At 39.3% G+C, this 253,064-nt stretch overlaps 3 protein-coding genes and 1 pseudogene across 9 annotated transcripts; 1 reads left to right on the top strand and 3 right to left on the bottom strand.

The window, feature by feature from the left end:
- Positions 1–35,539: 35,539 nt before the first annotated feature.
- On the bottom strand, positions 35,540–53,391 carry MSMO1 (methylsterol monooxygenase 1). 3 transcript variants are annotated; one of them, XM_055550081.1, is made up of 6 exons: positions 53,238–53,391; positions 48,713–48,998; positions 42,035–42,183; positions 40,988–41,114; positions 39,213–39,367; positions 35,540–36,511 (listed from the first exon to the last, which is right to left on the bottom strand). In XM_055550081.1, exons 2-6 carry the CDS (start codon positions 48,965–48,967, stop codon positions 36,316–36,318), a joined length of 882 nt encoding a protein of 293 aa, XP_055406056.1. In that variant the 5' UTR covers positions 48,968–48,998; positions 53,238–53,391; the 3' UTR covers positions 35,540–36,315. The 3 variants fall into 3 exon arrangements, with proteins under 3 accessions (XP_055406056.1, XP_055406055.1, XP_055406057.1); XM_055550080.1 differs by having other exon boundaries at positions 53,166–53,321; XM_055550082.1 differs by lacking the exons at positions 48,713–48,998; positions 53,238–53,391 and adding an exon at positions 53,166–53,190.
- A 4,381-nt stretch (positions 53,392–57,772) lies between these two features.
- KLHL2 (kelch like family member 2) lies at positions 57,773–222,330 on the bottom strand. Of its 5 annotated transcripts, none has more exons than XM_055550981.1 (15): positions 222,082–222,330; positions 208,741–208,866; positions 179,216–179,322; positions 158,390–158,511; positions 130,897–131,059; positions 87,780–87,889; positions 82,371–82,487; positions 81,020–81,169; positions 74,962–75,079; positions 65,483–65,680; positions 64,993–65,094; positions 63,590–63,718; positions 62,781–62,921; positions 60,502–60,645; positions 57,773–58,886 (listed from the first exon to the last, which is right to left on the bottom strand). In XM_055550981.1, exons 1-15 carry the CDS (start codon positions 222,105–222,107, stop codon positions 58,858–58,860), a joined length of 1,782 nt encoding a protein of 593 aa, XP_055406956.1. In that variant the 5' UTR covers positions 222,108–222,330; the 3' UTR covers positions 57,773–58,857. The 5 variants fall into 5 exon arrangements, with proteins under 5 accessions (XP_055406956.1, XP_055406958.1, XP_055406959.1 ...); XM_055550983.1 differs by having other exon boundaries at positions 222,240–222,258; XM_055550984.1 differs by lacking the exon at positions 208,741–208,866 and having other exon boundaries at positions 222,082–222,321.
- LOC129630389 (60S ribosomal protein L30-like) lies at positions 112,768–113,073 on the bottom strand. Its single transcript, XM_055550987.1, has one exon. The coding sequence runs from the start codon at positions 113,071–113,073 to the stop codon at positions 112,816–112,818; it is 258 nt and encodes an 85-aa protein (XP_055406962.1). The 3' UTR covers positions 112,768–112,815.
- Positions 222,331–246,596: 24,266 nt separating the features above from the next.
- On the top strand, positions 246,597–246,928 carry LOC129630265 (60S acidic ribosomal protein P1-like; annotated as a pseudogene).
- The last annotated feature ends 6,136 nt before the right edge of the window (positions 246,929–253,064 follow it).

The raw sequence follows: 253,064 nt of genomic DNA, 5'->3' as shown, positions 1-253,064 counted from the left end.
TAAGTTTATATAATTTATTTTTTAATAAATAATGACTGTATTTAACAAGTGAGTCATAATATTGCTTCAGTTTTACCATTGCCTCTTGCAGGTGTCAACCAAGAAACCCAGGAGTTGCAAATAAGAAAAGCGTTATCTGGAGGTCCTAGAAAATGCAATACTGGAGACACAGATTCAGGTAAAACCAAGAGTTCAAAGGAAGAGAAGGAGTCAGGGATGTATAAAGGCAAAAGCCACAAGGTTGTTAAAGTTTTCTGGCAAAAATCATGGTGGACTTTGATGCAAGAAAGAGATATTTTTCCTTAAAGGATAGGATGTCTGCATTATTTAGGGTAAGGGTCCAATAAGCGTCTTGAGTTTCTGGGACATTGGGCAGATGATCTGGATGCTCGAATTAAGACAGTAAGTGGTCAAAATGTTAGATTCCATCCAGAATCGCTTCCTCGGTGGCCTTGAGGCTTTGTTTCAGAGCACCTCTAGCAGTGCCTACTGTGTTTGATTTTCCTTCCATACAGGATGGCTCCACTCTTCCCTCTCCAGCTCCACTCCTAACTCAACAGGACCCCTTCCAGCCTGGCCCTCCTCTGTGGTTCGCCGTAGAGGCAAGGTTGTATTGAACTTCAGGGTTCATAAACTTTCCACATCAGAATCACCTGGTAACCGTGGCCACATTCTGGACCAGTTGAATACAATTTTCTGGAGCTGGTGCTTAGAAGTCTGCATTTAAGCAAGCTCACCCCACCCCTATCCTCTCAGGGGGACTATGGTGCATAATAGGATTAGAGGAATACTGTCCAGTTAAGGACACTAGTGTTGAGGTTTGACAGACAGCATTCTAATCCCAGGTCTGCTTATTCCTAGAAGCTGCTCCATGACTTCACCCTAACATAAGGGACACAGCATTTCATGAACTCATAATAATGCAAGAAGAGGGAAGCAGAGTCAGAGAAGATGCTATGCTGCTGGCTTGGAAGATGGAGGAAAAGGCCACCAAACCAAGGAATGCTGGCAGGCACTAGAAGATGGAAAAGGAACTAAGCCTTTTTCTCCCCTAGCTTCCATGCTGAATAAATAAGAATTTATCTCCATGTAAACTCACTTCATTTTCTGTAAAAGATCTCAACAACCACACTGTTCTCTTTCTGACACAGAGTGCACATGGATGCCCCATGGGTGGGCATGAATCAGGAGGGCAGCAGGTTTCAGGTCCCCACACTCATCCTCATGCAGCTCGACAGCACCCAGGCCAGACAGCACCTCAGGGAAGGGCCTCTGAGCCAGCAGAGACTGCAGTGAGCTCAGCTTCTGGTCCACAGAGCTGAGCTCCACCTTTGTAGCCATCCTCCGTAGCTCAGAGGTTAAAGCATCTGCCTGCAATGTGGGAGAGCTGGGTTCGATCCCTGGGTTGGGAAGATCCCCTGGAGAAGAAATGGAAACCCACTCCAGTATTCTTGCCTGGAAAGTCACATGGACAGAGGAGCCTGGTGGGCTCTACTCCACGGGTAGCAAAGAGTCAGACACGACTGAGCGACTTCACTTCACTCCCCTGCCTCCAAGCTGGTGGGTACAAGAGGAGTGCTCAGTAAAGAAGCCTTCTGAGCTCCTTCCCTCCCTGCTAGGACAGCCTCCAGTCATGGTCAGTGGCCAGTACTCTCACTGGCCTGGCAGCACCATTCAGTCATCCTACTTCAGAATCCTTCCTCCTTCCCATGAACTCCCAACACACCGCAGGGCTTTCCTGGCAAGCCCTGGAGAAATTCTCTGATCAAACTCTGCTTGACTTTCTCTCCATCAACACCATGAAGCCTGTGTCCCTGACTTGACCAGGCCTGCAGCTGGTCTCATGGGTCTCCCATTTTTCCCATTTCTCATTTCTCTCATCATTGGGTTGTGTGCAAACAAGCACCAGGCAAGTGTCACCAAAATATTCATGCCACTTTTACTTGTCACTGTGTAATTAATAAAACAAAACAAAACTGAGTAAACTGATAAATACAAGAGTAGAAAAATGTTGAATACCTTGGAAGCACTTGAATTTTAAAAATGGAATTGGGTATGAATAAGAAAACAGTGAAGGACTGAGGAAAAGATAAAAAAAATCTCAAAAGATACTGCTTTTAGATTTGTTCCAAAATCTGACACTAAAACTGTAATGGTAGAAAACACATTATGGGGAGGAGTTCTCATCCCAACAACCAAAACCAACAGGTGAATAACTGGACACTTATGTTTTAAGCTCAAATAAGTTAAAGTGTGCTTTCTTCTTTTTTTAAAAATGACTCTCCTCTTTAACTGATTCTTTCATTAAATACCCACTGCATATTCCAGTTGTATCAGCTTAGTGGGTGGATGTACCATGCAGACAGGTAACAGCCAGGGCATTCTGAACCCACCACATGAATCAGCAAGATAAAACTCCCATTTACAGATATCACAGCCTAAAACCTAATAACCAGATCAAATTAAATATAATCCAAAGGGTTTATCAGTGTTATTGTACAGATCTATGTGTGGGTGCTAAGTTGTTTCAGACCTGTCTGACTCTTGGAGATCTTATGGACTGTAGCCTGCCAGGCTCCTCTATCCATGGGATTCTCCAGGCAAGAATACTGGGGTGGGTTGCCATGCCCTCCTCCAAGGGATCTTCCAGACCAAGGATCAAACTCTTGTCTCTTGCATCTCCTGCTTTGGCAGACACCACCTGGGAAGCATTCTATAGCTCTAGTGCTCAGTCGCTTCAGTCGTGTCAGACTCTTTACAACCCCATGCACTGTAGCCCACCAAGCTCCTCTGTCCGTAGGATTCGCCAGGCAAGAATGCTGGAGTGAGTTGCCACATCCTTCTCCAGGGGATCTTCTTGACTTAGGGATCGAACCTGCATCTCATGTCTCCTGCATTGGAAGGTGGATTCTTTACAATTGACCCACTGGGGAAGCCCCTTCTACAGCTCTATCTATACCAATTTCTCTGTATCCCAGTGGCCACCCCAGTATTTTTGATCTCCCAGCAGCACAACTCAACACAAACATATTATGAGTCATATATGTAATTTTGAACTTGTTAGTAGTCATGTTTCTTAAAAAGGAAAGAGGGGAAATTAATTTTAATAATAATTGTAACCCAATATATTGTAAATGCTATCATTTCAACTTGAAAATAGCATAAATTATTAATGAATTTTTTTCATTCTAAGTCTTCAAAATCGCTTGTGTAATTTACATTATAGCACATCAGCACAATTCAGACTACCCATATTTCCTGAGCTCACAGCTCACAAGTGGCTGGTGACAGCTATGTTGGACAGGTGAGCTATCCTGCTATTCTTATATTCCTATCTTCTAAAATTATTCCTTCTGTTTATCTTCCCAGATAATGCCTTAGCACAGGCTCTGGTTATTCCTTGCCTGGACTATGGCAACATCCTCCCCTGAAGATTATTCCTCTCATCAGCGGTTAACCTCAGTTTCTAATCTTGTTGCCAAAACCACCTTTTTCCTCATTCACCTGGATTATGCCATCCACCATCCTGTCCTGCCCATCACCCAGTGGATCAATGCCAAAGCTGTGATCCTCTTCCTCAGAGAATTTCCTTAGAGAGCTCACTTTTTGTGCCTCCTCCTGCTTCTTTCACTAGCACATTTTCTCTCTCAAATTCCTGCACCATCACCCCTCAAACCACAACACATTTATGTCTACTCTTCCCTTACCCATGTGCTGTCCCTTTCTCCCCCTAGTCCAGCCTCAATCCACTAACCTACGCCTGCCCTCACTTCCCCACCAAGCACTCTTCCTCTCTCCTGAAATTGCAGCTGTCTGCTCTCCTTGCAAAGAGAGAGCAACTCTCTTCTCTCCTCTAGAAAGCACTGAAATTCTCGCTTTTTACTTTCCCCATTAGTTATCATCCAAACACCTCAACTTTCTCACAGCGCATCCTCTCTTCCACGTGAACTCTCCTCTGTGGGTTCTGCCCCCCATCCAGACTGAACATCCCCCGGCCTTGCCTGGGCTTCCTCAGGCCCACACTTGGGAGCACTGTCCTGCTCCCTCTTCACATGCTCCATCTGGGTGACCTTATCCTTGCTCACGGTATCAATTATCACCTCTCCGTTTGTCACTCCTAAGGTTGAGTCCTTTATCCATTCCCTCCCACTGAGAGACAGAGACTGGCCTGGCTTGTGCGTTTGCCTCCACAGCCCAGCAAAGAGAGAGCCATGGCCAACGGGACTCAACATGCTTGCAGGCAGTGGATAAACTGCTAACTTGCTTCCAGCTGCCTTCTACTTTTGGCACTGAGACTAATACCTGTGTTTTTAACACTCTGATTACTCATTGAATTCCTGGGCTCTTTCATTCTTCTGTAGGTTCCCTTCCTTGGTTTGACATAACCAGTTTCCTCTTCATTCATCAACCACATGCACTAAGTTGCTTGCATGTAACAATACATTTGCCAGTGATCTCATTTTATCTGTGTAATTCTTTAACGTAGTTCCTATCTTTGTCAACATTGTTGTTGTTCATGTGGTCAGTTTAAGTCAACTGCATCACACATATAATATGCAGAAGAGAAAGGTGGATTTTTCTATGATGTTCTTACCTTTGGAAACCAAATTACTGAAATGAAAATCAAATTGTCATTTTCCATCATGTAAACCTCTCAAAGAATGATTGGTTTTCCCTTCAACTGCTGGAAGCCAATCAACATGAATAATTCATGACAACTTCATACACAGGATGCCAACTTTATGGAGCTCAGGAATATTAAACATTATGTAGATCATGAAGAAGTACTGAAACTCCTCATTACAAACAATAAACATGCCTTGTCTATTACATAATATTTCTTGTATCTTTTTAAATCTCAAATGTCCAAGAAAGAAAGTTGTTCACCTCTTAGTTTTGCCACCCCATGGACTGTAGCCCACCAGACTCCTCTGTTCATGGAATTTTCCAGGCAAGAATACAGGAGTGGGTAGCCATTACCTTCTTCAGGGGATCTTCCTGACACAGGGATCGAATCTGGATCTCCTGCATCACAGGTGGAGTCTTTACCTTCTGAACCACAAGGGAAACGCCTTTTTAGAACATATGAAATGTCAAAGTGAAACAGTCTCTTATATGTGGAAGCTGCCCACTTTCCTGTAAACTCAAAATTATTAATGTAAGTAAATATATGTTGTACCCACACATATAAGTTAAGGTGTCTTCTGCCTTGGCCAACATTTGGAAGCTTCTGCTTCTAGAGGGACAGACCAAGGTACTAATGAGATTGAAATTGAGGCTGACTGATGACTCTGGTACAGAGCGGAAAACAAGAAAGTCAACAAGCAAATTTCTCACTCATTACCAAGACTGTACCTTTAATTTCAAAGAAGCTTTGTGGATGACAACAAACCCATTGAAGGAATGACTTACATCATCCTGTGGGTGGGTGAGCAGTCAGTCACATCATTATTTGCGAGAAAAAAAAAGTATAGCACATTCATCAAGTGGATGCTCAAACACTGTTCATAGACGTCTATGACTTTAACATGGTACAGTTGCAGTCATTGTTATTGTGAACCTCGGTGTGGATTGATCAGTCTTTGAAGTTAAATCAGACTTCTCCTACACCACTTACATAGGACTGGGGTTGGCCTTTTTGTTGAAAAGTAACTCATAGGTTGAGTCTTGCTCCAAGTTAAAGAAGAAAACGGTTTGGCTTGTTCCTGTCTCAGTTGCATGATTTACTCCACGACTCTGCATCCAGAGAGGGAGAGGGCAGACTAATGCACTAGGAGATGAGAGGCCAGGAAGTCTGGAGTGGTGGCTGCCCAGAAGGCTCTGCTGGCCAGTCATGCCTTCTTATGAGTGCCTTAGTAGACTGTCCTCTTTAGGGGAAATCCCATGACGAAAGGAAAAGAGTGTAGCTGAGAACCTAGGTGGGATTTATGTAAGAGAGAAAGATTGGGGTGCAAGGAGAGAAATAGTGAGAGAGAGAGGAGGGCAAGGGGGAGAATGAAAAAATAAGAGGAAGAGGGGAAGAAAGCAAGAAAATGTAAGGCAGTTGAAAATCTGGTAATTTCTCTATTCAAGGGTCTTAGAAGTTTAATAAACTTCATCTACTTTGTGATAAGTGTGGGAAATTTGGAAGATTAGTCCTAAATCAAACTGAAGAATCTCTTCATATATCTTATTTGAGATACACAGTTGCATAACAACAACAACAAATAAAATCTGTAACATTTACAAAGTGTTTCCCCTGCATTTTCTAACTTGATTCTCACAATGACCTCATTTCATTATCCACATTTTAGTGACCAGTCACCTAAATTTATGGAGGATAAATTCCAAAGCAAGGGTACACTGGGTCAAACAGAATTATTATAACTCAAAGATATATTTTACAGCTACTCCTTCATTTAATGTTTTGGATCTGAATCATTATATTTTAGAAAAACATACTATAAATCTAGAGGCTTAATATGTTACTGGAGCCAAGAATGAATTTTCTTTCTGCCTACTCCTCTCCTTCCACGAAGAAATTGTTCCTCAGTCTTTGTCAATGATAAATTGTGATATGTCTTTAACAACTATAAAATGTGGTGATGGTGTTCGCCACCACTACTTTTAACTTAAAATGATATACTCTGCTATTTTAAGCAACATTCCAAAAATATAATAAAAAAGATAACAAAAACATAAAATATTATGCTAGACCCTAGTAGCTAGAGGAATGCTTTGCTTTATAGGTCTTAATTTTTCCACTAATTTTTTACATCCATTATGTTTGAGAATGACTTTACCAAAAAAAAAAAAAAAAAATCAAATGCCACTCTCTTATCAGAGAAGTATCACAAAAGATGATTGGTTTTCTCTTTAGCTATGAGATGTTGGCCATCTTCAGTTCAGTCACTCAGTCATATCCGACTTTTTGCAACCCCATGGATTGCAGCATGCCAGGCCTCCCTGCCCATCACCAACTCTTAGAGTTTACTCAAATTCATGTTCATTGAGTCCGTGATGCCATCCAGCCATCTCATCCTCTGTCATCCCCTTCTCCTCTTGCCTTCAATCTTTCCCAGCATCAGGGTCTTTTCCAATAAGTCAGTTCTTCACATCAGGTGGCCAAAGTATTGGAGTTTCAGCATCAGCATCAGTCCTTCCAATGAATATTCAGGACTGATTTCCTTTAGGATGGACTGGTTGGATCTCCTTGCAGTCCAAGGGACTCTCAAGAGTCTTCTCCAACACTACAGTTCAGAAGCATCAATTCTTCGGTGCTCAGCTTTCTTTATAGTCCAACTCTCACATCCAAACATGACTACTGGAAAAACCATAGATTGACTAAACAGACTTTTGTTGGCAAAGTAATGTCTCTGCTTTTGTATATGCTATTTAGGTTGATCATAACTTTTCTTCCAAGGAGCAAGCACCTTTTAATTTCATGACTGCAGTCACCATCTGCATTGATTTTGGAGCCCAAAAAAATAAAATCTGACACTGTTTCCACTGTTTCCCCATCTATTTCCCATGAACTGATGGGACCAGATGCCATGATCTTCATTTTCTCAATGTTGAGTTTTAAGTCAGCTTTTTCACTCTCCTCTTTCACTTTCATCAAGAGGACTTTTAGTTCCTCTTCACTTTCTGCCATAAGGGTGGTGTCATCTGCATATCTGAGGTTATTGATGTTTCTCCCGGCAATCTTGATCCCAGCTTGTACTTCATCCAGCCTAGCGTTTCTCATGATGTACTCTGCATATAAGTTAAATAAGCAGAGTGACAATATACAGCCTTGAGGTACTCCTTTCCCAATTTGGAACCAGTCCATCATCCCATATCCAGTTCTAACTGTTGCTTCTTGACCTGCATACAGAGGTAGGTCAGGTGGTCTGGTATTCCCATCTCTTTAAGAATTTTCCAGAGTTTGTTGCGATCCACACAGTCAAAGGCTTTGGCATAGTCAGTAAAGCAGAAGTAGATGTTTTTCTGGAACTTTCTTGCTTTTTCGATGATCCAATGGATGTGGGCAATTTGATCTCTGGTTCCTCTGCTTTTTCTAAATCCAGCTTGTGTATCTGGAAGTTGTTGGTTCACATACTGTTGAAGCCTGGCTTGAAGAATTTTGAGCATTACTTTGCTAGCATGTGAGATGAGTGCAATTGTGTTGTAGTTTGAGCATTCTTTGGCATTGCCTTTCTTTGGAATTAGAATGAAAACTGACCTTTTCTAGTCCTGTGGCCACTGCTGAGTTTTCCAAACTTGCTGGCATATTGAGTGCAGCACTTATAAGTTGGCCATCTTATAAATTTTTAAATATTGTAAATTAATCAGTCTTGTAAATAAATAAGATCTTTATGGTGTGAGCTAAGTTGCTCAGAAATCAAAAATGCACAGATGTGCACATCACGTCCCTCCTGTGTCTCCCCTCCCCCATCACCTCTCCCTCACCCCTCTCCTTTCCTTTCCCTATCTCCTCTCTACCATCTCCTCTCCTAGATCTCCCAGGCACCCCTGTTACCACTTGTCAGACTTTGGGCTCATTTCTCTCTTCACACTCAGCAAAAGTTGATGTTTTTTACTTGGGTTGTTTCTTTTCCCTTGAGAAGGTGAGCGTCTTGATGGCAGCTAAAATCTAATCCGTAAAGAAGATGATAAACATTTGCTGAAAAGTGAGACATGTCCTAACACTTTAAATTAAGTCCACAAAAACTTTATGTCTTTTAGACTTTAAAGATTTCTGGGAAATAACCAATTTACCTGTAAAAGAAGAATATCATTTCTAGTAGTCTCAATATATAAAATCTTTGAACTAAACACTGTACTAATTGTTGGTTTTAATCTTTCATCATTTTATTGCATTTTACAAATAAGAAGACTAAGGTTAGCTGCTGACAAGTGCTCGGTCGTGTCCGACTCTTTGTGACTCAGGGACTGTAGCCTGCCAGGCTCCTCTGTCCGTGGAATTTTCCAGGCATGAATACTGGAGTGGGTTGCCATTTCCTTTTCCAAAGGTGAAGAGAAGTTAAATAATTAGTATAAGTTTATATGTATAGGAAGTGATGAAAGCAAGATGGTAGAGAAACATGGCTTTATTTCCATGCAGTACTGTAGGGCTTTACATTCATTTGTTCACTGGACAAACTTTTATTTAGAACCATGTGCTTGGTAGTTACTTGGTGGAATGTGGTCAGTGAAGAATACAAAACTGATTAACACAGAGCTCGTAGAAGTTTTTATCTCCTTATGTTGTTCAGGCTGCATCCCAGTCTCTTCTATTTAGTTAACCATTTAACGTCTACCCCTGGATGTCTATGACTTGCCCAGGTTCAACTGGGCAGCCAATAGGCTCTGGGCGACAGCACCAAATAAATGGTACCTTGAACTGATGGGATTACATAGGAAAGGAAAGAGGGAATCAGTGGTGGTAACAGGTGCTCTGATGAAACATGAACTGCACATCTCTTGATTATCTTTCCACTCACCTGACTTCTAGTTACTGGCTTCAGGGAAGGGCAAGCTCCCTTGCCTAAAATACCTCCCAAGCACAAACGAGGTTTTTCTCTCTGACCTTCACCCTACTGCTTCCATCCTTCTCTCAGCGGGTGGTAATGTAATCCATAGTCTCACCACCAGATCTTAGCACAAGGTCCCCTGATTTGGATGACTCATCCCCTCCTGCCCTCCCTCCCCCCTCTTCCTGGGTAACATGCCATCATGCATTCAGGTCTCAGGTAAACATTACTTTCTATGGGAACCTTCTCTAACAGCCTTCATCAGGCAAGAAAGATCCTGCTACTCTGTGTCAACAAAGTTCCCTGTGCCTCTCTTCCTTCTCAGAGCTCTTTCATAATTATTAATATTTGTTTAATCAACCTTAATCTTCCTTATACTATACATTTTATGAAGACAGGAAACACTCTGTCATGCCTCCTAGACTATCCTAGTGCCTAGCAGAGTTTGATATATAATTAAAACTAAGTAAAAATTTCCTTAAAGAATATATAAATTCTTAAACATCAAGCTCTGTGTCTTAGTTGATAATGGATACCACCAGTAAAGTTAAGCCTTATCAATTCAAAATTAACTTGCTCAAAATCTATGTTCACTAAGCTGTAACATTTCCATTACCACAGGAAGCAGCTCATGGTTATAGACGCATGTAGATCCAAGAGAAATAGTGTTATGAGCTTGAGAAAGGACCCCTTTCTCACTATCACTTCAGTCAGTCTGTGTAGAAATACACCTGAAACCAAAGGGAATCTGGAATGTAGTCCACTGATTATAAGGTCCTGAGTAGGTGAAGTGATCAGTTCACCCTTTGTTGCAACTTAAATAAGCTGAATTAAAAGCAGCATAAGTAAATAGAAAGGAAGGGAAAGAAGAAAGGAGAGAGGGAAGGTAAAAATAAAGTGGAATAGAATGAACACAATTTAAGAAGACTATTCACTTTTGTCAGCGTAATCATCTGGGGGAATAGCCACCTAGACCATCTAGTTTCAGACTTATTTTATGCTTTCAATTCAGCATAGAAGGAACATCGCTTTCATTTTTGCAGTGTTATAAGAGATACTGAAAAATAAAAAATGATTTCTTTAGACTATAATAAGAAAAACTGACAAAATGGCTGAAAAACATCATTGCAACATAAAATTTCCAATCAAATAGAAGAAATATCAGGTTTTTCTTGGCAGTTCAGTGGTTAGAAATCCTTGCTTCCATTTCAGGGGACTCAGGTTCAATCCCTGATCAGGGAACAAAGATCTCATGTGCTGCACAGCAAGACCAAAGCAGGGGAAAAAGGAAGTAAAAAAGAGTTGAAGACAAATTTTTCAGGGTTTTATTTTTAATAAATCTGCTTAGTTATAATATTGTGAACTAATAACTATTTTTAGTTTAAATGTGCATTTTATACTTATATCAATTTTAGTGAGTATATCTACCCACCACTTTACAGAAAAAAAAGCTCAGTTGGTGTGTCTGTGGGAAAACAGAACTTGCAATGAAAAGGATAAGTATTGGTTCCAAACTTTTCATTTCCTTGATGGTGCATTTGAGAAACTTTGGTCAATTAATTTAGAAAATCAAACCTCAGTTACTTTGTTTAATTTGCAGCTTTTTGTTGGTCTTGTTTATGTTTTGTATTGGGTACTTTGCTATTTTAAAAAAGCTTTTTTTTTTTTTTTTTTTTTAGCTAACTGTGCAAGGTAAGCATTAATAGTCTCATTTTATACGCAAAGAAACAAAGACTCAGTTAAGCAACCACCCAAGGTGACACAGACAGGCCTCACAATAAACTGGCTCCAAACCAGGGAACACTGCAGTTCTTATGCCCTTTCCTCAGACTGCAGGGCTTCAAGCAAAATACTGTCACCAGTTGGAAAGGGAGCTACTTGAATTGCTCTTGGAATCGGATGGTCTCAGTTCCAAGCCCTGTTTCATGTCTATCATTACATAAAATAAATTCAAGTCTAGAAAGGTGACTAAATTAAATTACTTTTAAGGTCACTGAAGGACACAGAAACATTCTGAAATTTCATCTGGAAAAGTTCCGCATCTTCCAAGTAAGTATTCAAGCTAACAGGAGGTTAAAAAGGAGAATATCTTCTCTCTGTATTACAGTCTTGAAGTCTTTAAAAGAGAATGCAGTGACTTTTTTAGAAGGAAACAAGATTCTTACATCTTGGCCTCTATTTAGAAGAAATAGAAAGAAAAAGAAAGAAAATAATAATGTCCTGTTTCTTACTGCATTGTAATGTTCCCCCCCTAAAAAAAGAATTTGGAGTTCTAACAGCCAGGATCTGTGAATGTGACCTTAGTCAGAAATAGGGTATTTGAAGAAAATCAGGTTAAGATGAGGTCATTAGGGTAAGGCTCTAGCCCAGTGGCTTCCCTGGTGGCTCAGATGGTAAAGAATCTGCCTGCAATGCAGGAGACCTGGGTTTGATTCCTAGGTCAGGAATATCCCCTGGAGAAGGGAATGGTTACTCACTCCAGTATTCTTGCCTGGAGAATTCCATGGACAGAGGAGCCTGGTGAGCTACAGTCCATGGGGTAGCAAACAGTTGGACAGAACTGAGCCACACTATCACCTTCACTTTTGCTTTCACTTTCCTAATCCAATAGGATTGGTGTCCTTATAAAAAGGGGAAATTTAGACAAAAAGATAGACATAAACACAAACACAGAACATTGTGAATGTGAAAGCATAGATCTGAGGGATGCATCTATCAATATACATCACAGAACACCAGAGATTGGAATATCCCCCACAACCTGGGAGACAGGGGTGAAACAGACTTTCCCTCAGAATGTTGCTCATGGAACAGACTTCAGAAGAAATCAGCTCTGGCAACACCTGATCTCAGCTTCTAGCCTCTTGAACTGTGCAAAGTAGCTTAGGAATGTGTATCTATCTGACACTGTTGTCTATGTCCTTCAGTGGGAAAACTAAAGATTCTGTGATTGTCATATGACTGATCCATTGTTTACACTGTTAGCAGTTCTCTTGGCCGAACTGCTATTTTTGTCATATATGTCTGTATATTTTCAATCATTAATTCTTGAGCTATACTTTTGTGGCTCGGGGGATGCCCCTGGGAGACTAAAGCCTTTCTCTGCAAACAAGAAACAGGAAACAAAGAAGGGCTTTTGTATGTGGGAGGGCCCCTCAGGGTCCTGCTTGATTTCATTAGTGCATAGAAAGACAATTTATTTTTGTATATTGTTCTTGTACTCTGCATCCTAGATAAATCCATTTAGTTATTGTTAAAGGGTTTTGCTGGTGGCTTAGATGGTAAAGAAGCAGTCTGCAATGAAGGAGACCCATTTTTGATCCCTGGGTTGAGAAGATCTCCTGGAGAAGAGAATGGTTACCTACTCTAGTATTCTTGCCTGGAGAATTCCATGGACAGAGGAGCCTGGCAGACCACAGTCCATGGGATTGTTATTCTGATTACTTTCAACTGACTAATAGTTATAATTATTAGTTATAACTAATTAGTTATTCTAACTAGTTTTAGTTGAGGACTTTTTTTAAAATAAAAGATTATGCCATCTGCAAATGGTGGTAAATTTACATCTTCTTTTCCAATCTAGATACCTTTTATTTTTTTTCTTGCTCAATTAGCCTGTCCAGAGCCTCCACTACTATGACAAATAGAAATGACAAGAGCATACATCCTTGTTCTGTTTCTGATCTTACAGGAAACGCCATCAGTATTTCATCATTAAATATGCTAGCTGTGGTAGATGTTTGGTAGGATTTGTGTTGATGCCCTTTATCAGGTTGAGGTATTTCTCTTCTAGTGCTAGTTTATTGAGTATTTTCATCATGATACTGCTGGATTTTTGTAGAATAACTTTTCCTCCACCCATTGAGATGATTTTTATTCTTTTATTCTATTAACATGATGTGTATTGGCTTGGGAATATTAAACTAACCTTCATATTTCTGGGATGTGCCAAGTGGCTGTCTGAGAAGGCCTTACAAATAGCTGAGAAAAGAGAAGCTAAAGGCAAAGGATAAAAGTAAAGATATACCCATCTGAATGCAGAGTTCCAAAGAATAGCAAGGAAAGATAAGAAAGCCTTCCTCAGGGATCAGTGCAAAGAAATTATGGAAAACAATAGAATGGAAAAGACTAGAGACCTCTTCAAGAAATCAGAGATATCAAGTGAACATTTCATGCAAAGATGGGCTCAATAAAGGACAGGAATGGTATGGACCTAACAGAGGCAGAAGATACTAAGAAAAGGTGGCAAGAATACACAGAAGAACTATACAAAAAAAGATCTTTATGACCCAGATAACCATGATGGTGTGATCACTCAGCTAGAGCCAGACATCCTGGAGTCCAAAGTCAGGTGGGCCTTAGGAAATATCACTACAAACAAAGCTAGTGGAGGTGATGAAACTCCAGCTGAGCTATTTCAAATCCTAAAAGATGATGCTGTTAAAGTGTTGCAGTCAATATGCCAGCAAATTTGGAAAACTCAGCAGTGGCCACAGGACTGGAAAAGGTCAGTTTTCAGTCTAAGCCCAAAGAAAAGCAATGCATAAGAATGCTCAAACTGCCACACAATTGTAATCATCTCACACGCTAGCAAAGTAATGCTCAAAATTCTTCAGGCCAGGCTTCAACAGGACATGAACCAAGAACTTCCACATGTTCAAGCTGTATTTAGAAAGGTCAGAGAAACCAGAGATCAAATTACCAATATCCATTGGATCATAGAAAAAGCAATAGAGTTCCAGAAAAGCATCTAATTCTGCTTTATTGACTACACCAAAGCCTTTGACAGTTGTGGAGCAACTGTGGAAAATTCTGAAAGAGATGGGAATACCAGATCACCTGACCTGCCTCTTGAGAAATCTGTATGCAGGTCAAGAAGCAACAGTTAGAACCAGACATAGAACAACAGACTGGTTCCAAACTGGAAAAGGAAGATGTCAAGTATATTGTCACCCTGCTTATTTAACTTATCCGTAGAGTACATCGTGTGAAATGTTGGGCTGGATGAAGCACAAGCTGGAATCAAGATTGCTGGGAGAAAAATCAATAACCTCAGATATGCAGATGACACCACCCTATGGTAGAAAGCAAAGTGGAACTAAAGAGCCTCTTGATGAAAGTGAAAGAGGAGAGTGAAAAAGCTAGCTTAAAACTCAATATTCAAAAAAAGAAAAAAAAAGATCATGGCATCTGGTCTCATCACTTCATGGCAAAGAGATGGGGAAACAATGGAGACATTGACAGACTTTATTTTGGGGGGCTCCAAAATCACTGCAGATGGTGATTGCAGCCATGAAATTAAAAGATGCTTGCTCCTTGGAAGAAAAGCTATGACCAACCTAGACAGCATATTAAAAAGCAGAAACTTTACTTTGCCAACAAAGGTCCGTTTAGTCAAATCTATGGTTTTTCCAGTAGTCATGTTTGGATGTGAGAGTTGGACCATAAAGAAAGCTGAGCACCAAATAACTGATGTTTTTGAACTGTGGTGTTGGAGAAGACACTTGAGAGTCCCTTGGACTGCCAGGATATCCAACCAGTCCATTCTAAAGGAAATCAATCCTGAATATTCATTGGAAGGACTGATGCTGAAGCTGAAACTTCAATACTTTGGCCACCTGATGTGAAGAACTGACTCATTGGAAAAGATTGAAGGTGGGAAGAGAAGGGGACAGCAGAGGATAAGATGGTTGGATAGAATCACCAACTTGATGGACATGAGTTTGAGCAAGCTCCTGAAGTTGGTGATGAACAGGGAAGCCTGACATGCTGTAGTCCTTGGTGTCACAAAGAGTTGGACATGACTGAGAAACTGAACTGAACTGAACTGATATTTCTGGGATAAATCCTCTTCAGTTCAGTTCAGTTCAGTCACTCAGTCGTGTCCAATTCTTTGTGACCCCATGGACTGTAGCATGCCAGGCCTCCCTGTCCATCACCAACTCCTGGAGTTTACTCAAACTCATGTCCTTTGAGTCGGTGATGCCATCCAATCCCTTGTCCTTTGTCGTCCCCTTCTCCTCCTGCCCTCAATCTTTCCCAGCATCAGGGTCTTTTCCAATAAGTCAGTTCTTCACATCAGGTGGCTAAAGTATTGGAGTTTCAGCTTCAACATCAGTCCTTCCAATGAACACCCAGGACTGCTTTCCTTTAGGATGGACTGGTTGGAGTCCAAGGGCCTCTCAAGAGTCTTCTCCAACACCACAGTTCAAAAGCATCAATTCTTCTGTGCTCAGCTTTCTTTATAGTCCAACTCTCACATCCATACATGACTACTGGAAAAGCCATAGCCTTGACGAGACAGACCTTTGTTGGCAAAGTAACGTCTCTGCTTTTTAATATGCTGTTTAGGTTGATCATAACTTTTCTTCCAAGGAGTAAGCAACTTTTAATTTCATGGCTGCAATCACCATCTGCAGTGATTTTGGAGCCCAAAAAAATAAAGTCAGCCACTGTTTCCACTGTTTCCCCATCTATTTGCCATGAAGTGATGGGACCCAATGCCATGATTTTAGTTTTCTGAATGTTGAGCTTTAAACCAACTTTTTCACTCTCCTCTTTCACTTTCATCAAGAGGTTCTTTAGTTCTTCACTTTCTGCCATAAGGGTGGTGTCATTTTGTTCAACAATGACTAAATATTCATCCACTTAATATTTACATTGAAATCAGTTTTCTTCTAAGCATTTTTGTCAACCTATTCTGGTTTCAGTGAAAAATAGTCATATTTTCATTTTATTTAGCTTTCCTAGTACCCCCAGACACTGTGTAGGAGCTGAGAAGGCTACTGTGAGTAAAATAACCACTACAACAGTCATTGAGGGAAATTTTAAAGACAAGCAAATTGGCCTTTGCAATGCAATATGCTCAGTGGCATGACAGGGAAAGAACAGTGTCGAGTACATCAGAAAAGTACCCATATCAGACTTGGAGAGAAGAGATCAGAAAATGATCATCAGAAAGATCTGAGACAGAATGCATGGGAATTAGCTAGGTGAAGAGGACCAAAATTCTGGGAGATGAAAGACTGTTCTAGGGATTAAGAAGAGAAAATTAAAGTGCCAAGAGGCAAGAGAGCATACGGTTATTTGCAGGGCTGAGCAGCTTGGTATGGACCTGATTGGAGCAGTACAAGTGGGATCAATTGAGATAAAACCCTGTAACCATATGAAAATGATTATAACAATAAGTTAAAGTATCTCCATTAGAATCATGGGCAGAGCTGGAAGTATCATTGGAAACAACCCTGTTCAAACCTTCCCTCATCTCAGGGATTTCTTCTGTGAAATACTGATTAATGATCCTATAGCTGCTGCCTTGGAGAAGGAAATGACAACCCACTGCAGTATTCTTGCCTGGAGAATCTCATGGACAGAGGAGCCTGGTGGGCTGCTGTCCATAGGATTGCACAGAGTCGGACACAACTGAAGCGACTTAGCATGCATGCATGCATTGGAGAAGGAAATGGCAACCCACTCCAGTGTTCTTGCCTGGAGAATCCCAGGGATGGAGGAGCCTGGTGGGCTGCTATCTTTGGGGTTGCACAGAGTCGGACATGACTGAAGTAACTTAGCAGCAACAGCAGCTGCTGCCTAAACCATCAAGGAAGAAGCAAGCAACAAACTCTAATGGCTATAAATTACTTTCAAAGTTTGAGCTATTAAAAAAGAATTCTATAACTTTATTTCCTAGTAAAGTTCTTCTCTCTGAGGCAATAAAGAATGCCTCAGCATCTTCTACAGAAAAATTTGTATTTAGTCCTTTTGTCACCAATCAGTGCTTTCTAAAAGAACTTCTGTAATGATGAACATGTTCTATAATTTATGCTATCAATTGCATCAGTAGCTACATGTAGCCAGTCACTTTCATACTTGATAAAGCAGCTCTAGACTAGGTCTCTGCATTCACTCACACTATTTTGGTATCATTATTTCTGGGCCTTAAGCCCTTCCTGGTTATCATTTTGAATCAAAATGTACCATAGTAATCATGATATATTGTTCCAGGTGCTGTCAACCAAGCAGTCAAATGAGATGACTGATTATTCTCTCCTAAGTTTGGGCTTGCCAATAATTCAGTTTAAGATTTTAACATTGGAGTAGGTTAGTGCTTGTACTCTACTAAAACTCTATAAGTTCTTCAGATATATATTGCTATTTATCTAAGTCTGTAACTCTAATCTTCCATTTGAACAGCTGAACTTAAAATGAAAGCAAAAAATTTATTGGTTCTTGAGTCTGTCATGTAACACAAAGTGTTAGCTTTCTTTTTTGCCTTTGTCTTGATCAATAATTCGGTAAGTTCGCCTTCAATGGTATTATCCAAATGAATGATATATGAGTTTAACAGGAAAAGACCACCGCAAAGCTTCCTGTCACAGCACAGAAACTTTCACTAATCAAAATAATTTGTATTTTGTTGTTAAACCAGGTAACAATCTAATTATGTGTGCATGCTAAGTCGCTTCAGTTGTGTCTAACTCTTTGCAACCCTATGGGCTGTAGCCCGCCAGGCTCCTCTGTCCATGAGACTCTCCAGGCAAGAATACTGGAGTGGGTTACCATGCCCTTCTCCAGGGGATATTCTGGACCCAGGGATCAAACCTGCATCTCCTGTGGCTCCTGCGTTGCAGGCAGATTGTTTACTGCTGAGCCAGCAGGGAAGCCCATAAGAATCTAACTATATTCCTGGTCAAAAGTGATAAAGAGGTAGTCAGGTTCTTGATCTGGGTAGTGACTACATGAATGTGATCACTCATCAAGCTGTGGGTTTTTGTTTGCATGATGTATTTCAGTTAAAACCCTCTAACACAGTATTGAAAAATAGTGACAACAGCATTGCAATCTCTATTCAGAACTCTGTTCACAAAGGCTTTATGTCACAGGCCTCTTCCCCTAGCTCTCCAGAGGCATCCCTAAAAGGGAGCAGATTATTCTCTGGAGAAATTGAATAGAAATTGAACAAGAGAGGCTGAGGATTCTCCAGATACTGGAGAGGGCTCATGTGAGGTGGGCATACAGCTGAAAACAAAAGCATTTTGCTGAACTCAGGGATCCTAAGTCCCTTTTCCATAGCTGATCCTCAGAAGGATGACATTGGGGCATATTCTTCCCCATGCAGAGATTAGGAGACTTTTCACTGGAGAAACTCAATTCAACCTAAAGAAAGAGACAAAGTCTGAAAAAACAGAGTGCTGCCTGATCATCTAAAGTGGTTTTAGAATCATGTTTGCAAATCCTTCCCCATCTCAGAAATGTAACTCATTTGAAGCTGGTAACTTCATAGTTCATTTAAAGCTATTACACACTTGATGAAATATCTCCTCCTCTATATTGGGATTCAATTCCCTTTCAGCAGGGCTAGTTCATTCATTTTCCACCTTGTACATGGATTTACCTTGATGAAGAAGGGCAAGCACTGAGTGGTTCTGAAGCCCCCTAGATATTAATGGTGTTGCACCTATTCCTCAGCCACTATGAGCCACTTTACCTTCTTCTATCGCTAGCAGATGAGTTATTTTCTAGCAAGAGAAAGCTCAGAGACTCTTCATGGAATACAAGAAGTCTTGCTCAAATCTGCCAAAAGATGAAACAAAGTTTTACATTTTTCTTTTTTTTTTAAGTTATTTTAATTGGAGGCTAATTGCTTTACAATATTGTGGTGGTTTTTGCCACACATTGACATGAATCAGCATGGGTGAACATGTGTACCCCTGTCCTGAACCTCCTCCCACCTTCCTCCCCACCCCATCCCTCTGGGTTGTCCCAGAGCACTGGCTTTGAGTGCCCTGCTTCATGCATTGAATTTGCACTGGTCATCTATTTTACATATGGTTATATACATGTTTCAATGCTATTCTCTCAAATCATTCAACCCTCACCTTCTCTCACATAGTCCAAAAGTCTGTTCTTTACCTCTGTGTCTCTTTTGCTGTTTCACATTGTTGTTGTCTTTCTAAATTCCATATATATGCATTAATATACTATATTGGTGTTTCTCTTTCTGACTTACTTCACTTTATATAATAGGCTCAAGTTTCATTGACCTCATTAGAACTGACTCAAATGCATTCTTTCTTAAGCTGAGTAATATTCCATTGTGTATATGTACCATAACTTGCTTATCCATTCGTCTGCTGACAGACATCTAGGTTGCTTCCATGTCCTAACTATTATAAACAGTGCTGCAATGAACATTGGGGTATATGTATCTCTTTCAATTTTGGTTTCCTTGGTGTGTATGGCCTGCAGTGGGATTGCTAGGTTGTATGGCAGTTCTATTTCCAATTTTTAAAGGAATTTCCACACTGTTCTCCATAGTGGCTGAACTAGTTTGCATTCCCACTAACAGTGGAAGAGGGTTCCCTATTCTCCACATCCTCTCCAACATCTATTGCTTGTAGACTTTTTTTTATAATTCATTATTTTATTCAAGGATATTTGCTTTACAGAATTTTGCTGTTTTCTGTCAAACCTCAACATGAATCAGCCATAGGTATACATATATCCCCTCCCTTTTGAACCTCCCTCCCATCTCCCTCCCCATCCCACCCCTCTAGGTTGATACAGAGCCCCTGTTTGAGTTTCCTGAGCCATACAGCAAATTCCTGTTGGCTATCTATTTTACATATGGTAATGTAAGTTCCCGTGTTACTCTTTCCTTACATCTCACCCTCTCTTCCCCTCTCCCCATGTCCATAAGTTTATTCTCTATGTCTGTTTCTCCATTGCTGCCCTGTACATAAATTATTCAGTACCATTTTTCTAGATTCCATATATGTGTGTTAGAATACGATATTTATCTTTCTCTTTGTGACTCATTTCATCTGTATGATAGGTTCTAGTATTGTTTGTAGACTTTTTGATGGCAGCTATTCTGACCTGTGTGAGATGGTTCTCCATTTCATTTCTCTGAAAATGAGTGATGCTGAGCATCTTTTCCTGTATTCGTTAGCCATCTGTATGTCTTCTTTGGAGAAATGTCTGTTTAATTCTTTAGCCCACTTTTTTATTGGGTCATTTATTTTTCTGGTATTGAGCTGCATGAGCTGCTTGTATGTTTTGGAGATTAATTATTTCTCAGTTGTTTCATTTGCTATTATTTTCTCCCATTCTGAAGGCTGCCTTTTCACCTGGCTTATAGTTTCCTTTGTTGTGCAAAAGCTTTTAAATTTAATTAGGTCCCATTTGTTTATTTTTGTTTTTATTTCCATTACTCTGAGAGATGGGTCATAGAGGATCTTGCTGTGATTTATCTCAGAGAGTGTCTGCCTATGTTTCCCTCTAAGAGTTTTAGAGCTTCTGGTCTTATATTTAGATCTTTAATCCACTTTGAGTTTAATCCATTCTTGTGTATGGTGTTAGAAAGTGTTCTAGTTTCATTTTTTTACACATGGTTGATCAGTTTTCCCAGCAACACTTGTTAAAGAGGTTGTCTTTTCTCCATTGTGTATTTTTGCCTCCTTTGTCAAAGATGAGGTGTCCATAGGTGCATGGATTTATCTCTGGGCTTTCTATTTTGTTGCATTGACTTATATTTCTGTCTTTGTGCCAGTTCCATACTGTCTTGATGACTGTAGCTTTGTAGTATAGTCTGAAGTCAGGAAAGTTGATTCTTACAGTTCCATTCTTCTTTCTCAAGATTGCTTTGGCTATTCGAGGTTTTTTGTTTTTCACACACAAATTGTGAAATTATTTGTTTCAGTTCTGTGAAAAATACCATTGATAGCTTGATAGGGATTGCATTGAATCTATTGATCGCTTTGAGTAGTATACTCATTTTCACTATATCGATTCTCCCAACCCACAAACATGGCATATTTCTCCATCTATTTGTGTCATATTTAATTTCTTTCACCAGTGTTTTATAGTTTTCTATATTTAGGTCTTTTGTTTCTTTAGGTAAATCTTATTCCTAAGTATTTTATTCTTTTCATTGCAATGGTGAATGGGATTGTTTCCTTAATTTGTCTTTCTCTTTTTTCATTGCTAGTGTATAGGAATGCGGAGAAGGAAATGGCAACCCACTCCAGTGTTCTTGCCTGGAGAATCCCAGGGACGGAGAAGCCTGGTAGGCTGCAGTCCATGGGGTCACACAAAGTTGGACACAACTGAAGCGACTTAGCAGCAGCAGTATAGGAATGCAAGGGATTTTTGTATATTAATTTTATATCCTGCAACTTTACTATATCCATCAATTAGCTCTAGTAATTTTCTGGTGGGGTCTTTAGGGTTTTCTATGCAGAGGATCATGTCATCTGCAAACAGTGAGAGTTTACTTCTTCTTTTCCAATATGGGTTCCTTTTATGTCTTTTTCTTCTCTGACTGTTGTGGCCAAAACTTCCAAAACTATGTTGAAGAGTAGTGGTGAGAGTGGGCATCCTTGCCTTGTTCCTGACTTTAGGGGAAATTCTTTCAATTTTTTGCCTTTGAGGGTAATGTATGCTGTGGGTGTGTCATATATGGCTTTTGTTATGTTGAGGTATGTTGCTTCTTTGCCTGCTTTCTGGAGCTTTTATCACAAATGGGTGTTGAATTTTGTCAAAGACTTTCTGCATCTATTGAGATAAACATATGCTTTTTATCTTTCAATTTGTTAATATGGTGTATCACATTGATTGATTTGTGAATATTGAAGAATCCTTCAATCCTTGGAATAAAGCCCTCTTGGTAATGATGAATGATCTTTTTAATGTTGTTGGATTCTGTTTGCTAGAATTTTGTTGAGGATCTATGCATCAATGTTCATTAGTGATATTGGCCTGTAGTTTTCTTTTTTTGTGGCATCTCTGTTTGATGGACATGAGTTTGAGTGAACTCCAGGAGTTGGTGATGGACAGGGAGGCCTGGCGTGCTGCAATTCATGGGGTCGCAAAGAGCTGGACACGACTGATCAACTGAACTGAAATGAACTGAACTGTTTGATTTTGTATTAGGGTGATGGTGGCCACTTAGAATGAGTTTGGGTGTTGACCATCGTCTGCAATTTTCTGGAAGAGCTTGAGTAGGATAGGTGTTAGCTCTTCTCTAAATTTTTGGTAGAATTCACCTGTGAAGCCATCTGGTCCCAGGCTTTTGTTTGTTGAAATATTTTTCATTACAGCTTCAATTTCTGTGCTTGTGATGGGTCTGTTAGGATTTTATGTTGCTTCCTGGTTCAATATTGGAAAGTTATACTTTTCTATGAATTTGTTCATTTCTTCCAAGTTGTCCATTTTATTGTCATATAATCGCTCACAGTAGTCTCTTATGATCTTTTGTATTTCTGTGTTGGCTGTTGTGATTTACCATTTCCATTACTAATTTTATTGATGTTATTCTTCTCACTTTTTTTCTTGATGAGTCTGGCTAATGCTTTGTCTATTTTAGATATCTTCTCAAAGAACCAGCTTTTAGTTTTGTTGATCTTTGCTATAGTCTCCTTCATTTCTTTTTCACTTGTTTATGCTCTGATTTTTATGGTTTCGTTCCTTCTACTAACTTTGGGGTTCTTCTGTTATTCTTTTTCAAGTTGCTTTAGATGTAAAGTTGGGTTGTTTATTTGATGTTTCTCGAGGTAGACTCATATTGCTATGAACCTCTCTCATAGCACTGCTTTTATTGAACCCCATATGTTTTGGGTTGTTGTGCTTTGATTTTCATTTGTTTCTATGCATATTTTGATTTCCTTTTTGATTTCTTCCATGATCTGTTGGTTATCCAGAAGTTTGTTGTTTAGCCTCCATATGTTTATATTTTTAATAGTTTTTTCTCCTGTTCAGTTCCGTTCAGTTCAGCCTCTCAGTTGTGTGCAACTCCTTGTGACCCCATGGGCTGCAGCATGCCAGGCTTCCCTGTCCAACTCCAGGAGCTTACTCAAACTCATGGCCATCGAGTCATTGATGCCATTCAATTATCTCAACTTCTGTTGTCCCCTTCTCTTCATGCCTTCAATCTTTTCCAGTCGGTCAGTTCTTTGCATCAGGTGGCCAAAGTATCAGAGTATCAGCTTCAACATCAGTCCTTCCAATGAATATTCAGGACTGATTTCCTTTAGGATGGACTGGTTGGATCTCCTTACAGTCCAAGGGACTCTCAAGAGTCTTCAACACCACAGTTCAAAAGCATCAATTCTTCAGTGCTCAGCTTTCTTTATGGTCCAACCCTCACATCCATACGTGACTACTTAAAATACCGTAGATTTGACTAGACTGACCTTTGTTGACAAAGTAATGTTTCTGCTTTTTAATATGTTGTCTAGGTTGGTCATAGCTTTTCTTCCAAGGAGCAAGCATCTTTTAATTTAATGACTGCAGGAATTTTGGACATCTAATCTTACCATATTTTGATCAAAAAGATGCTTGAAATGATTTCAATTTTTAGAAATTTACCAAGGCTAGATATGGCCCAGGATGTGATCTGTCCTGGAAAATGCTCTGTGTGCACTTGAGAAAAAGGTGAAATCTACTGGTTTGGGGTGAAATGCCCATAGATATCAATTAACTCTAACTGGTCCATTGTATCATTTAAAGTTTATGTTTCCTCACTAATTTTCTGTTTGGTTGAGTGGGGTATTAAAGTCCCTCACTATTGTGTTACTGTTAGTTTCCCCTTTCATACTTGTTAGCATTTGCCTTCCATATTGCGGTGCTCCTATGTTGGGTGCATATATATTTATAAATGTTATATCTTTTTCTTGGATTGATCCCTTGGGCATTATGTAGTGTCCTTATCACAGTCTTTATTTCAAAGTCTATTTTATCTGATATGAGTATTGCTACTCCTGCTTTCTTTTGGTCTCCATTTTCATCAAATATCTTTTTCCAGCCCCTCACTTTCAGTCTGTATGTGTCCTTAGGTTTGAGGTAGTCTCTTGTAGACAGCATATATAGGGGTCTTGTTTTTGTATCCATTTGGCCAGTCTTTGTCTTTTGCTGAGAGACTTCACTTTCACTTTTCACTTTCATGCATTGGAGAAGGAAATGGCAACCCACTCCAGTGTTCTTGCCTGGAGAATCCCAGGGACGGGGGAGCCTGGTGGGCTGGGGTCTATGGGGTCACACAGAGTCGGACATGACTGAAGTGACCTAGCAGCAGCAGCAGTAATCCATTTACATTTAAGGTAACTATTGATAAGTATGATCCTGTTACCATTTACTTTGTTGTTTTGGGTTCATTTTTATAAACCTTTTCTGTGTTTCCTGTCTAGAGAAGATCCTTTAGCACTGGTTGAAGAGCTGGTTTGGTGGTGTTGAGTTCTCTCAGCTTTTGCTTGTCTGTAAAGCTTTTGATTTCTCTTCCATATCTAAATGAGATCCTTTCTGGGCAGAGTAATCTTGGTTGTAGTTTTTCTCTTTCATCACTTTAAGTATGTCCTGCCATTCCCTTCTGGCCTGAACAATATCTATTGAAAGATCAGCTGTTATCTTTATGGGGGTCCCCTTATGTGTTATTTGTTGATTTTCCCTTGCTGCTTTTAATATTTGCTCTTTGTGTTTGATCTTTGTTAGTTTGCTTAATATGTGTCTTGGGGTATTTCACCTTGGGTTTCTTTGCTCCTGTTTGAGACTCTCTGAGTTTCTTGGGCTTGGGTGGCTATTTCCTTCCCCATTTTAGGGAAGTTTTTGACTATTATCTCCTCAAGTATTTTCTCGTGCCCTTTCTTATTGTCTTCTTTTACTGAGACTCCTATGTTTCAAATGTTGGGGCGTTTTACATTGTCCCTGAGGTCTCTGAGGTTGTCCTCATTTCTTCTAATTCTTTTTTTCTTTTATCCTCTCTGCTTCATTTATTTCCACCATTCTATCTTCCACCTCATTATCCTCTCTTCTGCCTCAGTTATTCTACTGTTGGTTCCCTCCAGAGTGCTTTTAATCTCAGTTAATGCATTGTTCATTATTGATTGACTCTTCTTTATTTCTTCTAGGTCCTTGTTAAACATGTCTGGCATTGTCTGATTCTTTGTCTCTAGTCTATTTATGTGTAACTCCATTTTGTTTTCAAGATTTTGTATCATCTTTACCATCATTGTTCTGAGTACTTTTTCAGGTAGACTCCCTATCTCCTCCTCTTTTGTTTGGTTTGGTGGGGTTTACCACGTTCCTTCACCTGCTGAATATTTCTCAGCCTTTTCATTTTGCCTAGATTGCTGTGTCTGGGGTGCCCTTTCTGCAGAATGGAACTTTGTGGTTCCTCTTAATTGTGGAGTCTGCTCCCTGTGGGTGGGGTTGGACCAGTGGCTTGTCACAGTTTCTTGGTTGTGGGAACTTGTGTCTGTGTTCTGGTGGGTGGAGCTGGATCTTGTCTCTCTGGAGTGCAATGAAGCATCAAGTAGCAAGTTTTGGGGGGATCCATGTGTTTGGCATAGCTTTGGGCAGTCTGTCTTTTAATGTTCATGATTGTGTTCCTGTTTTGCTGGAGAATTAGTTTGTTTTTCACAGGGACTTGTTGGCTCCTGTGTGGAGCTTGATTTCAGTGTAGGTATGGAGACTTTTGGGTGAGCTCTTGTCTATTAATGTCCCCTGGAGTTGGGAGTTCTCTGATTTTCTAAAGTTCTGGAGTTAAGCCTCCTGCCTCTGGCTCAGTCCTTCTCTTATAGTAGACTCAAGACTTCCATCCATACAGCACAGAAGATAAGACCTCTATGTTAATGGTGAAATGATTCTCCACAGCCAGTAACGCCCAGAGATATTTACAGAATTATATAGAGAAGAGGAAAGAGGGAGATAGAGGTGACCAGGAGGAAAAAAAGGAGAGCCAAAAGAGGGGAGAGCAATCTAGCCAGTGATCAAATCCCTAAGGTCTCTCCACAGCCTGGAACACTCAGAGAAATTCGCAGAGTTATATAGAAAAGAGAAGAGGGAGGAGGGAGATAGAGGTGACCTGGAGGAGAAAAGAGTGAGTCAAAAGAGGAGATAGCAATCAAGACAGTAATCAAATCCCTAAGTGAAAATGGATACTGAAGATTAGATTCTTAAAGGTACAAAATTGATAACAAATCTCAAAAAGCAAAAATTAAAAACCTAGAATAGAGGTTAGACTCTCAAAAATACAATATAAAAATACAAAACAAAATCAATCACAAAAATTAAAAAATATATATGAAATTTGTTTTAAAAATAGTTTTTTTTTGAAAGGTAATAGTAGGTTGTAAAAATGAAAGTTAGAGGAGTAATAAAGAACTAAATTTTTTTTTTTAATTGAAAAGTGATAATAATAAAAATATATCTAGGAATTTCTCTGGAGCTGTGGTGGGCAGTATGGGGTTGGTTCAGTGTCAGATAGTCCTTTGTTCTGGCTTGTACTTGTTCTCAAGGTCTATAGGTGTCCATCAAATGCACCGTCTCAGCATTAACTTCAGGTTTTTAATCTGTTGCATCTGTCACTTCCAGAGTGGTTCCCCCTTCTTTGCTTATCTTGCCTTCCTCTGTTTGCAAGTCTTCTCAGTGTCTAATTTCTTCCCTGACACAAGGGAGCAAACATGGCCACTTACTTACGCTCACTTGTTCAGTTGTGTTGTGGGGAGAGAGGGACACTACAGACAAATACTGGTGGCATGTGTGGGGAGTGCTCACAGTGGATGGACCACACTGGGTTTGCCACAGCCCAAAGCAGCATGAACTTCCCAGGTCCACACTGCTCAGGCTCCAGCCTGCTCTGCAAGGGCACTGTCCCAAGTGGACTCTGTGTCTCATGCACTTACCAGCTCTAAGCTGTTCAGGTTCTCAGGTGCTCTGCAAAGGCACAGACCCCGATGGGCTGTGCATTTTGTGCTCTTTCCAGGTGCAAGCAGCTCAGGCGACTGGGTGCTTGTTGAGCATCCCATCCCAAGTGGTTTGTGTGTCTTATACACTCGCTGGTCCTGGCTGCTCAGTTCCCAGGTGCACCACGAGAGCACAGTCCCAGGTGTGCTGTGTGTCTCCTCTGGGGAGGTGATCTCATATTGTGACACTCCTGGCAGATGTGAACCGACTAGTATCCCAGGAAGAAGTGGTTAGCAACTGGCAGCCTACTCAGAGTTTGGTGGACGATGCAGTCTCTGGGGCCAAGATTGCAGCAGCCTCTTGCTTTCCGGCTCTGGCTGTCACACGCCTGCCTTTCTGCCTCCAGGGAGGGAGGACCCTCCCTCTATGGCAGCCAGCTTGCTCTCGTTGGGTATTTGCTCACTCCTTTGTTCTGTGAGTGTGCCAGGGGTCACTGTGCAGCATGACAACCTTTCTCAGTAAGGTCTTTTTTTTCTGTCTCTGTGGCGATCCCACAGTTTGGGTTGCTATCTGACATTAGCTTCCTCAGATAGCCCTCAGGGCATTCGGGCCTGGTCTTTAAGCTAAGGACCAATGATGCAGCCTGTGCCTCCCTGCCCAGCCCCCATTTGCTGGTGGTGGATGAGAGCATCTGTGTCACTTCTCTGACTTCACTAGTGGTTGTGGTTAGGTGCATATTCTGTGGGGGTTTTTTTTTTGTTTTTTGTTTTTTTTTTCCCTCCAAGTTATGTTGCCCTCTGAGATTTCCAAACTCCCCACAGACACGCCTGTAAGAGGATTTCCTACTGTGTGGAAACTTCTCCTTCACAGCTCCCTCCCCAGGATGGGTGTCCATCCTTAAATCTTTTGTCTCTATTTTCATCTTTTATATTTTTTCCCACCTTCTTTTGAAGAGATTGGGCTTCCTTTCTGGGTACCTGGTGTCTTCTGCCAGTGTTCAGAAGTCATTTTGTGGAAGTTGCTCAACATTCAACTTACCTTTTGATAAATTTGTGGGGGAGAAAGTGGTATCCCCATCCTATTCCTCTGCCATCTTGGGGCCACCCCCCTACATTTTTCTTGTTCAGTTCAGTTCAGTCACTCGGTCCTGTCTGACTCTTTGTGACCCTATGATTTGCAGCATGCCAGGCCTCCCTGTCCATCACCAACTCCCAGAGTTCACTCAAACTCATGTCCATCGAGTTGGTGATGTCATCCAGCCATCTTATCCTCTGTCGTCCCCTTCACGTCCTGCCCCCAACCCCTCCCAGCATCAGAGTCTTTTCCAATGAGTCAACTCTTTGAGTGAGGTGGCCAAAGTACTGGAGTTTCAGCTTTAGCATCATTCCTTCCAAAGAATATCCAGGACTGATCTCCTTTAGAATGGACTGGTTGGATCTCCTTGCAGTCCAAGGGTCTTGCAAGAGTCTTCTCCAACACCACAGTTCAAAAGCATCAATTCTTTGGCGCTCAGCTTTCTTCACAGTCCAACTCTCACATCCATACATGACTACTGGAAAAACCACAGTCTTGACTAGACGGAACTTTGTTGGCAAAGTAATGTCTCTGTTTTTGAATATGCTATCTAGGTTGCTCATAACTTTTCTTCCAAGGAGTAAGCATCTTTTAATTTCATGGCTGCAATCACCATCTGCAGTGATTTTTGGAGCCCCCCAAAATAAAGTTGACACTGTTTCCACTGTTTCCCCATCTATTTCCCATGAAGTAATGGGACCAGATGCCATGATCTTAGTTAGGTAGGGTTTTTTGTCAAGTTAAATACACACACATATGCCCTCTAATCTGTAACTTGTTCCCTAAAAGAGCACATCAAACTGCATATTCCATGAGAATTTGTACCAGTGATATCAAACTTTAGGATCCTGAAGAATGAGCACAAAGACTTCAGCTGGCCCAAGCAGCCCCACACCTAGCTCTGGTTTTGTCATGTACTTCAAACATCCCTCATTCCCCTCCTGCACCCCCACTATTGGCTCTTATTACTTAAAACACTCTGAATTGTTTAAATGGCAATATAATTGGCAAATCCTATAAGTTCCTATTACAATAGTCTCCACTTTTTTAAATAATAAAACATTTCTTGATCTCCTATCATGTACAAGGTATCATACCAGGTGTACAGTGGATATGGGAGGAAAGATGGAGAATAGCAAGGTCCCAGCTCTGCAGTCACTCATGACCTGCATGACTTTGACCTTATTAATAACCATCATTGAACCTCTTAAAGGCTCAGAAAGAGATTAGCAAGAACAATGTTATAGGAGAATGAAAGTACATAGAAATCTTTGGATTAAAAGAGGTAGCAACCCAAGGCAGAATGTGCTGAGGCATGACAGACAGAGGTTAGTGATCCAGAATGGGGAGGAGGGAGGAGGGTTGGAGGCTGCTGTTCCCTGAAGCAGCATAAGACCTAAGTGAGGGAGTTAGGGCTGGTGGGAAGGGGCTGGAGCTAGTTCAATTAGAAAACATGGCGGGAACTTATAACACAATAGCTAACATTTATTGCACACAGCAACACGTACTTCACATGTAACATTTTAATCAATTCTCACAAACTCCCTATGAAAGGTTATCATCCTCATTTCAGGATGAGGAAATTGGTGTAGAGTAGCAGGAGAGGGAAAGGTTTTCCAGGAAGTGGACCAGTTACTTGGAGCAAAGGGACAAGGCCACAGGTCAGTCCTGCCTGGTGCTGGGTTCATTCTCCTGTGAGCAATAGCCTAGGCTCTGAGCCTCCAATTGCACAGTGAACTCCACCCTTCCCGAGTTTTATTTTTTCAATAGTTTGAAAGTAGCATTTTGTATAGTGGGTTCTACCCTCTTACATCCTCTTCCTTTCAACATGGGGAGCACAACAGTACTCAGTGTGTCCTACAACATTTTACCACAGTCTGGTGATTTTATGGGAGAACTTCATCATTTGACAATCACTTGCCACAGCATCTATTTGACCAAAGGCATAGCTCACTCTTCTGAACATTAACTGGAAGATTTTAATCTTTTCAAAGAATAGATTGGGATTAAATCCTCAGAGACAAACATACAGCCCTCTGTGTATTCACACATGAAGACTTTGAACAGAGTCTTTCTCCAACTTGGGAAATTTAAAAGCCCTAGGCTTTATGTGAGAGTTTAGGAGTTAGAAGTTGAGATAGGAATTTCTTTAAGTATTGCAGATCCAAGCTTTTCCAAAGGTTAAAATGTCTTTAGCCAGATTATATACAAAAGAGTAAAATACTAATTGTGTGCATGCTCAGTCACTTCAGTGGTGTCTGACTCTTTGCAACCCTTTGGACTATAGCTCACCAGGCTCCTCTGTCCATGGGATTATCCAGGCAAGAATACTGGAGTGGGTTGCCCTGTTCTCCTCCAGGGGATTGAGAGAGTCATTTCCTAGGCAGGTTGATAAGGAGTCTAGGGGTCCCCAAGGAGAGAGGGGTCTGGAATTCTCAAGGAGGAAGAAAGGACAAACTTTTTTTTTCTCCACATTCCTTAGGATTATATAACAATAATGTATCCTGCCTGAGGACAGTCTTTGGATTAAACCTTCTGGCTAATTCTGTTATCTTAAAATGTAAATTATGGGAGGTCTTTACAACCTCCATACATTCTTTGGAGTATATAACTTCATTGTTAACACTAGCAAGCAGGTACTCTTTCTGCTCCCTTCTGATGCCTATGTCAGAAGCTTTCTCTATCTCCTTTATACTTTAATAAAACTTTATTACACAAAAGCTCTGAGCAATCAAGCCTCGTCTCTGGCCCTGGATTGAATTCTTCTCCTCTGGGGGCCAAGAATCCCCGTGTATTCACGTGATTTAACAACAACCTTTCAGGATCTTCCCTACCCAGGAATTAAACCTGGGTTTCCTGTGTTGGAGGCAGATTCTTTATCACTGACCTACTAGGGAAGCTCAAAATATTAATTAATTATAATATTATAGATATTAACTAAGCATATCCTACACTCTCATTTTAATTATGATATTAACTTCAAGCTTTCAAATTACTACTTCAGCAAAATTAAAAATAGATAATCTAAGAAACAAAGAATTCCTTGTTTTCTAGACAGATCTATGTATTGTTTTTGTACTCTAGTCTTCATATTTATTTGTTTCTATCCCACGTCAAGTGCTAAAAAAAAGACAGCTTAATTCAGGTAATCTTAAAAGAAGTCTGGTCAGTAAATCATATAAAAATTCATTTGTACTGAAGTGCCTATTAATGAGTCTCTTTCTGGATGGCTACTGGCTTAGAACTTTTTCTTTCCTTTCAAAGCATCTGTCTTCTCAAAAAATTTTGCATAAGGGGGAAATTCTGGGAAGCATTTTCTGAGATTTTATAGAAGATGCAAGTCTGCAGTGTGTGCATGTAGTGGCCACAATCATGGTTTCTAAAGTCAAAAGTCTGGCCCCATACATCTGGATTAACTTCACCTTTGAGACAATTCCTTCACATATGAATAGAAGAAAAAAAAAAAAGGCACTTACATTCCAGAGCAATAAGTGAGATCAAGCACAATTCACAGTAAAAGTTATCTAGTATGAAAAGAGAATTAGAACAAAAGTTGTTTAAAAATATTTAGCACCATTTTCAACAGTAGGTGTCACTCTACTCTTAGTTCAGACCCCTGTGTTCCAAGAGTATTAGGGAATGAAAGTACATGATAAAATAATTCCCTTAGATACCTTACAACTAAACAGCATAGTTTTAGGTACAGCCTCAAAATTGTTGTTTGAGAGTTAAGCACAGACTTATTAAACACACACACACACACGTTGGGGGAGGGTTGGAAAGTGACCCCCCCAGGTCTGTAGGCGTCTACTATGCTATTGCGAGGAGCAGATAAATAGCTCCAGAAAGCATGAAGAGGCTGAGCCAAAGCAGAAAAGATGCCCTGTCTCTCTGGTGGTGAAAATAAAGTCTGATGAAAAGAAAAAGTAAAGTCCAATGCTGTAAAAAAGATTATTGCATAAGAACCTGGAATGTTAGGGCCATGAATCAAGGTAAACTGGATGTGGTCAAGCAGATGACAAGAGTGAACATTGACATTTTAGGAATCAGTGAACTAAAATGGATGGGAATGGGCTAATTTAATTCAGATGAACATTACATTTACTACTGTTGGCAAGAATCCCTTAAAAGGGATGAAGTAGATCTCATAGTTAAAAAACGAGTCTGAAATGCGTTACTTGGGTACAATCTCAAAAATGACAGCATGATCTTGGTTCATTTCCAAGGCAAACCATTCAAATATCATAGTAATCCAAGTCTATGCCCCAACAACTGATGCCGAAGAAGCTGAAGTCAAATGGTTCTATGAAGACCTACAAGACCTTCTAGAACTAACACCAAAAGAAGATGTTCTTTTCATCACAGGCAATTGAAATGCAAAAGTAGACAGTCAAGGGATACCTGGAATAACAGGCAAGTTTGGCCTTGGAGTACAAAATGAAGCAGGGCAAGGGCTAACAGGAGTTTTGCCCAGAGAATGCACAGGTCATAGCAAACACCCTCTTCAAACAAACACATGAGACGACTCTACACATGGACATCACCAGATGGGTCAATATTGAAATCACATCGATTATATTCTTTGCAGTTGAAGATGGAAATGTTCTATACAGTGGGCAAAAACAAGGCCTGATACTGACTGTGGTTCAGATCATAAACTCTTTATTGCAAAATTCAGACTTAAATAAAGAACATATGGAAATCCACTAGGCCATTCAGATATGACCTACATCAAATCCTTTATAATTATATGGGGGAAGTGACAAAAAGATTCAAGGAATTAGATCTGAAAGACTGCCTGAAGAACTATGGATGGAGGTGAATAATATTGTACAGAAGGTGGTGACCTGAACCATCCCAAGAAAAAGAAATGCAAGAAAACAAAATGGTTGTCTGAGTAAGCGTTAAAAATAGCTGAGAAGAGATGTGAAAGGCAAAGGAGAAAGGGAAAGATAGACCCAACTGAATGCAGAGTTCCAGAGAATAGCAAGAAGAGATAAGAAAGCCTTCTTAAGTGAACAATGCAAAGAAACAGAAGAAAACAATAGAATGGGAAAGATGAGAGATCTCAAGAAAATTTGAGATACCAAGGGAACATTTCATGCAAAGATGGGCATGATAAAGGTAGAAATGCTAAGGACCTAACAGAAGCAGAAGAGATTAAGACGAGGTGGCAAGAATACACCAAAGTGAACAAAAAAGGTCTTAATGATCCAGATAACCACTATTGTGTGGCTACAAATCTAGAGCCAGACATCCTGGAATGTGAAGTCAAGTGGGCATTACTACCAACAAAGCTAGTGTGGGTGACTGAATTCCAGCTGAGCTATTTCAAATCCTAAGATGTTGCTCTTAAAGTGTTGTACTCAATATGTCAGTAAATCTGGAAAACTCAGCAGTGGCCACAGGACTGGAAAAGGTCAGCTTTCATTACAATCTCAAAGAAGGGCAATGCCAGAGATTGTTTAAACTACCATACAATTGCACTCATTTCACATTCAAGGAAGATAAAGCTCAAAATCCTTCAAGCTAGGCTTCAACAGTATGTGAAACGAAAACTTCCAGATGTACAAACTGGCTTTAAAAAAGGCGGAAGAACCAGAGATCAAATTGTCAACAACTGTTGGATCATAGAAAAAGCAAGAGAATTCCAGAAAAACATCTACTTCCTTTTCATTGACTATGCCAAAGCCTTTGTGTGGATCACAACAAACCATGGAAAATTCTTCAAGATATGGGAATACCAGACCACCTGACCTGCCTCCTGAGAAATCTGTAGGCAGGTCAAGAAGCAAAAGAACTGGACATGGACCAACCAACTGGTTCAAAATTGGAAAAGGAGTACATTAGGTTGTATATTGCCACTCTACTTATTAACTTACGCGCAGAGTACATCATGTGCAGTGCCAGGCTGGATGAATCACAAGCTAGCATTAAGATTTCTGGGAGCAATATCAACAACCTCAGATATGTAGATAATACCAATTCAATGGCAGAAAGTGAAGAGAAACTAAAGAGCCTCCTGATGAAGATGAAAGAGGTGAGTGAAAAGGCTGGCTTAACTCAAATAACTTAATTCAAATAACTAAGATTATGGCATCCAGTCCCACAACTTCATGGCAAATACATGGGGAAACAATGGAAACAGTGACACTTTTATTTTCTTGGGTTTCAAAGTCACTCTGGACAGTGACTGTAGCCATGAAATTAAGACGCTTGTTCATTGGTATTAAAGTTATGACACACCAAGATAGCATATTAGAAAGCAGAGACATTACTTTGTGGACAAAGGTCCATCTAGTCAAGGCTATTGTTTTTCCAGTAGTTATGTATAGATGTGAGAGTTGAACCATAAAGAAGGCTGAGTGCTAAAGAAACAATGCTTTCGAACTGTGGTGTTGGAGAAGACTCTTGTGAGTCTTGGACAGCGAGGTCAAACTAGTCAATCCTAAAGGAAACCAACCCTGAATATTCATTAGAAGGACTGATGCTGAAGCTCCAATACTTTGGCCACATGATGTGAAGAGCTGACTCATTGGAAAAGACCTTGATGCTGGAAAAGACTGAAGGCGGGAGAAGGGAACAACAGAGGATGAGATGGTTGGATGGCATCATTTACTCAATGGACATGATTTGAGCAAACTCCATGAGATAATGAAGGGCAGGGAAGCCTGGCATGCCACAGTCCATGATGTTACAGAGTGGGATACGACTTAGCAACCAAACAACAGCCCGAGTCTCAGCTGTAACTTTCTCAGTCCTTATTTGAACCTCTTTATTGTATAAGTATTAAAAAAAAAACAAACAAACCGTGCATGTATGTGTGCTCAGTCATGTGACTCTTTGCGACCCCATGGACTGTAACCCACCTCACTATTCTGTCCATGGGATTTCCCGGCAAGAGTACTGGAATGAGATGCCATTTCCTTTTCCTGGGGATCTCTCCAACCCAGGGATTGAACCCATGTCTTCTGCACTGGCAGGTGGATTCTTTCCACTGGGCTACCTACTTGAAATTAAGTCAGCCCTATAAAGTTTATCTCTATTCTTCCATCTGTATATTTTCTAAGTGGAGTAAAGAGCTGTTTCAATATCCTCCATTTTATTAGGCCAACAGAATTTCCCACAATAGCCTGATAAATACATGTTGAAACTGTTAAGTTTAAGAAATGAAGCATTTAAAAAGATAAAATTATTCCTTTTGTTACAAAACAATAATTTAGTGATGTTTATACTTTTCCTGATAAGAATAAATAAAAGGTGAAAAATGATGTTTTAAATTGGAAACAGAATAATCAAACAAAATCACATTTATTTCAATAGCTGCAAGTGCAAATACAGCAAGCCAGTACACAGTTTCAGGACACTGCTTTAAGTACAAAGAAAACTTGATATACAAAAATGAAAGAGGAAATAGCAGAAATAAAGCTCGAGTTTTTTAAAAAGTTCAAGTACCCTGAAAACCTTTAGACTAAAATAGTCTTACATCAATTCATAAATGCCTTAATTTATAGATAACAGTGGTACATTGTAATCAAAAAGGACTTCCCAAAGAGTCATTTCAAACTGGTCAGCTCCAGATAAGAAATTCCTGGCAGTGGCTATTCTGGGATTCGCCATTCACTTGTACTGTACAGACTGGTATAGTTCAATCCATGGAATTTGATTTTTATGCAAATTCCAAAAAGGTAAATACCTTTTTGGTAAGTTCAATAGGAGGCCAACACCACTACCAAGAGTTCCTGAAATGGCCACTATATATTTAAAGGTTTAAAGACCAATTTTGGCTTCAGGCCCATGGTACAATGTTGGGGGAAAGACTTCAATTAATACTCCATTACTTAAATCCTTTTTGTAAGATTAGCAAAATGGCCCTTAAAGCTTCCTCAGGAAAACTGGTATTTAAACATATGAAAGCTCCCACTAGGAAATTAATTAAAAGTTGTTAATATTCTTTTTAATCACTTAGTGGCCAAGTCATATGTATATTTCTGCTCCCCAGAAGCAATGTTAGCTACTAGCTTCAATTCAGGAAATGCATATTTTCCAGAAGGTTTATATGAGATGCTTATTCAGTCTTTTTCTCAACTTTTTTCATCTTTTCATTGTAGGCATTAAATTGAGAGTCTGTTCCAAAAATTCTGTCCCACCATGTAAATGTTGAAGCATAGTTTCCAATGAAGTTCATGTGGTGGAAATCGTGATGCCGAGAACCAGCATAGAAAGGAATGAGGTTTAAAGGGTTGAGAGGAATGTCATAACCACTGAAATGAAAATGATAAAGATTATTAAGGAAGTAAGTACACCTTCAATAATTAACTTGTTCATTGACCATAATATGCTTGTTAACCATTCAAATAACATTCCACTGTACCTAAGTCACTTATTTCTGACATGTTTACAAAAGTTCACAGCAAATGGTACATACTCTAGAAACCACTTTCAGTAATTAAAAAAAACTTGAATAATTTATAGAGTATTAATGTAATATTAATATTTTAATATTAATATTACAATCAGGAGATGAAGGAAGGATTATAGTAATGAATTCTTAGACACAGATTTTCATGAATTTTTTCTCTTTTAGAGGAATTTGTTTACCAAAGTTTGTGACACCCATACTACTACGTATGTCTTTTAGGAAAAGTTATACAAAATTAGTACCAAGCATTACAAAGGTTAAATCTGAGGATTACTGTTTTGCAACTTCTTTTTAGAGTACCTGTCTTTGTTTCTAACTACAAGTCTAAAATCTGATATCTATAATTATACCAGTCTGAATCACCCCAATCCTTCCCTCCCTTGAGCAGGCTGAGAAGGAAGGAAATAGAAAGGAGCAATGGAAAGAAAGCAAGAAGGACACATCATCTACCACTTCTCTGCCTAAGACTGCTGCTGCTGCTAAGTCACTTCAGTCGTGTCTGACTTTGTGTGACCCCATAGACGGCTGCCCACCAGGCTCCCCCATCCCTGGGATTCTCCAGGCAAAAACACTGGAGTGGGTTGCCATTTCCTTCTCCAAAGGGTCATTACAGAAGAATAAAATAATTGCTGGCCTGAATTACACTATTTAACCAAATTTTTTATTAAAACCACAAATATATTTCTTTCAGCAGTGTTTCAGGAACATTAAACTTGCTTTTCAAGCAAGGCATGAAATCCAAAAGCCAGAAAAAAATAAAACTGATAGATTTTACTATATAAAAATTTAAAACTTCAGTACCACAAAAGAACCATCAAGAGTTAAAATTGAAATGACAGATGGGAGAGACAATATTTAAAACATATGTAACAGAGTTACCTACTTTGTAATTTCATGTAACAACCATGAAATTAAAAGATGCTTGCTCCTTGGAAGAAAAGCTATGACAAACCTAGACAGCATATTAAAAAGCAGAGACATTACTTTGCCAACTAAGGTCCACCTAGTCAAAGCTATGATTTTTCTAGTAGTTATGTATGGATATGAGTGTTGGACCATAAAGGAAGCTGAGCGCTGAAGAACTGATGCTTTTGAACTGAAGTGTTGGAGAAGACTCTTGAGAATCCTTTAGACTACAAGGAGATCAAACCAGTCAATCCTAAAAGAAATTAGTCCTGAATATTCAACGGAAGGACTGATGCTGAAGCTCCAATACTTTGGCCACCTGATTCAAGAACTGACTCCTTAGAAAAGATCCTGATGCTGGGAAAGATTGAAGGTAGGAGAAGGTGATGACAGAGGATGAGATGGTCAGATGGCATCACTGACTTGAGTTTGAGCAAGCTCTGGGAGTTGGTGATGGACAGAGAAGCCTGGTGTGCTGCAGTCCATGGGGTTGCAAAGAGTCAGACATGACTCAGAGAACAAACTGAACTGAACTGAACAAAGCTTACACGTGAACCAAAATGTTATAAGTCTCCCTGGTGGCTCAGGTGGTAAAGAATCTGCCTGCAATGCAGGAGAGACCTGGGTTCAATCTCTGTGTTGGGACGATTCCCTGGAGAAGGGAATGGCTACCCACTCCATCCCTCAGTATTCTTGCCTGGAGAATTTCATGGGCCGAGGAGACTGATGGGCTACACATCATGGGGTCACAAAGAGTAGGACACAACAGAGTGACTAACACTTTCACTTTTTTCATAATAGGCTATAAAACATATAATCTAACAAAAAGTAGGCAAGTGATATAAAAGCTAATTCAAAGAAAAAAATAACTGTTGTCAACAAGTACACAGGCGTGCAGCTTCACCAGTCCCTGGGGAATGCAGTTCACAACCCTGAAGGTTCTCTGCTCTCCTAATAACCAAGATTAATGAGACTGTAATGTCCAGGCTGGAAAAGGTATCAGAAGCAGGGAAAGCATTCTTGCAGGCTCCTGCTGGGCATGAAGAGGGGCCCTTTGGAGAGCAGTTTTGCAGCACTTCCAAAAATTTTGTTTCGTTTTCCCAAATAATACATGAATATAGTCTCACCATAAAAATGACAACAGTTATAGACAAGAATGCAAAAAAAAGTCTATTATTTGAATTTTTCCCCAATGATTATGTTCTCCTGTTTTCTTAAAAACAGTTAACATTAACAAGGTTTAACTTCTCTTACTATTAGTCTACTTAAAAAACATAATCTATGACAATGACTATGAGTGTGTAAAATGGGTGAAAGTGGTCAAAGGTATGAACTTCCAATTGTAAGATGACTAAGCCTTGGGCATGTAATGAAGAGCATAAAGGCTGAAGTCAACAGTCCTGTGAATTTGAAAGTTGCAAAGAGAGTAAATCTTAAAAGTTCTCATCACACACACACAAAAAATTATAACAATGTATAAAGATGGATCAGCAATACATATATCAAACCATTACACTGTATACCTAAAACACAATATGTCAATTACATCTCAATTAAAAAAAATAAGAAAGATAATCTATGACCATGAAGAAAGGATATTTTATGATACCTCCTACCAAATAAAAACCAAACCTTACCTATGGACATCAATAGTCTCTATCAAACGAACAGCCACCCAGGCCCAAAGAAGAATAACATGATCACATAAAAGCATGATTCCAATGAAAAATCCAGTTCCAAGAATTATGGTTTCCAGAGGATGTGCATATTCAGCTTCCATTCCAAATGGAGCCTAAAATAAATAAGAATTGCTTAATATATTGTGATGGTTAATTTTATGCATCAACTTATCTAGGCCATGGTGCCCAGTTGCTTGGTCAAACACCAGTCTAGATTTGGTGTGAAGGTCTGTTTTAGATGTGATCAATATTTAATATTTAAATCGGTAAAGAGGATCCTCCATAATGCAGGTGGGCTTCATTCAATCAGCTAAAGGCCTTAAAAGCAAAGACTGAGGCTTCCCAAGGAAAGAAGGAATGCTCAAGACTACAGTACAGAAAACCTGTGTGCTTTCCAGCCTGTTGCACATAGGAATTCAGATCCAGGCCTGCAACATCAAGTCTCTCCTGCATTTCCAGTTAGCTGCCCTATAGATTTCAGATTTGCCAGCCCCCACAACTGCATGAGCCAGTTCCTTAAAATAAATTTGCGTGTATGTATCTCCTATTGATTCTTGGAAGAACCCTAATATACACACGTATTTTAAATTTATTTGTGCATATCATTTTATAAAACTATCCCTTCTATATGTTATGATAATACAGTCATCCCTCAGTATTCTAAAGGGATTGGTTTAAGGACCTCCATGAACACCAAACTTTAATAAAAAGGCAGTATTTGGCAGTATTTGCACATAACCTATGCACATCCTCCCATATACATCATCTACAGATTACTTACAAGACCTAATACAATATAAATGCTATGTAATTGTGTAATTGTTGTAAACACAATTTAAATGTTATGTAAATAGTTGCCCATTCAAGGCAAGTTCAGGTTTTGCCTTTAGGAACTTTCTGAAATTTTTTCCCCAAATATTTTCAATGAGGGTTTCCAGAGGATGTGCATATTTAGTTGGTTGAATTCACGGATTCAGAACCCGTGGATACTAAGGGTCAACTGTATATCTAGTCATACCTATATAAACATTAACAGTAATTCTCAATAAAGATATCTCTCTGTTTTTACCAAACATTAAAAGGCCTAGGGATGTCCTTAATATGATCTATTTTAATGGTTTGAGATAAAGGCATTAAAACAACTGGCTTGAATTCTACATTTGGTTTATGCACCTGAATTTGTTCTGTCAAGAAAGGGATATTTGATTTATCATATCAGGTTATCAGGATCAATGCAGAACATACCAACATAACAAATCTGACAAAGCTAACAACAAAGCAGTTCTGATTAAAAAAAAAAAAAAAAATCCCTGTTTTGTGGGAAGAAGTTAGTAATGAGGTGGAAAAGCATTAAAACTAAGTTGAAAATTGTTTTAAAAATTTAATGATTCAAGGTTTGTTGTTTTGGGGTCCCACTTAAATAATCATAACAGCATTAGAGCCTCCATCAAACTGCCAGGTACCCAGCTGTGTGAGTACAGTGCTCTGAACCAAAATACAAAAATGAATATTTTTCTTTCAAGCCTAAATTTACCACGAAATTAGGATACTAGAAAAAATCTGTAGAACTAGCTTTGTGTTCATGTTTATGTGTGTATGTATTCTAAACAATCATGCAAAGGAAAATGAAGTAAAGACATCACTGACAATTTTTTTTAAGTTCAGATTCTTTAAAAAAAATAACATTTTTGCCTCAAAGAGTAAAAAATATATTAAATATAATTTGAACATACCTGAAACTCATGATGAACTTTATGAATGTATTTATATATTCTTTTGTGATGTAAAAGCCTATGCAAGAAATAGTGCCAAGTATCCTCGATCACTGCACAGCCGAAACATCTTGCCAAAAGCATGTACCTTTAAGATGAAAATACTGTAATGAGGATAAAATAACTTACTAAAACAATCTAGACTTTTACCTAGGATCACTGCTGGACACTGCATAAAATCAAATACTATCTTGACTTAACTGGTTATATTGATCAACAAATTCTCAAAACAATACATATAGATACAAGCTAGATATATGATACCACCTGAAGAAGGGTTAAAGAAGCTGACCACCATACCAATTCTAATTCTATTAAAAAAAAAAAAAAAGTTATAAAATCAGAGCTAAGAAACAAAACTCAAAATTTCTAGGCAAAGAGTAACACTGATAAAGGACTTACTACTCATAATAGTAAAATCACTTTCTTCTGCCGAAGAGAAGCATGTAAGTGCAATGGGCAAAAGCATTTTATTTATATAGGAACAAATACACAAATTCTCTTATATGTTGCATATACAGTAATAGGAAAAGCACATATCTATATATTGTACATCTGTATTCAGGTTTCATCAGAACAGAAAGCTAGAATACAAAAATTATTTGAACATAAATATGCTCAGATAATATACATATATATATATATATCTATGTGTGTGTGTGTCTATATGGACACAATTTTTCTAAACTTTACACTCATTTTTTTCTTTCATTTTAGACTTAAAATATATTTTTTCTTGCTATAAGCCTCTGTATCCTGTACATAATCATATAAAGGATGCCATGGAAACTTCTGATGTAAGAAACTCACCCTCCAATAAAGATATTAAAATATAGAAACACATAAAAATGGGAACATTTCAAGTTTCTACTATAGTTTTCTATATTTTATTTACTTCAAAGTTAAGAGCAAACATTAACCAAATGAAGAAAGAAGTTAATACTAAGGATATTTTAATTGGATGATAAACCATAACTAAGTATAAAAATCAAATCTTTATCTACATACCATCTTGGCATTGTTTCCCAATCATAGGGAATACTGAAATACTCTGTAAAATAATAAGTTCCACAAATCAATGGAAGCTGGATACAAAAGTGATTAAAGAGAAGCACTTTAAAACATTTCCACTGGTTTTTCCATGTTTCTGGTTTATCCTATGGAGAAAAAAATTAAAACGTTTAGTATTAGCCTCTGCTATCAGAAGTTTCACCTGAAAACTAAAAGTAAATTCTTAGCTTTTTCTCTAATGTCTATATGGGACCTGGAATTTATGTTATTTAATTAATCCTATGTTATGTAGATTCTGTATTATAATTGCTAATTTACAGTAACTAAGGCCCAGGAACTATAACAGTCACCCTCAACATTCTAAATTCTTTTTTTTTTTTTTTTACTTTTAAAATATTTTCCTTTAATCTAGACTTTTTAATCAGATAACTTCCAAACAGAGAATCTAAAAATTAGCTATTTGTGTCAGGATTTTCTCAGTTGCATAAGCAATGTCAAATTTGATTTTCATTCTTGTGAAACTAAGGTTTAAGGGTTCTCATTATTACTGTTGAGGATTTAACAAAAACCTAAACCAAAACCAAACTACCATTTAAAATAAAAACAACATACTAGAAAAATATACACTAGATATATAAAAGGCAAAGGGATAATACTACTAATATAAGAATTGTTATAAATCTGAGGAAAAAGAGAAATATTAGAAAAATGGCTGTGATTAATGGACAATCTAAAAAGGAAAAAAAAAAAAAAACACAAAAACCTAGCAAACATAGATAAGAGAGTCTTACAGCTCTAATATTCAAAGAAATTTCAATTAAAATAATAGTAAAATTTTTTTACTAAGTACATTTCAGGCTAGAAAACAAGCAAAAAAAAAAAAAAAAGAAAATTCAGGACCTGTCTGCATCTGATTTCCAAAAGCCTGACTCTCTACAAGTTTTCAGTTTTTATGCTATTCCAATACTTGAGTTATTTAAACTCCCTTCTCTCCTGTGGCTCAGAATTCCCCCTCCATGGATGCATCATCATGGTGTTATATGAAACTACAGAACAATATGCAACTATTAAACAAAACAAGATAGGTCTGCCTGTACTGACGTGAAAAGATAAATGTCAGGCAGTTTTAAGCAAACAAGGCAAATTACAGATTAGTATACATATTATGAGCCTGTATTTTGTTAAAAAAAAAAAAAAAGAAGAATAAAAATAAATACTATTAAATGAATTTCTATGCTTACATGTACAGAAAATAGTTGGAAAAAATACACCCAACTACAAAAAATTTGTAAGGCATGGGTAAGTGAGTGAGTGAGTGAAGTCGCTCAGTTGTGTCCGACTCTTTGCTACCCCGTGGACTGTACCCCCAGGCTCCTCTGTCCATGGGATTCTCCAGGCAAGAATACTGGAGTGGGCTGCCATTTCCTTCTCCAGGTCTAAATTCTTGACAACTATTATCACTACTATAAACAGATGAAGAAATTGTCAAAACTCAGGCCCAGGCATAATGGTCCGAATGATCGTTAAGTAACACTACAGAGCAAACCAAAGCAACACTACAGAATAAGTTAAGTCTTATTTTTGCTGCCCACAGATCATTTACTTTTATCAGGAATTCCAGAGATGAAGATGTGTGTCATGCTATAATCACAGCTGAGTTCTCCCAATTGCTGAGGGAGCTACACACACAGCATTGAAAGCCTTACTACAAAGGCAGGCAACACCATTCAGTGGTTTTCATTCCCAGAAATAAGTGCATTTTTCTTCATACACATTGACAGAATTAGAAACTCTGAGCTGAAAGAACTCCAGAAACAAATGTGTTCGGTGATTCCCAAAGAATGGGAACAGATGAAGTTCACAGATTAAAGTCAAATGAGGAAGTGATCAATGTAGAGAAATGTTCACAAAACCCCATCAGGATTATCAACTTGCTCAGCAAGCCATAAAGAAAAGTGAGTATGTATTCAATTCAAAGGGCTGTACTTAGTTAAGAAGTGCTAGTAAATAATACACTGTCATTGCTCTTTTAAATGTCCTTACTCCTAAATTCAGAAATCTGCAATGGAAACCACTGACCTCAGCAGAGGCCCAGAGGTCAACCATCTTGCCCAGGATCACACAGGCAGTTATTAGCAGAACTTGTGACTAACTAAAATCTAGGGTTCCAGTATTGTTTCTGAAATTCTTTAGAAGAGCTTCCTTCCCTGACAAAAAAGGAAGAGTTCAACTGGTAATCAGAGTTGGTTCTAACCTCAGGGTCTCTGTGAAGCTCACATCTCAGTCTCAACAATGAAATGAAGGAATTAGGCAAGATTACTTTATAATTGTCTATTTCTGCTCTGAGCATGATCTGACCTTTCTCCTCTGAACTTCCAGTCTGTGACTGGGGACAAAATAAATGAAAGATTCTGGCTTGGGTGGGAAAAGCCACTCTTTTCCCCAAAGAACTATGTTTAAGGAACTGGTGATACCTCGGCTAGAATCTAACACTGATGTCAGTTATAACTAAAAAGAAATCACATGGTTTACTATTTATGAGGGTCACAGATTTCAGAAAGAATGTTTTTAATGTATAAATCCTTGAGGAAAGTTCCTAGAGAATTATTAAGATGTATGACATAAAAAAAAAAAATCCTGCAAGGTCCATTTCTTTACTTTCACAGAAGTGAATATCACCCTTCCCCCCAGCAGGCATGTACATTACCTGTCTATTCTATTTCAAAGCAGAACTTTTGGTGTTGCTCCACCAGTGTCAGTGTTTCAGGGTATCTGCCTTCAAAATGCATAAATCTGTAATTAACTTATACTGACTTACTGGCTTGTTTTTAAATCCCTTTATATTGTGAAAACTTATATTGATTAATCTTCAGTTAATTTTATTATCAAAAAATCTCAAAGCAGGGGCTTTAATGGTTGCAAAACTCAAGAAACATATGCTAACAACAGACTTGAAGGCTTTCGATCTCTGTTTATAAGTTACTAGTTGTAAACTAGATTATTGCTTGTCCTTTCTTTTGTCACATTTTTCTTGGAGTCTTCATAAAATCTTAACTGAAACAGGCCTTTCTCTCTGAAAAAGTTACCACCTCTGACCAGTGAGTCAACTGTAGAGGGCAGAAGGCAGAGAGGGATAGTTTGGCCTGGACAGTCAGTCATACAATCAACCAATCAGCCCCATAAATAATGCAGTGGGTGACCCACTGCAGTCCGAATTCCAAACATGCATGAGAACTTAAGACACTCAAACACAATTCTGCCTTTCAAAGCAGGCCTTTTTATAAAAAGCATTTTGGAAATGTTGTGTCCTTTATTTACAGTAACAGGATACTCTTCTTTAGGCCACAGCCCTTTTAATTCCTCCCTTTACTCTTTGTTCTTCCCTCCTTTGACCTGGAGTCTATAAGCAGCTGGCTCCATGCAGTATCCCCAGAAAGGATCAATGTTAATAGTTGCATAAAGTGAGACTCACCAGGAGAGGCTACAAAGTGAAGAGACTGATTACAGAGGATGTGTGTACTGACTGCCATCAGACATGAACTCAATGAGTGCAACCAGTCTGCTTTAGATGAACATTCCCAAAATGCCTACTTTACATCAGGACTGTGTGCCTGAGTCTGAGTTTGGCATCACTTTTTGAAAAAAGTTAATAGTAAGCATTAGAGACTATTATAGGTTTACTAAGTGTTGATAAATTCTTTCTTTCTCTAACAATATGGTACAGACTCCTTCCTGAGAACTGTGTCAAACTCTTTAGTTAAAAGAGTTCATTATTTTCCCTATGTTTAAACCTGAGAAGATGTACCATGTATGCAAGCTCTCAAGAAACACTTAGTGTACTGAAGCAAATACTGAGAAGTTAGGAACATCATCATTTTTGGGAAGATGACATGAATGCTGCAGAAATACCATGCTATATTTAGAATAAAAACAAAATCTTAACAGTCTTGATCAAAGTCTTAACATATTAACAACATTGAAGAGTTGAGACATCAAGGATTGTAGTGAACTGCAAAATAATACTCACGAATCCCCATAAGATTCCCTTCTAGCTTATTCAAAAATTATAATTTACATATGATAAAACTTCTCCATAAAGTGAGTGTAATGGGAGCATATCTCAACATAATAAAGGCCACAGATGATAAGTCCACAGCTAACATAGTCAATGGTGAAAACCTGAAAACATTTCCTGTAAGATCAGGAACAAGATAAGGATGCCCACTTTTATTCAACATAGTACTGGAAGTCTTAGACACAACAATAGGACAAGAAAAAGAAACAAAAGGAATCCAAATTGTAAAGGAAGAAGTAAAACTGTCACTGTTTGCAGATGACATGAAAAATCCTAAAAAGACCACCAGAAAACTACCAGAGTTTATCAATGAATTTGGTAAAGCTGTTGGATACAAAATTAATATATAGAACTCTATCAATAGATTTTTATACACTAACAATGAAATTAAGGAAACAATCCCATTTACCATTTCAGCAAAAAGAATACCATACCTAGTAATAAACCTACCTAAAGAGATGAATGATCTGTACTCAGAAAACTCTTAAGACACGGATGAAAGAAACACAAATGGATAACACAAATGGAAAGATACATCATGTTCTTAGATTGGAAGAACTGTTATATTGAATTGAATTATTATTAAAATGACCACACTGTCCAAGATAATCTGTATAGTCAATACAATCCCTATCAAAACAACACTGGCTTTTTTTTTAGAACTGGGACAAATAATTTTAGTATTTGTATGGGAACACCATAAAACTCATAGAAGACAACACATCACAACAATACCTTTTTAGATCTGTCTCCTAAAGCAAAGGAAACAAAAGCAAAAATGAACAAAAGGGACCTAATTAAACTTTAAAGCATGTTTTTCACAGCAAAGGAAACTCCTGACAACAAAGGCAACTATTGAATGGGACAAAATATTTGCAAGTTATTTAATTTGCAAGACTGATTAGGGATTAATATCTAAAACATAAAAACAGCTCATATAATTTGATATAAAAATGAGCATAAGACTTGAACAGACATTTTCCCCAAAGACATACAGATGGCCAATACACACATGAAAAAATACTCAACATCACAAATCATTAAGGAAATGCAAATAAAAATTCCAATGAGATATCACCTCACACCTGTCAGAATGGCTATTATCAAAAGACTACAAATACAAATGTTGGTGAGGATGTGAAGAAAAGGGAACCTCGGTACACAGTTGGCATGAATGTAAACTGGTACAGATACTGTGGACAGTATGGAGGTTCCTCAAAAGACTAAAAATAGAATTATCTTATGACCCAATAATTCCACTCCTGGGTATATATCTGAAAAAAACAAAAAAAAACTAATTAGGAAAGATACATGCACACCATACATTCATACCAGCATGCTTTACAATGGCCAAGATATGGAAGCAATCTAAGTGTCCATCAACAGATGAATGGTGGAAGAAGATGGGGTATATATACACAAAAGACTGACTACTCAGCCATTAAAAAGAATGAAATTTTGCCATTTGCAACAACGTGGATAGACCTGGAAGGTATTATACTAAGTGAAATAAGTCAGAGAAAGACAAATATGTATGTTATCACTTAGATGTAAGAAAAAAACCCAAACAAATGAATAAAACAAGACATAGATTCAGATATAGAGAACAAACTAGAGGTTATAACCAGCAGGGAGAGAGAAGAGGGAAGGAGTGAGATAGAGGTAGGAGATTAAGAAGCACAAACTACTACATATAAAATAGTTAAGTAACAAGGCTATTACTTCCTTGTTACTTCCCTGTTATTTGTTATTTTCCTTGTTAGCTTCCCTGGTGGCTCAGATGGTAAAGGATCCACCTGCAATATGGGAGATCTTTGGGTTGGGAGGATCCCCTGGAAGAGGGCATGGCAACCCATTCCAGTATTCTTGCCTGGAGAATACTCATGGACAGAGGAGCCTCAAAGGCTACAGTCCATGGGGTTGCAAAGAGTTGGACACAACTGAGTGATTAAGCACAGCAAAAAAGGATAGCATAGGGAATATAGCCAGTATTTCATAATAATGTTAAGTGGAGCATAATGTACAAAAATTCTGAATCGCAATGCTGTACATCTGAAACTAATTTATTGTATATCAACTATAACTCAACAAAAATTTCTTTTAATGAAAACTTATAAACTCAAATTAGATAAACATCACATCTATTGAAGGCACAATTCAACCAATTCTTTCTGAAACCTTATCAGCAATGACCTAGGGTTGTGCTGTGTAATACGGTAGCAACTAGAAATGTGGTGAACATTTTAAATACACCTAGTCTTAACTGAGATGAGCTGAAATTAGTGTAAACTATACACTAAATTTTGAACACTTATTGTAAGAATAAGAACACAATATATCCTATTAAATACTTTTTAATTTTGATTACTTACTGAAATATAATTGAGATTTACTGGATTAAACTAAATACATTGTGAACATTATTCCCCCCCTTTTGTTACTTTTTAATATATTCTAGTAGGAAATTATGTATGTGGCTTAATTACATGTCTATTGGACAGCCCTGAGGTACAGTCTATTTTCAGTTACAAATTATATTTACTTTAAAAATATTCAACAAGACTAATGATAATACTCCAATGTAAGTCCATTATACTCACCTTTTGAATTTTGTACTTTTTCATGTAAGGTATAAATTGAAACAAAAATCCAGGTAAACAGAACAAGAAATAAAGGACCTCATGAACTATGAGAGATCCCCATGTTGCAATCTGGAACTTTGTATAATTATTCAACATATAGTTCCAAGCATTTTTAAACGGTTCCTGCAGAGGATTCTCAGGCAAAAGTGAATCTACATATTCCACAGCCAAGGATGCTGAACTAAAGACGCTGATACTTTCATTTGTTGCCATTTTTCAAATCTTTGCAGACAGCTTTATTATTCTGTAAATATAAATAAATAAGTAAATAAGCAAGCTAAACAACAAAATTATAAGATAACAGTTTTTAAAATGCTTCTGATTAATTTTTAAATTGCTAAAGGAGTGCCAATCTCTCAGGTCATCCTAAACCCGTGATTAAAAACACCAGTCTACAGGATGTCATCACCGCCTCCATTTGTAGATAGGATTTAAAAGCCACATGTTAACGTTCAAGAGCAGCATCTAAAGAATAGTGGATAAGAAATTTCAAGCCATCTTTAAGAAGATTTATCCGTGTGGTCTCCCAGGAAAAACTTGTAATTTCAAAGAGCAATAGATGGGTTGAAAAGTATCACTTAAGAACTTATTTAGAAAAAGTCTGCCAAATATGACTACATAAATACTAAATATTTATAATTGGGAATAAAAAGACAACCATAAATAAAGTCAAAGATCAAACAACAAACTGGAAAAATATTTCCAAGAATTATGACAAAGGGCTACAATGAGTGCTTTAGAAAAAGCCTAAAAACCCAATAGAAAAATGACAGACTACTCACAGAAAGATCACAGAAAAATACATGCAAATACTAAGCAAATAAACAGCTCAGTTCGACTCAAATAGGAAATGCATCCTAAAACAAAAATTTAGTTTCACAGTGCACCTAGCAGTAACAGTTTGGGGAAACCAGCACCACTGTACATTGTTGATGGGAGGATTAGTTTATTCTTTAAGGAAAAAAACTACAGTATTTATTACAATTCAAAATGAATACACCTTTTGATCCAGCAATTTTCTCACTTAAGTACACAAAGATGAGCACACTAAGACTGAAGGAAGCGTTGCTCACAATAGCAAAAACAAAGAAAAATACGGCAAGATGTTAGGGCCATCAACAAGAAATGAATTAAATAAATTCTATCAGGTCCTTCCCAAGACACTGCCACCTAGGAGGAAGATCTACATATTCTACATGGAAAGACATCTAAGTGAAATAGCAAGTTGCAGAATGTATAGGAAGAGCCTCACCTATGTTTTTGTGAAAAGGTTATGTCTTTATCTATGCACTTTACACATATATACATAGGAGAAACACACAAACAGAAAATGTACAGAAAATGCATATGCATACATGGTAGGGAGGGGTTATGAAGAGGAGAAAAAAATTTACTTTCCATTTTATACTTCTTATAATTTTAATTTTTTCATGAGTATGTTTTACTTATAAATAACCTTAATAGGCCACCAAATCAAAAAACAGAGAAACTTATGAAGAATGTCACTTTCCTAAAAATATTTACTGATGTCCCTAGTTTATTATGATGGGTCACTCTAAAAATAAATATATTAAGCCTCAAAAGCATTCTTAATATTGTTTAAAATGCTCCTTTGTCCTCGTGCACCACCCCATAACCCACTCAACTATGGCCAACCCTTCAATAACACAGCTTTGAACTGTGCAGGCAGGTCCACTTAGACTTAGGTTTTTTTCAAAAAACAAATTGGAAAAACTTGGAGAGATTTGTGACAATTTGAAAAAAACTCACAGATAAAGTGCATAGCCTAGAAATATAAAAAAAAAATAAAGTTAGGTATGTCTTGAATGCATAATATATGAAACTGTGAAAGTGTTAGTCTCTCAGTCATGTCTGATTCTTTGTGATCCCATGGACTGTAGTGTGCCAGCATCCTCTGTCCATGGAATTCTCTAAGCAAGAATCCTGGAATGGGCAGTCATTCCCTTCTCCAGGGGATCTTCCCAACCCAGGGATCAAACCTGGGTCTCTTCCACTGCAGGCGGATTCCAAATCTAATAATGTTGAATCAACACCACTTACTAGCTGTGAGATCTTGAGCAAGTTAAGTAACTTCTCTAAGCCTCAGTTTTATTATTTGCAAAATGTAAAGAATAATAACAGTAAGTAGATAATGGGAATCTTTTCATGATGTACATGTATATCAAATTACCACAATGTACATTTTGCTAACAGAACCTCACTAAAGTTGAAAAAATAAGGAATAACAATTATAGTTCTTCTAAAGAGTCCAAGAAATGATACATGTGAAGTACTTATGTTGAGGTGACACATAAGCTAAAAGAAGCTAACAATTATTAAGCGCTTTATATACACCAGTAGCTTCTAAGAGTGTCAAATGCTCTCTCTATAGTATAGACTTTACTCCTTACCACAGCTTCAAGGTAGGCACTTTTATTATTTTCATTTTACAGACAAAAACTGAGGTTTAGAAAGATTAAGTAACTTTCCCAAATTACAAAACACTAAGTGGGGGAGTCTGTGCTCTCATCCATTGTATCATACTGTGATCCTAAATAATAAAGCACACAATAAATAGTATAGTAAAAGGGGAATAATTCTCAAAGTTCACCCAAGCCTCCTGAAAGAGTATTCCATATAGGCTGTCTTCATTTTCAGATTTCACATCCATTCTCTAGCAATTAAAATCAGTTTTGTATTCTAATCAATGCACTGAATTTACTCTTACTAAATAAAATCATTAAGTTTCCCAGCTGCCAGAACCAACAAAAATATTTTGGAGTTTATTTTATCTGGCCCTTATGGAAAATTTGATACTTCTCATCTTGATATACCTGCCTTTCTCGCTTCTTGGGATTCACATGTATTCACTCTGATTTAACATGTGGTACTATTTGTGGCCACTGCACTTCCTGCTGCTCTCACCCTTGATAAATAACTATGATTTATTCAAATGATAAAATAAATATTATTTATTCAAATCATAAAATCTATGGAGGAATACAAAGAAGTAACAAGACTGTCACAACATCTGTGATTAGAACAGTAAGAGGTTGGAAATATAAAACAGAGAGGCCCAGGGAACAGATCCTAGAGAAAGAGGCATGTAAACTCAAACCTGGAGTGTGGAGGGAAGGCAGTTAAATCTAATTTAACTAGATTAAAAGAGAGTAAAGTAGGCCGGATGGGGTCGATGGGTGGTTTTGAGCAGAAGACATATCAGTTCTAGAGACTCAACCAGGAGATAAGAAAGGATACAGCACTTTCCCATTTAGTATGTCTGTGGTACAGCTTTTGAGAAAGAAAGGCTCAAGAATTGAGGCTGAACAGTTTCCCAGAGATGCTTGATTTACCCCTTCCAACTATTCTAGATTGTCAGGAGTGATCATATCTATTCCCTGTTGTGAGAATATGCTGATATCCTCTCTCTCTCTAAAACCCCAGGTTCTGATTATCCAAAAGTATACTGGCCATCTCCAATTTAGGCAGTTTGGAGGCATGGCAAAGTCAACATGTCCCAAAATTCGGCCCCTACTACTTGCAGCCCTGCCCACATACTCCATCCCGACTACTTTAACTTGGTGAACTGATGCCACTACCTAGTCATCTAGGACAGAATATTCCGGATCTCTATCTCTGCTGCCTGGATAGCACTTCCCAACTTAGAAACAACTGGTTTAATTAACACTCAGGACTTTACTCTCTAGATTTAAGGGAGAGAAACGGATACACTACTGCCAACTGAACAAAAGCAAAAAATAGGTACTAAGGAAGAGAGGAGAGGGGAAATAACGAGAGAATTTTCTTTCTTTTTTTCATCCTTGCACAACTCGATTGACTTGAGGTAGACTCAGAAAAAAAGAAATGTAGTTGCCTGTGTATCACCGCCCCCCCCCCCCCTCCCCGAAACTTTGAAGTTTCCCTGTCTCTGAGACCTGCCAGCAGTGCCTGGCCTTTGCCCGGCCGGGACGCCTGGCACCTCCAAGTGCGCCCTTCTTAAACCCTCCCTCTAAAACACGACGCCAGCATTCATGCGAACAGCAGACAGGGTTCAGCCCTTCTGCAGACCCTTACAGTGTGAAGGAGCGCCTCCCCACAGATGAACACCTGGGCCTCTGCTCTCCTTTACTCTCAGCTTTTCGCCCCCACACTCCGTACTGACACACCAAGGCCTCTGACTGTCCTCCGCTTCGGGCCTCTCTGGCCACGAAATAGCATCTCTTGCTGGAATAGCCCTCTGCCCAATTGCTATTCATCCTTTAGAACCCTCCCAGGACGCCCTTCCCACCCGCGCGCCCCGCCGCGCATACAAACAGATCTTGCTTCTTCCTTTTGTAGAATTCTGGTCACTCTGTGCTGTGACCACTGCCTGGTTCCGACATTAAGAGATTTCACTCGTTTTCACCCATACCTGCCGCCAGGCCGTCCGTCCCGGCCTCTGTATGCGGGAGCCAACCGAGGCCACTCCACCCCAGTCCCTCACCTTGCGCGCCACCCAGTCTGCAGCCGCTGCGTCCAGAGCTGCGCTAGGCGCTGCCACTCGGGAGTCGACCGGCTCCTCCGCTGTTATTGGCTTGCATGGGCTGCGTTCCGCCTTCTGAGAGCCGTGATTGGCCTACGCAGCTGCCGGCATCGTGTGACTCGTGCGAACGCGGCACTGGAAGCGCGGCCATTGGCTGCTCAGATGGAGTGAGGATCGTGAGAGCTAGGCGTCCGGCCAGTAGCTGGTCCGCCAGCCGGGCTAGGCCGACGCAAGGCCTGAGACGTCGCCTAGCAACCTCAGCCCCGCCCAGCACTCGCGGCCCCTTCCAGGAGCATGCGCACTCGGGGAGTTTGCTGGCGCGCCGGCCCTAAAATCTTTACTATGAGCTGTATTCACTGGCGCCCCTTTAACGCTGTTGCCCCTAAAGTTTAGACCTATTTCTCGTCCCAACCCCAGCGTCCTTTGATAACCCCTGTATGTACGTGGGAAATGGGGAACTCCAAATGCAGCGCGATTCCTGTTTGAGGACGGGAAGCCAAGAGTCGGAGGTTTAGAAGAGACGACTCGCAGCAGTTGGTTTTCCTGCCAGGGTCGGCTGCCTCGCCCCTACGGGGATGCAGAGGTGTGCACGGATGGGGGTAATCCACGAAATTTAGCTTTCGCTTAAGAGAGCCTTTTAAAATTGGCACAAGGGCACTACTCGCTCTCGTTTAAGGCACTTTCTATGGAGGACTTTGTGCAAACGGGACGCTGTCGCTTCTCATGGCTGTGATCAGACTGACTCTCATGCCTGACAGGCCAGGTGCCATCTGCTTTAGGAAATCCCTCAACCCATTCATCTAACTGTCCCATGTATTTGACACCCACGTTCTTTGTAAAGTATCACGACAGAAAAGTCATATCAAATGGATAGAAATGGGATCTGTCCCTTGCGTGCTCAGAGCTCTGTCTTCAGGAGGCCTGTGGTATCCTGGGGTAGATGCTGTGTCTCCCTTCAGGACTGAAGCAGGCCTTCAGTAACCGAGTATGGGTAAAGCCATTTTCCCATGAAGCATTTTTCTTCCCAGGGGGAGTATAAAGGCCCAGACCCGCAACCTAATTTAGGATTCCTTTGATTGGCCAGCTTAGCTCCAGACCACCACTACCCACAGTCCCAGTGACTGAGGTTGTGGGTGTAACTGGAAAGCAGCCTATTTTTCCCTTTGCCTAAACATGCTGCACTCTGTTAAGGGAGGATTAAGAGCATATGCCATGGGGTGAGACCTACCAAGCTTTGCCACTTATTAGCAGTGTGCTCTTAGATAATTTACTTCTCAAAATTTTATCCAGTACTTATTAAAGTGGGTATTGTAATAGTTTATGACAATAAATGTGACTATGTATGTAAGCCCTTTGCATAGTATCTGGATTACAGGAAGTGCTCAGTAATACTAAGTCGGTTATTATCCCTGACTTAGAGTCCTACTTACTACATTTAGTTCAGTTCAGTCGCTCAGTCGTGTCCGACTCTTTGTGACCCCATGAATAGCAGCACGCCAGGCCTCCCTGTCCATCACCAACTCCTGGAGTTCACTCAGACTCACATCCATGGAGTCAGTGATGCCATCCAGCCATCTCATCTTCTGTTGTCCCCTTCTCCTGCCCCCAATCCCTCCCAGCATCAGGGTCTTTTCCAATGAGTCAACACTTCGCAGGAGGTGGCCAAAGTACTGGAGTTTCAGCTTTAGCATCATTCCTTCCAAAGAAATCCCAGGGCTGATCTCCTTCAGAATGGACCGGTTGGATCGGCTTGCAGTCCAAGGGACTCTGAGTTTGAGCTAATTCCAGGACATGTGGAGGAGTGCTGATAGAGACAAGCCTGGTGTGCTGCAGTCCAGGGGGTCTCAAAAGAGTCAGATACAATTTAACTACTGAACAACAACATGGAGGGTCTTTGGTATTTCAAGTACACTACTATCCATCATTTCTTTCAAACTCCACAATAACCTTGTAAGTGATACACTTTCATTGTTTTTTTTTGTTGTTGTTGTTATTATTCAGTTGTGTCCACTTCTTTGGATCACAGAGAAAGCAAGGGAATTCCAGAAAAACATCTGTTTCACTGTCTACACTAAAACTTTTGACTGTGTGGATCACAACAAACTGTGGAAAATTCTTGAAAGAGATAGGAGTACCAGTCCACCTTACCTGTCTCCTGAGAAACCTGTATGCGGATTAAGAGGCAATAGTTAGAACCGGACATGGAACAGACTGGTTCAAAACTGGGAAAGGAGTATAACATGGCTATATATTATCACCCTGCTTATTTAACTTATATGCAGAGTCCATCATGCCAAATGCCAGGCTGGATGAATCACAGTCTGGAATCAAGACTGCTGGAAGAAATATCAACAACCTCAGATATGCAGATGATACCACTCTAATGGCAGAAAGTGAAGAGGAACTACAGAGCCTCTTGAGGGTGAAAGAGGACAGTGAAGAAGCTGGTCTGAAACTCAACATTAAAAAAAACTAAGATACAGATACTTATGTTGCCATTTTAGAGAACACAAAATAAGGGTCAGAGGTTAAGAAATGTGTTTAAAGTTACAATTAGCAACTGACAGAAAAGTTAATTGCTCAGTTGTTGGGACTCTTTTGTGACCCCACAGACTGTAGCCTGCCAGGCTCCTTTGTCCATGGAATTTTCCAGGTAAGAACACTGGAGTGGGTTGCCTTTCCCTTCTCCAGGGGATCTTCCCCACCCAGGGATTGAACCCAGGTCTCCTGCATTGCAGGCAGTTTCTTTACCATTTGAGCCACCAGAAGAGCCAGTAACTGAAAGAAGGGGATGCAAACTCAGAGCCATCTGATTCCTATGCCCATGAGCCCTGCAACACTTACACTGCTTTTTTTCCCTTTAGAATTGTGAAGCCAGAATTAGAATGCCAGAAACTTGATTCAAAGTGTGATTCTACAGTACCATCTAGCCTTCTCTCCGAAATCCGACAGTCAGCCATATAAACCAGTAGGAGGGAATCTGTTCAACAAACTGAAACAACAGGCAGGCTAATACATTATATTACTATGTACTATGCTAACTCATCTACAGCTGAGATTATAAATACATGGGCCCTCAGGCTATCTTTAGGGATGGTAATAAAAACCTGGAATCATATACCAGAGTTCATGGGAAGGGAAGTGAAAATATACACATCATTTATCTAAACCCAAATCATCACTGCTTTTAGTTACGAAGGTGCAGAGTCAAGTGGAGCAAGGAGCAGAGTTGCTTTAAAATGTATTTTCATGGAACTAGCCTTGAACTCTGCTCATATCTGGTGGTTCTCCTGGCAGGATAAGACTTCTGACCTCTTTTCTGGACAATAATCAAACAAGCCAGGAACACTTGTATAAGCTTGAAGAGAACAAAACAAGATGTTTCAAACTGGAGAGATAAAGACTGGCATGGAGGGGAGGGCAATAAATTCAAATCCTTTGAAATCAAGAGTTAGGAATCTAGTTACTAAACCTTGGCAAACTGTTTTATGGTATAGCTGTAGAGCTTATTAAATCTTTAAGGAGAGAAAAGATAAAGAGGTATCTGACATGCCAAGTATTTAGAACTTTGTCACCCTAGTAGATTGTATTTTAAGAAAAGCTTTAAAAATTTTTCGATAAATCGTTAATTGACTAATTCATGGAATATTAGTGTTTGGAAGTGATCAGGAGAGATGACGACTCTTTTTTTGGTGCCACTGTCTGAAGTACTTAACAGTGCTCCAAGTTCATTAGATCCTCAACATGTTTGTTGACTATGGATGTGCATGGAGCAACACTAATGCAGAAATTTATTTTCATAAGGTGAGCACAGGCTTTTGCTTTTCCTAATTATTTATAATTCCACTTACAATGGAAAATTCAACTAAATTGGTAATAAAATAAAGGTGGTTCTATGTTTAAATGCGACTCTATTAACTAAACAGAACTTTCATCACAGGTATAATTCTCTCCTCTTATTGACTGTTCTGGCAAGAGCTCAGGTCTACTACCTTCTAAATCCCTGAGGAACAGCCACCATATCCCATCACCCCATCCCATCTCCTCCTCCTGTGTTCAGCACCTCAGGTATCCACCCAACTTCCCTATGTCCATTTCCTCAATTCCTTCTATTTGGTATCAAAACCACAATTTATTTCTCAGTTGTGTCAGAGTAGATATTTTTTCTTTGGCTTCCTTTTGATTCAGTGCTATTTCTTTTACTTTTGTTTTGTGTCCTGCCCATATTAGGGAGAGAACACTATGAAAACTTTAAGTTTTACCAATCCTTGGGAGATGTTCTCCTTGATAATTAAGGTAGTTTTTTATTGGAGAACAGTTTTCAGTGTCTTTAGTTCAGTGACTTAACTGACTTGCCTTGTAGGTTTCTTTGACAACAAATTTTAAATACTGATTTATGAAGTAGAAAATGCAAATTTTATAAAAGAATACAAGAAGTGAACAGGCAACTTTCTTAATAACGAACTAGATAAAAATCAAGGACAATGTGAAACAAATAATATACAAACTTTTATTCAAAGTTAATTCAATAAAGACATATTTTGGTCATTTTGAAGGTGAGATTAATTGAAGATCTCAGAAAAATTATCTGATCAATGCATATGGCTACTCACAGAAAGTTCTCTCCTCTGTTAATAGCAGCTAAATTTATACACACAGAAAAAATTCTTAAGAGCATGCAAATTCAGTTGAATTCCATACATTCATTATATTCATCAAAAACCTGCAATAATGTTCATGCCAAAGTGTTAAGAAAAAAAATTTGAAATTCACACCAAAACATGACCAATATTAAACCAAAGAAAATAATAAATAAGCATAATTTATATTTTATTTTAAAAAGTTTGGCATCACACAAGTATTCAAGTGTGTTACACCATGTTCATTCCTCAGAAGTGGCATTTTAAAGTGTTAAGCATTGTTAAATATCAAAAAATACAACTCTGTTTTACAATGTAGTACTGGCATAATTCAAAGTACTGTGCCAATTATAAATAGTATAATCAAGTTTCAAACATCTTTTCAAACATATTTAAAGGAAAGCATATAGACACACATTTATATGCATACAATTTATTATACTCATGTAATCAAACATATTTTATAAAAGCAAATGGTTTTATCCCTCAACTAGTTTATATACTTACACAGAGTTTAATACCTGTTCAAAGATTTTCAGTTCCTGTGCATACAGATTTTCAGAAGAAGGAATAAAGATGAAATTTAATTTTACAAGAACACATATTACTTTATCCCCCTTCACAAAATAATCCATAGTTATTCAAGGTTGATAACTACTCTTTGTGAAAGCAACTGTTGTCCAAAGACCACAGAATAATACTGCAATCCAAGTTTCTTATTAAAATTCAGTCAGCTGCTGCTCACTGCAGAAAAAGCCTACACGGTGCATCTACCAAAAATAATCTTCAGTATCTGAGGCCTAGAGAGGCAGATGATCTTATCCTCTGCAGAGACTTAACGTGCAGCTACAAGTGGAGAAGTGCTAGACTCTCAGTCACTTCAGAAGTACTTGTTGAAGTCTGCTTCTCATGTGTAAATGCGCCGAAAATGTCCTTTAGGCTCATAATGGTTTATCAATAACTGTGACCCCTGAACAAAGAAACAAAGAAAGAAAACTGAAGTCACAGGAAGCATTCTCTGAGAATATCTTGAATATTTTTATGTTATAACTTAAGTGACAAGGACTGAACAGATCATGATGTTTCAAAATCTCTAAGAAACTTTAATATTACTATCATTTTAATCTAAATGACAATGAAATCTTTGTTTAAAAATTATGTACCAAAACTATGTCAGACTATTTAATCCAGAACTCATCTTTTGCTCTTCACAGTTATATAATGAAGGGAAAACAATTTTACTCAAGAAATACTAAGATCCACCTAATACTAAAAGGGACACAAAGAAACTTGTGAGAGTGATGAATATTCATTATCTTGATTGTGGTGATGGTTTCATACATATGTCAAAACTAATAAAATTGTACACTTTAAATATAAGCTATTTATTCTATATCAGTTATATCTCACTAAAGCTGTTTTAAAAAATTTTACATAATTTTGATGCATGCTATCCTGGAAGCTTACTGTATATAGTTCTATTACATGTTGTTTTGGATGATACATAAATAACAGTGATGGTTAATTAGTATAAATTTATTTTTTCTCCAGTAGTAAATCAGTATTAGAATGTTACTGAAACATTCTAATATTTAAGGCAATATAAATATAGATACCAGAAAATTCATATGCAATAGTTTTAACGACTCATATTATAAAAGAGTATTACCATTTTTCTTATGAAGAGAATGGACCAAAATGATTATTTTATAATTCAATCAGTGCTGTGCTTAAAAAAAATTACTCTGTAGCCTCACCATAATACCATCACATGGAGCCCTGCAAAGGGAGATTTCTTTTAGCATGAGTGACGAGTTGCTCAGTCACGTCTTGACCCTTTGAGACCCTTTAGACTATAGCCGGCCAGGCTCCTCTGTCCATGGGATTTTTCAGACAATAATACTGAAGTGGGTTGCCATTTCCTCCTCCAGGGGGATTTTCCCAACCCAGGTATCGAAACTGTTTCCTGCATTGCAGGCAGATTCTTTACCCAGTGAGCTATCGGGGAAGCCCCCATATCTTTTAGATATCTGAGTAATTAAAGCCTTGCTACATAGTTAATTCCCTTCTACAATGGAAATATTTGTAATTTTGAATACAAATGACTGCTGCTGCTACTGCTGCTAAGTTGCTTCAGTCGTGTCTGACTTTGTGCGACTCCATAGACAGCAGCCCACCAGGCTCTGCCTGGATTCTCCAGGCAAGAACACTGGAGTGGGTTGCCATTTCCTTCTCCATTGTGTGAAAGTGAAAAGTGAAAGTGAAGTCACTCAGTCCTGTCCGACTCTTAGCGACCCCATGGACTGCAGCCCACCAGGCTCCTCCATCCATGGGATTTTCTAGGCAAGAGTACTGGAGTGGCTTGCCACTGCCTTCTCTGAATACAAATGACTACACAATGACAAAAGAATACTAGTACCTTATTTTAGAAAATACATATCTGACATTAATTATTTTGAGAATAAGAAGTAAGATATACTTTGAGAAAAGACTTTCTTCTTATATGAGAAAACCATTCTTAATGGAAAAATCATAATGATTTTGTATTATAATAGAAGACTGTAAGAAAACTGAACAATCATTACCTGCATAACTTCTCCCTGTGCTCATACAAGATGATACAACTGTCCATTTATCAGTTGTTGGGTTATAATATTCTACTGATGCCAAGTTACAGGAACCATCATCCCCTCCAACTACGTATAACAGACCATTAACTGCACAAACTCCTTTAAAAAAATTAAACAGAGAGAAAACAATTATTTTAAAAATTCGGATGACTATAAATGGCTCTGAACGTGTCTGGTCAAGTGATCCAGATATACTTACTTCTGTGTAAGAGGCAGGAAAAGAAGATGGGGGAAGCTGAAAAGAATTCCTTTATGCGAGGAATTTCTCTAATATCAACTGTAAGCTTCTATTCAAGTTACTTATATAGCAGTTGCTCTATATATGCATTATTTCATTTAATCTTCACAATAACCTTTATAGGCCAGAAACTATTTTATTTCCCACTTTATTAAAAACAGTAGAAAATTTAAAAGTCAAAGAAGTTTAGTAATTCTCCCAAAGTCAGCTTCTAAGGAAATCTTAAGGAAAAAGAGAAAATAATAAATATATATATTTGTAGAAGGTAAAAATGATTCTGAATTTTATTATACTGACTAGCTAATTATTTTATCTTCTTTAAAGGGAGAACAGTATTATTTATTTATTATGAGAATACTATGTTTTTTTCTTTTTTGGAAAAATTCAAAACCCCTAGAAAAGTACAAAGAAGAAAAGACCACCACTAATCTTGTACCACTTAGAATCCCGATCACTGAAATTTTGGCTCTTTTCTATGCATATATTCTCAGACTCTTTTTTAACCCCAAAGTAGCTCATGCTACATAAGCTACTTTTTACACACTCACACCAAACAATATATACCTGGATATTTCCTCAAATTAATAAATACAGATTTATATTATTTTTAACGGCTGCACAATATTCCATGTATGCTGCTGCTGCTGCTGCTAAATCGCTTCAGTTGTGGCCAACTCTGTGCGACGCCATAGACGGCAGCCCACCAGGCTCCCCCGTCCCTGGGATTCTCCAGGCAAGAACACTGGAGTGGGTTGCCATTTCCTTCTCTAATGCATGAAAGTGAAAAGTGAAAGTGAAGTCGCTCAGTCGTGTCCGACTCTTCGCGACCCCATGGACTGCAGCCTACCAGGCTCCTCCATCCATGGGATTTTCCAGGCAAGAGTACTGGAGTGGGGTGCCATTGCCTTCTCCGATTCCATGTATGATACTACCATAATTCATTTGTCTTTTACTTATAGATTTTTAAAGTTATTTTCAGCTTTCTTGCTCTTGTTGCAAATAAATTTCCTAATCCAGGAAGCACAAGCACATATGCTTTTGTAACTTCACATGTGCTGGGGCCCAGATTTGTGGGGTTTTACTAGTTTTGGACTATCCATAGCTGAGAGAGCTTTAGTACTTCACCTAGTACAACTGACTGGATGAGGTACAAGAGGTCAAGTGAATTATATATTTTGTTCTGCTGAGTGAGTTCTTGGAGTCCCACATACTTATCTTCCTTGGTGATCCCATTTAAAGTAAAGAGAAATAGGAAGAGCATTTCAGGGGTGTTGGAGGGTGCATCTTGCAACATCAATCAATGGTACACAGTGATTCTGAGAATCATCAGGATTATTTTGGATTATAGGACCTGGCATGAAGACAATGGCATTTTTAAGAAGATGAGCATTTCCCCAAAAGACTATTTAGCTATCCTGAATCTATTTTCCTATTTCCTATTTCTATTTCCCTTCCACGGATTTTCTTTTTAAAATAGTACTTCCCTGGTCTTGAAGACCTCAGGTTTCTTAAAATTGCTGTTGTTGTTGTTTTAGCTTTTCCATTCTCTAGAAACCCTGAACTGTATTAAATTGTGGTTGCCTTCTTTAGGCTTCCTCCCCAGATTCAGATAAACAACCAGCTTTTTAATCTGGTATAAGTATTTAGTTAACTAGACTAAAGTCCCTGAAAACTGGACTCCAAAATATGATACAGGCAGACATTCAAAAATGTCTGTGGTACAAAAGAATGAATTCAAGTTATCACATAGAGTTCTTTTTCTAACTTAGTATTTATGGTCATTACCAAAAAGTAGGCTCTGATGGAAGGATGACATTAAACCGCATGCCCCACATCATGCTTGGCATTTACTGCCCACGATCATTGTGAGTTTCTGCCTTTACAGGGCAAATCTATTAGGAACTCAGATCAGTAGAAGAACAACGGAAATACACAGTGATACCAGTAAAACTCTGAATACAATTCAATACAAATTTCATAATCTTAAATTAGATACCTGCATTTCTTCTGCACATGTTCATATCTGCAACCTGTCTCCATGTGTTGGTGGCAGGATCATATACTTCAACACTTTTTCGTACTAAAGGGCCATCATGACCCCCTACAGCATACAATAAGTTGTTTAACACACCAACACCTATAAAACACAAAAAACCAACCTATAGTAGTAGAGTAAAAGGGTCAGGAAATTTGTAACATTTTAGGGTTTATTCAAATGACTTGTAAATAAAATTTCTGAAATTATTCATATTAAAAATCAAGATTAAAGCATTCAACCTAGAAAACAGAAATGAAAATAATTACAAATGAGAATCTTAGTAAGAACTATTGTTATTGTCAAATACAATAAAAACAATGTGTAGGTGAAAACAGAGAGGGAAGTCCTTTACAACAAAACCCTTTGAAAACAACTTTCATGATAAAAGGAAATCAGTATTAAGAGTATTAAATCTGTAAGAAATGGATATGAAGGGAGTTGATTATTAAGCAAGTTCTCCAATAAGCACTAAAAACAAAAACCTAAAAGTAATGCCAAACAATATGAATAATTAAATGAAACTGAAGAAGCCTTTAATACAGCACATGAGAAATTTTACAAAGTGAATTTAAGTGCATCTACCTACCACTCCACCTGTATAATGCAAAAGACATTTTAACAGTGTCACTAGAATCAGTATATACTTTCTGATAATATAAAGAGATGTCCAAAAAAAAAAAAAAAAAAAGAGAGATGTCATTATTTCACTTGTTTAATTCTTTTCCATCATTTTTGTGTTTCAATTGCTGAATGAGGTTCCTATTCACCTGCTCCACTCCGTCTAGTGCTCATTTCCGCTATATAGGTCCACTCATTTGCCGTGGCACTGTAGCATTCTACTGTGCTGAGACACTGACGTGAAGCTCCATCATAACCCCCAACAGCATAGAGCAGACCTAAACATGGAATCACAAAGAAAGTCAAATTCGTAAACAGCTATTTTTCTAAGTCATGAAATGTTGCATTTTCCTCCATGGTAGCAGAGTTGACCTTTAAAGTATTACTGATTTTTATGAACTATTTAAAATCTTGCCTAATGGTGATAGGTGGAGTTACCAAATCACATTATAAAGATCTGTAGAATATACATGATATTAATTTAACACTTTCATCAATAATCTGACAGAAAAGAAAGTATATTTATTATATCTTTGGATAACACTAATTGCTAAGTGAACAATATCCTAGAAAACCAAATTAAAGAGCAAAGTTATCTTGTATGTGTGTGTGTGTGCTCAGTTGTGTCTGACTCTTACAACCTCATGGACTGTAGCCCGTCAAGCTCCTCTGTCCATGGGATTTCCCAGGCAAGAATACTGGAGTGGGTTGCCATTTTAAAAAAGTAATATTAAGAGTCAGTACAGTATACAATGAAATTATTATTTGCTAATAAAAAGAAATGAGGTATTGGTAAATGCTACAGCACGAATAAACCCTGAACATTATGCCAAGTCAAAGAAGCCAGCTGCAAAAGGACAACATACTCTATAATTTCATTAATATGAAAATGTCCGTAAGTGGAAAATTTATACAGAGACAGGAATGTAGGGTAGTGTTTGCCAAGGGCTGGGAGGATATGGGTGATAACTGAGGGCAATAGGGTTGCTTTGGGGGTAATAAAAATGTTCTAAAATGAACTGTTATGACAGATGCACACCAAATTGTACACTTTAATGAGTGAAATGTATTGTATGTGAATTAAAATACAATACATCTGGTTTAAAAAAAAAGTCAGTGCAGAGAATTATACCCACCATGGAGAGGTAGGTGGGAAGCCACAAATCTGCCCAACGAGTAAAAAAACTCATACTTACAGCGCTAATTCTTTGGGGGAACAAAGTAGCATATACACAAATAACTGTGGCAACCCATCACTTAAAAGTTAAACAGCCCTTCTCTAGATGTAAAAAGTTCATATTCATGCCATCTGGTTTGCTTCCCAAATGATTATACTAAGATCAGTTAATAATTTTACATACGTTATACAAAGAGATGAGAAAAAGAGGGAGGGAGGACAGAGAGAGGCCAGGGGGCAGGCAAAAAAGGACGACTAACATTTCATAATAACCACTGTATGTTTCCCTTTTAAAATCATTTGCTTGCCCATTTAGAAAACTGGGGTCTGGATTACTGGAAAAAACACTCTTAACCACCAGAAAGTTGCCCGCACCTCCAACAACACCGACACCCACACTGCTCCTCCTGGTGTTCATGGGAGCCACGTGGAACCACTCGTTAGACTTGATGTTGTATGCTTCCACGGAGGACAGCCCTGTAATGAACAAAGCACAATGTGCTTCATCTCCTCCTCAGGTTCCTTATATATACATTAGGGAAATACTTCAGTTGCATTAAAATGGGCTAACATCCAATTATATGATGAAGATAAATAATTTCTTTTCTAGAGAACACCTACACAAGAGACTGACACTCACTGGCTTTTTAAACTTGAGAAGATGACTGATACTGAAGCATGAGAAAAACATACACTCAGCACTCTTAACATCATTTAAAGGAATTCTGGATGAAAATTTTAAACTTATGTTTATAATACCTAGTAAAACACTCAACTCACTCCTAACTATGCCAGGCCTTGTTCCATAAATATGATTGCTATGTTAATTTCTAACAGTAATTTAGAAAAGATGAAAGAAAATTGCCTGTACTCCCGTCAAAGCCTCCCACCGCATATAACAGTCCATTCAACACAGCAGCCCCCAGAGTGCTTCTCCGGTCTCGCATGTTAGCAACGCTGGTCCACTGATCTTTCACAGGGTCATAAGAATCCACAGTGCGGACCCTCAAGGAACCATTAAAGCCACCAACAGCAAAAACGAGTCCGGCCATGTAAACCATCCCTGCAAAAGAAAAAAAGCAGTTAATAGTGAGTGTGCAACTCAACTGCTGCTGCTGCTGCTGCTAAGTCACTTCAGTCATGTTTGACTCTGTGCAACCCCATAGACGGCAGCCCACCAGGCTCCCCCATCCCTGGGATTCTCCAGGCAAGAACACTGACACCACCTAAAGACTGCATTCCAAACAGTCTAAAACTGTTGTCCGATTTTAAGTTCCCCTAAGGAGAAGCTTGGCTGAATAGGTCCTAAGAAACACTATTCGTTAGTGAGAATACAGAACAACTAGATTGTGCTCCTTTCTGCTATGAAAAAATGCAACGGCATGGGGTGAGGTATTACTTTGACTCCTGACTTTTTCAAAGATATACACAGACTTAAACAATGAGCAAGAATTTTCCAACCAACTGAACATGTTTATATTTAATTTGCATAATGTGCTTCTAGTTTATCATGTTAGTGGGCTAAATCTGGGGTTAGCAAATTATAGCCAGTAGGCTATTACAGTAGAAGCTCACTGAGCTGAGAATGATTTTTACACTTTTAAATGGTTGAAAAGCAGTCAAGAAGAAAAGAATATTTCATAATACACGAAAAGTTACATAAAATTAAAATTTTAGTATCCATAAATAAAGTTTTATTGGAACACAGCTCCAGGCATTCATCATGCTGCTTTCAACTATGGTAGCATTTGATTAGTTGTGACAAAGATTATATAACCCACACAGCCACAAATACCTGCTCTCTGGTCCTTTAAGAAAAAGTTTGCTAGCCCCTGGGCTAGTGAGGTGCTAGGGGGTCCCTAGGTGGAGAAACTAAATTGCAGACTCTGGATTTCACCACTTCTTCACCTTCCCAAACTTTTTCGTGCTGCTGTCCTGTTCTGAGAAGTTCCTCTTCAAGTTGAAAATCCCAATGAAAGTTCCATATTTTCTATGAGGCCTTCCCTAAACCACTAATCCTGAAGGGATTATCACTAACTCCTGAACCACTAGAGCAAATAACATCTATTTCAAGGTTAATAAATCTTACACACTTTGCAGTATCATTGTAAAACATTCTTCAAAATATCTGATCAAGTGCTCTTCAAAGGGGCATGAAAATACAGACAGACTGGAACTGTCACAAGTCAGAAGAGATTAAGAAAATATGACAACTAAATGCAATATTACAAGGATCAAAATGGCAAAGCAGGAGGAAATGGAGCTCATCTCACCCACAAATGCATCAAACATGCATCTACATGTGGAACAACTCTCACAGAAAACTGACTGGAAACTGGCAAGAGATCTCTTTTACAACCAAAGCTGCAAGGAAGGTTTCCATGTAACCAAGGAGGATGTGGGGAAAAAAGGCATTCAGGACAGGCCTAACACACCTGACAGGGAACTGTAAAGAAGGAAAGGTTCACATGGGCAGGACCTCGTCCTGGGGAGCCCCCCTTGCTTGCTGCAAGGTCTGCTAGGAAAGAGAGAGGGGCTGGAGGTGTTACAGATGTGGGTTCCTGGACTCTCTAAGCAACAGAAATTGGTAAGAGGCCAGATCAGGAATTCAGGCAGGCCTGAATATGTGGGATATGTGCTTAGCAAAAGGGAGCAAAAACAAACAACAGGCTCCCTTGCTCACTCCCTGAAGAGAGGAGAGCTGATTTCTTAAATGGTGTGAAGATGAGAGAGGATTGGTGGGCTGCACAGGGCATGTGACTTAGATGGTCTGCCTACCCCTTGGTAGTGTTGTGTGCAGGACCCTGCTTTTGCTCCCAGCATGTCAGACGTGGCAGTTGTGTTTTAGCCTTGTTCATAAGTGCCCTGACTATGCATGTGTGAAGTGGGCTTCCCTCATAGCTCAGTCAGTAAAGAATCTGCCTGCAATGCAGGAGACCTGGGTTCTATTCCTGGGTCAGGAACATCCCCTGGAGAAGAAAATGGCAACCCACTTCAATATTCTTTCCTGGAGAATGCTATGGACAGAGGAGCCTGTTAGGCTTCAGTCCATGGGGTCACAAGAGTTGGACGTGACTTAGCAACTAAACTACCACCAGAGTTTCTTTATATTCTGCTGCTAAGGGTGTTTCCAGATACAAGGACTACAGTAAAGGATGCCATGTCCCAGGTCCCAGTCTGTCTCAAAGTGGCCTGGTCTTTGCTGTTGAGGAGTGTATGGGTGCTGGTTTATTAGCAATCAGAGCAGAGACACCCTGGAGCTGATTGCCGCAACCTCACCATGCTTCCCTGTCTAAATTAAAACGCACAATGGGTGGGGATGCTAGTACGCATAGCAGCTAGATGCTGAATCTTGGGCAGATGGGCCCAGGTTGAGGACTCAGTCTATCTGCATGGAGACAGCTTGGAAGGCCTTGTGTATGGCCTTATTGAATCTCAGAGCCCACTGTCAGTACTCACACCGTGAGGGCAGGTCCAGCCCCAGCAGACACTCTTGGTGTATACACTGGGTGACACCACAGAAACACATGAAACAGAAACACAGAAACAGCCCCTGGGGAGGAGTACACAGGGGTTCCTTTTCTGGATGGAGCACTCTGGTTCTGCCCATCTGACACTGAAGCTTGGAGCCAGATCTAAAGCAGATAGGTCCTGGGAGAGGCCTGTCACAGAGGCAGCCCAAGTATCAGCAGCAGCACAACCATCTTGATTCCTGCAGCTACAGCACCCTGGCCCCGAGCACCAGCCCACTCCATACCACATACCATAGCCTAGCAATAGATCTGGGATGAACGCCATGGAGAAAGGGACATGACCATGGGCTGTTTCTAGGCAGAACCACAAATGACTGCACAGGGGTTCACACTGTGACCATATGGTCCTCACTTGCTTCTAGAGCTCACTTCCTTTGGGACAGAGCAAGGGCAACGGTGCCATATTGAGCCTGAGACTCAGGGCTTCTACTCAAACAACGGAGGGGGGGGGGGGCGCAGATCCAGCCCCTGACAAGGCTGTGACAGCCAAGAAGAAAAGAGGAGGCCCCACTCAACATCTAGAGCAGGTTCTGGACACAACAACTCCAATCACATCTCCTTATCAAGGGTTAACAGCCAGCACATTCTGAGGAGAGATGTGGCTGGCATACAGACCAGAAACAGCCCTCACACCAAAAATATTGAACTTACACAGTCTACACAGGGATTTGACAGCTCTCTGTGTATGTGCTTCATTGCATTCGACTCTTAGTGTCTCCACAGATTATAGCCCACCAGGCTCCTTTGTCCATGGGATTTTCCCAGCAAGAATACAGCAATGGGTTGCCATTTCCTCTTTTAGGGGATCTTCCCAAGCCAGGGATTGAACCTGAGTCTCCTGCATGGCAGGCAGATTCTTTACTGCTGAGCCACTGGGGAAATCCTAATAAGTACATACCTATTAATAATTACTTCAAATGTCAATGGACTAATCAAAAGACATATAGATTGGCAGACTGAATGACAACAATAAAAAATATAACAAGAAATTACACTGTGTTGCCTACAAAGAGACCCACTTCAGTGTGAGGGACACAGAGATTTAAAGCGAAAAGATGAAAAAAGATACTTCATGCAAATGGAAATGACAAGAAAGGAGAGGTTGTAATACTCATATAAGACAAAATAGATTTTAAAAGTCCTAACAAAAGACACAGAAGGACATTATTTAATAATAAAGGGATCAATATTGGAAGAGGATACATGTACCCAATATAAAATTAAAAAAAAAAATACTAACAGGCATAAAGGAAGAAATTGACAGGAATATAATAATAGTAGGAAAATTTAATACCCCACTGCTATCAATGGACAGACATTCCAGACAAAAAAATTAATAAGGAAAGAGGGACCATAAATAATACAACATATTAGTTGGATTTAACTGATATCTATAGGACACTACATCCAAAAATACCCAAGTAAAACATTACATTTTTTTGAAGTGTGCACAGACCGTTCTCTAGGATACACCATACACTAGGTCACAAAACAAGCCTCAACAAATTTAAGAGGACAGAAATTATTTCATGTATCTTTTCTGACCACAATAGTGTAAAACTAGAAATCAACTACAGAAAGAAAACAGAGGAAAAAATGAACATATGGAGATGAAACAACATGCTACTAAAAAACCAATGGGTCAATGATGGACTCAAATAAGAAATCAGAAAATGCCTTGACTCAAAGGACAATGATAACACAACCTTCCATCCTATGGGATGAAGTAAAAGCAGTTCTACAAGAGAAGTTCATAGCTATAAAGGCATTCCTCAAGGAAAAATTCAAACAACCTAACCTACCAACTAAAAGAATTAGGACAAGAAGAATAAACAAAACTCAAGGTTAGCAGAAAGAAAAACAACAAATATTAGAGAGGAAATAAAGAAAATGAAGATTAAAAAGAAAAACAACAGAAAAGATCAATAAAGCCAAGAGCTGGTTTTTAGAAAAGATAAGAAAAAATCAACAAACCTCTAGTTAGGCTCAACAAGAAGAGAGCAAATCCAAATAAACAAAGAAGTAAAAGAAGAGAAATAACAACCACAGAAATACAAAAAAATAAAATAAAATCATTAGAATACTGTGAACACTTACATATGACAATCTGGACAGCCTAGAAGAAATGGAAAAGTTTCAAGAAACGTGTTGCTGTTTAGTCGGTAAGTCATGTCCAACTCTGGTGGACTATATGTAGCCCACCAGGTTCCTCTGTCCATGAGATTTCCCAAGCAAGAATACTGGAGTGGGCTGCCATTTCCTTCTCCAGGGGATCTTCCCAACACAAGGACTGAACCCACATCTCCTGCATTACAGGCGGATTCTTTACCACTGAGCCACCTGGAAAGCTCAGCCAAAACTGAAGGAAGAGATAACAATAGAATCTGTAATAAAAACAACTCCCTGCAAGCAAAAGTCCAGGACCATACAGCTTATCTGTGTTCCTCAAACTATTTCAAAGTGAGGAATACTTCCAAAGTTATCCTATGAAGGCACCATCATCCTGATACCAAAACTAGACAAAGATATTACAAAAAAGAGAAAATTACAGACCAGTATCTCTGAAGAATATTGATGCAAAATTATTCAACAGAATATTAGCAAACCAAATCCAGCAATACAGAGAAAGGATCATATTGATGTTGCATTCATTCCAGGTTAAAAAAGATGGTTCAAGATAAGTAAATCAATCAATATGATACACCATTTAACAAAAGGAACCAAAAAAACCTAGATGATCATATCAACAGACACAAAGAAAGTATTTAATAAAATTCAACATCTACTCATGACAAAAAATCTCATTAAAGTGCGTATAAAGGGAACATATCTCAAAATAATAAAAGTCATTTATGACAAATCCATAGCAAACATAATACTCAACAGTGAAAAGCTGGAAAACTTCCTGCTAAATTCAGGAAGAAGACAAGGATGCCCACTTTTACTGCTTCTGCTCAATACTGTATTGGAAGTCCTAGTCTTATAAGTCTGACAAGAAATAAAATGTATCCAAATAGGAAGAAAAGAGGTAGAACTGTCATTATTTGCACATGATGTGACATTCTCTATAGAGAACTCTTAAGACTCCACAAACAACTATTAGAACTATTAAATACACTCAACAACATGGCAGGATACAAGATTAATACACAGAAATTTGTTGCATTCCTTTACACAAACAATGAAACACCAGAAAAACAAAGTTTAAAAGATAAGTCCCATTTGAAATTCTAACAACCTAGGAATAAGCGTAACCAAGGAGGTGGAAGATCTACATGCTGACAACTATAAAACAACAATGAAGGAAACTGGAGATGATTCAGAATTGGAAAGAAATCTCTTGCTCTTACAAAAATAATATTGCTAAAATGACCATACAATTTACAGGTTAAATGCAATCTGTAATACTCAGGACAGTTTTCAGAGAACTAGAACAAACAATACTAAAACTTATATGCAACTATAAATGACCCAGAAATGCCAAAGAAATACTGAGGAAAAAGAATAAAGATGGAGGTATAACTCTTCTAGACATCACACAAAACTACAAAGCTACAGTAAACAAAACACTATGGTAATGGTACAAAAACAGACATATAGATCAATGGAAGAGAACAGAGAGCCCAGAAACAGCCACATACCTATGGTCAATTAATCCAACAAAGGAGACAAGACAAAGCAATAGAAAAGAGACAGTCTCTTCAACAAGTAGTGTTGGGAAAGCTAAACAGCCACATGTAAATCAATGAAATTAGAACACTCCCTCATACCACCTACAAAAATAAACAAAAATGGTTTAAAACCAAAATGCAAGACATGTTATGCCTGGAAGAAAAAACAGGCAAAACATTCTTGGAAATAAATCACAGCAATATTTTCTTAGAGCAGTCTGCCAAGGCAAAAGAAATAAGAGCAAATAACAACAACAGGACCTCAGTTCAGTTCAGTTCACTCGCTCAGTCGTGTCCGACTCTTTGTGACCCCAGGAATCTCAGCACGCCAGGCCTCCCTGCCCATTACCAAATCCCGGAGTTCACTCAAACTCATGTCCATTGAGTTGGTGATGCCATCCAGCCATCTCATCCTCTGTTGTCCCCTTCTCCTCCTGCCCCAATCCCTCCCAGCATCAGGGTCTTTTCCAATGAGTCAACTCTTTGCATGAGGTGGCCAAAACTTTAAAATTTTGATTTTTAAGGAATCAAAGGAAACCATCACAAACACAATCACAGCAAAGAAAACCATCAACAAAATGAAAAGGCAACCTATGGAATGGGAGAAAACATTTCCAAGTGATGCAACTGACAAGGGGTTAATATCTCAAATATACAAACCACTCATACAAGTCAATACAAAAAGAACAAAAATCAACCCAATCAGAAAATGGGCAGAAGACCTAAACAGACATTTCTCCAAAGATAAATAGATGTCCAAACAGGCACATGAAAAGATGTTCAACATCTGAGATTATCAGAGAAATGCAAATCAAAACCACAGTGAAGTATTACCTCACAGTGGTCAGATGGCTTCATCAAAATATCTACAAATGATAAATGCTGGAAAGGACGTGAAGAAAAGGGAACCTTCCTACGCTATTGGTGGGAATGTAAATTGGTATAGCCACTGTGGAAAATGGTATGGAGTTTTCTTTAAAAAACTAAAAATGCAAACTACAATATGATCCAGCAATCCCCATCCTGGGCATATATCTGGAAAAGATGAAAATTGTGATTTGTAAAGGTACATGCACTCAATGCTCAGAGTAGCACTATTTACAATAGCAAAGACATGGAAACAAACCAAGTGTCCACCAACAGATGATTGGTTTAATGTGTGTTACACATACACTGGAATATTACTCTGTCATAACAAAGAACGAAATACTACCATTTGCAGCAACATGGATGAACCTAGATAATATCATACAGAGGTAAGTCAGAAGACAAATACTATGTGACATCGCATATGTGGAGTCTAAAACATGATACAAACAAATCTACATACAAAACAGACTCACAGACACAGAAAACAAACTTATGGCTACCAAAGGGAAAACGGGGAAAGGAATAAATTAGAAGTGTGGGATTAACACATACATACTACTACACATAAGGTAGATAAGCAACAAGGATTTACTGTATTCAATATCTTGCAATAATGTATAATGGAAAATAGTCTTAAGATAAACATAAGTGAATCATTTTGCTATATACCTGAAACTAACACAATATTGTAAATCAACTATATTTACTTCAATTATAAATACATGCATGCATGCAATGTGAGGTCTTGAAACAGAATAGAAACATTAACACAAAAAATTGTAAAATACAGTAAGCCTGTAGCTTAGGTAATAGTAATATACCAATACTGATTTCTTAAGTTTTGAGAACTATCACAGCTATATAATATATTAATACTACGAATTATACACACAAATAATTTTTAAGTAAGGCTTTTCTATACAAGAAAGAAATCCATAAGTACAAGGACAAAAGTCTGATGGTACAGGAACACATAGAAAGTAATAGTGTTACATGGCAAAAACAACACAAAAATAATGCAAATAAAGTCAAAAGATTAATACAAATAAATATTCACACCACAACTGACAGGAAAAAAGGGCCATTCTCCTTAACATATAAAATCAATAATAAAACAATGGCAAAAATCATGAAACCATGAACTGACCATTTAGAAAGATGTTTAACTTTCCTCAAAATAGAAGTACAAACTAGATGTGAAAGAATTTTTCACCTACCAGCTTGCAAAACTCAAACACTTAATTATAAGGTGTTACAGGGGCTCCCCTGATAGCTCAGTTGGTAAAGAATCCACCTGAAATGCGGGAGATCTGGGTTCAATCCCTGGGTTCGGAAGTCTGGAGAATTCCATGGACTATATACAGTCCATGGGGTTGCAAAGAGTTGGACACGACTGAGTAACTTTCACTTTCATAGGGTATGTAGGGAAATTAGTACCTTCATATTTACTGTTAGTGGAAGTAATAATTAGTATATCTTAAGATACCCTTTTAATAATTATTCCATTTCTAGAGTTTTGTCCAACTTAAATCTATTAGCACACATACATAATGATATATGTATAAGGAATTGCAGCACTGTTCATAAAGAAAGATTAAAAACAATTTTAATGTTCAATTAAAAACTAGTAAAAATTATACTACATCCAGAACCCCTCCTCCCACATACTAGACAGCTATAAAGGAATGAGTTAAATCTATGATCTTATATAACAAGCTCCAGGATGTACTGTTAAAGGACTACCACAACAGAAATGTTCTGTTATGCTTACAACTCATTTTGCTATGGGAGACATGAATTTACAGATCCAGGTTTGAGTCTCAGAAAGAATTCTTAGAAATTGCAAACATCTTTTTCTGATTGCAGTTTTGGCTAAACTAAGGTCCATTTCAACAAATGCTTGAAAAGCAGATGCCTGGAAGAAAGCAACTGTGGCTTATAGCTAAGTTAGAAATTTCTTAGCAATAAGTGTCCCAAGCTAAAGAACTGCTTCTCAATACTTCAACAAAGGTAACCAGGAAAATATCCAGCAAATTGTTAGCTACTCCACCTTACATTAGAATCAGAAAAATAAGTAAATTAAAGAAAGAAGCTGCTAACTCCATCAATGTCTTGTGAGTTGTATGAGGCTCCTGAATAACTGTTTAATCACATAGCTATTTTAATCAAAGTTTTTCCAATAAAGATTCTTCTAGTTAGTAAGATAAGACCTGAGAGGAAACTTCCAATGACCCAGCAATAGGGAAATGATCACAATGCATCATGCTTACCTGCCCTACATCTCCTAGAAGGCAATTCTGCTACTTGGTGCCATCGCTCTTCTTTGAAGTCATAGCATTCCACACTTCGAATAGCCTTTGGTGCTTGGCCCCCAACCACCACCATTAACTGCAAGGGCAGAAGTATAAGCACTTGAACAAATAACTACTGCATACTCAGGGATTTAAAATGTCTTACTGACACAAAGACAATGACATGGAGAGTATTAGGATGAAGATGGTAGGGTGAGCTCGGGGAAAACAACCACCTAATAAACATTTAATAAACATCACCAAGGGGGCACACATATGTTAGAACTACAATTCTATTTTCTAGCACATTTAGTCAAAAATAAGGATATCAGAAACTAAAATAAGTTTCTGATCCTTCAAGCAAAAGCAGTATTTAAGCCAAAAACAGCAGGCAATCAGCACTGGCAAGGCTGCAGTCATAGGGCTTGCTAAAAACTAGATCCCAGCTTTGTAATGACTAGGGATTAGATCTCCACAACCTAGGAGAGCAGACAAAAGTGAAATTTATGTTAGTGGGTAGATGAGGTGAAAAGGACAGTATGGTATTAAAAGAAAGACGGAAGAAGAAGAAAAAAAACTAGTGAAAAAGGAGCACTAATTAAATTTAAATTCACGAGCGAGTACAGATTCCTAGATATCAAGTAAAGAGATCTCCATGGATGTCCCACAAATAAAATAAACAAGAGGCCAGATAATGGAGATACTAGAAATCATAACAAATGAATGAGCAGAGAATAAATGAGGTCAACTCAATTCACCAACTATTTATTAAGTGTCTATCATCTGTGTTTAATCAGAACTGTGCTAAGGTGTTCTACATAAGAAATATAAGACATGGTCTCTATCCCTAAGAGCTTATAGATTTCACTAGGGAGACAAGATTCTAAAGTAGTTCAAGAATAATATACAATTATATATGATTATAGACATTAACTGCTATTCCTGATCAGAAATGTAGCCATAATTTAGTGAAAACTTCCTGGAGCAGGGAGAACCTTTAGAGATAGATGGGATTTAGCAATAGATGTGTTTGTCTTTTAATGAATATAAATAAGCACACTGAGCACTCTTTGGATAGCTGTCAATTCAGAAGAATGTACAAGTCAATGATGTCACAAGTAGAACACTGTAAAGAACGGCAGGGACATTTCAAGCAGAAAGTTAGATAAGCACAGGAAAAAGAATGTTCAAAAGAAACAAAAACTCAAACAGAAGATGGAATGATTCATAGACACAAAAAGGGGAAGTTTGCACCTTGACTGAGCAATGATCTACTTGTACTTAAAACTATAGAAAAGATGGGTACACAGAAATCAAAGTAAGTCCTATTTCCAAAAAGAAGCTTATTCTAGTAATTTACAGGAAAGGAGAAAGAATTTTAAAGGTCTTAAAAAGAAGATCGGATACAGCACAAATATTTAAGTTTTTTCAGACCTGTCATTCCCCTAGTGTTGAATGCAAATAAATAAAATACAGAATTAATGAAGAAAATCTGCATTACCCTTTCTTACTATTCTTAAAGGAAAAAGAGGAGGGGGAAAAGTTGTGAAATCACAGAGATGCAACAGACAGTAAGATCAATCCTGTATCTAGGGATCTATAGAAGATCTATCTGTGCTTAAAGTTTTAAACTCTGCCCAGCAGTTACACAATAGTTAGAAGAGGCTTGGTTAACATCTGATGAAGATCAGTTAAAAAAAAAATCTCTAAAGGGAATACTTTTCAAAAAATCCTTGAGAAACATAATAGTTGAATAGATTTCATGATTTGCAACTATGAATCTTATGATTTCCATGCAACAGTTCACTTCTTGTAGATCAAAATGGGAAGGGAAAATGTGCTACTGATTACAGAGAAAGGTAGTAATATCTGTCCTTTACTCACCCAAGAGAAGTAAAATGGGTTGAGGATTTGGAACTCTGAAAATCAGAGATAACCAGGAAAGGAAGAATGTATAATGGGAAGACGAGAGCAGGGATATTTGTATGAGATCAAGAGACAGTGCTACTACCATCAAAAATGTGTCATGACTCTGACATCCCAATTGTTTGTAACAGACAGCTGGTTTCACATGAGAAACACCATACTTATGCTGCTGGTGCTAAGTTACTTCAGTCGTGTCCGACTCTGTGCGACCCCAGACACGGCAGCCCAGCAGGCTCCCCCGTCCCTGGGATTCTCCAGGCAAGAACACTGGAGTGGGTTGCCATTTCCTTCTCCAATGCATGAAACTGAAAAGTGAAAGTGAAATCGCTCAGTCGTGTCCGACCCTCAGCGACCCCATGGACTGCAGCCTACCAGGCTCCTCCGTCCATAGGATTTTCCAGGCAAGAGTACTGGAGTGGGGTGCCATTGCCTTCTCCGACTTATTATGCTAATATAAAGGAATTGAAAACTATGAAGACATGTGTATGGAAAAGTTAAATATGACATATTTAAGGAAGGTAAGATATAGGGAATTCGTTATACAAAATCAAGTGAGCATTCTGAAATGTAGATCAATTAAACTTTGTTCTTTCATTTTCTTCACCTATTAAATATTAGTTTAGTTTAAATTGCCTCCTGAAATATCAAATTTAGATATCCTGGGTAAAATAAAGAAAAATAGACAGAAATAACATGATAGCATTTACAAAAATACAGATTCCAAATAAAAAAAGAAGCTAACAATAACCTGTGGTGTTATTGTTAACCCTGGTGGTCCAGTGGTTATTGTTAAGCCTTGTCATCCAGTGGTTAAGAATCTTCATTGCAATCCAGGGGATGTGGGTTTGATCCCTGGTCAGGGATCAAACTAAAGTCCCATACGCTGAGAAGCAACTAAGCCCACACAACACAACTACTGACAAACAGTGGAAACAGTGACAGACTTATTTTGGGGGGCTCCAAAATCAATGCAGATACTGACCGCAGCCATGAAATTAAAAGACGCTTGCTCCTTGGAAGAAAAGTTATGACCAACCTCGACAGCATATTAAGAAGCAGAGACTTTGCCAACAAAGGTCTGTCTCGTCAAGGCTATGGTTTTTCCAGTGGTCATATATGTGAGAGTTGGACTATAAAGAAACCTGAGCGCTAAAGAGTTGATGTTTTTGAAATATGTTGGAGAAAACTCTTGAGAGTCCCTTGGACTGCAAGGAGATCCAACCAGTCCACCCTAAAGGAAATCAGTCCTGAATATTCACTGGAAGGACTGATGCTGAAGCTGAAACTCCAATACTTTGGCCACCTGATGCGAACAACTGACTCACGTGAAAAGACCCTGATGCTGTGAAAAATTGAAGGCGGGAGGAGAAGGGGACGACAGAGGATGAGATGGTTAGATGTCATCACTGACTCAATGGAAACTCCGGGAGTTGGTGATGGACAGGGAGGCCTGGCGTGCTGCAGTCCATGGAGTAACAAAGAATCAGACACAACTGAGAGACTGAACTAAACAATAACATATAGTAGCAAAACATACACAGTTTTTCATTATACTGTCCAAATCCATGAGTGCCTTACACAACCCCAAGATAGTTTACTGAAGATACAAAACTAATGTCTGAGTTATAAAAAGATTTATCTTATGCAAATAAGTATGAGTCCACAGAATCAGAGACTAATAAGTCACTGTCATGGTAGAAATATTATCTGTTATTCCAGGACTGCTACCACATTTTGTCTGATGTGTCTTATTGTGATTATAATAAAATGCATCATTACTGTTAATCATGTTGCCTCATTCTTAACTATCTAGTTAGAATTAATCTTGAATATAGACCCTCTAAAATGACAAACAGTGCTATTGTAAAAGCATCCAGTAGAAGCACTTTTCAAAAATATGTGCAGATAAATAAACTTTCAGGAAAGACTATGCAAATACAAAACTAGCAGCAGTATATCTCCCTGCTACCTGTCAGGTCTGCCGCCCTACTCTCTAGTCACCCTGAGAGAGCAGAAGAGAACTTTCATGGATTGGCATACCCACCATGAAATCAAAGCTAAAGAACTGAGAAATCCAAAGTTTAAAACAGTTGGGAGGGCCATCCAAACCCATTGGCAGAGAAGAGCCCAGAGACAGTGTCAACTGAACAGATGATCACAAAAGAGAAAATAATTGACAGGATTTCACCAAGAACTCTTTAGAATGTTTTTAAAAGTAGCATGCTTATTACAGAAATTAGAAGAGAATTAGTTTTCACTCTAAAGGCTAAGGCAAAACTAAAGATGCCAGTTAAGGGAATATACAGGTTAAGAAGAGACCTTTTAAATATATGAAATGTTTAAAAAGTATTAAAGATAAGACAAACCTTTTTGAAGGAAGTTACAAAGACCAGCATAAAAGACATAATAATTCAAATGGGCTAAGGCTATAGATGGCTTTTATAAATCTGTATTTTTTGGTAAGAACAAAAACTGACACCAAACAATATGGACAGATATGAAGTAATGAAGACTTAATAGAGATGACTTCTTATAAAAGGAGGTAAAAGGTATTTGGAAAATGTAAACACTTATAAAATCAGCAGACCCAGATGGCATGCATACTAAGGTATTAAGGGAACTAGCTAATGTACTTACTGAGCCACTTACAATTATTTTTGAAAAATCTTGGAGAACTGAGGAGAGATCAGAAAATTTAAAAACGGCAAATACCAATTTTCAAAATAGGGTAGGAAGTGAGTGCCTTGTAAATATCTTTTAAGTGACAATAATTTTCACTAAAACTTTAGAATATTTTGAGAAAAGCATTCAAATTTCTAGGAGCCTATGAAATGATGAGTAACACACAGAGGGACATTAAAAAAAAATCATGCTAAATTTGAATCTATATGATCCTAGATCTCATCAGATGCTATTTGCCAAATTACTTGTTTTGGTTTAGATAATAAACACAATAATATGGACTGACACTTCCTATAAATGGACTATATTGGTAAGTGGGTATTTCTAATGAGGAATCACCAGGAAGAGTACTGAAGTCCATTTTAAATTAAAATATTTACTAATAATTTAGAAAAAAGGAGGGAGTAGCACATTGGCAAAATATAGTCAATTCTAAATTGAGAACTCTTAAAACAGGGCAAAACAGAAAAACACTACTAATATGGATTTGAAGCAATTAAAATGTAGGCTCAAAAAAAAAAAAAACCCTTGAAAAAATACTAAATAAAAGTATTAAAGTGAAAGAATATAAAAGATATAATTTAATGGAAATATAAAAACAACTAAAGATGATGTAAGAAAACAGTAGACAACAGATTAATTTTAATTTCTTAATCCATCATTGCCCCCAAACACAGGAGAGCTAGAAATCAATACATAAATAAAAGTATTATATTATGTATGGATCATTTTGATCAGACCATACACAAAATGGTGCTTAAAGTGCTGGCCTCCTAGTACTATAAAGATGCACACAGAGCAGAAGAAACTGCAAACAGAAAGACAGAAATGAGGGGTTATTTGTAAAGAAAATTTAATCAGTAAGAAATGAATGGCTTCAACTAAAAAGATAAAGGTAGAATACAAACTTTCACATAGGAAATTTAGGAACACTGGAGATCTGGGAAGACATCTGGGAAATGTACACTGAAATGGCTATGTATGATGTGTGAGTGAACCATCAAACTGTGTACTATTTGTACACAACAGACAATAGGAGGTAACAAAAGAAACAAGCTAGCATCCTTAGTTGTAAGCAATTCTGTGAAACTACTCAGTTTTCACTTATCACCCAAACATGTAGCTTACAAAGAAATCTTTAGATCTACATACTCTGATTATCTTCTCTGCTGTTAACTAGAGCTGAAGAAACTCAGAAGGGATAAATACCAGTGGCCTCTGTTCCAGAAGAGCAGTTTCATGTGGTTTGTAAAGATTAAATGAGTCAAACAACACCCACCCTCCACAGACAAAATCAAAAAAGAGGTTGAATTACATATACTACAATGAATTCCTGGATACATGGAAATTCAGATGAGTAAAATAAATTAAGAGCCTCATTATGGGCCTTTCAGATGAGATAGTAACAGATATGAACAGCAGATCCTACTTTGGGAAGGTTCATGGGTGTCCTCAGTCGGGTCCGGACACTCTTCATTAATATACGCTGCTCTGTTGGTAGCAGATGGTACTTCATAGCTTCAATGAGGTAATCTTTGCAAGCACTGCTGTTCTTCACCAGTGCTTCTTCCTCAACCCTCTGAAAGAAGAAATCAGATTCATCCTATGAGGGGATAGCTAATTCATGATAAAATGACAAAGAAACAAGTAAAGAAGAAGAAAAAAGAATAACTATCTTCTGGTTCAATCTAAAAGTTTCAGAGGCAAGTTTATAAATATCACTAAAAAAATGCTTGACTATCTGGTCTGCAGAGAAAAATATATAAATAATAAAGAGGAACTGCAATGAAAATCATATACTTCAATGTCAGTTATAGAATAATCTTTAGTAGTACTATGTTCATCTATTTGTTATCTTTAAGCCAAATTAAGAAATAGTTTAGGCCAAACAGTAAGAAAAATTAGAAAATTGAGATAATGAGTCCTTCAAGCAGGGGAGGTAATATTATAAAGACAACCTTTTAAAACTTGAAAAAAAAAAAATCCAGTAAAGGGATTTAAAATACTTTATAACAATGTGCCTATACCACAAATAAATCTTGTCCCTCCTATCCCTATCCTCAAGCACAGGATAGGTTTCTTGTTTTCTTTTTTTTTTTTTCTGTTCATTTTCTTAAAGGCGGAGTACCAGTGATTACACATATGACAACAAGTAAACAAGCTTCAAACAATTCTAAAATGTTCAAATCTAATGCTAATAAAGAAATGTTTCTTCATATTGATAAACGGCAAAAACTAACACAACACTGTAAAGCAATTATCCTCCAGTTAAAAACAAATAATTAAAAAAAAAAGTTTCACTGGATGGCTTCAATTATAAATTAAAATGTTGAAATGACCCTAGTATAAAGGAATGCTAATAATAAAACAGTAAATTTAAAATTTTTCAGAGACTACTAAAGATCCATTTATTGCTATTTGTTTCAAATAACCTGGTTTTCTTCAGCTTAGAATTCCATTCTATTCCATTCCATTCACTAATTAGAGGAGGCTATCAGAAGGAAGGCAAGAGATGCAGAAATGACACAGAACTACAGATGTGGTTTCTGCATGTACTCATATCACCACAGACAATGCTTCCACAAGCTCCAGTACTTGCTTATGCAAACCAGATACTGGGGAGAAGCAAACTTTAAGACCGGAAGAGGTAGCAGTTGCCGAGGACATCAGGTATATTTACTGCCCTATGCCCGGTTGCCACTGTGTAATGAGAATATACACACTGTTGCCCCAGGGACATGGTGCTAGTGCATACTTATGTGTCATGCAAATACTTTTACCTGAACTAAATATTCCCGAGGAAGCAAAGGTAACCGTACATGTTCCATCAGCCGAGCCATAAATTCTTGCCTCACATCCTTGTCATGATTCACCCAAGCTATTACTGCTTCAAATACCTTGCAGAGAATATGAGGGAAAGAAAAGTAATGAGTTATGTACCAAGGTATCTGAATAAAATACAAGGAGATTACATTTTATATAATACTCTTGCTAAGACATCCAAGTTTTATCCATGGTTGAAGTTTTTCAAATCATGACTATGCTTTTGCTGTTCAGTTACTCAGTTGTGCCCAATTCTTTGTGACCCCATGGACTGCAGCATGCCAGGCCTCCCTGTTCTTCGCTGTCTCCCCAAGTGTAAGCTGCAGGGGCCAGTCTAGAGGAAGAGGCTCACTGTGGAACCTGTTAAACTTTGCTCAAACTCATGTCCATTGAGTCAGTGATGCCATCCAACCATCTCATTCTCTGTCATCCCCTTCTTCTCCTGCCTTCAATCTTTCCCAGTATCAGGATCTTTCCCAGTGAGTTGGCGCTTCACATCAGGTGGATGGTCAAAATACTGGTGCTTCAGCATCAGTCTTTCCAATGAATATTCAGGGTTGATTTCCTTTAGGATAGAATGGTTTGATCTCCTTGCTCTCCAAGGGACTCTCAAGGCTTCTCCAACACCACAATTAGAAAGCATCATTTCCGCAGTGCTCAGCTTTTCTATGGTCCAACTCTCACATCCATACATGACTACTGGAAAAACCATAGCCTTGACTAGATGGACCTTTGTCAACAAAGTAATGTCTCTGCTTTTTAATATGCTGTCTAGGTTTATCATAGCTTTCCTTCCAAGGAGCAAGCATCTTTTAATTTCATGGTTGCAGTCACTGTCTGTGTGATTTTGGAGCCCAAGAAAATGAAATGTCACTGTTTTCACTTCTTCCCCATCTATTTCCCATGAAATGATGGGAATGGATGCCATGATTTTAGTTTTATGAATGTTGAGTTTTAAGCCAGCTTTTTCACTCTAGCACCACTCTATCCACGCAGCCACTGACAGGGTAAAAGGCAGGAAGGCCAGGGGTCTCCAAACGAAGGAAATAGCCTACAAGTGTCAGACATTTTTATCTCTCTTAAGCGGCAGGAGGAAAAAAACTAGCAATATTTTTTCTTTCTCTATATAAATTTAAAAGGAGGTTTCTCTTAAAATATTGTGTTGCCATAATGATACCTGGTTTCACCTGAAGTTAACTATTCTCAAACCTAGAAATAACCAATGCCTTTTTCTTATGGAGATGTTTGTCTTAAGCTATGGCAATGGCACCCCACTCCAGTACTCTTGCCTGGAAAATCCCATGGATGGAGGAGCCTGGTAGGCTGCAGTCCATGGGGTCGCTAAGAGTCGGACACAACTGAGCGACTTCACTTTCGCTTTTTCACTTTCATGCATTGGAGAAGCAAATGGCAACCCACTCCACTGTTCTTGCCTGGAGAATCCCAGGGGCAGGAGAGCCTGGTGGGTTGACGTCTATGGGGTCACACAGAGTCGGCCACGACTGAAGTGACTTAGCAGCAGCAGCAGCAGCATGCTAATGTACTATGCATTTACCCCCAAACTCTGTCTTCAAGTTGGTTCCCCCTCTTGGCTCAGAACTTACCTGACAAACCAGTATGTTATACTCAGATGTTGTTTCCCTAATCTATGTAAATGAAACTATTTGTATGGTGATCTGCCCTTCTTCAAGATTCAAATTAATCATTTTATGGCCCAGGATGAACCATTTGGTGCCAAGATTATCCCAAAATACATCTTATGGGTGAGGGGCCTGGTGCCATGCTGAGTTTTAAGACATTCCTTTCTTTCATTAACAGACTGCTAGTGACTATATAACATCCAACTGAAGACTAGCTGGGGGGTACTCTTTCTGCCCCCTTGTGATGCCTATGTCAGAAGCTTTCTCTATCTCCTTTATACTTTATTTCCTCTGGGTTTGCAAAATGCTGGACCACATACTTCTAAATAATCTGCAGAAGAGATTAACTTTCTTTCATCATAATAGTAGACTGTATTAAATGTGATATTTAAAATTTTAAAAATCTAAATAAGGACATTAAACATATACCTATGAGAAAGTTAATGAGCTATTAAGAAGATGGTATTTAACCACATAATTTCCTTCAGATTGATGAGAATATAACCCAATAATCTTTAAAGGGTTATAGAAAATGTTTGATGATATGTAAATGAATAACTGGGGAGCAAAAATTAGGTTACTGTACTGCAAGTATAGAGCAAGACACTAAGAATAATCTACACTATAATTAACATGCTTCTTCAATTCATTCAGTCCACAAGTACCTTTACGTGCCAGATGCTAGAGATTAAGAGGGTCTTGCCAATTTTATCTGCTATTTCTTGGTTCTGCTCTCTCTTCTCCACCTCTCTTTCTGCCACCCTACACCAACCAGATCTTACTGCACACTGGTAACTTCAGCATCCTCCCATCTGATCCTCACCCAACTTCTGATCTATTATGCATATCACCATTTTAGAGCTAGTCTCTAAAAATGGTCCCTAGTAAAACCATTTCTCTAGTATCCACACCTTATATAGTAACCTCACACACAGGAATCTAAGTTGGCCCCGAGAAACCAACAGGGAAGGTTGTGGAGGCAGTATTATGGAGTCATATTTGTTCTGGTGTCTTGAAATGCTCCTTTGAGGGGAAGCCAGATGTCCTGTAAGAAGTCTGATTACTGGTGGTGAGATGCCATGAGAGACCCAAGCCAGTTACAAAGAGTAAGTGGGTGGGAGAATACCAGCCAACAATTGGCCCAAGAGCCAGACAAATGAGTGAAGAAACTATCCTGGGTGTTCCAGACACATAAGATGCCATGTGCAAAGGGACTGAAGCCTCAGGTATGTGGTTCCAGTTAGAACCATGCCACCTGTCAAGACAACCCAGCTGAAGCCCCAGGCCCTGTAGAGCAGAGACAAACTGTCCCCATGTGCCCTGGATGAATTCTGCTCGCAGATTGTGAGCCTAGGAAAATGGTCGGTGAGGTTGTTATATAGTAGTATAAAACCAGAATAGTATCCATGACATGTTTGCCGCTAAGTTGCTTCAGTCGTGTCCGACTCTGTGCGACCCCATAGATGGCAGACCACCAGGCTGCCCCCTCCCTGGGATTCTCCAGGCAAGAACACTGGAGTGGGTTGCCATTTCCTTCTCCAATGCATGAAAGTGAAAAGTGAAAGTGAAGTCACTCAGTCATGTCTGACTCTTCGAGACCCCATGGAGCGCAGCCTACCAGGCTCCTCTGCCCATGGGATTTTCCAGGCAAGAGTACTGGAGTGGGTTGCCATCGCCTTCTCCAATGACATATCTACAGAGTAGGTATTATGGCATTCTCCTACTGCTAAGAACTCTTCAGATGCTCTTTATCACCAGAATCAAGTCAATTTTCTTTAACAAGGCTGAGCAAGTATTTTATGTCATCTCCCATCTTGTTTCTAGTCACTGTGCCTACACACACACACTCTGTGCCTACACACACACACACACCGTACCTACACACACTCACACTCCATGCCTGCACACACACACACACACACACACACTCCGTGCCTGCACATACACACACTCCGTGCCTACACACACACACACTCTCCGTGCCTACATACATACACGCACACAATCTGTGCCTACACACACACACATACACTCTCTGTGTCTACACCCACACACACTCTGTGCCTATACACACACACACCACTCTGTGCCTACACATGCACACTCTCTGTGCCTACACACACACACACACACTCTGTGCCCACACACACACACACTCTCTGTGCCTACACACACAAACTCCATAGTGCATGTGCACTATGCTGCTGCTAAGTCGCTCCAGTCGTGTCTGACCCTGTGTGACCCCAGAGATGGCAGCTCACCAGGCTCCCCCATTCCTGGGATTCTCCAGGCAAGAACACTGGAGCGGGTTGCCATTTCCTTCTCCAATGCATGAAAGTGAAAAGTGAAAGTGAAGTCGCTCAGTTGTGTCCGACTCTTCGCAACCCCATGGACTGCAGCCCACCAGGCTCCTCCGTCCATGGGATTTTCCAGGCAAGAGTACTGGAGTGCGGTGCCATTGCCTTCTCCAGTATAGACACTACAGTATAAACTATAAAGATACACTATAAACTCTAATCTTACTAAACCAACCAAATGCAATCAATCTTTCACATCTCTATATTTACATATTCTGTTCCCTCTACCTGGGCTGCCCTTTTCACTCCCACCCATCCTATTTCCCTGGAAAACTCATACTCACTTTAAAAAAACTCGGATCATACACTGGAGTCATGCTAAATGCCAATCTCTATCCAAGGAATGATTACATGCTCCTATTGGATCTTCTACTGCATTCTGTGATCATGTATTACCTCGCTGGTTGTTCTGCTGGTCATAACTAAAGAATTTTATGTTGTCAATCATTTTATATCCAGAATTCCATAGCAATATCTGGTACACAGGAGAAACTCAACACACATCTATTAAACATGAATAGTAGTGTCTTCCTCTCTATTTCTAGGATGTTAAAAGATTATACATTTCACGACATTCATGTATTTTTTCATTTGCTAACTATTATGAGAAATGTGTCTTGACCCCAAGCAGGATGAATATCCTGAGGAAGAGAACTAAAGTTTATACAACAAAGCATATAAAAGAAAAACTAAAGTTTTACTTCTTCCAAACACAGCCTGTGCATAAACTTCCATGCCCTGATTTGCACAAGGTATAAACCCTACCCAAAGAATAAAAGCCACTGAGAAGCTTCTCTCTACACAGATATGAAAGGTGCAGGTGGCTGACAGAGGCGACTTCAAATTTGGAGAGATAGGCTATACAGCCAGACAAAGGAACTGCAGATGGCTCTGTAAGGGGGGCGGGGCGGGGAGAAAATGCAGGGAGAATACTGTGTAAGCTGCAGGGCCCAGTCTAAGGGAAGAAGCTCAGTGTGGAACCAGTTAAACTTTGCCACCTGGGTGTCTTCCAACTCACAAGATGATGAAATCAGTTTGGTTTGAGAATATTATGTTTTAGATCACAATTATTCCAGTATCTATCTAAGCTGTGAGAAGAAATCCAGTTCCCAAAATGTCCTTTGTTTCAGATAGTTTAATGTGTGCAAGCTCTTACTGTGGGGTCCAATACAAAACTTCAGTGTCTAAACAGTTAGGGAAGCTCCTATGGAATGAGAAGACAGTCATTTACACAACCAACAAGTCAGGTAACTGAGTTTCTCAACTTCTAATCAAAGATAACTGGCTGTCACAAAACAAAGCAAAACAAAAAAAAAAAAAAGGAAAAATACTATATCACTGTACACCAGAAAAAGAAAAATACACGTACCTTCTCTTCTGAAGAAATGGTAAGTTTGTCACTTGAGATTAAGCTGCACACTTGTTCAATGCCAAGGTTGAGAAATTCTTCACTGAGCACGACATCTGCAAAATGTTGCTCTGTTTGGAGGTTACAAAGAGAACTGATTCTATTATCATAGTTTCAAACTACTTAGAGAAGAAGAGGTTTTTCTTAATCTAACCTATGAATGAGAAAACCAAGTGCATTTCATAAGTGAGAACTAGTAATTAGTAACAACTCAAACAAACTCAGTGGCAGCCCGGGCAAGAAGGCTGTCTGACTGTACACTCAGATGGACTACTTTTATTTTATTCAGCTCAGTTCAGTTGCTCAGTTGTGTCCGACTCTTTGCTACCCCATGAATCGCAGCACGCCAGGCCTCCCTGTCCATCACCAACTCCTGGACTTCACTCAGACTCAAGTCCATCGAGTCAGTGATGCCATCCAGCCATCTCATCCTCTGTCGTCCCTTTCTCCTCCTGCCCACAATCCCTCCCAGCATCAGAGTCTTTTCCAATTAAGTCAACACTTAGAATAAGGTGGCCAAAGTACTGGAGTTTCAGCTTTAGCATCATTCCTTCCAAAGAAATCCCAGGGCTGATCTCCTTCAGAATGGACTGGTTGGATCTCCTGCAGTCCAAGGGACTCGCAAGAGTCTTCTCCAACATCACAGTTCAAAAGCATCAATTCTTGGGCACTCAACTTTCTTCACAGTCCAACTCTCACATCCATTCATGACCACTGGAAAAACCATAGCCTTGACTAGATGGACCTTTGTTGGCAAAGTAATGTCTCTGCTTTTCAATATGCTATCTAGGTTGGTCATAACTTTCCTTCCAAGGAGTAAGCGTCTTTTAATTTTATGGCTGCAGTCACCATCTGCAGTGATTTCGAAGCCCCCAAAAATAAAGTCTGACACTGTTCCCACTGTTTCCCCATCTATTTCCCATGAAGTGATGGGACCAGATGCCATGATCTTCGTTTTCTGCATGTGGAGCTTTAAGCCAACGTATTGACTCTCCTCTTTCACTTTCATCAAGATGCTTTTGAGTTCCTCTTCACTTTCTGCCATAAGGGTGGTGTCATCTGCATATCTAAGGTTATTGATATTTCTCCCGGAAATCTTGATTCCAGCTTGTGTTTCTTCCAGCCCAGCGTTTCTCATGATGTACTCTGCATAGAAGTTAAATAAGCAGAGTGACAATATACAGCCTTGACGTACTCCTTTTCCTATTTGGAACGAGTCTGTTGTTCCATGTCCAGTTCTAACTGTTGCTTCCTGACCTGCATATAGGTTTCTCAAGAGGCAGGCCAGGTGGTCTGGTATTCCCATCTCTTTCATAATTCTCCACAGTTTATTGTGAACCACACAGTCAAAGGCTTTGGCATAATCAAGAAAGCAGAAATAGACGTTTTTCTGGAACTCTCTTGCTTTTTTCCATGATCCAGCGGATGTTGGCAATTTGATCTCTGGTTCCTCTGCCTTTTCTAAAACCAGCTTGAACATCTGCAAGTTCATGGTTGCTGAAGCCTGGCTTGGAAAATTTTGAGCATTACTTTACTAGCATTTGAGATGAGTGCAATTGTGCAGTAGTTTGAGCATTCTTTGGCATTGCCTTTCCTTGGGATTGGAATGAAAACTGACCTTTTCCAGTCCTGTTGCCACTAGGGAGTATTTTAGAGTTAAACATCTATTCCTTATGTGTTAATAAGACTATCAGTATTGAAATTTGTAAAACCTTTTGTAAAATCAGATGAACGGCATGATGTATTAACACATTTGAATGTATTATGTAAAATATCAGAGGGCTTTAGAACATAATGATGTAAGGAGAGCAAGCTGCTTTATTTAAAAACTAAAGACTAAACTAAACAAACACATCTTAAAAGCTGATCAGTCTGAATATAAGACCATTATTTAAAAAAACAGAATTGGTTTATGATATAGATAGCTCTGGGCTATCCTGGTGACTCAGATGGTAAAGAGTCTGACTGCAATGCAAGGGACCCAGGTTAGATCCCAGGGTCGGGAAGATCCCCTGGAGGAGAGCATGGAAACCCATTGCAGTATTCTTGCCTGGAGAATCCCATGGACAAAGGAGCCTGGCCGGCTATAGTCTATGGGGTTGAAAGAGTCAGATAAAATGGAGTGACTGTCCCTTGGACTGCAAGCAGATCCAACCAGTCCATTCTGAAGGAGATCAGCCCTGGGATTTCTTTGGAAGGAATGATGCTAAAGCTAAAACTCCAGTACTTTGGCCACCTCACGTGAAGAGTTGACTCATTGGAAAAGACTCTGATGCTGGGAGGGATTGTGGGCAGGAGGAGAAGGGGACGACAGAGGATGAGATGGCTGGATGGCATCACTGACTCGATGGACATGAGTCTGAGTGAAGTCCGGGAGTTGGTGATGGACAGGGAGGCCTGGCGTGCTGCGATTCATGGGGTCGCAAAGAGTCGGACACGACTGAGCGACTGAACTGAACTGAACACTTTAACTTTCATAGATAGCTCTGAATACTATGTAACCAACTTATTTGGGGATCAAGTTATATACTATTTTATACCCTCACCTCCCTTCCAGAAACCAGTGAGATTAACAATTCTTTAAAAAACAAACAAACAAACAAAAAACCCCAAACAAAAAAACATCTTTCTTTGATTTCACAAATATACTCATTCCTCCAAAGGGGAAGAGAGGACTATTAGCACAACCAGTAACTTAAAATCTTAAAATAAATAAATAATTATTTACAAAGTATCCTTTCCTCCACACCCAGCTCTCATTTTAAAGTGTGAACTCACAAGGAAATGTGGTTTTTTAAATCCCAGCTCTGCCATGTGTGCTAGCTTGTAAAACCCTGGGCATGTTTTGTAATTTCTTTAAGTCTTGGCTTCCTCAACTATAAAATGGGGATAATAAAAATACTTTACATAAGAAAGAATGCTGTGAGAATTAAATACCTTAATAGCTTATAAATAAGCATCTATAAAAGAAATGGCAACCCACTCCAGTATTCTTGCCTGGAAAATTCCATGGACAGAGGAGCCTGGCTGGGCTACATACAGTCAAAGGGATCGCAAAGAGTCAGATAACAACTGAGCATGCACACACACACACATGGTAAATGGTAAAGATCCAATAATTCAGCTCCTACTGTATTGTGATACCTATGTTCTAAAGCAAAAATCTGCCAAGAATTGTAGGTATTTTCTAGGTCTTTACAATTAATTGTATTCTACTAGCAATTTATTTCAAAGGTTTTTTTAAAAAAGATTCAAGTACATGTTTTAACATACCATAAAAATGAATAGTTGGCTTCTCTTGTAGAAAACACAGGGCAACCATGTCCCCAAGACTGAAGACATCAAAAGGAGAATACAGGGAAGTGACATTGATTGGAGCAGAGACTCACAAGTGGAAACCATATGGGAACTGGTGCAAGTGTAGGAAAATCTCAGTGTGGAAATTTAAGCGTTAAAAACACCATGGGGACCCAGTCACAGGGGGATTCTACAATACTGGGAAATTTCCTCCAGAAGCTCAAACGTTTCCACAGTAAATATGAGACAAGAACCCCCGGTAGCTTCTGTAGGGAGAGGAGAAATGAAACAATTTTGAAATACCCAATGTACTGTGTTCTTAATGTTACTGAATTGCTAAGTCTGTGTGTCTGATGCACAGAGACACCTATCAAGACTAAAACATTAAGAGTTTGGAACAAAGAACGGTTTATCACAGATTCATACAGGGAGATGGGTGGCTCACACCCTAAGAACCACAAAGTTACTGAAAGCTTTTAGCAAGCCCCTTTAAAAGCAAAAACTGAGGGATGAGTAGTTAGTTGTTGCAAACTTCTTGGTGTCAGATCCTTTGCTCTTGAGGTCAGGTCATGGTCCGGTAACAATTTTCCTGTAAATCTCTACCGAACGAATGTTATTTGTTTACTGTTAACAGAATAATGTTACTCTGTCCTGACGAGAGCAAAGTCCCAAGGCACAACTTTCACCCTACGAGGTCCCAATCATGGCTAAGAGGAGGCAGAGCTCAGCTACAGCTCCTCAGGGCCAGGTTCCCCACTCTCTGCCCACCTGTCACCCCTGAGGAAGCCGGGCATCCAACCCATCTGGCCCTCAGTGTCCTCAGGCTGCCCAAGTAGGGGAGACCAGGTCTCACAGGCTGTGACCCAGACAAACGGACACTGCTATTAGGTCACAGACGGGTTCACTGCTGCCTCAAGGCCTGGGCCTCGGCGTGGAGGGGCTGAGTGAGGGCTCTGGCCCTGCAGGACAGAGTGTCCAGCTTGCTCCCTGGGCCCACCTGCTCACTCATTGGCCCAAGGCTGGGTAAGCTAGAGGGCCTCCAGGAGAAGGCCTGAATCTGCCTCTTACCTCACTCTCCACCTGATGGCCACAACACCACTGACCCTGGCTGAATCGCTTCCCTAATGGTCCCTCATTGACAGTTCCTTGTGGGCAGGGCCCACTGTGCTGCTGACCAATAGCTGGGCAGGACAGTTGGTTGCTTGGGGTGGGGAGGGGGCAGTGAGGTGGCACCAACCAATGGCTGAGTAAGACCTGTTGCCTAGTAACAGGGTGGGGAATAATGACAACAGCAATGGCTGCCTGCTAAGGCCTGTGCTCATTCTGATCTGTTACATTAACAAGATCTGCCCTCAGGAGAATCCAGTTAACCAGAGCCTAACTGACTGAAGTTAGAGAAACACCCAACTCCAGCCCACTCTGCCCAACCAGTTCCACCTAGGAGGGAGAAAGAAACCAGAGAAACACTTGTGAAGCTCAGTCCAGAGCCAAAAGCTCACTAACAAACCCTTCTAGTCATATATAGAAGGGTTCTTTCCCCACATCTCACTGCCAGATCTCTAAAGGCCTGTTTATAGCAGTTCACTGGGTACATCACAAATGGCTATCAAGAATTATGAGGCATTCCAAAAGGCAAAAGACACAACTTGAAGAGACAGACCAAGCATCGGAACCAGATATGGCAGGGATGCTGCATTTATCAAACTGGGAACTTAAAACACAATTTAACAACTATGATAAATTCAGGGTTTCCCTGGTGGCTCAGATGGTAAAGAGTCTGCCTGCAATTCAAGAGACCTGGGTTCAGTCCCTGGGTTGGGAAGATCACCTGGAGAAGGAAATGGCAACCTACTCTAGTATTCTTGCCTGGACAATTCCATGGACAGAGGAACCTGGTGAGCTACAGTCCATGTAGTCTCAAGAGTTGGACACGACTGAGTGACTAACACTTTAACTTTCACTATCATGATAAATATGCTCAGGGCTCTACTGGATAAAGTAGACAGCATGAAAGAATAGATGTGTAATGTAAACAGAGAGAGGGAAATGTCTAAGAAAAAAAATCAAAAAGAAATGCTAGAAAACAAAAACACTGTAAGAAAAATGAAGAATGTCCTTGATGAGCTTATCAGCAGACTAGACAGGGCTGAGAAAAGAACCTCTGCCTTTGAGGATAATGGTGGATACATGTCATTATACATTGTCAAAACTCACAGAATATACAACACAAAGAGCAAACCATAATAAATACTATGGTCTTCAGTTAATAATAATGTATCAGTACTGGCTCAGAATCTATAACAAATACACCACACTAATGTAAGATGTTGAAAATAGCAGAGGCTGTAAGAAGAGAGAGCACACAGGAAGAACTCTGCTCTGCCCCTCTTTTTGTCTATAAGCCTACAACTGCTCTAACAAACAAATTTTACTGAAAAAAGAGTGCACTAATAAAGAAAAACAGAAATGTATACTTTGTAACTGAATCTGTAATAAATCAAGTCAATGGAAGAAAGTAAAATTGGTATTTGAAAGACTACAAACTAAAGATTAAACTTAAATACCCAATTTTAAGAGATACCTAGTCTTTATAGCATATTACTTCACAACAGTACTTCAACACCTAGCATGAAATATTTAATATGATTAAAGATTTTAATAAACCATCATGATTAATTACAAAGATCATTTCTACACCTAAAATAAAATCCTAATTTTCATGATCTCAAAAGAAATTGACACAAAAAAATTACTTCAGAAGTGTTTATACTTTCTTTTTAAAGAAATACGGAAAACCTTTTTTCAGTGGTTGGATCTGTGTTTCAAAGAAAAAAAAAGCACAAAGAGATCCTTTGTATTTAAAGTTCCCAAATAAATTCATTTTAGCAAAAATCTGGCATATAGCATATAAACTTTAAAATGCTTGTGATAACAAATTTGAAGTTCAAAGATAAATGTGTAACAGCTACTGAATAAAAGACAAGTGAATATAAACTTCTTTACTTCCTAATCATAAAATATTTCACTTCCAAATACAGGTCTGCAGTGATTTTACACTAAGTTCCTTTTATAATTTTAAAATCTGAATCAAAGAAAGAGGTTACCTCTACATACTTTTCACATGGGAAAAAATCCCTAATGAAAGTGAAAGTGAAGTTGCTCAGTCGTGTCCAACTCTTTGTGACCCCATGGATTGTAGTCTATCAGGCTCCTCCGTCCATGGGATTTTCCAGGCAAGAGTGCTGGAGTGGATTGCCATTTGCTTCTCCGGGGATCTTCCAGACCCAGAAATCAAACCTGGGTCTCCCACATTGCAGGCAGACGCTTTACTGTCTGAGCCACCATGGGAAAAAAATCCCTAATAGTAACAAATATATTACTTTTCCAAATCATGACTGTATGGGTTACTCTAGCCTCTGCCTCACCAATCAAAACAATGGACTTGCTAAAAAATAAACTGGGTGACTTTTTAAAAATAAATAACTATTCATTAATAAATTTTGAAGCAAGGGCATTAGTAGCCTATCCAAAGTCAAGTTTGGGCTCTAAATTCATCATGTACTCTTCATTAGTAGCACCCAAGACAGTCTGGTCATAGTGAAGAGTTCTGACAAAATGTGGTCCACTGGAGAAGGAAATGGCAGCCCAGTCTAACATTCTTACATCGAGAACCCCATGGACACTATGAAAAGGCAAAAAGATATTTCAACGCAATATGAGTCTCCCCACCCCAGTTGGAAGGTGTCCAATATGCCACTGGAGGGCTTCCCTGGTGGCTCAGAGGGTAAAGCAACTGCCTGCAATGTGGGAGACCCGGGTTCAATCCCTGGGTCGGGAAGTTCCCCTGGAGAAAGAAATGGCAACCCACTCTAGTATTCTTGCCTGGAGAATCCTATGGATGGAAGAGCCTGATGGGCTACAGTCCATGGGGTCACAAAGAGTTGGACACGACTGAGCGAGCTCACTTCACTTCACTTCAAGTAAGAATGAAGTGGCTAGGCCAAAGCAGAAACAACAGTCAGTTGTGGATGTATCTGGTGGTGAAAGTAAAGTCTGATGTCATAAAGAACAAAACTGCATAAGAACCTGGAATGTTAGGTCCATGAATCATGGTAAATTGGCTGTGGTCAAGCAGGAGACGAATGAACATCAACATCTCAGGAATCAGTGAATTAAGGACAGGAATGGGCAACTTTTATAATAATTCAGATGACTATTATATCTATTATTGGGGGTAAGAATCTCTTAGAAGAAATGGAGTAGCCCTCATAGTCAACAAGAGTCAGAAAGGCAGTACTTGGCTGCAACCCCCGTTTGCAAGGCAAACCATTCAACAATACAGTGTGTATTAAGCCACTTCAGTCATGTCTTTTCGATGCTATGAACTATACCCTGCCAGGCTCCTCTGTCCATAGTATTCTCTAGGCAAGAATACTGGAATGGGTCTATGCCCTAACCACTGATGCCAGAGAAGCTGAAGCTGATCGGTTTTATGAAGACCTACAACACATACTAGAACACCAAAAAACATTCATCAAAAGATTCCTACAAAAGTAGGAAGTTAAGAGATACCCACAACATGCAAGTTTGGCCTCGGAGTACAAAATTAAGCAGCGCAAAGGCTAACAGAGTTCTGTCAAGAGAACACACTGGTCATAGTAAACAACCTTTTTGAACAACCAAAGAGATGACTCTACACATGGACATCACCAGATGGACATCACCAGATGGTCAATACTGCAATCAGACTGATCATGTTCTTTGCTGCCAAAGATGGAGAAGCTCAGCAAAAAGCTGACTGTGGCTCAGATCATGAGCTCCTTATTGCAAAATTCAGGCCTAAATTGAAGAAAGCAAGGAAAACCATCAGGGCATTCAGGTAGGAGCTAAGTCAAATCCCCTATGATTATACAGTGGAGGTGACAAACAGATTCAAGGGACTATATGGGACAGACAGAGTGCCTGAAGACCTATGCATAGAGGTTCATGACACTGTACAGGAGGCGGCGACCAAAGAAAAAGATATGCAAGAAGGCAGAGTGGATGTCTGAGGAGGCTCTACAAATAGCTGAGAAAAAAGAAGTGAAAGGCAAGGGAGAAGGGGAAAGAAAAGAAGTGAAAAGCAAAGGAGAAGGGGAAAGATATACCCAAATGAACAGAGAGTTCCAGAGAACAGCAAGAAGAGATAAGAAGGCCTTTTTAAATAAACAGAGCAAAAAATAGACGAAAACAATTGAATGGGAAGACTGGAGATCTCTTCAAGAAAATTGGAGATATCAAAGGAACATTTCATGCAAGGATGTGCACAATAAAGGACAGAAATGGAAAGGATATTAACAGAAGCAGAAGCGATTAAGAAGAGGTGGCAAGAATACACAGATGAACTATACAAGAAATGAGCTGGATAACCACAATGCTGTGGTCACTCACCTAGAGCTGGACATCTTGGAATGTGAAGTCATAGGCCTCAGAAAGCTTTACTATGAACAAAGCTAGTGGAGGTGATGGAATTCTAGCTGAGCTATTAAAATTCCTAAAAGAAGATGCAGTTAAAGGGCTGCACTCAATATCCTAGCAAATTTGGAAAATGTAGCAGTGGCTACAGGACTGGAAAAGGTCAGTTTTCATTCCAATCTTAAAGAAGGGCAATGCTAAAGACTGTTCCAACTGCCATACAATTGTGCTCTGTTGGGAGGCGCATTAGGCATTACTGACAAAATGGAGGCACAGTCCCCAGCCCCCTCTCCTCATTCTGCAGGCACAGATCCCGGGATGAAGGAGTTAGGCCTTGTAATTTTGACTTGTCTTTTCCTCTCCTCGGCTGAGTTGACTGAAAAGGAATACTAAGGTGCTTATTGTTCTTGAGAGGAGCATGAGAAGGCACAAAGCCTTCTGCAGCATTGCTCAGAAAATAATTCATAAAGTTAATCATTGACATTTGTTTAAGGACTTTTACAAGAGAGTGTTCCAGGATGAGCACATAGGCCATAGCTTGAGGCCATGGGAGGGATTACTATCTGAAGCTTATTTGTGAGGAAAATGTTTATGGCAAAGGAGTTGACTGAATTTAGGGCTTAGAAATAATTAAAATAGTTAGAAGTTAAAGATTTAAGGAATGTTGTAAAGTTAGCATATTTTACTATAGCTTATAGAAGTTAGGAATTTTTAGAGACACTATAGCTAGAAGCCTTTTTTAAGAGATAGTGAGCTCAGGATGTTAGGGGCGAACAGGACTTAGGAAGATAAGTAGTAAACTGAGGAATGTAGCATGAGTTACAATGTAATCACAAGTTAACTATAGGACACATTAGAAGCTGTAGATAATAGATGATAAGGCTGATTCCCAGAGAATCACTGAAGCAGGAACTCTGAAGAGCAACAGTGATTTATGGAGATAATAAATCTGGGAGAGGGGGAACTGAAAATGTCAAACCTCTGGCCTAAAGTTTTTGTAAAAGTATAAAAGAGAATCTTAAACTTGAAATAAGCAGGCAGTCCATAGAAAAATGAGAGGCTGTCTCATCGCCGACACCATTAATCTTTTCAGGTTGAATCCCTGGCTGCTGGAGTTGGACTCCGGCAGTGCTCATTTCAGATGCTAGCACGATTATGCTCAAAATCCTTCAAGCTAGGCTTCAGCAGTATGCAAACCCAGAACTTCCACATGTTTGGAAGTTCTGGAAGCAGGGTTTGGAAGAAACAGAGGGATGAGAGATCAAATTGACAACATTCATTTGATCATGGAGAAAGTAAGAGAATTCCAGAAAAAACATCTACCTCTGCTTCATTGACTACACTAAAGCCTTTGACTGTGTGGATCACAACAAACTATGGAAAATTCTTAAAGAGATGGGAATACCAGACCACCTGACCTGTCTCCTGAGAAACCTGTATGCGAGTCAAGAAGCAACAGTTAGGACTAGACATGGAACAGTGGACTTGTTCAAAATTGGGAAAGGAGAATGACAAGACTGTATATCATCACCTTGCTTATTTAACTTATATGCAGAGTACATCATGAAAAGCTGCAGGTTGGATGAATCACAAACTGGAATCAAGACTGCCAGGAGAAACATCAAAAACTTCAACATGCAGAGGATATCAATCTAATGACAAAAAGTGAAGAGGAACTAAAGAGCTTCTTGATGAGAGTGAAAGAGGAGAGTGAAAAGCCAGCTTAAAACTCAACATTCAAAAAATGAAGATCATGGCATTGGTCCCATCACTTCATGGCAAGAGAATGGAAAAAAGTGGAAATAGTGACAGATTTTATTTTCTTGGACTCCAAAATCACTGTGAACAGTGACTACAGCCAAGAAATTAAAAGATGCTTGTCCCTTGGAAAGAAAGCTATGACAAACCTAGGAGTGTATTAAAAGGCAGAGACATTACTTTACCAACAAATGTCTGTATAGTCAAAGCTATGGTTTTTCCAGTAGTCATGAAGAGATGTGAGTTGAACCGTAAAGGATGAGCACCAAAGAATTGATGCTTTTGAATTGTGGTTTTGGAGATGATTCTTGAGAGTCCCTTGGACTGCAAGGAGGTCAAACCAGTCAATTCTAAAGGAAATCAACCCTGAATATTCATTGGAAGAACTGATGCTAAAGCTGAAGCTCCAATACTCTGGCCACCAGATGCAAAGAGCTGACTCACTGGAAAAGATTCTGATGCTGGGAAAGATCAAAGGCAAGAGGAGAAGAGGGTGGTAGATGATTAGATGGTTAGATAGCATCATGGGCTCAATGGACATGAATTTGAGCAAGTTTTGAACTGTGGTGTTGGAGAAGATTCTTGAGAGTCCCATGGACTACAAGGAGATAGAAACAGTCCATCCTAAAGGAGATCAGTCCTGGGTGTTCATTGGAGGGACTGATGTTGAAGGTGCAACTCTTAATACTTTGGCCACCAGATGTGGAGAGCTGACTCATTTGAAAATATCCTGATGCTGGGAAAGATTGAGGGCAGGAGAAGGGGACGACAGAGGATGAGATGGTTGGATGGCATCACCGACACAATGGACATGGATTTGGGTGGACTCTGGGAGTTGGTGATGGACAGGGAGGCCTAGCATGCTGCGGTTCATGGGGTCGCAAAGAGTCGGACATGACTGAGTGACTGAACTGAACTGAACTCTATTTGACAGTATCAATCTTCAAATGTTCTGCTGTATTAATTGGCAGGCAGCATGACAGAACTCTTTGTGTAATACACCATATGTGCCCAGAAACACTAGAATACTGGTGTAGTCACTGAAAGGCACTCTGGGACACTTTAAATGTCTTTGATTACAAAAGTTTGTCCTGTGAAAAATATTTTTAATTTAATGTCATCTAATGTGAGGATTTACTGATCTTTCCCACTAAACCTGAAGATTCCACTTACCTACCTACAGCAATTTACACAATTTGTCTTGCCTGATCATCCCACAGGCCAACAAGACTTGGGGATATCCTAGGGCCACTATCCCTGACACAATCTTCACTAAACTGTTTCCAAAACAGCTTATACTTGACATTGCCAACAATCTGCTACTTTATATATTCTGAAGCCTTGGTCTCCAGTTCCTATCGGGATTTTTTGTTGTTCCTCATTTGTGCTTTGAAGTCTTTTTTTTTTTTTTTTAATATTTGTTTATTTTTGGCTGTGTTAGGTCTTTGTTCCTGTGCAGGCTTTTCTCTAGTTGCAAGGAGGGCCGCTCTCTAGTTGCAGTCCACAGACTTCTCATGGTCGGGCTCTAGGGTGTGTGGGCTTCAGTAGTTATGGCTCCTGTGCTCTAGAGCACAGACTCAATAGCTGTGACACACAGGCTTAGATCTCCGAAGCATAGGATCTTCCTGCACTAGGGATTGAACATGTGTCTCCTGCACTGACAGGTGAATTCTTAATCACTGAGGTGCCAGGGAATCTCCATATTGTTTCTTATCAGGCCATGTTTGCTCTGGATGATCCTACCAACCTTAAAAGTTTAACCAATTTATTCAGTATCAAGCTAAAAACATTGAAAGCATCCATTCTTTATGATGTGATGGTATTAATAAGGACTTCAGCTGAAAGTGAAGCTCCAATACATCAGCCATCTGATGCGAAGAACCGATTCATTGGAAAAGACCCCAATGCTGGTAAAGATTGAAGGCAGGAGGAGAAAGGGATGACAGAGGACAAGATGTTGGATGGCATCACCAACTCAAAGGACATGAGTTTGAGTAAGCTTAAGGAGATGGTGAGGGACACGGAAACCTGGTGTGCTGCAGTCCATAGAGTCGCAAAGAGTTGGACACGACTGAACAACTACAAATGTACTATTGGAGTTGGTTGAGTAGTATTTTGCTGAGGATTTTTACATCTATGTTCATCAGTGATTTTGGTCTGTAATTCTTTTTTTGTGTGTGTAATATCTTTGTCTGGTTTTGGTTTCAGGTGCCCTCACAGGATGACTTTAGAAGCGTTCCTTCCTCTGCAATTTTCTGGAACAGCTTGAGAAAGACAGGTGTTAACTCTTCTCTAAGTGTTTTATAGAATTCACCTATAAAGCCATATGGTCCTGGACTTTTGTTTTCTAGAAGTTTTAAAAATACTGATTCAATGTCATTACTTGTAATTGACCTGTTCATATCTTCTATTTTTCCCTTGTTCAGTCTTGAGAGATTATACTTTTATAAGAACGTCCGCATTTCTTCTAGGTTGTCCACTGTATTGTCATATAGTTCCTTGAGGTAGCCTCATAATGATTTTTTTCCATTTCTGTGGTGCTGGTTGTAACTTCTCCTTTTTCATGTCTGATTTCATTGATCTGGGTCCTTTCTCTTTTTTTCTTGATGAGTCTGGCTAAAGATTTATCAGTTTTGTTTGCTTTTTCAAAGAACCAGCTTTAGTTTCATTGATCTTGTCTATTTTTTTCCTTTAGCCTCTATTTTATTTATTTCTGCTCTAAACTTTATGATTTCTTTCCTTCTACTAACTTTGGATTTTGTCTGTTTTTCTTTTTCTAGTTCCTTTAGGTGTAAGATTGGGTTGCTTATTTGAAACTTTTCTTGTTTCTTGGGGTAAGATTGTATTGCTATAAACTTTCCTTTAGAATTGCTTTTGCTGTTTCCCACAGGTCCTGGATCACTGTGTGTTCATTTTCATTTGTCTTCAGATATATTTTCTTAAATTTCATCTTTGATTTCTTCACTGATCCATTGATTGTTCAGCAGCTTACCATTTAGCCTCCATATGTTTGCATTTTTTAGTTTTTTCCCCTGTAGTTAACTTCTAATATCATAGTATTGAGGTCAGAAAAGATAAGGAGATAAAAGATCTGTACTTGGAAAACTATAAGACACAGATGAAATAAATGAAAGGCAACACAAACAGATGAAAGATATGCCATGATCATGAATTGGAAGAATAGTGCTAAAATGACCATACTACACAAGGCAATCCACAGATTCAATGTAATCCCTATCAAAACAAAAGGGAATTTTTCACAGAACTAGAATAAATAATTTTAAATTTTCTATAGAAACACAAAAGACCCCCAAATAGCCAAAACCATCTTGAGAAAGAAGAACAGAGCTCGAAGAATAATGTTCCCTGGTTTCAGACTACACTACAAAGCTATAGCAATTAAAATGGTATGCTAATGGCACAACAACACATAGAGATCAATGGAACAGAAGAGAGAGCACAGAAACCCACACATTGATGGTCAATTAATCTATGACAGAGGCAGGAATAAACAATGGAGAAAAGACAGTCTCTTCAATAAGTGGTTCTGGGAAAATTAGACAGCTACATGTAAAAGAATACACTCTCTAATACCACATACAAAAATAAACTCAAAATAGATTAAAGATCTAAATGTAAGAAACGACACTATAAAACTACTAAAACAAAATAGGCAGATTACTCTTTGACATAAATGGCAGCAATATTTCTTTTTTGATCTGTCTCCTAAAGCAAAGGAAGCAAAAGCAAAAACAAAAGGGACGTAATTAAACTTGAAAGCCTCTGGACAGCAAATGAGGCCATCAACAAACTAAAAAACAACCTTCTGAGTAGGAGAAAACATTTGCAAATAATATGATCAATAAGGGGTTAATATCCAACATATATAAACAGTTGATACAAGTCAACATCAAAAAGACAAATCCAATTAAAAATGGGCAGAAAAACTGAAAATTTTTCCAAAGAAGACATACAGATGGCCAATAAACACATTAAAAATACCCAGCAGTGCTAATCATCAGGAAATGCAAATCAAAACCACAATGAAGTATCAGCTCACACTAGTCAGAAAGACTATCATTAAAAAAGAACACAAATAACAAATGTTGCCAAGGATGTAGAGATAAAGGAATCCTTGCTCACTGTTGGTGGAATGTAAATTGTGTATTGGTGCAGCCACTGTGAAAAACAGTATGGAGGTTTTGCAAAAAATTAAAAAGAGAACTACCATATGACCTAGCAATTCTGCTCCTGGGTAAATATCAAAAAAAAAAAACAAACAAAAAACAAACCTCAAGAACACTCATTTGAAAAGATCCGTGCACCCCAATGTTCAAGAGTGCATTATTTACAATTGCCAAGGTATGGAAGTGACCTAAGTGTCCATCAACAGATGAATGGATGAAGATGTGCGGTGTGTGAATATATATCTATATATTTGTATGTATACACACACACACACAATGGAATTTACTCAGTCATAAAAAAGAATGAAAATTTTCCATCTGCAGCAAAATGAATAGACCTGAAAGGCATTATGCTTAGTAAAGTAAGTCAGAGGAAGATAAATTTTGTATGATATCACTTATATGTGGAATCTAAAACATACAACGAACTAGTGAATAAAACAAAAAGCAACAGACTCACAGATTTAGAGAACAAACTAGTGGTTATCAGAGGGGAGAGAGAACGGGGGAAGGGTAGGGAGAAAAAGGTTATTATATAAAATCATTTGTGGGAAACTTTTTGTATGTGTGTGTGAATGTGCACATGTGTGTTACTTACAGTTTTATTTTATTACAGCAAAAGGATAGCGATTAACATCAGCCAAAGGAAAAAGCATATAAGGAAGAGTCCAGAAAACTAAATTCAGAGCTTCCAGTTGTCTTTTTCATAGAATCAAGACAGCATGATTCTCCTGGTAATGATATGTGAAAAAAGCATCAACTGTTGCCAAACAGGAAACCCAACCAAGCCTTGGTGTCAAGAGCCTTAAATATCTTGCATGCATAGTTGCCTGATCATCAGGGCTGATTTGACCACCTCAGCTTTCAATCCTGAGGAAATCAAGCTGCAGGGCTGAAAGCCCACACCCTTCATTAAGTTGTGGGTGTGGCTCTGAGGCCCCAGGTAAAATCACATATTTACTATCTGACTATCTAATTACATAATTACTATCACAAGGCCCTGGAATAAACGAAGACATTCCTATCAGCATAACATTCCAATGGTCTAGAGATTACCTCCTAGAAACTGAGGCAAAGAAGAGATATTTCTCTGCCTGAGGTTCGAATCTTTACTGCACAGGCTGTACCTGGCCTTTACCCAAGGCTCTTTCAGAGCAAAATATATTTGTCTGGGAATCTACTTTCAGTATAGCATTTATATGACATAACAACAGTAAAAAACAAGCCCATCTTATAAAGCCATTACATACATTTTTGTATTTTTATACCAACTTCTTTGATCTACCTCTATTTGTACTTCATAATAAACTTAGCTGATGGTTAGCTGAATCAGTTTTCCCTCAAACTACTCATTTGCCATCACTTTATTTCTCTTGGCTCACTGTTGAACATTATGGATTGTTCCTGTGAACTGAACTGTGTCCCCCCCAAATTTATATTTTGAAGCCCTAACCCTCAATATAGTTGTATTTGGAGATAGATCCTTCAAGGAGGTAATTAAATTTAAATGAGGTAACAAGAGAGCCTTAAATGAATAGGACTGGTGTCGCTATAAAAAGAGGGACATGCACAGAGAAAATGCTACGTGAGGACACAGTGAGAAGCCGGCTATCTATAAGCTGGGATGAGAGGTCTCACCAGAAACCAACCCTACTGGAAGCTTGATCTTTGACTCCTAGTCTACAGAACTATGAGGAAGAAAATTTCTATTGCTTAAGTCACCCAGTCTATGGTATTTTGTTGTGGAAGGAAAACTTCTGAAAACTATAAAGCATGACAGAATTTAAAGAATCTTTCATTAATTAAAAATAAATACTTTTAAAATTTGTATGGAAACACAAAACACACCAAATAGCCAAAGTAACCTTGAGAAAGAAAACTAAAGCTGGAGGAATTAGGCTCCCCACACAAGCTCTACACAAACAAGATGAAAAGGCAATCCTCAGAATGGGAGAAAATATTCGCAAAGAAAGCAACAAACAAAGGATTAATCTTTAAAATATACAAACAGCTCATGGAGCTCAACATCAAAAAAGATAATCATCTCAGTCAAAGAATGGGCAGAAGACCTAAATAGACATCCCTCCAAAGAAGACTTACAGATAACCAACAAACATATGAAAAGATGCTCAACATCATTAATTATAAGAGAAATGCAAATCAAAACTACAATGAGGTATCACCTCACATGAATCAGAATGGCCATCATCAAAAAGTCTACAAACAATAAATGGTGTAGAGGGTGTAGAGAAAAGGGAATGCTCTTACACCACTGGTGGGAAGGCAAACTGATACAGCTACTGTGGAGAACAGTATGGAGGTTCCTTAAAAAACTGAACATAGAACTACCCTATGACCCAACCATCCAACTAATGGGTATATACCCCAAGAAAATAATAATTCAAAAGGTCACATGTACCCCAATCACTGCAGCACTATTTACAATAGCCAAGAAATGGAAGTAACCTAAGTGTCCAACGACAGACGAATGGATAAAGACAATGTGGTACATAAACACAATGGACTATTACTCAGCCACCAAAGGAATGAAATAGGGTCATTTGTAGAGACATAAACGGGCTTAGAGTCTATTATACAGAGTGAAGTAAGTCAGAAAAAGAATAACAAATATCATATATTAATGGATATATATTCCCTGGTGGCTCAGACAGTAAAGAATCTGCCTGCAATGTGGAAGACCCGGGTTCAGTCCCTGGGTGAGGAAGATCCCCTGGAGAAGGGAATGGCAACCCACTCCAGTATTCTTGACTGGAGAATCCCTTGGACAGAGGAGCCTGGTGGGCTATAGCCCATGGGGCCGCAGTCAGACACAGCTGAGCAACTAACATTTTCACATAGAATCTAGAAAAATGGTATAGATGAACCTATTTCCAAGACAGGAATAGAGACACAGACCTAGAGAAATGACATGTGGCTAGGGGAGGAAGGATAGAGTAGGAAAAATTGGGAGGCTGGGATTGACATATACACATCACCATATGTAAAGAGTGAGTGGGCAGCTGCTATAAAGCACAGAGAGCTCCACCTGGTGCTCTGTAAGGACCTGGGAGGGGTGAGTCAGGGAGTGGGAGGTTCAAGAGGAAAGGGATAAATGTAAACATACAGCTGGTTTACTTCATTGTAAAGAAGAAACTAACACAACATTATAAAGGAATCGTATTCCAATAATTTTTAATATCTACAAAAAAAGCAGTATGTGAGCCTATTATATTATTTTCAAAAGCATATAACATGTCTCTTTACTTCTTTGCAACCCTTGCACTATAAGAAAAAAATTTTTTGTGAAAAACAGTTTGGTGATTCAAGCTTCTGACAAAGTACGACTGGAAACTGAGAACAGAGGAGGGAATTAATTATTACTCAGTTAATGAGAAAGTATTAATGAATGGCCAAGAGAACACATACAGCACATCTAAATAATGTACTAATAAACTCTTCTCTAAACTACATTAGGGTGTGCTTTAATCTACTACCTTTACTGTGTGTGTGTGTGTGTGTGTGTGTGTGTGTGTGTATAAAGTGGCTTCAGTCATGTTCAACTCTTTGCAACCCTGCCAGGCTCCTCTGTCCATGGGATTCTTCAGGCAAGAATACTGGAGTGGATTGCCATGCCCTCCTCCAGGGGATCTTCAAGACCCAGGGATTGAACCTGAGTCTCTTGACATCTCCTGCATTGGCAAGCAGGTTCTTTACCACTATCTCCACCGTCATTCGCAAAGCTTATGCTGAAGATGATAGTTCCACTGTTGCCATGAAACCATCCTTCTTTTTGATTGTGCGTTAGGACAACTATATATAGAGTAGTATTATCACATGCAAAAGATGTGCAGAAAAATGGCACATCTGTCCAGGTGCACAGACATATGCATACCACAATGGGTTCAATAGCCTTTTCCAAGGAATATTCCTGACCCAGGGATTGAACCTGGGTCTCCTGCATTGCAGGCAGATTCTTTACCATCTGAGCCCTGTTAGCCAGCCACACTTCGCCACAATTCAGTTTTATGCCTCAAAATGCTTTAGAGTAAGAAGAATCAAGAGTAGTTTGTTTTAAAGTACCTATAACCAATTATCTTGAACTAAAGTAAAGCAAGCCTTGTCATTTGAATAGAAAAGTTTAATTCTGTATCTGGTGAAGAAAAAAAAACAAAAAACCTTGTCACACTTGAAAGAGAAAAAGCAGCTTTACAAAGTTGTTACAAGAACATATAAAATCCAAACCACACTTATAAAGGGAGTCTCCTGGCCATCTCAAAAGGAAGAGCTTTGGGTGAGATGATCACAAATGTTACTCAGCTAATGCTGAGAGCTAATTGTTAGGTAGGCTGATAAAGAGTCTGGGGCCCTCAAGGAGGTAGGGGTCCAGGGCTCTCAAGATGGATAAATGGCAAAATGTTTTTATTTTTTTTTCCTACATTGCTTTCCCTTAATCACATGAGATGTGTTTTTCTTAAACTCTAAATTGTAGTGACAACAATCTTTAAGACTAACTTTCTTTAAGACCAGAGTGATAATTACACAACAAAACAACTCATCTTAAACTATGTAACAGAAAATTGAATTAAAGATTTTACTAAGCATGGCCCTGCCCATCAGAACAGTTTCCCCCTCAGTCAGTCTCTCCCACCCTGAAGCTTCTTCCATAAGCCTCTTATCCTTCTCCATCAGAAAGACTGAAAACCACAATCACACAAAACTAACCAATCTAATCACATGGTCCACAGCCTTGTCTAACTCAATGAAACTATGAGCCATGCCATGTAGGGCCACCCAAGACAGATGGGTCATGGTGGAGAGTTCTAACAAAATGTGGTCCACTGGAAAAGGGAATGGCAAAGCACTTCAGTATTCTTGCCTTGAGAACAACATGAACAGTATGAAAAGGCAAAAAGATAGGACACTGAAAGATGAACTCCCCAGGTCGGTAGGTGCCCAATATGGTACTGAAGATCAGTGGAGAAATAACTCCAGAAAGAATGAAGAGACAGAGCCAGAGCAAAAACAACACCCTGTTGTGGATGTGACTGGTGATGGAAGCAAGCTCCAATGCTGTAAAGAGAAATATTGCATAGGAACCTGTAATGTTAGGTCCACGAATCAAGGCAAATTGCAAGTGCTCAAACAGGAGATGGTAAGAATGAACATTGACATTTTAGGAATCAGTGAACTAAAATGGACTGGAATGGGTGACTTTAGCTCAGTTCAGTTCAGTCGCTCAGTCGTGTCCGACTCTTTGCACCCCATGAATTGCAGCATGCCAGGCCTCCCTGTCCATCACCAACTCCCGGAATTCACCCAAACTCATAATCATCGAGTCGGTGATGCCATCCAGCCATCTCATCCTCTGTCGTCCCCTTCGCCTCCTGCCCCCAATCCCTGACAGCATCAGAGTCTTTTCCAATGAGTCAACTCTTCGCATGAGGTAGCCAAAGTACAGGAGTTTCAGCTTTAGCATAATTCCTTCCAAAGAACACCCAGGACTGATCTCCTTTAGAATGGACTGGTTGGATCTCCTTGCAGTCCAAGGGACTCTCAAGAGTCTTCTCCAACACCATAGTTCAAAAGCACCAATTCTTCGGCACTCAGCCTTCTTCACAGTCCAACTCTCACATCCATACATGACCACAGGAAAAACCATAGCCTTGACTAGACAAACCTTTGTTGGCAAAGTAATGTCTCTGCTTTTTAATATGCTATCTAGGTTGGTCATAACTTTCCTTCCAAAGAGCAAGCGTCTTTTAATTTCCTGGCTGCAGTCACCATCTGTGGTGATTTTGGAGCCCAAAAAAATAAAGTCTGACACTGTTTCTACTGTTTCCCCATCTATTTCCCATGAAGTGATGGGACCAGATGCCATGATCTTCAGACGACCATTATATCTACTACTTTGGGCAAGAATCCCTTAGAAGAAATGCAGTAGCCATCACAGTCAACAAAAGAGTCCAAAATGCAGTATTTGGATGCAATCTCAAAAACGGAATGATCTTTATTCATTTCCAAGGCAAACCATTCAATATCATGGTAATCCAAGCCTATGCCCTGACCAGTAATGCTGAAGAAGCTGAAGTAGAATGGTTCTATGAAGACCTACAAGACCTTTTAGTACTAACATCCAAAAAAGATGTCCTCTTCATTATAGGGGACTGGAATGCAAAAGTAGGAAGTCAAGAAACACCTGGAGTAACCAGTAAATTTGGCCTTGGAGTACAGAATGAAGAAGGGCAAAGGCTAATAGAGTTTTGCCAAGAGAATGCACTGGTCGTAGCAAACACCCTCTTCCAAAAACATAAGAGACGACTCTACACATGGACGTCACCAGATGGTAAACACTGAAATCAGACTGATTATATTCTTTGTAGCCAAAGATGGAGAAACTCTATTCAGTCAGCAAAAACAAGACCAGAAGCTGACTGTGGCTCAGAACATGAACTTCTTATTGCCAAATTCAGACTTAAATTGAAGAAAGTAGGGAAAACCACTAGACCATTCAGGTATGACATGAATAAAATCCCTTATGATTATACAGTGGAAGTGAGAAATGGATTTAAGGCACTAGATCTGATAGACAGAGTACCTGAAGAACTATGGACGAAGGTTCATGATATTGTACAGGAGACAAGGATCAAGACTGCCCTCAAGAAAAAGAAATGCAAAAAAAAAAAAAAAAAAAAAGGCTGTCTGAGGAGGTCATACAAATAGCTGTCAAATGAAGAAAAGTGAAAAGCAAAGGAGAAAAGGAAAGATATAGCCATCTGAATGCAGAGTTCCAAAGAATAGCAAGGAGAGATAAGAAAGCTTTCCTCAGTGATCAATGCAAAGAAATAGAGGAAAACAATAGAAAGGGAAAGACTAGAGATCTCTTCAAGAAAATCAGAGATACCAAGGGAACATTTGATGCAAAGATGGGTTCAATAAAGGACAGAAATGGTATGGACTTAACAGAAGCAGAAGATATTAAAAGGTGGCAAGAATACACAGAACTATACAAAAAAGATCATCATGATCCAGATGATCACGATGGTGTGATCACTCACTTAGAGCCAGACATCCTGGAATGTGAAGTTAAGTGGGCCTTAGGAAGCATCATTACGAACAAAGCTAGTGGAGGTGATGGCTTTCCAGTTTAGCTATTTCAAATCCTAAAAGATGATGCTGTCAAAGCATTGCACTCAATATGCCAGCAAATTTGGAAAACACAGCCATGGCCACGAGACTGGAAAAGGTCAGTTTTCATTCCAATCCCAAAGAAAGGCAATACCAAAGAATGCTCAAACTACCACACAATTGCACGCATCTCACACACTAGTAAAGTAATGCTCAAAATTCTCCAAGCAGGCTTCAGCAATACGTGAACCGTGAACATCCAGATGCTCAAGCCTGTTTTAGAAAAGGCAGAGGAACCAGAGATCAAATTGCCAACATCCACTGGATCATCGAAAAAGGAAGAGTTCCAGAAAAATATCTATTTCTGCTTTATTGACTATGCCAAAGCCTTTGAAAGTGTGGATCACAGTAAACTATGGAAAATTCTGAAAGAGATGGGAATACCAGAGCACCTGACTTGCCTTTTGAAATCTGTATATAGGTCAGGAAGCAACAATTAGAACTGGACATGAAACAACAGACTGGTTCCAAATAGGGAAAGGAGTCTGTCAAGACTGTATATTGTCACCCTGCTTATTTAACTTATATGCAGAGTACATCATGAGAAACGCTGGGCTGGATGAAGCACAAGCTGGAATCAAGATTTCTGTGAAAAATATCAATAACCTCAGATATGCAGATGACACCACCCTTATGGCAGAAAGTGAAGAACTACAGATCCTCTTGATGAAAGTGAAAGAGGAGAGTGATAAAGTTGGCTGACAGCTCAACATTCTCATGGCATCTGGTCCTATCACTTCATGGCAAACAGATGGGGAAACAGTGGAAACAGTGGCAGACTTTATTTTTGGGGGCTCCAAAATCATTGCAGATGGTAACTGCAGCCAAGATATTAAAAGACACTTACTTCCTGGAAGGAAAGTTTTGACCAACCTGCTGCTAAGTTGCTTCAGTCGTGTCCGGCTCTGTGCAACCCCATGGACTGCAGCCTACCAGGCTCCTCTGCCCATGGGATTTTCCAGGCATGACCAACCTAGACAGCATATTAAAAAGTAGAGACCTTACTTTGCCAACAAATGTCTGTCTAGTCAAGGCTATGGTTTTTCCAGTAGTCATGTATGGATGTGAGAGTTGGACTATAAAGAAAGCTGAGCACTGAAAAATTGATGCTTTTGAACTGTGGTGCTGGAGAAGACTCTTGAGAGTCCTTTGGACTGCAAGGAGATCCAACCAGTTCATCCTAAAGGAGATCAGTCCTGAATATTCACTGGAAGGACTGATGGCTGAAGCTGAAACTCCAATACTTTGGCCACCTGATGCAAAGAGCTGACTCTTTTGAAGAGACCCTGATGCCGGGAAAGATTGAAGGGGGGAGAAGAAGGGGACAACAGAGGATGAGATGGTTGCATGGCATCACTGACTCAATGGACATGAGTTTGAGTGGACTCCGGGAGTTGGGTGATGGACAGGGAGGCCTGGCGTGCTGCAATCCCTAGGGTGGCAAAGAGTGGGACAGGACTGAGGGACTGAACTGAACTGAAACTACGTAACAATGTATCCTGCTGGAGGACTTGTTTCTCCTTCAGAAGAACCTTCTGACTAATCCTGTTATCTTAAAATGTATATTGTGGGAGTGGGTCCTATTGTTAGTTCTAATCTTGTTAACTTAAGATGTATGCTATGGGAGTGGGTCTGTGAAAGTACATAAGGCCTTGATAAGACTAGTTAGTGGGCCACTCTCTGTCCCCCTTCTCATGTCTATGTCAGAAGCCTTCTCTGTCCCTTTTTGTATTTTAATAAACTGCTACATAAAAGCTCTTGAGTGATCAAGCCTGGGCCCTGGTCCTGAAGCTAAATCTTCTTCAGAAATCACAAATCTGACATCATTCACTGTAAGTTATCAGTGCTAGACAATAACAATACAGCAAGCCATTTCTCCAATATATATATATTTTTTTAAAAATAATATGGTTTCCTAACAATACCTTTAATGAATGAATAAAATCTTGCAATATGTTTCTAAAACATTGAAATAACATAAGCCTGGCATGACTGACAGTAGCAGTTCTAAATTTAACGATTCCTATATGCATATTCAAATTTCTAGGCACCAAAAGCAACTGAAAACATGTTTGGGTAGAAATATGTTCAAAGGAACTCTGTAGGAAGAAAGGCAAGAAAATGGTTAGGGCTAACTATTTGTTATTTTATATTCTTTATACAAGTCAGTAGTTGTCTCAGCTGCTTAGCTTCTATTGTCAAATGCTCTAATATTACCACTACTGTAAATCAAAATGATATATGAACATTTCTTCTCTGGCCTCAAGCTACAAAACCATAAAGACCAAAACTAAAAACAAATAGAAAAACAAAATAAATCCCTACTATGAACCAGGGTACTATTTCATACTGCTGGTAGGAACATAAATTAGTACAGGCTCTACAGACAGCTTCCCTGGTGGCTCAGACAGTAAAGCGTCTGCCTGAAATGCGCGAGACGCGGGTTCGATCCCTGGGTCAGGAAGATCCCCTGGAGAAGGAAATGGCAATCCACTCCAGTATTCTTGCCTGGAGAATTCCATGGACAGAGAAACCCGGATGCATGCTACAGTCCATGGGTTGCACACAGTCAGACACGACTGAACGACTTTACTTCACTACAGACAGCAATAATGAAATCTCATTCTACAAACACACTTGACTAATTATGAAATAACATATTCCAAGTTTTTCACTGTAACATTGTTTTTAACAACTGCAAAAGAGTTCATTGGTTGGCACTGATTAAAAATAGTAAAATTACACAATGGAATATTCTTCATCTATAAAAAAAGCATAGGAAAGCTCATGCTATGAAAAGAGCTTTAGGAAATATTGCCAACTTGAGGTAGGGAAATGGTACTGAACAGAGTATAGAGTATATCAGCTAAGAAAGCGGAAGGATAACATTATAGATTAAATACATTGGAAAACTGTAAAAAGAACTAACAAAACCAGTAACCTACAGAGGAGGGCATACCTAAGGAGGAGGGAAATAGAGGGCAGATGTGGAAACATTTTTTCAATGGATAGCTTTGTACACTGTATTAAAAAAAAAAAAAAATCTCCAGCCAGGTAAAGAAAAATTGTACACAATTTATTTTTCACCAGTCTGTTCTGGCATGCTTCCAATGATATCAGTCACCTGGATCAATAACAGTCAGTGTACATACTCTGTGGTAATTTCCACATGCTGTGCCCAATTCAATACTATTACCACTGCAGTAATGGACACCAGTTTTGGCCAACATAGCATAGTACTCTATTTCAGATTTCCTCAAGGCTGGGCAATTGCTGGCAAGGATGACCAGTTTTGCTTTGCCTTGTCTGAACATTTTCAGAGTAGGCTTGTACCCAACTACATACATTCCACTTTTCATAACCAATTGGAGCATAGTGTTGATTGACTCCAGTGACTTTTACATCTTCTTTGTGGCCACCATCTTTCCATCTTAGGAGCAGGAAGCCTCCAACCAAGAGCAGCCGCCAAGAATGGCCAGGGTGCAAGAAAGGTGTGTGCTTTATTGTTATATGAACCATGTACATAGATTATCTAACCTCCCTCATCCCCACAAAACAAAACATAAAATTCAAAAACTAATACTAGTAATTACCTCTACAAGGGGATGGGGGTGAAGGTGATGACAGACAAGGGTGACAGCAGTGGGATTGCTAGATCATATGGTAGTTCTACCTTTAATTTTTTAAGGAACCTCCATAGTGTACTCTTCAATGTACAGCTTTCAATACCCTTGTGTATATTGCCAAATGATCTTTGATAAGGATACCAAGACCACTGAAAGAAGAAACAACAGTTTCTTCAAAAATAGTGTTGGGAAAAACTGGATACTCACATGCAAAAGAAAGAGGGTGGCCTCTAATCTTATAAAATACCCCCAAATTAATTGAAAATGGATTAAGTTCCTAAACCTAAAGATCCCAAACTATAAAACTCTAAAACAGAACACAGGGGAAAAGCTTATGATGTTTAATTTAGCAATTTTTTCTTAGATATGACAACAAAAGAACAGGAAACCAAAACAAAACTAGACAAATGGGACTATATTGAACATAAAAATGTTGTGCATCAAGACACAATAATCAGCATACAAAAGCAACCTACTGGAATGGGAAAAAATACTTGCAGATCATACATCTGATTAGGTGTAATATATTAAAAATATAAAAATAACTCCTACAACTAAACAGCAAAAAAAACCCCAAAAATCTGATTAAAAATAGGCAGAGGATTTGCACAGACGTTTTTGCAAAGAAGATATACAAATGGCGAACAAGCACAGGAAAAGATGCTCAACGTCATTAATCATCAGAAAATGTAAATCAAAGCCACAATGAGATATCACCTGACAACTGTTAGAATGACTACTATCAAAAAGACAAGTACTGATGAAGACGTGGAGAAAAGGGAACCCTCCTGCACTGCGGATGGAAATGGTAAACTGGTGCAGTCACTGTGGAAAACACTATGGAGGTTCCTTAAAATATTAACAATAGAACTACCATATGATCTAGCAACCCCCCTGCTGGTATATATTTGAAGGAAATGAAATCACTACTTGAAGAGATATCTATATTGTCATGTTCACTGCAGTGTTATTCACAATAGCAAACATATTGTTGTTGCTCAGTCGTGTCCAACTCTTTGAAACCCCATGCCATGGATTGTAGTACGCAATCCTTACCTATCCTGTCTCCCAGTTTGCTCAAACTCATGTCCATCAAGTCGGTGATGCCGTCCAACCAGTTCATCCTCTATTGTCCCCTTCTCCTCCTACCCTCAATCTTTCCCAACATCAGGATCTTTTCCAATGAGTTGACTCATCGCATCAAGTAGCTAAAGTACTGGAGCTTCAGCTTCAGCATCAGTCTCCCAATAAATATGGAAACAACCCAAGAGTCCATTAGCAAATGAATGAAAAAGGATATGATAGACACACACACACACACACACACACACATTACTTATAAAGAAAGAAGAAAACTGTGCCATTTGTAACAACTTGGATGGACCTTGAGGGCATCATGCTAAGTGAAATAAGTCACATGAAGACAAATATCACTTATATGTGAAAGCTAAAACATTCAAAGCAATATAAACACAGTAGATTGGAGCAGTTACCAGGGCTTGGAGGGGTTAGGTCAAAGGGGACAGTCTTCTAGCTAGAAGGTGAATAAGTTCTGGGGATCTAACATATAGAATGGTGATTACCATTAACAATAAGACATTACACAGTTGAAAGCTGCTAACAGAACAAATCTCATGTACTCAAAAAGTCAACAGTAATTTTGTTTTGTTACTGGATTGTATGAGATCATCATATATTTTAGATATCAATCCCTTACAGATACATGATTTGCAAATACTTCCTCCTACCTTGTAGGTTGCCTTTTCATTTTGCTGATTGTTCCTGTTGTTGTGCAGAAGCTTTTTGGTTTTTATAAAGTCCTATGTAGTAATTTTTGCTTTTTTTTGGCCATATCTGAAAAATTGCTATCAACACCAATGTGTTTCACAAAAACTCTCTGTTTTCATCTAGGAGCTTTATGGTTTCAGGTCTTATGTATAAGTCTCTAACCTATTTAAGTTAATTTCCTTAAGTGATGTAAGATAGGGGTCCAATTTTTTCTTTTAAGTATCCAATTCTTCCAACACCATTTACTGAAGACATGTGACATCCCTCATTGAATATTCTCACCTTCCTTGCCAAATACTGCTTGGCTATATATGAGAGGGTTATTGCCACATGCTCGATTCTGTTCCATTGGTCCACATGTCTATATTTATGTCACTATCACCCTGTTAAGAGTGCCGCACTCAATATGCCAGCAAATTTGGAAAACTCAGCAGTGGCCACAGGACTGGAAAATGTCAGTTTTCATTCCAATCCCAAAGAAAGGCAATGCCAAAGAATGTTCAAACAACCGCACAATTGCACTCATTTCATGTGCCAGCAAAGAAATGCTCAAAATTATCCAAGCTAGGCTTCAAGAGTACCTGAACTGAGAACTTCCAGATTTTCGAGCTGGTTTTAGAAAAGGCAGAGATCAAATTGCCAAGATCCAATTGACCATGGAAAAAGCATGAGGATTACATAAAAACATCTACTTCTGCTTTATTGACTACGCTAAAGCCTTTGACTGTGTGGATCACAAAAAACTGTGGAAAATTCTTAAAAGAGATGGGAATTAGGCACCTTACCTGCTGTCTAAGAAACCCGTATGCAGATCGAGAAAAAACGGTTAGAACCAGACATAGAACAATGGACTATTTTCAAATTGGGAAAGGAGTACGTCAAGGCTGTATATTGTCACCCTGCAGAGTACATCATGAGAAATGCCGGGTTGGATGAAGCACAAGCAAGACTCAAGATTGTTGGGAGAAATATCAATAACCTCAGATAAGCAGAGGACACCACCCTTATGGCAAAGTGAAGAGGAACTAAAGAGCCTCTTGATGAAAGTGAAAGAACAGTGAAAAAGCTGGCTTAAAACTCAAGATTCAAAAAACTAATATGGCGTCCAGTACCATCAGTTCAGTTGAGTTCAGTTGCTCAGTCATGTCCGACTCTTTGCGACCCCATGAATCGCAGCATGCTAGGCTTCCCTGTCCATCACCAACTCCCAGAGTTCACTCAAACTCATGTCCATCGAGTCAGTGATGCCATCCAGCCACCTCATTCTCTGCCATCCCCTTCTCCTCCTGCCCCCAATCCCTCCTAGCATCAGGATCTTTTCCAGTGAGTCAACTCTTCGCATCAAGTGGCCAAAGTATTGGAGTTTCAGCTTCAACATCACTCCTTCCAATGAACACCCAGGACTGATCTCCTTTAGGATGGACTGGTTGGATCTCCTTGCAGTCCAAGGGACTCTCAAGAGTCTTCTCCAACACCACAGTTCAAAAGCATCAATTCTTTAGTGCTCAGCTTTCTTCACAGTCCAACTCTCACATCCATACATGACCACTGGAAAAACCATAGCCTTCATGGTAAATTGATAGGGAAACAATTTTCTTGGGCTTTATTTTATTTTCTTGGGCTCCAAAATCACTGCAGATGGTAACTGCAGCCATGAAATTAAAAGATGTTTGCTCCTTGGAAGAAATGCTATGACAAGCCTAGACAGCATATTAAAAAGTAAAGACATTACTTTGCCTGCAAAGGTCCATCTAGTCAAAGTTATGGTTTTTCCAGTAGTCATGTATGGATGTAAGAATTGGACTATAACGAAAGCTGAGAGCCAAAGAACTGACGCTGTTGAACTGGTGTTAGAGAAGAGTCTTGAGAGTTCCTTAGACTACAAGGAAATCAAACCAGTCAATCATAAAAGAAATCAGTCCTGAATATTCATTGGAAGGACTGATGCTGAAGCTGAAGCTCCAATACTTTGGCCACCTGATGCAAAGAACTGACTCACTGGAAATGACCCTGATGCTGGGAAAGACTGAAGGTAGGAGAAGGGGTCGACAGAGGATGAGATGGCTAGATGGCATCACTGACTCAATGGACATAAGTTTGAGCAAGGTCCAGGAGTTGGTGATGGACAGGGAATCCTGGCAAGGTGCAGTCCATGGGGTCACAATGAGTCAGACACCACTAAGCCACTGAACTGAAATGATAGATTTTGGTATGGTCCATTTTCATTTTTGTTTGCTTCAAGATATTTTTCAATTTTCTTTCTGATTTCTCCTTCTTCAGCTGTTTTCTTTAAATTTCCTTTTTTTGATCTACTGGTTGTTCAGGACTGTGTTGTTTAATTTTCACACATTTGTGAATTTTTCAACTTCCTTCTGTTAATGATTTCTAGTATTATACCACTATGGTCAAAAAGTGTGATTTTAATTTTCTTAAATCTGTTAAGACTCACTTTATGGTCTAGCCTATGGTGTATCCTGGAGAACATTGTGTGTGTGCTTGAGAAGAATATATCTTTTAGGTCCATTTGGTTTAAAGTTTGGTTGAAGTCTAGTTTCCTTGTTGATAATCTAGATGATTACCCATTGTTGAAGGTGGGGTAATGATGTCCCTGAAAATTATTTTATTGTTGTCTGTTTCTCTTTCCAGACCTTTGAGGATTTAATACATTTTGGTGCTCCAAAGTTGTGTATACATATATTTATGACTGTTATATCTTCTCAATGAATTGAACTCTTTATCATTATATAATGACCTTTTCTGTCTCTAATTACCATTTTTGGCTTAACATCTGTTTTGTCTGACATCAGTATAGGTACCCCTGTACTCTTTTGGCTTTCACTTGCATGAAGTATCTTTTTCATCTCTTCACTCTGAGCCCATGTGTGTGTCCTCAAAGCTGAAGTGAGTCTCTGGTAAGTACCATATATAACTTTTTGTTTGTTTGCTTTTTAAATCCATCCAGCCACTCTATGCCATTTGACTGGAGAATTCAATCCATTTATATTTAGCAAAATTATTGATAGATATTACAAATTCCATCTTACAGTTTTCTGGCTGTTTTTAGTTTCTTTGTTCTCTCACTGTCTTCCTTAATAAACTGATGGTTTTCTGTAGTTGTGCATCTTTTGTGTATCTACTTTAGGTTTTTGCTTTGTTTTGTGGTTTCCAAGTTTACATAAAAAACCTTATTGATGTAACAATCTATTTTATGCTGATGACAAATTTAATCACATACAAAAACTACCCTTTTACTCCCCTCTACCTTTAATGTATTTTGATGTATGGTTTACCTCTTTTTATATTTTATATTCACTAACAAATTATTATAGCTACAGTTAATTTTAATACACTTGTTCTTTAATCTTATACCATCATTTTAGAGTACTAGAGTATTCTTAATTTGATTATATACTTACCTTTACCAGTGTGTTGTATTTATATTTTTATACATTTTCATGTTATTTCATGTTATCATGTTAGTTGTATGTGTATTTTAATGCATTTTCATTTTATTAATTAGCATCCTCTTATTTCAGCTACAAGAACTCCTTTCAACACTTCTTTTATGGTAGAACTAGTGGTGATGAACTCCTTCAGACTTTGTGTCTGAGAAATCTTTCTCTCTCCTTCATTTGTGAATCATGGACTAAAGAAGGAAGGTTTCTCCTGGCACTAAGCTGTGCTGCCACATGGGTGAGGGGACACAGGTGAAGTCAAACTGCTTTTTTCAGCCTCTTCAGTATGTCCAAACATGTGTTGATACTGTTTTTGCTCCAATGGAATGCTAAATCGTCTCCTCTGGAAACCTAGACTTCCACAGAAGCTCCCTCATCTGTGGGGAACAGTCTAGGTCAGTGTTCTCTGGGTGCTCCCAGACTGCAGTCAAGAGGGGCTAAAACTGGTTCACAGATCACTTGAGAACCACAGCCAAGACCAAGGTCTGCCTGCCTACTGCCTAAGCACAGTGGGCAAGGTTCCTTCTGGGTCCCTTAATGTATGGTGATGGATCCCACAGCTGTCACAAAGACACTTTCATTTGTGGATGGATACAGGATATTTGGTGCAAAGAGAGGGAAGACAAGAATGAGGGATGTGTTATGCTCATGACTAAAAACATATTTTTAACCGTGTGAAATATTTTTGATTGAAATTTTAAAAACAAAAGGAAAAAAAAGTCACCCAACTAAGCCTAACTACTTTCTGTCCCCAGTGAGAAAGATAAGTGTTGGTACAGAGAATTAATGCATTTTATTGTGTTCACTTCAGTGAATAAACATCTCCTTATCCTCCCCTACTTGGGCCACTGCCCTACCTTGCTGGTCTTCACACCAAAATTCTTTAGGGCAGACCTTAGTACTGACGCCTACATACTGATGCACGCATACCTTTGTCTGTGGTAATACAGCCTCTGGCCTCCTTTCCCATCCAATTGTTCTTTGGAAGTTCTTTTATTGAGATTAATATAATCTGTCTCAACCCTTGTGCAATGTTTCACCTAAGAACTCTTTCTCCTAGCCTGGATTCTATAACACTTCTTTCTACCTTTCTAACTACTCAGTCTGTCTCTAACAGTTCCCTAAAACTAGATGTTACCTATGGTCCTGCCTGCCCTGACATCCCCTTTCATTCTCTGTTCAATCTCCTTTAATCATTCCATCCACATTTGTGTGTGTCCCAGTTATTGTCAACTTGTCACCCCGTATGGTTGTTCCCAGACTCAACCTCTCTCCCAAACCCCAATAAATGAATTTCCAGCTATCTTTAGTCTCTATATGATCTGTCTAACCGTCATGGCTATTTTAAACAAATAGATCCACCCCTATACCATGCACCTGCAACATATAAAAGCAGTTTTGTAAGATTCACATTATTCACTGCCATAGATCACTTATTTTCATCTGTTTTGAGTTCTGTGATGTTTTTTAATCATTATGCATCTTTCCATTGATGGCACTGCTTCACTTCTTGGCTTGAAGCTCAACAAAGATGCTCTGGCTGAGTCTACTGATTGTCTCCCTCAAAACAAATCAAGGTCTTCTGCTGGCCAAGCTGTCTTTGGCTACTGCTAATAATCTTGCCAAGTGTGAGAACCTCTAAATTGATAACACATTTCACTGTTGACTGGCCCTTGAGCAATCTACTAATCTACAAAACCCATCTACACCTTCCTCCAGACACCTGCCTGATCTCTCGTGTTTCTTTTGGGTATCAATGGCTTCATTACCCACACTGACTCTAAAGCTAAATAGTCTCAGTCACAGTTGATTCCTCACTAGTCCCTCCTCTTTTTATTATAGTAAAAACATAAGACAATTTACCACCTTAACCATTTTTCAGTTCAGTCCAGTCGCTCAGTTGTGTCTGACTCTTTGCGACCCTATGAACCACTGTCTAGGTTGATCATAACTTGCCTTGCAAGGAGTAAGCGTCTTTTAATTTCATGGCTGCAATCATTATCTACAGTGATTTTGGAGCCCCCAAAAATAAAGTCTGACACTGTTTCCCCATCTATTTCCCATGAAGTGATGGAACCGCATGCCATAATCTTTGTTTTCTGAAAGTTGAGCTTTAAGCCAACTTTTATCAAGAGGCTCTTTAGTTCTTCTTCCCTTTCTGCCATAAGAGTGGTGTCATCTGCATATTGAGGTTATTGATATTTCTCCTGGCAATCTTGATTCCAGCTTGTGCTTCATCCAGTCCAGCATTTCTCATGATGTACCCTGCATATAAGTTAAATAAGCAGAGTGACAATATACAGCCTTGACGTACTCCTTTTCCTATATGGAACCAGTCTGTTGTTCCATGTCCAGTTCTAATTGTTGCTTCCTGTCCTGCATACAGGTTTCTCAAAAGGCAGGTCAGGTGGTCTGGTATTCCCATCTCTTTCAGAACTTTCCCCAGTTTGTTGTGATCCATACAGTCAAAGGCTTTGGCATAGTCAATAAAGCAGAAATAGATATTTTCCTGGAACTCTCTTGCTTTTCTGATGATCCAGCGGATGTTGGCAATTTGATCTCTGGTTTCTCTGCCTTTTCTAAAACCAGCTTGAACATCTGGAAGAGCACGGTTCATGTACTGTTGAAGCCTGGCTTGGAGGATTTTGAGCATTAGTTTACTAGCGTGTGAGGAGTACAACTGTGTGGTAGTTTGAGCATTCTTTGGCATTGCCTTTCTTTGGGGTTGGAATGAAAACTGACCTTTTCCAGTCCTGTGGCCATTGCTGAGTTTTCCAAATTTGCTAGCATATTGAGTGCAGCACTTTCACAGCATCATCTTTCAGGATTTGAAGTAGCTCAACTGGAATTCCATCACCACCACTAGCTTTATTCGTAGTGATGCTTCCTAAGGCCAACTTGACTTCACATTCCAGGATGTCTGGCTCTAGGTGAATGATCACACCATCATGATTATCTGGGTCGTGAAGATCTTTTTTGTACAGTTCTTCTCTGTATTCTTGCCACCTCTTCTTAATATCTTCTGCTTCTGTTAGGCCCATACCATTTCTGTCCTTTATAGAGCCCATCTTTGCATGAAATGTTCCCTTGGTATCTCTAATTTTCTTGAAGAGATCTCTAGTCTTTCCCATTCTATTGCTTTCCTCAATTTCTTTTCATTGATCACTGAGGAAGGCTTTCTTATCTCTCCTTGCTATTCTTTGGAACTCTGCATTCAAATGGCTATATCTTTCCTTTTCCCCTTTGCTTTCCGCTTCTCTTCTTTTCACACCTATTTGTAAGGCCTCCTCAGACAGCCATTTTGCTTTTTTGCATTTCATTTTCTTGGGGATCCCTGTCTCCTGTACAATGTCACAAATCTCCGTCCATAGTTCATCAGGCACTCTGTCTATCAGATCTAGTCCCTTAAATCTAGTTCTCACTTCCATTTTATAATCATAAGGGATTTGATTTAGGTCATACCTGAATGGTCTAGTGGTTTTCCCCACTTTCTTCAATTTAAGTCTGAATTTGCCAATAAGGAGTTCATGACTTGAGCCACAGTCAGCTTCTGGTCTTGTTTTTGCTCACTGTATAGTCATACTTACCACTTTTAAGTATGCATATAGTTCAGCAGTGTTATGTATGCTCATACTGTAAAATCTAAAACTGTGTACCCAGTAAACAACTCTTCTCTTCCTCCATCCCCTCCTCTCTATAATCTCTAAAATAAATTGCTTCTCAAATCCTGGGAATCCTCAGTAGTAACTCTGGGAAGTCATAAGATTTAGTGATATAAGGGACCTGACCACAACTTCCGTATGAAAGAATAATCTCTAAAATGTTCACATTCAATGGGTATCTGGCTATCATTTGCAGACATGAGCAGAAAGCAAAGCAGCCACATCACCCTTGAGCACTCACTACAAGCTTCTTTATGTTGCACTAAAATCTTTCTCCTTAATTTTTAACACTGATTCTACTTATACTCACCACAGAACAAGGTTAAGCTCTTTCTCTCATGAAATTCCCTCAAACTTTTACAGAGAACATTATATTCTCCAGAATTTTACAAATTCTTTTGACTACTCCTTGTAAAACATAGTTTCAGGTCTTCAACATCATCCTGGCTCTGAATTCAGTGCTTCAGTTCATCACTCTCTCTTAAAACATGTAATTGAAAATGAGCTCAATTTCATAGATATGATCTGACCTGGGTGGAAGAGAATGAGATAATCACCGTACATCTTTATAGATATAATTACATTTCTGATTGCTATTGAATCCACGATCAACAAAAACCCTAATATCTTTGGATTGGTTTGGCCAATACAATCCTAATACTTGTCACAAGGGCTTCCCTGGTGGCTCAGATTGTAAAGAGTCTGCCTGCAAACTCTTTACCATGAAATCTACAAACCCAGAGACCCATGTTCAATCCCTGGTCAGGAAGTTCCCCTGGAGAAGGAAATGGCAACCGACTCTAGTATTCTTGCCTGGAGAATCCCATGGACGGAGGAGCTTTGCTAACTACAGTTCATGGGGTCACAAAGAGTTGGACACAACTGAGCAACCTGAGCAACTTCACTTCCTTCCTTCCTTCCTTGTCATAAAGCTGAGATAAGAGATTCTTCCTTTTCACTAAATGAATTGTTATTCAGATTTCTGTATCTCAATAAGGTATAGTAAAATTGAGCAGCTACTGCACATTGGGAATACATATGCACACACTGAAATGTACCTAAAAAGCTTTACCTAAAATGTAATGCTGAAGGGCAGAACATTTCAGTCTAGTCTGTTTCCTGTACTTATATCCAGGGTCAGTTCCAAGATCCACAACCTTCTCTCTATCTTCACTACCCTAATTCTGTTACCAACCTTACTTACACTTTCCAGTCCTCCCACCCATATGTTAACAGAATATTCTGTTTATGGCACAGAGCTTTTATTGTGGTATTAGTGATTTGCCTCTACTAGTTTCTTCTGCCACTGAGTAAAGCCAACCAGTAATCACACTGCCATTTGATGATCAGTTCCTTCTCTCTAAAAGAGCATGATTCCCAGCAGTATTAACTATGCTATAGCCATGGAATATACATTAAACATATATATTATACATATATAATGTACACAAGCATTCTTCCTTATATATAAGAAATCTCTTCACTCTGTAGAGCAAATGAATTTTCCTGTTTGATTCCCTCCTACAAATAAAATAAGTTTGTCAGAAATGAGAGATACTCACTAGGATTTATCACACCAGGTCTAAAAGGCTCAAGTCACTCATCCCAAATTAAGCTGATGAAGTCAACAATACAAGCCCAAAGTTCTTTTTGTTTTGCACCCTAAGAAACAAAGTAGTCTTCATACCTGATTTCTACACAACAAGAACCTTTTTGATCAAAATTAAATGCCATGAGGGGTTCATATAATTCCTCTATACTCCATCTAGGGCAGAATCCTATCTGAAAAGTGAGGTTAAGTGACTGGATAACAACAGTATTTTAAGTCCACAAACAGCTTACCTCTGAGAAAGTGTTCTGGGGAAAATAAAGATATCTCTAGTCTTCATTTTCTTAATTAATACAATTAAAGTGTTAGACTAGATAACTGCTAAGTTCCCAAACAGTGCTAGCACTCCATGAGTCTCATTCTGAATACTATTAGTTTTTGCTGCTGCTGCTAAGTCACTTCAGTCATGTCCGACTCTGTGCGACCTCACAGACAGCAGCCCATCAGGCTCCATCGTCCCTGGGATTCTCCAGGCAAGAACACTGGAGCGGGTTGCCATTTCCTTCTCCAATGCATGAAACTGAAAAGTGAAAGTGAAGTCGCTCAGTCGTGTCCGACTCTTAGCGACCCCATGGACTGCAGCCTACCAGGCTCCTCCGTCCATGGGATTTTCCAGGCAAGAGTACTGGAGTGGGGTGCCATTGTCTTTTCCAACTATTAGTTTCTAGGGGGGAAAAAATCCATATTTGTATCTCCAGCAGTCCCCATTAACACACAATTTGGTGAAACCTGAGAACAGCTAACTCATGTCAGCTAGAAAAACTGTCAACAAAGTAAAACAGACTGCGTGTAGTTAACTAAGACATAAATGAGGACTATAATGAATTTAAGAATATAAAAATGATTAATTCTTTTAAGAGCTGTCATTTAAGTCAGCAAACAATCAAGCAGTGGTGCACATCAAATGCTTTCATTATCTTCCAAAGGAAGAATTTTCTTTAGTAGTACATTAACATAGCAATAGACTTTCAATAAACAGCATCTACTCTTTATTATGCATATCACAAAGTCAAGGCTGGTGACACCATTATTAGAACCACTCTCTCAAGTTTCTTTCAAGAGGGCTGTTTCCAAAATCATGAGTTTATTTTGACAGATGTTTACCCCAAGTAGTGATTCCTAGCCTAAATTATAGGAATGGAAAAATGACTAATGGAAACTAACAGCAGAAGAAAATGTCATGGGATGAGCTCTCACAGAGAATAGAGCATAATCTGGATATACTAAAATTGGGTGTGAGTTGACTATTACTGGCCAATAAACTCCTTGGAATCAGGGGTTAAATCACACTGAACCTGTTATCATCCACAGCAGTTCAGGCAATACCAGGCACACAGACGGTAGTTTTGAAAGGACTGACTACTGGGTCTAAGCTCAGCAGCCAAGAGATGACTAGAAGAATTGGGACCAGAGTGGGACCAGAGAACACAGATTTATGAAGAAATACAAGAGCATGAGGGCAGGAAATGCTCAGCATCGGTAGTTTATGGTCACCACAAAGGTCACCTTGGAGCTCCAAATGGGAACAAGGTTCAAAATGACCTAGAGTTGTGTGACAAATGGGTTTATGGAAGGAAGACAGTAGTCACAAGGAGGTAGGAAGAGGGAGTCTCAGTAGAGACAACAGTACAGATTTTGAAGTTGCTGGCAGCAAGAGAAACAAAGTGCAGAGGGAAAGAAGGCCTGAAGGTGTAGAGAGAAAATAGGCTGCAGAGAGAGTGCTGCAGACTGACAGCGAGCCAGTGCAGAACTGAGGATGGTGACAGTGAGAGAGGAACAGTCTGGAAGTCTATCCTCCTACCCACCTTCCTGGTGAGTCACTCTCTTTAAGGGGGAGTACCACTTAAAGAAGTTTGCCCCCAACAAACAGGTATGGGAAAAAGCAAAGTTTCATTTAAGATAACAGGAGAGAGGGCACACATGAAAACAGATGGCATATAAAAATGCTTGATCATCGCACAAGCACAGTGGGAAGGCTAAAGTAGGGCAGTATGGGGTTCATGGACAGGCCTAGGATATACAAACAGATAATAGGGTTAAGTGCAAGGAGAATGAGAAATAAACTGAAAGCATGTCAGAGACAGGAGAAAGGGACTTCTTCACAGGTAGCTTTGTTACAGAGGAATGCCAGGTTCCTCAGAGTTTCAGCTGGTTTGAAAATGAGAGTAAATATTTCCCCAAAGGTCAGTTAGAATCTATATTAAGCAGCTTCTCAGATTTTTAGTGTGGTGAGTGTTGAGATGTTGGAATGACTAAGAATCTGGAATTTATTGCTTCCCTTAAATTTGTTAGAAATTCTCACAATTCAACCACTGGTAACTTTTGTTTATCAACAAAGAAGGCTGAATAAAATTTGTATTTCAAATTAAAATCTAACTTCCAAAAGCATCTTTTACTGAGACTATTAAAATGCACCTGAAGTTGTAAGTTCAGTTTTTATCTCCTCTATATTTTCAGTCCAGCAAAAATGCTCAAAGTCTTAATGATTTGGGGAATGAATTAAATATAAACATCACTCAAAGCACATCAGAAGAGTCCACAAACCAGCATTCTCCAAACAAGTCCACACTCTTAGGAGATATGAAAGGTTTCATTTTTAGGTATACAGCAAAAATAATTTCATACAGCTTTTTAGCTAAGAAAACAACCACTCAAGAACATAACAAAGGTTGATTACAGTCCAGAACACCAGGCTTCAATATGCAGGTCATTTTGCCTGGCTGGTCTGGTGACCCTTGATTGTTCATGGTTTGAGGCTGCTCACAACCCTAGAAAATAGCATGGGCCAGGGCGTGGGGCTGGGACTGAAACCAAGGGAGGGGGGCACCAGGCTGGGCAGAGCAGACTCTCGTGCACTGCTCAGACCTCCTACCTTCTCCACCTGGTTTCCCACATTTTTTACTTTTTCTAAAGATGCTGATACTAAGAAAAACAAGCACCATTCACAGAGATTCCCATAGAATATCTTCACTCTTCTATTATACCTGCACAATTTAACTATAATGAATACAACAGAGCTCATTCCCAATCTCCAAGAGAAAGGAATGATGCAGATCTTGTGCCCAGAGCCCTGGTGAATTTCCAGAGGATAAGGATGCTCCAGTCTCAACACACAGTTATACCTTAGATCAGAAAGTACCCTGAGGTCATGCAACTTTCTTCCCTTTCCCACCCTCTCTCTCAACCTTCTTTCTCCCCTCTCCTTCTTTCCATGTATGTATGGACTTCTATATGCATTAACTTGTCTATTGCTCTTTATTTCTTCCTTTCCTTCTTTCTTGCCTGTATATCTCAGACCCTACTTAAAAGCCTAGGAGAGGGGAAAAAAGTTAAGATTTTAACTTCCATCTATTACCATTGTTATGGAAATACCTTCACTCTCCTAGATCTATTCACACATTCTAATTTGAACTTGAAAGCAACTTAGGTGTCTGGGTAGGCCTCTGGACACATAAGTACTTGAATTGTAAAAATAAATGAGGAAGGGACTGAAAAACAATTATTAAGGCAGAAAAAGAGAACTCTAGGTATTTTCCTGTGTTGACTCTTTACCTTCTGTTTGCTTAAGATAAAAACAACATTCAGATATTTTCACTATGAAGAACAACTACTTTAGTATTATACTGGATTATTTATTTTAGAAAGAGCATCCCAGGTGGCTCGGTGGGTAAAGAATTCTGCCTGCAATGCAGGAGACATGGATTTGATCTCTGGGTTGGAAAGATCCCCTGGAGGAAGGCATGGCAACCCATTCCAGTATTCTTTCCTGGAGAATACCATGGACAGAGGAGCCTGATGGACTACAGTCCACAGGGTTGCAAAGAGTTGGCCATGACTGAAGTGACTGAGTATACACACACATTTATTTTAGAAAGTTTCCTGCAGCTAGTTATCAATACACCAGTTATGGAAACAGCTTGACTATATGAAATTGGTCACTGCAATTTTATTTCTTTGTAAGTATAAGAAATATGTAGATGAAATAATATGACTGAATTGCTCCAAAATAATACAAGAATTCAAAAATTCATCAAGCTGTAGATGTCTAATTTGCATACTTTACATGTTTACTAGTCTGCACTAAAAAGTTTACATAAAAAATAATAACATAGGAAAGAGAAGTCAAGAAGGGTGTAGTTAAAATAAAATTATTCATGAACTGACAACTCTCAGTGTTGGGTAGTGAGTACTATTCCATTTTTGCATGGTTGCAACTTTTCATAATAAAAGATGCTGTAAAATGTTACTTAGAAATGAGCAATTTTAAGATTCAGATGCATGGTATGAGATGCAGTACATCTTTTAAAATAAGACTTTGATTAAAATTATAATGTGTAAATATAAATCAAATTTTATTTGTAATTTTATTGAAAGTGATAATTTTTTCATAAAAAATTCTTGGCATAATTATGTAGAAAGAGTCTGTATACTAAGATGTAGAGGTGTTGTAATTCTAGTAGAAAATTGTTGACATTCTGTCATAAACTACAATAAATTTAAAACTGTAAAGAAGAGAAAGAAATAATAAAATATTATTGTCTTCTAAAACACAGTAAGTGAGTTTGTTCTGATGTGAGTAAAACTAAGAGTTCTACCACAGCATGAGAACTATGTATGGAAATTTTTTTGCATTAATCCTACTTTATTCCTTCTCTTTCTATCTCTTAAAACTCAGTAACATTTATCAAGTACGAAGGACAACTAGCAGTCCAAGAAAGATATTAACTAGAGATTGCTTTATGTAGAAAAAACTATCCAAAAAAAAATGCACAAAGCCTCCTTGGCTTTCGTAATATAAATCACTTAGAACAGGTGCATTATGTCTAGCAATTAACGGGTCTAATGGATTTCTATTTAGCTGAAGAACAGAATTGGCTGCACTGGAGAACACATCAATAAATACAAATTTGTGTTTGGTTTTCTTAAAAATACCTCATCCCACTCAAAAGAACTATATGAATATTGCTACATGTTATATGTATTCCCCAACTTACAGAAATTACATTCTAAAAGTTTATCTGTAATTAAGCATTCTTGGACTCAGATCACATTTTCCCACTGAAACAATTTTACAAAGGGTAGTTAAGCCAATCAGGCCACCCCAGAGAAACCTATAAATTTCAAAATTACCGGACCTGGTATGGTTTATTGCAGCACTTTTTTTCCCCCAACTAACCACTTTGTACTACTATTTATTTGATAAATGCAATAGGGATTCTAGGAATAAAGCTCCTGTCAGATACTCTGCCTTGCATGAATCTATGTTCCTTAGTTATCAGAGTAGGCAGAGTGGAGTAGAGTTTAGATGAGGGGCTTTTGCATTTGAAGGGTACAGGAAGTTGGGGCCCTACAATTTACTAAGGAGCAGCAGTCTTGGAAGGTTCTTTAGTAACTTGTTTCTATTGGGTCTCACAGATACAGGGTGGAGATGTGGACTGTATCTTTCACCAGGTTTATCATCTAGAAAATGTTTTTTTTTTTTTAATTAGAAACTTTTTAATAATCACTTTTAATATGAGTTTTTTAAATGTTTATAAACTCAGAGCTAAATAAATTATAGGTTACTCCTGGGTACTTTAGCTACACCCAAAGCTGTGACAATAATCTGCTCCGTGACTGGACAGCCACAGGCCTCTGCCCACTATAAGGAGAGGATGCCACCAGGAGGTCCTGAAAACCAGCATTTAATCTAAGCAGAGGGCTGTCTCTAGTTGGAGTCAACATTTCTCCTCTACTCACAGTCAACTAGATTTCATTGCTTTGAAAATGTTTAAGCCAAATTCATTGCAGATGGTGATTGGGGCCATGAAATTAAAAGACACTTACTCCTTGGAAGGAAAGTTATGACCAACCTAGATAGCATATTCAAAAGCAGAGACATTACTTTGCCAACAAAGGTCCGTCTAGTCAAGGCTATGGTTTTTCCAATAGTCATGTATGGATGTGAGAGTTGGACTGTGAAGAAAGCTGAGTGCCAAAGAATTGAAGCTTTTGAACTGTGGTGTTGGAGAAGACTCTTGAAAGTCCCTTGGACTGCAAGGAGATCCAACCAGTCCATTTAGAAGGAGATCAGCCCTGGGATTTCTTTGGAAGGAATGATGCCAAAGCTGAAACTCCAGTACTTTGGCCACCTCATGCGAAGAGTTGACTCATTGGAAAAGACTCTGATGTTGGGAGGGAGTGGGGGCAGGAAGAAAAGGGGACGACAGAGGATGAGATGGCTGGATGGCATCACTGACCTCGATGGACATGAGTCTGGATGAATTCGGGAGTTGGTGATGGACAGGGAGGCCTGGCGTGCTGCAATTCATGGGGTCGCAAAGAGTCAACATGACTGAGCAACTGAACTGAACTGAACTGAACTGAAGCCACAAGTTGTTTTCTTGGATACAAGAAAAGGTTGCAAAAAGCAGGGATAAAATGGGGATAAAATGACTTAATTTCATATGTAAACACTTTTTTATAACCCTATTAATTTGACAGTGTGAAAGAAAAACATAGAGATTCAATATTTGCATAAAATGATCTACTCTATCATTTAGGCCTAATATCATGTACTGCTGCTGCTGCTGCTAAGTCGCTTCAGTCGTGTCTGACTCTGTGCGACCCATAGACAGAAGCCCACCAGGCTCCCCCGCCCCTGGGATTCTCCAGGCAAGAACACTGGAGTGGGTTGCCATTTCCTTCTCCAATGCATGAAAGTGAAAAGTGAAAATGAACTTGCTCAGTCGTGTCCAACTCTTAGCAACCCCATGGACCACAGCCTACCAGGCTCCTCCATCCATGGGATTTTCCAGGCAAGAGTACTGGAGTGGGCTGCCATCGCCTTCTCCGAATATCATGTACAGTTTATGTTTTTCTTTAAAATTCAGAACTCTATGAGTATGCTTCAATTATGCAGTGCTATAATACCAGTATAAGATTTTAAATGTATTTTTTTAATGTGCAGATCTAAAAACATGAGACAAATTTCCAGAAATCACTATAGAATCATATTAGAAATCAAGAGTTTCAGATTCTTCCTGTCTCAAATTCAGTCAAGATTTATTTCACTTGCCTGCATAGGTGTTGGCCTTGTTTAGGAGGTCCGTGCACGCGTGCATATCAGCAAAAGCCCGGATTCCTAAGCAGTTGACAGGGTGAAGCTGAGATTCCAAAAATTCACAGCAAGTCTTCTTCACATCCTGTAACTGTAACAGACCAGCTGCTGGGAGAAGTACCTGTAACACAACAAGTGAGCATGCTTATCCGACTGGCTAGAAGTTTACTCTTCATTGCGTCTACAGAGAGCTCAGGGATTCAGCCACAGCTCAATATCTGCACCCAGACCCCAGCATCCCATAGACAAGTAATGTAACTATTATTTGCAAAAAGGATGATGCCTCCTTCCAATCTCCGTAATATCTATGGAATCTTTCAAAGGTCTCTTCTTGGTCACAAGAATATAAGAGACATCAGATTATACTAGATTAACAATTCTTTCCATAGATCTAAACAAATGTTCCTTTGAATTTTAAAAACATAAATTATTAGGCTGCTAGGGGGTGCCATGGTTCCATGAAAAAGATTTTCTTCCCTTACAGTAGTCATGAGATTCAGTGATTTGTGAAGAAGGGGTGAGCACAGAGTAATAATACTGGAATGGCTTGCCATGTCCTCCTCCAGGGGGTCTTCCTAACCCAGGAATTGAACCCAGATCTCCCACATTGCAGGCAGATTCTTTACTGTCTGAGCCACAAGGAAAGCCCACACCAAAGCTTCATCTTTTTGTTATTCCACTAAGTAACACCACAAACTACTTTCCTTAGCGGGGTAGAACAATTTAAAACTCAACAGTCTAAATGCAAGCAACTTCTCTGAAATATATGTGCTAAAAAAGAAAACAAAAGGAGTAATTATTTAATAACAACTTTTTAATCTATATTTTTATTTCAGTATCTCCATAAGACTCTGTATTAATTAGGTTATTCTTTGGGATTTAATCAGTGTCTTCACTATAAATATGATATCCAACACAATTACTTTTCAAATAGGCCAATAATGGAAACATTTTTATTTGTACGTAAATTAGTACAATGCTATGTAAAGGATCATACTGGAAAGTCAAATTGGAAAACTTTATTAAAAAGAAGCTGGCAAATCCTTCTATAAAAGCCAAAAAGGTGGGGAGGGGAGGGGACTATTAGAACAACAGTCAATTTTAGAAAAGGTAACCTGGGCATATTAGCATAAAAATTAAGTTAAGTTCTAAGTTCCTTCAGGAACTGATTTTCATATATTCCAAGCTGCGGACCAAAGAGAAAATGAGAAAAGAGAGTAGTTTTAAATATCCTTCAAAATTTTCCTAAATGTATGCAGTAAGTCCTAAATGTAGAAGAGAAAAAGTGCATCTTTTGTCTTTCTGTAATACAAACTGCTTTATTTTCTTAAAGGAACCATAGCAGCTTTAACTCTCTCAGCTAAAAACTGTGTGTGTCTACATATACAGTCAAATAGTCATGAATCAAGGATGAAGAAGACAACTTTTTGTGTTTTTTAATTCAACTCCACCAACTAAATAACTTTTCTCTGAAAATTATGAAAACAGTATTTGGTGATAATGCCTTTTCTTTCTGAATAGGAGAAATAAAGTGCAAATAACTCTGTTTATACTCAAATCTTTTATATAATATGGATAGTGTGCTTCATTATGTTATGGGAATGAATCTCCATGGAAGGCTGACAATTTGCAAACTGGAGTTTTTCTACAGTGGTATAATTATGCTCTGAAGCAATGTAAAGTACATTACATGACGCTTAACTGTGCAGCCATTTAATTCAGCAAATACATATATTAAGAAAGTGGTCTTCTGTGTAAAATTCAATCTCTGTGAAACTTGTAAAAATGGTAATGATCACCCATCTAATCAGCATTTTTCCAGAGACAACATAGTGTAATATAGTATAATGCAAACTGCTTTGTAATACAGAAAGATGGGAATCCTTGAGGGGGAAAGCAGTCAAGCAGAAGCAAGTTCACCCACACATTATTGGTGGACATGTACACTGGTTCAATCTCCATGAAGAGCAATTTGTCTATTTAATCAAAATTACAAATGCACATATCCTCCAATACAGCAATTTAACCTACAGATACACTGAAGAAAGAAAGTGAAGTTGCTCAGTCGTGTCCGACTCTTTGCGACCCCATGGACTACAGCCCACCAGGCTCCTCTGTACATGGAATTTTCCAGGCAAGAGTACTGGAGTGGGTTGCCATTTCCTTCTCCAGGGGATCTTCTCGATCCAGGGATCAAACCCGGGTCTCCCACATTGCAGACAGACGCTTTACCATCTGAGCCACCAGGGAAGCACAGATACCTAACATATGCACAAAAGCTCACACATACACACAACATTTATTACAGTGTTATTATGGGTAATAGCAGAAGTTATAAAAAAGCCTAAATGCCCACCATAAGGAGATTGGTTAAACACTGGTGTTCATCCATTCAATGGAACACTCTATATACATTAATGAGAAAGCTATATGAATAGGACAATTTCTAAGATATATTCTTAAATGAAAAAATATCAGCAACTGGTTGATACTATGCTAACATACAGGTTTCCCAGGTGGCTCAGTGGTAAAGAATCCAGCTGCCAATGCAGGAGATGCAGGTTGGATCCCTGGGTTGGGAAGATCCCCTGGAAGAGGAAATGGCAATCCACTCCAGTATTCTTGCTGGGAAAATTCCATGGTCAGAGGAGGCTGGCAGGCTACAGTCCATGGGATTGCAAAGAGTCAGATGCAACTGAACACACAAACACACACAGTAACCTATACATACCCACTCACATTTATATATACATCTATTTAAAAAAAAAGCAGCTATAGTAGACTTTTCAAAATTTATTTTGCTTCCCCAATTTCAACTTCATGACTACCAAGACTAGACCTATCCAACAGGGGACTGAAACTCATAAAACTGTCGAATCCCAGATCTGGAAAGGATGTAATAAGTCATGTAGGCCAGGGATATAAAAGTTATCTTAATTGTTGCCCACATGGCTAGAAATTCACATGTAGTTATTATGGTGGCAATACACACCATAAATGTTAGAAAATCAATTTCTTTATATTTTCCTTTTATCAATAAATTCATCAAAATGTTTCAGTTTTATGATACAATTTTACTAGGACTAAACTTCAATAGAGAAGCAAAAAGCAAAGGAGAAAAGGAAAGATATAGCCATTTGAATGCAGAGTTCCAAAGAATAGCAAGGAGAAATAAGAAAGCCTTCCTCACTGATCAATGCAAAGAAACTTTGGAAAACAATAGAATGGGAAAGACTAAAGATCTCTCCAAAAAAATCAGAGATACCAAGGGAACATTTCATGCACAGATGGGCTCAATAAAGGACAAAAATGATATGGACCTAACAGAAGCAGAAGATATTAAGAAGAGGTGGCAAGAATACACAGAAGAACTGTACAAGAAAGATCTTCACGACCCAGATAATCACGATGGTGTGATTACTCACCTAGAGCCAGACATCCTGGAATGTGAAGTCAAGTGGGCCTTAGGAAGCATCACTACAAATAAAGCTAGTGGTGGTGATGGAATTCCAGTTGAGCTACTTCAAATCCTGAAAGATGATGCTGTGAAAGTGCTGCACTCAATATGCCAGCAAATTTGGAAAACTCAGCAGTGGCCACAGGACTGGAAAAGGTCCGTTTTCATTCCAACCCCAAAGAAAGGCAATGCCAAAGAATACTCAAACTACCACACAATTGCACTCATTTCACATGCTAGTGAAGTAATGCTCAAAATTCTCCAAGCCAGGCTTCAAGAGTACATGAACCGTGAACTTCCAGATGTTCAAGCTGGGTTTAGAAAAGGCAGGAACCAGAGATCAAATTGCCAACATCTGCTGCTGCTGCTAAGTTGCTTCAGTCGTGTCCAACTCTGTGCTACCCCATAGACGGCAGCCCACCAGGCTCCCCCGCCCCTGGGATTCTCCAGGCAAGAACACTGGAGTGGGTTGCCATTTCCTTCTCCAATGCATGAAAGTGAAAAGTGAAAGTGAAGTTGCTCAGTTGTGTCCAACTCTTCGCGACCCCATAGACTGCAGCCCACCAGGCTCCTCTGTCCATGGGATTTTCCAGGCAAGAGTACTGGAGTGGGGTGCCATCGCCTTCTCCGCCAACATCTGCTGGATCATCAAAAAAGCAAGACAGTTCCAGAAAAATATTTACTTCTGCTTTATTGACTATGCCAAAGTGGATCACAACAAACTGTGGAAAATTCTGAAAGAGATGGGAATACCAGACCACCAGACCTGCCTCTTGAGAAACCTGTACGTAGGACAGGAAGCAACAGTTAGAACTGGACATGGAACAACAGACTCGTTCCAAATAGGAAAAGGAGTACATCAAGGCTATATATTGTCACCCTGCTTATTTAACGCATATGCAGAGTACATCATGAGAAACGCTGGGCTGGATGAAGCACAAGCTGGAATCAAAGATTGCCGGGAGAAATATCAATAACCTCAGATATGCAGATGACACCACCCTTATGGCAAAAGTGAAGAATTAAAGAGCCTCTTCATGAAAGTGAAAGAGGAGAATGAACAAGTTGACTTAAAGCTCAATATTCAGAAAAGAAAAATCACGGCATCTGGTTCCATCACTTCATGGCAAATAGATGGGGAAATGGTAGAAACAGTGACAGGACTTTATTATGGGGGGCTCCAAAATCACTGCAGATGGTGAGTGCAGCCATGAAATTAAAAGACGCTTACTCCTTGGAAGGAAAGTTATGACCAACCTAGACAGCATATTAAAAAGCAGAGACATTACTTTGCCAACAAAGGTCCATCTAGTCAAGGCTATGGTTTTTCCAGTAGTCATGTATGGATGTGAGAGTTGGACTATAAAGAAAGCTGAGTGACAAAGAATTGATGCTTTTGAACTATGGTGTTGGAGAAGACTCTTGAGAGTCCCTTGGACAACAAAGAGATCCAACCAGTTCATCCTAAAGATAATCAGTCATGAATATTCATTGGAAGGACTGATGTTGAACCTGAAACTCCAATACTTTGTGCATCTGATGCGAAGAGCCGACTCTTTTGAAAAGACCCTGATTCTGGGAAAGACTGAAGGCGGGAGGAGAAGGGGACGACAGAAGATGAGATTGTTGCATGGCATCACTGACTCTATGGACATGAGTTTGAGTAGACTCTGGGAGTTGGTGATGGACAGGGAGGCCTGGCGTGCTGCGATTCACGGGGTCGCAAAGAGTCGGACACGACTGAGCGACTGAACTGAATTTGTCTGATGAAGAAACTTAATCCTAGAGAGGCCAAAAGATCTGACCAAGTTCCACAGCCTATCAGAAGAGAGCTAGTGCGTGCTGTAACTGCTTAGTCGCCAAGTCATGTCTCTTTGTAATCCCATGGACTGTAGCCGGCCAGTCTTGTTTGTCATTGGGATTTTCCAGGCAAGAATACTGGAGTGAGTTGCCATTTCCTCCTACAGGGGATCTTCCCAACTCAGGAATCGAACTTGCATCTCGTGCATTGGCAGACAGGGTCTCTACCTTTGCGCCATCTGGGAATAAGGATATACTCAAATTCACTAACTCTTTGGTCTAGTGTTCTTCCCACTACCTTCATACCCATCTGTAAGTATGAAGTGCTTGTCTAATTTCGAAATCTGCAATACTGCTCTTTTCGGTAGAATAAAGACGATGGGCTTCCCTGGTAGCTCAGTGGTAAAGAATCTGCCTGCCAATTCCGGGGGTGTGGGTTTAATCCCTGGACTGGGAAAATCCCCTGGAGAAGGAAATGGCAACATATTCTATTATTCTTGCCTGAGAAATCCCATGGACAGGGAAGCCTAGCAGGCTATAGTCCATAGTGCTGCAAAAGTATAGGACACAACCACAACAACAATAAAGACGACAATCACTTCAATTGTATTCTTGCAGTTGCTTCCATTTACTGAGTAATTACTACATCAGGCACTTGACAGGCAACAACATCTCACTGAAATGCTATGTGAACAGCTGCCAACAGAAAGCTCCTTAGAACTTCCTGAAATTGGTTTTGTTTTGTTTTTTCAAATTTTTAACCTGTGGTTGGTTGAATCAGCAGATGTGGAACCTGAAGATATGAAGGGCCCACTGAATTAAAAGAGATGAATAGTTAATGACTAGGACATTTGTTCCTAATACATTTAGTGTAAAAAAATCTAATTTTTAAACAGTTCCCTTTTTGTAAGCACACATATACATGATCACAAAGACAGTACTAGAGAAATAGTCCACAATTGTTATTTGGGATTACCTGTGGTTAACAGTAGTATGGAGGCTTTTCTATTGTCTTCTTTTGATTTCTATTTTCTAAAATTTCAATAATAAATCTGTGCCATTTAAATAGTCACATTCTAATGAAAGTCAGGGAGAAACAAGTAAAGAAATGCCATTCTGGGAACTTTCCTGGTGGTCCAGTGGTTAAGAATCCGCCTTCCAATGAAGGGGGTATGGGTTCAATCCTGGGTCTGGGAACTAAGGTCCCACATGCCCTGTAGCAACAACTGAGCCTGCGAGTCACAACTAGAGAATCCTGTACATAGCAACGAAGATCCTACCTGCCACAACTAAGACCCAATGCAGACAAAGAAAGAAATGCCTTCCTGGATCTCTAGAATTCTAGCCAATCTCACAATTGTAAGGGGAGCTGTTTATTTAGTGACTACCATACTCACCAGAGACTACCACAGTTTGGCCTGTCCTCTGAGTATTGTGAGGCTGAAAGACCTTTAGTCTTTCTCAAGCTAGTGTTTTGTAGAGCTGTAAGAGGTTCTACACGTTCCTCTTCTTGTTCATATGAATAGCATCTCTTTAAGTGCTCAGAGGAAGATGACAGCTGATTAAATAAACTTAACTTCATATGTCATCATTTTGTTAAGCAGAAAAAAAATTTTCCATCTAGATATGTTGATTTCCAGTATATGGAGACACATAAAGCCTGAACATCTTATACTGTGGAGATGTTTTCTTTAACGAACAAAGAAGTAGGGGGAAAGCTACCAATGATTCCTGAAGACAAGTGGAACATCAGACATGGAACACACCTGAGCCAAACAATAAGCACCCATATGACATCTTACACCAGCTGCACATTTTAAAGTAAGAAGCTTCCATCCTACTTCACGTTATCTGACAAGCCAAATTACATATAAGATGTCTCGCTTAGACAAGTACACGCCTTCTGCTTGGCTATTAGGATATGCAGTTTATTTTTAGCTTGGGCACCTACTCTATAGAGTGAAATAATTTATATAGTAAATCTTTTAAATCCTGAGCCTTTAAGGGATGTTTATTAGAAGACACTACCACAGGGTCTGATTATTCCATAGATGTAAGATTTCCAGATGTCTGAGAATGATGCTTACATGATGCTCACAGCTCAGTCACTGTTAACATTACAGTTAGTGCACTGCCAAAAAGCAAATTTTTATTAATTTTGCAGCCATCTTATAATCATATCAGAAGAACCTGTTTGTTTTAAAGTGCCAGGGCCTTGTATGCCAGGAATAATGTGAAAACAAGGAAAACAGCTATCCAAAGGGCATGAGCAGAGGGTAGAAATTATCCCCAAAGTTAAAGAAGCTATGTATTGTTAGACTAAAAAAGCCTCATTATGAAATATAACCTATAACTTTCATTAGCATACCTCTTCTAAAATCTGGGATTTCCCTGGTTGCCCAGTAGTTAAGGTAGTGGTTAAGGTAGTTCCCCTGGTGGCTCAGATGGTAAAGCGTCTACCTGCCTGCAATGCGGGAGACCCGGGTTTGATCACTGGGTCGGGAAGATCCCCTAAAGAAGGAAATGGCAACCCACTCCAGTACTCTTGCCTGGAAAATTCCATGGACTGAAGAGCCTGGTTGGCTACAGTCCATGGGGTTGCAAAGAGTTGGACACAACTGAGCAACTTCACTTTCACTTTCTTTCCAGTGTTAAAGAGTCTGCTTGCCAATGCTGGAGACATGGGTTCCATCCCCAGTCTGGGGAGATTCCACATGCAGCACCGCAACTACTGATTCTGTGCTCTAGAGTCCAGCAAGTACAACTACGGAAGCCCACGCACCCTAGAGCCCTTGAGCCCATGCTCGGCAACAAGAGAAGACACCACAATGAGAAGCCTGTGCATTGTAACAAAGTAAACCTGACTGGCTGCAGTAAGAGAAAGCCCATGTGCAGAAATGAAAACTCAGCACAGCTGAAAATTAATAATAAAATTTTTAAAATAAATAAAAATTAAAATCTCCCTTTAGTCCCCAAGTTACAAGTAAGTCATATGCCACAACTTTATTTTTGTAATTGGATATGCGACACACCTTGCACATTTACTCATAGAAACAGTATTAAAAATAGTTACAAACCAAAATAGCAATGAACACAGTATTACTTATTGATGGCTATGACCTCAGGGGGCAGTAGGTGCAATGAAGAAAGAAGAAAGTTTCCTTCCTCTTTGTGGGATGTAGGCCTGGCTGGGGACAGAGTTTTGAAATAGGAAATGTTTGTCTCTGGCATCCTGCCACCTCATTCGCACTGTGCTGTGTGTGTGTTCAGTAACTCAGTCGTGTCCAACTCTTTGCAATCCCATGGACGGTAACCCGCCAGGCTCCTTTGTCCATGAGATTATCTAGGCAAGAATACTGGAGTGGGTTGCCATGTCCTTCTCCAAGGGTTCTTCACCACCCAGCGATCTAACACACGTCTCCTGTGTCTCCTACATGGGCAGGTGGATTCTTTACCACTGAGCCACCAGGGCTTCCCCTCATATGCACTGCTATGTCTCAAAGCCCTAAAGCTGGGTCACAGGCAGCCAGCTCTCTGCTCTGTGCACCCAGCTATGATTTTACACCCCAATCTGTCTTTCCCACTAAGTGTTTCATTTCATTCTCTAAATACACCTACCTCACCCCCCAATACATCCCATACCCAAGCTTCATCCCTTGGGATAGCTACTGCCAGCAGGGTCAAAAGAAAAAACATCTTATTATTAATTCATATTTAGAGTTAATAACATATCACCTTCCAGGAAAAATTTCTTGCAGAGGTAAAAGCTTTACAAGCAGCTGACTCTTAGCAGAACATATTTGTAATTGATGTCATTTCCAGTGATATTATAAATGAGGGGGAAAGGCAAAGGGAGCACATACAAAAAAAATATGGGAGCAATACAGCTTTCAGACAGAATGAAAGTCCCTCTTATACTACCCTTTTCATAGCTGCTGGCTCAAATTTACAATGAAGACAGCATCTGCCTGCAGAGTTATTGAAAGAATTTTAAAAATTGGTCAACCATTCAACACTGCCTGACACATAACCAGAGTAGCACATTAGCGCTGATTCAAGGCTTCTGTTCTTTGAACATTCAGTCCCATTACAATGAAATGCCACAATTTATTCTCCCTCACAAGACGATATTCTATGCCAGATCATTCACAATAAACATAAAATTGCTTTCTTTTCATATCAAATATTCTAAAAGTAAAAGATATAATCAGGGACAATTTGGAAAAAGGCAACACAATATACAAAAATAGGAAATATATTTGATACCTCACTAATCATCAAATAAATATAAATTAAAATGAAAGTATTTTATGACTATTGATTAAAAATGATTAACATCAAACATTCAAGTCAAAGTATAGTAAGCCTTGGCCCCTAGCTCATTTCTGCTGTCACTGTAAACTAGTCAGTTCTTTTAGAAAGGAAATAGGCAACAGTCATCAAGAGTTACCAAAAAAATAAAAATTTAAAGTCTTTGGCCCTGAAAGTATGTTCTGGGATTCTACCTTGAGAAACAGTTCAAAAAATGAAATAGGCTCTACATCCATGAATTCTACTTTAGCATTACTTATTAGAGTATGGGGAAAAAAAGCTAAAGGTTTAATAGTATGTCAATTTACTAAACTAGGCTACACTCACGTAATGAAATATTATAATCAATGACAATGAAGACTAATAATGATTGAACACACTAATATTTCTAAAATATTTGCAATAAGATACAATCATATTATAAAAGCAAATGAATATACAGCTTTAACCTACAGTCACATTAAAAAGAGTTTAATGGACATCAATTACATTTGCTTTGATCTCAAGGAACATAAGACAATGCTGAACAAACAAAACACTGAACATTCCCACATGATTCATTTTTCCTGACACACAGTGGAATAAATAAAGAGGGCCTTCCAATGCCAGCTTGCCTTCCCACCCTTGCATCCATCATTTGCATAATTGGCAGCTTTGGATCTGAATCTAATCTTATCTCTAAGCAGAGAGAATGTCTTAGCTCTAATTAAGCAGCTCGATCCACTGGACACTTATTTCTGCCCACACTGATGTGGCCCTGGACACTAATGCTCTGCTCTCCAGACCCAGTTCTAGTTCACGTGCCCCTCGATGCCTCTATCTAGGGTTGTTATCCCAGTGGACCCTACATTACTATGCACTGACCACTTCTCCAAGAAACTAAAATCATGCTCAGAAGATACAGAATGGTTGTTCCCAGGTACCTTCCTCCTGTCCTGCCAGGACTTCTTGCTTGTCTCAGCCTCTATCACACAGGGCCAGCCTATCTTACAGGCGTTCCCTCATTATTCATCTGACGATTGTTTATCAAGCTTCTAATTAATACTAATCACTAGTCTAAGTTCGGGGGATTGGGAAGTGATCAGCCACTCTAGAACCTGGATTCTAAAAGGGAGTGCTTACATTTAGTAGGGGCATGTGGAGTTTCCATCATTCAAGTTCTTCTGCCCTTCACAGTGGTCTCTGGATCTCAGAGTCTAAAGTTCACAGGTATGACAGCACTTAGGAGCCATAGATATTAATCCCCAATCTGTTACTGAGTTCCTGTACAGCTTCAGGGGCAGACCGGAGTTATATGAAAAGAATGGAGAATGGAAACTACTCACAAGCTCCAGAGTCAGAGAGCTCTGGCCTTGAAGGGTGTATGAGCGACATACTCACTGTGTCACCCTAGAAAGTCAAACCAAAGTTGCAATTATTTGATGTGTAAAAAAAGAAAAAAAAACAACCCTCTGTTTAGGATATTACAAAAACTATATGAGGTCAGCATTTCAGCATTTAGCAAAGTAAGTGGAATACAGAAGGCAGGTAACCCCCTCTTCCAAAATGAATATTTCATTCCAGTTTTCCTATCATTACTCAGAATTAATCCACTTTAATCTCCTTTCCTTTAGTCTCTCCTCTCTAAAATCAATACAAACAAAAAAACATGACTGCTGATCTCTCAAAAAACTGAATGTATGTTTTACTCCTATAGGTCAAAATTCTCTTCTGTATCTCCATCTGATCCTCCAAGATTCTTCCTTTCAACAACCTCAGAATTTCACAAATAATTACCTGCAAAACCAGAACTTAAGCTGGTTAAATCATGGCTGTGAGGTTGAGGTCTCAAGTTACTATCTAAACAAGAAAATAGGAATTGACAAGTGCCACCAGTGGGCCTCAAAAAAATTTTTTTTTAATTAAAATAGAAACAAGTTTAAAAGGCCAAGATTATCAGTTAACTCAAAGAACAGACTATCTCTTAACATCAGGGACTAAGGACAACTCTGACTTTTCAAAGGTGCTGCATATATTTACAACTATGAGTGATAATCACCAAATTAACTCCCAAATATAACTGTCAAAACAGTTTATATTCATTGTCTCTTTTGTGTGTCAGTCATCTGGCCTACAAACAAATAATCATCCAAAGTATTATAAATACAGGATTGGGTTAAACTTTCATTCAAACGTGCTTGAAAATTGGAAAATTTTTAAGTGAGAAAAGAAAATCTCAATATGATCCATTTGAGAAGTCCTTTAACAAGGGTTCATTATTTTTCCACCAACAAATATTTCTTCCTTGTTCCAAAATCTGTAATGTTGATTAAAATGGGAAAGTATTTTATCCAACCATCACTGTTCAGTAGGTTCCACAAAATAGTTAATGGGGAACAATTTCACATGTGTAATAAAATAAGTAAGGCCTTAAGCAAGATCTCTGTCTTAAAAGAAAAACAACGGGGTCATGTGATGGCACAGCATGACTTGCTTATATACTACACCCTCTTCTTCCTCTCCTTCTTGCTCCTTTTGTCTATGCCTATTACTTTTCCATCGTCTTTGTAAATTGTTTTATGACCCACAAATTACCAAATTTATTTCAATGGGATTTGTTTTCAATGCTGAAGAGATTGCTAATTAAAGATTTTTTTGTTTTTTGCTAAATATAATGCTAAATCAAAACTCTCTCCCACATAATACACTCTTATTCCTTAAATAAATAACTTTTTTCAGGTACATGTTATTTTTCATCAGAAATTATTCTATACTCTCTCCTCTCAACTCTGTCTGCAATCAATATTCATACATCATATCTCAACTTTGTTTCTCAAAGCCTAGACATAAGAAGAGATTCTAAGATAAAATTAAATTACTGTTGGAGAAGGAAAAGGGAGAAAATACATGATAAGAAAGCACATGTGAAGCAAACCAAAGAAAAAAATAAAAACATATTTAATAGGCAATTAAGTAACATCATCCATCTTAATCACAGCTTCTACCTGACCCCAAATAGCACTTAAATTGTAGCATTATTGTTAATGTTCCTTATCAGAGTGCTTTAAGTTTTCTTCATAACAGCCAAAAAACTTTAAACATATATTCATCAACATAGTGAAAGTGAAAGTGTTAGTTGCACAGTCATGTTCAACTCTTTGGAACCCCATGGACTGTAGCCCACCAGGCTCCTCAGTCCATGGAATTCTCCAGGCAAGAACACTAGACTGGTAGCCATTCTCTTCTGCAGGGGATCTTCCTGACCGAGGGATGGAACCCAGGTCTCCTGAATTGCAAGTGGATTATTTATCATCTGAGCCACCAGGGAAGCCCTTACCTGTATGCATGGAAAACTGCAATAAATACACACAACAGAATACTCGGCATATTTATTAAGAGAAACAAACTACTGGAACGTGTGCTAATATAAGTGACTGTCACAAATGTTATGTTGTGCCAAAAATGTCACCCTCAGAAGAGTACATTCTATGTGACTTTATTTATATGAAGTTCAATAGGCAAAACTAATCAGTTATAATAGAAATCATATCACCCTAGATTCGGGGTGAGGGATTTACAGGGAAGAGGCTTGAAGTTATAAATGCTCAATATCTTGATCTGGGTGTGATATATGCATTTGTTAAAACTTAGCAAACTGAAAAGTTAAAATCCATGGAATGTAAGCTACAGCCCATGAAGTGGTGGAAAATGACTGCTTTAAGCAAATGCTGAGATTAACCAAAGGTCAATGGAAGGTTTTTATAAATTATGAAACACATTTAATGGAAAATAATAATCCTATCTGATAGAATCCAAAATAAGAATATAACCCCTCCCCCCAAATCAAACATATTTACATGACCAAATTTCTACACGAGTCATTATAAAGTTAATTTAAAACAGCAGCTTATAAATACATGTTAGTGACACAAAGTAAAATAATTGTAACTTAAACATCCCAGAGGAAGGCACAAGTACACTTAAACTAGAGGAGCACATTAATTTTACTAACCTGACAAGGGATTAATCATCAAGCTTCAAAAGGTAAAAAATTTTACGTAAATAATGCTAGGGTTTATAAAACCTTTGGCTTATCTCAAACCAAATATGCCAGAATCACAGATAAATTAAGAACTCCAGACTAAGCACCTAAACTGGTTTGGTGAGACAGACTCTTCCCTCACACTTGCCACATGCCTGATGCAAACATGCTATCTCCCATGCAGGCTCCATACCTAAACAAGAGGCAAAGATCAAGGAAAAAAAACCCACATGATAAGGATTTTGACTTATTTCTAATTTTTCTCATCCCTGCTCAAATTATTCAATATTGTTTATAAGATGCTAAATCATAATCAGGGTAGACGTATTTTTTATTCATCAAGATATATACCTCATATATACCACATGAAGCTTCTTGAAACATGAACTGCAAAATGATTCAACTGTCTTGACATCTTCAAAGATTATATATTTCAATGATATGAAGCTATAATAAATAACATAATTACTAATGCTTCTGGAGTAACTAGCTTTTCTCCAAACAAGAACTTAACCACTTCAAGTGTGATGTCCATCTAGTTCTATGGGATGTTCTTATAATAAAGCTTCTAGGTTTTCTCAAACTAGCTGACCCCAGTGATTTTTTCCATATTAAATTTTGAATAAGTTATTTATCTGTTCTGTATCTTAATGTATATAGAGTAAAACATAATTTAACTGGCATGACTAAAAACTGGATATTCTCACTAGTCAAATATTTTGATTAAAATTATGAGGCTTACAGAGTTCTAACTAAAAACACAATAAAATATAACTAAGATCAGACTCAAGCTTCCCTGGTGACTCAGATGGTAAAGAGTCTGCCTGCAATTCAGAAGATCTGGGTTCGATCCCTGGGTTGGGAAGATCCCCTGGAGAAGGAAATGGCAACCCACTCCAGTATTCTTGCCTGAAACATCCCATGGATGGAGGAGCCTGGTGGGCTACAGTCCATGGGGATGCAAAGAGTTGGACACAACTGAGCAAGTAATACATAAGCTCAAAACTCAACTGTAAGTAATTTAAAATTTTACATTTTAAATTCACCATGTTTTGCCTCTAGATAATAATAATAAACTAAAAGTATCACTATTCCAGTAAAGTGATAAAATACTAAGTTAACAGATTTCTAGGTATTAGAATGTCAGATAAATTCACTCCCATAAGACTTCCATTGCTATACCATAAACAACCACTAACCCTAAAGGTTTGATTCAACACATTTTTACTATTTTTTAAGTGTTAATCATGTTTTCCAAGCATATCATCTACCAAAAATCCTTTTAGACACAAGGCATTTACTCTCTATTTCCTAAGAGAAACAGAACTTGAATGGAAAAACAGCAAGCGTTCTGTAGATTCTGCTATAAGTAACTCCAGCCACCATAGTCAAACCAATGGAAAAGGCTGTTATAGAAAACAGTACCGCAATCAATACCAGAGTGCTATCTCCAAACTAATCCAAATATACAAGACTTGTTGGGTGGAGAGGAATCAATAGCAAATTATGAATCTTTATTTGAGGGAATCACAGATAATATATGCTGATTATAAAGAGTGAAAATATAAAGAGTAAGGGAAAGATGACATGAGCGCTTTTTATACAGTGATCCCAAACAATCTCAAATGAGTTTCTCCTCAAGGACTCAAGTCCTTTACTGCTGTCGCATTTTCTGGCTAACATCCATTGTTGTTGTTGTTTAGTCATTAAGTCTTACCTGACTCTTTTGAGACCTCAAGTATGTAGCCCGTCAGGCTCCTCTGTCCATGGGATTTCCCAGGCAAGAATACTGGAGTGGGTTGCCATTTACTTCAGCACGAGACCTTCCCAAACCATGTCTCCTGCATTAACAAGCAGATTCTGTACCACTGAGCCACCTAGGAAGCCTGACTAACATCATAGAACATCTTAGTGTTTTTAGAAGTGTTAGCTGTGACATTTTACAGCATTTCTATGAGGTAGTGAATCATTATTAGCCTCATTTAATAGCTGCACATCAGACAGAAAATTTAACGTCTTACTCAAAGCCATTATTGAAGTTGATAGTGAGTTCATGATTTCAGCTTTGAATTCTAATAGGACAACAACTATCAAGAGTCTACTGACCCATGAAGTTTCCAGCAGAGAGTCAATCTACAGGTTCCTTATTATCTTCTAAGTTGTTCAATGATAATTTAATATTCAGTATTATATACTCACTAAATAATTTTATGCTAAAATGCCACTGTCAACATCTGGTAAACTATTCAGTAGATGTTTTTTCACCTTGGAGACGAGCCTTCCTTTACTAAACTCCTTTGGTATTCAGACAACTTCACATGTGGGGCTGAGAATGGAAAATGATCATTCATTCAAAATAACTAAGGGCAGTTCTCAAACATGACTGTAACCAAGCTTACACCATGATTATGAGTATAGTTACAGTCTCTCTCAAAAGAAATTATTTTAGAAATTATTTTGACATAAGGCACATGAACAGTATGAAAAGGCAAAAAGATAAGACATTGAAAGATGAACTCCCCAGGTCGGTAGGTGCCCAATATGCTACTGGAGATGAGTGGAGAAATAACTCCAGAAAGAATGACGAGGTGGAGCCAAAGCAAAAACAACACCCAGTTGTGGATGTGACCGGTGATGGAAGTAAAGTCCGATGCTGTAAACAGCAATACTGCATAGGAACCTGGAATGTAAGGTCCATCAATCAAGGCAAATTGGAAGTGGTCAAACAGGGAATGGCAAGAATGAACATCAACACTTTAGGAATCAGCGAATTAAAATGGACTGGAATGGGTGAATTTAACTCAGATGACCATTATATCTACTACTGTGGGCAAGAATCCCTTGGAAGAAATTGAGTAGCCATCATAGTCAACAGAAGAGTCTGAAATGTAGTACTTGGATGCCATCTCAAAAACGACAGAATGATCTCTGTTCATTTCCAAGGCAAACCATTCAATATCATGGTAATCTAAGTCTGCCCCGACCAGTAATGCTGAAGAAGCTGAAGTTGAATGGTTCTATGAAGACCTAGAAGACCTTCTAGAACTAACAACCAAAAAAGATGTCCTTTTAATTATAGGGGACTGGAATGCAAAACTAGGGAGTCAAGAAATACCTAGAGAAACAGGCAAATTTGGCCTTGCAATACAGAATGAGGGATTCCCTGGTGGCTCAGACGATAAAGCATCTGCCTGCAATGTGGGAGACCCGGGTTCAATTCCTGGGTAGGGAAGATCCCCTGGAGAAGAAAATGGCAATCCACTCCAGCACTCTTGCCTGGAAAATCCCATGGATGGAGGAGCCTGATAGGCTACAGTCCATGGGGTTGCAAAGAGTCGGACACGACTGAGCAACTGAAGCAGGGCAAAGGCTAAAGGACTTTTGCCAACAGAACACCCTGGTCATAGCAAACACCCTCTTCCAACAACACAAGAGAAGACTCTACACATGGACATCATTAGACGGTCAATACTGAAATCAGACTGATTATATTCTCTGCAGCCAAAGATGGAGAAATTCTAGACAGTCAGCAAAAACAAGACCGGGAACTGACTGTGGCACAGACCATGAACTCTTTATTGCCAAATTCAGACTTAAATTGAAGAAAGTAAGGAAAACCACTAGATCATTTAGGTATGACTTAAATCAAATCCCTTACAATTATACAGTGGAAGTGAGAAATAGATTCAAGGGGTTAGATCTGATACACAGGGTGCCTGAAGAACTATGAATAGAGACTTGTTACACTGTATAGGAGGCAGGGATCAAGACCATCCCCAAGGAAAAGAAATGCAAAAAAGCAACATGGCTGTCTGAGAGGCCTTACAAATAGCTGTGAATAGGAGAGAGCGAAAGGCAAGGAGGAAAGGAGCAATATAACCATTTGAATGCAAAGTTCCAATGAATAGCAAGGAGAGATAAGAAAGCCTTCCTCAGGGATCAGTGCAAAGAAATAGAGGAAAACAACAGAATGGAAAAGACTAGAGACCTCTTTAAGAAAATTAGAGATACCAAGGTAATATTTCATGCAAAGATGGGCTCAATAAAGGACAGAAATGGTAGGACCTAATAGAAGCAGAAGATACTAAGAAGAGGTGGCAAGAATACACAGAAGAACTACACAAAAATGATCTTCACGACCCAGATAATCATGATGATGTGATCACCAACCTAAAGTCAGACATCCTGGAATGTGAAGTCAAGTGGGCCTTAGGAAGCATCACTATGAACAAAGCTAGTGGAGGTGATGGCATTCCAGTTGAGCTAGTTCAAATTCTAAAAGATGATGCTGTGAAAGTGCTGCATTCAATATGCCAGCAAATTTGGAAAATGCAGCAGTGGCCATGGGACTGGAAAAGCTCAGTTTTTATTCCAATCCCAAAGAAAGGCAATGCCGAAGAATGCTCAAACTACCACACAATTGCACTCATTTCACATGCTAGTAAAGTAAAGCTCAAAATTCTCCAAGACAGGCTTCAACAGTACATGAACCGTGATCTTCCAAATGTTCAAGCTGGTTTTAGAAAAGGCAGAGGAACCAGAGATCAAATTGCCAACGTCCGCTGGATCATTAAAAAAGCAAGAGAGTTCCAGAAAAACATCTATTTCTGCTTTATTGACTATGCCAAAGCCTTTGACTGTATGGATCACAACAAACGGTGGAAAATTCTGAAAGAGATGGGAATACCAGACCACCTGACCTACCTCTTGAGAAATTTGTGTGCAGGTCAGGAGGCAACAGTTAGACCTGGAATGGAACAACAGACTGGTTCCAAATAGGAAAAGGAGTACATCAAGGCTGTATATTGTCACTCTGCTTATTTAACTTATATGCAGAGTACATCATGAGAAATGCTGGGCTGGATGAAGCACAAGCTGGAATCAAGACTGCGGGGAGAAATATCAATAACCTCAGATATGCAGATGACACCACCCTTATGGCAGAAAGTGAAGAGGAACTAAAGAGCCTCTTGATGAAAGTCAAAGAGGAGAGTGAAAACACTGGCTAAAGATCAACATTCAAAAAACTAAGATCATGGCATCTAGTCCCATCACTTCATGGCAAATAGATGGGGAAAGAGTGTCAGACTTTATTTTTCAGGGCTCCAAAATCACTGCAGATGGTGACTGCAGCCATGAAATTAAAAGACGCTTACTCCTTGGAAGAAAAGCTATGACCAAACTAGACAGCATATTAAAAAGCAGGGACATTACTTTGCCAACAAAGGTCCATATAGTCAAATCTATGGTTTTTCCAGTAGTCATGTATGGATGGGAGAGTTGCACTATAAAGAAAGCTGAGTGCCGAAGAATTGATGCTTTTCAACTATGGTTTTGGACAAGACTCTTGAGAGTCCCTTGGACTGCAAGGAGATCCAACCAGTGCATTCTAAAGGAAATCAGTCCTGAATATTCATTGGAAGGACTGATGTTGAAGCTGAAACTCCAATACTTTGGTTACCTGATGCAAAGAGCTGATTCTTTTGAAAAGACCCTGAAGCTGGGCAAGATTGAAGAAAGGAGGAGAAGGAACGACAGAGTATCAGATGGTTGGATGGCATCAACAACTCGATGGAAATGAATTTGAGTAGGGAGTTGGTGATGGACAAGGATGCCTGGCGTGCTGCAATCCATGTGGTCACAAACAGTCGGACACAACTGAGTGACTGAATGAAGAATAAGAAATTTTCCCAACAATTCTTACAATGTTATTAATTATAGAAACATTATTTAATTTCCATCTGGAGACAGATAAGAGTTCAAAAATACTAGTCCTCTGCCCTCTGGTTGGAATTTTGGCCTAAGTAAGAACTGTGGCTGGTATACCAAATTGGCCACATTTTCAAGAGTGTGAGGGTAGGAAAGACAACTACTAGAATATCAAATGTTCAGAAATGGGTTATCTGAAGAGAAGTTTTCTGGATACCACACAGGGTGGAGATACATTAGACTTGATGGCACTCAATCAATATTCCTTACTAGAAATGTATGTTTGATAGTGGGATGACAATTCATTACAGCCCTCTCTTACCCATCAGAAGTAACTCCCACACCCCCCGTGACTTCTCTGTGATTCCACATTAACTACACAATCCTCTGATTACTAATGCTATCACTAGGGACCTAGATCTTAGAAGTGATGTACACTAGACACTACACACATCTATAGTCACTAGAAACCCTCAATTAGCTGTAAAGTAATAGGTTGTTTAAGGTTCTCAGGACAGGAGCCTTGTCTGTCTTGCTTGGTATTGCATCGCCAATTCCTGGAACATTATCTGGCATAAAATAGATGTTCCATAGATTTTTAATGAACTATTATTGAAAACTGAAATTTATCAGAATCAGTACCAGCAGTGGAAAATACAAGCAAGCTCAACGTGACCTTAGAAGAATAAAAAGGAAAGAGCAAGTCATGCATGAACAGCAGTAACATGGTTATTAATCCGTATGAACTAGCCTGGTCTAGTTGCAGACCATAAAAGGCTTAGATCTTCAACTTCAATCCTAAACTAATCCTGACCAAGACTGCAAAATTTATTAGTAACCTAATCAGTGAGTATGGTCTGTCATTAAACTTGCTGTTCTAAATACAGAAGGCTCCCCAACACACCCTCAGGCTTACTAAGCCACGTGTGGCCCTAAAGCCCCATAGGACTGAGCATAGTCCCAGACTACAGGTTTACAGTCTGTTCCCTAATGGGAATATGTACATGACAATACCAACCTACTTACCGCTGGTAATAATAAATGCCTAGCCCTTACTAAGCCTCTTTGCAGACAAGCTAGAACCCAGAAGCTGCAGGCTTGAATCACTGTTCACTCAGGGCAGCTCTTTCTGGATCATCAAAGACACTGTCATAGTCTAACAGCAGGCATCACCACCACAAGACCCCATTGCCATTCATCCTGTGGCACCTCATTCATAGCTGAATTTATCACTCAACCTTGAACATTTCAATTTGGAATGCATACCACTCTCAACTTAAAGAGATATTTATCGAGTACTTGCCCCTGTCCCCCCCCCCTCCCGGATCAGCACCCTTATTCCTAGCTCCATTCATTTCTGGCTCAAACCTCAATCCAAACTGGACTTTTAATGAAGTCCCAGCATGTCTCACCTCTATATAAACCAGTTATCTAACCACGATGTTCCACAAGCTCTTACATAAGAAAGAACAGAATCATCCCCTCTTTGCAGACAGGCTCAGAGAAGTTAAGCACTTTGAACAAGGTTACACGGTGTTTAAACAGTAAAACCAAGATTCAAATCCAGCTTAAAGTCTATACTCTATTATGCTTTCTGTTCCCTGTTCATTTCTTGTAGCATCAGGACCATAAGCACAGGCCAGAGTACTCAGCAGATATTCCGTCAATGTCTGTTTAACTGACAGGATATCTTCAATGTCCATTTTAAAATAAATTTTCATCAACGGGCATCTCATCTCAGTGTTGATCTATCCAATGCAGAAATATAGAAAGAGTATCCTTTACCAACCCCCACTTAACTAGTGGCCTGACTGACCAACTCTTCCAGCCCTCTGTGCACTCAAACAGGCTTGCACACTTCTACCTCTCCTCTTAGCTGACATGCAATTCATCAACACATGCATGTTCTTAGATATGTTTGGGACATATGCACTTGTTACTGAAATAATTCAAACAACTATATGTAATCCAATGAAATGTGAGTATAAAAAGAGTGCTTTTATGTGAAATCTAATTTGATTGCTTTAGAATGGTTTGATCAATATGTTACCACAAAAAAAAAAAAAAAAATTAATCAAATTAGACACGTGAAGAAGGTCAGAGAAAGTCTATAGCCCGAAGATGACTTTGCACTGAAATTTCTTTTCAAGTGTCTCATTTCTTTTTCTAACTTTAATTTAATTTATTTATTTTTGGCCATGCTAGGTCTTCGTTGCTGTAAACAGGCTTTCTCTAGTTGCAGCGAGCAGAGGGCAGTGCACAGGCTTATCATTGCCATGGCTTATCCTGTTCCAGAAACATTACTTTGTCAACCAAGGTCCAAATAATCAAAGCTATATTTTTTCCAGTGGTCATGTATGGATGTGAGAGTTGGACCATAAGGGAAGTTGAGCACCGAAGAATTGATGCTTCTGAAGTGTGGTGTTGGAGAAGACTCTTGAGATTCCCTTGGACTTCAAGTAGATCAAACCAGTCAATCCTAAAGGAGATCAGTCCTGAATACTCACTGGAAGGACTGAGGCTGAAGCTCCAAATCTTTGGCCACTTGATGCAAAGAGCCGACTCATTAGAAAAGACCCTGATGCTGGGCAAGATTGCAGGCAGGAGGAGAAGATGATGACAGAGGACTAGATGGTTGGATGGCATCGCCAACTCAATGGACATGAATTTGAGCAGGCTCCGGGAGATGGTGAAGGACAGTGAAGCCTTCCTTGCCTGCTACACTCCATGGAGTCACAAAGAGTCAGACACGACTGAGCAACTGAACAACAACATCGTCCTGTTGCAGGGCATAAGCTCAAGGGTGAGAGGGCTTTGGTAGCTGCAGCAGGCAGGCTCAGCAGTTGCAGCTCACAGGCTCTGGACTGCAGGATCAGTAGTTGAGGCACATGGGCTTAGTTACCTCATGGTATGTGGAATCTTCTCAGGCCTGGGAAGGAACCTGTGTCCCTGCACTGACAGGCAGATTCTTAACCAATGGACCACCTCTGTTTCTCAGAGGTGAGGAAACTTGAGGAAGCCCTCAAGTTTCCCAGTTCTTGCTGTACTTTAAGAACAAGCATGTGTCTCTCCAAGCAGCTGGCTGTACTTAATTTTACAACAAAATACTGGCATAATTTATAAAGTAACATGTTTGGGGTTAAATATTTAGGGTAAACAAGTGCTTTTTAATAATTTCTCCACTTCAACAACCTTTTTTTTTTATTAAGTGCTCAACTGTATCAACAGGCATCCTACCTACCGTGGAAGCCCTTCCTGTAATACCTTCCTTTCAGGAGCCCTTAAGTAAAAGGCTCGACAATGACACACCACTGACACTTCTGATCTCAAACAGACATCCTAGTCTACACCACCAAGAAAATGGACACAACCATGTTCAATTTTCTATTGTACTGCTGCTGCTGCTTCTGCTGCTGCTAAGTTGCTTCAGTTGTGTCCAACTCTGTGCGACCCCATGGACAGCAGCCCACCAGGAACCCCCGTCCCTGGGATTCTCCAGGCAAGAACACTGGAGTGGGTTGCCATTTCTTTCCCCAATGCATGAAAGGAAAAGTGAAAGTGAAGTTGCTCAATTGTGTCCGACTCTTAGCAACCCCATGGACTGTAGCCTACCAGGCTCCTCCATCCATGGGATTTTCCAGGGAAGAGTACTGGAGTGGGTTGCCATTGCTTTCTCCCTCTATTGTACTGAGATTGTGTTAAACATTCCAATGTGTTTCTCTTGAAAAACTCTTGCTTAAATTCTGTTCCTTTTGAAAAGGGATGAGCTTTTCTATCTCAAATAATTTCAGTTTATGCAACACACAAGTTTCATGAACTGTTTAAAACCAATCCATTCAAAATTATATCAGATGCTTCTTAAATTCTGATATGATAAAAGTTTTATTGTAGACAGAACCTGCAGACAAACTCTCATAATATTAATTTGGGAACAAAATCATTTACTTACATTGGCACTGAAAAACTCTTATCTACCTTTAGCCAAGTCAAAACAAATACCCAAAAGCTGAGAAGTAAAAATGCATGTAACAAAACCAAAAATTTAGCAATAAAGTGAATGCTTTTAAAAATTCAGTATCCTTTATGATTCTTCACCATGTTAATCAACACATCAAATGAAGAATACAAAACCTTCAATAATTTGGGGGATACTAAAAGGTTTTTTTCAGTTATAAATGTGCTTTTATTTTTGAATTCACAAACTTTTTAAGTAACACTAGTAGTTAATGACAACTTAATAGGTGTTGTATGATGCTGAACTAATTACTTAACCCTCCTGAGCTTCCTCATTTGAAAAACGGAGTAGTAATACCTATCTACTATGCTGATGAATATCAACAGACATACGTAAAATGCCTAGCATACAACTGAAAATAAACCCATGTAAAAACCCTTCATACACACACACACATACAGAGTCAAGTATTTTCAGTGGAGGAGATAAGGGGAGACAAAGTACAAGAATTCTCTGAACATGTATGCAAAACTCTGTGCATATATGCTTTAGTGCACTTTACTTGGGAAAAAGTTCACAGTTTTTCCTCAGCTTCTCAAAGATTCCATGACCCCAAAAAAGTTTAAAAGCCTTTGGCTTTATTTTCTCTGTTCCTAGATTTATAAAGTTTATAAAATTTGATTGGATACTCTAGACACAAGTAATTTAAATTATTCAACAGCAAATAAAAGTTCAACTAAAAGTGTGGTCATGGTAAAATATTCTCCTTTTATTTCTCTTAAAAAAATTCACTTGACTCAAATTATTAAAATAATCAAAAGCAACTACTCAAAGTCAAAATCAAAATTTGAAAACCTAAACAAAAAACAACGGCAATACCAAAAAAAAAAAAAAAATCAGGAAACTTTAAACAGTCAAAATTTAAAACCCTATTATTAATACTTATAATAATAAAGTGACATTTATTCCTCCTTTAGAATTTTTCAAACTACTTAATTCCCTCATTCCAACTCAAAGTTAACAACCTTCACTTCAAACAGTTTTTTTGTATATTTTAAATTTGCATAATAAGGAGACTGTATGGTATCACAGAAGTGACCCTTAAGTAGGACTCAGGGAAACCAGGGTTATGGTCCTGCTCTGTCACCAGCAGACTCTATAAAGACAGCTGTAAAGAGTCAGTTGCTCAGCATTCTATGGCACTAGGTATGATTCTATATGAAACATGCAATCCCAAAGTAGAATACTAAGATACCTGCTATCCTAAGACTATATTACTAAAAGAGAAATGTACAAAAGGAAGTTTACCTACCTACCTGACAAAAGATATGATTCTAGGTCTCATGAGAAAATCTATCCACAACAATAAACTTTTGAATTACAGAAAGTTCTATCCCCACTGCCAGCACTTTCAAGGCAGATATACTCAGAGCAGGGCTTCTAGTTAGGACCATTGAAAACTCCAGCTTCACCTTAATAAGAACACCATATACCTCCCCAGAATTGTTTCTTTCCTTATGGTGAAAAGCATCTAGAAGAAAGATCTCCAAAGTGCAGACAGACAAAAATACACAAAATAGAGGAAACTGCAGTTTAGCATATCTCAATAGTTAAGCCCTTACTTTGTACTTTATTTTTAAAAATACTTGTTACGGAAAAGGTAGCTTATTTTAACCAACTTTATTTCCAAACTGACTTTTCCAAAACAAGTATTTTTCAATGGAGCGTAAAATAAGGCTTTATATACCAAGATACCCCTACGTCCCTCTTCCAAAAAACAACAAAACAATACAACCAAATACAACTCTTTGAATGTATTCCTGTAAGAGTCAGCAATACACACAAAGGCAAATTAGCAGGACAAAAGGTTTTCTGAGAGGTGTGATGACTAACACTTCAGGACTGGAACGTGACAGCTATTAAAAGAAACATGAAAGGCGTTTCCAGTTCCTCACAGGCCAATGTCTTTATTGCAAGAATTACTACAAACAGCATTCAGGGCTGAATTCACACAGTCCAGTCTTCTAGGCCTAAACCATCTTTTGTAATTTTACCCAGGTGACACATTATGTGAATCAAAGAAACCAATCAGTAACTCATTTACTAAAGGCCAGATACAGGGCACAATGAGACTCTGCACTCAAACTAATACAAAGAAGGGACAAAAGAAACCCAAGATCAGGGTTCTTGTTGAAATAATGCCCCAGAATCCAGCAAATAGCATTACTGGTACAGAAAAGATCAGAATGAGATAACATGTACCAAACATTTCCTCCATGTTTAAAAAAATGTTCACAGAGCATCTGATTCACACCTTAATATATGACTTCAGGCTCAACCAAGGCTTTTCAAATGCTTTACCTTATGAATGGGACTTCCAAGCAGAGGTTTACTGAGGCTATCTAGGAAAGATCAGAAGGAGGCCTTACCACTGCCAATATTTAAAACTTAATAACACCATGTCCTAACAAGTTAAAGTGCAAAGTTTTCAGTCTCCCAACTCAAATATTCTGTGGCATATTTCATATGCCATAATTACATAGGGACATAATTATAAGGAACAAAAAAGATTTCCTATTTGTGCAAGTAGAATTTATAGAGATTATTTCTTAAGAAGTTAGCCCTAGTTCTTTTTGCTATGGTCAAAACACAGTCAATCTATTGGAAGGAGTATCAATAAATACAAACTTTTAGATGGCAGTCTGGCACGTCTATCAGAAATCAAAACATGCATGTACTTTTTGATCCAGCAATTATATGTTAAAGAATCTATCCCATGAAATTTAATGCAAATATAAAAATGCTCATTCACGGCAACATTTTTTATAAAGGTGAAAAATCATGTAGCTAACTAACACATGGGACATCCCACCAAAGAAAGGAGCTGGACCCATATGTATTGACATATAAAGAATTTCAAGACACTTTGCTCAGTGAAAGAGCAAGTTACAGAAAAGCAGGTATAGTAAAAATATACTTTTGTCAGGAAACTTGTGTATGTGCGTGCGTGTAACTGCACAGAAAACAGTCTTAAAGATTAACAGCAAACAGAGCCTAACCTTTAGGGAAAGAATGTAAATCACAGAGTGGGATGGGTAAGTACAAAGAGAAGTATAGTTTTAAACAGGGACTTTTACTTTCTACTCCACTATACTCCTGTATTACACATTTGCATCATACATATAAAACATTGATTCTTTATAGAAAGAGAGATGCAATGTCAAATTTTAGCTGAACTGTAGAATCACTAACAGAGGATGCTGAAATTGTCAAAGAAGTAAGAAGGCTCTTGGGCATCAGAAACACCCTTTACAGACTTAACCTTCCAGGAAATAATGGAAAATGTGGGCAGCACTGACTAGTACTTATGAATGAACATGTCATGTTTTCATAAAAGAACAAGCATCATTCAGAGAACTAAAGGCTTTGTGTCTTAGAACTTTAAGAAAAGATACTGAAATCAGAAACATTATTAAAAAGCTATAATCATTCTCTTAAAAACACAGTTATAACAACAAATTCTGTTACTTTGGTACTGTTGACTACAAAATATAGTCAGAACCTCAAAGTAGAGTTATTTTATTTGGCGGGAATATTTAGGACTTGGAGTATAGGAGGCAGCGTCTCAGTAGCCCTGAGAGACTGCTCCAAGGAGGCAGGAGGGAGAGAGTCAGGCTATCTATAAGTTTGCCACAAAGGGGCAGGCAGTCTGAACATCAAAAGATTATTGGTAAGTAAGAAAAACCAGATATCAAGTTAATGAATTTAGCATTCTTCTATGTAGGGAAGGTGCAAGAGTCCGAGATTATTGAAGTCATGCCTTTCATACGCATCTCAGCTATCTGGGGTCAGCATCCAGCATATTTACAGAGATCCTTTTCTCGCTCTTGAATTCCCTTGGGGCCTTCTGGTTCACACAGGAGGGCTGTAATTGCTGATGACTGTGACATCCTTAAGTTCCTTGTGCAGGGAGTGGGGCCGCTTGTCAGGAAGCTCAGGAATTCACGACTGCTGCTTGCCAGCATCACTTAGAAATTCACATTAGAGGGCCAGAATCTCAGATAGCTGTGGCACTGTTTACTGATATGGCAGGAGACATTCCACTTCACAATACAAAGTATGTATGTATAGGTATGCTTTTTTGCATTAGAAAACTGTCATGTGTAAAGAACCAAATGGTATAAGCTGTCACCCTTACCTGTACATTCTCTTCTGTCACCTGAATCTCTGCCGTGTAAACATAGTCAATCAGCATCCTCAGGGTCCAGCCATCCACCTCCTTGATGCGAACTCTCTTTGCTCGGCTCTCACTCATCTCACCTAAAACATAAGGAGCATTGTTGACACTGCACCAGACACCCAGCAGGAAAACCAAGGCCAGGCAGATGGCCAGCCACTCACTGTATTCAGTAGGCAAAATGGTCAGCCCCTTCAGCAAACCTACAACATTCCCTTGCTGTTGCTGCTGCTGCTGCTAAGTCGCTTCAGTCATGTCCGACTCTGTGCGACCCCACAGACGGCAGCCCACCAGGCTCCCCCGTCCCTGGGATTCTCCAGGCAAGAACACTGGAGTGGGTTGCCATTTCCTTCTCCAATGCGTGAAAGTGAAGTTGCTCAGTCGTGTCCGACTTTTAGCAACCCCATGGACTGCAGCCTACCAGGCTCCTCTGTCCATGGGATTTTCCAGGCAAGAGTACTGGAGTGGGGTGCCATTGCCTTCTCCAACAACATTCCCTTACCTCCCATAAAAGCTTACCTGAACAAACCATACAAGGTACCTCTGTTACCCACTTATACCTGAAAATTACATCATGGTGATGAATATACCACATGTCCAACTGCATGAACTCTTAACACCTGTGGCATTATAGATTCACTGCCTGATCTGTCCATGTCGTTTTTTGGTCCATGCTGTGGATAAAGAATGTCATCTGCCATACCAGTCAACAAAGGATGTCGCAGCCATCAGTCACTGCAGGCCACCCCAGACTGTACACCATGAGGGAATTCATAATGGTGGGGGGGGGGGGGGAACAGGCGAACTAATATAAATAAAGGAATTATTTCAATGAGCCCAGACTCGTGTATCTTCCCATACATAGAAAAGCACTAAATTGACTTGTCTGGTTTTTCATCTTTAGATGTTCTGACTACCTGGGGTTTTTTTGTTTTTTTTTTTTTGCAAAAACTCCTCCATATCCTGGCTCCTCTCGTATTTTTTCAGATCATTCCCTCAGAAAGATCTGAGAGGCTACCCCCTGGGCTCCAAAAGTCCAATGAATAAAACATAATCTTCAACTTCTAATGTGTGCATATTTTTAGTTGACAATGCTTTAAAACAGTTTCTTTCCCTTTTGAATTTCGACTCATGACTAGAACACAGTGTTACCTAGTCCCATCAGTTCATGGCAAATAGATGGGGAAACAATGGAAACAGTGACAGACTACTTTATTGGGCTCCAAAATCACTGCAGATGGTGACTGCAGCCATGAAATTAAAAGACACTTGCTCCCTGGAAGAAACCTAGAAAGCATAATAAAAAGCAGAGACATTACTGTGCCGACAAAAGTCTATCTAGTCAAGGCTATGGTTTTTCCAGTTGTCATGTATGGATGTGAGAGCTGGACCATAAAGAAGGCTGAGGACTGAAGAATTAATGCTTTTGAACTGTGGTGTTGGAAAAGACTCTTGAGAGTCCCTTGGACTGCAAGGAGATCCAACCAGTCCATCCTAAAGGAGATCAGTCCTGAATACTCACTGGAAGTGAATTCACCGGATGCTGAAGCTGAAGCTCTAATACACTAGCCACCCGATGCAAAGAGCCAACTTGTTAGAAAAGACCCTGACGCTGGGAAAGACTGAGGGCAGGAGAAGGGGACCACAGAGGGCAAGGTGGTTGGATGGCATTGCCGACTCGATGGACGTGGGTTTGAGCAGCTCCAGGAGATGGTGAAGGACAGGGAAGCCTGGCATGCTGCCATCCATGGGATCACAGAGAGTTGGACATGACTGAGCAACTGAACAACAACAATTTATTACTAAAGCCGGATGCCTTCTACATCACTGCACTAAAGACGTAGTACAAGACCTCCTTCCTACTACCCTTTGAATTAGTTAAGCATTCAGGGATCCTAAGTAAGATGCTCTCTTATGGAAACAAATGGAGAAGCAGAAAAGAGAAGGGATTGCTTCTAAACCCAAGGGACTTATGAAGAGTTAGAAGCAGGCTTGGGCACACATGCATGGACATATAATGGCCCACGAATAGGAAGACATAAGCAGTGGTGAAAGAAAACTCAGTCAAAAACGAGACAGTCTAAAAATAATGTTGAGCACTAGGGGACACCAAGGCAAAAAGGTTTAGTTCTACATTCATCAGGTTTTGATACCGTGCAGGGTCCTGTGGGGCTCCTGGTCACAAGGCCTTTTTGTCCCCCATTTCTTTCATTATAGAAACAGCCTTTATTCAGCCTCCATGACTTTCCCTGAGTTCCAATGGGAAGATTCAAGCAGTTGTTAATTATGGAAAGGAGGTGAAACAGTCAACAGCAGCCTTGGGGCAAGGTCCTATTTCTGCATCAAAGGATACACACAGCAATATTTTTTAGCTATTTTGCAGATACTGAAATTCCCTACAGATGAGAGAGGTAGATGATTAACGATGGTATGTCGCCCACAAGCATGTAGATCCCAGACCAGTTGAACCTGAAGTTTGATGATGCTGACTCCTACTAATCTCACTATCAACCCATCAGAATATCCACTGATAATGCCCTCTTTGAATAATTATTACAGAACTTCTCTCTTTCCCAAGAAGGGACATGTGGTTTTGCGGGCATGAGGCCACCGTGTCATCCTTTACTGGCAAAGCAATAAAGCAATTCTTCTCTACTTCACCCAAAACTCTGTCCCTGACATTTGATTTGGCACCGCTGTACAGAGAAGCCAAGCTTTCAGCATCAAAGATAAAAGAAGTATGAAAACAATGCCATCATCCCTTGCCTGTTAGAAAAACAACACTATGGTTTCCAGATTTCTTGAAAATTTGTTTATTTTTCAGGTACAGTATACTGTACCATCTTTGCTTACGTCTAGTCAAAGCTATGGTTTTTCCTGTGGTCATGTATGGATGTGAGAGTTGGACTGTAAAGAAAGCTGAGTGCTGAAGAATTGATGCTTTTGAACTGTGGTGTTGGAGAAGACTCTGAAAGTCCCTTGGACTGCAAGGAGATTCAACCAGTCCATCCTAAACGATAACAGTCCTGAATATTCATTGAAGGGACTGATGCTGAAGATGAAACTCCAATACTTAATGTGATGTGAAGAACTCACTCATTTGAAAAGACCCTGATGCTGGGAAAGATTGAAGGTAGGAGAAGAGGACAACAGAGGATGAGATGGTTGGATGGTATCACCAATTCAATGGACATGAGTTTGAGTAAACTCCGGGAGTTGGTGATGGACAGAAAAGCCTGGCGTGCTGCAGTCCATGGAGTTGGAAAGAGTCGGACACAATTGAGCAACTGAACTGAACTTATACTGTACTGTAAATTATCACAAAAGCCTAGAGAAATCCGTAATTATACAAAATTCTTTTGCAAACTTAAACACTGGAAAGAGACAGGTAGTAAAGAAACAGTAGTAAAGAAGATAGTAGTAGAGAAACTGCCTGCCAATGCAGGAGACACAGGAGACCCAGGTTCTATTTGTGGGTCAGGAAGATCCTCTGGAGAAGAAAATGGCAACCTACTTCAGTGTTGCTGTCTTGAAAATTCCATAGACAGAGAAGCCTGGCGGACTACAGTCCATAGGGTCACAAAGTGTCAGACACAACTGAGCACAATACACATATTTAACTACCTGCTTCCTTGGAGATTATCTCTCACAAGATCTCAAAAAACAGCTGTTCTCCTAAGAGCTAAAATATCTGAAAAATTACTATGCTACCTCCTGGAGTGAAACATCCAGTGGTATTATAAGGGAAAAGAGAAAGTTAATGATATGCTTCTGTTACATACTAAATGGCAGGAAGACAAAGTATTGGGCTATGTGTCTGCTGCCTCAGCACTTTTTTTCCTTTCCAGAAAAGGAAAGCAAAGAAAACAAAAAGATAATTCTTAACTTACATATAAGGCACCTTCCTTTGTCCTACTCTCTCTGGACCTTGTAGCTAGACAGGATTTGTGTCATCTAAAAGTTCTTTTGTGACAAACATGAGAATACTTTCCTAATTCCTACTTGGACTTGAACAAAAGGCCATTCTTAATTCACCTCTATGGCCCCAGCGATGTGCAAAAGCCCACAAGGCCTGGTGTCACACAAGCATAAAGCCGTGTACTTAGTCCTCAAGGAGTAAATTCATTCCTCAGGACTTGGGCACAATTTAGACAAAAGCCAATTTGACTTTAATTTATATGTATGATTAAAAAATTATCAGTTCTCTGCAAGCTGTTTTTCATATTATAGTTTCTAAGGTGTTGCTGTAAGATGCACCCCACACCACTGACTGTGATGCTCAAAGCCTCCAGCTCCTCCCATTTAAACCATGCAGGCCCTGTCCACGTTTCACCCCTGCCTCACCATCTAGTCTCCTCTCTGCCACTTCCAGTCTTAATTTATATAAGGAAGGAACTTTGTATAGTTCTCCACACACATCTAGCAACTTCCTACCTTACTGTCTTTGCCAAGCTTCACCATCCATCTCCTCTATGCCCTCATTTCCCAGGCTAACTCCCACAGAGTCTTCAAGACTCAGCTGGAACCTCTCCAAGTAGGCTTATCCGCTGATGACCCAAGGCTAGGTTAGGCTCTTACCCTAGGTTACCTCCTACAAATCCACTGTCATACTAATATCTGGTTCTCCCCACCTGGATTCTTAAGCCTCTTGAGAGTACAGATAATATCTTTCTTACCTCTGTATCCCACAATACCTGACCTATGGTAGATATTCAATAAGTAATGGCTGGATACATAAATGACTAGAAAAGTGAAAAGTAAAACAAGTGCCAATTTGAAGTGTAGCACCTTTCAACACAATTAGCACTGGGTTGGCCTAAAAGTTTGTCCAGTTTTTTTAGTGAGCTGGCTCTAGTAGCACTTAGCTGTCTTTAACTTCATTTGAAAAATTTTGTTAGCTTGTATTATGTATTGCAACCCACGCCAATATTCTTGCCTGGAGAATCCCATGCACAGAGGAGCCTGGCAAGCTACAGTCTATGGGGCTGCAAAAGTCAGACATGACTAAGCACATACAGTACAGTACAGTATTGTGTATTGTATATGTGATATCATATCAGCATGCATTTTAAAAAACATTAAAATTGGTGAATTATTGTATAGCCATTTTAATACTGAAAAAAGGAATACTTTCAGCATATTACTGCAACTGAAACACAACTAAAAATGCAACTAAAAAAAAAAAGAGATTTTTGCAATGTATAGAGAAGGTGTTATAACTCAGCAAATATATCAAAAGTGATTCGTGAAGTTTTGTGCTGGAAATTTCTCGCTGGACTATGTCTCACAGTTGGGTAGACCAGTTGAAATTGATCAACACATTAACTGAACACAATCAATGTTACATCACATGGGAAATAATCAATATACTCAAAAATATCCAACCTAAGCACTGAAAACCATTTGCACCAGCTTCATTATATCAATTTTTTGATGTCTGGGTCCCACATAGTTAAGTGGAAAAAAAAACCCTTCTTGGCAATATTTCCACCTGCAATTCTCTACTGAAATGTTAACAAAAACGTTCCAATTTTAAAACAAATTGTGATGAGTGATGAAAAGTGGATAATGTACAAGAATGTGGAATGGAAGAGATCATAGGGCAAGAGAAATGAACCACTACTAACCACACCAAAGGCCAATGTTCATCCAAAGAAGGTGATGCTGTGTATATGGTAGGATAGAAAGAGAATCCTCTATAATGAGCCGCTTGAAGAAAACCAAATGATTAATTCCAACAAGTACTGCTTCCAACTAGACGGGAAAGTGAAAGCAACACTCGAAGAAAAGCGTTTGGAATTAGTCAACAGAAAATGCATAATCTTCCATCAGGATACTAATACATAAGCGTGTGTTTCTTTGATGACCAGGCAAAAACTGTTACAACTTGGCTGAGAATTTCTGATTCATCTGCCATGTTCATCAGATATTGCACCTTCAGATGTCCATTTATTTTAGTCTTTACAAAATTTTCTTAATTAAAAAAATTTCAACTCCCTGGAAGACTGTAAAAGGCATCTGGAACAGTTCTTCACTCAAAAAGATAAAAAGTTTCCTGAAGATGGAATTATGAAGTTGTCTGAGAAATGGCAGAGGATAATGGAACAAAAAGTTCCAAAGACTAGCAAGGAGAGATAAGAAAGCCTTTTTAAGTGAAAAATGCCAAGAAATAGATGAAAACAAAAGAATGGGAAAGACTAGAGCTCTCTTTAAGAAAATTAGAAATACCAACCAAGAGAACATTTCATGAAAAGGTAAACACAATAAAGAACAAAAACAGTATGGACCCAACAGAAGCAGAAGATATTAAGAAGAGGTGGGAAGAACACACAGAAGAACTATACAAAAAAGATCTTGATGGCCCGGATAACCATGACGGTGTGAACATTCACTTAGAGCCAGACACCCTGGAATGCAAAGTCAAGTGGGCCTTAGGAAGCATCACTATAAACAAAGCTAGTGGAAGTAACGGAATTCCAGCTGAGCTATTTCAAATCCTAAAAGATGATGCTGTCAAAGTTTTGCACTCAATATGCCAGCAAATTTGGAAAACTCAGCAGTGAGCACAGGACTGCAAAAGGTCAGTTTTCATTCCAATCCCAAAGAAAGGCAATGCCAAAGAATGTTCAAACTGTTGTACAACTGCACTTATTTCATATGCTAGCAGAGTAATGTTCAAAATCCTTCAAGCTTCAACAGTATTTGAACCAAGAACTTCCAGATGTACAAACGGGGTTTAGAAAAGGCAGAGGAACCAGAGATCAAATTACAAACATCCAATGGATCATAGAAAAAGCAAGAAAATTCCAGAAAAACATACTTCTACTTCATTGACTATGCTAAAGCCTTTGACTGTACAGACCAAAACAAACTGTAGAAAATTCTTAAAGAGATGGGAATACCAGACCACCTGACCTGTCTCCTGAGAAACCTGTATGCAGGTCAAGAAGCAACAGTTAGAACCAGACATGAACAGACTGGTTCAAAATTGGGAAAGGAGTATATCAAGGCTGTAATTGTCACCCTGCTTATTTAACTTATATGCAGAGTACATCATATGAAATGCCAGATTGAATGAAGCACAGCTGGAATCAAGATTGCAGGGAGACATATCAATAACCTCAAATATACAGATGACACCACCCTCATGGCAGAAAGCAAGAGGAACTGAAGAGCTTCCTGATGAAAGTGAAAGAGAAGAGTGAGAAAGCTGGTTTAAAACTCAACATTCAGAAAACTAAGTTCATGGCTTCCGGTCCCATCACTTCATAGCAAATAGATGGGGAAACAATGGAAACAGTGAGAGACTTGATTTTCTTGGGCTCCAAAATCATTGCAGATGGTGACCGCAGCCTTGAAATTAAAAGACGCTTGCTCCTTTGAAAGAAAAGCAATGCCAAACCTAGATAGCATATTCAAAAGCAGAGAAATTACTTTGCCTACAAAGGTCCATCTAGTCAAAAGTATCGTTTTTCCAATAGTCTTATATGGACATGAGAACCAGACAATTAAAAAGGTTAGTGTCTTTGAACTGTGGTACTGGAGAAGAATCTTGAGAGTCCATTGGACAGCAAGATCAAACCAGTCAATCCTAAAGGAAATCAACTCTGAATATACACTGGAAGAACTGATGCTGAAGCTCCAATACTTTGGCCACCTGATGAGAACAGCTGACTCATTAGAAAAGACCCTGATGCTGGGAAAGACTGAAGGCAGAAGAAGGGGACAGCAGAGAATGAGATGGCTGGATGGCATCACCAACTCAACAGATACAAGTTTGAGCACATTCCAGGAGATGGTAAAGGTCAGCAAACCCCAGTGTGCTGCAGTCCACAGGGTTACAAAGAGTAGGACACAACTGAGCAACTGAACAACAGCAATGGAACAAAACAGTGACGACATTGTTCATAAAGTTCTTGGTAAAAATGAGAAATGTGTGTTTTATTAGGTTGGCCAGAAAGTTCATTCAGGCTTTTCCATAAAATCTTAACAGAAAAATCCAAAAGAACTTTTTAGCCAATCCAGTATTTTTACTTAAAAACCAAAGGAAGTTTTTGGCCAACCCAGTAACACTTAAGTTATTGTGTTCTAGCTTTGAAGGATTGCAGGCATCAAACATTTACTGAAAAGTTACTATACAGTTTGAGCTAAGCACTTTCACTAGTGAACACTGTACTTTTCTTGAGAAAAGAAATGAAGACCTCCAAATTGTAAACGTTTACGGACATACGTATGGATGGAAACATTTCCATCTCAAGGACCATAATCGGGACTCTTGAAGCCCAGAACAAACTGATAACTGTGTTTACCCATTCTGAAATTCTAAGAAGTGAATAGATTTAAGAGGGCAAATCCTAGGATCAATAAAAAGTGCATATGATTCTAACTTTAGTTACTACCTAGCACACAAAAAATTGAAAAAATTGTAAAAGTATAATACAGACTTTAGACTATGCTGAAACACTAAGACTTGAATGACAAATTACAGCCACATTTAATAAATAAAATGTATTCCATTACTCTTCAAGTTACATGTGTCAACCCCTCCAATCATTATTGCTCTTTAGCTTTTAGGTTACAAAGACACTACCAACATATTGGTATCTTCCTTCTGGCAAGATGACCCGAATGGCCCTGCCAGGCACTGGCTATGGTGGTATGGTACAAAATTCCCCAATTCTATAACTAATCTAAGGCAAACATGGTTACCTGCATTTCCCTGCCAATTTGGCTCTAGTTTGAGTAACTTCTGGAACAGGTCTCCTACTTCCTAAAAGAAAACAGGAAAGAGATAACCCTTTTCCTTCCTTGAGATATTAGTCCACTCTAGTAGGCATCTTGCATTCATGGGGAAAGCAATTAAAGGATAAAATTTTTAGTGAGTACAGCTTGGTGATAAGACAGACAGAAGAGGATCCTTGGTGACCAGCTCACTTTCTAGTTATGAGAGAATGTATTTCCTTGCTATTTAAACCACCTTAAGGGGAGTTCTCTGTCATATGCAGACTAAAGTCATATGCACTTTATGTGCAATACCCTATTTAATGTTCTTTACAGCAGTCAGCAATATAAGAAACTTTGTTTCCTCTCTGTCTAACCTTTCTTCCTTTCCCAAAGACTAGGATAACACCCAGCACACAGAAGGTGCTCAATGAGTACGCCTTGATGAAGGAAAGCACAAATCTTAAAGACAAATATAACATGCTTGCAACTTTTAAAAAAACTCACATCTTGCACAAATGATAATCTCTCTTCCTATTCTAATTTACCTTATTAAATGATGTTCAATGTGACAAAAGAAAATGATCAAAAAGCACTCCCCAAAAAGAATGAAAATAATTTCCTATTTCCCACTAGATTTCAGATATTTTAGCCTGTGGCACAAAAGAAGCCTCAAATATATGTGTTAAGGAAAAGGGCATTCTAAATGTCACATCTGTACACAAGCAAGTAATTTTAAAACACAAAAACCCAGGATTTCCCTGGTGGTCTAGCGGTTAAGACTTCACACTTTCACTACAGCGGGTATGGGTTTGATCCCTGGTCATGGAACCAAGATCCCACATGCCACCATCAACCAAAACAAAACAAGCAAAAAAAGATAGATAAATGAATAAAAACACAAGAAATCAATTTGATATATTCTTTTTCAAGTAACAGTTAAACAACCTGGCCTTAATCTAAACTTCACAAAAGAAAAACCGGTGATACATCACAAAATTACTTTTCACTTCCCTTCTTCTACCAGAATACTTGGAACTAAGAAGAGTAATAGAATTCTTTTTTAGGTGATATAATTTGAATGAAAATTTTTCTGAGTTTAAGGGAGATGAAAAACAAGGGCCAAAAAGAGTATCTGCAAGAGTCCCCATTTCTAAATAGGCAAATCGCAAGGAACAAGAGGAGTACAAGGTAGCCCTGTGCCACTGCAGACATGTCTGTGTATAGCTGAACACTGAGCCAGAGGACTCAAACATCACAGCACATAATAGCATGGAAGCACGCCAAGGTCTACTTGTGGGCCTCCTCATATTTTTTATGAAAGATATATAAATACAGTAGGACTTCAGACAGGAAAATAGACAAACAATGGGTTCATAGTCTAGCAAATCTTAAATACATGTACACTAAACCCCCCAGACCAAATCTCCATGTCTTATTTTACCTAATCTTTGCCAAACTGCTATTTAGTGGATTCAAAAGAAGAAAATAAACAAAGATTGCCAGAAAGGTAAATAATATCTACTACCAAAGAACCATAAAATTCTAGCCTACCAAGTACATGAAAAGATGCTCAACATCATTAGTCATCAGGGAAGTGCAAATGAAACTATAAGAGATGCCACTTCACATCCATCAGAATGACCACAACTGGAAAAGAAAAAAAAAAAAGAGTAACAAATGTTGGTAAGGAAGTGGAAAAATGGAAACACTTATACATAATGTAGGAATATAAAATGATGCAGTCACTTGGGGAAATAATATAGCAATTTTTAAAAAGTTAAATATAAATTTACCACATAACCAGACATTCCACACATATGTATCTATCACCATTAGAAATAAAAATTTGTGTCCACACAAAGAACTACAGGTGAATGTTCATAGAAGCATTAGCCATAACTGCTAGAAACTGGAAACAATCTAAATGTCCATCAGCTGGTAAATATATAGTCAAAATTTGCTGTTTTCATACAATGGAATCTACTTAGCAATAAAAAGGAACAATCTGATGAAATATACTACAACATGGATGAGTCTCAAAAATATTACATAGGGACTAAAATGCTATAAAGTTGATTTATGGTGATGGCAGTACTACTGAGTAAATTTATTAAAAATCACTGAAAATTACAATGTAAAATATGCCTCAATAAAATTGTAAAAGTCACAATCAAGGTACTCAATTCATATTTTATATGTGCCAGAAATTAACATAATATTCCCATTTTGCACCTTGGCATAGCAATCTAAGATTTGACCAAGCATTCTCAGGCAGAAACAGGCTGAACTGCAAGAAGTACCCAGCTACCAGTTAACTGAGACATTAGGAATACTTATAGAATCAAAACATCTTCAGGGTCCCATCCCCATCATTAGGCATAATTCAAAAATTGCATGTCAACTAAAATATGAAGAGGTGAGAATCATTAGGTTAAAAAAAAAAAAGAAGGATGAAAGAAAGAAAGAAATGAGGGAAGCTGAAATGTAGTTTAGATTAAAAAGTAAAGAGGGAAGAAAAACAGAGACATAATGAAATCTCCCATCACCAGCATCCATGTCTCTGGATGTCAAAGGCTCAGGGAGTTTGGAGACTTAAATGTTATCTTTTGAAGGGAAAGGAAACTAACTCTGATCTTGTATTTTTAAATTAATCATTACATTTTGTAACTGGAAAATAAAATCTTTATCAGAAGACGTCTACTTTAAGACATTTTCAATCTTTTACCCTTCCAACAACCTTTAGGAATTGAGGGTAAAAAATAATAATGATAACCATGAAAATGCCAATATTAATTGAACATTTTCTATGTGCCAAATAAAGGACAAACACACATGATCTCATATAATCTTTATAAGAATCCTAGGAAGTAATATTATTATCCTCATTTTCCAAAAGGGAAAACTGAGGCCAAAACTGAAGAAGAGACTAATGATCCCAGATTCAGTAATTCTAACAAAGACTTGAAGGAAGGCACTTTACTAGGGAACTCCTAAATTAGGCCAACACAAAGCAGATCAAATACTGCTTTTACAAACCTAGAAATTCTGTGTGGAAAAAGTCTCCAGGAGTAATAAATAAGAAAGTCATTGAAGTGAAATTAGGACATAAAAATGTGACTAGTCCCTCTATAACTTTTCTAATCAGCCTCAGTTAAAGGCACCATCCCCAAATCACTTGCCCAATATGGCTCACAACCCCTCTACTGTCTTTCCTACATTTGTCTTTTTTATAATGAATTAATTTTATTTATTTATTTATTTATTTTGGCTGAGCTGGGTCTTTGTTGCAATGGGTTTCTTGTTGTCCTGGTTCCTCTTGTTGCAGAGCACAGGCTCTAGGTGTGTGGGCTTCAGTAGTTACAGTGCATGGGCTCAGCAGTTGCAACACACGAGCCCTAGAGTGTGGGCTCGGGAGCTGTGGTGCGGAGGCGTCACTGCAGCATACAGAATCTTTCCAGACCAGGGATCAAATCCGTGTTCCCTGAACTGGCAGGCAGATCTTAACCACTGGGCCACCAGGGAAGTCCCCTTTCTTACATTCTTGATTATTTAACTCAGTTCAGGAACAACAAGAATGTAACAGGCTGAAAAGTGAGGTGGTCTCCAGAGTCCTCACTACTCTCAAAACACCAAGCCTATTCTCTCCACATTGCCTCTGCACTTTTTTTATGTGTATAAACCCTTGGTACTCATTACATTTCAGGAAATGTCAGATCCCCATATCTCAACACTGTCCATCATAGTCCTCACCATCTGTATTACTGCTCTGAACAGATCTTCCACAAACTATTATGTATTTAAAAGGTGCACATCTATTAATACATGCCATGCTGTTTGCTTGGATTGTTCAACACTTGCACCTTGACCACTCTAATAAACCATCCTTTAACAAAAAGCAAAAAAGCATAAAAATAAAGTGTGTACAACTCATTTCGCCAATGATATTAATAAATTACTGGTACAAAAACTGTGCTAATTTTGTTTATTACCCCTTGAAGTATCTAGCAAAATGTTAGGCATAGGAAATATTTAAGTTTCTAAAGTATGAATAGATTTACATTTGTGCTTTTTTCTATAACTATGTATTTACAAGCATTTGTTTGTTCTATCAATAATCTAAGACTATAAGCTCATTGTTGGAAAAGATAATAACTTCATTTTCTTCAACAGTACTATACTGGATGTTTAGATTTTGTTTTCTTAAGAATGAAGTTAAGGGAGGATGTGGCCAGGTGGCAGAGTAGGAAGGCCTGGAGCTCACCAGCTCCTACAGACACACCAAATTACAACTACTCACAGAGCAACTATAAATGAGAATGACCTGAAAACTAGCAGATATCTCCCACATAAAGACATAGAGAAGGAACCACAATGAGAAGGGTAGAAGGGACAGTGACAAGACCTAGTCAAGATCTAACTCACCTGAATGAGCAACCCACAAACAAGAGTATAATCACAATTACAGAGGCTCTCCCCAAAGAAAAAGGGTTCCAAGCTCCACATCAGGGTCCCCAGCCCAGGAATCCTACACCAAGAAGACAAGCCACTACAACATCTGGTTTTGAAGGCCAGAAGGGCCTGCGTGCAGGAGAGCAAGAGGGCTGTGGGAAAGACTCAGCTGTTTCAGGGATGTGCAGAATCTCATACACTCAGAAACCCAGGACAGAAGCAACAGTTTGAAAAAAGCCTGGGCTAGACCTACATACTGATCTTAGAGAGGCTCCCAAGAGGCAAGAGATCACCCTGAGGGCACCAATGCTGGTGGCAGCCATTCTGGGGATGTCATTCTACCACAAGGACACTGGTGCTGGCAATGCCATTTTGGGATCCACCCGATAGACTATTAGCTCCAGGGGCTTATCTGCACACCAGCAAGCTGGCAGCAGCCCTGTGCCCCAACCAGGGTCATGCAGACAGTCTCATGGGAAACTGACCCCAACCTCCAGCCTGACTACAGCCACTATGCAGGGCACAGTCTTGCAGCCAACCAGGCCAGAAACCAGGAATCTGCCTACCAGACTGCCCATAGTACTCTTCCCACCACAACAGAAGGAGTCACATGGTCCTTAGAGGGGGCACCCTAAGAACATATAGCTCTGAAATAGGAGGGGAGCAAGCTACTGGGCCCTACAGAATGTCAACTATATAAGGCCACTTCTCCAAGATCCAGAAATATAACCAACTTACCTGATAAATACAGAAAATTTAGCAAAATGAGGAGAGAGCAAAATATGCTCTACACAAAGGAATAAGACAAAACTTCAGAAAAAGAACTAAAAGAAATGGAGGCAGGCAACTTACCTGATAAAGAGTTCTCATTGATGATCATTAAGATGCTCCATGAATGTGGGAGAAGAATTAGATGAACACAGTGAGAATTTTAAGAGAGTTAGAAAATATAAAAATAAACCAAACAGACATGAAGATAAAATACCCAGAAAAACAAAACTGGAAGGAAAAGTATTTTAGATGATACAGAGAAGTATAATAGCGACATGGAAGACAGAGTAGTGGAAATCATCTAAGGTGAACAGGAAAAAAAAAAGAATTTGAAAAAAATGAGAGTATTTAAGAGACTTCTGGGACAACATCAAGCATACTAACATTCGTATTATAGGGGTACCGGAAAAAGACAGAAAAGGGCAGAGAAGTTACTTGAAGAAATAACAGGTGAAACTTCCTTAACCTAGGGAAGGAAATAAACATTCAGTGAGAGGAAGCAAAGAATCGCAAACAAGAGGAACTTAAAGAGGTCCACACCACAACACATTGTAATTAAAATGGCAAAAATTAAAAATAAAGAGAAAATCTTAAAAAGCAGCAAGAGAACACCCCCGACTGTCAGCTGACTCTTCAGCAGGAACTTTAGCAGGCCAGGAGGAGTGCCATGATATTCCAAGTGATGAAACAATAAAATCTACACCACAAATGTTCTACCTGCAAGGTTCTCATTCAGATTTGAAGGGGAAGAGGAAGAGTATTCCAAATGAGCAAAAGCTAAGAGAGTTCAGTACCACCAAACCAGCTTTATAAGAAATGAATTCAATGAATTTCTCTAAGTGGAAAAGACAGACTCCAAACAGAAACATGAAAATTCTCACATGTAAAGGCAAACAAATAAATAGTTAAGGGGTATACAAACAAAAAGATGTAAAATATGACAAAAAACATTAAATAAATGGAGGTAGAAATAAAAATGCAGGGCTGTTACAATGCATTAGAACTGCAGAGATCTTCAATTTGAAATAATCACATATATACACGCACAGGTTGTTATATATGAACCTTATGGTAATAACAAAAGAGAATCATCAGGGATTCCCTGGTGGCTTAGTGGTAAAGAGCCTGCCTACCAATGAAGGAGACACGGGTTTGATCTCTGGGCCATGAAGAGACCTCATATGCTGTAAAACCACCCCACATGAGCCACAACTGCTAAGCCCACTTGCCACAACACCTGAAGCCTGCATGCCTTAAAGCCCGTGCCCTGCAACAAGAGAAACCACTGCAATGAGAAGACCTCTCACAACAATTAAGAGCAGACCTCACTCGCTGCAACGAGAGAAAAGTACACACAGCAGAAAAGACCAAACACAGCCAAAACAAACAAATAAATTTTTTAACATTAATTAAATTACATGATATTTTAATAGGAATAGTAAAGAAAAAGGAACAAAAGAGAACCATAAAAATGACCAGAAAACAATTAACAAAATGGCAAGAACTACATATACATCAATAGTTTAAATGAAAATAAACAAACTGCTTCAATCAAAAGATATAATGGCTGAATAGATTTAAAAAATAAAACCTATCTATATGTTTCCCCAGGTGATGCTAGTGGTAAAGAACCTGTCTGCCAATGAAGGAGACATAAGAGACGTGGGTCCAATCCCTGGGTCAGGAAGATCCCCTGTGGGAGGACATGGTAACCTACTCCAGTATTCTGACCTGGAGAATCCCCATGGACAGAGGAGCCAAGAAATCTACAGTCCACAGGGTCATACAGAGTCAGACACAACTAAAGCAACTTACCACACATATATGCAACCTACAAGAGACTTACTTCACACCCAGACTAACAGTGAAGAGATGGAAAAAATATTCCACATAAATCCAAATGAAAAGAAAGCTGGGGTGGCAGATGTATATCAGACAGGACAGACTTTAAAACAAAGATGTTATCAAGAGACAAAGACAGGCATTACCTAACGATCAAGGGATCAATCCAAGAAGATATAACAACTGTAAATGTATACACACCCAACATGCATGCCTGCATGCTAAGTCACTTCAGTCATGTTTGACTCAGTAGCCCACCAGGCTCCTTGGTTCATGGGATTCTCCAGGTAAGAATACTGGAGTGGGTTGCCATGCCCTTCTCCAGGGGATCTTCCCAACCCAGGGATTGAATGTGCATCTCTAATGTCTCCTGCACTGGCTTCTTTACCACTCGTGCCACCTGGGAAACCCAACACAGGAGTACCTAAATAAATTAAGCCAACAGGATTACAATAATAGTAGGGGACTTTTAACACCCCATTTATATCTGCAGACAGATCATCCGGAAAAAATATCAATAAGGAAACACTAGCCTTAAATAACACATTCGACTAGATAAATTTTCTATGTATATACAGAATATGGGCTTCCGTGGTAGCTCCGATGGTGAAGAATCTGCCTGTAACACAAGAGACCTGGGTTCAATCAGAACATAAGCAAAAAGCAGCAGAATACACATTCAAGTGCACAAAGAACATTCTCCAGGATATGTTGCCACAAAACAAATCTGAATAAATTTGAGATGACAGAAATCATATCAGTAGTATGAGAAGAAAAATCAATAAGAAAAAAAATGAAAAAGCACAAACACATGCAGCCTAAAGAATATGCCACTGAACAACCAACAGGACACTGAAGAAATCAAAAGGAAATAAAAATCTGGAGACAAATTAAAATGAAACACAATCCAAACATGATACAATAATCTAAAGTCTATGGAACACAGCAAAAGCAGTTCTAAGAGGAAAGTTTACAGTCATACAAGCCTACTTCAGGAAATAAGAAAAATCTCAAAGCAATCTAACCTTATACCCAAAGGAACCAGAAAAATTAAAATAAACAAAATCTAAAGTTAGTAGAAGGAAAGAAATAATTAATATCAGAGCAAAAATAAATAAAGACTAAAAACCAGAAAGATCAATGAAAGAGCTAGTTCTTTGAAAAGATACACAAAATTATTAACTATTTAGCCAGACTCATAAGACAGGGCCCAAATAAACAACTGAGAAATTACAGGTGAAACCACAAAAATACAAAAGATCCTTAGAGATTACTGTGAACAAGTATACATCAAAAAAATGGGCAATTTAAAATAGATGTATTCCAAGCAATATACAATCTCCAAAGACAATCAGGAAGACACATAAAATATGAAGACTGGTTACCAGTAATGAAACTGAACCAATAATTGTGAAAATTACCGACAAAAAAAAATCCAAGACCAATAGGTGATATTCTATCAAACATTTAAAGAGTTAATACCAACTCACACTATGCCAAAAAACTGAAGACAAAGGAACACTTTGGAATGCATTCTGTAAGATCAGCATCACCCTACCAAAAGAGGCAAAAACACCACCCCAAAAATAAAATTACAGGCCAGTACCAATGATGAAAACAGGTGCAAAAACTCTCAAAATATTAGTAAACTGAAATCAACAATGCACCAAAAGAATCATATACCATATCAAGTAGACTTTATCCTAGAGACATATGATTAAAGATGATTTAATACTCCACAAACCAATCAATGAGATATACCACTTTAACACACTGAAGAATAAAAATGATATGATCATATCAATAGATGCACAAAAAGCTATTGATAAAATTCAATATCCATTTATGATAAAAAAAAACTCTCTAGAAAGTGAGCACAATATATATATTGTGAACCTACCTCAATATAATAAGGCCATATATGACAAGCCCACAGTTATCATACTCAATGGTGAAAAGCTGAGAGCATTTCTTCTAAAATCAGGAACAAGACAATGATGTCCACTCTTGCCACTTTTATCCAACATAGTTTTGGAAGTTCTACCCACAGCAAACAGAGAAGAAAAATAAATAAAAGGAATCTAAATTGGAAAAGAAGAAGTAAAACTGTCAATGTTTGCAGAGGACATGACCATATATAGAAAATCCTTATAATGCTACCCAAAACTATCAGAATTAATTTAATACATAAACTCAGTAAAGATCTAGAATAAAAATGTAATATTCAGAAACATGCTGTGTTTCTATACACTAATAACAAACTATCAGAAAGAGAAATTGATCACATTTACAATTTCATCCAAAAGAATAAAATACCTTGGAATAAATACAACCAAAGAGGCAAAAAAACTTGTACTTTGAAAGCTATAAGACATGGATGAAAGAAACTAAAGACAACAAAAGCAAATGGAAAGAATACTATGCTTATGGGTTGGAAGAATTAATAAGGTTAAAATGATCATAAATCCTAAAGGTAATCTATAGATTCAGTGCAATCCCTATCAAAATACCCATGATACTTTTCACAGAACTAGAACAAATAATTCTAAGATTTGTCTGAAAACATCCCAAATAGCCAAAACAATCTTAAGAAAGGAGAACAAAGAGGGAGGTATCATGTTCCCTGACTTTAATTTATATTACAAAGGTACAGTAATCAAAATAGTATTAGTACAAAAAAGAAAAATACATGGGTCAATATAACTAAATAGAGAGTACAGAAATAAATCAAAACATAAATGGTCAATTATTCTCCAACAAAGAAGGCAATGGGGAGTAGACAGTCTCTTCAATAAATGATGCTGGGAAAAGTGGACAGCTACATGCAAAAGAATCCAACTCTATTGCTTTCTAATATCATGCACAAAAATAAACTCAAAATGGATTAAAGACTTAATATAATACCTGAAACCATAAAATTCCTAGAGGAAAGCATAGACAGTACGATCAAAGCAATATTTATTGGATTTCTCTCCTCAGGGAACAGCAACGAAAGCAAAAATTAACACATGGGACTACATGAAACTAAGAAGCTTTTGCACAGTGAAAACTATCAACAACTAGGAAGGCAGCCTACCAAGTGAAAGAAAGTATTTCCAAATGAACCATCCAATAAGGAGTTTCCATCCAAAATAAGCAAAAAACTCATACAACTGAACATCAAAAATAAAAATAAAAATGGCCAGAGTACTTGTATAGACATTGCTCCAAAGAAGACATACAGATGGCCAACAGGCATATGAAAAGGTAGTCAGCATCACTAATAACCAGGGAAATGCAAATCAAAATCAGAATAAGATCTATATCATACCTGTCAGAATGGCTATTTTCAAGAAGTTAACAAATAAAAAATATTGGTGAAGATGTAAAGAAAAACCCTTGTGCACTGTTTGCAGGACTGTAAACTAGTACAACCACTATGGAAAACAGTATGCAGGTGCCTCAAAAAATTAAAAATACAACTACCCTATGATTCACCAATTCCACTTTCTTCACACCTGAAGAAAACAAAAACAGTAACTGGAAAAATATGTGCACCTCTACATTTATTGAAGCACTGCTTACAATAGCCAACATATAAAAGCAACCTGTGTCCATTGATAGATAAAAGGATAAAGAATATGTGGTATATAAACAATGAAATATGAATAGGCATAAAAAAGAATGAAATCTTACCATTTTCAACAACACAGATATACTTAGAGGATATCATGCTAAGTGAAATAAGTCAGAGACTACAAATACTACATGATTTCATATGTGAAATCAAAGATAACAAAACAAACAAAATAAAGTGAAAACAGAATCAACAAACACAGAGAACAAACGGGCAATTGACACAGGTGAGCACGGTGGAAAGGGGGAGAATTAGGTGAATAGTTAAGTGATACAAACCTATAATTATGAAAAGAATAAAGTCATGGGGATGTAATACACAACATAAAGACAGTGATACTATAGTGATTCTGTGTGGGGATACATGGCTAAAGGACTCATATAGTGATCATCTGACCATTTCATAAAGCATGCAAATGCCAAATCATTAAACAGTGCTCTTAAAACAAAATATTGTACATCAACTGTATTTTTTTAAAGGGTTTAAAGACAGAAAAATGAATTTAACGGCTGCTAGTGTGGCATTAGTAAACTACTTTTTTTTGTCTGAAATACTAAAATTATTCTATGTATTTTTATAACTAAGTATCCACTCTATTTTCTTATATTTCTGAATCAAAAGGCATTTACTAAACACTTATTTGTTCACTATAAACAGTGATGAGGCAAATGTGAAAATCCTTTGAAGAAATGCAGAACAGTAAAAGCAATTTACTTTCGTCAAAATAAGAAAGTGCTAAAAGCTCTTATAAACTGCACGGAGGCAAACTTAGCCAATATATGCAAATATGAATGCAAAAGGGGGAGGCTGAGCATAAAATTGTACTTGTATGTAATGTACACATGTATGTACACAACATGGTAACAATAATAAAAAACAAAAATGAAGAGTAATTTAAAACAAAACAATAGCATTTTCTTCTACTACAATGCTTAATTTCATAACAATAAAATGTTAATAAGAAAAGAAAATGTGGGACTTCCCTAGTGGCACAGTGGTAAGAATCTGCCTGTCAATGCAGAGGACAAGGGTTTGATCCCTGGTGCAGGATGATTCCCCATGTTATGCAGCAACTAAGCTCATGTGCCACAACTACTGAGCCTATGCTTTAAAGCCTGCGAGCTGCACCCACTGAGCCTGTGTGCCGCGACTACCGAAGCCTGTGTACCTAGAGCCTGTGCTTTGCAACCAGAGAAGCCATCACAATGAGATGCCCGTCACTGCAATGAGAGCAGCCCCTTCTCACCACAACCAGAGAAAGCCCTCGTGAAGCAAGGAAGACTGAGTGCAGCCAAAAATAAGTAAATATAAAAAAAGAAAATGTGGAAAGAAAAGCCCAAATCTGTATACATTTTATGAACGTCCATAACCATAACATTTCATACCTGTAAACATGGCGTGAAAGTAAGGACTACAGGCAGCCAGCACCACTCTATGAGCAGAAATTTCCATGTCTTCGGCCACAATCGTGACATCACACAGCAAATTCTGACTGTTTACGAGAGAGAGAAAAAATTTAAATGATAACAACAATAAATGTACTGAACATCCTATGCAAAACCTTTACAGTGAAGCCCCAATTTTGTGAAGACTTAACTAAAAACTGCCATCCTTAAAAATGAGTTCCCAAACATGAAGCACAAATAAAACAGCCATGACATAGGCCAACATGCCTCTGCCCTCACTCAGAATTTTGCTTGTGTTATCTCAACCTAATGAAAGTTACTGGCAGCAAATTATCAATGGAGTAGGAAGGGGAAGTTGTTTATATTAAGAACTGCATCAGCAGAAGTGGCAGATGGTGGTATGACACTAAGATAAGACAAAATAAAACACACATAGAAAACTAAATCGGGTCAAAGTACCAAAACTATACTGACACAGGAAATGCCCTGGGTCATGAAGCAAAGGTAGAGTTATATTCAACTACTTGCTACATCAAATTTGAGCATTTGAAGTTTAACTTAATCAGAACATTTTCCAGTGCAAAACATCTCATTCTTCAAAGTCAGAAAATATTATCACACATAAAATTAAAAAGAATTGTTACCTCAAAAGTTATTCAGTACATATAATTACACTTCCAGTTCTAAAATATCCATTTTAATGGATATGCATTTTAATGCATTCAAAAACATGCAGTAAACACTTTTCACAAGCTATATAAGCTGCTAGATGAAACGCTCCAGCTAAATAAGAATGTCACTGAGTATCTTTTTGGGGTAAAACTTTGCTGGCACTAATTTCAGAAAAAAGAAGAGGACTCCACCAACCTTACTGGCAATCACGTCATTAATGACTAAAACAAGGTGTGATGAGCCCAAAGTCCTTTCTGCACCTCAAATATCCTGACACTGAATTCATGAGTATAGTGTACCTAAGTGACACTGGGCCTCCTGCTAAACTATCCCCATTCCCCACAAGGGTGCCTACAAGCTTCTGCAATTTCTAATAGCTTACAAGAAACATTTTCACAGGAGCTTAACCCAGTCTTTGAGTATTCCATTTCCCACACCACATTCAAACTTCTTTCTGTGCTGTGTTGTGTGCGCCCAGTCGATTCAGTCATTTTCAACTCTTTGCAACCCTATGGACTGTAGCCCACCAGGCTCCTCTGACCATGGGATTATCTCAGCAAGAATAGTGGAGTGGGTTGCCATTTCCTCCTCCAGGGGATCTTTCCAATCCAGGGATCTAACCTGTGTCTCCTACGGTTCCTGAATTGGCAGGTGGATTCTTTACCACTGAGCCACCTGGGGAGCCCTATTTCTGTGGAGTTCACACCAAAACTTCTGAAGATCCTACTGGTACTCACATTCCCTCCAAGTCTAGAAGAAACTATAAGAAAAGGGGCCAACCCAGCTGCAGTGAGGACAACATCTCAGAGATAAGCTCACTGTGCCCTGTAAGCTGAAGCATGGGTTATGATGAGACATAACGTGTTAGGCTCCAGATGTGGCACATCACTCTCTGAAATTCCTCCAGATCAATGTGGAAAACTGACAAAGTCCACAGTACACTCTGAGCAGTTGAAACCACTCTACAATTCTATGAATTCCATGGGTTCTCAAGTAAGCAGGAGGAAGTCAGTGGTTTTTCGGGAAGATGTTATGCAGGAGCTCCATCCACATGTATAATTTCACTTAGACCCTATCAATATCTTACGCTGCTGCTGCTGCTGCTGCTAAGTCATGTCCAACTCTTAGCGACCCCATGGACTACAGCCTACCAGGCTCCTCTGTCCATGGGATTTTCCAGGCAAGAGCACTGGAGTGGGCTGCCATTGCCTTCTCTAATCAATATCTTATGAGGTCCATGTTATTGTAATTTCTACCCTTAAAATGTATAGCTGGGGAAACCAAGGTAAAGATGAATAAGCAGTCTAAAGTCACCACTAGTGGCAATGCCAGGATTCAAATCTAAGGAGTCTGGTTTACAAAACCATCTAAAGCTATGTGATTTTAAGACCTGTTAAAGCTTGAATAAAACAGGGAATAGAAAGTATAAACAACAGCCATTTTTTATTAGAAATACTGTACACCAGATACGATGCAGAATTCTATGTATAGTTTACAAAAGGCCCAGTTTTAGTGGGTTTTTAGCACTACCACTACAGAAGTAGTTAGAAAAGTCAAATTCAACAAAGCACTGAAAGATCTTCTCTGCCCTTAAGGAGACTGGCAGAAAGGTCTAACAATGCAAGGATTACAGAACAAAGTAGAAACTGCCAGAGGGAAGACGCTATGAGAACAGGAGAGCATCTAAATCAGACTCAGGATCAGAAAAGGCACCCTGCAGCTACTGTACTTAGCTGAGTTCTAATCACAGAGAAGTGTTACCTGGATTGAGAGGAGCAAGAGAATCTCACAGAGAGAAGAGCAGATGCTACTGGACGGAGACCTTAAGTAGCAAAGTACTACAGGGAGTGTGGCACAAAAAGAGCATGTGATAAGAGGGATGCTGGGGTGAGCAGAGCCATCCAGCTTTCCCACCATAACCATCTCCACACATCTCAAACGTGAGTCAACTGCATCTTTCTGTCTCTTTTCCTTTTGTCAATAATCCTTCCTAGTGCTCTAGTTTCAAGATGGAACTTAAATGGAATTACACTGAACACCTCAAAATCACGTAATTACATTCAGCTTCAATTATAATTACTCATTGATCCAAACCTTTTATCACATAATTATCTTGGCCTTACTGGCTATTGGTAAGATAATTAATATAAGTTAGTTGCTCAGTTGTGTCCAACTTTTCAACCCAATGGAGTATAGCCCACCAGGCTCCCCTGTCCATGGAATTCTTCAGAAAAAATACTGGAGTGGATAGCCATTCCCTTTTCCAGGGGATCTTCCTGACCCAGGGATCAAACTGAGTCTCCTGCATGGCAGGCAGATACATTACCATCAGAGCCACCAAGGTAAAATAGTAGCTTATTAGCTGATGTTAATTAACTAATAAGATAAAACAAAGGCAAACCAGTATGAAGTCACACCCTGGGACAGGTCACATGGAGTGTCATGCCACATTATAGATCAAAGACATGCTTAGTTTTAGTATTCAATTCCAGCAATAACATATTTTTAAAACACTACTTGCAGACAAGAGATTTGACCAATCTTCCTATCCTTCAGCCAGTTTGTGTCTACTGAATGTGGCCTTTATCTTTTCAAGTGTGCATGCTCACAAGAAGTTGAATGACTTTGGATGAGGAAAAGAGAGCTACAAATAAAATCCAGCAATAAAAATAACAGAAATTTGTTTTAGCCATCCATACCCAAAGTTTACATGGTGAGTTTATATTTCTACTATGAGAAATGCTGGACTGGAAGAAACACAAGCTGGAATCATGATTGCCGGGAGAAATATCAATAACCTCAGATATGCAGATGACACCACCCTTATGGCAGAAAGTGAAGAGGAACTCAAAAGCCTCTTGATGAAAGTGAAAGTGGAGAGTGAAAAAGTTGGCTTAAAGCTCAACATTCAGAAAACGAAGATCATGGCATCCAGTCCCATCACTTCATGGGAAATAGATGGGGAAACAGTGGAAACAGTGTCAGACTTTATTTTGGGGGGCTCCAAAATCACTGCAGATGGTGACTGCAGCCATGAAATTAAACGATACTTACTCCTTGGAAGGAAAGTTATGACCAACCTAGATAGCATATTGAAAAGCAGAGACATTACTTTGCCAACAAAGGTCCGTCTAGTCAAGGCTATGGTTTTTCCTGTGGTCATGTATGGATGTGAGAGTTGGACTGTGAAGAAGGCTGAACGCCGAAAAATTGATGCTTTTGAACTGTGGTGTTGGAGAAGACTCTTGAGAGTCCCTTGGATTGCAAGGAGATCCAACCAGTCCATTCTGAAGGAGATCAGCCCTGGGATTTCTTTGGAAGGAATGATGCTAAAGCTGAAACTCCAGTACTTTGGCCACCTCATGCGAAGGGTTGACTCATTGGAAAAGACTCTGATGCTGGGAGGGATTGGGTACAAGAGGAGAAGGGGACGACAGAGGATGAGATGGCTGGATGGCATCACTGACTCGATGGACCTGAGTCTGGGCGAACTCCGGGAGTTGGTGATGGACAGGAAGGCCTGGCGTGCTGCGATTCATGGGGTCACAAAGAGTCGGACACGACTGAGCAACTGATCTGATCTGATCTGATCTGATGTGAAATCTAATGAGGCAATTGACTAAAAAAATTAAAGTCTTTCAGAATGAAGGTATAAATAAAGTTGCTAATTAATAAAATCTGCACTTATTCACTCATTCATCAAATACCTAAAGTGCATACAGGGCACCAAGGACAATGTCAGTTAATTAACTAGTAAGATAACAACAAAGGCAAACCAGTACGAAGTCACACCTTGGGATAGGTCACATGGAGTGTCATGCCACATTATAGATCAAAGACATCCTTAGTTTTAGTATTCAGTTCCAGCAATAACATATTTACCACGTTTACCACAATAAATAAGACAATGCCCATGATAGTAAGGAATCTACCCTGGAGGCTGGGAAAGAGACAAGCTAACAGACACTTACAAAATGAAATGACAGCTATTAGGGCAAGTGTGGGAGGTTGGAGTACACAGCACACAAGCCAAGCCCTAACATACAGGAAAGCTTCGGAAAGAGAATAACTTCTAAGGACTCATGTCTGGAGAAGAACAGGGATTACACAGGCCTCATATAAAACTCAAATGACACAGAAAAAAGATAGCCACTCATCTCCCAAGTGAAACATTGTAACAAATGGTCCTTCTCAGGAAAAACACTCCTTTGAAAATAAATCATACCCAAATATATCAACACACTCTTTGGTTTTCAGGTATCAAAGGAGTGAATTCCTAAGACTGGAAAACCCTATTGTTTCTATATATACAGAAGCCTTCCCTACATCGGGAAGGCATTCCAAGACCTCCAGTGGATCCCTAAAACCGCAGATAGCACTGAAACCTGTATGTACTGTTATTTCCCATACATATATACCCATGATAAAGTTTAACTGATAAATTAAGCATAGTAAGAGATTAACAACAGTGATAATAAAACAGAACAATAACTATACTGTAATAACAGTTATGTGAACATACTCTCGCTCTCTCAAAATACCTCACTATACAAATTTAATGTGTTTTCCATCTTAACTGAGCAGTTATCATGCCCTGTGGCTATAACTTTCACAGTTTGAGGTGTGACAGCAAAATTAGCACAAATTTCTTTTTCGTTTTTCACAATTTCACAAATGGAAGGTTTATTCTTACCACAGATCTTAGCAACCTCAGCGTATGATGTTTTTTCTTAAGAATATTTACACTTTTCACTTAAAGGAAGTACTTTACAGCTTATCTTTGGCATTTCTGAATTGCCAGCATCACTTCTCCTGCACTTGGGGCCATTATGAAGTAAAATAAGGGTCACTTGAACATAAGCACTGCAACAATCAACCTAACAACCAAGAGAGCTGCTGAGTGACGAATGGCTGAGACACTTTGGGCAGAGGGGTGAGTCCCATCTCAAGCTGGAGCAGGCAGGACAATACCATCACACTACCAGAACACTGCTCAACTTAAAACTTATGAATTTTATTTCTGGAATCTTCTATTTAATATTTTCAGACTGTAGTTGACCACAGTAACCAAAACCTTGGATAAGAGTGGACTAATGTATATCTTCTTAAAGTTAGAATGTGCCATTAGGCTCTGAGGTATCTAAAATACTTGGTAGTCTCAGGAAACAAGAATTTATTTTCTACTGGAGGTGGGGGTGGTGGAGAGATTACATAGCATCTGTCCACCTTTCTTCCTCAGGTGCACAGGATGAGGCAGACTCAGAGCTGGTTAAGCTGCTTCATCAAATGCTGGCTGCTTAGCACAAGAGGAGGTGAGACAGAAAAACAAGCTGTTTTAATTAAATCAGTCATATTTAACCAAACCTCCTATAACTGATAATGTCGTTCAACAGACAAGCGAGATGTAACCTAGCTAAAATGTCAATAATCTTGAAGAGCAACACAATTCCATAACAAGTGGTAGCACCATCAACTCTTTCTCCTTAAAACAATGATGGTTAGAATGGGAATTTCTGTAGCAATGAAGCACAAGGAAAACCTAGCTGCTGGTTCACCACCACATTCAGAGTCCTGAAAAACAGCAGAGATTGTACCTGCTGAGATTTCAAAGCAAAATAAGAAAGGGTGATGGCCGACTATGGTCAATGATTTAGAAAGTGCCTTAAACAAGAACAGGATCCCAGAATAGAGAATTTCACATAGAAACATGTCACAAGAAGATGTGGCAAGAAGCACATTACTGAGTATTTGTAGAGAAGGGAAGGTAAAGAATCCAGATTTAAGGACTTCTAAGAATACTTGGTCACAGTTAAGAGAGAGAAAAAAAAAAAAAACCACCAATAATTGGAAATAAAGTGGAAGAAGATATGAGCAACAGGGAAAAGATAATAAGGATGAAGCAAAGTGGAAACATGAGGATTTTACAGAGAGGAAACAGTAATGGTAGAAGTGAGTTCTGAACACGTGTGATGAAAAAACTACGTGCAGAAAAAGGAAAATATGTACAAGGAAAACATCTTCATTAAAAATTATTTTAAAAATCTGATGAAATAAAATATGAGCTAGATATCCTTGCTGTTACTGTTGATGCTGTTCAGTCACTAAGCTGTACCCAACTCTTTGCAACCTCATAGACGGTAGCACACCAGGCTCCTCTGTCCTCCATTATCTCTGGGAGTTTGCTCAAATTCCTGTTCACTGAGTCAGTGATACTATCTAACCTTCTCATTCTCTGCTGCCCCTTTCCTTTTGCCTTCAACATTTCCCAGCATCAGGGTCTTTTCCAATCTGAGTACACCTCATTGGAAAATGAGGAGTGAAGAGCAATTAGTAATAGCTCCAGAAAATATGAAGCAGCTGGCCAAAGCAGAAATAACACTCAGCTGTGGATGGGCCTAGTGGTGAAAGGAAAGTTGATGCTATAAAGAACAATATTGTATAAGAACCTGGAATGTTAGGTCCATGAATCAAGGTCCATAAATTGGACATGGTCAAGCAGGAAATGGCAAGAGTGAACATTGACATCTTAGAAACCAGTGAACTGAAATGGATTGGAAAAAGCAAATTTAATTCAGATGACCATTGTATCTACTACTGGGAGCAAGAAATGGAGCAGCCCTTGTAGTCAAAAGGAGAGTATGAAATGCAGTACTTGAGTGCGATCTCAAAAATGACAGAATTATCTTGGTTCATTTCCAAGGCAATCATTCAGCATCACAGTAATCCAAGTCTGTGTCCCAACCACTGATGCTGAAGAAGCTGAAGCTGACTGGTTCTATGAAGATCTACAATGTCTTCTAGAACTCACACCAAAAAATATGTGCTTTTCATCTTAGGGGATTGGTATACAAAAGTAGGAAGTCAAGAGATAACCAGAACAGGCAAGTTTGACCTCAGAGTACAAAATGAAGCAAAGCAAAAGCTAACACAGTTTTGTTAAGAGAACATGCTGGTCATAGCAAATACCTTCTTCCAACAACTCAAGAGATGACTACACATGGACATCACCAGATGGTTAATACTGAAATCAGATTGACTCTACTCTTTGCAACTTAAGATGGAGAACCTCTATACAGTCTGCAAAAAGAAGACCTGGGGCTGACTGTGGATCAGATCGTGAGCTCCTTATTGCAAAATTCAGATTTAAGTTGAAGAAAGGTGGGAAAACCACTTGGGTATTCAAATATGACCTAAATCAAATCCCTTATGATTGTACAGTAGAGTTAATGAATAGATTCAAAGGATTAGATCTGGTAGACAGAGTGCCTGAAGAACTGTGGACAGAGGTTCATAATATTGTACAGGAGCAGTGTCCAAAACCATCCCAAAGAAAAAGAAATGCAAGAAGGCAGAGTGGTTGTTTAAGAAGTCTTTACAGATAGCTGAGAAAAAAAGTGAAAGTCAAGGAGAAAGGGAAGGATATTCCTAACTGAATGCAGAGTTCTAGAGAATAGCAAGGAGAAATAAAAAGACCTTCTTAGCGAATAATGCAAAGAAATAGAGGAAAACAATGCGGAAGACGAGAGATCTCAAGAAAATTGGAAATATCAAGGGAACATTCATATAAGAATGGGCACAATAAATGATAGAAACAGTAAGGGAACTATCAACCAGAAGAGAATAAGAAGTGGTGACGAATACACAGAACTATACAAAAAATGTCTTAATGACATGGGTAACCACTATGGTGTGGTCACTCACCTAGAACTGGACATCCTGAAGTATGAAGTCAAATGGGCCTTAGGAAGCATTACTATAAAGCTAGTGGAGGTGACAGAATTCCAGCTGAGCTATTTAAAATCCCAAGAGTTGATACTGTTAAAGTGCTGTACTCAGTATATCAGCAGATTTGGAAAGCTCAGCAGTGGCCTCAGGAATGGAAAAGTTCAGTTTTCATTTCAATCACAAAGAAGGACAATGGCAAAGAATGTCCCAACTACTGTATAACTGTGCTCATTTCACATGCTAGCAAGGTTCTGCTCAAAATCCTTCAAGCTAAACTTCAACAGTACTTGAAATGAGAAATTCCAGATGAACAAGCTGGGTTTAGAAAAGGCAGAGGAACTAGAGATTAAATTGCCAACATTTGTTGAATCATGGAGAAATCAAGGGAATTCCAGAAAAACATCTGCTTCTGCTTTATTGACTATGCCAAAGCCTTTGACTGTGGATCACAACAAACTGTGTGACATTCTTAAAGAGATGGGAGTACCAGACCAACTTACCTGTCTCCCGAGAAACCTGTATGTAGACAAAAAATAACAGTTGGAACTGGACATGGAACAACTGACTGATTTAAAATTGGGAAAGGAGTATGAGAAGACTGTATATTGTCACTCTGCTTATTTAACTTATATGCAGAATGCATTACATGAAATCCCAGACTGGAAGAAGCATAAGCTGGAATCAATATTGCCAGGAGAAATATCAACAATCTCAGATAGGCAGATGATACCACTCTAAAGGCAGAAAGTGAAGCGAAACTTAAGAACCTCTTGATGAAGGACAAAAAGGAGAGTGAAAAAGCTGGCTTGAAGCTCAGCATTCAAAAAACTAAGATCATGGTATCTGGGTCCATCATTTCATGGCATTTCCTTCCTCCTCATAACACACACCTTCTGACTTGGGGTGGCTCATCTTCTATTGTCATATATTTTTGTCTTTTCATACTGTTCATGGGGTTCTCCTGGCAAGAATACTAGAGTGTTTTGCTACTACCTCCTCCAGTCGACCACGATTTGTCAGAACTCTTCACTATGACCCGTTTATCTTAGGTAGCCCTGCACAGCATGACTCATAGCTTCACTGAGTTACCTAAGCCCCTTCACCACAACAAAATTGTGTTCCATGAAGAGGTGATCAGTTCAGTTCAGTTCAGTCGCTCAGTCATGTCCGACTCTTTGTGACCCCATGAATCGCACCACGCCAGGCCTCCCTGTCCATCACCAACTCCCGGAGTTCACTCAAACTCACATCCATCGAGTCGGTGATGCCATCCAGCCATCTCATCCTCTGTCGTCCCCTTCTCCTCTTGTACCCAATCCCTCCCAGCATCAGAGTCTTTTCCAATGAGTCAACTCTTTGCATGAGGTGGCCAAAGTACTGGAGTTTCAGCTTTAGCATCATTCCTTCCAAAGAACACCCAGAGCTGATCTCCTTAAAATGGACTGGTTGGATCTTCTTGCAAGTCCAAGGGATTCTCAAGAGTCTTCTCCAACACCACAGTTCAAAAGCATCAATTCTTCAGCACTCAGCTTTCTTCACAGTCCAACTCTCACATCCATACATGACCACTGGAAAAACCATAGACTTGACTAGATGGACCTCTGTTGGCAAAGTAATGTCTCTGCTTTTTAATATGCTATCTAGGTTTGTCATAACTTTTCTTCCAAGGAGTAAGCATCTTTTAATTTCATGGCTGCAGTCACCATCTGCAGTGATTTTGGAGCCCCAAAAAATAGTCTGACACTGTTTCCACTGTTTCCCCATCTATTTCCCATGAACTGATGGGACCAGATGCCATGATCTTCGTTTTCTGAATGTTGAGCTTTAAGCCAACTTTTTCACTCTCCTCTTTCACTAAGGGGTGATACTCCTAGCTATAATTCAAAGGAGAAACATCAAGGTAAGATCTTCCAGTTTTCTGACTTTTAGGAGGGGAATCTGAAGGCAAACTCTGAAGCATGCTAGTGGGAAATCAGCAATGCCACAAAAGAGAAGACAAAAACAGAAGCAAGTTCACTCACTACCATCCATTCTTCACATCTTTGAAATGTTTAATAATTCTATCCATGGTCAATAAATACCACCTAATACGAAATCTATCACAAGTGCTTAAGATACACTGTAGAAGATTATAAGCTAACTTGAGACTGTTAGCTTCAAAATGTCTCTTAAATTTTCTTAAATAAATGAGTTTGCTTGAGTTAGGGCTCTTCCCAACTACTCTATCCTTCAAGGAATGTTTTATATTCTACTTTAGTACAACAAGAAAACAAAAGAAGCTGATAATGTTTTACTATAGAAACATATGTATATATACACACATATAAGTTAGGAATAAAAAAAAAATTCACACCCTGTGCAATTTCCTAAAACCTTTTAAAAAACAGTAATATGCAATATAAAGCTATGAAGTGAAAAAAAGCCAGCCTCATTTCAGTTTATTGTTTAATTCACTTGCGACCTAAGAAACAAAGTACAAATAACCAAAGAAGAGCCAAAACTCAGTGTTTTCATAGATGCAAAACAGATACAATCTTAGTAGTGATCTGTGTCCAGAATGTCTAAAGTCCTAAGGGAAAACTACAATAAGCAATCCCTTAAGAGAGACCTCAGGCTCTCATGTTTATCCTATCTTCTAGAATGTAAAACTATTATAACTGAACAATTAAATATTTACAACTTCTGTGTGATAGACAGGCAAACATTCAAACTTCTTCAATGATTTACTAAAAAGTTTCAACTCCTAAATATAACTTAAGGATCAATATTTGTTGCTGTTATTTAGTCACCAAGTCATGTCCAACTCTTTCGAGACCCCAAGGACTATAGCTCACCTGGCTCTTCTCTCCATGAGATTTCCCAGGCAAGAATACTGTAGTATATTACCATTTCCTCCTCCAATGGATCTTCTTGATTCAAGGATTAAAGCCACATCTCCTGCTTAGCAGGTGGATTCTTTACCACTGAGCCACCACAGAGGCCCAAGGATCTATATTAGCTTCCTTCTCAACAAATAATAGGTTGGCTCCCACTAATACTCTTTGAAACTTTTAAAATTCAAGTCCAGTCTTATCCCATATCCTAGAAGACAGTCGGGAGAAGGCAATGGCAGCCCACTCCAGTACTCTTGCCTGGAAAATCCCATGGGTGGAGGAGCCTTGTAGGCTGCAGTCTATGGGGTCACTAAGAGTCAGACATGGCTGAGTGGCTTCATTTTCATTTTTCACTTTCATGCACTGGAGAAGGAAATGGCAACCCACTCCACTGTTCTTGCCTGGAGAATCCCAGAGACGGGGGAGCCTGGTGGGCTGCTGTCTATGGGGTTGCACAGAGTCAGACACGACTGAAGTGACTTAGCAGCAGCAGCAGCAGCAGCAGCAGCAGCAGAAGACAGTCATTTTTGCTTTCTTTATTTTAAATGCAAAACGTTAAATCCAAGAGTTCTCTTCTGGTTACCTCAAAAAGCTCACAGTGTAATGTCCTCAAGAAAAGGTGTACTGGGGATACAGCCTGTTTCTCTGTCTACTTTGTAGGCCCAATACACTCTGTTGCATATGTTAAGCACTCTGTAAAGGTTACTGCTTTGCTTTTGAAAATGTTAGCATGTTAGTGCTTTGAAAAATTCCTCCCTTTGCCAAGCCACGTCTAGGAAATATACAGAGCTGACTTCCCCACCAGAGATGTGTTTTTGTACCAGACTCGCTCCGGTACTATTGCCTGCAAAATCCCATGGACGGAGGAGCCTGGTGGGCTGCAGTCCATGGGGTCACTAAAAGTCAGACACGACTGAGCAACTTCACTTTCACTTTTCACTTTCATGTATTGGAGAAGGAAATGGCAACCCACTCCAGTGTTCTTGCCTGGAGAATCCCAGGGACGGGGGAGCCTGGTGGGCTGCCGTCTATGGGGTCGCACAGAGTCGGACACAACTGAAGCGACTTAGCAGCAGCATCTTTCACTACACTGAAAGGCTGTTCCTCTGACATCACTAGCTTTACAATGCTACATCCTTTCTCAGAAACCTTCACTGATTCCCACTGCCCTGGGAATTAAGTCCCAATAAATCATCATTTAAGCCTGCCATAATTTTGACCTTTTCAACAGACTCCTCAACATGAACTATTTTGATGCACGTTACCAAACAAGATACATTTGGCCCGTCCCTAGTTTGTGCAATTATCTAGACCAGGAACTGCCTTTCCTCTCCAGTACTTTTTATGAATCCTACTGCACCCCTATCAGGCCCAGCCAAAATCACTTCTGTGAATTTCTCTTGTGAGAACCCTCTTCAGAACCCACATTTTGCACACAATCTTCCACCACCTAATTCTCTTCTCTACATCTCCTGCACAAAGGGCATGGGCAATGTCAGACACTGGCTCTGCTGGCTCCCACACAGCCTTCCAGACATGCTAGCTGACTTCAAAGGAGAACTACACATCTATAAGTACTTACTGAATACACTGTTTAGAAGTGACCTCAGGGTTTTTAAACAAAATAATTTTGAGTTATTCAAGCTCATATTGAGATAGGACATAGAGCTATATCTGGGCCTCTGAAGTAAAAAATGAAAAACTAGTTTAAAGAAAAGGTAACACTTCACTTTTATAAGCTTAAATTATAATTCTTAACTTAAATTAAAATTCTATAACTTACTCCTGGTCCTCCTATTTCCACAACCATACCTTATGCCAAGTATAATTGGAAGAATAGTGAGGTGACTTTTATTTCTAAAACTTCACTTTCATCAGTCAAATGTTCATAAAAACACCCCAGTGTACAGCTGATATTCTACCTATTAGAAGTGACAGCCCAAAAGCAGAATGGTGAGAACAAGAAGCTCTCCCTTCCCAGAAGTCAGGAAACTACTCTCAGCTACCCATTTCTGGCAGCAGGAAGTTGATGCAAGAATAGGAAATAACTAAAGATTTTCAGCTGTACAAGCAATAGACCTCTTTAGAGTTTTTTAAAGAATTACATAAAATTGGCAATAAGGGGTAAAAGAAAAGGGAATGACAGTTTTAAAAAAAAATTTCTAATGAGCCCCAAAGAGAGTTCATTTTTTAAAACACTAGTGGTCAGTGATTTCATTTAAACAATCCTTATTGTGGACCTGGCAGTGAATATTCAGCTATTCAAAGCTTATCTTTCTTTCTGAAAACCAGTACCAACTATTAGCCTGCTTATATGCTAGCTACTGAAATGGTACAACACAAAGAACAAAAGCATACTGTCCACAGCCACACAATTCACGGCCAAAATGGGACAAACAGTTGACTGAATCGTAAAGCTAAATAATCCTTGAACGAGACAAGGGCACCATACAACCTGCAGGGAAACAGGAGAAAAACCTCATAGGCTAAGAAAATGTCAGGGAAACAATGAAACTTAGACTACAATCCATCCACTCCCCTCATATAGTTATGGCTCAAAGAGGTAAAACAACTGGCAAGGCCAAAGACTTCGTCCCAAAACTTGGGTCATCTTCCTCAGGGGAAGGTGAGCTAGTGTGGCCTTCCCTGTAGTTAAGCGAGTCAGACCTTCGTCAGCAGGGGCCTACACATACGAAAGTGAAAAACCAGGCTACCAATTCCATAGGAGCTGGGGGAAAGGTAAGAGGAATAGGCCTATTAAAAGTCAACCTTTACAGACTTTTCAAAGAAAAAAATGTCTCAACATAACCACACTAATTTTCTTACTTTTATTTCAATGTCACTTAATAACTACCACATTTTACATCCCAATAACTATTTTTCCAACCAGACTGACTGAAACAGCAGGGCCAGACCTGCTGGATTATTCCAACTATGTTTTCTCCCCAAAACTAAATGAAAACCTACTGATTGAAACTGATGTCAGAGCAGCACTAGGAAACAAATCAAATATCCAATATTCAGTTTAACTTTCCCTCATCTTTCTCTCTCCAATCCACTCTCCACCCAGCAGCCAGTGTGTTTTGTTCAAAATACAAATCTGATCATGCCACATCCCTGCTTAAAACTCTACAATGGCTTTTCCCATGGCAACTCCTGATAAAGACCAAAATGCAGAAAGCTCTAAGAATGCTGGCCTTCACGAACCCACTCAGCCTCCTCTCTTGCCCTGATACCCCACCCATCTGACTCCAGCTACGCATTAGCCCCAATAGGAGGCTGGCTCTCTCCCACCACAAGACTTAGATATTGCCATCCCTATGCCTAACTTCATTTCCTTATTTCTCTTTTCCTTCTGATGACAGCACAATTATTCTTATCCTCTCAGGGAATATTTCCCTGACCACTGTTATCTATCTTCACAACCCTCACTGTAGCAGTTACTGCCATTAAAATTTGCAGTAAATTATCTGTATGATTGTTTCATTAATGCCTGCTTCCTATAATCAATCATAAGCCCCATGAAGGTAGCAGCCATGTCTGTTTTGACTCACCACTGTTATCTCTAACACCCAGCAGATGAATATTCATTGAATCATGAGCTTATTTAAAGAAGCAGCAAACAAATGATGGAACAAAAGAAAGGATCACCTTTCAAAACACAGCACAGAGATTAAAGGAAAGTTTAAGTCACTCCCTTCTTAGCCCAAGCTTTCAAATATATGTGCTTTCACAAAGGAAATGATGGGAAAATATATACCTTTCACAAAATGCTAGGAAAATAATACCAAGATGGTTCATTCATACTTCAGTCTTCTAATTAAAAAAGCTACTCACTTTTCATTCAACAGTTAAAGTCACTCTTTTCATTGCAACGACTCAAGTATTTGAGGATACTTTAGCAATGAGCAGGTCACTACTGCCTAAAATCACTAACACTACTACCACCATCATTAAAGAGAGAGTTATATTTTTTTCTATCTAAAAACTTTCCCATATTTCATGCAATGGAAACAAGTAAGCAGGGGTAGAAAGACTGATATCAGACAAAACAGACTTTAGAACAAAGTCTATAATAAAAGACAAAGGATGGCATTATATAATAATAAAGAGATCATTATAAGAAAAGAATGTAATACTTATTAACATATATGCACCTAATACAGGAACACTTAAATATATAAAGCAAATATTAACAGACACAAAGGGAGATATGATAATAATACAATAACACTCGATTGACATGAGTGGACAGATCATCCAGACCGAAAAATCAATAAGGGAACAGCAGTCTTAAATACCACATTGGACGTAATGAGTATCTGAAAGACATTCCATGCAAAACACCAAAATGCACATTCTTCTTAGTGCATTTAGAATGTTCTCCAGGATAGATCACATGCTAGGCCACAAAACAAGTCTTAAAGCTCTGGCAAGATACAAACCCAACCAAGCAATCTTTCTAACCAGAACAGTGTGACACAAGAAATCAAATACATGGGGAAGGAGGTGGGAGGTATATTCAAGTGGGAGGGGACATGGGTAAACCTACGGCTGATTCATGTTGATGTTTGGCAGAAACCAACACAATACAACTTTCCAAAATCTACAGAAAGCAGTAAAAGCAGTTTTAAGAGGGAAATTTATAGTGATACAGGCCTTACTCAAGAAAACAACCTACTCTACACATAAAGGAATTAGAAAAAGAATTACAAAGCCCAAAGTCATAAGGAAAGAAATAGTAAAGATCAGAGAAAATATTGAGTGAAACAGAGACAAATACACACACACACAAACCAATGAAACCAAAAGCTGGTTTTGGGGTTTTTTTTTTGGTTAAAGAAAAATAAAATTGATAAACTTTCAGCCAGGCTCACTACCAAGAGAGAATTCAAATAAAAAATTAAAATGGAAAAATAACAATCCATAACACAGAGATACCAAAAAAATCTTAACAGAATACTAAAAGTAGTTGTATACTAACAAATTAGATAACCTAGTAGAATGGACAAATTTCTAGAAACATACAACCTTCAAAGACTGAATTAAGAAAAATCAGACAATTTCAACAGTGAAACTGAATCTGTAAAAAAAAAAAAAACTTTCCACAAAAAAAAAGTTCAAGACATGATGGCTTCACAGAACTCTACCAAATATATCAAGAAGAAAGAGCTAATACCTATCCTTCTCAAATTATTCCAAAAACTGAAAAGAATGGAACACTCCCAAATGGATTCTATGAGGACACCATTACCCTGATAACAAAACCAGAAAAAGACACTACAAAAAAAGAAAATTATAAGCTAATATCTCTGATGAATATAAATGCAAAATATCCTCACAAAGTATTAGCAAATCAAATTCAACAATATAAATAGGATCACACACCATGATTAAGTGGAATTTATTCCACGGATGCAAGGATGGTTTAATATCCATAAGTCAATGTGATATACCACATTAACAAAAGGAAGGATAAAATTCACATGATCACCTCAATAGATGCAAAAAAATATATTTGACAAAATTCAACATCTACTCAATATAAAAAAATCTCAGCAAAAGTGGATAAAGAAACATATCTCAACATAATTAAGGCCATTTATGATAAATCCTCAGCCAATGATTAAAGCTGAAAGCTTCTGTAAAATTAGTGACAAGAATGTTCACTCTTGCTACTTCTATTTAACATAGTATTGTAAATCCTAGTCACAGCAATTAGACAAGAAAGAGAAATAAAAGGACTCTAAATTGGAAGGAAAGAGGTAAAACTGTTACTACCTGCAGGTGACATGATACAATACATAGAAAACCCTAACATCTCAACACCAATAAAACATTAGAACTAATAAATGAATTCAGTCAAGTTGCAGGAAAGAAGATATCTCTATTGCTTTTCTATACACTAATAATGAACTATCAGACAGAGAAAGTAAGAAAATAAACTCATTTAAAATCACACCAGTCTCCATTTAATAAGGACACCAGTCATACTGAATGACTGGTCCTTTCTACCCCAGTATCTCAGCAACAGCCCTGTTTCTAAACAAACACATTCTGAAGTACTGGGCATTAAGATGTTAACATATGAATGTGGGGGGGGGGGCACCTGAACACAAGACAGTGCCATACCTCCAGTCCAAATACAGTTGAGGGGGTTACTTTCAAGATGGCAGAAGAGTAAGATGAGACCACCTTCCTCCAGACAAACACATCAAAACTACATCTGCATATGAATAACTCCTTCAAAACACATTCTGAACCCTGGTAGAGAAACCCAGACTTCACAGCTCATCTTCACAGAATGAGGCAGGGTAAAAGATAAAAGAAAAAAAGAGACAAAGGAATTTGGGAGGAGGACCCGGGCCTTGGGGAGGGAGCATAAAGAAGGAAAGGTTTCCACACACATGGAAACCCCCTCTCAAGTACAAACTAGGAGAACTTCGGAGCGTCAGAGGGGAGTGCAACAGCAGGTGCTTAAAAGGCAAAACAGAATTCAGCACAGAGATCAGTGCTGACCAGCACTTCCCAGCCTGAAACATATGTCTACATGGCCACTGGTGAGAGGAGGCTGGGTACTGAGGGTTAAGTTTCAGGGGTCAGGTTCCAGGAAGAGGACTGGAGCTGACTGCTGTGAAGATACTCTGAAGAGGGTAGTATAGCAAAGCTGAGAATCCAGGGAAAAGCCTGAACCTGCTGGAGAAGCAAGGGATCATTGTCACAGGGACACAATAGCTCTGCCAGCACAAAGACAGGAGGACTTGGTCTTGGCAGGTGTTACAGATGGGAGAAGCCATGGCTATGAACTGCAATCCCAGAGGTAGAAATGTTGACTACCTGCCACCGAAGAAGAGCACCAGAGGCAGGACTAGCCACGACTTCAATCTGTAATCCCAGAGGAGGAATGCAGGCCACTTGGCCACCACCAAGAATACCAGGGCCAATGGAAAAGACATCACTGCAGTCCCAAACCACCAAGCTATGAGCAGGCACAGGTCATTATCCACACATTCCTGGGAGCCTATGCAGATATGCTCTGCCAAGGGACCCACGACATGGGGCCAATTGCCCTGAGGGAGCGCATGACCTGCCTCAGAATGGCAAATTCCCCCAGGAATCAGCAACAGCAGGCACATCCCAAAAACCCCAATTGTGTCTCTCGCACCCCTCCATCTCCTCAGCCCGAGTAAACAGCTGAACCCTAGTAAGTAGCAACTTTCGGCCCCTCTCATACAGGCAGGAAACAGTCACAGGAGGGCAGCCTACAAGCAGAGGTGGGTCCAAAATCAAAGCTGAGCACCAGGGGCTGTGTGATCTAAGAGGAAAGGAATTCCTCCCTCTAGCCACAGGTACAGCAGATTAAATCCCCAGGATTAGTTTGAGCCTGTGGACTTTGGGGCCAATTGTAGACTTTGGAAGCAACTACAAGCTGCCGTAAGACCAGATCCAAGTCTGAGTTGACCCCACAGCACCCACAGCAGGTCCAGAGAACTTCCTAGAAACACTGGAGAGTTCCTGAGTTAGCAGATTGGCGGGAACTCACTGTGTGATGAGGACAATGGAGGACAATCCTCTTACTACTCTTACTTACTCTCTCTCTGTATATATAAATAATTTTTCTTCTTCATACTGTTCCACTGTTAACTCGTTTTCATTATTCCTTTAATTTTGGTTTTACTTATTCCTCTTTTAAATGTGCCTATTTTAAAATCATTTTATTTCTATTTTTACAGTACTCTCATGATATTGCATTTTTACCCATGTTTTTGGTTTGGTATTTTTGCTAGTCTAATTGTAAGTATTTGCTTTCACTTATGGATTTATTGGCTTAACTGTTCTCTTTCATTTTTTGGTTCCTGTTTACATTCTTTTTTCTCTCTCTCCCCTGTTCTCCTTGTGAGTGTGTGTTTATGAGTGTGTGAGTTTATTTAGCTATTTCTTTGACCATTTCTCACAGGATTTTGTCTGTCTGTTCCTTGTATGATTGTTGACTTCCTTTTGTTTTATTTTGTTTTCTTTTTTCTCTTCTTTCTTTTCTAAGTCCCTTTCTTTCTTCTTCTCTTCTGTGCTGTGCAGCTTGCAGAGTCCTAGTGCTACAGTAAGGCATTGGTTCTGGACCTCGAAAGTGGGAGACCCAAATCCAGGATGCTGGACCACCAGAGAACCCCGAACCCCGTGGAATATTAATTGGCAAGAGCTCTCCCAAAGGTTTCCATCTCAACACTAAGACCATGGCCCACCCAAAAGCCAGCAAGCTCCAAAGCCAGATGCCTCATATCAAATCATTACCAAAACAGGAACACAACCCTGCCCATTAGCAGATAGGCTTCCCACAGACATACCAAGCCCACAGATATCCCAAAACACAACAATGGAAACAGCACTGCCCTTCAGAGAGAGAGTATCCAGCTCAAAGCACTAGAACACAGGAACTAGTTCACTCAACCAGGAAACCTTCACAAAAGCAGAATAAGTGAGGCAGAAGAATGAGTAAGTGAATGAATGAATAAGTGATCTGGGAGACAGAATAGTGTAAATAACTGAAGCATAGCAGAATAAAGAAAACCAAATGAAAAGAAAAGAAGACAGTCTCAGAAACCTCTAGGACAACATTAAATGCACCAACATTTGAACTAGAGGGATACCAGAAGAAGACAAAAGAAAAGAGAATGAAAAAATATCTGAGGAGATAATAGTCTAAAAGTTCCCTAACATGGGAAAGGAAAATAGCCACCCAAGTCCAGGAAGCTCAGAGAGTCCCATACAGGATAAACCCGAAGAGAAACATGCCAAGACACATATTAATCACACTCACAAAAACTAAACACAAAGAAAAAATATTAAAGCAGAAAAGTAAAAGCAATAAATAACATATAAGGGGATCCCCTTAAGAATAACAGCAGATATTTCAACCAAACTCTGCAGGCCAAAATGGAGTGATAGGATATACTTAAAGTGATGAAGGGAAAAAATCTACAACCAAGATTACTGTACCCAACAATGATCTCATGCAAATTAGATGAACAAATCATAAGTTTTACAGATAACCAAAAGTTAAGAAAATTCAGCACCATCACATCAGCTTTAAAACAATGCTAAAGGAACTTCTCTAGAGAGGAAACACAAGAAAAAGAAAATACAAAAAACAACCCAAAACAATAGTGAAAGGTAAAAGGATCAAATATATCATTACCTTAAATGTAAACGGATTAAATGTTCCAACCAAATGACACAGACTGGCTGAATGGAAACAGAAACAAGAACTATATGCTGTCTACAAGAGACCCACTTCAGAGCTGGGGTCACATACAGACTGAAAGTGAGGGACTGAAAAGATTCCATGCAAAAGGAAAACAAAAGACAACATAGCATCAATACTTGCAGCAGATAAAACAGACTTTTAAACAAAGATCAATACAAGAGACAAGGAAGGACACTACATAATCATCAGGAATCAAGCAAAGAAGAAATAGGAGCACCACAATACATTAAAGCAAATGCTAACAACTATAAAAGGGGAAGTAAGACAGTAACACAATAATACTAGGGGACTTTAACGCCCCACTCACACCAATGGAGATTATCCAGACAGGAAATTAATAAGGGAACACAAACATTAAATGACACATTGGACCACTTAGACTGAATTGACATCTACAAGAATTTCATCTGAGAATAATAGAATTCACTTTATTCTCAAGTGTACATGGAACATTCTCCAGGACAGATTACATCTTGGATCACAAATCAAGTCTGGCTAAATTAAAAAAAAACTGAAATTATATCCAGCATTTTTTCTGACTACTATGCTGTAGGGTTAAATATCAACTAGAGTAAATAAACTGTAAAACACAAACACATGGAGGCTAAACAATATGCTTCTGAATAACCAAGCGATCACTGAAGACATCAGAGGAAATCAAAAAGTACCTGGAAACAAATGACCATGAAACTATAACAAATGAAAACCTGCGAAGGCAGTGCTGAGAGGGACATTCACAGCAATACAGGCCTACTTCAAGAAACAAGAGAAACATCAAATAGACAACCTAACCTTGCACCTACAGGAACAAAAAAAATTAAAAAACCTCCCTTTTAATAGAAGGGGAAAAATCATGAACATTAGAGCAGAAATAAATGAAAAAGAAATGAAGGAGACAATATCAAAGGTCACTAAAACTAAAATGCGATTCTTTCAGAAGATAAACAAAACTGACAATCTATTATCCAGACTCATCAAGAAAAAAAGGGAGAAGACTCAAATCAATAAAATTAAAAGTTAAAAAGAAGTTACGACAACACAGAAATACAAAAGATCATAAGAGACTACTACAAGCAATAAAATGGACAACATGGAAGAAATGGACATATTATCAGAGAAGTATATTCCTCCAAGACTGAATCAGGTGGTCGTGGTGGTTTAGTCGCTAAGTCGTGTCTGACTCTTGCAACCCCACGGACAGTAGCCTGCCAGGTTCCTCTTTCCATGGGATTCTCCAGGCAAGAATAATGGAGCCGGTTGTCATTTCCTACTCCAGACTGAATCAGGAAGAAACAGAAATACGAAAAGATGAATCACAAGCACTGAAATTGAATCTATCGTCAAAAATCTTCCAACAAACAAAAGCCCAGGGCCAGATGGCTTCACAGGTGAATTCCACCAAATATTTAGAAAAGAACTAACATGTACCCTGCTCAAACTGTTACAGAAAATAACAGAGGAAGGAAAACTCCCAAACTCATTCTATGAGGCCACCACCATCCTGATGACCAAAACCAGACAAAGATACCATAAAAATATTATAGGCCAGCATCACTGATGAACATAGGTGCAAAAACCCTCAACAAAATTCCTGCAAACAGAATCCAACAACATGTTAAAAGGATCATACAACATGATCAAGTGGAGTTTATCCCATGCATCCAAGGATTTGTCAATATACACAAATCAATCAACGTGATACACCATATGAACAAACTGAAAGATAAAAAACACATGATCATCTCAATACATGTCGGAAAAGCTTTTGACAAAATTCAACAAGCATTTATGATTAAAAAAAATTTTTCAGAAAACTGGCACAGAAGGAACCTACCTCAATACAATAAAGACCATATAAAACAAATCCACAAAAACATTATTCTCAATGGTGAAAAACTGAAAGCATTTCCTCTAAGATTAGGAACAAGACAAGGGTGCCCACTCTCACCAGTATTATTCAATATAGTTTTGAAAAGTCCTAGACACAGCAATCAGAGAAGAAAAAGAAATAAAGGGAATCTGTATTGGAAAAGAAGAAGAAGAACTCTCATTGTTTGCATGTGACATGACACTACACATAGAAAAACCCCAAATTTGCAACCAGAAAACTACCAGAGCTAATCAATGAATACAGTAAAGTCTCAGGATATAAAACTAATACAGAGAAATCCCTTGCATTTCTGTATACTAACAATGAAAAATCAGAAAGAGAAATTAAGGAAACAATTCCATTCACCACTGCAACAAAAGAGTAAACTAGTAATACACCTACCTAAAGAGACAAAAGATCTATATACAGAAAACTGTAAGACACTGATGAAAGAAATCAAAGATGATACAAACAGATGGAGAGATATACCATGTTGTTGGATTGGAAGAATCAATATTATGAAAATGACTGTACTTCTTAAAGCAATCCAGATACACTGCAATCTCTATCAAAACGCCAATGGTATTTTTCACAGAACTAAAACAAAAAATTTCACAAGTTATATGGAAACACAGAAGACCCCAAATTGCCAGAGCAATCTTACCAAAGGAAAATGGAGCTAGAGGAATCAAGCTTCCTGACTTCAGCCTATACTACAAAGATACAGCCATTAAGACAGTATGGTACTGGAACAAAAACAGAAATACAAACTAATGGAACAAAATTGTAAGCCCAGAGATAAAGCTACACAACTACGGGCACCCAATCTTTGATAAAAATGGCATTAATATAACAGTGGATTAAAGTTTCTTCAATAAGTGGTGCTGAGAAAACTGAACAGCTACATATAAAAGAATGAAATTAGAACACTTCCTAATACCATATACAAAAATAAACTCAAAATGTATTCAAGACTTAAATGTAAGGTCAAAAACTATACAGTTCTTAGAGGAAAACATAGGCAGTGCATGCTTTGACATAAATCATAGCAAGATCCTCTTTGACCCACCTCCTAGGGTAATGGAAATAAAAACAAAAATAAACAATGGGACCTAATTAAACTTAAAATCTTTTGTATAGCCAAGGAAACAATAAATAAGATTAAAATCAACCCTAAGAATGGGAGAGAATAATTACAAATGAAGCAACTGACAAAAGATTAATCTCCAAAATATATAAGCAGCTCATTATCAGAAAAACAAACAGCCCAGTCAAAAAGTAGGCAGAAGGCCTAAACAGACTTTTCTCCAAAGAAGACATATATATGGCCAATAAACACTTGAAAAGATGCTCAACATCACTCATTATTAGAAAAATGCAAATCAAAACTACAATGAGGTTACATTACCTTACACCAATCTGAATGACCATCATCAAAAAAAACTAGAAACAATAAACGCTGCAGAGGATGCAGAGAAAAGAGAAGTCTCTTGAACTGTTGGTGGGAATGCAAATTGACACAGCCACTATGGAGAGAGATATGAAGATTACTGTAAAACTAGGAATAAAACTACCATATGACCCATCAATACCACTACTGGGCATATACCCTCAGAAAACTGTAATTCAAAAAGACACATGTGCCCCAATGTTCACTGCAGCACCATCTACAGTAGCCAGGACATGGAAGCAATCTAGATAAGACGTGGTACATATATTTAATGGAATACTATTCAGCCATAAAAAAAAAACAAATTTGAGTCAGCCATAGTGAGATGGATGAACCTAGAGCCTGTTATACAGAGTGAATTAAATCAGAAAGAAAAAAACAAATATCATATATCAACACACATATATGGAATCTAGAAAAACAGTACTGATGAAGAACCTATTTATAGAGAAGAAAAGGGGATGCAGATGTAGAGAACAGACTGGCAGACAGTGGGAGAAGGAGAGAGGGCAAATTGGCAAAGCAGCACTGACATATATACAGTATTATGCATAAGATATATAACTAGTGGGAAGCTGCTGTATTAAAGATGGCCCAGCCTGGTTGGTGCTCTATGACAATCTAGAAGGCTGGACTGAAGGTTTGAGAGAGGCTCAAGAGGGAGGGTACACATATATATGTGTATATACATAATATATATGATTATGACTGAATCTCATTGATGTACCACAAAGACCTCAAGATTGAAAAGCAATTATCTTTATTCTTAAAGATAAAAATAAATTAATTAAATAAAATCACACCAAAAAAATAAAATGCCTAAGAATAAACTTAACTAAGAAGGTGAAAAGGTTATACTCTGAAAATTATAAAATACTGACAAAACAAAAAGAAATAGATGATACAAAGAAATAAAAGATATCCCATGTACATAAGTTTTGAAGAATTAATATTGTTAAAATGTTCACATCATGAAAAGCAATCTTAATTCAATCCCTATCAAAATACTCATGACATTTTTCACAGAACTAGAGTATATAATCCTAAAATTTACATGGAACCACAAAAGACCCTGCACAGCCAAAGCACTCTTGAGGAAAAAAAAAAGAACAAAACAGGAAGTATCACACTCCCTGACTAAAAGGTTATCATCATCAAAACAGCATGGTACTAACACAAAATCAGACACATAGATCAATGGAACAGAATAAAGAGTCCAGAAATAAAGTCGTGCATCTGTGGTCAATCTACAACAAAGGAGGGAGGAATACACAAAGTATAAAAACCAGTCTCTTCCACAAGTGGTGCTGGGAAAACTGAACAGTTAACATGTAAGAGAATGAGATTAGAACAGTTTCTCACACTTCATACAAAAATAAACTAAAAAACAGAGACCCCAAACCATAAAACTTCTAGGAAAAAACATAGGCAGGACACTCTTTGACACAAATTGTAGAAATATTTTTTGGATCTGTTTTCTAAGGCAAAGGAAACAAAAGCAAAAATAAACAAATGGGATCTAATTTTACTTAAAAGCTTCTGCACAGCAAAAGAAATCATTGACATAATGATAAGACAACCTGCTGAATAGGAGAACATATTTGCAAATGATACATCTGATAAACTGTTATCATTTATATAAATACGTAAACAGCTCATACAATATCAAAAACCTGATTAAAAAATGAGCAGAAAGTCTGAATAGATTTTCCAAAGAAGATATACAGATGGTCAAAAGACACATGAAAAGATGCTAAACATCTGTAATTTTCATAGAAAAGCAAACCAAAACCACAATGAGATATCATTTCACACCTGTAAAAATGGCTACCACCAAAAAGTCTACAAATAACAAATGTTGGCAAAGATGTGGAAAAAAGGAAACACTCCTACACTGTTGGTAGGAATATAACTTGATACAGTCACTATAAACACCACTATGGAGGTTTCTCAAAAACTTGAAAATAGAACTACCAACAAGTCCACTCCTGGGTACACATCTGAAGAAAATAAAAACACTAATTTGAAAATGCATGCATTTGAATGTTCACAGCAGTATTACTCATAATAACCAAGACACAGAAGCAACTAAAGTGTCCATAACGGTTGAATGAATAAAGATGTGTTTTATCTATACAATGGAATACTGGATAGTGGTGATATATATGTGTGTGCTCAGTCACGTTCAACTCTTTGCAACCCTCTTTGTACCCCACCAGGCTCCTCCATCCATGGGATTTTCCTGGCAAGAATTCCGGACAGGGTTGCCATTTCCTCCTCCAGGGATCTTCCCAACCCAGGGATCAAACCATGTCTTTTGCACTGCAGGAGGAATCTTTACTACTGAGCCACCAGGGAAGACCCCACAATGGACTACTACTCAGTCATATAAAAGAATGAGATTCTGCCATTGACAACAACTTGGATGGACCTAGAGGGTATTATATAAGCTAAGGGAAGTAAGTCAGACAAAGAAAAATATTCTACATGGTTGGAAAAGACTCTGATGCTGGGAGTCATTGGGGGCAGGAGGAGAAGGGGACAACAGAGGATGAGATGGCTGGATGGCATCACTGACTCGATGGACATGAATTTGAGTGAACTCCGGGAGCTGGTGATGGACAGGGAGGCCTGGTGTGCTGCAATTCATGGGGTCGCAAAGAGTCGGACACGACTAAGCGACTGGACTGAACTGAACTGAACTTATATGTGGAATCTAAAAAAGAAAACAAACTAGTGAATATAGCAAAACAAAAACAGACTCAGGTACAGAGAACAGACTGGTGATTACCAGTGAGGAAAAGGAGGGGAGAGAAGGGACTGAGGTAGGGTATGAGAAGTATAAACTAGTATGTATAAAATGGCTAGAAATGCAAAAAAGCAAAATGGCTGTCTGGGGAGGCCTTACAAATAGCTTTGAAAAGAAGAGAAGCGAAAAGCAAAGGAGAAAAGGAAAGATATAAACATCTGAATGCAGAGTTCCAAAGAATAGCAAGAAGAGATAAGAAAGCCTTCCTCAGCAATCAATGCAAAGAAATAGAGGAAAACAACAGAATGGGAAAGACTAGAGATCTCTTCAAGAAAATTAGAGATACCAAGGGAACATTTCATGCAAAGATGGGCTCGATAAAGGACAGAAATGTTATGGACCTAACAGAAGCAGAAGATATGAAGAAAAGGCGGCAAGAATACACAGAAGAACTGTACAAAAAAGATTTTCATGACCCAGATAATCACGATGGTGTGATCACTGACCTAGAGCCAGACATCCTGGAATGTGAAGTCAAGTGGGCCTTAGAAAGCATCACTATGATCAAAGCTAGTGGAGGTGATGGAATTTCCAGTTGAGCTATTTCAAATCCTGAAAGATGATGCTGTGAAAGTGCTGCACTTATTTGCCAGCAAATTTGAAAAACTCAGCAGTGGCCACAGGACTGGAAAAGGTCAGTTTTTATTCCAATCCCAAAGAAAGGCAATGCCAAAGAATGCTCAAACTATTGCACAATTCACTCATCTCACACGCTAGTAAAGTAATGCTCAAAATTCTCCAAGCCAGGCTTCAGCAATACATGAACCGTGAACTTTCAGTTGTTCAAGCTGGTTTTAGAAAAGGCAGAGGAACCAGAAACCAAATTGCCAACATCCGCTGAATCATCGAAAAAGCAAGAGAGTTCCAGAAAAACATCTATTTCTGCTTTATTGACTATGCCAAAGCCTTTGACTGTGTGGATCACAAAAAACTGTGGAAAATTCTAAAAGAGATGGGAATACCAGACCACCTGACCTGCCTCTTGAGAAATCTGTATGCACGTCAGGAAGCAACAGTTAGAACTGGACATGGAACAACAGATTGGTTCCAAATAGGAAAAGGAGTATGTCAAGGCTGTATATTGTCACCCTGCTTCTTTAATTTACATGCAGAGTACATCATGAGAAACACTGGGCTGGAAGAAACACAAGCTGGAATCAAGATTGCTGGGAGAAATATCAATAACCTCAGATATGCAGATGACACCATCCTTATGGCAGAAAGTGAAGAGGAACTAAAAAACCTCTTGATGAAAGTGAAAGTGGAGAGTGAAAAAGTTGGCTTAAAACTCAACATTCAGAAAACGAAGATCATGGCATCTGGTCCCATCACTTCATGGGAAATAGATGGGGAAACAGTGGAAACAGTGTCAGACTTTATTTTGGGGGGCTCCAAAATCATTGCAGATGGTGACTGCAGCAATGAAATTAAAAGACGCTTACTCCTTGAAGAAAAGTTATGACCAACCTAGATAGCATATTGAAAAGCACAGACATTACTTTGCCAACAAAGGTCCGTCTAGTCAAGGCTATGGTTTTTCCAGTGGTCATGTATGGATGTGAGAGTTGAACTGTGAAGAAAGCTGAATGCCGAAGAATTGATGTCTTTGAACTGTGGTGTTGGAGAAGACTCTTGAGAGTCCCTTGGGATTGCAAGGAGAGCCAACCAGTCCATTCTAAAGGAGATCAGCCCTGGGATTTCTTTGGAAGGAATGATGCTAAAGCTGAAACTCCAGTACTTTGGCCACCTCATGCGAAGAGTTGACTCATTGGAAAAGACTCTGATGCTGGGAGGGATTGGGGGCAGGAGGAGAAGAGGGGACGACAGAGGATGAGATGGCTGGTTGGCATCACTGACTCGATGGACGTGAGTCTCAGTGAACTCTGGGAGTTGGTGATGGACAGGGAGGCCTGGCGTGCTGCGATTCTTGGGGTCGCAAAGAGTCGGACACGACTGAGCGACTGAACTGAACTGAACTGAACATATTGTACAGCACAGGGAAATACAGTCATTACTCTGTAGACTTTAAATGGAGTATAAACTATAAAACTGTTGAGTGTCTATGTTGTACACCTGAAACTAATAACATAAACCAACCATTCAATTTAGAAAATTTTAATAAAAGTTTTCTTTTCATATGTTTTGCAATGATAAGTTAAAAACCCTAGACTAGCCAATCCAACAGAAATATAATGCAAGTCAGAATTTTCTAGTAATCCCATTTAAAAATAAACAACTGAAATTAATTTAATAAAATTAAGTAGAATTCTATTTAACTCAAAATATCCAATATTATAGAATAATAAAAATCATTTCTAAATGTAGTATTTTTAAAGCTTAATTTTACATTTTTTTTTTGTAATAAGTCTTGAAAATCCATTATGTATTTCCATTTACAGAATATCAAACAGACTAGCCAAATATGACTAGTGGCTACCATATTGGACAGAGCAGCCTTATACCATTCACACTTCTGATAAATTACTTGCTCTTTTCCCTCCTTTAAAAACTTGCAGAAAAAGCTTTAAATGTTCTCTGTAGCAAACAAAGCAATCATGAAGGACAGGGAATATATTCACTATGTGCTATATGCTAAGTTGCTTCAGTCAGTCTGATTCTGTGCAATCCTATGAACTGCAGAATGGCAGGCTCCTCTGACCATGGGATTCTCCAGACAAGAATACTGGAGTGGGTTGCCATTTCCTTATTCAGGGGATCTTCCTGACCCAGGGATTAAACCCACATCTCTTAAGTCTCCTGCAATGGCAGGCAGGTTCTTTACTACTAGCACCACCTGGCTACCCCTATACACAACTGAAAAATAAAAGTATGTTAAATAATACCTTCTTAGTTCATTCATGACTTTAAAAGCTTTCTTCATATGCCAAGGATTCACTGTCACCGGGCAGTGTTTTTCAGTATTATCATCTTTTGAATCGAGAGACTTCTGATGACCCTGATTTGTGCATCTGTTCATAAGAGAAAATAACAAAACACAGAAAAAGATCTTATTAAAGATAGTTTAGTTCAGACTTATCAGGTTACGAGATATAATGATCACACCTCTCCCCCACTTACTTAGAGGAAGTCTCACAGTATATTCCAACACAGGACTAAACGACAATTCAGAACCCTTTCTGATGGTCACTGTGATTTTAACAAAAAAAGTAGGTAATTACCTCCCTGGTGTCAAAACTCTCTCAAAGATGAGCACAGAAAATTCAGTAAAATGGTTCAGCAGATACCTTCAAAAGAAATGCTGAGAAATGATCTTCCCTGTTGGAAATTAACCTGCTTTTTACATTCTGCAGTAGGCCTATTTACAAACCAAGATAGGAACTGGTTCATATTTTATACATATTTCAGAAGCTTAGAATCTGAACTGAACTTTGTTCTCTATTGCAAGGTTATTTACCACATATATATCAGACCTATGTTAATTCTTTACTGAGTACTAACTTATAGGCAGCCTTTGTACTCTATTTTTTTTTCATTGTTTCTTTAATCCTCATAACTCTGTAAGCTAATTACTATTATTATCACTAAAAAACATAAAAAGAGACTGAGGCAGAAAATAATTTGGGCAACTTGGTAAATGGTAGAGCTGGATAAGAGTGTGGCCAGTTTGACTCTCAAGTCCATTCTTTTCACTAATGTTACATACCATTTCCTGCATTAAGCAGTGGATAGTTAATTCCATAGTTATATGGAATTTGTTAAGAGTATAAAGCTATTAGTATGGCTGTGTAAATTATTATTTCAAGATCTGGGAACCAAAAAAATTAACAAATAAAATCAGGGTGCCATTGTGGGGAGGGTTAACCACATATGGACAGACAGAAGGAACTTTTTGAGATGGTTGCACAGATCTAGAAATTTACTAACAATTATAATGGCTGAATTTTACAGTATGTAAATTATAGCTTAATATGTATGTAAATATTAGCTTAATAAAGCTATTAAATAAAAAAATTAGGATACTAAATTAAGCCCCAAAAAATACATTCTTGTATATACATCACACACAGAACAAAAGGCAAACATCATTAGTATTGCACCATTTCTCTTCATGCCACTTCTTTTCCTAACGATAATTCATTCTTTAAATATTATTTTATTACTTCAGCATCTAATTTTTGGCACTATGTACCGAGCACTATTCTAGGCACTAGGCCCTAGGAACCTTTCAATAAACAAAACAAAAATTCCTGTCTTCATGGAATTTGTAGCTGGGGGCGGGGGCGAGGGGGTGGGGGTGGTGGGATAATGATATACACAACAGACCAGTAAACAGCATGTTAGAAAATAAGAACTATGGAAAAAAGAAAATGTGTCGGGTAAAGAGAGTCAGGAATATGGGGGTGATGGAACTTACAGTATTTAACAGGGTGATCAGGGCAGGCTGAATTGAGAACTGAGATTAGAACAAGGACCAGGAGGTGGGAAATGGCCAAGACAGAAGAAATAACTAGAGCAAAAAGGCCACTATGCACCTCATGTGTTCCAGGATGTGAGAGCAGGGCTGGAGAATGGAGCCCAGATTGTGTGTCTACTCCAAGGCCTCGTATATGTGTATGTGTGTGTGTCTACTCCGAGGCCTCATATATGTGTGTGAACACACAGAGGGATGAGTTACACCTGGCCTAAGAGAAAGAGCTAGTAACTCTAGAAGCCAAGAGAGAAAGAGCATCTAGATCTGACAGAGGAAAGTGGGAACACTCCTAATAGTATGAGACATATTCTCATAATGCCATTTCTACCACTACTTCATTAAGACAACAGTAGGAAAAGGGAAAATTATGTAGATACATACAACCTACACAAACTTTCTTACCATGTAACACTGAATACCCACATACGTAGCAAGTTGACGATATTTATATATGCTTCAAGTTTAATTACTTAAGCTTACAACAGAGGGAAAATACAATATTGAGGACTGGCAAAACTATCACATAAGGCCTTTCAATGCTCACAATGGAAACAAAAGCAACTCTGCCATACAAAAAATATCATTAAGAGTCATGAGTATTTATATTTGCTAAGAAATTGGAATTAAAACTTACTGCATTAAAGAATTCACTTTAAAACACATACCATTCAACAACCAATGTCTATATTGCTGTTTTCTTAAAGCTATTTTTAGCTCTTGCTTTTCTAATGTACTCCAGAAACTCTGCAAAGAAAAGATTCTATTCAAAAGCTTAAAGGAATAACACTGCTTCTTTTAAGTATTGTCTGTATTGAAAGTCCCTGTCAAATGAAGAACCCTGCCAGAGGTCTACATTTCTGACACTAAACTCCTTTCCACAATTTTCTAATTCCTATTTGATTTTGTGTCAGATGGTCTCTGGTTCAGAAGCAGAACTGAGTAACAGAAAACAACACAACATGTCTAAAACTACAAATGCAGAAGAGGAACATCCACTAGGAAGCAGTCAAATAGGAGGGAAAGGTTTACCTTTTAAGTTACATTATAAGTGCGGTTGGAGTAGGAAATAACAACCCATTCCAGTATTCTTGCCTGGGAAATTTCCATGGACAGAGGAGCCTGGCAGGCTACAGTCAGTTCAGTTCAGTTGCTCAGTCATGTCCGACTCTTTGCAACCCCATGAATTGCAGCACGCCAGGCTTCCCTGTCCATCACCAACTCCTGGAGTTCATTCAAACTCACGTCCATTGAGTCAGTGATGCCATCCAGCCATCTCATCCTCTGTCACCCCCTTCTCCTCCTGCCCCCAATCCCTCCCAGCATCAGAGGTTTTTCCAATGAGTCAACTCTTTACATGAACTGGCCAAAGTACTAGAGTTTCAGCTTTAGCATCATTCCTTCCAAAGAAATCCCAGGGCTGATCTCCTTCAGAACGGACTGGCTGGATCTCCTTGCAGTCCAAGAGACTCTCAAGAGTCTTCTCCAACACCACAGTTCAAAAGCATCAAATCTTCAGCACTCAGCTTTCTTCACAGTTCAACTCTCACATCCATACATGACCACTGGAAAAACCATAGCCTTGACTAGACAGACATTTGTTGGCAAAGTAATGTCTCTGCTTTTCAATATGCTATCTAGGTTGGTTATAACTTTCCTTCCAAGGAGTAAGCGTCTTTTAATTTCATTGCTGAAGTCACCATCTGCAGTGATTTTGGAGCCCAAAAAAATAAAGTCAATGGGGTCACAAAGAATCGGACACAACTGAGCACACACACAGAAGTGCAGTTACACCTTCTCCCTGCTTCCCTTGAGAAGCAAAGTGCTAACCTTTTCTAGAAAAGCTCCTCACTATGAAAACCTTTAAAGTATCTAAAGGAGATACTTTTTCAAAGTTCTTTCACTTTTAAGTCTTTCCCCCAACTCTACATCCCATAACCAGTGTTAAAATTACCCAGCAGCCTGTTGTTACAACACATACTCCACAGTTGTTGAGGTCTCAAGGGTTTGGATCCCAGAACACTTCTAACAGGCAATCCTGAAGCCTTCCTTCCACGACTAACTCTTCTACAAACTCCCAGTTGTAGGCAAGCTTGGCTTCTCAGACCACCTTTCTAACTCTGCTTAAGAACATACTACTACCAATAACTGATTCTCAGAGAGGAGGCCAATAAAGACTTTTATATGGGTTGTCTCCTTCAAACAGTCAGGATTCCACAATCAAGCAAAGGTTTAAGCCTACTGCAAAAATTTTGAGGAAATCTGTGAAATAACATAGTTTCCTTAGATGCATATTATTTGTTCTGGAATAGCACTTTCCAGGGAGAAGCAAATGGCAACCCACTCCAGTATTCTTGCCTGGAGAATCCCATGGACAGATGAGCCTGGTGGGCTGTTGTCCATAGGGTCGCACAGAATCGGACATGACTGAAGCGACTTAGCGGCAGCAGCAGCCTTTTCCAATGGAGGATGGAGGGGACAGAAGGACTACATGACCCAAGCAATTTTTCTAAACTACACATAATCATCCTTCTTCCTGTGAAGATTCAGGCAAGTCCCTTTTACAGGTCTAAGTATACCAGAATGACAGCATCTCCAGGAATAGAGGTGAAAGGCAGCTATGTATAATTAAAAAAAAGGGGGTGGGGGGGAGTGATGTAATATGCTCCACCACCCACTTACCTCCCACCACAGGACAATCATCTCAGATTGAGAACAAACACATTAGCAAACAGTGGTTGTTTACGCTTTCAAGGTTTTTTTGGTGGAAATAAGGCTGTAAGTCATGTGAGTGATGCAGCTGAAAAATTTAACAGGGGACCAGACATTTTCACATTCAAGACAAACATTCAGCTCCTGGGTGGCCACTATCTTTGCTCTTTCCTTTGCCTGTTCGCCTCAAAAGCTGCAAGATTCCCCTGCCTACAATGTCACCCACCATTACTCACAAATTTCTGCCAAGTTCACGTCAGAAGCTATTGTTTTCAAAGTCACCATCCATGCTGTACCGCTATGAAGCTTGTCCATTACTTTATATCTCTTCTATTTTCTCTGCTGTCTTCTAAGTACACTTGGATTCAGAAGCTGATTACCGTAAGAACACTGCTCCCATAACAAGTCCAGGATATGAGAAGTAGAGACGCAACCGTAACTCTCATTTTAACATACGTTATGCCACCTATAGTTTCCCAACAAAATACCCTCACATCCTTCACCTCACCCAAATAACCACCATGTTACTTAGAGGCTGTAAAAGTGGAAGGCCTTCTCCACCGGAAACATTTTGGTTTGTGGTAGAGTTGTGCTTTCAGATTTTGCAATTAGGTACAGGCAAAAAAACATGCTCTGCAAATTTCCTTCAAGTGCTTAGAATTTAAACTTTTATTAGGTACACACCCAGCAGACTATCCATAATCTATGAACATATGCTCGTATTATCAAATAATGTTAACATCTGCCCTACAGACATCTAAGAACTTGAGTTAGACCTTCAGGACGGAAACTTTTAGAACTGATTATGAAGCATCATGTGATTAAAAAACACCTCCCATCCAGTCACAGCACACCTTACAGACATCATAACAAAGGCACTGAATACATTAGCATAGTAGATACACTGCTAAAAGTTATATTTCCAATTTCCCAGAGCAAGAAAGAAAAAGTCTAGAAAAGCTGACAATGCCCAATTTTACTAAAATGGCTTACCACTTAAAGCAAAGTGCTGACCCTTCTGGAGGACAGAATGGAGGCTTACACACTGCCCTGTACTCCCCCAGGATGTGGTGTGCAAAACACCCACACGATGTGAATGGGACTCTTAGGTGGAGAGGTGAAGGAAGCTCTCAGATCAAATGACAATAAGAGCTGTAAAATGCTCTGCTTCAGTTCAACCTTGCTCCCTCTCCCACTTTCCCTCTTACCTACATGACAAACAAGAGAACAAGCAAGCACTTTTTGTCCCTGACAGTGACTACTACCAGAAAAGTGACCAGGGTAAAAAGCCCTGCCTTCTGCAACATCAGGCTTATTTTAAATAATGTATTAAAAACAATTAACAAAGTTATTGTCAGAGTGGGATATATGTGAGACACTAAAATTGGGAGGAGTTTGATGATCCATTTCAAACATTTCCATGTCTTTTATCACTCATATTTCTGACCTATCTTTTGCGATGTTTCTCATTACCATCACTTGGTTGGTAAGAGGGCAGCAATATGACTTGGCAATTCAGTTGACTGGGCTACATTTTCCAACATTTGACTGAAAAGGCATTAGAAGAGGAGCAACATCAGCTGGAAAACATGAACCACAGTCCTGGCCTGTGCCAGATACTAACCAAGTGACCTTGGATTAGTCACTTAGCCTCTCTGGGCTTTAGACTGTGTACTTAAAAAATAAGGTTTTGTTATTCTACAAATCTGCCTAGTAAACATCATATGAAAGTCGAAGATAGTAATACCTCACCTACAAGCCTCAGGGAGCTGTATATACACTAAACACTATGTGAAAATAAACACATAGTTAAGAAAAATGTTGGGGTTAGAAGCTAAACTAAGCATGAGATATATTTTTAAGAATTTTCTTGGCCTTCCTCATTCTTAATTGTAACACTAAATTAAAACTTACTGACAATACTCCAAACCACACCACCACTGTTAATAAATCAAGCAGGGAAGCACTGCCTAGACACCCACTAATGCCCTATACTAGGCAGAGTGAGGAATACAAAAGATGCCAAACACAGATGCCTTCTTCATTTACCAGCTAAGAGAGGAGGCACTTCAGAAACCACCAGAAAACAACATGAAGTCAGTACACAAGTGCAAGATTATGGGCTACCAATTATAAACAGTATAGGAATTGCAAAGAGGAGCTACAATGAGCTGGAGTAAACATGGAAGACTTTGTGAACAGGACAGAACTCCACCTGGGCCTTCAGTTCAGGTCAGTCGCTCAGTCGTGTCTGATTCTTTGAGACGCCATGAATCACAGCACGCCAGGCTGTCCATTACCAACTGCCCGGAGTTCTCACCCTGTCCATCACCAACTCCCGGAGTTCACCCAACTTAGAGGATTTCTAAGTTGCTTTTCTAAGGAAAATGCTGGAAACTTCTGGCCTATGATAAGGCAGAGTTTACTCTAGGAGGTTAAGGCACAAAATAATTTTGAACATATAAGATAAGCCAAAATGATGGAGGGTTGAGACTTCCTGGCCTCAGTCTTTGCAATACCTGGTTTTGTAAAGTCTTTGACTTGACTCTAGATGTTAGGCGGTCAAAACAGTAGGTGAACTGAAAGGTGATGAGAGACAATCCAGGTATCAAGGGATGAAATCCTGAGTATCATCAGAGTATCAGCAATCAGAATGGACACTTGAAACCAATAATGTACAGTTCCTGGGAGCTGATAAAATGTGGAGGATAATTAAAGAAAGAGAAATCAAAGACCATTTCAAGGCTTTTGGTATCCAGGACCAAAAGAATGATTATTCCATTGAATAAGTGGAGATGTTATAGAGGGAAGTCAATTTGAGAAAAAGATTATGAAAACTCAGTTTTAGACATGCTGAATCTGATGTATGGATAAGTGTACAGTAAGAAGCTTAAAATTCAAAACTGAGGCAAAGATCTAGAGATCAGGCTTAAGATACAGAGCCACAACTTAGTGATAAACAGTTGACTGAAAAGAAGAACTGGCCAAGGTCTGTATCTGTGAGAAACAGTTACTGCCAATGAACAGAAGCCTTCTAAGCCAAAAAAGTGATGAGAGAGAAATTAGAGTCACAGTCTCTCCTCTATTTGATAAGCTTAGGAATTTAACTTAACCCCTGAAAAGTAATGAGATCTACTTAGTAAAAAATCCTCCTGCAATGTGGGAGACCTGGGTTCAATCCCTGGATTGGGAAGATCCCCTGGAGAAGGGAAACGCTACCCACTCCAGTATTCTAGCCTGTAGAATTCCATGGGCTGTATAGTCCATGGGGTTGCAAAGAGTTGGACACGACTGAGCAACTTTCATTTCCACTTCACTTCCACACTTAATAAGGTAGGCTACTGACAATACTAAATAAAATAAAGTAATAAAATTAAGTAAATCTCATTTAACAACCTAAAAACAAGAGCAGGAAACCAAGAAAAAGTAGTGTCAGAGGGAGCAAGGGCTTGTTTTTCAAGACAGGATCAGTGGTCAAAACAATACTGTAGCAAATGCCCACAGCCTGAAATGTGAGAGAGAAAAGCACATAACACAAAGTACTCAGAGCCCCACCTCTGGAGTAATTGTATCATATATTTGTTTACTGTCAGTTTCAACCATGAGGAAAGACTTTTTTTTTCCTGAGATATTTCTTTGGGAACATTTACTGGGTGCTTGGTCACCAAAGGCACCCAATAAATATGGGGGAAAAAAAAAAAAAAAAACCTCCCTCAAGTTGTTGTAGTTTAGCCGCTAAGTCATGTCTGACTTTGCAACCCAATGGATGGTAGCCCACCAGGCTCCTCTGCCTGTGGGATTTCCCAGGCAAGAATGCTGGAGTGGGTTGACATTTCCTTCTCCAGAGGATCTTCCCAACCCAAGGATCAAACCTCCATTGGCAGGCGGATTCTTTACCGCTGAGCCACTAGGGAAGCGTCATAAAACTAAATGTATTCAATTTAAGAAGCATCCTTTAGCCTGAGATTATGTCCTTCTTTGTCTTTGGGGAGAGGCACTAAAATGTTCTTTCTTTTACAAAAAGATGATAGTTGATAACTATAACTTTTTTTTTTAACTTGACAAAACAAAAAACTTAGCAATTCTATGTCGGACTCCAATTTTTTTTTTTAAATTTCTCAGTCAGTTCAGTCGCTCGGTCATGTCTGACTCTTTGTGACCCCATGGACTGCAGCACACCAGACCTCCCTGTCTATCACCAACTCCCAGAGTTTACTCAAACTCATGTCCATTGAGTTGGTAATGCCATCCAACCATCTCATCCTCTGTCGTACCCTTCTCCTCCCACCCTCAATGTTTCCCAGCATCAGGGTCTTTTTCAACTAGTCAGATCTTCACATCAGGTGGTCAAAAGTACTGGAGTTTCAGCTTCAGCATCAGTCCTTCCAATGAATATTCAGGACTGATTTCCTTTCAGATGGACTGGTTAGATCTCCTTGCAGTAAAAGGGACTCAAGAGTCTTCTCCAACACCACAGTTCAAAAGCATCATCTTTCTTTATAGTCCAACTCTCACATACATACATGACTACTGGAAAAACCATAGCTTTGATTGATGGACCTTTACTGGCAAAGTAACATCTCTGCTTTTTAATATGCTGTCTAGGTTGGTCATAACTTCTCTTCCAAGGAGCAAGCATTTCATGGCTGCAGTCACCATCTGCAGTGACTTTCGAGCCCAAAAAATTAAAGTCTGTCACTGTTTCCCCATCTATTTGCCATGATGTGATGAAGCGATCGGACCAGATGCCATCTTAGTTTTCTGAATGTTGAGTTTTAAGTCAATTTTTTCACTCTCCTTTTTCATTTTCATCAAGAGCCTCTTTGCTCTTCTTCACTTTCTGCCATATGGGTGGTGTCATCTGCATATCTGAGGTTATTGGTATTTCTCCCAGCAATCTTGATTCCGGCTTGTGCTTCATTCAGCCCAGCATTTCTCATGATGTACTCTGCATATAAGTTAAATAAGCAGGGTGACAATATACAGCCTTACACATGCCTTTCCCAATTTAGAATCAGTCTGTTGTTCCATGTCCAGTTCTAACTGTTGCTTCCTGACCTGTATAAAGATTTCTCAGGAGGTAGGTAAGGCGGTGTGGTATTCCCATCTCTTTAAGAATGTTCCACAGTTTGTTGTGATCCATACAAAGGCTTTGACATAATCAATAAAGCAGAAATAGATGTTTTTCTGGAACTCTTGTTTTTCAATGATCTAATGGATGTTGGCAATTTGATCTCTGGTTCCTCTGCATTTTCTAAATCCAGCTTGAACATGTGGAAGTTCATGGTTCACGTACTGTAGAAGGCTGGCTTGGAGAATGTTGAGCATTACTTGACTAGCGTGTGAGATGAGTGCTATTGAGCAGTAGTTTGAGCATTCTTTGACATTGCCTTTCTTTAATGGCACCCCACTCCAGTACCCTTGCCTAGAAAATCCCATGGATGGAGGTGCCTGGTAGGCTGCAGTCCATGGGGTCCCTAAGAGTCGGACACGACTGAGCGACTTCACTTTCACTTTCCATTTTCATGCATTGGAGAAGGAAATGGCAACCCACTCCAGTATTCTTGCCTGGAGAATCCCAGGGATGGGGGAGCCTGGTGGGCTGCCGTCTATGGGGTCACACAGAGTTGGACACGACTGAAGCGACTTAGCAGCAGCAGCAGCAGCAGGACTGGAATGAAAACTGACCTTTTCCAGTCCTGTGGCCACTGCTGCGTTTTCCAAATTTGCTGGCATATTGAATGCAGTATTTTCACAGCATCTTCTTTTAGGATTTGAAAAATTTCAGTTAGTGAAGTCCAAAAATATGAGAACCTCTGCTCTAATTCAACTAATTTTCTGGCTTTCCAAATCCCTCAGAATACGGTCAACAAGATGTTAGTCTGCCTATGCTGAACATCTCTAATGTTCAAGAGCTTCCAGTGATGTGGAATCAAGTGAAAAAAGATACAGTTGTATATCTGAGGCATGTTTACTTAGCTTCATGAAGAAAAAGCAAAAAACCAAAGCCTGTAGGGAGAAAGCTAACTTGTGAAAGAGGGCCAGTAGAGAAATGAAGGCCTAGAAAACTTTTTAGTAAGTTCAAAGGGATGCTTCTATGCTATACTCATAGTCTTCCCTCAACTTAGTGATTATGAAAATCTTCACAAAAGTAACTATAAAGGCTAGAAATGTATAAAACACTCCTGAGGTGAGGGGTGATCAGCTTACATTTTTTTTTTTTCACACATCTCAGTACCACCTGAGACAACTCATTTGCTAACCTATATAAATTTTAGTTGAACACTTTTCAGGTTCAATCAGAGGCAAATATCTCATGGTTTTAATATTGCCCAGACCCAAAAATATAACAGAATCTAAAAGACACATATACTCAAGGATGCAAAAAACAACAAACAGAGATATAAAGTCCATGACAATCAACATGAGAATCAAAGAGGATGAGAAGAGCTTGAAGGCAAGGAGTAGAAAGAGGAGAAGGAAAAAAAAAAAAACAACCTAATCTCAACAAGCCCATCTAAAGGAACCAGAGACCTGGATACAGTTGCCTTCAACCTTCCAAGACGTAACAGGCTGAAAAGGAGCAAGGTGGGATTTGAAAATGACACAAAACTGGTTGATAAAAAAAAATCACAAGCAAAAGTATAATACTCAGTGCCAGGTAGAGACAGGCATTTCAAATATTTGGAGAAACAAATATTTGCACAAATAAAAAGACATTCATACAAAGAGGATGTGAGTCCCCGCTTCCAAACACATCATCCAAAGCACATAGGTCCCCATCAACCAACTTTCTTTGCATTTATGCTCAGGCTAAAAATCTAACCTTATGAAAAGCTGAGCCCTCTCAATAACCCACACTGGCCTCCTAGCCCAGTTCTAGCACAGCGAGGCCCAGCAAAGTTCCTTCCCTAAGAATTGTCATTTCTCAAATCCAGCACCCATGAGTCAGTGCCGAAGGAAAAAACAAAGTTATTGGGAGCGGAGGCAAAGAGGCCAAGGGGTGGGAAGAAAAACTATTTTTGATGTACAGAAAGGTAAAAAATACTCCTGCTAAGTCGCTTCAGTCGTGTCCGACTCTATGCAACCCCAAAGACGGCAGCCCACCAGGCTCCCCCGTCCTTGGGATTCTCCAGGCAAGAACACTGGAGTGGGCTGCCATTTCCTTCTCCGATGCAAGAAAGTGAAAAGTGAAAGTGAAGTCGCTCAGTCGTGTCTGACTCCTAGAGACCCCATGGACTGCAGCCTACCAGGCTCCTTTGTCCATGGGATTTGCCAGGCAAGAGTACTGGAGTGGGTTGCCATTGCCTTCTCTAAAAACACTCCAGTTCTGGAATTATAGTATTCCTAGATAGACCAAATGAAAATAAAACCTATTTCTATTTATCATTAAATGAACAGAAATAAATTTCTACCAACTTAAGCCACCAAAGACTGAAAGGAGTTTTTTGGTTTTCTTTAACTTTCTTTCACCCCTGGTTTTCCATTACATCTCAGCCTCTCATTGTTGCAGCACTACTGATGAAGTCTTAATAGCAAAGAACTATGCTGGACACCAAAATTCTGCTTGGTTGATCTGTATTAGATTCAGTTTATCAGTATTTGCACGCACACATTTATTTCATTTTTCATTACTTATATTTAAATGATGTGTAACGTTCTCTTTTCCTCCCTTCAGAGCCTGCCTTCCCACACCTTTTTCTCATCTGCATTCTAAGGTACTCCTTTTCTTTCCTTTAGTTCACTTTGCTTCCGAAGTAAAACAGGGTCTGCAGGGAACTGATATAAACGGGGCAGGTTTACGGCAAATAATACCCTACCTAAGATATCCTCTATACCATGTGTTGTCTACGGTCAGGCAGCAATTCCCTTCATGCCTCTGAGCCTGAGCAGAACTCATGTGCTGACGCTATGCTCACATTGTTGATGCTAACAATCATCATCATGTTTCCTAGAGGTTCAGGAGTGTTCCCAAACCTCCTGAAGAACATGAACAAATCACAAAGCCCTCAAAGCCACAACCATCATCAAGCAACTGAGCTCCTCCTGTTCCTAACAGTCCAGGAATTCAAGAGTCTCAGGTACTCCTTAATCCCCATGACCTGGTTCTACTCAAGCTAAAAATTCTGTAAGGCATTTTTAGAAACTGTAGTTTCAGAATTCTATTAGCTCTCCCAAAAGGACTCAACATCAAACAAACTTCCAGCCCAAAACAAATCTGGCTGACATTCTGCCAAATAGCTATAAAAGGCTGCTGTCGTACAACTGCCCTGAAGTGAAGCTGGCCAAATCTAAATGAAAAATGATAAAGCTCCAAGAATAAGCTGTCATAAAAAGATACATGGTTCCTCAGAAGAAATTGCTGGCGGTTTGAAACGTCAAAGGGCTCTTGTTCCTTTATAAAGATTAAACTAAAGAAAGTAAATCAAACTTGAAATGTTCAAAATTCCTGGGGATTAATAGTCCATTTTTAACAAAATGCTAAAAGAAAAATCTTGTATTCAATAATGCAGTTTCTTCAATGTCTCCCAAGTAACTGTTCAGCTTATTTTGGAAGCAATTTTGTTGCAGGTCTTGAATGTACTTGGGTACCAAGGAAAAGACACCTGTGCCTGGCAGGTCGTACACTACTAATTCGCCCAAGGTGCCAGAGAAACAGAAGATGCTGTGATTTCTGGATACGATTTTCTGCAATGCCAGGTAAAAGAGGTCACATGCCCTGTACAGCCGCGGCTCAGCTTTTTCCGAGCGATGTGCAAGCTCCTCGGACAGAATTTTGCTAGGAATTCGGAGAAACAGGCAAGCTGAGAGGAATTCTTCTCGGCACCGGTGTCTGTACTTTGCAGCTTCCTTTTCCGACGGCCTCGCGCGCATCCTGTGTCTCCATTCCGCCGATACTCGGCCCTCCCTGGGCTCCAGCTAGCCAGTAGAGGACCCTCCCTACAGCCCCTCGCGGCGACACCCCTCCCGCGGGTCAGCTGGGTTCCGCCTGCCGCCCGGCCCGGCCGCTGCGGCCCCGCCCGCTGCCCTTCCGCTCACTCACGCGGGAGGCCGCGGCGGCGTCTCCATGGCGGCTCCTCTCGGGCTTCAGCTCTACGGCGCCCGCCGCCGCCAGCACCATTCCAGCTGCGGACGCCTGCCCCGCCCGCCCGTCGCGCCGCGTCCCATCCGCCCGGGCGTCAGCCCACCGCCGCCCCGCACCCGCGCCTGCACCGGCACCCGCTCCAGAAGCGGCCCCGCTAGCCGGCCCAGCTCTGCAGCCGCACTTCTCGGGCGCTCTCCGCCTGCCGGCGATGCTGGGGGCGGAGCGGCAGGAGGGCACTTCCGGGTGTGACGCGCCCTCGAGACCCCGCCCCGCCTCTTCCTGCCGCCGCCGAGTGGGTTCCCAGGGTGGGTTCGCCCGCCCGAACCCTTGAGCGGGAGACGTGAGGGCGGGGTCTGGCCGGAAAGCGCGTGGTCCCGGCGTTTGGCGTTTCTGACTGCCCCGCTTCACAGGCGCGTTTGATTTGTCCTCTCGCAGTTTGCCTCCAGGGAGGCGGGAGGAGTGGGCGTAGCCGATCCTTCCTTTACAGATAGTGAAACTGAGGCAAGAAGAAATGTCTCGCCTGTCCAGAGTCCCAAGCAGAAACTGGAGCCTCCCTTCTCAGGCTGTGATCCCCTCGTTGCACTTACTGGGAGAGATCTGCAGCACTGTAATGGGATGCAGAGAAAAATTAGGTATCCGTGCCCGCGCACCTGCCTGCCATGAAAATACCGAATAGTCAGGTGAGGAGACCGAAATGGTGGTCAAGGAGTGAAGTCGCTCAGTCGTGTCCGAGTTCTTTGCGATCCCATGGATTGTAGTCTACCAAGCTTCTCTGTCCATGGGATTTTCCAGGCAAGAGTACTGGAGTGGGTTGCCATTTCCTTCTCCAGGGGATCTTCCTGACCCAGGGATCGAACCCAGGTCTCCTGCGTTGCAGGCAGACGTTTTACCCTCTGAGCCACCAGGGAAAGGCCTCTCAAAATATGTCATATAGAAGAGATGGAAGAAAGCGAATCTTGAGAAAGCGAATCAAAGAATGCTCAGGGCAGAGGGAAGAGCAGTGCAAAGACTCCTGGACCTTGAAGAAATGAAACAGTACAGTGCAGCTGATGTTTCCCCCAAATATGCCGCGGTGCAGTGGTAGGATCTGGGAACTTGTTAGAAAGGAAAATTCTCGAGGCCCATTTCAGATCTGAATCAGAAGTTCTGAGGATGAAGACCAGCAGCCTGTGCTGTGACAAGCCTTCCAGAGGATACTAAAGGTTTAAGGACCTCTGTGGTATCTGAAGCAGTCAGGACAGGAGACCGTGGAAGGAGATGGTGTCCCATGTGTAGTGACAGATCAAATAGGCCTGGTAGGCCTTTGAACTCCACTCCAGTACTCTTGCCTGGAGAATCCCATGGACGGAGGAGCCTGGTAGGCTACAGTCCATGGGGTCGCTAGGAGTCGGACACGACTGAGCGACTTCACTTTCACGCATTGGAGAAGGAAATGGCAACCCACTCCAGTATTTTTGCCTGGAGAATCCCAGGGACAGAGGAGCCTGTTGGGCTGCCGTCTATGGGGTCGCACAGAGTCGGACAGACTGACGCGACTTAGCAGCAGCAGCAGCAGCAGGCCTTTGAAAAGATTTCAGCTTTTATTGAAAAGAGAAATAAATGCTGTGAGCAAGGTGATCTGATCACTAAAAGGATGACTTTGCTGGGATTTGTTTTAAAATCCTCCACCAAAAAAGGGAGGATAGGGAATGGAAGAAAGAAGATGGCAAAAATGTTAAATTTTGTTGCTGAGTGATGAGTGCACAGGGTTAGTCATTTATGTGTAAGCTGAATCTTCTGTTGCTATATGAGCCACAGATGCAAGAAAGCAAACAAAAAATTACCTGCTGGGATGATCAAAGTGATAGAAGTTTATAGATTCTGATTTTTCTGAAAATATAAAGCAGATCAGAATTACTGATAGATTAAACATGAATATAAGAGAGCAGAGTGAAAGATGATCTCAAGTTTTGGTCTGGGCTCTTGGGAGAGTGGAGTTGACATTTACTGAGATTGAGAAATAAAGAAGAAACAGATTTTCTATTAAGTATCCATGTGTAGATAGGTGTAGACATTTAGATATCTGGAGTGGACATAACTGTGGGCATTGTCACCATATAGATGGTGTTTAAGGTCTGATTAAGATCAACTATATAATATAACTAGAGAAAAGAAAAGACCAAAGAGTGAACCTGGTGCCCTCCAACACTAAAACAATAAGATAAGGAGGATTTAGCAAAGGAAACAGAAAAGGGAGCAGTACTGAAGTAGGAGTAATATCTTGGTAACCTACTGATATGTGCTAGGAAAACACTGTATCTAGTAGAGCTCACCCCTCAGTAACTTGGTGGCATTGTTGACCCACCATGAGGAGGGCATACATAATTGAGTTATTTCTCTAGTGTTAGTAATGGTTTTCTTCAGATCTAAAATAAAACGTCCTGCTTTATAAGGTCATTGTAAGAATTAAAATAATCTATTTTAAGTATATGGCACTGTATATAATGGAATCACTTCCTAAATGTTCATTGCTATCATTCGTTTCAGTTCAGTAGCTCAGTCCTGTCTGACTCTTTGGGAGCCCATGGATTGCAGCACGCCAGGCTTCCCTGTCCATCACCAACTCCCGGAGCTTGCTCAAACTCATGTCCATCAAGTTGGTGATGCCATCCAACCATCTCATCCTCTGTTGTCCCCTTCTCCTCCCACCTTCAGTCTTTCCCAGCATCAGGGTCTTTTCTAAGGAGTCAGTTCTTCACATCAGACGGCCAAAGCATTGGAGCTTCAGCTTTAGCATCAGTCGTTCCAATGAATATTCAGGACTGATTTCCTTTAGGATGGACTGGTTAGATCTCCTTGCAGTCCAAGAGACTCTCAAGAGTCTTTTCCAACACCACAGTTCAAAAGCATCAATTTTTCAGCATTCAACTTTCTTTATGGTCCAACTCTCACATCCATACATGACTACTGGAAAAAACCATAGCCTTGACTAGACGAACCTATGTCAGCAAAGTAATGTCTCTGCTATTTAATACACTGTCTAGGTTTGTCATATCTTTTCTTTCAAGGAGCAAGCATCGTTTAATTTCAAGGCTGCAGTCAGGATCTGCAGTGATTTTGTAGCCCAAGAAAATAATGTCTGTCACTGTTTCCATTGTTTCCCCATCTATTTGCCATGAAGTGATGGGACCAGATGCCATGATCTTAGTTTTGTGAATATTGAGTTTTAAGCCAGCTTTTTCACTTTCCTCTTTCACTTTCATCAAAAGGCTTTTTAATTCCTCTTCACTCTCTGCCATAAGGGTGATGTCATCTGCACATCTGAGGTTATTGATATTTCTCCTGGAAATCTTGATTCCAGCTTGTACTTCATCCAGTCCAGCATTTCGCATTACATACTCTGCATATAAGTTAAATAAGCAGGGTGACAATATACAGCCTTGTCGTACTCCTTTCCCAATTTGGAACCAGTCTGTTGTTCCATGTCCAGTTCTAACTGTTGCTTCCTGACCTACATACAGATTTCTCAGGAGGCAGGTCAGGTGGTCTGGTATTCCCATCTCTTTAAGAATGTTCCACAGTTTTTTGTGATCCACACAGTCAAAGGCTTTGGCCTAGTCAATAAAGCAGAAGTAGATGTTTTCCTGAAATCCTCTTGCTTTTTCTATGATCCAGTGAATGTTGGCAATTTGATGTCTGGTTCCTCTGCCTCTTCTAAATCCAGCTTGAACATCTGGAAGTTCTCAGTTCATGTACTGTTGACACCTATCTTGGAGAATTTTCAGCATTACTTTGCTGGTGTGTGAGATGAGTGCAACTGTGTATTAGTTTGAACATTCTTTAGCTATCATTGCTATCATTAGTTCTACACATTTACGTGACTATCAGTTATACTTGATTCAGTTGGGAACTGAGGTTAAGTGCTAGACCCAAGAGATACATACTAACTTAGATTTGATCAAACCTTTGGTCTGACTTTTTTCTTCTACATGCAAGTAGAGTGAACAGGACTGTTTAATCAGCCATTTTAGGATCTGTCTCAGGACAAAACAAAAACATAAAGTTCTTCTAATGCTTGTGTGTCTTCCCACCAAAATAATGTTATAGGTACAAGTAAATACTGAAAAGTGAGGCTATATCTATCTGACAAGTGAGCACACAACTCCAAACCATAGCCAGTTTCACATCCTCCCCTGGATTATGTCTGGTACAATTCTGTTTAGTCCAGTACAATTTTATGGTTCTTAAGGGATCCAATTCAGATAGCATGTGAAATGTTTACTCAAACCTTTTCTTTTTCACACCCATCCCTAAATTCATAGGCTTGAGAAAGAGTACTTTTTTTTTTTTTATTCTCAAGCTTGCTAAGAGTTAAAGATCAGCCCACATGCTCTAGTACTCCTAGTGTGATGGTCATTGTGCATTTGAAGATGGTCCATTTTCCTAATTCAATTCTCTGCCCTGACTCCACTCCCTGCAGAGAAGAGAAAGAACCAGGTCCACAGCTCAATATCTCATCTGTGAGTCTTGAAGCAATTTGAAAATTTGTTAGTTTATACTGAACCTTTGTTGTTTTCTGAAAAGACAAAAGTGATAGGACCTTTGGCTTTCAGGCATAAGCATACCTGTTTAAGAAAAGTAGCAATTTATGAGCCCAGTTTCCATTTTCATCTTTGTATGGGACAAGTAACTGCACAAAACTGGTCCTTGGACAGATACAGTCTCAACAGTTAACCTCATCTCACCAAACACAAGAAAAACAAACAAACCTTGGCAAGATGGGCTCAAATTCATCTGTCGGGGAGAGGGGGGAGACTTTTATTATGTCTTCCTTTATATGTCAGTTTCACCATTTTCTGAAGTAAAAGATTATGAGGCCACCAAAGACTTCCAAATGCTTTGGAAGAAACTTTAAAACTCTTAGAGGAAAACATAGGCAGAATACTTGATGACATAAATCAAAGCAAGATCCTCTATGATCAACCTCCTAGAGTAATGGAAATAAAAATGAAAGTAAACAAGTGGGACCTAATTAAACTTAAAAGCTTTTGTGAAGCAAAGGAAAATATAAACAAGGTGAAAAGACAACCCTCAGAATGGGAGAAAATAATAGCAAATGAAACAACTGACAAAGGATTAATTTCTAAAATATACAAGCAGCTCATATAACTCAATACCAGAAAAACAAGAAACCCAATAAAAAAAGTGAGAAAAAGACCTAAATAGTCATTTCTCCAAAGAAGACATACAGACGGCTAACAAACACATAAAAAGATGCTCAACATCACTCATTATTAGAGAAATGCAAATAAAAACTACAGTGAGATATCATCTCACACCAGAGAGAATGGCCATTGCCAAAAAGTCTACAAATGATAAATGCTGGAGAGGGTGTGGAGGAAAGGGAACCCTCTTGCACTGTTGGTGGGAATGTAAATTGATACAGCCACTATGGAAGACGGTATGGAGATGCCTTAGAAAACTAGAAATAAAACCACCATATGACCCAGTAATCCCACTCCTAGGCATATACCTTGAGGAAACCAGAATTGAAAGAGACACTTGTACCCCAATGTTCACTTCAGGACTATTTACAATAGCTAGAACATGGAAGCAACCTAGATGTCCATCGACAGATGAATGGATAAGGAAGTTGTGGTACGCATACACAATGGAATATTCAGTTCAGTTCAGTTGCTCAGTCGTGTCCAACTCTTTGCAACCCCATGAATCGCAGAACGCCAGGCCTCCCTGTCCATCACCAACTCATCCATAAAAAGGAATGCATTTGAGTCAGTTCTAATGAGGTGGATGAACCTAGAGCCTATTATACAGAGTGAAGTAAGTCAGAAAGAGAAAGATAAATATCATATACTAAAGCATATATATGGAATCTAGAAAGATGGTACCGAAGAATTATTTTTGGGGCAGCAATGGAGAAACGGACATAGAGAACAGACTTATGGACATGGGGAGAGGGGAGGAGAGGGTGAGATGTATGGAAAGAGTAACCTGGAAACCTACATTACCATAAGTAAAATAGATAGCCAACGGGAATTTGCTGCATGTCTCAGGGAACTCAAACAGGGGCTCTGTATCAACCTAGAGGGGTGGCATGGGGAGGGAAATGGGAGTGAGGCTCAAAAGGGAGGGGACATGTATACGTATAACTGATTCGTATTGAGGTTTGACAGAAAACAAAATTGTAAACCTATTATCCTTCAATTAAAACATAAATAAAATTTATTTTTTTAAAAAAGGCCAAGACCACCAAAGACTTCCTATCTCCATTTCCATTGGCATAAGAACTAATTGGACATGCTGAAGTGTTTGACTCCCTTCTCAGGTTATTAGCTCCAACCATCTACCAGTTTTTATTGAGATGAGCTCTTGACTCCCCCACAGAGGGATGAGATCTTATCAATATAGAAGTCTATTCACTTATTATACTGTTGAAATAGAACAGTTGCTGTATTAGTAACCATTACCTAAAGTGAATGGAAGTAATTAGAATATACCACTGGTAAATATGCCAGCAAATTTGGAAAACTCACCAGTGGCCACAGGACTGGAAAAGATCAGTTATCATTCCAATCCCAAAGAAAGGCAATGCCAAAGAATGCTCAAACTACCGCACAGTTGCACTCATCAAACATGCTAGTAAACTAATGCTGAGAATTCTACAAGCCAGGCTTCAGCAGTACGTGAACTGTGAACTTCCAGATGCTCAAGCTTCTTTTAGAAAAGGCAGAGGAACCAGAGACCAAATTGCCAACATCCACTGGATCATGAAAAAAGGAAGAGAGTTCCAGAAAAACATCTATTTCTGCTTTATTGACTATGCCAAAGCCTTTGACTGTGTGGATCGCAAGAAATTGTGGAAAATTCTGAAAGAGATGGGAATACCAGACCACTTGACCTGCCTCTTGAGAAACCTATATGCAGGTGAGGAAGAAACAGTTAGAACTGGACATGGAACAACAGACTGGTTCCAAATAGGAAAAGGAGTATGTCAGGGCTGTATATTGTCACCCTGCTTATTTAACTTCTGTGCAGAGTACATCATGAGAAACACTGGGCTGGCAGAAGCACAAGCTGGAATCAAGACTGCTGGGAGAAATATCAATAACCTCAGATATGCAGATGACACCACCTTTATGGCAGAAAGTGAAGAGGAACTAAAAAGCCTCTTGATGAAAGTGAAAGAAGAGAGTGAAAAAGTTGGCTTAAAACTCAACATTCAGAAAACTAAGATCATAGCATCTGGTCCCATCACTTCATGGGAAATGGAGAAACAGTGGAAACAGTGTCAGACTTTATTTTGGGGGGCTCCAAAATCACTGCAGATGGTGATTTCAGCCATGAAATTAAAAGACGCTTACTCCTTGGAAGAAAAGTTATATCCAACCTAGATAGCATATTCAAAAACAGAGACATTACTTTGCCAACAAAGGTCCATCTAGTCAAGGCTATGATTTTTCCAGTGGTCATGTATGGATGTGAGAGTTGGACTGTGAAGAAAGCTGTGTGCCAAAGAATTGAAGCTTTTGAACTGTGGTGTTGGAGAAGACTCTTGAGAGTCCCTTGGACTGCAAGGAGATCCAACCAGTCCATTCTAAAGGAGATCAGTCCTGGTGTTCTTTGGAAGAAATGACGCTAAAGGTGAAACTCCAGTACTTTGGCCATCTCATGAGAAGAGTTGACTCATTGGAAAAGACCCTGATGCTGGGAGGGATTGGGGGCAGGAGGAGAAGGGGACAACAGAGGATGAGATGGCTGGATGGCATCACTGACTCGATGGACGTGAGTTTGAGTGAACTTTGACAGTTGGTAATGGACAGGGAGGCTTGGTGTGCTGCAATTCATGGGGTTGCAAAGAGTCGGACACGACTGAGTGATTGAACTGAACTGAACTGAACTGAAAGTGAAAAAATTGGTTAGTCATGTGTGACTCTGTGACCTCATGGGCTGGCTCTATAGTCCGTGGAATTCTCCAGGTCAGAATCCTGGAGTGGGTAGCCTCTCCCTTATCCAGGGGATGTTTCCATCCCAGAGGTTGAACCCGGGTCTCCTTCACTGCAGGCAGATTCTTTACCAGCTGAGCCACAGATGCAACCACCCAGAGGAACAAGTCTGCGACACTAGCTGTTAAGTCAAATCAGATGGTTCAGTGGAACTAATCACATGACGTGGCAAGCACAAATGTCACATGGCAAGAATCTGGAAGCGAAGAATTGCTCCTGTAAAGACTTAATTTCACCAAAGGATATAAAACAGTAAGAGTCCTTGTAATTCCTACCAATGTAAAGGTAGCAAGATGAAAAGCATCACTTATTCAAAACTGATATTAGGGAATTCCCTGGTGATCCAGTGGTTAGGACTGGGTTCAATCCCTGGTCAGGGAATCAAGATCCCACAAGCCACATGGACAGAAACAAACAAACAAAAGGCATATTAAAGAAGATGGAGACATTCTAAAAAGTCTTATTTTTTATCCTAAAGGGTTAGTCTAAAATGCATTACTTGAGTTGCTTTTCTAATTTTAAATCAGGGTTTTGCTTTTACTCTTTTGATTTGGAAGCAGCTTAGTGTACAGAATATATTATGAGGCATTTCAAGTTATTCTTGTCAGACTTTGCTATATTGCAAATGGATTTTTCAATACATGAAGGTATTTATTACATGCTTTGTGGTGTTAAATGGGGGTAATGTTAGTCTGCTCGAGACCAGTAGAAAATCTTTAATTGAAGGAATCTTTCATTGCTATGAGTCCAGTTTATTCTACAAATGTCACTTCCTTGTTTTTGTAATATTTAGGATACAAATCTTACTTCCAGCACAGCACACCTGCCCGTTATCCTGTATCAGACATTCCTGGAAAAATGAAAGCAAATTGTTTGCTGTAAAGTACAGGAAATATCCCCAAATAGACTTCACACTAATGTATATCGGGTAAGAAGTTTCTCTGCACTTTTTTAAGAAAAGGAAATTTGCTTAATCTATTTTTACTTGTATATAGTTATATGGTATCTATTTATATAGACTGGTGATGTAATACCTCATTATAGAATTACCCAGGACTAAACATCATAAAGTCACCTAGTCAAAGCTATGGTTTTTCCAGTAGTCATGTATGGTTGTGAAGTTGGACCATAAAGAAAGCTGAGCACCACAGAATTGATGCTTTTGAACTGTGGTGTTGGAGAAGACTCACAAGCCCCTTGAACTACAAGGAGATCAAACTTGATCCTAAAAGAAATCAGTCCTGAATATTCATTGGAAGGACTGATGCTGAAGTTGAAGCTCCAATACTTTGGTTGCCTGATGCAAAGAACTGACCCATTAGAAAAGATCCTGATGGTGGGAAAGATTGAAGGCAGGAGGAGAAGAGGACAACAGAGGATGAGATAGTTGGAAGGGATCTCTGACTTGATGGACAAGAGTCTGAGCAAGCTCCGAGAGTTGGTGATGGACAGGGAAGCCTGGCATGCTGCAGTCCGTGGGGTTGCAAAGAGCCGGACACAACTGATCAACTGAACTGAACTGAAACACCACAAACCTCCTTCTACACAGTCAGCAATGCTGGAAGAAGAAAAAGCAAGTAAAAGCACTTCACAAATTATACAAAGCATTATGAGCTTGGTGTCATTAATCTCAAGTTATATACACACACATACTCTTCTACACACAGTTTCTGTTTGTCCATCACTTATAACTGTTAATAGCATGGAGCCTAAGCTAAATTGTGAAATAAGAGGTATTTTTGCCATTCACCTTTTCTCCAGTGTTCCTTTTTTTCCTTTTGGCATCCGTATATCTATCACTTGTGACCCTCACCATCTGCAGGACTCTACTATCTTCTCTTCATTCCTAATCAAACTTCGAAGTTATCTAGTATCACTTAGAATGATTAGTGGATTACACTATAACACAAAGGGGTAATATTGGTATTGTTTCATATTGCTATTATTTTAGCCAAATGATATGCTATCCCCTAGTCTTATTCCTCCTAGAATGCTTTCCAGTGCATTCTACATTATTTCAATAACAACATTTTTGACAATAAAGTGTATGTCCTTTTCATTAATAGAGGTATTTCTGTATAACATTGTCAAAGGAATGCTTTAATAAAGGACCACTCTGAGAGAGAGGAAAAAATATTCTTCTTAAACTCTAGACCTTTTTGAGACCAAATCTCTAAGAACCTGTATTTTATTGTTGTTGTTGTTCAATTTGTTCATATGGTAATGTGAAAAGAAAAGTCTTGAGTTTCCACATAAATCCTAAAATTTGAGCTTAGCCCAAGTCTTGGAATTATTTTTGCAAGTAAAGATCCTTTGCCAAGAAATCCTTTTTCATTCTTAATCTGGTACTAGTCAGCTTCTGGATGCAGAGAAGCATGTTTAATGCAGGATCTAAGTAGTTAGTCAATTCCTGAGGCATCCATATTTCTTCATTTTTCTTCTTAAGATCTTGGTAAGGATCCAACCCAAGGAACAGAATTGAATCCATGCTGCATGTATATGAGAACTATTCTTCATTGAACTAAAAATGAACCTAAGGTGCCAGTTTGAAGTCTTTGTAAAAGCCAACTAGAATTAAGTCAAGAGAAAAATATTCCTAGTCATATTTTCTGAGGCAAAATGATTCAGGCAATCTTATGTATTATATCAACTTATTTTCTATGCAAGTCAGGGGAGATACTGATGACCTGTTTTAAACTTCAGCTACCTCTGCACCAGTACTCTCTAAATTCCTTTCCTGTTTTATGTTTCCCCAAAACTGTTACTGCCACTGGATAAACTATGTGTTCTACTTTTTTTTTTTTTTCATTTATTGCCTAACTTCTCCGTTGGAATGTACTATCTATGAAAGCATGGATTTTATCTTCTTAGTCATTGCTAAACCCACAGGGCCTAGAAGAGTACTGCAAATACTATGTCCACAGCAATACTGTTGGATGGACAAACTGGCATGGTTGTGTACACCAACCAAAAAGTTTACCTCCAAAAATATACATTTTAACTCAAGTTCATGCAATGTGCATTTTAACAGCTATAAACTACATGTATGTGTTAGTTTTCTTTTTACTTTTGGAAGCATAAAATCAGTGCTCCCTGGAAATAAGGAAAGTGAAAGTGAGAACTATTCTCACTCAGTCCTGTCTCTATATAGGTTGGCATCCCAGTGTTGCTTACTTAACTTTTAAGTTTTAAAGTTGTGCAAATAATACATGGTTACATTCTTATAGTTAAAATTCAAACCATAAAGTGAAAGTATCCATCTACCTCTCCTCAAATCTTCTATGTAAACAGAGATTACACATATTAACAATTTTATGTATCTTTTCAAACATTTTTCAACACAGTTACATACATGTGTGGTACATATAAAAATACATGGGTTTGTATTTGTTTGCTTCACATAGGTGGAATCATGCTGTGTGGTACCATTTAGCCTGTTAGCACCTGCTAAGGAAACCTTACTGCCAATTTGCTGTAGCTTTGGGACCCAGGCAGGGGGAGCTGAGCTGCCAGCTGCCAGTGCATCCAGGATTTTAACTGATGCTAATTTCAAGCATCAGTGAACAGGAAGATTGTGAACATCAGAAGTTTGGCTGATGAATCAAATAGTACCCTGCCAGATAAACACTCCATTGCATCTTAGTACCACAGATAATTTTCTCCTCTTCTCTCACCAAAGCAAACATACTCTTTTGGAAATTTTATTTTTACTGTAATCCTGAGGGAGCAAGATTCAAAGTCACTACTTCCCCAGTAAAAATTAGTTTTTAAAAATTAGATTTACATTTCCAGAAATCTTTAGTGTTTCTAGATTCTCTATTTCTTTTTTCACATCTTTTGTTTCAATCTGTAATTTTTCTCTCCATATTTTTTCATCCCATTACATCATCTAAAAAGAAGGCTTTCTCTTTCAAATTCAGGATGTGAGGAAGGTCTTGAAGAGATGAATTTGGTGAATATCTGTTCATTTTATGTTGCTCAAGAGCCACTGAAATTTTTTTATTTTGTGTTTTGGTTCCTGATTAAACTTCCCTAAAACTCTAGTAATAACATGCCTATTTATAATGTTTACTTTAAAGCATATTTAAATATTGCAGTAACATGCATTTTATTTAGCACAATCTACTTTTAAAGTTCTAACTGTAAGAAGCTATATATGTTCATAATTACAGTTTATTTGAATGTGTAGTATTTTGGGAACAGTGAAGTACCATATTTTGGGGAGGTGGAATGAAAATAATTTATGTATTTTTAAATGAACTAAGGTTTTTTTAATGTTCACTGTTTAGAGTAATTTTAAAATTCATTATTTCTATTTTATATCATAATCTGTGAATTAAAACATCTTTGTACAATAGAATCTCACTAATGTGGTTTTCAAAATCCATGTCATATGGCCACCACTAACTACTTTGTAATTGTTGTGATTAAATCATCATTGAGAGATTTCTCTTATACTGAATTTAATGCCAATTAATTTTTGCAAATAAGTGAAAGTGTCCTTCAAATGACTAGCTAAAAATTATTTATATTTCCTCAAAAACTTGTTATAGTCATGTTATTAGGAAAAGATAGCTGAAGCCATTTTGAAAACTCACCAGATTTATTCATCCAATTTCATATGGGAGTATGACCAAATTGAAAGGCATTCAGGCAATATTTCAGAATTTTCTCCAGTAACTCATTCTATACTTTTATAGTCCTTTTTAAGATTCAGCATCTAGCTCTGTTTGCTTTGGGGATATATTCAAAAAATAACCTGTCTGGAAATAGCTTGCCCACCCTGAGGAAATGAGATATACATACCTGAAATTATAGGGGAATATGATTCATGAGTGAAAAGATAATTTGGGGGTGAAATTATCCCAGAAGCCTTTCTGCAAGAGGTATAACTTGATCTGGGTTTTGGGAGATATATAGGATTTGTATTAGTGGAGAAGAAAGGAAGAAATTTCCTCATGTGCTGTGTCACTTCAGTCGTGTCTGACTCTATAGACTGTACCTTGCCAGGCTCCTCTGTCCATGGGATTGTCTAGGCAGGAATACTGGAACAGGGTGCCATTTCCTACTTAAGGGGATCTTTCAACCCAGGGATCAAACCCATCTCTCTTCCATCTCCTGCATTGGCAGGTGGGCCCTTTACCACTAGCACCACCTGGGAAGCCCAGTTTCCTCATACAGGGAAGGAAAAAACAATTGGTGGATCTGGCAGAAATATCAGAGCTGCCCTAACTGGAATTGAACCTAGATAGCATATTAAACGGAGAAGGCAATGGCACCCCACTCCAGTACTCTTGCCTGGAAAACACCATGGACGGAGGAGCCTGGTAGGCTCCAGTCCATGGGGTCACTAAGAGTTGGACAGGACTGAGCGACTTCACTTTCACTTTTCACTTTCATACCTTGGAGAAGGAAATGGCAACCCACTCCAGTGTTCTTGCCTGGAAAGTCCCAAGGACGGGGGAGCCTGGTGAGCTGCTGTCTATGGGGTCACATAGAGTTGGACACGACTGAAGCGAATTAGCAGCAGCGGCAGCAGCATATTAAAAAGCAGAGACATTACTTTGCCAACAAAGGTCCATCTAGTCAAGGCTATGATTTTTCCATAGGTCATGTATGGATGTGAGAGTTGGACTGTGAAGAAAACTGAGTGCCAAAGAATTGATGCTTTTGAACTGTGGTGTTGGAGAAGACTCTTGAGAATCCCTTGGACTGAAAGGAGATCCAACCTGTCCATTCTAAAGGAAATCAGTCTTAGATGTTCATTGGAAAGACTGATGCTAAAGCTGAAACTCCAATACTTTGGCCACCTCATGCGAAGAGTTGACTCATTGGAAAAGATTCTGATGCTGGAAGGGATTGGGGGCAGGAGGAGAAGCGGACGACAGAGGATGAGATGGCTGGATGGCACCACCGACTCGATGGACATAAGTTTGAGTGAACTCCGGGAGTTGATGATGGACAGGGAGGCCTGGCGTGCTGCGATTCATAGGGTCACAAAGAGTCGGACATGACTGAGCGACTGAACTGAACTGAGGTGAGGTTGGACAGGTAAAGCAAGGTGTTTTCCCAAATCCTGAGTTGGGGTAGTTTTAAGTTGATCTAATAAGCTAAAAGACACTGAGGCTCTTTAACAAGGGAGTAAAATATGCAAGCATTACTTTAGTGAGATTTTTTTCAGCTGAAGTGGAAAGACTTGTTGGGAGATATTAGAAGGAATGGCTTTGTCTAAGATATATTACACATGCATCAAAAATATTTAAAAAATAGATATGTCCTGTAATGGCAATTCTACTCCTAGAAATTTATCCTAAAGAAGTTATCACAGATGCACATAGTAAGTCATCTGTCAGAATATTAAATCAGTATTGCATACAATAATAAATTGGAAATTTAAATTGACCAAAGGGTGACTGGCCAATAACTATAATACCACCATATTATATAGGGCTATTAAAATTGTTACAAGATAAGACTATTTAATGTTGTAGAAAGATGACATTGTTGGAAGGAAAAAGGAAGTTACAAAATATTCTGTATAGTATGAATCTAGGCATGTGCAAGGAGAAAAATGTGCACATGTGTGTTGTGTTGTGCATGCATCCCTGTGCATAATGAGTAAGTTGAACAAATATGAAACACATTAATTATATGGAAAATGCAAGTTTTGTCCTTTTCTCCTTTTCAATATGTTTTCATTGATATTATCTTTTCTTGCCAGAACATGAAGCATTAAACAGGCTCATCACTCTTAGAAAATAAAAAACCCTTCAGTCAATCATAGTCCTAGCAAGCCACAGCTCAGTCTTTAGTAATACTCAAAATTTCAATTTTAGCTTTGTGTTAATCCTTCTTCCTTCCTCAACCTTCAATGACTTCAGTCTGAAGTGTTACAGGGAAGAAAGTTGAGGAGGGGGTGAGATACCTTTGTAAAATGCCTCAGATGACTCACCAGAAAATTTGAATTTTAGAACCATCTCTACAGCCCAGACTAGTAAATCAACCTCTCCAATGTTTCATTACATCTTGTGAAAAATGGAACTAATAATACTTGGCCTACCTATATCTGAGATTTATTATGAATATCAAATTATATCATAGAAACAGCATTATTTTGAAGAGTCAAAGAGTGTTTTAATAGTGTATTATCAAATGCCAAATTCAGACTTAAACTGAAGAAAGTAGGGAAAACCACTAGACCATTCAGGTATGACCTAAATCAAACCCCTTACAATTATACAGTGGAAGTGAGAAATAGATTCAAGGGATTAGATCTGATACACAGAGTGCCTGAAGAACTATGGACTGAGGTTCGTGACATTGTACAGGAGGCAGGGATCAAGACCATCCCCAAGAAAAAGAAATACAAAAGGCAAAATGGCTGTCTGAGAGGCCTTACAAATAGCTGTGAATAGAAGAGAGTGAAAGGCAAAGGAGAAAAGGAATGATATACCCATTTGAATGCAGACTTTCAAAGAATAGCAAGGAGAGATAAGAAAGCCTTCCTCAATGATCAATGCAAAGAAATAGAGGGAAAAAATAGAATGGGAAAGACTAGAGATCTCTTCAAGAAAATTAGAAATACCAAGGGAACTTTTCATGCAAAGATGGGCACAATAAAGGACAGAAATGGTATGGACCTAACAGAAGCAGAAGATATTAAGAGGTGGCAAGAATATACAGAAGAACTATACAAAAAAGATCTTCATGACCCAGATAATCATGATGGTGTAATCACCAACCTAGAGTCAAACATCCTGGAATGCAAAGTCAAGTGGGGCTTAGGAAGCATCACTATGAACAAAGCTAGTGGAAGTGGTGGAATTCCAGCTGAGCTATTTCAAACCTTCAAAGATGATGCTGTGAAAGTGCTCAATATGTCAGCATATTTGGAAAAATCAGCAGCGGACACAGGACTGGAAAAGGTCAGTTTTCATTTCAATCCCAAAGAAAGGCAATGCCAAAGAATGCTCAAACTACCACATGATTTCATTCATCTCACACACTAGTAAAGTAATGCTCAAAATTCTCCAAGCCAGGCTTCAACAGCACATGAACCATGAACTTCTAGATGTTCAGGGAAGATTTAGAAAAGGCAGAGGAACCAAACGTCAAATTGTCAACATCTGTTGGATCATTGAAAAAGCAAGAAACTTCCAGAAAAACATCTACTTCTGTTTTATTGACTATGGCAAAGCCTTTGGCTGTGTGGATCACAACAAACTGTGGAAAATTCTGAAAGAGATGGGAATACCAGACCACCTGACCTGCCTCCTGAGAAATCTGTATGAAGGTCAGGAAGCAACAGTTAGAACTGGACATGGAACAACAGACTGGTTCCAAATAGGGAAAGAAGTGTGTCAAGGCTGTATATTGTCACCCTGCTTATTTAACTTATATGCAGAGTACATCATGAGAAACACTGGGATGGATGGAGCACAGGCTGGAATCAAGATTGCCGGCAGAATTATCTATAACCTCAGATATGCAGATGACACCACCCCTATGACAGAAAACGAAGAAGAACTAAAGAACGTCTTGATGAAAGTGAAAGAGGAGAGTGAAAAAGTTGGCTTAAAAGTCAACATTCAGAAAACTAAGATCATGGCATCTGGTCCCATCACTTCATGACAAATGGATGGAAACAGTGACAGACTTTATTTTGGGGGCTCCAAAATCACTGCAGATGGTGATTGCAGCCATGAAATTAAAAGATGCTTGCTCCTTGGAAGAAAAGTTATGACCAACATAGACAGCATATTGAAAGCAGAGATGCTACTTTGCCAACAAAGGTCCATATAGTCAAAGCTATGGTTTTTCCAGTAGTCATGTATGTATGTGAGAGTTGGGCTATAAAGAAAGCTGAGCACCAAAGAATTGATGCTTTTGAACTGTGGTATTGGAGAAGACTCCTGAGGGTCCATTGGACAGCAAGGAGATCCAACCAATCCATCCTAAAGGAAATAAGTCTTGAATATTCACTGGAAGGATTGATGTTGAAGCTGAAACTCCAATACATTGGCCACCTGATGCAAAGAACGGACTTATTGGAAAAGACCCTGATGCTGGGAAAGATTGAGGGTGGGAGGAGAAGGGGACAACAGAAGATGAGATGGTTGGATGACATCACCGACTCAATGGCCATGAGTTTGAGCAAACTCCAGGAGTTGGTGATGGACAAGGAGGCCTGGTGTGCTGCAGTCTATGGGGTCGCAAAGAGTCGGACACGACTGAGTGACTGAACTGAACTGAACTGAATCAAATGCAACCCGCTCATCTAGCAATCTAAAACGCAAATGCCCACAGGCAGCCAGGAAGTTAACCTAAATGACCAGATGAGGCCAAGGGTAAGATAATAGGACCTGGCTTCTGCCCTTGATACAGAGTAACAATGGTAGGAAAGATGGAGAACTAAAGATGGAGCGCTTAAGAAGTTCCTCCTTGGATCTGAGCGGCTATTGCCAATGTTTCTATATCCTCTCATATTTCAAAGGAAACCCCAAATTCTGATTTTTATGTGAGATCTTCTCATTTTCCATTGTTAATAACTAATTTATATATCAAATACCACATAGGCCAACAATGTGCAAGTTGAACTAATAATGAATAAGGGCTAGATTCAGTCTCTAGGATATTGCTTCATCATTCTGAACAAGTCTGTAAACAACTTGAAGGCAGATACCTTGACTTTTCCCTCTGTGGTCTCAATATTTTATACAATGTCTGATATATCTGGTGCTTAAGAAATGCTGGTAAAACTATGGATGCATGCTGCTAACTATTTCTGCAGGTGAAGGTGTCTAACAACTCAACACTGCCTTTGGCTTTGTGCATAGGGTTCTTTAGTTTTTCCTGAATTATTTATTCATTTATTTATTTTGGGTTGCCCTGGGTCTTCATTGCTGCATGTGGACTTTCTCTAGTTGCAGTGAATGGGCTTTTCATTGCAGTGGCTTCTCTAATTGCAGAGCACAGGCTCTAGGAACATGGGCTTCATTAGTTGCAGCATATGGGTTCAGTAGTGTGGCGCACAGGCTTACTTGCTCCACAGCATGTGGAATCTGGCCAGGATTGAACCTATGTCCCCTGCATTAGCAGGTGAATTCTTAACCACTGTACCATCAGGGTGGAGAAGGCAATGGCAACCCACTCCAGTACTCTTGCCTGGAAAATCCCATGGGCAGAGGAGCCTGGTAGGCTGCATTCCATGGGGTTGTGAAGAGTTGGACACGACTGAGAAACTTCACTTTCCCTTTTTACTTTCATGCATTGGAGAAGGAAATGGCAACCCACTCCAGTGTTCTTGCCTGGAGAATCCCAGGGACGGCGGAGCCTCATGGGCTGCCGTCTATGGGGTCGCACAAAGTCGGACACGACTTAAGTGACTTAGCAGCAGCAGCAACAGCAGCAGTACCACCAGGGAAGTCCAAGGGATTCTTTATGTATGTACATTTAACTGTAACAATCCTTCTTTGTATTTTTTCCCAGTTTGTCAAAGTAGAGTAGGAAAAGGGTATAGAAGAAAGCTAAAGGAATAGATAGAAAATAAGAGATCAATGTGAGCAAAGAGAGAAGTTTAAATAAAACCATAAGATATTTAGTTATTTCTGGTGCTGTATCCTATAAGGAGGTTAGACTGGTCTGATTGAAGTGAATGGATTTAACTAACTTTAGATCAATGACAAGAAAAACAGCACCTTATTTAGGGGATGTGAGTGTCTCTGGGGTGATGGACAGCAGGTAGTCAGAGAAGACTTCCTGAGGGTGTGATGTTATTTCATTGAATGAATGCTTATTGAATATTTACTGTGGAATACATCAGCAAGCAAAACAAAGGCCTCTCACCTTCATGTGATTTATCTTTAGTAGAGAAGACAGACAATTGACATAAAAATTAGAAAATTATATAGGGTGTTAGAAGGTGTGCTTGTCAATATTATGTGACAGTTGGCTAGGGTATAGTCCTTAGTTACATGGTTTCCTAGATAATCTGGGTAGGGCTGATTCAATTAGTTGAAAGACCATGAGAGCAGAACAGAGGTGTTCCTAAGAACATGAAATTCCCCTAATGGATTGCAGTTTTGGCTCATGTGGACAAGTTTTAGCCTGCCCTTCCTGACAGCTTGCCCTGTGGATTTCAGACTTGCCTAGCCAACCCCCACAGTTGCAGAAGCCAGCTTCTTAGATATATTTCTCCTTCTGGTTCTGCTCCACTAGTGGATCACTGACTGATACAAAAGGTGGTAGGTTCCAGGGGTGAGTGGGAGTGTGACCTGATAGGTAGGAGCAAGTTGCAGTATTATGAGATTCAGCTTAGGTTACATTGAGAAAGTGAGATTTGAGCAGACTTGGCAGAGGCAAGCATTGTTCCTTTGCGACAATGGTTCCAGGAAGAAAGAACTGCTAGAACAAAGTCCCTAATGTAGGCACCTTTGAAGAAGGCATCCAGTGTAGCTGTTGCAGAGTGTAAGCATAGCAGGCAGATGAGAGGATGTCAGGGGGTAAGGGTTGAAAGCAGAGGGCTTAGACATTTTAATGACCTTACATTTTACTTGGAGAGACCCAAGAACAATTGCCCAGTTTTGAGAGAGGGGTGCATAATCTGACATCTTTTTAAAGGATCATTTACATTTTAAAAGATGACTCTGTTGAGAACAAACTACTGGATGGGGAACATGAGAGCAGAAACAGGGGAATCTGATGAAGTGCTCTAGTAACTCAGGCAGCAGGATGTTTGAACTGAGATTCAAAGACAGTCTTGACATTCAAGTGGTACACCGTTGATTGCTTGCTGCCCATACCATACCAGTTCTTAAACATTTTTAATATCCCTCTGCTCAAGGGACAAGGACGAAGTAGGCAGTCAGTGAAAGGTGAAACATGAAAGTTTTAGTCATGTGCAAAGGTACAGGAATATAAGAAGGCTAAGCACATTCACAAGTCTCCAAGATCACCATTATGGCTGGAACCACTGATAAAGAATAATAAATAACTACTGACATAAACACAAACTGTCCCACACACTTCTCTAAATACCTTTTATGTACCATAGAAAAACTCATTTATCTTTGTATCAGCTAACTATTGCTACATAAGAAATTGCTCCAAAACTGAATAACTCAATCATCACTTAATTGCTAAAGATTCTGTGGGTTGGCAATTTGGATTTAGGTAAAATTTATCTCTGCTCCATATAGTGTCACCTGGAAGCATTCATGTGTTTACAATCACTTGGCAAGTTAGCCAGACTGACTAGTTCCAAATGGCCTCATTCACATGTCTAGTAGTTGACCAAGGGAAGGTGGTATGGGGGTGGGTTAGCTGAACAGTTGTCTCTCATCAACCAGAAAGTCTACCCAGGCTTCTCCAAGTGGTGGCTGCATTCAAAAAAGCAGCAAACGAGAGAGTGTAAAAACACAATGTACACACACTGATCAAACCTCTGCTTCTGTCTTTGCCCAAAGAGGCCACGTGGTGAAACCAAATCAATATCACAGGGGATCTCACAAGGGCATGGGTTCAGGGAGGCATGACTCACTGGGTTTGGCAGTACTTCAGCACCGAAGAATTGATGCTTTTGAACTGTGGTGTTGGAGAAGACTCCTGACATTCCCTTCAACTGCAAGGAGATCCAACCAGTCCATTCTAAAGGAAATCAGTCCTGGGTGTTCACTGGAAGGACTGATGCTGAAGCTGATACTCCAATACTTTGGCCACTTGATGCGAAGAGCTGACTCATTGGAAAAGACCCTGATGCTGGGAAAGATTGGGGGCAGGAGGAGAAGGGGACGACAGAGGATGAGATGGTTGGATGGCATTACTGACTCAATGGACATGAGTTTGGCTAGACTCTGGGAGTTGGTGATGGACAGGGAGGCCTGGCATGCTGTGATTCATGGGGTTGCAAAGAGTCGGACACAACTGAGAAACTGAACTGAACTCAAATGAACAGCGATCTACCAGTCTTCATTAAAAACCCGAAGAGGTAAGTCTTGTTAATATATCCATTTTTCAAATGAGGAAACTGAAGCCAACACGTGTTGTATACTCCATACCCAGCAGGAAGCAAGGCCAAAGTCTGGACCCAGTCCAGCTCCAGAGATTGAGGAGAAACCAGGCAGTGGGTCCAGGGGGTGATGGGCCTGGAACACTCTCCAGGTCAGTGTGACTGTGATGGAGGTCTGGGCTGCAATGACCAGAGGACTTGCAGGTGGGATACCTGAGAAAAAGGAGAGAATAAAGCTTTAGCCAAGAAATAGAGTCAGGGTTACAGACTGGGAGAAGAACAAACCTCAAACCAAACTGTAGAGGCAGGTGATGGCATAAATGGAAGCCAGCACCAAGGAAGGTGAAGGGAAAAGAGTGAGAGCAGAATGTTCTTTATGTGTCTCATTGTTCTACAGACAAAAGGGGTACACTTAAAAGTGATGTCTGTGTGTTAATTTTATATCCTGCAACTTTGAAGAGGGACATGGGTGGGGGGTTCAGGATGGGGAATACATGTACCCCCATGGCTGATTCATGTGAATGTATGGCAAAAACCACTACAATATTGTAAAGTAATTCACCTCCAATTAAAATTAATTAATTAATTTTTTAAAAATAAAATAAAAGTGACGTCTGGTTTTATAGCAATTTATCTGAGTCATGGTCATCACAGTAGAAATAAAATTCTGCTTTACTCCTTTTTATGAGGGTGTGGGTATATGTAAAAACTGGGAATAGTGAATGTACTGAAATACCAGTAAGCAGCTCCGAGCAGCTCTGAGTGTATTTATAGATGTCAAATACACGAAACACGCCCACACCACACACCCGCTTCCAGGGATCCAGAAGGTGGGGAGATTAATACCAAGTGTACATGGGCGGGCTGTGCCCCACATGGCTGTGCAGGGCATCATCACTTACAGATCCTCTAGAGTACCCTTTCAGGGTTTAGCAAAGCCATACGATGAATGATTGGAAGGCTTGAAAACAAAATTATTTTGAATACAAGGTTTTTGTTCCTTCAAACACAGGCCCTGTCATAATCTGCTGAATATCTTAAGACATGTTCTTTGTGACCTCAGATGAATGGATAGATAACAGGATGAGAAAATTCTCTATCATCACTATTAACAATAAAATATGTTGATTTTCTGATCATGGATATCTTATTTTTAAAAAAGTAATAAGTTCTCTAGACAGAGCTGCCTGGCTCTGCTGGTGTGAAAGGCAGAGGTCCATAACAGGAACAGGAAGAATGAGCATTCAGATCAGAGGGCGCTTCCTGACTTCCGATGCTCCAAGGTTTGAGAATAAAACCCTTAAACTTGAGAATAACTTCTAACCAATAGTAGTCTAACCAATAGTAGTTAGATTATTTACCAACTAAATAGTTGGTAAATAGGCTATTTACCAACTAAATCCAAACTGCCAACCCAAAAGTAGGCATGAAAAATAGAGGCCCTGCTGACCTTTTGATTTGTCATCATTAGTGACAATGAAGACATTGTTTGCCAGAGAAGTTGTCACTTTTTCACTGCAGGAAAAGAAGGGAAATAAATTACTGTGAGACCCAGGCTTAGAATAGATAGTACAAAAGACTGAGGGCATCTGCTTTTCTGTGAAGTGCCCAGAACAGAAAAGATTGGCAGAGACTCAGAAATGCTCGCTATGGAAGAGAACGCAGGCATGTCCTAGCCTTTCCTAGACCAAGTGTGCCTCAAAGATTTTGATGCACTAGACATCTACTGAGTGCCTCCTTTTTGCTGCCTAGCAGACAAGGAATTCACCGGTGAACAAAACACAGCTTCTTCCTCAAGGAAATGATAATCCAGCTTTGCTTTCCAGGACTTTGCAGCAACTAAAGCACTATTTCTTGGAATCAGATCTGCTCATTTGTTTTATTTTCATTTTTGTCTGTCACTTTCCTTGAAGGAAAGTTACACAGCTCAAAATAGCCTGGAGTTAAAACTCCCCTTGGGGTCCTCCCCACCATTCTATGCAAAACAAAGAACTCTCTCACTTGAAGAAAAAAATGGACATTAAGGTTGATTATGCCTAGCTCCCAGCTGGTCCCAGCCTCTGGCCGATCCCCAGAATTCCTTGCCCCAGCCATTTAAGAGATAACTAATCCGAACAACTTTGGAGAAGAACACGCCCCCTTTAGACAGTAGATTTCCACATATGTACTTCCTCTTTTCTTGGGTTAGTGCAGCAGCTCACTAATCTGACTGCTGCCCCTTCTCACCTCATTAAAGGTGATCTGTTCCTGTAAAGTGCTGGTCTTGTTCTTCGAACCTCACTTTCTCTAATTTCCTTACCCTACACTTCTGCCACTAGTTTCTTCAGAAATTTGATAGGTGGTGGACTTGAGTTTTTATTTCTAGTCTCTCATGTCTAATTTCTCGGGAGAAGAGGCAGATTAACAATGTTACCTCTTAGGACTTTTCAGTGACTCACTTGTCAAGGTTTCTGAATTCACAAAGGCTCAGTGACAAGAGAAGACATCTCGTTTTTCTAATTCCTCCTTTAGGTATAAGCCGTCTTCTATTTAAACATGATTTCATAATGAGTTCTTTTTAGCATAATAATAATAGGAAAAAATTATAGATGTTTCTTTATTACCTTTAAATTCCCTGTCAGTCACTACACATGACTGCTGTGGCCCTGTGACATGAGCAGTCATGCCATGTCTGTGACTGCCTGTCACTCAAAGGGGAAACCAGAGAAACTCTGAATGCATCTGGCTTCTGGTCTCCTGTACATCCCAGGATTTCATTTTATTTTTTTCCCTTTTTTGATCCTCTGAGGGAAAACCTTAAGCTTCTGGCCAGGTTCATAGGAATAGAGAGACATTTATGAAAGTCATTTACTGAAAAGAAGGAAAAAGGGATGGGGCCAAGACACATTTCATTATTTTTCTGGAGCAAGACAGCCCTCTATGTAGAACAGCCTACCTGTCTGCACAGACATCAGTAGTGTCCTGAAGGAGATGTAAGGTTCTCTCCTCCAGCACCAGTGGGCCTCAGGGGAGAAGCAGCCCAGGACAAGGGGAAAAAAACGACAGGATGCCAGGACAAGCAACACAAAACTGTTGCTCTTCTAGGTTCAGAGTTCAGTCATCTGTGGAGATTCAGAGGTGAAAGAGAAAGGAGGAAGGGATGGTTTTTGAATTGAGCCTTGAAGGATGGATGGGGTTTCCACTCAGAGATGATGAATGGTGAGATATAAAGATCTGCTTCTGCTGTGATGTGAGCTTGTGACTTTTGTCTCCCCAAGATCCAGTATCATCCACTCTTAAAAATGAGGACTGGGACTTCCCTGGTGGCCCACTGGTAAAGAAAAATCCACTTTTCAGCTTTCCTCCGCTGCCGTTAAGGTGTTCAGTCCTTCCAAGGAAGCTTCCACCATTTTAGGGTGAGGTCCTCACATCAACTGGCCACTAGCACTGCACCTGGCAGCCTCCAGCTAGAACTCACCCGCACCATGGTCCCGGTCTTGGAGCTCGCCTGCATCTACTCAGCCCTCATTCTGCACAACAATGAGGTGATGGTCATGGAGAATAAGATCAATGCCCTCATTAAAGCGGCTGGTATAAATGTTGAGCTTTTCTGCCAGGCTTGTTTGCAAAAGCTTTGGCCAATGTCAACATCAGGAGCCTCATTTGTATTGTAGGGGCTGGTGGACCTATCCTATCCACCACTGCTGCCCCAGCTGAGGAGAAAAAAGTAGAAGCAAAGAAAGAAGAATCTGAAGAGTCTGATGATGACATGGGCTTTGGTCTTTTTGACTAAACCTCTTTAGTAACACATTCAATAAAAAGCTCTTAAAAAAAAAAAAAAGGAATCTGGCTTCCAGTGCAGGACATGGTTTGACCCCTGGTCAGCGAACTAATACCCCACATGCCACAGAGGCAACTAAGCTCTGTGGAACACAGCAAACGAACTCAGTGCTCTGTAGCCAGCAGGACCAACTAGAGAGCGTGCACATTGCAACTAAGACCCGACAACAGTCAAGTAAATAAATAAATGTTTAAAAATAATGATAAGTAAGTAAATAAAGTAAAAATGAGGAGTGGAGAGTATGGAAGGTTTTCCTTAGCTCAGCTCTTGTTCCATTGTGCCATTCAGATTACAGCTGCTGTTGCTGCTGCTAAGTCGCTTCAGTTGTGTCGGACTATGTGCAACCCCATAGACGGCAGCCCACCAGGTCTCCCGTCCCTGGGATTCTCCTGGCAAGAACACTGGAGTGGGTTGCCATTTCCTTCTCCAATGCATGAAACTGAAAAGTGAAAGTGAAGACACTCAGTCATGTCCGACTCTTAGAGACCCCATGGACTGTAGCCTACCAGGCTCCTCCTTCCATGGGATTTTCCAGGCAAGAGTACTGGAGTGGGGTGCCATTGCCTTCTCCAGAGATTACAGCTAACCATGCTTTTTCCCACCTGCCTTCCACTTTATGCCACATTTGTCTTCCTCCGTTTGCTCCCATTTATCCTCTTTATGTTAATAATGAAATGATTACAGCTTATGTAAATGTATGTGGGGGAGCTGCTCAAGCCTGTGTTTTACTGGGTGGTTCCCATACCCGCTCCAGCCTTACTGAGCTCTACTTTGTTCTCATCAATTACAAAGAACGTTTTGGATTCTTACCTTTGTCTACACCATCTCCCAATACAGTGCTTATGTGGAGAAAGAATCAGATTGCGAGCAGCGGCGCCCATGGTGGGCAGAGGGGCGGGGGTCACAGACTTGGGCTAGCCACTGCCGCCTGTGCTCGGGGTGTTCCCCTCTCCCCGGCGGGGCCACATTGGTCTGGACGGCACTCCGTGGGCGTGGGCGCGCTCTCGTCTCCGGCCCTCACTGGCTGCATGAAGTTTTTTGGCTCTAGGTCGCAGGGTGCAGCAAGGAGGGTGCGGGGCACAGCTGGTGGCACAGAGGTGAGAGCTGGCTGGGGGGCGGCAAGCGAGCGAGTGTATGCACCGCGGACCTGGTGTCTGGGGGACTCTGACATGACAAATTAGTCTGTCCGGGATCCAAATCGGAAAATCTGTGTCCTGTGGAAAAATTCAAGCATACCCTTGCCCATAAGCTAGCAACACATCTGGCCCTTTTCACTCTCTGGTAAGGAGGTCTTTTCACTTGACCAGGGGCCAAGTCATAACCCTTTCAGGAATCTAGTGTCTCATCATTGTAGTCTGCCCCTGTGTGTCTACGTTTAAATGATTAATTACAAACAAAGCATGGTGTAGAACATGATGTGAAGAGGAATATTTAAATTTTTTTATCTTATTTTAGCTATCTGATTTTTTTAAAGTCTGGTGTGTCCTTTCCACTATGGTTTGACCTTGGGGAATATTAAGTATTCTTGTTGAATGTACTATGGAAAATTGTTGACAAAATCTCTTAAAAGCAGCAGAAGTATAAGCTGGGCCATTATCTGTTTTTATCTGTTCGGAGAGTCTTATTTGGGAAAAGCATTGAAACAAGTGTTGAATTACATTTCTTACTGCTTCACTTGATCTAGCAGAGGCTATAATAATATGAGAAAGGGTATCCACGGTAACATGCACAAAGGACAGTTTTCCAAAGGCCAGGATATGAGTTACGTCCATTTGCCAGAGAACATTAGGCCTAAGGCCTCCGGGATTTACTCCTAATGGTGGAGATGGATTAAATATTGGGCAGTTTGGACATAACTTAACTATTTGTCTAGCTGTTTCTCTAGGGATATGAAATTCATACCTTAAACCAGCTGCATTTTGATGGTGAATTCTGTGAGAATTTTTGGCCTTGTCAATCTTTTTATGTAAGTTTAAAGCAATTACTTTAGTCAATGCATCTGCCAAAGCATTTCCTTCATGTAAAGGGCCAGACAAGCCAGAATGGGCTCTAATATGTCCCACAAAATATTTTTTATCTCTGTGTTTAATCTCTTTTTGTAAATCAGATAACAGGGAGAAGATAGTAGTTTAATTTTCTGGAATATTAGCAGTCTCAATATGAGGAAACAATCCTACAATATATCCGGAGTCAGTCAAAAGATTGAAGGTGTGGTCTCTTAAATGTTGAAAAGCCTAAATAACTGTTTGTAACTCAGCCCTGACACTTTATTTCTTTGAATTAAAAGATCTTTTAAAGGCCTTGGAGCTGTAATTTCCTGCACCCAAAAGGCTAGATCACTAGATTCAAATGCTCTGTGGCCCCTAGCTTGAGAAGTCAAGTTTTTTCCTGTCTGATAATAAGGTAAAAGCAAAAGCTGTGTTACTCTTTGACCTTTATTAATTTGCAGTTTTGGTAGGCAGCGAGATCAAAACTTTAATTTCCCCAATATAATCAGAATCTACTACACCAGGCACCACCGACATTTCTTGAAAAGAAAGCGAGCTACGCCCCAGCACAAATCCTACAATGCCCTCAGGTAGGGGGCCAGCCACTCCGGTTGGAATTGGAGTAACCGGCCTGTCAGGGGTTAATATTGTTGCTAAATCCCCTTACCGTTTTGCTACTTTCCTAGCCTGGGTGAGGCACCCCCTGAGGGGGTTTTCTCTAAGGAGCATGCTCTGCATATTGTGCAGGCGTCTGTTTTAAAAGTTCCTTTGTTCAAAAAACTTTTTATCTTCCTCAGCCTTAGGCAATGCTTCAGGAGGCTTTGGGGGCAAAGTGGGTAACTCCTGGGCCCTGGGAGGCGCTAACGGAGGTGGCGGTGATCGCCTTAACTCAGAAAGTGGTGGATAAGTTTTTAAAGGTTTGCGCAGAGGGGGATGGGGCTTGCCAGGGTGCCCAGCCGCAGCGTCCGGCAAGCCCTCTCCTTCCTGGGGAGGTAGAGCACAGTCTCCCTCCTTTTCTTTGTCAATGGCAGAAAATATGATCTGTGCAGAAAGTGGAGACCCACCCACCACCCACCGCTATAGCCTCCCCCATAAGCTATCTGACAGCCTCATGACGGGGGTCCAGGACATTTTTAATCACATTCCACAGAGCAAAAGCATCTACAGGAACCCTTGCTGGCCCAAGTAAAGTATAAAACAAACATAGAAATTTAGACAGTCTTCCTGTGCTTTCTTTAATGCCTCTATGGGCTAACATGTGAAGTAATATTTCAAAAACATTTGTCTATTTTTAGATGCAGAGAAACCCATTTTTCTAGAGAATATTCTTATTCATTTTGTACACTCTTCACCCTGCCAGCAGTTAGGCAGGTACCATCCCAACCGCCCCGCATTACGGTCTCAAAGTATTTACTCTTCAGATGCATGAGCAGGATCTAAAGCGTCCCTAATCATGTTCCATAGAGAAAAGGTGTCAGTGGGGTCTTTTTCCGGGCCATTCAAAGTGTAATAAGTTTTTAGCTGTTTTCCTACCTTTTCCCAAGTATCTAGGTTAACAGTGCCCTCTTCTGGAAACCAAGGACATTGCTCTTGTACAAACTTAAAAAAGGGTTGAACACTAGCTTTCTTAACTTTAATCCCTCTTTTATTTAACAAATGCAAGATTACTCCTAGAAAGAGTTGTCGTTCTTTTGATTCATTGTTACCCGTGTCAGAAATTTCTGTCTCGTTTTACTTGTGTTTACACAAAACGATTCCACTACCCACTCCTCCTCACCCTACCTATCTTATGCAGGGGGGTCTGCAGCACCCTGAGTGGGGTCCTAGCCATCCCAAAAACTGAACAATGGGGAGACTTACCTCCGGGAGCCTTTTTCGGGCACCACTTACTGGGGTCCAGCCCCGGCAGGATCCAGGGATACCCTCAGGATGACGGTGTCGGCGATAGAAAGAAAAGGAGAGAAAAAGAGGCTTGATCTTCCTTGGTTTACACAGAAAGCCAATAAAGCTCCTGACACGGAACTTGCTCTGTTCACAGAGGCCGCAGGTGCCCTCTCGGTGGGGTGAGGATGCAGGACGCCCTCTCCCCGGTGAAGACGCAGGGTGCCTTCCCAATCGGGTCTTAGAAGCCCAGGCAAAAAAGTGAACTCAGAGGGCCTCTGTGCTCCACGGACTCAGCCTGAAAAAAGAAGAGAAAGAGAGAAGAGAGAAAAAGAAAGAAAGAATGACATGGGGAGACCAAGCTTCGGTCAGCAAGGCCCACAACTTTATTTTCAAAAGGAGCTTTTATACCCTCAGTTGTACATAGATGAGAATGTAGGGTGCAGAGCCATGCAGGGTCAGCCGCCCTGACCCTTGTTGAGACCAGGCTTTCTTTCTGCAAACCTATCGTATACAAAGGCTTTATGTGATTTACATAATCTTCTGGCCAGGAGGCCTGTTAACATTTTATGACTCTTTGTTCTGATAAAGGTTAGTCAACCAGAAAACTTATTTTCTCTAAGAGTAATTTTTCTAAAGTTTGGCGCCACTCTCCGAAAGCACTAGATAAAGTTGCATTCCTATAGGGCAAAGGTGCAGTGGAGTATAACAAGGGAAGAATTTATTACCTCAAGGGTCTAAAGTTGTTAACATCAAGGCTACTGCTTATTTTTCCTATATACCAACCATATTAATTAATATACTCCCAAGGACATAATGGGTAAGGAATAAGGAAACTTGGCAGCAAGCATTGGCTCACCAATGAAATCCTTCACCAGTTCTATTCTAATAATTTTAACTCCTTGAAAGGCTCTATATTTTTAGAATGTTTTAAGCTTCCTGTGCCTCTCGTGGTTGGGAGGCTGTAAACAATCACATGCATAGTTGTAAGAGTCCGGATAAACCTGTCAGGCAAGTTAGAAAGCCATCTGAGGAGTTTGGATTGAAACACTCCTATTATGCCCAGGAGACTTAATAACTAGAGCTCTAAGTTGATTTCCTTCAGGGAAAGGTGGTTGGGGATAGCCCCATGTTAATGTCAGAGGAGTTGGTAAAAGTCATAAAATAGTAAGACAGACAGATTCTGGTTTTGGGGTAGATGCTCGAGCAGGTCCAGGGGTCCCTCGAGTCCTGATTCGCCTTGCCCATCAGGTCTCTTCCGCATGACCTTGTCATGGGTGGGATCTCCCATGCTGGCTCCCGGCGTCAGATAAATATTCATTAGGACTTCCCCTGTGGCTCAGCTGATAAAGAATCCGCCTGCAATGTGGGAGACCTGGGTTCGATCCCTGGGTTGGGAAGATCCCCTGAAGAGGGGCAAATACACATTAGCAAAATAAACCCACAAAGTTTTCCCAAATCTTGTTTAATATTTCAACGAATATTATAGAATTAGCTAATCAAATTGTAAGGAACTGCCATTTGGACTGTTTTCCACCAGGTTTGTAGACATGACACAATTACCATTCTTGTGTGATAAAGGTAATAAAGAGGATACCAGTAATATCTCCTTAAAGAAATCTAGTGTTTAAGAAGATGAAATAATTCTATAATGGTAAGGTCACAACCTTTGTACTTTTTCTGAAGGAAGTGTGTGCTAAGTAAATTATTAGTGAAAAAAATTGCAGAGGGCACTATTAGCCTTCCTTCAGAAGATGCAACACCCTTGATATTGTGTGCTAAGTAAATTATTAGTGAAAAAAATTGCAGAGGGCACTATTAGCCTTCCTTCAGAAGATGCAACACCCTTGATATTGTGTGGCAGCACTTATTTGCGTGTTCAATTCAGTTCGTTCAGTCGCTCAGTTGTGTCCGACTCTTTGCGACCCTATGAGTCACAGCACGCCAGGCCTCCCTGTCCATCACCAACTCCTGGAGTTCACTCAGACTCACGTCCATCCAGTCAGTGATGCCATCCAGCCATCTCATCCTCTGTCGTCCCCTTTTCCTCCTGCCCCCAATCCCTCCCAGCATCAGAGTCTTTTCCAATGAGTCAACTCTTCACATGAGATGGCCAAAGTATTGGAGTTTCAGCTTTAGCATCAGCTATTTGCATGCAAATGATAGCAAATTAAAAATGACTTTTATCTGTGTGTTAAAGAAATTCCCAAGAACACCTTCCTTGGAAGTTTTGTGAAAATTAG

The sequence above is a fragment of the Bubalus kerabau genome, chromosome 16 (genome assembly GCF_029407905.1).
Source record: "Bubalus kerabau isolate K-KA32 ecotype Philippines breed swamp buffalo chromosome 16, PCC_UOA_SB_1v2, whole genome shotgun sequence".
In the NCBI taxonomy this organism is placed as follows: Eukaryota; Metazoa; Chordata; class Mammalia; order Artiodactyla; family Bovidae; genus Bubalus; species Bubalus kerabau.
Note: the sequence above shows the minus strand (reverse complement) of the source record. Positions and strands in the feature narration are given on the sequence as shown.

Bases quoted from the DNA above. Each gene is read 5' to 3' on its own strand.
- MSMO1 (XM_055550081.1), bottom strand. From the start codon at position 48,967: ATGGCAACAAATGAAAGTATCAGCGTCTTTAGTTCAGCATCCTTGGCT. The intron at 41,115-42,034 runs GTATGTAGATAA...TTCATCTTAAAG, and splicing joins TGGGAAACAATGCCAAGATG to GTACATGCTTTTGGCAAGAT. The intron at 36,512-39,212 runs GTAAGGTTTGGT...TTTTCATTTCAG, and splicing joins GAGACTATTGATGTCCATAG to TGGTTATGACATTCCTCTCA.
- LOC129630389 (XM_055550987.1), bottom strand. From the start codon at position 113,073: ATGCTCCAATTGGTTATGAAAAGTGGAATGTATGTAGTTGGGTACAAG.
- KLHL2 (XM_055550981.1), bottom strand. From the start codon at position 222,107: ATGGAGACGCCGCCGCGGCCTCCCGC. The intron at 65,681-74,961 runs GTAAGCATGATG...TTTCTTTTGCAG, and splicing joins TTCTAGGAGATGTAGGGCAG to GGATGGTTTACATGGCCGGA. The intron at 65,095-65,482 runs GCAATTTTCTTT...TGTTCATTACAG, and splicing joins AGGCTTTGACGGGAGTACAG to GGCTGTCCTCCGTGGAAGCA.